General features: G+C 37.4%; 2 protein-coding genes across 5 annotated transcripts; one reads left to right on the top strand and one right to left on the bottom strand.

Annotated features, from left to right (window-relative positions):
- Positions 1–9,818: 9,818 nt before the first annotated feature.
- On the bottom strand, positions 9,819–24,956 carry rbm12bb (RNA binding motif protein 12Bb). Of its 2 annotated transcripts, none has more exons than XM_039736474.1 (2): positions 24,649–24,956; positions 9,819–12,219 (listed from the first exon to the last, which is right to left on the bottom strand). In XM_039736474.1, the coding sequence occupies exon 2, from the start codon at positions 12,203–12,205 to the stop codon at positions 10,220–10,222; it is 1,986 nt and encodes a 661-aa protein (XP_039592408.1). In that variant the 5' UTR covers positions 12,206–12,219; positions 24,649–24,956; the 3' UTR covers positions 9,819–10,219. The 2 variants fall into 2 exon arrangements, with proteins under 2 accessions (XP_039592408.1, XP_039592407.1); XM_039736473.1 differs by having other exon boundaries at positions 24,779–24,955.
- A 10,749-nt stretch (positions 24,957–35,705) lies between these two features.
- On the top strand, positions 35,706–196,593 carry tmem67 (transmembrane protein 67). Of its 3 annotated transcripts, XM_039737301.1 has the most exons (29): positions 35,711–35,947; positions 36,388–36,476; positions 90,143–90,233; positions 95,157–95,256; positions 95,378–95,447; positions 95,840–95,917; positions 97,121–97,183; positions 109,279–109,433; positions 125,859–125,967; positions 126,448–126,534; positions 130,568–130,633; positions 132,779–132,935; positions 134,712–134,829; positions 136,082–136,187; positions 136,584–136,640; positions 138,609–138,707; positions 138,838–138,936; positions 139,064–139,072; positions 144,022–144,108; positions 144,586–144,685; positions 151,500–151,639; positions 165,464–165,604; positions 166,101–166,181; positions 166,679–166,795; positions 167,178–167,294; positions 167,380–167,484; positions 176,555–176,657; positions 191,114–191,256; positions 195,886–196,593. In XM_039737301.1, exons 1-29 carry the CDS (start codon positions 35,755–35,757, stop codon positions 195,964–195,966), a joined length of 2,961 nt encoding a protein of 986 aa, XP_039593235.1. In that variant the 5' UTR covers positions 35,711–35,754; the 3' UTR covers positions 195,967–196,593. The 3 variants fall into 3 exon arrangements, 2 of the variants coding, with proteins under 2 accessions (XP_039593235.1, XP_039593236.1); XM_039737302.1 differs by lacking the exon at positions 139,064–139,072 and having other exon boundaries at positions 35,712–35,947; XR_005630735.1 differs by lacking the exons at positions 176,555–176,657; positions 191,114–191,256; positions 195,886–196,593 and having other exon boundaries at positions 35,706–35,947; positions 166,679–166,799; positions 167,380–167,470.
- The last annotated feature ends 52,855 nt before the right edge of the window (positions 196,594–249,448 follow it).

Below are 249,448 nucleotides of genomic sequence, written 5' to 3'. Positions count from 1 at the left end.
GAAGAGGGACGCCTCATGCCTATGGAGGAATATTTCGGACAAAATTAAATAAATACATACAGAAATTAAAGTACTGTGAAATGTGAGCATAAATTAATATGTCATGAAATGAGAGCCTAAATAAATAAATATGTCATGAAATGACAGCATAAATAAATAAATGTGTCACGAAATATGGTTTTTGTTGCTTATTTATTTATTTCATTTTGTCCGAGGTTTCCTCCGGGCGCTCTGGTTTCCTCCCACAATCCAAAGACATGCAGGTTAGGTGGATTGGCGATTCTACATTGGCCTTGGTGTGTGGGTGTGTTTGTGTGTGTCCTGCGGTAGGTTGGCACCCTGCCCAGGATTGGTTCCTGCCTTGTGCCCTGTGTTGGCTGGGATTGGCTCCAGCAGACCCCCCATGACCCTATTCGGATTCAGCGGGTTAGAAAATGGATGGATGGATTTTGTCCGTAACATTCCTGCAAACCGTCATGAAATACGACTTGAAATAAAACTGTCACTTTCACTCGTCAAAGTTCAGAGGATGGGCTCTAACACACCTTCTAGTTACTGATTGGTGAATCGAAGCACAAGAATTAATTAGAAAAATGCTTCCTACTGCCGATGAAATGGATTCTGCCAAAGATATTACGTATTTCAGAGAGAGAATTGAAGATTTATAGGAAGAAATTACAATGTTGGTGGCCCTTTTAGACTCCGATGTAGATGAAACTATTTTTGAAATTATCAAAGAACATGTGGAACGGACTATACTACACTCCAGTTCAGGTGACACAGTTCCCTGCTCTTAACGTTCACAAGGCGAAGGAGCCAGTTTAATATACGGTAAGCTGCAACGGCTGTATTAGTTTAGGTACTTTGAAATGGAATGCCCAAAGCAACTCCAACTAATATTTTGAACTAAGTATTTGACCCTTGTTTTACGAGTATAAAGTCAGGTGCATATTCGCAGCTACTTTTTCAAACAACTTTGTCACTGATCAGAGCTGTAGAGTATTCTATTGACTCTGCTGGAATGTCAAAGAATGGACGTCCAGAGCAGGGAACTGTGACACCTGAACTGGGGTGTAGTAGAGTCCGTTCCACATGTTCTTTGATAATTTCAAAAATAGTTTAATCTATATCGGAGTCTAAAAGGGCCGCCAACATTGTAATTTCTTCTGATAAATCTTCAATTCTCTCTCTCTGATATAGGTAATATCTTCGGCAGAATCCATTTCATCGGCAGTAGTAAGCATTTTTCTAATCAATTCTTGTGCTTCGATTCACCAATCAGTAACTAGAGGGCGTGTTAGAGCCCACCCTCTCAACTTTGACAAGTGAAAATGACAGTTTTATTTCAAGTCGTATTTCATGACGGTTTGCAGGAATGTTACGGACAAAATTAAATAAATAAATAAGCAACAAAAAACATATTTCGTGACACATTTATTTATTTATGCTCTCATTTCATGACATATTTATTTATGCTCTCATTTCATGACACATTTATTTATTTATTTAATTTTGTCCAAAATATTCCTCCATACATGCCTGAACAAACTGGTGAGGAAGGCAGGCTCTATTGCAGGCACGGAGCTGGACAGTTTGACATCTGTGGCGGAGCGACGGGCACTGAGCAGGCTCTGGTCAATCTTGAAGAATCCACTAAACAGTATCATCTCCAGACAGAGAAGCAGCTTCAACGACAGATTGCTGCCACCTTCCTACTCCACTGACAGAATGAGGTGATCATTCCTCCCCCACACTATGCGAATCTTCAATTACACCCGGGCGGGTAAACGTTAACAGTATACAAGATTACTGTCTATTATACCTGCCTTACACTCTCCACCTTGTATTTTTAACTTGCACTGCGTTTTTATCAGTATGCTGCTGGAGTATGTGAATTTCCCCTTGGGGATTAATAAAGTATCTATCCAAGTATGGTGGTAGCTAGGTCATGTTGTTGGGTTATTTGTCATTGGCAGGGACAGGGAGACCAGAGGTTAAGGGAAGGAAAATAGGAACAAACTACAAAGATGTCCTTAACAAAAGGCTGATTAAAATCGCTTTGGATCTCACAGTGGGCCAAAAGTTCACCATCCAATATACAGTGGGGCAAAAAAGTATTTAGTCAGTCACCAATTGTTCAAGTTCTCCCACTTAAGATGAGAGAGGCCTGTAATTTTCATCATAGGTATACCTCAACTATGAGAGACAAAATGAGAAAAATAGCCCCCAGAAAATTACATTGCTTGATTTTTAAATAATTTGCAAATTATGGTGCAAAATAAGTATTTGGTCACCTACAAACAAGCAAGATTACTGGCTCTCACAGACCTGTAACTTCTTCTATAAGAGGATCCTCTGTCCTCCGCTCGTTACCTGTATTAATGGCACCTGTTTGAACTCGTTATCAATATAAAAGACACCTGTCCACAGCCTCAAACAGTCACACTCCAAACTCCACTAAGGCCAAGAACAAAGAGCTGTCAAAGGACACCAGAAACAAAATTGTAGACCTGCACCAGGCTGGGAAAACTGAATCTGCAATAAGTAAGCAGCTTGGTGTGAAGAAATCCACTGTGGGAGCAATTATTAGAAAATGGAAGACATACAAGACCACTGATAATCTCCCTCGATCTGGGGCTCCATGCAAGATCTCACCCCGTGGGGTCAAAATGATCACAAGAACGGTGAGCAAATATCCCAGAACCACATGGGGGGACCTAGTGAATGACCTGCGGAGAGCTGGGACCAAAGTAACAAAGGCTACCATCAGTAACACACTACACCACCAGGGACTCAAATCCTGCAGTGCCAGACGTGTCCCCCTGCTTAAGCCAGTACACTTGCAGACCCGTCTGAAGTTTGCTAGAGAGCATTTGGATGATCCAGAAGAAGATTGGGAAAATGTCATATGGTCAGATGAAACAAAAATAGAACTTTTTGGTAAAAACCCTACTCGCCGTGTTTGGAGGAGAAAGAATGCCGAGTTGCATCCAAAGAACACCATACCTACTGTAAAGCATGGGTATGGAAACATCATGCTTTGGGGCGGTTTTTCTGCAAAGGGACCAAGACGACCGATTCATGTAAAGGAAAGAATGAATGGGGCCATGTATCGTCAGATTTTGAGTGAAAATCTCCTTCCATCAGCAAGGGCATTGAAGATGAAACGTGGCTGGGTCTTTCAGCATGATAATGATCCCAAACACACCGCTCGGATAACAAAGGCCTAGCCAGTCTCCAGATCTCAACCCCATAGAAAATCTTTGGAGGGAGTTGAAAGTCCATGTTGCCCAACAACAGCCCCAAAACTGCTCTAGAGGAGATCTGCATGGAGGAGGAATGGGCCAAAATACCAGCAACAGTGTGTGAAAACCTTGTGAAGACTTACAGAAAACGTTTGACCTCTGTCATTGCCAACAAAAGGTATATAACAAAGTACTGAGATGAACTTTTGTTATTGACCAAATACTTTTTTTCCACCATAATTTGCAAATACATTCTTAAAAAAAACTCAGACAATGTAATTTTCTGGATTTTTTTTTTCTCATGGTCTCTCATAATTGAGGTATACCTATGACGAAAATTACAGGCGCCTCTCATCTTTTTAAGTGGGAGAACTTGCATAATTTGTGGCTGACTAAATACTTTTCTGCCCCACTGTAACAAATGACCCTAAGTACAAAGCAAAGATAACACAAGAGTGCCTTAGGGTCAACTCTGTAAATGTTCTTGAGTGGTCCCGGCAGCGGCAAAACTTAAATCAAATATATCCAGAGAGACCTTAAAATAGCTGTCCATTGATAGTCTTAATCAATCAGAAGAGAAGAAAATCTACAAATTCAGGTATGTGAAGCTTGTCATGTCATACCCAAGATGACTCCAGGCTGGAATCACTGCCTAACGGCCTTTCAATAAAGTGTTGAATAAAGGGTCTAAATACTTGTGTTAATGTGATATTCAGGTTTTGTACTTTTAATAAATTTGCAAAAAGTTTAAAAATCTTGTTTTTACTTTTTTATTCTGAGGCATTGAGTGTTGCTTGATAAGGGAAAAATGAATGTAAATGATTTTAGCACAAGGCCACAACATATGTAAAAACTGAAGGGTTTCTAAATACTTTCTAAAGCACTGTATATATAAACAATCACCCCTTCACTTTCCTCTTTACTTCATGTCTCACACAAAGTCAGGTTTCACAGTTGGCCCATCTGCCATCGTGTGTTCACTTGCTACCTGCACAATGTCTCATAATATTAAAGCATGGAGCTTTCAGAATATAAATCGCAACAATCAATCTGTTAAACTGCAACATAAACTACAAGGAGTTAAATAAAAAAAGTTCAGATTTTATATATAAAAATATCTTTAACAAACAAGGTGCGACATTCAGCTAATTAAATCCATTAGAAATACCCCTACATAAATATATCTGTAAGAGAATAAAGACCAGCAAGTAAAATACTTGCATTATGGCATTATTTACCTACTGTTGTAGTCTTAAAACAGAACATTGCTAAAAGACCCAATATTACAAGTGTTTTTCTAAGAGCCATCTGTGGCAATTTAACTAGTGCTAATGCCACCTACTTCATTCTGCCTACTCATTAAAACAAATGGATGTAGCTCAGCTGTTGGAGGCCATATTCACTTTGTCACTCTACCTACAAAAGGCTACTTCTCCATATTGAAATTGGCACACAAGTAAAGCTGACTGGTTGTTCAGACATGCCAGAAGTTAGCAAAACTACATAATCCAGGTAATCTGCTGAATGAAAACTTCAGTTTTTAAGCCCTTCGCTCACAATGCTATTCTCTCATAAACGGTACATCGATTTACACATGCACACACACCTATCTGCCACAACACTAAAACCACCGAGAGGTGAAGTGAGTAACATTGATTATTTCATCATGATGGCACCTGTCAAGGGGAGGGTAACACTAGGCAGCAAGTGAACAGCCAGTTTTTGTAGGCTATGTGGTGGAAGCAGGAAAACATGACCAAGCATAAGGATCAAAGCAACTCTGACAAGGGCCAGATTATGATGGCTAGATGACTGGGACAGGGCATTTTGAAAATGGCTGGTCTTGTGTGGTGTTTGTGATATGCAGTGGTTATTACCTAACAAAAGTAGTCCAAGTAAGGACAACCAGAAAACCAGCAACATTGTCATAGGTACTCAAGGCTCACTGATGTACATGGGTAATGAAGGCTAGCCCCCTTCTGGTTAGATCCCACAAAAGAGCTACTGTAGCACAAATTGCTGAAAAAAACAATGCTGGCCATGACAGAAAGGCGTCAGAACAGTATGCATCACAGCTTGCTGCATATGGGGGTGTGCAGCCACATGCTGGTTATAATACCCATCCACTGCCAAAAGTGCCTACACTGGGCACATGAGCATCAGAACTGGTCCACAGAGCAATAGAAGGGAGCCCGATCTGACAAGTCACGTTTTCTTTTTTTTAGCAGCCAGGTGCAACATTTACAAGGGGAAGAGATGGCAGCAGGATTCACAAGCTGGCGGAGCTGTGTGCTGCGACTGGTGATGTTCTCCTGGGAAACACTGGATCCTGACATTCATGTGGATGTTACTTTGACACCACCTACCTAAAGGTCTTTGTAGACCATTTACACCCATTCATGGCAATGATATTTTCTGATCATAGTGACCTCTTTCTGCAGGTAAACACACTCCCACACTTTAAAAATTGCTTTAAGGAACAGGACAAAGAATTCAAGGTGTTGACTTGGCTTCCAAATTCCCCAGATCAAAATTTAATCAAGCATCTGTGGGATGTACTGGAAAAACAAGTCTGATCCATGGAAGCCCCACCTGGCAACTTAAAGGATTCAAATGATCTGCTGCTAACATTATGGTGTCAGACAGGACACCTTCGGAGGTCATGTACAGTCCATTACCACTGTTTCAGCAGCACAAAGGGGACCTACACAATATTGGGCAGGGGGTGTTAATGTTGTGACTGATTGGTATCTTTTTTTTTTTATATATACACTCACCAGCCACTTTATTAGGTACATCTACTCAGCTGCTTGTTAATGCAAATATCTAAGCAGCCAATCGCATGGCAACTAAATGTATTGAGGCATGTGGACATTGTCGAGATAAACCGAGGATCAGAGTGGGAAAGAAAAATGATTTAGGTGACTGAATGTAGGAGAGTTGTTGGTGCCAGACAGGCTGGTCCAAATATTTCAGAATTTATTTCAGTCTCTACAGGAATTTTCACATACAACCATCTCTAGTGTTTACAGAGAATGGTCAGAAAAAGGGAAAATATATAGTGAGCATCACTTCTCTGTGTGAAAAAAAGACCAAGGAGCTTGTTGTGGACTTCAGGAAAAAAAAAAATGGACATCAAACTACTCTACATCGGAGGGACTGTCGAGAGGGTGTCAGACTTCCACTTCATGGAAGACCTGTCCTGGGATGTGAACACAGCTGAGCTGGCGAAGGCGGCTCAGCAGAGACTTCATTTCCTGAGAATCCTCAGGAAAAATAACATCCCCAAAAACTGCTGGTGTCCTTCTATCGCTGCTCTATGGAGAGTATCCTGTGCTACTGCCTCTGAGTGTGGTTTTCCAGCTGCACAACATCACCGAGGAAAACAATTCAGCAGATTGTAAAGACTGCCTAGCAGATCACTGGCCGCTCTTTACCCTATCTGAATGAACTGCACAGCTCTCACTGCCTCAAGAAAGCAGAAAATATCTTAAGACTCCTCACACCCCACTCATGACATGTTCCAACTGTTGCCACCAGGCAAAAGATATAGGAGCATCAAAACAAAGACTAATAGACTGAAAAACAGTTTCTAGTCTGTTGTTATTAGGGTACTGAATGCCACCTAACCACCTCCAATGTAGCAGTGCAATAGTGTTCATGTGCAATTAAGGTCTTATGTTGAATGTTTCTGTTTTATCTTATTTCTTATCCTTTTGTAATTATATTTATTTATATTTTGACACCGCAGGGACTGCTTCTAATTTCATTGCATTTGTTACAATGACAATAAAGATATTCTGATTCTGAAATGCCTTGTTGATTCCAGAGGTCAGAGGAGAATGGCCAGACTGGTTCACGCTGATAGAAAGGCAACAGTAAATCAAATAACCACTTGTTACAACCAAGGTATGCAAAAGAGCTTCTCTGAATGCACAACACATAAAACCTTGAAGCAAATGGGCTACAGCAGCAGGAGACCACACTGGGTGCCACGCCTGTCTGCTAAGAACAGGAAACTGAGGCCAAAATTCACACTGGTTCACCAAAATTAGACCACAGAAGTTTGGAAAAACATTGCCTGGTCTGACGAGTCTTGATTTCTGCTGCAACATTCAGAATGTAGGGCAAGGATTTGGCATCAACAACATGAAAGAATGGATCCATCCTGCCCTTTATCAAGGACTCAGGCTGCTGCTGGTGGTGGTTTTGGGGGTTTCCTGAGCCAGAGAATTCAATTCTGACTTTTCATTCTGCTAATAGTTTTATCAATTTTCTGGATCATGGGGGGCATTTTCTTGACACACTTAAAGCCCCTTTAGTACCAATTGAGCATCCTTTAAAAGCCTAAGCCTACCTGAGTATTGTTGTGGACCATGTCTATCCCTTTACAATTACAGTGTACCCATCTTCTGATGGTTACTTCCAGCAAGATAACATGGCAAGTCACAAAGCTCAAATCATCACAAACTGGTTTCTTGAACATGACAATAAGGTCACTATACTCAAATGGCCCCCACAGTCATCAGATCTCAATCCAATATAGCACCTTTGGGATGTGGTGGAACAAGAGATTCAAATCATGGATGTGAAGCTGACAAACCTGCAGTACCTGCATAATGCTATCATGTCAACGTGGACCAAATTCTCAGAGGAATGTTTTCAGCACCTTATCGAATATATGCCACAAAGGCTGTTGTGAAGGCAAAAGGGGGTCCCAACCTAGAGCTAGCAAGGTATACCTAATAAAGTGGCTGATAAGTGTGTGTGTGTAATTTTATATATTAAAGAGAGAGACAACTTTAGTGTAATGTAGGTTTTCATTATTTGTTCTATAAAAGAATGACCTGCTACATGCTAATATCCAATTGTGTATAAAAAGTAAAAAAATGAACTTAACCAGTAGATCAGTACATAAAATCACACACTGCAAATAATTGCAGCAATAGTCATATCCGTGTTCAAGGAGTCAACCAAAAGCTTTTCAACTTTTACAGAAGAAATGTTCACAATTCTTTGTTGGTGCTTGCCACACATCATGGTTAATTTTATTGTGTGCCTTGGATTGGTCCTAGCGAGATACTGAAGCTATAAACTGGATGGATAAAGTGACTTCATGGACTTTGCTACACACAATAGGTGTCCTGGTGGATGTCACATAACTCCAGAGCATTGTCTATATCCCCATATGCTTAGTGGCTGGTTAAATATACATTTCTTTAACTCTTTCTGGCATACTTCAGATGCTGACTTCTATTATCACTAAGTTATAGATAAGTTTTCTTTCCATAATTGAAACACCACTTTTGTACACACTGTAAAGACCCCTGAATTTATCCAACTCTGGAACTGTCTTCATTGCTCTTAATTTAACACTGAAGGAGTCAATCAAGTTAGCAGGACTTTATATACAGGGATATTCAAAAAGAATGTTCCTATGGCATCAATCAACCTACCTCCACAAGCCTGAAGAATGGGGGAAAACTTGAACTACTAGAGACAATGTGCAAACTCCAGAGGTGGAATCTGAATGCAGATCACTGGAGCTGTGATGCATAAACATTTCTAAAACACATTTGGACTTAAATGATGACAATGATGAGAAAAAAGAGAGAAGTTTGCCAACATGCTCCCAGAAGTTGCTTGCTAATTAGGAATACTAAAAAGAAGCAGAGGAGGCTAGACAATGTCACCATGACTCAACAAGCTGAAGCTAATGATTTTAGGAGAAAGCAACTGACTATAAACCGGCAGTTATAAATCTAACTGTACGTCTTGCAAAAATTGTCTCAAATCTTCAGCATTGCATTATGTAGTGTTGCATTATAATAGAAAATTGTCTGAAAATTTTTCATTTTACAACACTGGACACTGCATGAGTTGTAAGAACCAAGGCACAGAATTCTCTGTTGTGCCTAAGGATAAGAGAATCATGCACGTTTTTGACCAAATTGCTACTTTCTTCTAAATTAAGGATTTAGTGCAAGTAAAATATCTTACAGATCATGGACAGCAACTATAATTTGCTAAAGATTAACGGTAACAGTAAACTTGTAAACCAGATTAGGAAGAATGTTTCAACATCTGAATGCAAATCATTCACCGAATACCTTCAATTAGTAAAATTTGTCTGTATGACCCTGCCAGCACAAATATTCTTTACGGTTTACGGCAGCAATCTATCATTACTTTTATCAGTCTCGAGTCACTTTTCTTCACTTTTTTCCATTCATCCATCCATTATCCAACCCGCTACATCCTAACTACAGGGCCACGGGGGTCTGCTGGAGCCAATCCCAGCCAACACAGGGTACAAGGCAGGAAACAAACCCCGGGTAGGGTGTGCGCACACACACACACACGGACACATAGCACATACTAGGGACAATTCAGAATCGCTAATGCACCTAACCTGCATGTCTGGCACAGTTAATTAAAATAACCACCAAACAATAATATAATTTGGAAAATATGAAAATTCAACCAGAAAAATGCTGCTCAAAGAATTCAATGTAGCCAACTTATTTTGAAGGAAGGAAACTTTGTTGTATTACTAGGACAAAAAAAACATGATAACTTTAGAACATAAATGAGGAAATATTTATTGACATACATCTGCAAGTGAACAACAAAGGAACTGAAAGTGTAAAGAGAGCGCTTCTTTTTGAAGGGGGGAGTTTAAAAAAAAAAAAAAAAAGTTGCAATATGCAGTTTGGCCTTAGATCTGCAAAATGGAAAATCAGACTTCTATGAAGGATGTAAAGAAATTGGCATGTACACAAAAATATCTTACTAATAGAACACAGATTCACTGCATTCAGAATAAGAGATTTTGTTTTGGCTACGGCATTCTCATTCTGCTTTCATGTGCTGCAGTAAATATGCACTCAAATTTAAATTTCACATCTCAACATTATACAGCTGAAAAAAATGAAACATAGTAACCTTATGCGCTCCTTCTAGCACACACCTAATTAAAGCATATGCAAATATATTTTTTGAGTCCCAACAGGTCGACCGCTCAACTCTTTAACTGCTGATTCAGCTTCCCCACGTGACCCAAATACAACTGTGGCAGTACCCTTAGGGAGTCCCCTCTTTGTATATTGGAGAGAAACAGAACCAGGTATCACCTGATAGCCATAGCAAAAGTCATATATTTCATTTATGGATATTGAAGATGGCAAATTTGTCAGCTTGACACACGTAGTTCCATCAAAGAATGTGGTATTTGTCCCACCAAGTTCAGGTTCCTTATTTCCATTCTTGAAACCACCATTATCCAACGTTGAATCATACCCATTATGATCGTCACTGTAACCAAAAGGAGGATCCTGATTTCTAGAAACATAATTCTCTTTTGGAACTTCAAACTCTGTTGTTGGATAGGGCTTTTCATCAGGAAAGAATGCCCTGCTGTTGTCATATGTTAAGGAGCTCTCTTGACTATAATCACCTTCCTCATTTCTGAAATCGTCCGAAACACCAAATTCTTTCATCTGTTTCTCAGTGATGCGTCGCAGCAACACTTCCGTTCCTAAAAACTGTGTTCTATTCAAAAGTTCAGCTTTTGCTGCCTCCTCTTCAGATCGAAATCTAACAACAGCTTCACCCACTCCAACACCATCATCAGTAAGCAAATGAACAGAATTTTCAGAAATCCTGAAACCTTCAAATAAACGTTTCACTTCTACTTTACGAACATCAAATGGAAGGTTCCTCACATAAATGCAAGTTTTTAAAGATGAATACTTTTCCTCACTCTCTCTTCTCTCCATTTGCTTATCAGATCTTGAATAGAAGGTTTCTGTCTTCCTCTTATAGTGCAACATATCCATCACTTCATCCTTTGATACTGGTATCACATCAATTATGCGATTTTTAAGGACATTGTTTGTTTGCTCTAGAACATTACAATAATCCTTTAATCGTTTAAACATAACTATAGCATTTCTGGTCCTGTTACCATCCTTGTCATACACATACATGATCTGGTCTTCACTCAAAGCTGCTGAATTAAAGAATTCCAAAATATCCCTTTTATCAGTAGAATGTGAAAGTTTTTTCAGAAGTATACAATGCTTTTCTTCATTATATGTTGAAAATGAATTGGACTTGTATCTTACTGGTGATCTTGACCTCGAACGACTCATTCTCTGATAAGCTGGGGAATGGTGACGACGTTGGTAAACCATCAGACCTTCCTTCAGTTTTACAGAACCTCCAGCATTAATCCAGTACTTCTCAGAGGAAAGTTTCACATTCACAAAACGAGATCCAATGTATTTTTTGTCAAACTCTAGACCTCTATATGCATCGCTTTCTGATACAAATCTTACAATGCCACTTCCTTTATTTCTTCCTTGTGCATTTTTGAACAGTATAACTTCATCGACATATAAGTCTCCAAAAAACTTTCTTACATCATCTTCTGTAGCAGAGAATGGCATTCCATACAAGTATAAATAACCACTAGAACCAGGATTTGACACAGAACTCTTGGCTATGTGGCTCTGAGAAGGTGGAAGATAATCATGCTGGGCAGCACTTCCACTCATGTGTGTCCGGCTCATTCGTCGAACTTCTGCAACAAGGTTTTCTGCAAATGAAGCAGTCATATCACTTAAATCCGATCTTCTCTCTCTGAATTTTTCAATTGCAACCTCTCTTCTGGAAGGTTCCATTCGTTTCCTGCTCATTTGTAAAGTGTTCTGCATTTCAGCCTTGCTGCTTAGTAGAAGATTCACAGATGAGCCTTTGATTGATCCGCCTGAACGGGTCATAGCCCGTCGAGCATCTTCATCAGTAGAAAAAGTAATGAAAGCCTCTCCAAGAGGTCCACCAATTATATGCACACCTCCATCTGGTATTTTTAGTCCAGTGAAGAATGTGCGTATATCCTCAGACCCAGCCTCAAGTCTAAGTCCCCGCAAACGGATCACCACTGCCATGCTGAGCATAAAAAAAACAGCACCTGTAGGTGAAAAGGCACACAGAACAACAGCATTACTATAGCAAGATGAGGTATCTATAAACTCCTGAAATGCATACCTGAAAATGAAGTAGACATTCTTTAATTCTCTATGAATAATTAACACCACAGCTAGACAACACTGCTGCATGCAGACAACCTTAACAGCAATTCTAAAATCTTAAAAGGTCATATTGCTGTGGAAAAATCAAAAACAACAAACAAACAATGAAAGCAAGACCACAAAGTTAAATAACTTAAATAAAAAAAAAAAAAACTTCGAAAATGAAGAATGCTTTGACAATACTTTTTGCAAGTGTGAAAGTTCCCAAACTGAATCCACCATTTTCAACAAGACCCATTCTGAAGAAACACAGGATTAAATCCAAAAATGATAGCTCACCAAGTTTGAAACACTTTCTGTGATGCAACACTGAACACATATCGAAAGGTGGAGGGGTCTGATGGCACAACTCGCAGTGAAATCTAAAAGGTGTGTAGTAAGGTAGCAACAACTGAGCAAACTGCAGTATACATCAGACACTAATTTCATCAGCTTTTCCCTGGTGCACTGCATCATTTTCTCCCAAAACACATGAAAACAGTAACTGAAGCTCATTCAATAAACTCCACAGGCAAAACTATAAAATCAAATAGGAACTGTGCAGTTTAGGTCCCCATCCAGTTATCTACTCCATTGTTAAGGGTTTAGACAAATGTGCAGCTGTAGGCAGTCTTCATAATCCATTGAAAGTGCAAATAATTGCTACCTACTCAAAAAGGCGTTTGTCCCACTGGCATTACAATGTACACATACATACTAATACATGTCAACAATTCTGACATTTCTGGAACCATCTGGCAGTATGTGGTATAATGGAACATCAAAAACACAAATACCTTCAGTGACTAAAAATTACACAGAACCCACCTTGCAACACATGACCATTACTTAAAAGTACAAAGAGAACAGAACACATTACAAGAAATAAGGCAGTGAGTGAGTTGATCATTTAAGATAACTTGACTATTAAAATATTTGTATTTATTGTCAGGTAGCAATATTGCACAGTGGTTAGCCCAGCAAAAATTACAGCTCCGGGGAACTGGGATCATTTTCCAGTATGAATCTTGCATACTCAGATTCCTCTCCACCCCATTTTATTACAATGAGAAATATATGATATACAATGATAATTAAATTCTACATTTATCCATGTAGTAAACTACTGCTTGACAAAATGGTTAGGACTTACTCCATGTAATGGGAGTATGTTCTGTTCAATTGATCTCAAATTGTTGCCATTTTACCATTTGCATAGGACATTTAGATAACACATATAGAGTTGGGGTCTTTGGATATTGGTGCACAAATTTCTCTGGTGCCGCAGAGGCCAACAACTACTTTAAAAGTGTTAAATGCCTACTTCATTAACTGTACATAATGAAATAATTTGTTATCCATAGTGTGTGATGGTAGGTAAAAGAATAGAAATGTGATAGGTTGCAAGGGATGAAACAGCATCTCAATTAAAGGTAAAAGTTTAGGGATAGCTTTGCAAATGTTCTTATCTAGTATGATGGTCCTATCAGAGGAGCCTGCAGTATATATACTCATTTACGTTTTTCAAAATTATTCAGTAAATAGATTTTTGTGGCAATTACCTAGTGGTTTCAGAAGATGAAATATCTACAACCATTACCATAGGTTTAAAAGAATCTCATGCTAGTCTTCACAGTACCAGAGATGATAATGATTGGAGTACAAGTTCTCTTATTTGTAAAGACTTAATGTGACAAAGACCTTTAAAAGATTTTTGCCCCAGGATGAATTTCTATACTGACTTCATCCCAGTTTAAGAGTGATGATAAAAATACACAATACTGAACTCTGTTAGAGCTGACAAAACATTTTGTCAAGCAGGTTAATTACTTAGGATCACGAAAGTTGCTTTAACCTAAAGTGGCTGCACATGGTTTTACTACAACCAGATTTTGAAACCTCTTCTATTTAATGCTGTAATTTCTATATTTAAAAGCATTTATACATGCCAAGATAATAACTAGAATAAAAGATATGAATAAGCTTGGTTAGTATACAATATTTGAAATGACTGACAATAGCATCTCTCTGAAGCTGTATTTTGTATAGTTATATAAGAGAAAGATGTCAACTACAACTCCTTTACAACTTACTTTGACTGTTGTACCTTGCTTTACACGGCATGGTGGAAATTAAGACAAACACGGGGATAATGAACAACAGTTCCGTTGAATTTCCGGGAGAAACTGTTAGCAAAATTTCTGGCATAGTGTCCTTGAGTAAAAAGACATTTATGACTGTCCCAAAAGCAAATCTGTGGAGCATGCCACTCCTGAAATATGGACTGTAGAACATTCTTATTTAGCAATTAGTCATGTATGACTGGATTGCTTCTTTACACATGTATTCTTACTTTTCTTATTAGAAGCCAACATACTGTTAGGAGAGTCTGAATGTAAGGAAGTAACAAGTAACGAATTTCATGTTTCCTTAGTGGGTTAGGTATCAAAGAATAATTTTATCTATTAGGATTTAGATACCTAAAAAAAGACCTTTGCCATAATGACATAGTGGTCCACATGCAGCATAGCTTCTATCAGTTTATATCCACAAATTCAATACTTGTTGGTTCCTTTACAGACCCAGCAGGTCCACACGCACCATGCCTTACAAAAGTGCACTTGATGAATCTCTCATGTCTGGTTTCTCAATACTGCTTAGCGCTAAATGTTTCATTGCAGACAGCTTCTCTTGCACCACTGTCTTATGTTCTTCAAATAGTTCCTCTATGTCTTCAAACATACATTTGAAATGGTGCATTTGTAGCCTTGTACTTTCCACCTGTGGTGTGAAAACAATAGTCTGGACTATTTATCATCTCCAAATACATCTTCCACGAACCTCGCAGCACAACAGATTTTAGCAGATCTGCCATTGACCTCTTTAGCCAACATTTTGTACAGATTTTCCTGAAAACTCTGAGGAGAAATGTAATGCAGTACATTTTGCTAACAGACCAATAGGTCGTCCCTAGCATGTTACATGCGGAAATGCATGCCAAAATAATTAACTGTATAAATGTGAGCAAAATGTTCCTCTCATAATAAACTGTTTCATCAAAAGTGCATTTCTATCCCTGCACTGTTTAAGGGACATTTATATGAGAAAATGCTACTCAGTCAAACATGTTGTTTCTGTTATGATGTCTATCACTCATAGATGAATAATGAGGGCAGACATCAATGGACTCAGTATGTAGAGGCTTGGCACAATGAAAAATGCGGTCTTCAGCTTCAGTAGCAGGGCACAATCCTTTAATCAGCTGAACAACAAAGGACACAATGAGAACACTACAAGAAACAACATCATGGAAAAAGGATGTGAAACACACAGACACACACAGTAAAGGGAATTATGCTCACATTTCATAACTCCAAATTCCAAATGGGTAAGTAACGCGGTTGATCTTTATATACAATACGCTACCATGGATGTTCGTTTGTCTGTCCAGGATTTTAAATCACCTGTAGCTTGCAAACCATTTGACCTATTGACTTGAAATTTGGTACACATATACTATGTGACGTCTACTATTCGTTTTCAGGGTGATGATTTTTATTACTCTTTTTATTTTTATTTTATTGTAGAATCAACTCTCGGCAGTGTGCAGCAGGGCGGCCATGTGGCGCATGTGTATGAGCGTCGTTCTCATTCCCTACCACCTTCGCTAATCATTCGTGAGGCAGATTGAAGACTTAAGTGCCAGCTTAAGTGAAAAACTAAAAGAAAACGTACTAAGTAATTGCAACACAAAAACTAACAATCAGTTTTAACGCGAAAACATGCCAATGAAAGAAGAGAAGCAGCGGGCCGCTAGGGTGGAGAAAAGAATGGCGCTTTTCCACTGCATAGTACGGCACAGCACGGTTCAGTACAGCTCACCTTGGTTCGGCTCGGTTTGCGTTTCGACTGCAGTTTAGTACCGCTTTAGAGTGGGGGGTTTTATTCATGTGTCGTTATAGTTGCGCCGCCTCTACTGCTCGCTCTTCATTTTTTTTAACTTGTCCCTACACTGTTTGTAAGTCCGATGGTAGCAATGTGCGCCCAAGAGCTTAGCGACCTCCTGAAAAACTTTTTTATTCCGCGTCGCCCCATCCAGCTCTCGCTGGATCCGCTCCTCGGCTACCAACGAGAGGAACGTCTGTACTTCCTCAATAGACCACAAAACAGCCATTTTTGGTTAAAACAAAATGGTGCGTCCGAACCTTGGCTGGCTGTGCTAAAAATCTAGCGGGTCTGTTGTGTCTCGTGTCGCAAGTTCAGTGACGCAGTAATGACGATTTTCTCTGGCCAATCAGTGACCAGCAGAGTTTACACGTCACGTTTTGGTAACGGTTCGGCGCGCTTAGAACCTCGGCTGAGGTGGTACTAAAAAAAAGGACCAGGTACTGTTCCCAGTGGAAAACCCCCCAAAAGTGAGCTGAACTGAACCGTGTCGTGCCGTACTATGCAGTGGAAAAGCGCCTGAAGAGCTGCTCAGGAAGCAGCAAGCGCATCAACCTCTGAGCAAACGAATGCTAAACAGAGAAAGAGGATGAAAACTAGAAATGCTCAAGTCAAGTGTGTTCACTGCATGTTATTGTGCGGTGCGCCATTACTGGTAGTTAGTAATCTAGAACTTTTTCAGCTTACAGCTTTACAGTACATGTAGCAAACTGCATACTGGAATCTTATTTTGAAGATAAATGAACATTTCACATGCAACTTTGACAGTAAAAATAACTAGAACTGTTAATGCTGGGTGCCTATAAATGTCCAGCAAGAATGCAAACAAGAGCTAGAAATTAAAATGACTCTTCTTACAATATCAAATTCGTAAATGCTGCTACAAAGGAAATTAAAAGGATCTTCTGAAAATCATCTTATAACTCACTGTGCCTGTTTTTCCTTGTAATAATGAGACCTCTAATGTCTTTAATAATAGAGTTAATTTCATGTGATTAGTCAAATATATTCATAACTGAGCAAGAATTGAATAAACTACAAAAGTGGAGATGCCAATATTGATGAAGCAATCACTACATAACTAAGTTTATAAAAATATCTATATATAAAATTTTTTTCACGTTTGAAACGGAAATTATGTATGAGCACAGAACATAATACAGGAACTAATCACTTTGTTTGTGGACGCCATTTTTATATCGTCTTTACGAATTGTTATTTGTGCAAGAGTTATTTTACTGATATTGAAAAGAAATAAATACAAACACGCCAATCTATACCATAGAAGTCGCCCTCTCCCAGCCCTCGTATCCGGACTCCAGTGCTGATCCGTCCGCCACCAGGCACGTTCTGATAGAGAAGTTTTATTTATTCGTCCACGTCACTATTGCGGAAACTGCCACATTGTAACTTTTTCTTTTAAATTGCCAGTACTTTATAGTAGAAGAGATGGGGAAAACAGCTTTGCGTCTTTCTGCTTTTTAACTGCGCTGAGCTGTGAACAATGTGAAGACCGCCTTCAGCAGTGACGGGTCGTGAGAACGAAGTGGACGCTGAAAGGCATGGAATGTTAGGCTCCTCCACCGGGTCGAGAGCTTCACAGTTTTGGGTAGCATCCTCTTTTCTCGCACTGTTTGTGACACTTCCAGTGCCCCGTCGGCGACTGGAAGAGTGGAAATCTTTGCGAATGAGTGTAATCAGCACCATCGAAGCAAGACTCTCTTTGTAAATTGCGCTGCATGACTACTTACTGTCCCATAAGGTGAGTCAGGGTCACTAAAACCCCGCAAGATTCAAGGTTGCTTTTGTGATGAATTCTTTTAACAACATTTAGGGTTTACATCTAAGATGTGCCAACCTCTTCATGTAAAGAATTGGTCTTGGGAATTGTTTGGACCTTCTGCCCGTTGAGCACGGAATGGCAGCGTCCACATTTCTCAGAACAATTTTTCCCTTAAATCACAGGCACATAGTGCAATATTGTCAGTCTGAAATTACGAGGATCACATACAAAATGTTAATTCTATACCACACCGGTCATGTAGCGCCTTTCACAAGGGATCTCCTACTGAGAGATAATCCAAATACATTTAAGCTGCTGTTAGTACTACTTACCTGTTATGTTATAGCGCCTTTAAAATGTACTTTATCCTAAAGCACTCCAGTAGTGCTCAATGTATCTTTACTTCTTAAATGTTAATGTTTTACTGTTTAACAATTTATATACTACATTTTTAATTTTTCCCTTGCACTCAGTGAGCGAAGGCACTGGGTAATCAGCTAGTACTGTATACATATAAAAATAAAGATAGATTAATTAATTGCAACAAGACACCATGCCAATTCTCACTGTGAATGGGCGGACAATGAGTGTTCACCCTTCGTTTTATATATAAAATTTGAAAAAGCAGATTTGCTGCTGCCCTGAATTAAAAATGACACCCTGATTCTTCAAAAGCCTTAGGTTTTGCTTGTACCCCTTTATTTAACTGCCAGTTGCACTTTAGATATCCCACATCTCCACATAAATCTTAAATGCAAACTAAGATACAACGGTTTGGAAATTTTTCAGAGAGAAAAAAAAAAACAAAACACCACAAAATGTAATTTGTGTGATGAAGAAACTTCAGAGGGAGTTGTCAATTCTATAAATGTTAGCTCTAGTAATTTAAAGATAAGAAAACTCAACCCTTCCTATTCATAAAATTACATTGAAGGGATCACTTGTTATTTATGATAATGAAGAGGAAATACTTAAAAATTCCATAATGCAAAGTTAAGTATATTCTGTTGTTTAATTTGTGAAATATGTACAAGACCCTTGTTCTCTACTTAATGAAATGACTTGCACTCAATATCTGCACAAACTCTACTGATGCATGTGCAACTGACACTACTAGACGAGAAAATCCTTTTAAGCAGGGTAAACCTATCAACTTCTGACAAGAACAAACATGGGCTCTATGTCAATCAATGCGCACAGAGATTATCATTTGTGTGAAGAGTGGTGTGTTCAAGTGTCACCTTTGTTAAAGTGTTTATCTAGGTCATTCAAGCAACCGGTGTATGAGGAATATGCAGGTCATACTTTGCAGACGTACCATGGCCAAAATAAAAATGCTGACAACACAAAATGAAAAACTACAAACACTCATATGCATTTTTTTGTTATTATATTGCTTTCACTATTCCAATAAGACATGCATGTAAGAATTTCATTCTACTATGTATACACAAACTTTAAGCGCATGCATACCAATCAGAACCTAATATTCCTAGATCAGATACATTCTCCTCTTCTGATTTAGCAATATTGTCCGATTTATTTCCTTGGCTACTTTAGTACAAAGGCTTCTGTCAATACCAGTTAAGACAGTTAACAGATTTTGAATGCTGTTTCTAGTAGAGGCACTGGAGCAGTGCCGATTTAAAAAAAAATACGTAATAATATCATGAATTAAAATTGGGCAGGAGTTTTTTCTTTTTTTTTTTTTTAATTGAAATAAATTTGTATCTTGTTGGTATAATGCTAAATATTTACAATAGTTATTTTTAATATTTAAAAATGTCTGTTTTCTTGAACAAAATCTATAGTTTCTTTCACTATAGTTTAATAAACTCGAATTGTTCTTTGTAATATTTAAGTCCTTTCTAATAAAAGGTATTCATTCACTACTCTATTAGCCTACTAGAACTACTTGTCAGCCATCAAGCAGTAGGATTAGCGCATCCGTACTTCAAACACAGGTCACACTGAAGTCATAATCCAATACATGAAATAGTTATGCAATGATTGCAAGTTTTTTGTTGATCACATTTCACTAAAATGACTGGAAGTGTTACATGAGTGGTGGGAAAGAAAAAAATCTAATTTGTGCTGCAATATACCTGTAATTGAAACCTAGATTCTCAAGTTGAAAAAAACTAGGTTTTTGCCGTTTTTTTTAATTCATTTTAAAAACAACTCTAACAGCTGGCAGCAGTATTCAAAAGCTATAGAACTGATCTCTTTGAAACAAATTTCAATTTTAATAAATTGTGCTACAAGTTTTCCTAATAGTCTGTACAAACTGTATTTCAGATCTTAAAGCCTACACAGAAAATGTCAGAACCTGACAAAAAATTAAGATGCACAAAGTAGTGCAAGTTAATGTAATACAGTAAGTTACTGATATTCAAATACCTATAAATACATTTATGTATAAAATTCTGCGTTCAAAACAATTACTACTTTTGGAAAACCTAACATTAGAACCACATATCAGTCAAAATCGTAAAATGCGGTAAAGTGTGAACTATGCGAAAGTTTTCTTGATATAGCAGACCCCTAATTTAACAAAGATTGTATGTGTATTTGCAATCAAACCAAATAATCAAATCTTAAATAACAGTAAGATAATATAAACTCAACCCAGGTAGTTCTGTTGTCTGAAATTTATGATAAAGGCTGCACAACTTCAGAAAAAATAGTGGAAAAGGAAGACATAACTCTTATCCTGGATGTTGGATTCTTTTTTAAAGCCTTTGTTTCGCACAGTTTTAATTGTAATATCCTCTTTTGATAAAGAAAATGCGGTAACTATTACTGATTTTGCACTTGATTGCCTGTTGGATAGAGACGAGTTACTGCATAAACAGGTAAAGGTTATCTGTGGCACACACCTAACAATCTCCCAACACTTGGTGCTGCTTCCTTAGTTTTTATTCAAATACTGAACCATGTTGTTGAATTCTATTTGGATGTATAAATGTTTGATAGTACTGCTGCAACAGTTTGCACTTTAACATGACTCTGGCAAACAAAATAATGCCAAATTCTCTTCATTCTGGTATTAAACAATATAAAAAACTGTCAGGTGATTTTAAAAGACTGCCCACAAAGATTATGCCCCCATAAGCCATTAACTTTTAAAAAGAAACTTCATGGATGACTACATTCCATGCCTTCATGAAAATGACAAAATTCAAAGAAAGTACTTCTTACCCCCGTCACAAAACAATGTTCCTTTATAAAACACCATTTTAATTCACCTTTTCAAATATTATCAAATATTGCATACAACCAGTTAAAAGGCTTAGAACACCTCAGTCCTTCCAGTTTTTCTTTGAATGTAATCAGTTGAAATGCAATGAATGACTTAAAATGGTGAAAAGGTAAGCAGTAAACTATCAGAGGTTTACATTTAAAGTTTAGGTTAACACTGAAAAAAGGAAGTACCAGTTTATTTACAAATGGGCCTTCTTCAAGGAACAACTAATTATTTACAAACAGCAGATGTCCTGCAGCAGTTAAAGTAAATTAAGCCTTGCAGGTTGAAGTAAACTATTTGTAAAGGGGGCTCAACTTCTGCTGATTACTTAAAAACCATCAAGCAGAGTTGGAACAGACTGTGTTACTACACCCATCAATGTACTACTTGGAGAACATTCCAGTGATGATGGCAAGAAAATGGCACTTAATGAATGAAATGAGGAAAAGCATTATTACCTTTCATTTACAGAAACTGCAAAAAATAAATAAAAAAACAAAAGTGTGAGTATGATTTTTTACACAATCCAAAGGCCATTGGAAACTGGAAGAAACTAATAGGAATAGATTAAAGGAGATTTGGAAGATCCAAAGTCACAACCCAATCAGAAGTCAAGGGTCTGAGGTCACTAGATTGCGCGATAGGTGACTCGTAGCACAAAAGCTTCAACCACCTGTTCATAGTGGTTAAAAAAAAAGGGTCTCCCTTTTTACTGTGAAGAGGAGACTTTGTGCTGCAGGTATGACAGGGCGTGTGGCAGCAAGAAAGCCATTCCTTAAAGGACAAAACAGGGCCTTGAAATCAGGGCTGTGGAGTCGGTAGATAAATGCTCCGACTCCGACGTTTCTAAATCTTCCGACTCCTCTGTATGTATATACTATGCTAATGTATTTTCTACATCCATTGAAGGAAAGGAAGGCAACATGCATGTCATTTCACCACAGAACTACTGGCTAGGAAGTCAACACTCTACTATAATGCCAGATTAAAGACAAACACAATTGATTGGCGGCCGCAAATTGCGGGTGTCCACATGGACGGGCAGATCCAGCTTGCGAAAATCTCACTACCGCCCCATCCAAAGTAATGTGATGCCTCTGTCTGCTGCAGTGGCCGTCTCCTCTGTCAGCCAGCCGGAAGTTTAGTGCATTGTGTCACTCACCGGCCAGCTGATCAGCAGAACGAGCCTCTGCTGGAGACAGGTAGGGAGATCTGTGTTCTCAGCTCCTTCGGCCCCCTTCACTAGTGCATAGCAAAGGGGAGCCGACGGAGCTGAGAACACACCAGATGATTTTTCGGGCGTTTGACGCATGATGACTCGTTGAACGGCTGAAAAATGGGCAGTGCATCTGTAAATGTATGGGGGGCTTTAGGCTAGGTTCACAGTTCCCTGTAACAGTGGAACACAACACAATGGAAAGCGGTGCCGCACCTTACCTGTGCATTACATCTCATATAGTGACGCATACAGTCAATGAAAAGCATGCTTCATGGTTACTTGACATGTTCGTTTTGTGGTAACATTATGCACTGCATGCATTGGGCTTTATTCTTACAGCAGAGAAGTAGTTCATTATGACCGTTTGTGAATTGGGAAATTTCAACTTACTTTTTTAATTCCCATTTAAATTTAGTAGGAGGCGGAGTCGGTTAACTTTTTGCCGACTCCAGGTACCCAAAATTGTCTCCGACTTCTCGACTCCGACTACACAGCCCTGCTTGAAATACCAACTGTGGACTACTGCAGACTGGACAATGTCTTCTCTTCATTAGAAGGGTGGGGGGGAGAGAGAGAGAATGGGGAATCGCCCGAATTAACAGACAAAAAAAAAAAAACAAAAAACCACACAACTGTAACCCTACTTTCAAGAATACATTTTTAAAAGAGGATACAGAGATAAAGAGCTGGGAGGAGTGGGTTGGTTGGACTCAAATTACAAATGAAAATCAAGCAATTTAAATATTTTTTTTGCCTTGCCACATCCCAATCATTAATAAAAATCTCTGGTCTATCACAGTGCTCACTGAGCACAAGTACTGACATCTAGGAATTTCACCAACCAGCTCTGAAGTCAGACTTGCCACACACACGTTAAGATATTTATGCATGAGCAATACATGTTAAATAAACAGGAACCCATAGAGCTATGTTAATGTATGACACCTGTTTTTACACATCTTACTTAACTGCAGCATCCTTCAGGTTTTCAAAGATTAATGAGACATCAATTAGTATTGTGACAATTACAAATGATTTTAAGCAAACCATATTACTATTAAACATGGCTTTTGTAACAAAGAAAGTGTAACTAGCCTGCGCTTTGTTTTGAACTCTTCACTTGTGATGATCAATTTGTAACCTTGTCCAATAACACTTCTTGCATAAACAGTCCCCCAGACTGATGTTTACTTGATTAAAGATTAAACAGACATCTACTATTTTCAATAATTAACTCAAAGTTTGGGAAATGCCATATGAAACACTGCCATCGTCATTTTTGTTAGAATCCATTTCCAAACAGGAAAATTTTATAACTTATTGAACTCCATATCATCCATCTCAAATGCTCTTTTCATCCCAAGAATATGAAAATGTAAATAATTCATATTATACAATAAACTGTTTAATGAATATAAACAAGACTTGTGAGAAATGTAAAAAAAATGTCATTAAAGACACAGATTAATCAGCAGTTACACATCATACTTTTAGCATCACTTTTTAGGTAGCAGTTTCTATTGGCAAAATCTTGAGGCCATCTGACAGTTTGCTACTTTCACTCTCATCAAAACGTCTCTCGTAATATACGTTTAACCACTGTTCAACCTGAAAAGGAGGAGTCGCCAAGAATCCACTCAGCTACTCTGGAGTGCGGACGGCTCCAGTCTTGGGCAAAGTGGGGCACACAGTCATAACGCCCCAATTTCGAGTGGCCAATTTATGTAATTGGAACATTGGCAGAACAAACACGAATGTTTTCTTAATATACTATTAATCTACTCACAGGTTAATACAATTTTTGAACATTAGAATATTAAGCATGAACTACATCTTATATATAATCTACACAAAAAAGGAATACACGCATGAAAACAGTAGAAAACCAACCACTGAAAACACAAGGTTTTTTTTTTCTTTCAACCTACCGCCACACACCAATTAGGTTAAAAGCAACAAAATACATATACGGTATATATGTCACTTTGCGCCACCAAGCGACTACAAACAGTACGGCTGCAGTTCAACAGTTCTAAACGAAAAAGGTTCTATTTAGGAATGCCGACATCTTTTCGCAAATATAAAACGCCGTAACATTAGTAACTTAAGCGGCTAACACAAATTGGCCATTTTACCTCCCGTGTCATCTGTACACTCTGTGTCTGTAACAAAGCAGCAGTTGACAACCTCACAACCGACTCAACTCGGCCTTTGTCAAGTTGGTTTCATTTAACGACACATTCAAATTTGTCTGAGCTTACATACTTGCACCAGTTAAACCACCGAAATACACAATCGCTGTTTCCTCTCAGCTGGAAATAGACGAGTGGCAATTGAATATTTTGAATACGTAGCAACTGAAAACATCGAAATGGCGTCAGTTCCTCTGGCTCTTCTTTTTCCGCTGAAGGACCTAAAGCACCTTCCGCTCAGTTTTGGGGGTGGAGAAAAAAAGAGATGACGTAAGTTTGTTCGCTTCGACCAATAGAGTCCTGTAGAGAAAGACGGGATATAGATAGACGCCGCATTCAGTGTGTCGCCCAGTGGACACGATACGTCAGCGCGTCCGCCGTGCTGCGAGTGGCAAAAGTGCCATTAAAACTAATACAGGCAGACGTGGAAACCGGGTTTTCTGATGAAATAACAATAACGTTTAAAACAGTATCGTTTACATGCAACAGATTTTGGCGAATCGTTTAAATGCAATTATTTGTATCCATTTATACACTCCTTATACGCTCCTTGAGAAAAAAACACATCATCTGAGCCAATCTCATCCCGAACAAACTGATTGATCAAAGATACACTGACAGTTTGCCCTAATGTCGGCCGTCGGATAACACACATAGCTACTTTGACCACCTTGACGGTACCCTCAGAATATGAGGGGCCAAACAGGCCATAAATCATATATTTCTGTGTGTAATCTATTGGTTTACGTGTGAACACTATTGGTTTATGAATATTTACTATCGGTTTGCGTGCATACTTAATTGGTTTGCCTGCGTACAATACTGGTTTCATTCATATAAACTATAATGGTTTGTGTCCGTATATTATCCGTTTGTACGTGTATGTCACTGGTTTGCATATGAACTATATTGATTTGAATGTGTATATCACTGGTTCCAGTACGTTTGTTATTGGTTTGTGAGTGAACTGCATTGGCTTACGCTTGCATGTTATCGGTTTGCGTATGAATTACATTGGCTTGCGTTCTGTGTCGGTCTAACAATGGATTTGCGTATGCACTATATTGGTTTCATGCACGTCTTATACTGGTTTCATGTGGGTAACCTGTCGATTTTGCGCTTGAACTCTATTGGTTGTATGTGTGCACTATGTCGGTTTCGCGTATGAAACATATTGGTTATGCGTGCGCACCCTATCGCAACTCTGTGTATGAACTATATCGGTTCTGCGTGTGAACTATATTGGTTGTTCACGTGATCTTCAGAGGAAATGGGCGGGGCAAGAAACAGGAACTCAAGGGCCGGTAGAGTCATGGAGTGTAAAGAGAAGTGTCTAGGAGACGCATCTGCGTTTAAGCGGCACTGTATATTTTTTCCGCACCATACGTTTGCGAAAGGACTTGGTGGTAATTATTACTATTTAACAGAATCTACCGTTGAGTCTGTAATGAACACAAGGCTGAAGTTAGGTACGTATTCGGCCGTCTTCTTATTCGGTCCCATCTACATGCTTGCTTGCAACCCGGAGCTGTACTTGTTCACACAATATTTGCAGAATTGTTACTTATTCTAAAGGCAAAATATTCAACATTTACGATTGACGTCATTATGCAACATAACATTTAGTCACTACTAGTTACATTTATTATGCCCGGTGACCCCACACCGCACAGACAGGTGAAGTGACTTGCTCAGGGTCACACCGTGTCAGTCTCAGAACTTGAGCCCACGAACAAAGGGTTGAAAGTGCAAAGCCATAACCGAAATGCTTGCACATCTATAACGTGTATATTAATTGACTAAAGTGTCCATTCTATGAAAAGCTAAACATTTTAACATTTAAGACCTGCATGGGTCAGTTACATCATATTGGGCCACCTTACCTTTCACAGTTTTGTGAAAAGACAGATGCGTTTTTTAAGATGCAGCGGAGTTTTGCTCCGCCCAGTGGGAGTATCAGGGTGAAACTGACAATGTATTCCCACTTCAAGATCAGATAAATGGGATTTACTGTGATATTTAATGGGCACTGTAAAGTGTTAAATGGCGTTGGGCCACCTTAATTTTCATAGTTTTGTGACATTGTCATATATATAACTTGTCCAGGACAGATTCCTTTGTTAAATTAGAGTTTAACAATTTTGACCCGTGCAGGACCAAAATGTGGAATATTTATTTTTTCAAATAATGGATCAGTCTGTAATGATGCCGATTAATGTACACGCTGTAGAATATTTTGCATCACTGTTATAATAGAATAAGAAGCTGCTTTGCAAAAGCTGTGTGAATAAGTAGCTGACTGCAAGCTTATACTGGGAGTAGCTGGGAGTGAATAAAATGCCAGCCGAATGCGAACCTAACTTCAGCCCTGTGATCATTTCAGAATTAAGGGAAAATACTGGTAAAAAGAATTACCACCAAGCCCTTTCACAAACATACAGTGATGTGCAAAAGTATTCAATCCCTTTAAAAGTCATACTAATTTTCTGCATGACAAAAGATTTGTCCACATATTTATCCATTTGTTTTTTTTAATGTGAACTCTTGTGTTGTAACAAAACATTATCAAACTCCAAATAACTTAACTAAAGAAAAACTCCAAAGTGATTGTTTTCCTAAGTATTCAAGCCCAACATCCATCCATCCATTTTCTAACCTGCTGAATCCGAATACAGGGTCACGGGGGTCTGCTGGAGCCAATCCCAGCCAACACAGGGCACAAGGCATATTCATACTTTGTCAAGAACCTTTTTGCTGCAGTAACAGCCTTCATTCTTTTGGGGTACATAAATATACCCCAGTTCTGCACATTGCTCAGGTGTGATTCTTCCCTATTCTTCTTGGCATGATTTCTAGGTACCCTCTATGTTGGTGGGATGGTATCTCTGAACAGCAGTTTTCAAACAGTGCCCCAGATTCTCAACAGGGTTAAGATCAGGGCTTTGACTTGGCCATTCCGAAACATTCACCTGTCTGTTTTTAGCCATCCCAGTGTCACTTTGGTCTAATGCTTAGGGTCATTGTCATCTTGAAAGCTTTAAATTCATAGTAGACTGAAATGAGTTCACTTCCAATATTGTGGTATTTGTGCCCATCTATTGTCCCTTCAACTCAGATTCTCAGTCCCAGCACATGAAAAAAATCCCCGAAGCAAGATGCTGCCACCACCATATTCCACTGTAGGTCTGGTGTTTCTTGTGGCATGGGCAGTGTTTGTTTTATGCCACACATTCTGTACCTCTTTGAAGTCTGAGAAAAAAAGTTCTATTTTAGTTTCATTTGACCATAAACTCTTCTCCCCACATTTAACTGGAAACACGCCATATGTGTTTTTATGTGGACCATCATAAGGAATGGGTTCCTTCTTGCCACCTTCCTGTAGAGGCCTGTTTAATGGAGCGCTCTTGAAATTGTGGACCCCTACACCTTCACTCCAGTTTCAGCCAAAAACCATTGCAAACATCTGAGAGTGACGTTTGGATTTCTAGTCTCCTCTCTCTCCAGTTGATGTCTAACTCTGATGTTCAGTCTTCAGGGACAGCCTGCTCTAGTAAGAGTCAGGGTGCTGTGATGAACCTTCAAATTTCTGATGATGGATCCAGCAGTGTGCAATGGGACATCAGACTCTTGATATTTTTATAATTATTTCCTGCTACCTTGTGCATTTCAATAACTTTGTTTCTCACATCAGCAGAATGCTCCTCTCTCTTGATTTTTTCAGTGACTGTCCAGCAAAGACTACGGCCCCTACGAAGGGGGCTTTTAATATCCAGAGAGAAAGGAGCACCTCATTATGTTTAATATGACTGTCAAATGTCTGCCACCTTTGTAATTAATTTGTCATTGGTGTAAACCTGGAGCTTCCAAAGCACAGAGGTTTAAAACTTATGTAAACACTAACTTTGGAGATTTTCTTCTTCAATTAAATGTCTACATAAAATAGTTTATTTTGACTTTGGAAATGTTTTGTTACAGCATAAGAAAAAATATGGAATGAATAAATATGTGTACAAATATTTTGTCTTGCATAAAATTATGACAACTTTCATGGGGATTGAATACTTTTGCACGTCACAGTATGTTTGTGAAAGGTTTTGGTGGTAATTATTTTTAAGTTAGGTGCACATTCAGCTGCCTTTTTATTCACTTCTAGCTACATCCAGTATAAGTTTACAGTCAGCTACTTATTCACAAACCTTCTTCTATATTAACAGCAAGGCAAAATATTCTACAGTGTGTACATTAATCCGCAAACTGATCCATTATTTGAAAAAATAAATATTTGAGATTTTCAACCAAAACTTGAACAGGTTGAAAATGTTAAACTCAACTTTAACAATGGAATCTGTCCTGGACAAGTTTATATTATCCTAATTAATATACATGTTGTAGATGTGCAAGCATTGTGGCGCAGTGTTTAAGACTGCACTTTTAAACTGAGGTCGTGGGTTCAAGTCCTGATAATGACACTATGTGACCATAAACAAGTCACTTCACCTGTCTGTGCAGCACTGGGCGAATCTAACCAGTAGTATCTAAATGTTGTATGTTGGATAAAGGCGTTAGTAAATGTAGAATATTTTGCCTTCAGAATGAATAACTGGTTTCAAAAGTTGTGTGAAAACGTACTGTGGCTGGGTGCGAGCAAACATGATCCTGGAAGCAAATAAGAAGACGGCCCAATACGTACCTAACTTCAGCCTTGTGTTCATTACAAACTCAAGGGTAGATTCTGTTAAATAGTAATAATTACCACCAAGTCCTTTTGCAGACGTATTGTTCGGAAAAAAATATACAGTGCCGTTTAAACGCAGATGCGTCTCCTAGACATTTCTCTTTACACTCCATGACTCTACCGGCCCCTGAGGTCCTGTTTCTTGCCCCGCCCATTTCCTCTGAAGATCACGTGAACAACCAATATAGTTCACACGCAGAACCGACATAGTTCATACACAGAGTTGCGCACGCATAACCAATATGTTTCATACGCGAAACCGACATAGTGCACACATACAACCAATAGAGTTCAAGCGCAAAATCGACAGGTTACCCACATGAAACCAATATAAGACATGCATGAAACCAATATAGTGCATACGCAAATCCATTGTTAGACCGTCACAGAACGCAAGCCAATGTAATTCATACGCAAACCGATAACATGCAAGCGTAAACCAATGCATTTCACTCACAAACCAATAACAAATAGTACTGGAACCAGTGATATACACATGCAAATCAATATAGTTCATATGCAAACCAGTGCTATGCATATACAAACGGATATAGTTCACACACAAACTGATAATATACGGACACGAACCAATATAGTTCAAATGAATGAAACCTGTATTGTACGCACGCAAACCAATTAAGTATGCATGCAAACCGATAGTAAATATTCATAAACCAATAGTGTTCACACGTAAACCAATAGATTACACACAGAAATATATGATTTATGGCCTGTTTGGCCCCTCATATCAGAAGGAATCATCAAACCTCCTTTGTGGTTGCTTTTATCATGATGCCGGTAGAGCATCTGTTACCAAACTAGCTTGGCACACATCACAGGACAGCTTTCTCAAAATCCCGTCTAAGGGCTACCTCCCACCGCTTCCTGAGGTGGATTTCTTTGGGAAACCTTTAAAGTTTAAGAAATGTTAACAGCTAACAACAATCTACATAGTTAGTGACTAAATACATTTAGCCAAAAAGTTGTTTGGAGGCTCACTTGAGCACATAAATACATAGCTTTGCTATAAAATGGGATTTTCTAATGGCCAAATATAACCAAAGCAATTGTTCAGCCTTACCTATGAAATGTAATCCCTTGGGATCTGGTTTGGAGTGTACAGTGGTTCGTACAATCCCAAGCAGCACATGTGTGAGGCATCTTTATCCATTACTTCACTCCACAGCAGTGCCACTCACAATATGGTGGCGACGTTGACGCATGATGCTGCTGGTCATGTGGCGTCTAGTAATTCTATGTCTATAGACAGGATAAAAACCTTCTTTTCTTTTTCTTGTTAATTTACTGGCGGTTGGCAAAAAACTATTTGGTGCACTACCGCTACCATCTGGCATGGAATGTAGATCAGAACATTCTCACTACTATGCCCTCTCACTCAATAGTATCCTTCAAAAATTGTGATAGAAAATGATGCATCTCCCAATTTCTTCTGCAAAATATCTTCCAAGATAAGATTCACTTTCACTTCCATGAGGTTTTCAACCTAAAATCTGCTATCCTCATCAAACTTCCGACTTTGTAATGTCACATGTTCTATTGTTTCTGCTTTTCCACAATATCCACGTAAGCTTATTTGATGTTTTCTTATCCTATAAAACAAACTGTTTAAACCAGTGTGTCCAAATCTACATATTGTTATCAATCATTCGTCATTTCTGTTTCTCCTTCTGCATCTCATTTCTCACACTGTCCTCTGAACTCTGTAATACCATCATTCCTTTCTTTCTTCCTCCCATTGTTTTCCCACCTTTCCTTCATCATTAGTTTATCACTTCATATTTACTCAGACTACCTCTGACTGTATTTGCTTGTATTTTGTAGATTCTTTTGCAATTTTAACTGCTTTTTTATTGCCTTTAATACCAATATATGCTTGTATCCATGAAAATGTTTATTTCTGGCATATAATTTAAGATAAATAGAGATTAACTTGACTCTGAACAGATTACTAATCTTATTGGACCAACTTCTTCAATCCATTGTAGTAATGCAATCATTTCTCCTGCATAGACGGATATCCCATTACTGATTCATTCATAGACGTAACTCTGGAACAATGACCACTACTCCTATTTTATTGTCTAAATCCTTTGATGCAGCTATATAAATCTGTACATATGAGGGATATTCATCAATGCATTCCTGTACAGTATATGCACTGAAAATTAATTCTTTATCATTGTCATTTTGTCTAAAAGTGCAAAATCTACAATCACACCTGGAAGTAGGTTGTATTGCAGGTAATGGTATTGTTGGAGTAATGTTTAATTTGTCTGCCATGTGTTCTTTTGCTTTTTGCGTAACTTCCCACCCAAAACTTTTCATTTTCATCCCATCTTTCTCCCAACAAGGTTTCAATGTTTCCTTGGTTGGATGATCTGGACCAGGGATCGCCAAGTCTGGTCCTGGAGGACCACCATGGCTGCAGGTTTTCATTCTAACCCTTTTAATTGAGTGCCCTGTTTGTGCTGTTAACTTCTTGTGAATTCATTTTAATCAAATTGGTTTTTTAAGATTTGTTCTCCTAAATTTCTTCATCGTTCCTCTGAATTGCATCATTGTTTTTCCTTAAATGGCACCCAAACAGCAATGAAATGTGAAGTGAGGGAGCCAACAGAAGACCAATTAAGTCAGGGCCTGAAACTCCAACCAATTTCACTCCAACCAGCTGCTTAATGAGGTGCCAATTCCTGTCATTAATTAAGTCTGTCCTTTAATTTCATGGCTTGTTGCTGCTCTCATGGTGCATTAACAGACATTTCTGAAATTTTTGATTTTCTCTTTCTAAGAGCACTGTTCAAATGTTTTAGGGACTTGAGCAGATCGACATGGCTCTTGTTCAGAAAACAGATGCCACTTGGTTGTTTCACAATAATTAAGATTATATATATATGTAGGTTTCACGTTTCTGTTATCATTTTAGCCCTAAAATAGTGACTTAACACCAGGGACCTCTTTTACTGACCTTAAGGTTGGTGTTTGGGTGAAGGGAAGGTCGACATTCCTGAGACCTTCATCTTTCTTTATTTTCAGATATTGTATGATGGACACCAGTTGTTTTGGCTCATTTTGTATTTCATTATTGCTTGGCTGCTAATTAAGGAAAAATAAATAAGTCTTTAAGAGAAAAGCAATTAAAATTATTTGAAAAGAAGTTAATTAGCAGCAAAAACAGGTCTCTCATTCAAAAAGGGTTAGAATGAAAACCTACAGCCATGGTGGTCCTCCGGGACTGGAGTTGGCGACCCCTGATCTGGATTATGGCCCAGTAATTAATTTTCAATTGTTCTCTTCTACTTTCTAGAGGCATTATCCCCATCTCCACTTGCATTGCTGCTGTGTGTGTTTTCTCAAAATCTGATATTGAATATGGTCAAGTTGGTTTTTTTTCAGGGATGTACTAGAAGCTGTGCTGTATACCATACAACCATAATCTAATATTGGTATATCTATTGTTTTCAAAGCTAATCTGTTTCCTCCCCATTTAGTTCTCACTACATACCTCATTGTGTTTATTTTTTTTTTTTACATGTGTCCACAATTTTCTGTACATTTACATTCCAAGTAACTTTTTCATCAAACCATATGCTTAAAAAAATCAAGTTCCTCACTCTCTGTAATTTCTTGTTATAGTTTTACCACAATACTAATTCTTTTCCTTGTAAATACCACTACTTTTGTTTTTTTCCACTGAATATTTGTTGTACTAGGGTGTTGTACCGTGTTAGCCATTATGGATGTAATGAGAAGTCTGAGTTGCCTCGAAAGCTGCATATTGTAACCTTTTTTGTTAGGCAATAAAAGGTGTCATCAGGGATGTTCTAAAGCATACACGAACTACGCATCCGTGAAGGGGGCCCCCGGCCTGGCCCCACTTACAATTTTTTTTTTTTTTTTGTCAGGCTGTGGGCCTGGGGCCCCTGTCATGCCCCCTGGCATTGCAGCCATCTGTGCCAGTCCCTCACGTCGTATGTCACGATACCCTTCTTCATCCTAAATTGTATCGTTCTTTTCCAGACGTTTTATTAGAACACCTTCCTGAGCTACGGAGGGGCTCCGCCCCCCGGACCCCCCTCCATGTGGGCCTGAACATTTCTGAACCGCGCTGGGCCCCCAAACTGCTAGGAATGGCCCTGGTGTCATTTTGCTTGACTTACCACTGAATATTTGAAACCCCGTTTGTAAGACCACTAACAAACTCAATATTTCGCCACATCCTCCAAATTGTCTGCAAAAATGGATAATCCCATTTTATTTTATATTTCCATAAATACATAATTTATCATTATTGAGAACAAAGGACGAAAATCTGGTCTGAAGGAGGACAGCAGCCTCCAATCTGATAGTATTTGCGACTCAAAAGCGCCTTTCCTGCTGTATCTCGAAAACCTGTCGAAAATTAACGGACCACTATTTTGCCTGCCCCTTCCCGTGATTCGTCCCTCACCCCCACTGACCTTTATTGTCACCCGTCTTATCCCATTTTTCTTGTATTCACACAAATTATGACGTTGTCCGTCCAGTTGTCTGCTGTCATTTTGTTCATACAATGGGAAAAATGTAACTTGCATATCCATACAGTGTCTGCAGCCTGGAAACGTGTGCCATTCAACAGAGTCTATAGCTGTATTACATTTTCTTAAGAGTCGCTCTCACGTGTGTTGTATTCACCCGTTTCTTCATTTTTTTTTATAAACAAAAAACGGCAATGCGACAGTAAGTATAATAAATCAATGTATATCTTTAAAATCTGTACATCAATTGTTGAACTCAATTTAATACATTAGTTTGTTAATCTGTTTTAATTAGAACTAAGACTACTTTGTTCAACTCCTTACTAAATATAATACAAGAAAATGGACTCCAGAAAATGTACATTTAGTAATAAAAATGACAAAGTGACAACTAAGAACTTTACCTTATTTTATTTGGTAATTTTAGCTTTATTCTTCGGTCTTTTTAAACGTTTTGCTAAAGGTATAGCAAACCAATTAACGTGAGTTTGAACACTTTAATTAATAAAATCTTTCAAAAACACGTTACATTTACTAAATACCAAAAGAGTAGGGTATTTGCGGCAATCTGTTGTGCATGTATCTATAGTAATCTCAAGTTCTTCAATGATATTTTATAGCAACAAACAAATCGTCCCTCTTCCAGTTCAGGGGCATTTTGTGAAAGTTAACAAGACTTCACACTAATAAATAAATAGACGCGTGTAGAAAAGTACAGTTAAATTCTTACTTTCGTGTGCTAATAAACCTGCAACGTGTTGAGCAACTCTTCATTAGTTCAGCACTTGATAATGGACTGATGAAGAAGAGCCTATTGAAATAGGTGTAATTCGCTATAAAATGCAGTTCTCACAAACCAAAATATGAAACTGCATGAGCAACCTCAAATGCCATTTTGAGAAATCAAATATAAAGAATACGACAAACTGGATAATTTTTCAACAACCGTTGAAACAAAACAAAAAGCAAGGATGTGCTCAATTCGCAAATGTGATGGGGTGAAAATATGAATAGTTTTACTTCTGATGAAAACAAATTTTAGGGATTACAATACAACCGTTTTTTTGTTATCAAATGATTTTCCGCAGTAGATACAAGTGTTGATTATATTATCTTAACGCTTTGATATGTTCCATTGGCTGTAGACTGGACTGTCTTTTTTTCTTTCATAGAGCATGTGTGTTAGATTATGTTGTTACAACAATAAATAAACTAAAATTATTTTTAAAAAGTTTTGAAACCTTCATACCACATTGTACGTTTTATAGGAAACTTTAGAGCTTATAGAACTGACATTTATTTACAGATCATATTCCCGTCTCTTAACACTGCTCATCGTAGAATCATATACATGACTTCTCTGTGCATTACAAGGGGATGGACAATCTCAAATATAAAATATATTAAGAAAAATTAATTAATTGTAATTTTATTTATGAGAAGTCAACGTGACGTCAATGTTTCTTTGCTTTTCATCCTTGTCATTTTAATGAAATACACATGAAATAGCATTAATCTTGCCAGTTTTTAAAATTCACAGGTGTGGAAATATCATTTTCGGGTTAAATTATTTTTGCCATCTTTTGTGTTATACTTTTAACAGTTGAAACAACAAATTATCGAGTCTTAAAATCTCATAGGAACGATTTAAATGGCAATTTGCAAATCTTCGTTTATTCTTATCTTTACGCAAACATTCTAAATGGAAAGAGCTCGATTGTCGATACCACTTGTGTTAGGGCATTCTGGGTGAGCGGAAGTGTGTTTACGTCATCCTCCATGGCGACGATGACGCTTCTACTCAATCTGTACAGATTGATGTTATTTGTTTTCTTACAAACTTGTTTTTCCTGTTCTGAACAGTTTGCCATAAGGTTTCAGGAGCTCTCGCTTTGCGGAAATGTGGAATATTTTGACATTTCTAGTCTTGCTTGCGAGCGTTGCGGGCACAATCAGATTAGAAGTTCCAGTGGTAAGTGCCTGTGCATGTGCAAGAAACATCCTAATCGCCCATTCAGTTTTAATGGAGTTCATTCATATTGATAAGTTTATCACACGGTTTAGTCTCACTTCCCAAACAATTTACATAGCAGGTTAATTAGCGTCAGTAGTTTGGTCTAGTATAAGCAAGTGTGATGGTATGCTTTTGTGTGTGTGTGTGTGTGTGTGTGTGTGTGTGTGTGTGTGTGTGTGTGTGTGTTCTGTGTTCTGTGGTAGAGTGGCATTCTGTCAGAATTGCTGCTCCACAGATTCCAACAACGAATTATAGGCTTTTCCATTCAATTACATTTTAGACCTTTAAATATTTTAGATAATTTAGTCTTTTTGGTTGTCTTAACCTTTGTATAACGCTACACTTAAAGTCTGCAGTTGTCACTAATTTATCGTTTTATCGTTGTGCTTACGCTTCAGGTACGTTTTGCATTTGCCAACCAGGGTATAAACTGACTTATTACAATGGAGGAGAAATCATATGCCATAAATGTGGTGAAAATAAAACGGTGAGTATTATTTGTTTAGACCAATGGTTCTCAAATTAAGTCCTGGGAACCCTATGTGGTTGTTGGATGTTGTTCATGGCATTTTCCCAATAAGTGAGTGATTTTATCTTTAACTGATTTAATTTAATAATTTGGTCTTTAATTTTCATCTCTTATTTCGCATTCATAAAAACACATCTTTTTGTTACAGCTTTAAATTCTTACCTCATTTGTTGTTTGTCTGTTTGCCCTTTTCTGCATAGTTTGCTCCCATAATTATATTATAGTATTGGCAACTAATAAGCTGAAATGATGCAATTACCTCAGTCTCAGATGTAGTAATTTACTCATTATTAAATAATGCATTAAATAACCACAATACCTGGAAAAGCAGAATGAAAATCATGATGAAGAAAATCTTAAAAATCTAAGTAAAAAATATAATTTTACCCTTGTAACATGTATAAAAACATGGTACATTCTAATAAATATTTACCAGACTTTTAAAGTTTTGTAATTTCTACAATAAAACACATAATCTGGGAAAAATCAGTTTGCATGGTTAAGCTAGGAATCCAATAAAAACAGAAGCTGTTTGGCACAAAAATCAGCATCCACGTGAGGTCTCCAGGACTACGTTTGAGGTCCACTGGTTTTAACTGTGATTAACAAGCGCACCATTGTTTCAGTGTCAGATATGCCAACTGCAGTTGCCAATCTTGTTGCATGACCATATCAGTTTAAATACTGAAAACTGTTGGCAGTGTCACTTTTGGTGAATGTGTGCTGACCTTCCAGCACAGGTGTGCTCACCCCTTTTTGTGACATCTAATAACATACAGCCTGATGAAGCCAGCACCAGCAGTGTATGAAGTGGTAACAGGTATGGAGAGTTCATCCACAGTCTTGGCATTGTTGTTCTTTTTTCCACACTGTTGTTGTGCATAAAAACATGCAACATCAGATTTATTGAGCTTCTCTTCTGTTTGTGAAGTCTGAATATCAGCCTAAAAGACATATAACTATGACCTACAAGAAGTGAATGTGTCTGGTTTAAGTATAGAAAAAAGAGGAAATAAAAGCAGTGAGGGAATACAATACTTGATTCCAAAATCCTTGAATTAGTGTTTCTCTAAATTATCCAACATTCAGCATTATGTTTCAGTCAACTATTGAAAAGACTTAATCTTGCTTTGCAAGTAGCACTAGGAACTAAACTAACCCTGGTTTATGTCTTGTACCAATTACGTTTTTCCAGAGTTCTTCTGTGAATTTTTTAGCTAGTTGAGGTCATGATGACAACATTACTTTTTTCTTTTTCTTTCTAGCCTTTATTATTTAAATGCAAATTCTTAAATGCATTTTCTCAAACATTAGATTTAGCTGTTTGGGTATGTTCTGTTGCAATACTTGGTTTTTTTTTTTTTTGTGCAAAGGGTTTAACATTGTATAGTGAATTTGAGGTTTGAGATTTGTTTTCAGGAGGAGCCATAAAAGAAAAACTGATCTACTCTATACATTATCTTTCATTAGTCTAGAAAAGATATGACGTCTTTTGGACAGGTTACTGCATCTGTGAAGTGTGCTACAAAAGGACTGTGTTGAAACATACCTGCTTCATTGGCTCTCACAGTCCAGTAGAGTTAATGTAAAAATCCTATGTTGTTCTTTTCTACAGGCATAAAATGACTTAATTGAGATTAAAGGCAGAGAAATATGAACATTCCATAAAAGGTCTGATTCTGCCACACTGAACAAGAATCTCAGGTGACATTATGTAGGATTAAGTATATTGCACATTTTTGGTCAGCAACATTACATACAGTTAATCTTATACTTTACTTTTTTGTTACAGTTGTCTTTGTGTTGACCAAGGTTAAACCATAACACTTTATTTCTGATTCAGTTCACGTTCAGCATTTGATGCAATTTGAACTATTGGTCTCTTCTATGTTTTGGTGAAATAGATGAACATTTTCATTCATTCATTCAGGTTGAAAATAACTTGATGTTGATTTTATGTCTCTACCTTTTGTACAGAGAAAATATATTATGATGACTTTTTATATCCATTGTTTCATTCCCAAATTTTGAATCCCTCTGTGCCAGAATTTTCATTTCACTCTAAAAGTGATTTGTGCATTTGTAATGTTTCATTTAACTTTTAGAAGTAACTATCCTTTCAGCTAGGTGACAGGTGTTTTTTTTAGGAAGAGCTGCTATACGTGAAGTTGCAGGTTACAGAGACAAGAAAATACTACACAAAGGAGTTGCAATCAAAATATTTTGGATCTGTACTATGTATGCAGTCCAGATGTGAATCTATTTTTACTGCACTTGTTCACTGTCATCTAAGTCTTAACTGATCTATTTGTTCAGAGTTTTTATTGACCCAATTCAGGCGTTCTCTTATTTTTCTTAAATAGAGTAATTTACCTTATTTTTACTAATATTTAAAGAATTGATTTAAACAGTCTTGCAGTGGAGACAGCTTTAATGCTAAGACCAGCTTTAGGAATCCATGATTTTACAGTATATGTTTGTAGAATATGTTAAAGGAGAATTTAGACTATCTAATCATTCATTTTCTCAAAGTAGAAACAAACCTTGGCTGGAGAGGCATTTAATCACAGGGTAAAACTCACACACACATCCACAATCATGCATTCACAGACTACTTTAGAATCACTAAAACACATCTTTTTGGGATTTCAGTGATTAATTACAGTTAATCAGCAGAGGTGTGGTGGTTAGTCAATAATATTAGTCTTGATAGATGACATCTTGTGCAATAGCGTACATGTACAATTAAGGTCTTATGTTGAATTTTTGTGTTCTACCTTTTTTTACCTATTTCTTCTTATCCTTTTTTTAAAATTATATTTTATTTATATTTTGACACAGCAGGGACTGCATCTAATTTCATTGTATTTGTTACAATGACAAGAAAGAGATTCTGATTCTCAAAAGTAGTGAATTTTATGGATATGTGAGATTAAGTTAGTTTTATAAACACAAGTGAAAAATTTGAAATTGTGCAGCATTTTATTTCAGACTTCTAAAATGTTCTCAGTATAATACTAGCATGGTATAAATTAAAACTTCAAACTATTTACTCAAAGATGGCCCTAATTTGAACTTTCTCTCGATCAGCAGAATATTAAATAAGTTTATTTTATTTGTTTCATTTTTTATAAATTGTATTTTTTAACTAAGATTTATGTGTGGCTCTATTTTCACTACATACTATATTTGTATGTATTTATTTGCAAAAGCATTGCATATGTAATCTTTATGCTTTAAAATGTATTCTTGTTTTTTGTTTAAAATGCCATATAAATATGTGCCATGAAAGGCGCTGTATAAAATACATTTTATTTGCCCTGCTGACATTTGTAGTTGAGGTGTCAGCAATGACTCTGTTAATGAAGAATTTCTTACAAGGGAGAAAAAAATATGTAGGTTTTATGCATGAACACTAATTTTATTCTGAGCCTATAAACACAGTGTAAAGAAGTTTGCTTGATTAGTAAATTGTATCAGAGCAAGCAAGGTCAAATGAATGTGTCAATCCAGGTGTCTGATGGATGAGCGTCCTGATCTCATAAATGCAAGACTTTTAATTATAAAAAGTATCAAAAATATAGGGGATCTATTATAATGTGAGAAGCAATTTATTGAAGTCATTTAAAGATTTTTTGTGTGTAAAATTGCATTAGATACATTCTGTTGGACATAATACTGAATTGAAATCAGCTGCAGGTAAATGGTAGCAAGTTACAAATTGCCTCTATCATACATTTTAAGAGAAAGAGACAGAGACTCTCAATAATTTAAATATTCTTTTTAGTTGTGTAGGAATAATTGCTTTATTTGTCCTAAGTGAAAATTAGTTAAGGACATTATTTTGCTCTGGGCAAGTGTGAAATGCTTTAATCTATTCAATCACTTTTTGAATATGATAGACAGTGGTAGGAATGTGATGTAGAAGAGCATTTCTCCATCTTAAGGTATATAGTCACACTATAACTTTTATTACATTTACAAATTATGGTGCCACATCTGGGAAATTCACTTCATGCTAAAAGACTTGGTTGAGTATTATTATTTTTTGTTTATACTAGGGTGTTTTGCCCCCTGCTCACTTCGCTCATCAACCTCTGGGCCTGCACTACGTGCTAACCTCTTTGCAGTTCTGCCACATAATAGAACTAACTATTTTACATTACAGCGACAATGAATGGCATATCAAGATCTCCTTTGTTGTCTGTTATCCTTGGAAGATTTACTACATTACCTTTGTTGGATACATCCTTCTTTCTACAGTAATTCATGCGGTGGAAGATTGGACGGTGTTAACGGTTATAGATATTCTTTGGGATAATGTAAGTTGTAGTTTTCATGTTCTGCACGATCACCACCAACTGTTTCAGCATAGTCTATTGATAAACATTTAACCAATTTACCATGTAATCGATCGACATTTTTGGTGTTAATTCATTTGACTCCATCGTTTCTCAGTGCTAGAATTGTCCGTGTACTCATTTTTTCTCTTGATAACCCTTCGTGATGAAATTCTTCAATAAGCTTTGGACATAATACGTCTTCTTTAATTGGGAACTTAAAGTGAGCAAAATGTTAAAATTTATGAGCTAAGAGAGCAGGAACTGTGTCTGACAAAAGCATTCACACAAATGAGAGGTGAGAGTACCGTGTGCGTGGTTGTATATGGTTGAGAGGAAGGCGTGACTTGAAAAAATCTTATGGCCAAAGTCTTGCGGGACTTGAGAAAATCTCTTCAAAAAAGTCTTGTCCTGTTGCAGATTCATTTTTATAATAGAGAGATATAATTTTTAAGGAATTATGAGTTCATCTTGAGAATGTGTTAAGCAAGCTGTGTATCCAAATGTGTACAACTAAAATGATTATTAGATTTATGTGCAAAATAAGTAAAAGCCTTTTTAATAAGTTAAGTTAAAAAATGAAAGTTACCTTGTTAACATAAGGACTTTTAAACATCATGGTGTGGAGTGCTTGATGGCAGACAATATTGTATGTGTCATCTTCATTTCAGACTACACACTTTTCTGACTTTTCTGTAATGTTTCATATTCATTTTGTTGTGTTTTAATGTGTATGGCAAATGCTGCATACACTTAAACGTGAAAACCATGAAATATAAATTTTGAATTACTGTTTTTTTTTGGCTACAGCTTTGACCAGAAGGACAATTTACACAATTTTAAATGTATTGGCATTGTTATGTTTTATACCCATTTTCACTTTAGAAAGATTTTTTTAAGTTTCAGTTGGCAAGTAGACAAGGAGTGTTTTTTGTTTCTCTGTCTGAGTATCTGCTTTTCTACCAATTATCTGAGACCGGGTTGCAGGAGCCACAGCCTTAGCCTTATGTCCCTTTCCCCAGCCGCACATGCCAACTCATACTGTGGGATCCAAAGATGTTCACAGGCCATCTGGAAGATCTTTTTAATTTTATTGATTTTATTAAAATCAAATAACATTCCATACACACAAATCAAGTTTTACAAAAAAAAAAGGTTTGAAACAAATTAACCCCACCCCTGAGGAAGAGAGCTAGGCCAGCAGTGTAAAACATTATGCTAGTAAAAATAAGTACATAGATAAATTAATAAATGAATAAAGTTAAATGGAGTAAAAGAGGGGAGAGAAGCAGCTTCCTCGATTTAACTGCTTATTCTAAAATGTTATTTATTAGATCCTGCCAGGTTTTGAAAAAGTTTTCTACAGATCCTCTAAGTGTGAATTTGATTTTTTCCAACTTCAAATAGTATATAACATCAGTTACCCACTGACTTAGAATAGGTGAGTTAGGATTCTTCCAGTTGAGCAACATAAGTCTACGTAGTAAAGCAAATTGCAGTTTGTCCTTCTTCACTTTAAGGCCATCTGGAAGTACACCAAACACAGCTGTTAGTGGATTAGGAGGGATTATGACACCAAGGCTGTCTGAAAAGCATTTAAAGATTTTGGTCCAAAATGATGTTAATTTGGTGCAGGCCCAAATCCTGGCCCAATGAGGCCATAACTTGATTGCAGTGTTCGCAGGTTGGATCTTGCCCTGAAACATTTTGGATAAATGTGAATTTCCTCTTGGGATTAATAAAGTAAGATTAATAAACTATCTATCTAATCTATCTATCTAATTTTAAATGAGAGAGATGCGCTCGATATATAATTTTGAGTTGAATAATTCCATGCTTTGCACATAAGGAGCCCGAGTGAATTCTGTACATTGCTAGTTTCCACTCCTTTTCTGAAATGTTAAGCGAGAGATCCTTTTCCCACTGTTCACTTGGATCTTTGAAAGGGAGGTACTTTAAAATAGTTTTATATATTATGGAAATGCTGTCTGAGTCCTCGAGACTGAGCAATATTTTTTCTGGCATAGAGGTAGGTGGAAGGTGAGGAAAATTGGGCAGGTTCTGTTTAACAAAGTTTCTAATTTGAAGGTAGTGAAATAAATGTTTTGCTGGAAAGTTAAATTTGGAGTGTAATTGTTCGCAGTATGCAAAGATGTTGTCTATGTACCGATCTCTAAGTGATTTACAGTAATCCTAAATGTTTTCCAGTCATTAAAAACTGCATATGTTTGAGAGGGTGGAAAAAGGTGGTTCTCATGCGGAGGTGCAACAGATAAAATCTTCTCAATCTTAAAATACTTCCTACATTGGTTCCATATTCTGAGTGAATGAAGCACAATTGGGTTGTTAGTATATTGGCGATAACTTGTATATATTGGGGTGCAAAGCAAGGAATATAAAGAAGTACTGCGAGATTTTATTTCTGTTGTGGACCAAGCCTGTGTATGTTCATCTATTTGTGTCCATGTGTTTTTATAGTTTTTATGTTTGCTGTCCAGTGATACAATTGAAAGTTAATTAGAGCCATTCCACCTTCCGCCTTAGATCTTTGTAGGGTCGCCCTTTGGATACGTGGATGTTTTGAATTCCAAATAAATTAGTTTAAGGAAGAATGTAATTTCTTCAAAAATTATCTATTCGTGTATATTGGAATGTTTTGAAATAAAAAGAGAAGCTTAGGAAGGATATTCATCTTAACAATGTTAATTATTCCAGCTATAGTGATATGAAGGGCTAACCATCTATGCAAGTCTGTCTTAATTTTTTCCATACAGAAGGCAAAATTTTGTTGATAAAGAGCTTTATGTTTACTTGTGATGTTTACCCTTAGGTATTTAAACTGATCTGCGATGATAAAAGGGAATGTGTCCAATCTAATATTGTATGCTTGAGAATTCACTGGGAAGAGCACACTTTTTATTCAAATTGATTCTAAGACCAGAAATCTTTTCAAAGTCTGTTAGTGCTGTTAGGATTGCAGGCACAGTATTTTGTGGATCCGATATATACAGTGCCATATCATCTGCATATAGAGAAACTTTCTGTTCCAGTCCTCGTCTGATAACACTGGTCTACAAATCAGAGCAGCTGTTTATTAAGTTCTTTATACTGATTTCATATATGAAATCAGAATTAAGCTAGCATGTCAGGTTTTTTGAAATACGCATCATTGACGTTTTGACACTTTTGAATATCAATATACAGTATACCCCCAAAATTCACTGGGGTTACATTCCTAGAGCACCCATGAATTGTGAAAAACCGCGACTTTTGGATGTGGTTAAAAAAGCCTATTTTTATAGTTTAAACCCTAATTACAGTATGCCCCCAAAGCACTTTAATTACATTGCAAACTCAGCTTAATACATTAATGCATTACCTAAAAAATTACCTTAATACATTACCTAAAAACAGAATGTGAAGGTAAACCTGTATACTGTACAGTATTGTATTGCTATGTCTCCCGCTGTGCTAGAATGTAAAAAAACGATTTTACCGCTATACGTACTATAATTCATGCAAGCGTGTTTTCTTTGGTATGCGCTGTTGTTTTCTTTGTTATAAGTAGAGTAAATGCATAATAATTTCATTTAATTAAAATACTGTAAAATGTACGAGTACTCACCAATGATGAATGATATTGATGATGATGGTGAAGTAGCTGTGAAGTATGATGCAGAGGATTCAGAAATCCTTGGGTGGCGCTGCTTCTTCAGGCACTTCAGGTGGAGTCTTATCTTTGGACGGGTCTTCTTCAGGTGGGGTTTCGTGCTGGCTTTTCTTTTTAGGTTTCAGGAACATTGTGATTGGAAGTTCCTCCATTGTCTCCTGTAGCGAACTGCTGGTACAATTTCTGTACTTTCTCACGGACGATGTTACCCTCCAAGGGGATGTTCTTCTTCCTGCATTCGGTGATCCCAATGCCAAGGCAGATTCCATCCTGACGATATTTTTATTCCTTACGGTTGTTTCCTTTATGACACAGAAACTTACAGATACGGCACTCCAGATCACTGCTTCCTTCTTTATGTAGCGGGCGATGCTTTCATTAATGCCATAGTGGTGCGCTACTGCAGCATAACTTTTGAGATCCCAGAGCAAAACCAGTAGTTCAACCTTCTCCTGGAGTGTTTTAAACTTCTTCTGGCACTTAGGCTCAGTGCGGGGTATTTAATGTTTTATCTCTGTGTCTGATTTAAAGTCCTCTCCAATTATTTTGGAGAATAGCTCAGCTACGAATTTCACTAGGTGTGCCCCACATACTCATTTCTGGGAGACCTTCGATTCTAATATTATTCTTTCTGCATCCATTGTCCAGTGCAACAAGTTTGATTCCAAGTTTTTTCCATTTGGAATTTACAGCCATTGCTTTCCCATCAGCGGTAGATGCCAGATGTGCAGCTGTTTCATTTCGAGTCGTGAATGTTTACTTAATGTCTTCCAACTGATTGGCAAGTGGTCTCAGTTTTTTCTCAAACTTAGACACATTTTCCTGAATTTGTTCCTCAATTTTTTCTAGCATACCTTTTAAAGGCTGCCTCAAAATAATTATTTTCACGTAACTCCAGGTCTTTAATGTCCTGCTACAGCTTCTTGTTTGTCTTGAGCATATCATTTATTTCTTTCTTTATATCTCTCTTGAGCTCCTTTATGTCTTGTGCGGTGGTTGTGGTGGCCATTGCACTGATTATTACCTTTAGTTTGGATTGATCGTTTCGACCTTCGTGCTCTGCAGATGAAGTGACAAGCCCTTTTACCACCGATGCTCCTGGCTCATGAGGAATAGATCAAAATGCAGAAGGCAAGGCCATTTCCAGTTTCAATGGATGTTCTGGAATTGACAAGCTATCGTGGCCTGCATTACTTGCACATTCGCTCCCACTTTCACTCCCAACTGGAGATGATGCAGCAGCCTGGGGTCCCGGGAGATCTGTGCTTTCACCTGTCTGTTCCAGGTTGGTCTTTATAAGGCTGTACCTTGAGGTTGCACTTGGACTTGATTCCTGTCAAGATTTGGGTGTAGCTGTGGATTTCTTTTCCGTTTCTTTCTGAGCCCCTTTCTTACCACTCATGTTTATATATATTTGCATATACTGTAATAGACCTTCCTCGAGTTGGGTAAATACAGGATACCTCGGGATGATAAAAATAAGAGAAAAATTAACACAGCTGCTAACGGAGTTCCGCTTCAGACGTCCATCTCCCATAACGGACGAGACCAACTCCCAAGAGTTGAGATCTAATCCTCCCAGAGGGCCCTTCGTCTTCCATGGGGTCTCCTCCCAGCTGGATTATTAATTTGAGGATGTATGAAAGTAATTTAGATCTTAATTATAGTTAAAACCAACTTATAACTTCCTGTATGAAAAGCTCTTAAGCATTTCCGCCTATTCAATTCAGTTCAGCTTTGTTTGAGCAAACTGAGTAACATAAATGGAACCTAACAATATATGCCCATTAACATTATTGTTGAGCTGTGGCCAGTTGACTCTGTAGGAGTGTAAAATAAACTTCAATCAACAGCATTCCTGGAGAAAATGAACAAAGTCAAAGTCTTGGTTACCTAGGCCAATTGACCTCCAGCCCTGTCCTGGGAATTCTATGGTATCAACATATACTGAGCTGTATTAATATACAGTAATAGAATCCTTTTATCCTTTCATTCCAATGCTTCTGGTATCTCTGGTGACTTTTCCACAGTATGGAGTATAAGAGAAACAGAATAGAGGAGGGTTATGATTAAAATAATTTCAAATAGTTACTATTTTTATACAGTGGGTTGAGGTGGGTCGCCACTCTGATCATGCTAATTCCCAACCCCTTTTTTTAGTTTGTGCCCAGTCCCCCAAGTATTCTGAAAATTGTGCTGCAGTCACCTAGGCCCCCAATTGCTGGGTTGTGAAGAGGCACAGAAAAAAGTGGGTCACAACACCGTAAAGTTTGAGAAACACTGCTAGACTAAAGTGGTGATTCTTCTGCCTGGATTTTAAAAATGAGAACTTAGGGATATCTACTATATAAGCAGGTAGATCTCTCACTGCTTTGGGGCCCTGTAGTTAAAAGCTTGACCTCCCAAAATTGTTTTGCTAATCCTTGAAATCTTTCATAGGATAGCATTTTTAAATCTTAATTCATGCTCTGATTTGTATGTATATATCCAAGATATCTAATATCTATATTTGTATGTATATCTAAGCTTAGATAGTGTAATGACTTGAGACCTGGAGTTATGTGATAATCTTTCGTAGCTCTTGTAATCAATGCAGCAATATTTTAAACGGTTTGAGCAGCTTGTGAGTTATGCATTGCAGTAGTCGATACTACTAGAAATAAATACATTAAATAATTTCTCAGCTTCCTCCGTATTTAGAAACTGTCTTCATATTCCAATATTTTTTGCTGGAAAAAAGGTTTTAGATAGTGGTGTAATGTGTGTTTTAAAAGACACTGGTGTCAAGCATAAAGCTCATGTTGAATGATGAATGCTTCAGTAAAACTAATATTTACACTATTGGAGGTAGTATTGACAGTATTCATAGATAGACAGTATTGTTCTGCATCATTCCCCAAATAAATATTTTTGTATCTCTCTGCATTCAAATACAAGAAATTATTATTGTTAAGTTATCTATCTTATATATGTGCTGCTATTGTAATATTATTGTTTATGTCCCTATTGGGAGTTTCATAGCCTTGGACAGGAGTGAATGGGCTTCTTTGGTTATGTGCATCAGAATGCTCATGAGCGAAAAGTAAGATTGTTGCTAATATCATAGTCGTGTTTTATCATTATTGCAGTTAAATATTGGTAGCAGAGGAAAGCTGCTGATGATAGAATACCACCTACATTCGCCTATAGCAAGCCGTAAGAGAGTCGGAAAAAATTTAAGGTTTAATATGGACACTGGTTACTGAATCTGAAAAAAAAAACATACATTTGTCATTTGACTGTTGTGTACAGGGAGAGTGACAGAAATTGCAATGACAATTTTGGAAGAAAACATGAACATAAAATGAATGCATGACCACTCTGAAAGTAAGGCTTGATGTTGTATCTTTGTTAAAAAAGAAAAAGATTCATATTTGTGTTTTATATTCAGATTTTAATAGGGTGAGTACTGTTTCTATGACGTATTAAATAATTGATTTCAAGCAGAGGCACTCCCACAAGTACAAATATAACATGGTTCTCCCAGATGCCGTGCTCGCTTTTAAATTTTTGGGTACTGTGTGTTTAGTAGTGTTGAATTGGCACTAAAATTTTTACTTTGGCATACTTCTCAGCTTTCGGATCTATGCTCCATCATTTGTATCAAAAACAGGCCTGAAGCAAATAATGGATATCTCTTCATAACCATATCCTGCCATCACACAGTCCCCCAACATAGTCACTAGCCTGCCCAGTGCACGGCAGAAACTTGTGTTGCACCTGTTGCGTTGCATAAACACATGCTTCCCTGCTTGCTTCCCAGCCAGGAGGAGGCGCCATTGCCCATCACTACTCCATTAGAGAAATCTGATAAGAGATCAAAATACATATTTGTCAGAGCACATATCACTGCTAAAGCTTGCCCACATAAAAATGAAGAAGTTAATATAACCAAGGGAAATTAAAAAACAGATGATTTTGAAGAATACAACATAACATTGTTTTATCAAAAAATCAAATTCAGACACAGATTTTTTTTTTTTTTGTAGAATTTTTTTACAATCAGCTGAAATTGGATACAGCTTGCACATGCATGGTCTGGAGAGAAATAGTTAGCCACCTATGTTAGTGAGCTGAACCAGAATGAATAAATAAAGATGCTGAATTTAAACATTTCAAGCAGCAGAGCTTTTCCGATTTGGATATGTCAAAATTGTGCATTCCACCAAACGAGTGAAAATTCAAGCTAAGACTGAACAAACATGATTCAGTATTGAAACAGAAGCCACTTGTCCTCCCATTGCTGTTAAGTAAAACATCCTTAAAAAGGACTGAAACTCTTTTGGATGTGGGAAATGATAAAGTAACAATGTTCAATGAGCCAGTGACTCTTGAGTTAACCAGTTCTGGTCACTACTGTGTGAACATCTTAAGTAAAGAAAAAGTAGATGACCACCCTGAAGGTGGGATTCTAACAGTCTCAGAAAGCATATATGCAGAAAAAAAGCAAAAGGCTTTGCTAAAATCCTCACCTGCAATTTTTTTACATGCTTAAGTAGGTAGATTGCAGAAATTGCTTCATAGCTCAGGAATCAAAGATGTAGAGCGTGCTTCCTTACTTAAACAAATTGTTGACAACTATGATATATGGCAAATCTAAACTCCGATCAGCTGTCGGTTTGCCACTAATCTCCAAGTACAATGAATCTGTGGCTATGGACTTACTTGAACTTGAACCAGGAGTATGGTATCTTCGTATCATTGCATTTTAGAGCAAGAAGTAATATAAATGAAAAGAGACCTTAAGAATTTGTTAAACCATTCACTCGTGGATAAGTGTGCAGAAACTATTCAAAGATAATTGTGGAGAATCTAATAATGATGAAATCAAAGATATGGCAGAGAACTTTAAGATTGAAACAAAACCATACAGTCCCTGGAGTAATGGACAACTTGAGAGACATAATTAGACACCCGTGGAAATTATTCTGAAAGTGAGAAAAAATACTGGATTTGACTGGGAATATGCATTGAACTGGGTGCTAATGGCAAAGAATACAATGCGCAATGTTTATGGGTACAACCCATATCAGATAGTGGTTTGTCAAAATCCAAATCTTTCTTCTGCTCTCATGGATTGGCCACCTGCCCTAAAGGCACCGCTAGGGAGTGTGTCAGTTGGAGAGTATGCTCCAGCAGTACATGTTTGAAGAAGAGCATTTCCTGAAGCCGAGTGATAGGATACAGAAAGACCTCCAGAGACAGATTAAACTTGCAAATGAGAAATTTGAGACCGGAGAAAGTGTACTACAAAAGAGTTGAGTGTGCAGAATGGAAGGGACCTGGAGTTTCCATTGGAATGGATCAAGAGTTCTGATATTTCTCAGACATGGAGGTGCTCTTATACAGTGGGATGCAAAAGTTTGGGCAACCTTGTTAATAGTCATTATTTTCCTGTATAAATCGTTGGTTGTTACGATAAAAAATGTCAGTTAAATATATCATATAGGAGACACACACAGTGATATTTGAGAAGTGAAATGAAGTTTATTGGATTTACAGAAAGTGTGCAATAATTGTTCAAACAAAATCAGGCAGGTTGCATAAATTTGGGCACCACAAAAAAGACTCTCATTGGAACCTACAGGAAGCGTTTAGAGGCTGTAATTTCTGCAAAAGGCGGATCTACTAAATATTGATTTCATTTCTTTTTTCTGGTGCCCAAATTTATGCACCTGCCTGATTTTGTTTGAACAATTATTGCACGCTTTCTGTAAATCCAATAAACTTCATTTCACTTCTCAAATATCACTGTGTGTGTCTCCTATATGATATATTTATCTGACATTTTTTATCGTAACAACCAACGATTTATACAGGAAAATAATGACTATTAACAAGGTTGCCCAAACTTTTGCATCCCACTGTAAGGGTACTTCATGCCAGACTGCATAAAATAATCACTAAAGATGACAATTGACATATTGGCAACAGTGACAGAGATAAGCAAGCATGTTTTTTTCAAAAACTTTGTCAGATAACGTGGTCAACAGGTTATTTTCATCAGAGATAATTTTATGTGGGTTTTGTAGTGTTTGGCGAGTGGCTGGGGCTGCTACCTAGCCGGGACACCCAGGAGGACCGGAGGAGGGCTTGCGCCTCCTCCATACCATGAGGGGGCGACTGCCCTGGTGGCTTTGAAGGCCACGAGTGCAGAGCTTGGAAGCTCAAACCTGTAGGGGCCCATGGTCACTGCCAGGTGGTGCCCTGATGCCTTTGGAGCCCTGGACCTCAGCACTTCAGCCACACCCGGAAGTGCTGGGGGGAAGAGGACCGGGGACACCCTGGGTGTTTCCGGGTGCGCGGCCGGCACTTCCGCCACACTGGGGAGTGCCGGTGGAAGATTGCTGTGAGGCACCTGTAGCACATCCGGGTGTGTATAAAAGGGGTCGCCTCCCTCCATTCGATGGCTGGAGTCGGGTGGAAGAGGACAGAGCTCGGAGAAGAGGAGTGGAGGCGGACCTGAGGGAAGAGAAAAGCAGTGTGAGAAAGGCCTAAACTTTGTGGTGAAGTGGGTTGTGTGCACTTATAATTGTAAATAATAGTTTAAAATAAACGTGTGGTGGTGCTGAATAACATGTCTACCTGCCTATGTCCGGGGCTCATGCCACAAGTGTTTTCCATGCTAATTTCAAGTCTGTGTTTAGTTTTTTTTCTAGCACGTCTACTGTGATGAGGTTAATTAAATACTGAATGATGTTTGTTTTAAATAGCCTAAGCGTATTATATGATTTTTAATGATGGTTATCTGCATTTTTATGTTACAGACAGCATTAACTAGGACTTTTTTTCAGTTGTTATCATGCATAGAATTTGTATTAATCATCCAGACCGTTTCTGTTATGCATGTGGTTCATTCACAATGAAAGCACAATGTCACCCAATTATTGCAGATCACAAGAAGATATTTAAATTTTACTTTGGCCATCCACTTGGTGACCAGGATAAATCTTGAGCCCCACATTTAATCTATACCAGTGGTTCCAATGGACTTTGTGTCTGGCTAAATCGGCGAAAGGCAGTGATGCTATTTGCAATCCTGATGGTGTGGAGGGAAGCGTGAGACCATCTTAACAACTGCTTTTTTTGCCTCTTGAGCTCAAGTGAATTCTCACCTAAAACTAAGCATAAAATTGTATATCCCAGCCCAGATTCTGCAATCAGGCTTCTCCATATTAAGCTAGGCTTGATGAAGAACCTTGTAAATGCCATGAGTAAAGGAAACTCACTGGGCTTTAAGTACCTTTTTGAGAAGTTCCCAAACATAAGCATTGCAAAAATGAAGTAGGGGATATTTATAGGTCCAGAGATCAAGTTTGTTTTGCAGGATGATGGTTTTAAACAATCTCTCTCAGCAGCTGAGCTAGAAGTTTCGGAGGCATTCAAGTGGCTATATGAAAACTTTCTGGGTAGCCTTAACTCTCCTGCATCTAAGGAAAGAGTTCAGAATCTGCTGGACAAACTGGATTGTTGCAAGTCATTAAAAATATACTTCTTTTACTCACATCTAGAGTTCTTTCCAGAAAATCTTGTAATGCAGAGTGACGAGCAAGGAGAATGTTTTCACCAGGATATTTGGTTAATGGAGCAATGTTATCAAGGTTTCAGGAATGATAGTATGATGGCCTACTACTACTGGATGCTGTAGCACAACAATCCAGACATTGTGTACAGAAGAAAATCGCACTGTTAAGCGTTTTTGAAGAAACAGTGGTAGCTGACTGACACCGTTCAGTATATGTATGCCACAATGTGTGCCTATTTTACTTCGCACTGAAGATTTTAAAACATTTACTTTATTGGTGCATATGTTTTAATAAAAACTGCATGCAGGTACACTGTAAACTAACATTACTCATAACTCAAAAAGTTGATGTGACTGAAAAAGACTTAAAGCAGATCTGAAATCAGCTTGATAAACTGATTTAGAAAAGTGTGTTGTGGTCTCTGATGATTACCAAAAGAAATTTTTTGTTGCCTTGTGTAATGAAGACATTGAAGGTGAAATAGAGATTTTAAGCTCTTAGTTCTACAGAAGGTGCAGACTGGGGCTGTTTATCAACGTAATCAACATAGTTGATTATTTAAATATGTTGGTTGGTGCGGCATAGGTCAATGCATTGCATTTTCGACATCTTTCAAGAGATCAGCATGGTAGTGCCTAGTTCATCTGCAGTGCCTTCGTGTAGAAGACCATGGACTTCAAAAATATGGGAGTGCTATAAGCAAAAGCCAAATAATAATGTGTTCTGAGTTCACTGTGAATATGAACTGGCATATCATAGCAGCACAACAGCTGTGCAGGAGCATCTCAGATGGAAGCATTCTATAAGATTTCTACAAAGACATCACTAAGGTAGCCCCAGGCATTGTAATTACTTTTGTTAGTTCTGATTGGTAAATTGCTGCATTCTACAGTCATATACTTTCCTGAGTTCTGAACTTCAAGATGGATCTGTCATCTTGGGAACAATGCAATAGGCTGCTGCTGAGTAACAAGACTTTTTTTTTTTCCTTCAGAGGAAACCTATAATTAGTAGGAAAAAAACACATCTAAAAGTAATGTACTGTACGGTGTGAAAGAAATAATGTATATTAAGTTGAATAACATATTCTTAGTGATTGGCGTGCAGTTTGTGATAACATTACTTCCACTGTATACCTTTTGGGCCAAAAAAAAAAAAAAGTTTTTGCTGCATAATCTGATGTTTACCTGAATTGATAAGTTGTATTCATGTGTTACTTAAACTGATTTTTGCACTAATGTTGGACTGTTAAACGAATTATGTTTGTGTGTTATTGAAATGTGATTCGAACAAACTCCACCGTTACTTGATCTGGGGTCTCATGTATAAACAGTGTGTACGCACAAAAATGTTGTGTAAGAACGTTTCCATGTTCAAGTGCTGATGTATAAAACCTAAACTTGACGTAAAGCCACGCACATTTCCACGGTAGCTCATTCCCTGTCGTATGCAAGTTCTCTGCTCGGTTTTGCAGACTGGCGGCACCCAGCGTCAAAGCAGTGCTACTGTTCCTATGCGGTTATCCTTTCTTTTTTAGATCCATATTCCTGACGCAGCTTTATAAATACACTGAAATTAACCGTATATTGTTTATTAGTTTAATGCATCTGATTGTAATTAACCTGTAACAATATAATGGTCCACAGAATGGTCAAACTATTCCAAATATAACTGTGTTAGCGTTGTTACTCTCACTGCATTTCCGATCCCATAACGGATCATCTTTTTCCATATTACCCTCACTGCACCACTCGGAGTATTTATATCACTGTATCTAAGTGTGAATCACAGCTGTATAGCAGCTGATTGGAGGGAGAATCATCGGTATACAGCATCAAGCACACGCTGCTCCAGCCATGCTGTCTATTGAACTGCTCTCATATGACAAACACTTCAGAGCCTTTCCTGTACTAACCTCGCAGTTCAGAGACAGTTTCATTCCAAGAACTCTAAATGCACTCAATCAGTCCATCAAGTACTCTTTGTAGAACTGTTTGTACTTATTGGTACAATCACCTCACTGTAAACTTGCACTACAGTTATAATATTGCAAAACCTGAGCCACTTTATAAAGCACGTATTTACATATGATGACGATATTATTTTTAAGATGAAATGCAGCAAATTATGTTTATTATACAGATAAAACTTTAACTTTACACGGTGCCGCAGCACTAGCGAGCCACTGGCGCTCCGTTCACGGATTGTTCCTGCCTCACGCTGTATTCTTGCTGGTGCTGACGCGACACTGGAAGAATAGATGGATAGAATAATTAAACATGTACTACGAAGATACTTTGATATTCCTTAAAAGTTTTGAAGAATCAGCGTTCTAAGCTTACCGATGGCTTAATGTCTAACGAGCTGATTGTACGGCGATTGGGTATTTGGAGAAAGAAAAGTGAGGACACAAATTGGAGGTTAGTACATTTGAAAGAGACAGTACTGCTACAATAAAGTATTTCATCGAAGGTAGCACACGGCAGCAAGCATCTTGTGTGAGACATGAACAATCACTGCGCCACCGTGTTCCCATGTTTAATAACATGCTTTAACTCCTATCATCATGAAAATGATATCACATATACATCTCAGTATTTTAATTATTCAGAGAGCTGTAATATCACGAATGTATGGATTCTGTGTCCTGTCGGAGGAAGAGAAAGCCCGGAAGCATGTAGTGATTCACACACATAGAGCACATAGAAGATCAAATACAAAACAAAGCATTTAACGTGCTACTTTAGTTACGATGGGATTGAGAAACTAGTAAATGAAACGATTTTAAGATTAAGTTTATGATGTTCTACTTTAATGACAAAATAAACACGTGATTAAATTGGAAATTTTGAGATTAAAGTTGACATGCTTTTTCCCCAATGTGTGCCTTTTTTTTCTCTGTACCTTAATAAGCTTTCATATGACACTCAGATAGTGGGCTACAACTCGCCTTTTCACGGCGACTTTGATATCTGACAACTTCTTTTTTATTTCGGGCACTGTGCGACTTTGTGAACGTAAGCTTTTGAGTTTCTTCGAAATGCTGTGTCACTCGATAAACTTTCTTTTGTTGTTTATACCACTGTTTGAACCAATAAATAGTACGTTTTCCTTTGCCTCCACTTGGTATTTGCTGAAATTCTTCTATTTTCCCACTTGCTTTTTCCATTACCTTTTCACAGAAGGCTGAGCTTAACGGCTATTTATATTGATTTGCATATTCAAAGAGACTTAATTCTGGAAGGAGTTGGGGCGGGACAGCAGGCGCGTGCTTTTCACACTGACTGGGATTTATGTAGCAGAAGAATGTGGAAGTTGGTGTATGCACAGATTTATGCATCTGGATTTTTCTGTGCGTAAGCACATTTCCGCTTTTGTCCGTATGCCATGTTATAGTGTGAATTCTACGCATGCCATTATAAATGAGGCCCCTGGTCTGAAATATCTGATACAAACAGCACTACTTTAGTTATCAGATGCTTATTTGTGAATTAGTTTAATTAGTTTGGAAGGATTTTGAGCATGCATTCTTTTTGCACTTAATTACACAATACGGTGTTGATATTCTAATTATAATATGTTTTTTTTTGTTTTTAATGGAGTAATACAAAGTTTTTATTTTGACTGATAAGTTTGTTTTATGTTCTGCCACTTCACTTTATTCTTTTAAATGGACTTTGAACCACAGGATGGCTTGTTACATGTGCTGTTTATGGCCTCCATCTATATCCCATAATATGCAGTTAACTCCATGAGCCTTGCATTTAAAGTAACTAATGTCTTTATCTATTCTCATATGCTTAGTCTTTGAATAACAGCTGTAGCAAAGTCACAAACTTTTCAAATTATTCACCAGGTGCCTGCACCCTTTCATTAAATTTGTAGTGCACAACTATCAGTTTTTCTTTTGGCATTACATAATCCTAATATGTTTGTAATTTCTTACTGTCATCTTTGGATAACAGCCATATGTTGTAGATGTCACATCCTTTATCAGCAATCTACAGCGGCAACAAACTACACTTTTTTCCCCTTTGTCTTGAAGTTGGGCCCATGAGCACTAGCTGTGCGTGGTTTTTGAACTTTTGAGTCTCGCAAATTTACTGAATCCCACTCCATTCAAAGTGAAGGAACTCTGGCGACATCCATGTTTAAGTATTTACTTAGTTTTTTACTATGACACCATGGAATATGTTCTGCTTGCTTTATTCTATTAAAAGGACTCGGAATCACAGGATGGCTAATTACATGTGTGCCATTTACTTCCTTCATCTACTGTATGTCTCATAATATACATACCATCACATAATATGCAGTTAATCCCATTACTTTACATTTAAAGTAACAAGTGTATCTGTAGATGCTATAAGTTATTTCTAAGATTAGTTGACTAATTGAAAAATAATCGCTAGACTAATCGTTTAAAAAATAGTCGTTGGGTGCAGCCTTAGTGCGGGCGTTGAAGTTTTGCAGAGTAGTTTGATGAGACATTGTGTTAGTGTAAAAAAGGGGCAAAATGTGAGACATCTGGATAGTAACAGTGACATTCAGCATGCATCTAAAGTCTTAGGATGGGCTGGCAAAGCATCAAGAAAAAACAAATTGGTTTAATTCAGAGTTTATGGATCCTGAGAGTATTGCTAGCACAAAAGGGTCAGTTGAAGGGTCAAGTGAGGATTGTCTGTATATTGAACCAGTAACTAATCAGCTGCAACTGTTACTTGTTCATGGAAAGTTATTCTTTTCAAATCAAGGATATATCATTTGAGTCATGAAAGCATAAAGAGTTAAGTAAATGGAAGACAGGAAAATTAATGGTGGTTTTTGAGGAGGCTGAAAACACTACTTAGAGATGTATTTCTACAACACTTCAATTTTTTAAAACAAAGTACAGTGGTGCCTCAGTTTGCCAGCATAATTAGTTCTGGAAACATGCTTGTAATCCAAAACACTTGTGTATATAAAATCAAATTTCCCCATAAGAAATAATGGAAACTCCGATGATTCGTTCTACAACCCAAAAATATTCATATAAATAAACGTGCTGTTCCCATTTCAAGCTGAATAAAGCTGATTTTGCTAAAGTACTGAGACTCAGCCTCGTATTTTGGGGTGCATGACAGGGACTCGCATGTTACAGCACACACGTGGTCACAATGTTATAGTAAACATTATATGTTTGTACGGATGTTAACTATATGAATGAGGCATGCCGACTGAGGCCGAGCATGGGAGACGATTACTCACAATCCCTCGGCGAGAGAGAGAGAGAGAACAACCATCGGCTCAGTTGTAATCACGTGACACTTGGCCAACAAAGTGTATACGGACAACTCGTATTTCAAGACCTCACTCGTTTATCAATTTAAATTTTTTTTTTTAATTTAGCTTGTCTTGTAAAACGCTTGCAAACTAAGTTACTCGCAATCCAAGGTTTTACTGTATTTATATGATTAAAAACCATTGTTTACACCAATATCCACTAAATAAAATACAGAAAATGTGTTTTATGAATTTATTTAAAAAAATAGATTGTACAGCACATAATTAAGACATTTTATGATGTACAACCTGGAATCAATTTTCTTTTGTGCACCAATCTGTCAGCTATCATTATACTATATTTAGATGTCATATTGTTGCAACGTTATACTGTTTGGTACAAGGTAGAAGTGTGTGTACATGTATGTATGTATGTACTGTACACTCACCTAAAGGATTATTAGGAACAACATACTAATACGGCGTTTGACCCCCTTTCGCCTTCAGAACTGCCTTAATTCTACGTGGCATTCATTCAAGGTGCTGAAAGCATTCTTTAGAAATGTTGGCCCATATTGATAGGATAGCATCTTGCAGTTGATGGAGATTTATGGGATGCACATCCAGGGCACGAAGCTCCCGTTCCACCACATCCCAAAGATGTTCTATTGGGTTGAGATCTGGTGACTGTGGGGGCCATTTTAGTACAGTGAATTCATTGTCATGTTCAAGAAAAGAATTTGAAATGATTCGAGCTTTGTGACATGGTGCATTATCCTGCTGGAAGTAGCCATCAGAGGATGGGTACATGGTGGTCATGAAGGGATGGACATGGTCAGAAACAATGCTCAGGTAGCCAGTGGCATTTAAACGATGCCCAGTTGGCACTAAGGGGCCTAAAGTGTGCCAAGAAAACATCCCCCACATCATTACACCACCACCACCAGCCTGCACAGTGGTAACAAGGCATGATAGATCCATGTTCTCATTTTGTTTACGCCAAATTCTGACTCTACCATTTGAATGTCTGAACAGAAATCGAGACTCATCAGACCAGGCAACATTTTTCCAGTCTTCAACTGTCCAATTTGGTGAGCTTGTGCAAATTGTAGCCTCTTTTTCCTATTTGTAGTGGAGATGAGTGGTACCCGGTGGGGTCTTCTGCTGTTGTAGCCCATCTGCCTCAAGGTTGTGTGTGTTGTGGCTACATAAATGCTTTGCTGCATACCTCGGTTGTAATGAGTGGTTATTTCAGTCAAAGTTGCTCTTCTATCAGCTTGAATCAGTCGGCCCATTCTCCTCTGACCTCTAGCATCAACAAGGCATTTTCAGCCCACAGGACTGCCGCATACTGGATGTTTTCCCTTTTCACACCATTCTTTGTAAACCCTAGAAATGGTTGTTCGTGAAAATCCCAGTAATTGAGCAGATTGTGAAATACTCAGACCGGCCCGTCTGGCACCAACAACAATGCCACGCTCAAAATTGCTTAAATCACCTTTCTTTCCCATTCTGACATTCAGTTTGGAGTTCAGGAGATTGTCTTGACCAGGACCACACCCCTAAATGCATTGAAGAAACTGCCATGTGATTGGTTGATTAGATACCTGCATTAATGAGAAATTGAACAGGTGTTCCTAATAATCCTTTAGGTGAGTGTATGTGTGTGTGTGTTCATATATCCTTGTATATAATTTGATACTATCTGTATGTATGGTGTTCGTGTCAATGCCCCATATGTATGGTGTTTGCGTCAATACCCCGTATGTATGGTTTTCGCGTCAATACCTCGACTCAATACAAGTTAGAACCATGCAATGGGACTCTGCCTCTATAGTTAAACATAACTTGGCAAACGCGGACGCAGTATTGCATGATTGGCTAAGAATGTTTGAATGCTTCAGTGACGCCGCTGGACGGCCGAGTATAGTAAGTTGGTGTTATTTTGAGCAGATAACAGTAAGTTCTGTTGGTTTTTGGAAGGTTGGTTTGGTGGGGCGTACTTTCCAGGACTAACATCGTCGACTGACTATAAGTAGTTTAAAAACGTATCGGCATTTGCTTGGTACGTCGAAATCCATCTTTGGGCAGTTCGGTATTGGCATCCGTCCTTCTGACATCTATTGGCAAACTGAGTAATGACGGCTGGGTATTAACAATGGTCATTGTTTAAATTTTAGCCGATCTCAGATCTAAAATGACCACGCCAACTTAATTATTACTCCGACTCTGATTAGAGTCATAAAATACGGTTTGTTTTGAAAATTTGTTTGCTGGGAAAATCAAATGAGATGTGCCGAAGAGTTGAGGTCATGTCTCACAGCCCTGTTTAAACAGAAAGCTCTTCATTACATTGGCCAAAAAGGTTTATTTTTAGCACAAATCGGTGCCATGATAACAAAATCATTTCAAGGACTTAAAAAAACAAATAATTCTTTGTAGAGAAAGTATGGATTTCACAAACGTAAAATTTGTAGCCCAATTCGATCTGGCACCCAGTAGCTAGTATATATATTGATAGATAGATAGATATAGATAGATAGATATACAGTGGTACCTTGAGATACGAGTTTAATTCATTCCATGACCGAGCTCGTAAGTCAAAATGCTTGTATCTCAAATCAATTTTCCCTATTTAAATGAGATTAATTCGTGCTGGCCCCCAAAAAATCACCCCAATTTTTTGTTCAATGTTTTCAACATAAGAAAAATGTATTTTTAATGAACAAATATTGTATACAAACAAAATAAAACCTAATACATAAAAGAGACTCTAAAGAGAATAGAAACCTGTCCAAGGAGCTTTTTCTTCCTCCCCTTTTAGAATGTTTCTGAAATGAGTTAGGCAAGTGTCATTAAATAGCGCCACTGCATAACCAGTTGTAACTTTTTCAGGGTGTTTCTTTTCAATAAAGTCCGAAACTTTTTCCCACATTTTCAACACTTCCTTTATCTCACTTGAAGAGATAACCTCCTCCACCTCTGGCTCCTCTGCAATACCAAACTCTTGCAGAACCTCCTTATGTTGCTGTGTCTGTAGTTTCATCAATTCCTAGAAAGGCGATTAAAAAGGGACTTTTTGATGGAACTGAGGCGCTCGGATAATCCGTACGACAGAGTGATTGAACTGTTTTTGAGGAAAGAGAGGAGGATGGATTTTGTTTACAAATAATCCAAATTTTTGTGAGTATAGTGTTGCGATTTTCCTAAATAATATTGCAAGTTTGTGATGTTTTATATGTGTATCTTTCTTCGCGGCTGTGGCTGCAGTAGAAAGGAACTTGTTCACCCCTGGTTTGTCTATTCAATAAAGGCATTTATTGTGGTTACAGGAGTTATCTATCTGTGATGCAGCGGCTCTTTATACTGTATTTCTGCATATTAAGATGGTTTTTATAACCATAAATTAGTTTTTGAGGGGCGGGTTGATTCAAACGGAGCAGTACTGAAGGCCTAGGTGTGAGATGCATGGTTCGCCAATGGACCAGATGATACGTAAATTTAATGAACATTACAACCCGAAAATAAACAAAACTGTAGAGAGGCTGTATATATGTGTGTGTGTATGTATATATATATATATATATATATATATGTATATATATATATATATATATATATATATATATATATATATATATATATATATATATATATATATATATATACATATATATATATATATATATACATATATATATATATATATATATATATACATATATATATATATATATATACACATATATATATATATATATATATATATATATATATATATATATATATATATATATATATATATATATATATATATATATATATATATACACATATATATATATATATATATATATATATATATATATATATATATATATATATATATGTATATATATATATATATATATATATATGTGTATATATATATATATATATATATATATATATATATATATATGTATATATATATATATATATATATATATATATATATATATATGTATATATATATATATATATATATATATATATGTATATATATATATATATATATATATATATATATATATATATATATATATGTGTATATATATATATATATATGTGTATATATATATATGTGTATATATCTATAATAATAAAAGACAAAGGACTCACTGACTCATCACTAATTCTCCAACTTCCCATGTAGGTAGAAAGCTGAAATTTGGCAGGCTTATTCCTTACAGCTTACTTACAAAAGTTAAGCAGGTTTCATTTCGAAATTCTACATGTAACGGTCGCATAACGTCCGGCCATGTTGAACTTTCTTATTTATGGCCCCATCTTCACGGTAAATTTGTAGGTGGCTTCCTTAGCTAACCGAAACCAATGTACGTGCTTATTTCGGTGGTATGACGCCACTGTCAGCCGCCATATTGAATTTTCCAACATCACTAATTCTCCAACTTCCTGTATAGGTAGAAGGCTGAAATTTGCAAGGCTCATTCCTTACAGCTTACTTACAAAAGTTAAGCAGGTTTCATTTCGAAATTCTACGCGTAATGGTCATAACGGTCAACAACGTCCGCCATGTTAATCTTTCTTATTTATGGCCCCATCTTCTCGAAATTTGGTAGGCGGCTTCCCTCCACTAACTGAAACCAATGTACGTACTTATTTCGGTAGTATGATGCCACTGTCGGCCGCTATATTGAACTTTTCAACAGTCTTTGTTACTTATGGGCCCAACTTCAAGAAATTCTATCGATCAAAGAACTGTCACTTACCGAGTGGTTTCCATGCCTGGAGATACCACCTACCTTTTCCATTTTCTTTGTTACATATTGCACGGCCATATCAGGTTCACTCTTGATATCCGGAGGAACATTCTGTCTTATGTATTGAATGACTGAGACAGGTTCAAGGTGTGGACTGATGACGGTACAGGAGATAATTATACTACACAGGAGCACAGGAAGAGTGAAATGCTTAAGCCCTTCACCTATGGTTCTGCATGCGAGTTGATGGCTGCTGCTGAATTGTTCGGTTGTCGCTTTCAAGTGTACCGAAATGGCCAAATATTTTACACCTTTCAACAACCGCCAATGCCTCTTAAACATCTTAGATTCACAGGTGACGATTTCAGTAGTGGACACTTTGATGTTTATGAATGTTTAAACTCTCAAAAGCTGGATGTTATTTTATCGATGAAACCGGTTGTGTGCTTACAACGCTTGACAGATGCCAAATGTCACTTCAACACAACAAATCCTGCAAATACTGTCGAAATTGAAACAAACCATGAAACTCAAACCGATTATGACAGCAGCAATCCAAGCTGTGAGATTTGAGACAAGATTACTGTTCACATGGCCAACTGTAAGTTACATGCTCAAGAGTAAGCTCAGCGCACAACTTGGTCATGTTACAACCGGAGGGCCGAACTGACAACATGGTATACAAAGAGATCCTTAACAAATAATTATTGGCATATTGTCCCACAGTTTAAAAAGGTTTAATTTTCTTCTTAATAAAAATTTGAATGTAGTACTTCACCATTCTAGACCTGGTATTTTGCTAGTATTTTTATATATATATATTCATATATATATATACAGTGGTGTGAAAAAATATTTGCCCCCTTCCTGATTTCTTATTCTTTTGCATGTTTGTCACACAAAATGTTTCTGATCATCAAACACATTTAACCATTAGTCAAATATAACACAAGTAAACACAAAATGCACTTTTAAATGATGGTTTTATTATTTAGGGAGAAAAAAATCCAAACCTACATGGCCCTGTGTGAAAAAGTAATTGCCCCTTGTTAAAAATAACCTAACTGTGGTGTATCACACCTGAGTTCAATTTCTGTAGCCACCCCAGGCCTGATTACTGCCACACCTGTTTCAATCAAGAAATCACTTAAATAGGAGCTGCCTGACACAGAGAAGTAGACCAAAAGCACCTCAAAAGCTAGACATCATGCCAAGATCCAAAGAAATTCAGGAACAAATGAGAACAGAAGTAATTGAGATCTATCAGTCTGGTAAAGGTTATAAAGCCATTTCTAAAGCTTTGGGACTCCAGCCAACCACAGTGAGAGCCATTATCCACAAATGGCAAAACATGGAACAGTGGTGAACCTTCCCAGGAGTGGCGGCCCGACCAAAATTGACCCAAGAGCGCAGAGGCGACTCATCCGAGAGGTCACAAAGACCCCAGGACAGCGTCTAAAGAACTGCAGGCCTCACTTGCCTCAATTAAGGTCAGTGTTCACGACTCCACCATAAGAAAGAGACTGGGCAAAAACGGCCTGCATGGCAGATTTCCAAGACGAAACCACTGTTAAGCAAAAGAACATTAGGGCTCGTCTCAATTTTGCTAAGAAACATCTCAATGATTGCCAAGACTTTTGGGAAAATACCTTGTGGACTGATGAGACAAAAGTTGAACTTTTGGAAGGCAAATATCCTGTTACATCTGGCGAAAAGGAACACAGCATTTCAGAAAAAGAACATCATACCAACAGTAAAATATGGTGGTGGTAGTGTGATGGTCTGGGGTTGTTTTGCTGCTTCAGGACCTGGAAGGCTTGCTGTGATAGATGGAACCATGAATTCTACTGTCTACCAAAAAATCCTGAAGGAGAAGGTCCGGCCATCTGTTCGTCAACTCAAGCTGAAGCGATCTTGGGTGCTGCAACAGGACAATGACCCAAAACACACCAGCAAATCCACCTCTGAATGGCTGAAGAAAAACAAAATGAAGACTTTGGAGTGGCCTAGTCAAAGTCTGACCTGAATCCAATTGAGATGCTATGGCATGACCTTAAAAGGCGGTTCATGCTAGAAAACCCTCAAATAAAGCTGAATTACAACAATTCTGCAAAGATGAGTGGGCCAAAATTCCTCCAGAGCTGTAAAGACTCATTGCAAGTTATCGCAAACGCTTGATTGCAGTTATTGCTACTAAGGGTGGCCCAACCAGTTATTAGGTTCAGGTGGTAATTACTTTTTCACACAGGGCCATGTAGGTTTGGATTTTTTTCTCCCTAAATAATAAAAACCATCATTTAAAAACTGCATTTTGTGTTTACTTGTGTTATATTTGACTAATGGTTAAATGTGTTTGATGATCAGAAACATTTTGTGTGGGGCAAATAGTTTTTCACACCACTGTATATATATATATATATATATATATATATAGATAGATAGATAGATAGATAGAGAGAGAGAGAGAGAGAGAGAGAGAGAGAGAGAGAGAGAGAGAGAGAGAGAGAGAGAGAGAGAGAGAGAGAGAGAGAGAGAGAGAGAGAGAGAGAGAGAGAGACTTGACACACGTAAAAAGGTTTGGGGCAGCCACCCGTATAATATTCCTAGCTGCCAAGGTTTGTTTTTTTCATTCAGTAATGAAGTTGACTGTAGAGAGTCCAAGACAGAACTGATCAAGGATGGAAAATAAGGCGGTTTTAAGTGGTTAGATAGGAAGTGATGTACGGTGACCGGAAGTGATGTTTTCCTGGCATCAGTCTGGGTGCCGGAAGTGACGTTCTTCTGGGTGCCGGAACTGGAAGTGACGTTCTAGGTTCATATAGGTTCTCCTGCGGCTGGTCTGAAAAGATAACAGGAGAAGGTTTAGTGCACCCTGCCTTCATCTGGCCTGGTGTGGAATTACCTTTAGTCGGTCCACACAACATCCCCCTACTCGCACGTGTGTGACATGGCCCCCAGCCAAGACCCATCGGGTCGGGCATACCGGTCTGAGAGGTCGTGGCATCGAGAAAGGGCATCGCCATTGGCTTGTAGAACACCCCGGCGATAAATGACTGAATACTTATATGGCTGTAGATCAAAAAAACACCTCATGACACGTGAATTGGACTCCCTGTGCAGGGCCATCCACTGTAAGGGTACATGGTCTGTCACAAGAGTGAATTCTCACCCCAAGAGGTAATATCTCAGTGGAGTAATTGCCCATTTAAGCTCAGGTACATAATGGGGTGTTCAACTCCATCGACGCTTTGGCTCAGCACGGCTCCAAGTCCTGTGTCCGAAGCGTCTGTCTGGAGAATGAAAGGTAAGGAAAAGTCTGGTGCCGTTAATATAGGAGCTGACGTAAGGGCCATTTTCAAGTTACTGAATGCAGCCTCAGATATATCATCCCATACCACTTGATTAGGTCGACCCTTCTTTGTGAGGTTTGCCAAGGGCGTAGCTCACTCAGAAAACCGGGGTACAAACCGGCGATAGTAACCCGCTAAGCTGAGAAAGGCCTGAACTTGCCTCTTGGTTATCGGACGGGGCCAATTCACAATGGCATCTATTTTAGAACACTGTGGTCTCACCATACCCCGCCCCACTAGATATCCTAAATATTAAGCCTCAACCAACCCAAAGCAACACTTTTCTCAGGTTGATACGAAGCCCAGCTTGTGCCAGTGTCCGCAATACAGCTCCAACCTGCTGTATGTGTTCCTCCTAGGTGTTGGGATAGATGACAATGTCATCCAAGTAGGCAGCACTATATGAATTATGAGGACAGAGAACTTTATCCACCAGACGGTCGCAGGTGCCCCATGTAATCCAAATGGGAGGACACGATACTGCCAGTGACCGCTAGGGGTGCTGAACGCTGTCTTTTCCTTAGCGGAGTCCGTTAAGGGAACCTGCCAGTACCCCTTAGTCATATCAATAGTAGTCAAAAATTTGGCATGTCCTAGCCAAATCGGATAGGCATCGAGTTGGGAGACTTGGTTAAGCCGACAGAAGTCATTGCAAAACCTCCAACTTCTGTCGGGCTTACAGAACATAACGATAGGACTGGACGGGGACTATAACTTTCCTCAATCACACCTAGTTCCAGCATTCATCTGATCTCCAACTCCACTTCAGCCTTTTTTGCCTCTGGAATTCTGTATAGGCGTTCTCGGACTATAACCCCAGGTGTCATCAAAATGTCATGTGCATCCAGGGAGGTCCGACCTAGATTTGCACTGACTACCTCAGGGACAGACAGGATAACTGCTTCGAGCTCCTGACGTTGCTAGAAAGTCAAATTGTCTCCGAAATTAAGGTGTAATTGATAAGCGAAGAGAAAGCAGAGCTGTCCAGAGAAGGGCTCAGAATCCCTGTCCTTCCACGGTTTCAGCATATTGATATGATAAATCCGCTCGCTGGGTCGACGATTCGGTTGTTTCCCCAAATAGTCGACCAGCCCCTTCCTCTCCTTAATTTCATAAGGGCCTTGCCAATGAGCCAGTAACTTGGAATGTGAGGTAGGAGCTAAAACCATGACACGGTCTCCCGGGCAGAACTCCCGCAGAGACGTGAGCTGCTTGCGCCTTTTCCATATGTGTTTTCAATATGGGTCTAATTTTCTCAAATCTATTTCGTAACTGTGTGATATACTCTAATATATTTGTTGACGGGAGGGCCTCTTCCTCTAATCCTTCTTTTAAAAACGTCTAATATGCCCCGGGGTTGTCGTCCATATTGTAATTCAAAAGGTGAGAACCCCGTGGAGGGTTGGGGGACTTCCCGATATACAAAAAGGACAAGGGGGAGGAGCTGGTCCCAGTTCCTTTCGTCCTCATTGAATACCTTACGCAACATCTGTTTGAGAATCATCTCAAGAAAGGGAAACCAACAGGAGAAGGGCTGCTGATGCAAGACCGGATGAATCATTTCAAGAAAGGGAAGGGAGGCTGTAGTCGATGTATGTTTGTTTGTCCACCATACAAATCTGCACCAGGCATCCGATCGCCACCAAACTGGGCATGGGGCTCCTTTGTGACTAGGAGGAGGTCATGGGGTATGTTTGGTTGGGAAAAATGTCTGCTGCAAGAGTGGATGAAACATCTCAAGAAAGGGAAACCAGGCTGTCTGCCAACAGGCGAAGGGCTGCTGATGCAACACGTGGAAAAATGCAGCACGATTTAAAAAATATAGCTTTCGCATATAACTGACAGGTTGCATATCATGAATATCCTGACACTGTTATTGACCGAATGGATCATATCTGTGTTCATTGTAGAGCTTTAAAATGGAAAGGAGAGTCACTGGGGTTGTGTTGCTCAAATGGGAAGGTGAAACTGCTATCTCTACTTCATCCACCTGAGCCTCTACACACTTTGATGTCAGGATCAACACCAATTTCAAAGCATTTCTTGAACAACATCAGGAAGTACAATTCCTGTTTTTCAAATGACTTCTTTTGGTGCAACTAAACAAATATGAGAGGATGGGTTCATGCCCACATTCAAAGTGCAAGCTCAAGTTTACCATACGATATGATCATTATTTCCATTAACTGATGGGAAAATTGAGTTCCTTCAGATCTACTTCATGGGAGATATTTCCACAACAGCGCATCACAGACACAGCAGAATACCAAACGTGACACTGGAAATTGTGATGGATTTAGAACGATTCCTTCATGAGAACAACGCATATGTCACCCTTTTCAAGACTGCACTTCAACCTATGTCAACAGATGATTATAAAGTTGTCACAAGAGATGACAAAATGCCACAGGGAGAGCATCACTGACGATTCAATGCTACAACACTTGATGAGGTTGCCATTGTAATGGTAGGCAATGACTTTGGGAAGCGGGACATTATCATTGAGAAAGGGAACAGAAGTCTTCAGTGTGTGGCAGACACACACAGGTTGTATGATGCCCTTCAGTATCCACTAATCTTTTGGCAAGGCGAAGATTAGTGGCGGTGGGGGGATGTGATAGCAGGCTGCTTGCTGCTTATCAACTTATTTACAAGACAAAAGACGCTGACAGAGAGGTGCAAAGGCATTTAAGGTGGTACGGATTTACAAGTTTTTTCATAGGCTTTGGTAATTCTACTGTCACCACACCCTGCCTCGTGACAGCCCCCCAGCCTTGAGTCTCTAAGAAAAGAAGGAAAATGAAAGAAACCTTGAGAAAGGCAGTTCAAATAGAGACCCCTTTCCAGGTCGGTTGGGTGTGCAGTGGGTGTCAAAAAGAATGGGGTCAATACAATACACAGAACAGAACAAATCCTCATTACAGTAGAAAAATAACAATTTTACAAGTACGGAGCAGAATTTAACAGTAGATAATATCACATTATGATTTGGATTTGTTTAGAGTCCTGGAGACCTCAACCATCAAGCTGCCTCATCCATTTGGCCCTTCCATAGATGAAACAGCGCTGGACCAGTCAATTCAATGAAAGGACCCCTCTACCCCACGATTCCTGCAATCCTCTATTAGGGATGACTTTACCTTAGGCAGGCAAAACAACTTGGCAGGTGGGCACACATTTGAGTACCAAGAAGAGAAACAGAATAGGTGAGGGTTAGTAACAAATTATAACTCTCACTAGCCAACCCACGGCGTACCATACGCCGCATAATCAGGCCGGTTTTTTAATAATTTTTAAGCACAGGGAGAAAATTAACATTTGAAAAATCAGTAATGTAATAAATCAGCAAGAAAAGCAACATTGTAACAATGTACGGAATGAACCAACACACAATCGTCCATGACTGAAAACTGGCAGACCGTCCTCGCGCCTTCTCCTGCCAGATGGAGGGATGGGGGTGCACGGCGCGAAGTTTGGAACGGGAGGAGAGAAGGACGTTCATTCAGCTCCGTCCATCACTAGTCTGCTGATTTCTCGTTCAGTATGCAATGCCCGTTCATGTGCTCACCTCCAACTCGTCACTTGAGTCGTCGTCTTTACACTGTCCAGATGTACCTGTGACTGGCGTAGACTTTTCATTGCTCTGTGCGGTTTTGGCTGCTTTTCTATATATAATCCACCAAGACATCCCAACCACGGTAGTAGCGAGGTGGGAGGGGCGTGTGTACAAAGGGTTGGGACGCAACCAGTGGGAGCGTATGAATTGCACTTAGTGGGAATTCCACTGTTTGCAGCCCGAATGGGGTTCAACGGCTTAACCACGCCGGGTAGACACACGCTGAATGTCATGTATAATTATTTATTGAATGCTAAACACTTCTGGAAAGACACGGTTGTCTAAAACGGGTTGGTGTGAGAATACAACAGTAAGCAAATGAAAAGATGGAACTCTGGAGAGAGCAAAATACAATACAATAGTGAACCCGCGGCATAACAAACGCTGCATAATTATTATTGATGGTTGAACACTTCTGGAAAGACACAGTTGTCTAAAAAGGGAGGGTTTGAGGATACAACAGTAAGTGTATGAAAAGATGGAACTCTAGGCTTTTTATTGCTCTGTGCGGTTTTGGCTGCCTTTCTATATATAATCCACCAAGACACCCGATCACGGTAGTAGCGAGGTGGGAGGGGGGTGTGAACAAAGTGCAGGAGCATCTAAGAAGACGCATGTTTGTCGCGGATGTGAATTGCTGTATGTAGCGTGTAAAATAGTTTGCTATGGTGCACGCAGTCGTGCGTCGTAAATCGAAAACTTCGGTTTTTAAAGACTCCTTACTTCATTGTGTTTTAACCTCAGTTGTAAAGGATTGTTTTAAGGATCCCATGGAATACCCCTCGCAAACCGTTTCACATGCTGCATATGGTGATTCACCTGCATGAGAAACATGCCTCTTTGAACAGTCAACGTAGCTTGGAGGTACATGACATTAACCTGACCTGCACTGCATGTGGCCTTTACGAAAGACGAATATAAATGACGCCATTTTTTCTGTGTCGTCGCGTCTGAGTTGGTGGGCGTGGCCCTGCGAGTTGTCGTCGTATCCGATGGTCTTGGAGTTGGTGGGCGTGGCTCCTTCCTGTGTGCACCATAGGTGTCTCACTTGTCGGCGGCTTATTGAATCTATGCCCCTTCTAGCATGCTTTCCATGGTTGTCTTGCCTTTCCGGCGTGCTTTCCATGGTTGTCTTGCCTTAGTGAATTATATATATATAGATGTTATGTTTTATTGCTAATGACTAACAGCAGAGATGCAGTCTGTACTGTTAACCAGCAGCTCTAGTCAGGATATGCTAAACTGAAGTAGTGAGTCTTCAGCTGGGATTTAAAAAGCTTTTAAAAGCTGAGACCGAAGGGGCATCACTTATAGTAGCAGGCAGACTATTCCACAGTTTAGGGGCCCTATAACTAAAAGCTGAACCTCCCACTGTTATTTTATTATTTCTTGGAATCATTAGCTGACCGTTATCCTGAGATCTTAATGTGTGCTCTGGTTTATAATTCACGATAAGTTCAGACAAGTAAGCCGGACCTCGGCCATTTAATCTATACTAATAAAAGGCAAAGCCCTCACTCACTCACTCACTCACAGACTCACTCACTCACTCACTCACTGACTCATCACTAATTCTCCAACTTCCCGTGTGGGTGGAAGGCTGAAATTTGGCAGGTTCATTCCTTACAGCTTCCTTACAAAAGTTGGGCAGGTTTTATATCGAAATTCTACGCGTAATGGTCATAACTGGAAGCAGTTTTTCCCCATTTACTGTAATGGAGATGAGCTTCAACGCCGTGGGGGCGGAGTTTCGTGTGACATCATCACGCATCCCACGTAATCACGCAGTACATAGAAAACCAGGAAGACCTCAAAAAGCGCTGAAGAAAACATGCATTATATAATTGAGAAGGCAGCGAAACAATAAGAAGCGGCAGTGACATATACAACCATATTCATGAGTTCTGCTACTTGGAAACAAAGCGTGTAAACCTACACTTTAAATTAAGTTCATAGACAGGCTGCCGCTGGCGTTTGTAATTTAGTGCCTGCCCATATAAGGCCGTCCGTCAGCGGCAATCCAATAGCAAACTGCCACTAAATATTCACGGGTTAAGGACTGTGCTTATGCAGAGGAAGATGAGATGGTCAGGGTGGTGTTTGACACAAACTCAGCAAAACTGCGAGAGAAAGTTTTAAGTGCCAGGACTAAGGTAACATTAAATACAGCCATGGACATAGCACGAGATGGCACCAGCACAGCTGGGAACCTTCGATGCATGTACACCGAGCGCTCACGTGAACTGGCGCGTGCACAGATAAAAGGCAACAGTTCCAAAGCGCTGAACAAAACCGAATTACACAATTGAAAAGGCAGCAAAAATATGAAGCGTCTCATACATACAAGCATATTCATAAATCCAACTACTGCGGAAACAAAGCACACGTTGGAAAAAGTCAATGTCCGCTAAAGGAAGACAGTGTAAAAAACCCGTGCATGCAGTGTGTCAGGTCTCAGATAAAGAAGAAGACGAGCTGTTTATTGATGCAGTAAGAAACGAATCGATGAATGAAACCTGTCATCTTTACAGCGATTGACAAACACGGAATGTAACTTGAACACAACACATCCTACAAATACGAACCTGATTGAAAGAAATAATGATAATCAAATCCTTGATGACAGCAACACTCAGTAACACTCACAAAACAAATACTGTATATTGACAGTCATGTTACGTTATTTTTAAAATGTTCCCTTTTCTTTTCTAGCTTTTTAACACACTACTTCTCAGCTGCGATCGCGGGTATATATATATGTATATATATATATCCCGATCTACATACTCGAATAATGGATACTTTATTAGCCATCAATGATTGTTTTGGTAAAGCCATACTCAGTGTATTCATTAGATGAGCGGTAAAAAGTAAGGGCAGGGAGGATGACTTATTGAGGCATGCAGGCTGTAGTGCTTGCGTCAACTCTATCTGAATTGCGCGATCACATTTGAAAAAATATATCTTTTCAAGTTCTATTTAGTCCATATGTGTCAAACTCAAGGGCGGGCCACATCCGCCCGCGTGTAATTATATCCGGCCCGAGATCATTTTATATACTGTATTATTGTTATTAAAGCCGGGTATATGAAGCGCTGGTAACACAATAAACTACAGATCCCATAATGCAGCGCTTCAGCTGCCTTGCCGAACAGTTACGCGTTAATCAAGTCTACCTTAAGATGCTGCAAGTTATTGCGAAGCTAGCTCACACGATGCTGAAGAGAAAAGTTGATTCTGAAAATAGAGCCTTTAAAACCGATGGGAGGCTGAGTATATGTTTACTGAACCCGTGTGTCTCATTTGTGGAGCTAATGTGGCTGTAATTACAGAATTTAATCTAAGGCGGCACTATAAAACAAAACATCAGGGTAACCTGAAAGACCTGAATGCAATGCAGAAGATACAGAAAGCAGAAGAATTAAATAAGAATCTGACACTTCAGCGGACGTTTTACCCGTGCACAATCACAAAGTGATTTCAATTGAGCTGCTTTTATGGGAGACACAACCACTTGCCCCACTTTCCCTGTTACCAAGTAATGTTAAACCAAGTCGTCACTACGGTGTTCCCAAATCGCACTTTGCTGATAAACTGGCGCACTGAGTTTGCACGGCGCTTTGGTGACTTTGAAGAACAAAAAGTCCGTCTACATGCGGCTCGAACCTTGTGCATGTTTGGTAGCACATATCTGTGTGAGAAGCTCTTCTCAGTGATAAAGACTAACAAAACAGCACACAGGAGTCGCCTCACTGATGAGCACCTGCAATCCATCCTGAGAATCTCCACAACACAGAACCTCACACCAAACAGAAACGAACCTGTTGCCAAAAAGATGCCAGGCGTCCAGCTCTAAAATGACATATGAGCAAAGACAACTGAATGATTTGATTTGTTATTGCTGAAAGGAACACATTTTATTTATATTTCCAGGTTTTGTTATGCAGCATGTTCATATTTGAATTTGTATAATTTTGACAGGATATATTTTTATGGAGAGCAAAATCTTTTGGGATATTTAAAATCTAAGTTTATTTTTATAAAATATAAAATTACATAAGAGTAAAGAAATTTGAATGTTTGTTCTTTTAATGTTTACTTTATTTCTAACTTGTATAATTTAGACAGGATATATTTTTATGGAGAGCAAAATATTATAAGTTGTTTAAGGTTTGAGTTGATTTATTCAGGAATAATATTCCTGTCTGTTTTACCATTCCTACCAAAGATATTTCTGTCGACTAAATAAAAATTCCTTCTATTTAAAATTTAAATAGAACTTGAACAAATACGATAGTTCATAATATCCACGCAGACTTGCACGTAAGAGCGGTGTCATCCGTTTTAACAAACAGCGTATTGCACTGATCTGAAATAGCTGTGTGTGTATATATGTAGATATGTATGTATATGTATATATATGTTTATATATGTGTGTGTGTATGTATATATATATGTATTTGTGTGTATATATGTGTGTGTATGTGTACAGTATGTGTGTATGTATTTATGTGTGTGTATATGTATGTGTATATATGTAGATATATATGTATGTATATATGTGTATATGTATAGAGTGTGTATATATATATATATATATATATATATATATATATATATATATATATATATATATATATATATATGACAACAACACTCATCACTCACAGCAGTGACAAAACAATAACATTGAAAATCATGTTACGTTATTTTCAAAATGTTTCCTTTTCTTTTTCATTGCTTCTTTAACACACTACTTCTCCGCTGCGAAGCGCGGGTATTTTGCTAGTGCTTTATATTTTAAAAAGAGGATTTTGAAATCTGCCTTAAACTTAACCAGGAGCCAGTGTAAGGATTTAAGAACTGGAGTTATGTGTTCGTATTTTCTTTTTCTTGTAATAATTCTTGCAGCAGTAATTTGGATTAATTGGAGGCTGTATAAAAACAGTTTGAACATCTAGTGAACACTGCATTGCAGTAGTCAATCCTACTAGAAATAAATGCATGAATTAATTTCTCAGAATCCTGTTTATTTAGAAAGTGCCTTAATTTCCCAACATTTTTAAGATGGAAGAACCATGATTTGGACAACTTTGTAATATGTGCTTTAAATGACATGCTAGAGTCAAAGATAACTCCTAGATTGCGGGCTGATTCAGTAAAATTAATGGTGATTCCAACTGAGTTAAATGATAACAAAATACTGTTGTGATCATCATCATTCCCTCCAACAATTAACATCTCTGTTTTATCTGTGTTTAAAGACAAGTAGTTCTCATCCATCCACTCCTTTAATTCACTAACACAACTAATTAAAGACAACATTGGAGAAACTTAATTTGATCTAAATGAAAGATATAACTGGGTGTCATCTGCATATGAATTAAAATTAACATTATGTTTCCTAATGAGAGATCCCAGTGGAAGCATGTAAAGTGAAAACAGTAAAGGTCCCAGTACTGAGCCCTGTAGGACACCATATCTCGCTTCTGTGTATAATGATGGAGTACTGTCAGCACATTTCTGTACATATTGGAATCGATTTGATAAATAAGAACTAAACCAAGCGAGCACAGTACCTGTAAGCCCAACATCATTTTCTAGCCTGTACAGTAAAATAGAATGGTCAATGGTGTCAAATGCTACAAAACATAATTAATGCTAACAACATAATTAATTACATTGGAGTTTCCTTCATCAGAGGATATCAGAATGTCATTTATAACCCGTGTTAGTGCTGTTTCTGTACTATGACCAGTGCAGAAACCAGGCTGGAATTTCTCAAATAAATTGTAATGCGTAAGGTGTGACTGAAGCTGATTGGCCACTACTTTTCTAGTATTTTAGAGAGAAAGGGTAAATTTGAAATAGGCCTATAATTATTTAGTATGTGTGGGTCTAGGTCTGACTTTTTAAGTAATGGTTTAATGACTGACACTTTTAGTGCATCTGGTACTGTGCCATGCAATAATGAACTATTGATAATGTTTAGAATAGGCACTGCAAGAACATCCATTGCACTTTTACTAGTTTTGTTGGCACTGGATCTAGGGAACAAGTAGTGGGTTTCATTTTAGAAATTAAAGTTAAGACTTCCTGCTCAGTTACAGGATTAAAATTATTAAAGTGCTGAATGCAATGTGAGACAGGGTCTGCTAAGCTAGTATTTGGTTTGTACTGTGATGCTGAGATCTGGGATCTTATTTTTAATTTTCTCATTGATGAAGTTCATAAAGTCTGCACTGCTAATATCTTTTGGTATTTTGCAGTGTAGATCTAAATTCTCATTTGCTAATTTAGCAACTGTTCTAAATAGTACCCGAGGATTTTTATTATTGCTATCTATTATTGTAGAATAGTATTCTGAGCGAGATTTAAAGAGAGTTTTTTTAATATTTTTTAACAATCTCTGTCCATGCAATTTGAAAAACATGTAGCTTTGTTGCTCTCCATCTGCGTTCCAGTTTTCGACACTCTAATTTAAGAGCTCTAGTGTTTTCATTAAACCAGGGAGAGTTTCTATGTGCTTTGATCACTTTTATTTTAAGGGGAGCCACTGTGTCCAGAGCATCTCTCAAGGTCACATTATAATGTGATGTTAGCTGATCTAAATTGTTTTCCACGTTTACATTTGATGTTAACTGATCTACAATTACACTCGACTTACTGAAAGTATCTATTAATTTTGAAGCAGAATTACAATCTAGATGTCGCACTGTCTTTGTTTTAATCTGTGAGTGCATTGGCAAGGCCAGGACTAAATCAAATGTAATTACTGTAGATTCTGGAATATAAGCCAAGAATTTCGTCCTAGATTTTTGGCTTGGAGTTTGGGGGTCGGCTTATACAACGAGTATCGTTTCAGATTCAAGATTTCCAGCGCAATGCCGGTTTTGCCGATTAATACTGAAGTAATTAATGATGAAACCACAGCGCCATCTTTCAGATGAAGAAGTAACTTTGCATGCAGGTACTTTAAATTAAATAAAGAATTTATTCAAAAAAGTGTTTTAGTAGTTGATTTTATTAATAAAACTAGCAGAATACCTGCGCTTCGCAGCGGAGAAGTAGTGTGTTAAAGAAGTTATGAATAAAAAAAGGAAATATTTTAAAAATAACGTAAGATGATTGTTAATGTAATTGTTTTGTCATTGATATGAGTGTTGTTGTCATATCTATCTATCTATCTATCTATCTATCTATCTATCTATCCATATATATATATATATATATAGCAAAATACCCGCGTTTGGCAGCGGAGAAGTAAAAAGAAAAGGAAACATTTTAATAATAACGTAACATGATAGACAATGTAATTGTTTTGTCATTGTCATGAGTGTTGCTGGCATATAAATATATATATATATATATATATATATATATATATATATATACACACACACACATATATATACATATATATATACATATACATATCTACATATATACTGTATATACACACATATATACAAATCTACATATATATATATATTAGGGGTGGGACTCGATTAAAAAAATTAATCCAATTAATTAGAGGCTGTGTAATAATTAATCTTGATTAATCGTATGTAATTGCACACGTAAATTTGGCCCAAATCGCAAATGTTGTTTTTTTTTTTTAAATTTAAAAGGGTTTTAGTGGGCGACAGAATCAAATAATAGACATGGACATGAATATTGTAAACTCAAGCTCTTTTAATTTCTGGAAAAAAAAAAGCTTTTAAACTGCATTTGAATTTAAAACAGAAACAAAAATATAATCCCTGGTTAAAATTGGGCAGACTTAAAAATAAAGTGGTAGTTTAAGTACTTTAAGTACATTTTCAGAATGGTATTGTCTTTAAATAATAATAACCAAAATTTCAACATAAAGTGCAGTTTTTCTTCTTAAGAAAATAAGTCAGAAACATAAAAGGTAATTTGACCAACTTAATCTTTAAACTCTGAGTAACCTTAGCCAAAATTATTTTGTACATTAGGCTAAAACAGTGTGATCATTGAACATTTTGTAATTAGATGTAATTAGAATTACTAACAGTCACGGAAGTCCAATGATCCCCAGTAAGAGCCACAAAGTCCGCTTTCTGTAATGCATCTAATTTTGCTTGCTTTTCAGTGTGCACAAAACCATGCTTTTATCAAGGCTTCGCTCGGGTAGTTTTTTGAAATGAAATTTTCCTCCGATCAGTCGTAGGAACGCGCTTCATTCCGACTCTAACATTTTTGTAGATGTGATGTGTGCATCAGTGTATTCGATGTACCAGGAAATCATGCATTGACAAAAGTTCCCTTTTGCTTGGAATTGAAAGTGTGATTAAATGCGTTATTTTTGTTATGGAGTACATGCATCGAAGCTTCTCAGCTGTGCTTGTGCTAAGAAAAGGAAAGATTTTAAAAATAACGTAACATGATTCTGCGTTAACCGCATATTTTTTCATACGTCCCAAACCAAGGAGATGCGAGGTTAAAATGAATCGGGAAGCGCGCATCCATACTCAGTACATCCCCTCTCGGGAATCGAACCTCGGATGTCGGCGTTAGAGGCGAAGCCTCTACAATTGTGCCACGGCGTGTGGCTTGTTTATTTGAGAGTATGTAGATCGGGTTATGTATATATATTCGCAGTGGAGAAGTAGTGTGTTAAAGAAGTTATGAAAAAGAAAAGGGAACATTTTAAAAATAACGTAACATGATTGTCAATATACAGTAATTGTTTTTTGAGTGTTATTGAGTGTTGCTGTCATCAAGGATTTGATTATCATTATTTGTTTCAATCAGGGTCGTATTTGTACGATGTGTTGTGTTCAAGTTACATTCCATGTTTGTCAATCGTTGTAAAGATAAGAGGTTTCATTCATCGATTCGTTTCTTACTGCATCAATAAACAGCTCGTCTTCCTCTTTATCTGAGATGTGACACACTGCATGCACGGGTTTTTTTACACTGTCTTCCTTTAGCGGGACATTCACTTTTTCCACCGTGTGCTTTGTTTCCGCAGTAGCTGCACTTATGAATATGCTTGTATGTATCAGACAGTTCATATTTTTTTGCTGCCTTCTCAATTGTGTAATTCTGTTTTTGTTCAGCACTCTTTGGCACTGTTGCTTTTTGTCTGTGCACTGCGTCAGTTCACGTGAGCCGCTTGGTGTTCTTGCATCTCGTGTGATGTCCACGGCTGTATGTAATGTCAGCTAAGACCCGGCACTTAAAAGTTTCTCTCGCAGTTTCGCTGAGTTTGTGCCAAAGACCACCCTGACCATCTCATCTTCCTCTGCATAAGCACAGTCCTTCACCCGTGAATATTTAGCAGCAGTGTTTCTATTGGATTGCCGCTGACGGACGGCCTTATATGGGCAGGCACTAAATTACAAACACCAGCGGCAGCCTGTCTATGAACTTAATTTAAACTTTAGGTTTACACCGTGCTTTGTTTCCGAAGTAGCAGCAGTCATGAATATGGTTGTATGTGTCAGTCGCTCACTTCTTATTGTTTCGCTGCCTTCTCAATTATATAATGCATGTTTTCTTCAGCGCTTTTTTGAGCTCTTCCTGGTTTTCTACGTACTGCGTTGATAGTCAGTTCACGTGATTACGTGGGAGGCGTGATGACGTCACATGAAACTCCGCCCCCCACGGCTATCCAGCTCAACTCCATTACAGTATATGGAGAAAAATAGCTTCCAGTTATGACCATTACGCTTAGAATTTCGAAATAAACCTGCCCAACTTTTGTAAGTAAACTGTAAGGAATGAGCCTGCCAAATTTCAGCCTTCTACCTACATGGGAACTTGGAGAATTAGTGATGAGTCAATCAGTCAGTCAGTCAGTCAGTCAGGGCTTTGCCTTTTATTAGTATAGATTTATAATAAATTATCGGGAAGTTTTAAGATAAAAATTTTGTTTTGATTTACGACCAACATCTTGCATTACGACCCGGATGCGGTCATGTGTATCTGCTTGCGCGATTGTAAACAAACAACTGAGAGCGTTAGTAAGCGTCAGTCGGAGCCCAGATACATGTGTTTGTGGATGTAATTTCGGTCATTGCAGTGATTTACCTATATATATAATTCACTAAGACCATGCAAGCAAGACACATAATTGCTAAGGAAGGAAGAGAAGGTAAAGAAAGCGATCACAATCGAAACGAAGATGGAAATTGTGTGGAAATATGAGAGTGCTGTTCGTGTGACCGATCTCGCTAATATGTACAGCATGTTGAAATCCACCATCTCGACAATTTTACAAAGAAAAGATTTGCATAAGGAGGCTCCTTCTAAACAATAACCACCTTCCGTTTCATTCTCCTTCTTCTCCCTTCCTGCAGCCCAAAGATGTCATATTAAATGGTGAGTACAGTATGAAATTGTTGTTTCTAGAATAGAATAGAATAGAATGCCTTTTATTGTCACTATACACATGTACAATGAGATTAAAAACAGCTCCTTCAGTGCAGACATATGTGTAGAACACAACAAGTAAATAAACAAATAAACAAATGGTGCGAAAGAAGTTGCAAAAAAAGAAGTTTTGTATAGGGCTTGTATGGTGGTTTTTTTTAGCCTTAGCATAACGCCGGATCTGCGGCCCCGCTTCTGCTTTCTTTCTGTCCTCCATCTGCGTCGTCTCCTAGACCCGACAACAATCCACGGAGAGCCCGCTGGTCTCGCTATGTTGTCTGGGATGTTGTGCGTGTGATGAAAAACACTCGAAACAGATGTCTGGTTCTGGACACCGATGTCTATAAGGTTCTGACGGGTGTAGCGGATGTTCGTGCACAAACAAGCAAAAAAAAAAAAAGTACAAAAAAGTGCACTGAAAAGGAGAGCCCTGAGCCACTGCAACCATGCGCGCAATATAGCTTAATCTAGCCTACTTCTGGTAGGCTTGGCACTTTTTATAACTTTTTGGTTAGTACATTAGAAACATTATTGGTGTTTTGGTAAATTATGCACATTATACAACCCTTTTTTATTATGAAAAGGTTAAGTAAGTGTTGCAGTGGGAGGTTCAGAACGCATTATAGGTTAGCCTTCACGAACGAATTAAGTTGTTAAGTCAAGGGTAAATGTATTGCGTATTTAAGTTAATCAAATTTATAATGAGTCTCCGGAAATTCACCCGCCGATGTACCGTATTTGCATATATAGTTTCAACACAAATGTTTCATTTTACCAAACTTCTCCGCAATCACTTCCTGGTTTCCATCAAAAATGCCGGCAGTCTCAAATTCTTGCCGTTAAATATGGTAAATATACCTGAAGAGACACTTTTAAGGAAATTTAGAAAATTTTGCTTGGAGAAGGGGGTCGGCTTAAATACCGGTCCTCGGCAAATACATGTAATTTAGTAGGTAGAGAAGGGGGTTGGCTAATATACCGAGTCAGCTTATATTCTGGGATCTATGGTAAGTAGTGATCAGAAATACCTTCATTTAATGGAGTAATATTTAAATTTTTTATTTCAACTTTGTAAGATATAATTAAATCTAACATGTGGTTGTGGTTATGAGTTGGACCTTTGACAATCTGACAATCCTACTGAATTTAACAAATAAGTAAAATATTTGCTGAAAGTGTGAGTTTTCACATCAATGTGTACATTCAAATGCCCATCAATATTATGTGATCATAATTTATAGCCAAATCAGATAAAAGGTTGCTAAATTCAGTCATGAACAATGAATATGGCCCTGGTGGTCTGTAGACTAGTACTATAATTGTGTTGGAATCTGTTTTAATATTTAAAATGAATGCCTTAAAGGATGTAAACACGGCTAAATTTTTAGAAGTGATTTGCATTTTGTTACAATGAATTATTCCAAGGCCTCCTCCTTGACCAGAATCTCTAGACTTATGAAGGAACGAGTATCCATCTGGTGATGCCTCAGCTAGGGGAACAGTGTCACATTTACTAAGCCAAGTTTCAGTGAGAAGACACAGATCAGATTTTGAACTCAATGTAATATCATTTACCAAAACAGCTTTACTGCCAATAGAGTGAATGTTCAATAAGCAGCATTTAAAATTGGATGCTTCTTTCTGAACTGGTGATATATTTTTTGTTTTAATTTGAAGTAAATTTCTATTACATATGCCCCTGGTGAAGGGTCTGGTTTTATCTCTTGGTCAAATTATACACCTTATTTTTTAGTTATCAAGTAATTTAAGGTTTGCATCAAGACTAAATTTACTGGATGCTCCACAATAGGGATTATAGGTAACAGCTTCAGGATAGTAACAGGTGGGATAAACAACAGCCTGTGATTTAAGATCACATGACTCCGGCCTGGATGGTGCTCTAATCAGTCATCCAAGCAGTTTTGCTGCCATATTTTGGGATAAAGACCATCTCTTTTGAAAAATCCAGGCCTTTCCCAAAAACATTACTGAGTGCAACTCTTATGGTGAAGATCATGTCAAGCTGAGGCCAGTATCCAGACATTGGATGTCCAAATGAGACTCCATGATAAGGCTTTATCGTAAAGATTTTGTTGGTAATGCACAGCCTATGGTGGAAGCATAGCTCCAACAATCTCTGGACATTTTCATTCATCTTGCCCACACCGAAGTGTCCTAGGCAAACCGACCATGTGCTATAGTCTAATCTGACTTTAGCATTGAAATTGCTCATCAGACTGATGTACTCAGATTGTGATATCTTGCTGATGCCAGTGTCAAGATCCTCATAAAACTGGCCAATTTGTTTCTTGAAACAAGCACAATGTTGGAACATAAACACTCATGATATTTACTTTTTGGATGATGTTGAGAGAAATTATGCATTCTGAGTCATCGGTGGAAGGGAGTATCCTGATTAGAAGACTGTTCTTGATTGCCAGGCCAACGCTGTGTTCCTCAGAGGATTTACCCTGCAAAAACAAGGTATAAATAAGCCTTCTCCCACAGCGTCATGCTGTCTGCAGCATGCCTGGTCTGTTGAAGTGCTACTATATTAATGTCCAGCATCCTCAACTCAGAGTTGATGACTGCTGTTTTCCTGCTTTTGTTGATCTGCTGTTGATCTGTTGGTCATCCGAGAGGCCAAGGCACATGATCCTGATATTCCAAGTTGCTAGTCACATGACTGGAGATTTCTTTGTTCTCTGTGGTTTGCTTGGTGTAAAAGGCTATTTGATTTTCAAATTATTTCTCGGCTCCAAGAACCAGTTAAATAATGCAGACTGTGGCAAATCAACACCTTATTTTCCGTGGTGGCTGCCCGAATGTAGTTGAACAGTAGCTGATCATTAAGATGCAAAGATCTCTTCCACTGTTGGAGTGCCCATGCCTTACTCCAGTCATTCTGAACAGGGGCTGTATGAAGTTTGGGGAAGGGCGTAGGAATTTCTGGGAGGCTCTTATATTTTTGGGTGCTAGTAAATACTCAAAATTAAATTTTGAAACACGCATTTACTCAGACACTCATTTGGCAATGAAAGCCAGTGAGTATCGATCTGGAATCGATATGGACCATGATGATGATATATTCTTCCATCCCTTCCCTCCTTTAGTTCTTTGTCAGTAAATTATCAGTCTCTTTTCAAATGGTTGGTGATTGTAGTGATCAAAAATAAAGAGTCTATCAAGAAATGTTGCTGCCTTTGACCTGTAAGGTTTGTCTCTTCATACTTTCATGTTATCTGTACACCACTGACAACTGAGAAGTTGTTGAAGTCTGCTTATTCTCTTATTTCACCAAGATTAGTTGCCTCATGAGTGTTGTATGAGTACAGTAATCCCTTGCTATATCACGCTTTGACTTTCGTGGCTTCACTCTATCGCGGATTTTATATGTAAGCATCTCTATATATAATCTTCATTTGGATCTTGATCTTTGTTTGTCCGCGAATGAATTGGAAGAAGAAGCACTAGATGGCAGTAGAGAGACAGCTAAAACATAGGCATTGCATTAAGAATCTCCTCCAGGCTTATACTACTGAAGACTGTAGAACGCCAGTCACACCTCAAAACACAGACATTCAAACTATAGAAATTGTTGTGCTTTAAATTAACTAAGGAGATCTTCATTTAGATCTTGATGTTTGTCCGCGAATTCCACACATGCGTAGACCACCTTCCAGTTTAGTACATTGTTGTTACTCACCAATGTCAACAATGTGTTGGAATAACGAAAGGGGTAGTGGACAGTGTTACGTTGGTTAGCTCCTGAGTCCTGGTTAGAGAATGAGATTGCCGAAGATTAAAGGTATGTGCCTACGTAACATATGCATGAAAGAAAGACCGTGGGTAAAAATGACTGACAACGTAACAGCACGTTCCGGAAATTATTATTGTTACGCTAGCCGGGCGAGTGCTGCGTCTCACAGTTGTACCGTGGTTTGCTCACATGTCAGTGAAGTGATCCCTATTTATGCTTTAAAGAGCCTGGATACCTATGTGCCCCCCTTTTATAACCATAGCTCCGTGTATATTGCCTTACTCTTTGGATTGCCACAAAGCAACCTGTGAGATTGGAGAAAGGTTGAGAAGAGATCGTGAGAGGAAACGACCGTGAGAGGAAACGACAGAATTGTAAAAATGAGACGGACTGTGAACGGACAGAAGCAGAAATGCTCCTACACCACCACATAATTACGATTCGGATAGTGATTCCAAGTAGGCTGTTCCTATTGAATCAATATCCAAGGGTTTTCTTTTGTAATTTTGTTTCCCTTATAAAACATCATAATGCTGTGCGACGAAGGGTCCAGTTCACGACTGGCAGCCGCGTTTAAACAGGGAGCCCTTCACAGACAACTTTAACACACGCAACGTAGTTGGGTGCACATGGCTAGTATCTAAATATATAACGCAAATTTTTCACTGCTTTGCGGGTTCTGCGGACAATGGGTCTTTTTACTTCCGGTACATGCTTCTTCAGTTGGTTTGCCCAGTTGATCTCATTCAAGGGACGCTATTGGCAGATGGCTGAGAAGCTAACCAATCAGAGCATGCAGTTAAGTTCCTGTGTGCTGACTGGCTCAGCGACGGAGTGCCAAATTCGATTCCGCTGCGTTAACCAAGAAGTCTCATCTTGCTCATTCAGCATCAACATGTTTTGCTGTGTAAAGAGTTAACTTTTGTGCTGTTTTGTGTTTATCTTTGTGTGTAGTCAAGCCCTTCATTATGGCTCCAAAATGATCTGCTCCTGCTACTGCTTCAGGAGCCGTGCCCAAGCGCCAGTGGAAGATGCTAACGACTGGCGAAAAGGTAAATGTTTTGGATATGTTAAAGGTAGGGAAAAGCTACACTGCTATAGGACGCCATTACAGCATCAATGAGTCCACGATTCTATTTATTTAAAAAGAAGGAAAAGAATATAAGATCTACGGCCGCAGTGTCCTTTTAACCAGGGCGCAAAACGAGTTGTAAGTGGACGTAATAAGGCAGTAGTCCGGATGGAATTTGCTTTAGGGATTTGGATTGAAGACTGCCGGAAGAAGAACAACAGTGGTGCTACACAGTCGCCTGAAGAGGCTCCTTTAGAAGGGCTGTAACGCTGTCCTTTGTTGTGCAGTAAAATTAAACTCGTTATCGGACAAGTTGTTGTGTCATTGTTGATATGTAAACATAATTAATTTTCTACTTACAGTACTTAGCACATGTACATATGTTTAGTGTCACTGTACACACATTTACTGTATACAATTTATCTTGCATTGTACGTATTTATTGCTGGTGGCCTGTCTATCATAACGTCTATAACATATGTGATATCGTAGACGCTCGATATCTTTAAAATAATATTTAGATTTTACTGTATATAAACAGTGTGTTTACATACATAATTTCAATGAATCTTACCTAATATCTAAGAGAATACAAAGGGTTTATGCTGTATAACTATGCGGGGAATATTTATAAACAGTGTGGGAGAGTTTATAAGGGCTTAAAATATATAAAAATAACCATATAAACATATGGTTTCTACTTTGCGGATTTTCACCTATCGCGGGGGGTTCTGGAACGCAACCCCGTGATTGAGGAGGGATTACTGTATAGTTAAATGTTTTGAGAGGTGTTTCTCTATAATAGAAGTGAGTATATTCTTTATGTGACTTAATCAAATCTCCAAGATGTTGCATTCATGAATTCACAGTCCCAACTATCTTAATGTCTTTTTATTCAAAAGGTCAACCAATTTAAAAAAAAAAAATGCTGGGAAATTCTCAGTATCTTGCTCACATATACCTCTTAAATCCCTATTGGGGGAGTCATTCTACATGAATTAAGATGTAATTTTAAGTGTCTTGTGACTTTTTTTATACTTTTTATATTCTGGCTCATTTGTCTGCAGCGGATTTATTCATTTGTATGAACATGAATTTGTATGAATTTTAGTATAAGATAAAAAGACTGAACAGGACTATGCTTGGAAAGTGTACAAATAAAGAAAAACTACTGTCTTTTTTGTGTATGCCATTGTTATTTATTTTTACTAATATTTCAGTGTAGCCATGGCTATAGTAAAGAAAAAGCGTTGCTTGTACTCCAATGAGTATCTATCCTTCAGTTTTATCAAGACCCCACACAACAAAAAACTGCCAATGTGCTTAATTTGTAAAAAAAGTATTTCCACTGAGAGCATGAAGCCAATAAAGCTCAAAAGTCACTTTGAATTAATGCATAAAGATTTTAAGGACACACCTTTGGAATACAGGTAAAATTCCATTACAACGAACTGCCAGGGACCTAAAAAATATTTCATTGTAATGAAAATTTTGTAGCAATGAGATTCTGTATTTGTCACTATAGTGCTTTCTTTAACTTGTGTCCAGGCTTTTGCAATCATTTCAGTAGCTTCTTTCACGTTAATTTAATCTCCTCTTGTCTACAAGTTATGCTGACGAGAATTTTTCTCAGCATTTCCTTGCAATAATACAGGGGTGCAATGGTGGCCAATTCCAATGGCTGAAGCACTGCCGTGCAATTGGGTGGGAGGAATTCAATGCGAACATTATCTAAATGTGGAAGCCATGTTGTGAGCAGCACAGTTGTCAATTAGAATCATCCTTGTTCTTCATATTGTGAGGTTTCTGAACTCTTTTGGGATCCACCCACCCTATGGGAACGTCATGCTGAAGTGAGTCCCAAAGCATGATTGCCGCGGCTATGGAAGATTGCTTGTCTGTTGCCGGGGCAGGGAAATAGCAGGCTCACTGCAGTGAAGCGCCACAGGAGTAGATCCTAAAAGATTATGGTCGCGCAATAAGTCCCTTTCTTGCACCCCAAAACATGAGGCTGAATCTCTGTACTTTAGCAAAACCATCTTTATTCAGCTTTAAACAAGAACAGCAGGGTTATTTATTGTAGCATGATCTACCACTCTCCTATACACAGACACTGCAGTCAGGCAGGGATGTGGTTAGGTTAGTGGCCAAGTAATAATGTTCCCTGCATTTACAATGTTCCTTGCATCACCCATTGAGATTTTTTCTCTTTCCTTTGGTGGCGAGATGCAGCAGAGCTATGAGCCTGCTGTTGCCCCAGCAATGGATAAATAGTCTTCTACAGAAGCTCTTCGGCGTGTTGTGCAGTTGGGGAAAGTCCCAAGAGAGTTTAGAAACCTCACATTTTCTTAAATGAGCAGCGAATTAATAGGAATGTTTCTTGAATGAGTGTCACTGAACCACATAAAAACTGCTTTTTCAACATTTTCAAATGAAGTAGTTCGCATACATTTGCAACCCAAGATTTTTTCTTCTTTTTTTGCTTGGTCTTTCAAGGAAGTTGACAGTGTTGATGGCGAAATTCCGAATTCACTGGCAATGACTTGATTCTGTTAAAAAGAAGTTAAATGAGTTAAACTCCAATGGATTTTTTCAAATGTTGATGAACAATAAGCAAAAGTATCGCTGAAAACCACAGAAAAAAAAAGTACGAGGAAAGTTCAGAGAAAGAAAAAAAAAATTGACAATGTTTCTGTTTGGGGATCAACTGAGCTGCAACTACAGAACTAACTGCTCTGTGGATGATTCATTCAGTCATTTCAAGGTCTTTTGGGCATTTTGTTGTAATGAAAGTATCTGCTGAATGCATTTCATAGTAACGAGATTTCTATAGACTCATGTCATATGGGGAAACTGTCGGGGCCATAAAAATACTTCATTTTAATGAAAATTTCATTGAAAAGATATTCGCTGTAAAGGAATTTTACCTGTATTTTAAAAAAAATCACCAAAAGTTTATTAGTAGACCTATAGTTACAAATATTTTTAATGACAGAGCCTCTAAAATAAATAAGGGACTGTATGCCTCTTATGAAATTTCCAGATTAATAGCTAAAAGTGGCAAGCCTCATAATATTAGTGAAAGCTTAATATTTTCTTCTATCTTGGCCATGTTGTCAACTTTAACAAATTTGAATGCGCACAAAATAACAAGCAGCATTCTTTTCAGCATCAGTTTCCCAAATAGATAGACAAGATGGAGAGCAATGTTGAGGAGCAAATGGTGGAAAAGCTGAAATTGAAGCAGTTTGCCTCGTAGTTAGATGAGCTGACACTCCTAAGTAATGAATCTCTGCTCATGGCCTATGTCAGATTTCCTGGTTCGGGCCTATTAAAATGCAACAGATGGTAATGCTCCAATGGTCGCAAAATTTATAAAGTTTATGGTGCACATCACAAAGCAAATACCTTTGATCTTGACAATTGACTGTGTCATACATCAGCAGCGCTTAGTATCCAAGCACCTTGGTAGACATCTTTACAAGTCCCTATCAGTTGTCATTAAGGCAGTTAACTTCATCAAATCCAGTGCACTTCAAGATCGTCTCTTCTGACAGCAGTGGAGCAGAGTTTCAGCGACCTGTTGAACATAAATGTTCCAGAGTGGATTTTGGATTCTTTTGACGTCCATGCCCACAGTGAAGAGGTTGAGCTGCTGGAACAATTGGTATATCTACAGAGCAGGTTGAAAGCCCAAGCAGTATTCAAAAATGCTCAGCATAATTTTGTGATACTGGAAGAAACAGAGCACAACTATCCTTTGCTTTGGGAGAAAGCAAAAAGTTTTGTTGCTGGCTTTCCAACATCCTACCTAGTTAAGTGCAGTTTTAGTAGAGGTCTGCAGCATTTGAAAAGCAGAAACAGTCTGGATGTGGTGATGGGGGAGGGGGATTTTACTTGTCCCTTACAAAATTGAATCCTAATATAAAAAAAAAAAGCTTTCTAATCATCAAACACAATGCTCACATTAAAAATCAGGTTCAAGTGCTACTGCTCAGTGTTTTTCTTATTGGTAGCTAATCAAAAATCTAACAAAGTTATTTGTTTGCTTTTGAAAATTTATGATGTGTTAATGCGTTTACTTTTTTTCCCCCACTTTGTTAGTGAAAATCTAATAAAAATCATTGTTGGCTCTTAAATATTTGTGATATGTTGTGTTTATTTGCCCATTTTGCATTTTGTGTATTTTAGCTAGTCAAAAATCTTATAGTATCTCTGTTGACTTTTTCATGTTTATGATATATTTTGTTTATTTTTTTGTCCTTTTGGCATTTTTGTTTCATTAGTACTGAGGTGGGCTGGCACCCTGCCCGGGGTTTGTTTATTGTCTTGCGCACTGTGTTGGCTGGGATTGGCTCCAGCAGACCCCCATGACCCTGTAGTTAGGATATAGTGAGTTGGATAATGGATGGATGTTTCATTAGCATTGTTTGGTAGTCGAGAATCTTTGCTGGGTGAGAAAAGTATGTTATGTTAATGTTTGCTTTTTCTTGTCTACTTGCTTTTTTAATGTTTGGTAGTCGAAAATGCAGTGAACAGCTTTTTTGTCTTCTGAAAAATTACGATGTGTTAATAAGTTAGTTGCTTAAAATGTTAGTTTCTAGTTCAACAATTTATTAAAGCTCCAATATAAGGTTTTATTAAAAATTTTGTAATGTTTAATTTAATATTCAACGTAATTGAAACATTAAATGCATATTGTTACTTGAGATTGACTTGAGTTGTACTCCTTTCTTTTCCTTGTTACCCCTTTTTTTATTTTCATAATATATACGCAGTCCTAAACTACTAAACTGTCAAAATGCTTGAGTTTCCAGTCAACGGTAAGTGGAAAATTATGAAAAGGTTGAGAATGACTGCCTTATGCCAATCAGGTTAGATTTATCACGCATAATTGCTGTCTCGCATGTTGATTTTGCTGCTTTGCAGCAGCACAGGAGTGACCTTAATGGGGTGCAGACGTGGCCAATGAGTATGTAGATCCTGACTTGCCACACATCAAGAACCCCCTCTTGGCTTCACAGATGTAGCCCAAAGGAGTGCAAAGCAGTACATTTTGGCATGATCTTGTCTTCAGGTGCTGCTGAATGGTGACATGATGCACCATCCACTTGCCTTAGGGCTCCACACTGGATTTGTGTAGTGTTTACTCCTTAGACTTAATTCCTGACAAGTCTAATGAGCTTCACCTACCCAGTTGGGAAGTCAGAGTTGTCCTCCTCCTAGACTTGCTTCCTACCACTGCTGATGAGCCCAGTTTGACCACCCAGTTATACCGCCAGGCACTCACTTGCACCACACAGCAGATTCTGTGAGAGAACAGGAGGCACTAAGTGGATGTGCTACCTTGGACAAACACATTTGTGTAGGAGAGGCCATATGCAAGTACCTTCTGTCTCTCAAGCCAGGCATGGGACCTGCAGTGATCACTACACCTGGAAAAGGAGAGGCTATGAGAGACATGTAACTTTTTCCTTTCATGAGTGGGATGCCTGGCCCAGTCCTTGCTCCCTCCCTTTTTGTATGTAGTTCCTTAAAAGCTACAATTTTCTGTACTTCTTGTTTTTAAATGTAATGTTTCCAGCTTTGTACTGCCTATTCAATCATTTAACATATTGAAATTATATATATATTGTGAAAATTTTTCTTGCATTATCTACCCGTGGATGGATGGATTTTTTTGGTTTTAATAATTGAAAATGCATTCAATAAATGTTTATTTTCAAGTTTCATATTCTATGTCTGAAGTATGACTTCTCTTTTATGTTACACAAGAAATTGAAGTATCAATTATTTATTCTTCCTCTATAACATTTTATTTCAAGGGTGTCACTCAGGATGGCTTTGACTGCATTAGGTGTCCTGAGGGCTTAAATACTGATGGAAGATGCCATTGCAACCCCGGAACTATTTTAGGTATGAAACTGATTTTTACTGAGAAAATTAACATGTCTAAAGTAAATTCTCACTGGAGTATTGAATGGGCCATTTACAAAATTTTTAGCCTAAAATTTGAAACCTTGCATACGTTTCAGTAAAAGGAAGGATGTGTTTTTCAGCAAATACTGTTTTCTTTGCATTCATTTTATTAAACAGTGTCAGAAATTAAGTGTATGCTTGTTAGGAGACATTTATTTTATCACTGTAGGTAAAGTGGCCTTGTGTTAAGAGAGTAGTGCAAATTAATTAATATTGCTCAACACAACTAAAGTAACTCTCTCATTTATAAAGTAATTACTTAAGTGGCTCTTGGGCAAACTGTGAGCAATGCTTTACATACCCCAAGCTTTGTCCACCACCATGTGTGTTTTTGCTAAAGCTTCCACATTTTGCCCTAAACTTTGCTGTGCTTGTATATCTTGGCTGAGTGGGCACATTAACGCAACTGAGTTCTGAAATATTTATTTGCATTTTACTGTTGTAAATGGTTGTTGCTAAGTTCTCTTTAATGCTTCTGGTTTCATTGAACGCTAAACTCAATAAACTTTGTTATTGGGCTAAACACTGAAATCCTGTTATTCAGCAAAAAAATAAAAGTAACACTAAATTGAAATGTAATCACAGAGTGAAACAGTCTATGCTTGTTTTAATTTTTTAATAGAGCGTATAGGCTGTTACTGTTTCGTGTTTTGCTCATACATACAAAGTTAATCGTAATTACACTTTTTATTGGGCTCTTGTTATTTCTTATGCAGTGCATCATCAAGACCTATTAGTTGACCTAGTAGGTTTGGACAACATACTGTAATCCTGCATTAAACAGATTTTCAATTTGGTATTTATACAGACAGCACTGTATTAAGGAATGTTGTGATTTTCTTCTATGAAGGTTCCTTAAGACAGTTTGTAAGTGACACAGGACACAGAGAGGGTGGAAAACCCACTGTGCCAGTGGTGATGGAAATCTACATGCTGTTGTCGGGTTAAAGGTAGTCATAGGGGGAGACAAGCTTTATAAGTGGATCTGGTAGTCCAGAAAGTCCAGAAACTATTTAGGTGGAACACAAAAGGAAAGGAAGACTAAGAGGGGATAAGGAGTTAAACCAGAATGGTCAGTGGGTAGCACAGGCTCTGTAGCATGCACATTTGGGACATGTCCTTTAAAGGATTAGGTCTAGGACAGGGGTGTCCAAACTTTTTGCAAAGAGGGCCAGATTTGGTGAGGTGAAAATGTGTGGGGGCCGACCATTCAGCCTGACATTCATTGAACCATTAACATTAACTGCAAATGAACTATTTTATGAAATTTTTATTGCAAATGGCATTTTTATTGTAAAATCTTCTTTTCTTCACACAGAACACAAATAAATCTAAACAAGTTTTTACCAAAATCACTCTGCCTTTCATATTTGAAGACCATATAAAATGAAGAAAAAAAAAACTTTCGGGATGATTAAACATATCTAGGTTCATTTGAAACATTACATATTATTCACTATTAAATTCAAAACATGTGAACAGGAGAATAACACTAACAATTATCTTATTCAGAAGTACAAAACATTGAGGGCCATATGAATCTGTGTATCACTCGTTCTTTCGTTTTTCAATTGACCATCAAAAATCAAAAAACTAAAATATATTTGATTTTGAATCAGATATCAAAAAAAAGGCGTGTTTTTCAGTATTTCAATTTTAGACTTGGATCAAAAATACGAAATGGAAAAACGGGCTGCCAGACCGAATTTGATTTTAATATTTAATTTGTTGGGTTTACGAGGCCGGGTTTGATTGTCAATTGAAAACAAAAGAACAAATGATACACAGATTGAAATGACTCAGTGCATATTCAAAACTGTGGTTTTGATCATCACAAAAAAAATCAATCAACTGAGATTTTAGAATGTATTCACCTCAGAAGACTAAACAAATAACTTGCCTGCACTAACGTGAAGGGTGATACTGAGATCTCAACAGCAGTAAATAGGCTAGATCTGGCTCAAAAACAGTGATTTTGATGCGCAAGATGTCATGCAGGTGAGAGTCACTTAGTCTCGTCCCCACACGGTTCTTGTTAATGTTCATAACCGAGAATGTCTTCTCGCACAAGTATGTCGAGCCAAACAAGCTCAGCATTTTCTTAGCAATAGGTCGAATCTCTTGTAACCTGCCTTTATCCAGCTGGCGGTAAAAGTTGACAAAAGGGAGTTATTGGTGCTGACTGCAGGTGGTGTGGAGTGTCATCAGGGTCAACGGAGAAAGGAGAGGAAAAATGCGTGATCTCCTTTTCAATAGCTGCAAAATCCCAAAAACGCTGTTGAAACTCCTCAGCCAGAAATGAGATGTCTGCTGCATGCCTTCTCATGTGTGCATTGATATTGTTCTGTGAAAAACTGGTCATTACTTCCTGCAGCGATGGGAAATGTGTGGTATTGGGCTGCGTTTGTGACAGGTGCCTTTGGAAAAGTAGCAGCTTGGTCGCAAAGGCTTTGATGTGTGAATACAGTTGGCTTACCACTGCATTTTGCCCCTGAAGGCTACTGTTCAGCGGGGTTTTATAGCTTTGCCTCCTTCTTCACTGACTTTGTTACAGACTAGGGTTGATAATCCACTTTGCTCGCCAGCCATGGCAGGTGCGCCATCCTTAATAATCCCAGTGACTTTATTTCATGGTAGTTTCATGTCATCTCCGGTGGAACAAACAGAAACAAATAAATGTGTTCCTCTTGTTTGGTCCTTAAGGCTCTGGAGGTCAATAGGCTCTTCACTCACGTTCATTTCATTGTCCACTACTCTTAAAAAAAAATCAGCAACTGAGCCGTGTCAGATGCATCTGTGCTTTCGTTGCAGGCTAATGAAAAAAAGTTATCATATCAGATGAAACGTCTTCAATTCTCCGTACCACAGTGTTACAAGCCAGGCAAACATTGGCAAACTCTTTCTTCTTCTCAGGACAAATTTTCTCCACCATTATCATCACGCAGTCTTTAATAAATTCACGCTCAGTAAAAGGTTTGCAGTGCTTGGCAATCAGTGTTGCTACCTCATAGCTAACCTTTGTGGCATTTTCATTTCACTAACAGGCTCTTGTGAAAAAGTGCTGCTGTGCTGCCAAAACAGCTTTCAGTTGCTTCAAGTTTTCTCCGCGTTCGTTCCAAGTTAGCTTGTCGTAGTTAGCATGTTTCATCTGGTAGTGCCTCTTGATATTGAATTTCTTGAAAACAGCCACAGTCTCTTGGCAAATTAGGCAGACACAGTTGTTTCGTATTTGTGTGAAAAAATACTCCAATTATCACTTGTCCTGGAAACGGTGGCCCTCGCTGTCAACTTTCCTTTTTTAGTTTCAGTCACCATTTTTGAAATGGGCTGGAAAGGATCACACAAGGGTCACACGGCGACAGTGCTGCCACAGGTCTACTGCCATCTTCTGGTGAAATACAAAATACAGGTTTTTTGTACTCGTGTATTTTATACTGTGGTCAACAGTGCTGGTGGGCCGCATATTAGTGATTTTATGATGGAGGCTGCGGATCGGTGGAGATTTGAACACGGGCCGCAGTTGGCCCCTGGGCCAGACTTTGGACATGCCTGGTCTAGGAGAACTGGCAGGAGGCCAGATGTAGCCCTCAAGCCTATTAGGTGGAAGGAGATAGTTACAAACAGGGAACATCCTGAGAAGACAAGCAGCAGAAGAGATGCCTTGGAGAATTTGGTTATTCTATTACCGTACCCAGTAAATTATAATTTTTAACCAGACTCACAAAAAAGATGCATAAAGTAAACTTTGTGATTCTTTAAGAATGGTCTATCCTGAAGCATGTTTGACCTTAAGTAAAATTTTAATATTTTTTCTGAAAGACTTTACCCCTGAGGCTGCTATGACTGGTATTGTCAAAGATGTGTGCAGAGCAATAAAAAACAGTATCTCCTTGTCATTCAGGGAAATACTGTACAGGGTGGTCCAGATCTAATTATGCAGATCCAGATCGTCTGGATGACTTTGATTTATGCGGGAACAATTCCATTTCGGCGCGAAGACAATTCTTCATGTCGTCATTTCTTGATGGTCCGGGATTTTTCAGGTGATTTTCTATGTAATAAACTTAGTAAGTTATCGTGTAATGAAAATTGCATAATTAGATCTGGACCACCCTATATATTCCAGCATTTCAAAGTCAAGCAAGTAGTTATCTTTTTCTGTTAATTTACATCCTATCATTTTAGAAGTGGTATATTTTTTCAAGTGACTAATTAGTGAGATGAATAGTTTATCTTAGAAATTTTTGTAAACCCAGTGCTAAAATTATTCTAAAGACATTCAGACCTAATTTATGGGACCTTTGTGTAACAGTAGTCTGAAGATAAAATTCTCATGCCTTCCTACCAGTCATTGTTCACACTTGTCTTAAATGCCACAAGTACTTTCCCTACAGTATGCTTGTTAGAACCTATTATTGTGCGCAGTTGTGTTTTACCCTAGAAATTGACAAATCAGTTTATAGACTCTATTTAGTAATGAACATCTTCATAAGTATACTGTATAACAGATTACTATAACACAACACATCAACATAGACATAATAAACTGACATCACAAAATCATTTCCAATTTTCCAATAAAAAAAGTTGCTGATTGTGGTCAGAATTGGAATTCTAATTTGGTCCACTCATGAATCCAAAGCTGATGTTACCTCATGTGACTTCTAGTTATTGGGTTAATCAGACTTGCCGACCGCAGATGTGCTGATCTTGTAGCTTGACCATGTTAATTTAAACAATGGAAAATTGCTGGGCATGTCACATTTGGCGATACAGTACTAAGCTTCCAGCACAGTCTCGTTCATCTTTTTGTGAAGAAGAAGAATTATATGCCTATTTAGTCATTTGTTCTAATTTCAGTGGAAAGACATGTAAATGGAACACTGATGGATGAAGCAATATGTGAAGTCTGTGATGGAGCCAGGCCCTCATTTTCAATCCCCAATGTTTCTGAAAACAGGTGAACTACCTTTAAATAATGGAGAATAACTGACTAGCTACAGAGTTTTCTGTATTATAAGCACATTGCACAGAATGCATTTGAAAGTTTAGCATCAGTCTTATAGTTTCTTTTGTAACAGGTGTGTCAGATGTCAGGAATCATTTATAAACACCACACAGTCCTGCGAGTGTAGCCTGCCAAATATACATGTAAGTATGACTGATGCCAGTTTTGACATGATCTAACTGGAAATTTTTTTTAGTAGATAAGGACATGAAATCCATGCTTTTTAATATTCATACCTTTTTTCTTCTCAAATCAGTCCAATGTTCCAGCCTTTTAATGTTGTATAAAATGTTATATTAAAATTTTCAACAAGCCTTATAAGTAAATACTATATGTTAAAAATATTAAAGTGAGAGGGGAACTGCAATGTGAAGGGGATTAAAAAATCAGCATGGGTACTAAAGATGAGAGATAAAGCCACAAGTGTTTTAGTGCAAATACTTGGAACAATAAGAGCTATTAATTTTCAGTAAAACATTTCTGTTCTGATGTTTACATGTTTGTTGAATTTTCCTTATTTTTTCTTGTTTTTAAGGCAGGAGGTTTATGTTTTTCTCAGAGTAATTTAAACCTTCCTGCAGGAGCAGTCTCAAATATCAACTACCCACAGCTGGTACGTATTTATTAATATCAAGTTTCTGTGATTGCTGTAGGGCTATTCCGGTCATAAATATTTTTACGTTTTTGCATTATTTCAACCTAATAATTATTATTACAGCCACCTCTTCTAATTTGTGTGGGTTAGGAAAGGAAGATTTGCTAATAATACTTGGACCCCTTAACTGTGGTAGAGCTTATAACAGCAGGATATGTTTATAGTTTATATATATATATATATATATATATACACACACACTTATTCTGACGGTTATTAACCTGTGCTGGCATGCATGTGGCCTGACATTAATGAGTTGATTGCAATTTAGGTGAGTGACAAGTGCAAGGTATCATCTGGGTTTGGTCATATGAATAAAAAAGAGATGGGCAAGCAAGAGAGCAAAATAAATCAAGAGAAAGGAAATCAAGAAAGGCAAGGGCCAAGAAGGATGACTAGAGCTTGTGAGAGAGTAAATTTAGGGTAACCTAGCATTCATCTTATGCAATAGCCTAAAGGGTCAGATACCTGTTCAAGCATAAAAGAACACCAAGTAAAGGCCAATTGAACAACAAAGACAACAGTGTTTTGATCAGAACTGAATATAATGTATACTGGACATAAAAAATATGTGATAAACTAACAGGCTGCATATGTCTAATTAATCTTGTACATCTCCTGATTTGACAAGATATTAAACAAATAGAAATTTTACAGTTGTTTAGTTGGTGTTCAGTTTCATTTATTAATAACTTAATAAACCTTTGCCAGGTATTCAGTGGTGTGAAATGATGTTTTTCTTTAAATTCTTTATAAAATTTGTGCTGAAACAGTGAATAAAATCAAAAATATTGTTGAACTTTTTTTTCTTTAATAATTTGTATCTTGTCAATATAAATATCTGTGTAAAAGTCATATGTATAACATTAATTTAGTCATAAACTTGTAGTCACTGGAGAAATGTCTAGTTACTTTCAAACCAGAGGTATTTCTGTTAGCATTCTTTGCTCTCTAATTTCTGTACATTTCCCATAATCAACAAATTTCATAGTAGTCGGATAAATAGTCACATGAAAATGTATGCATGCTTGTACAGAGTATTTATGGCCTTTAGTTATGTTTGTCATATTTTGACTTGTTTGTTAAGATATGTCTCAAATTTTGTATCTTAATCTGATTAAAGGCACATTTGTAACAGTATTTTTTCATATAAATTTTCAGGCAATTTCAGTCCATTCAGCTTGGTTTGCTAAATATTTGCAAGCTTCAGCAGCTGCTTGTCTGGTAAGATTTAAAATATACTGAAATAACTTATTTTTTTCCTTCTAAAATATATAAAATTTGAAAAGTATTTTTTTTAATACAGCGTATGGTAGAAAACAAATGCATGCAACAGAACAACCACATAACCAATTGTGAAGCATTTATTGTTGCTTGTCATATTTAGCCTTTTGGGGTATTTCTCTAGGTTACTGTACATTTTGTATTATCTTACTGTCACTTATACATTATCAGCCTGTCTTGGTCTTTTTCCTCACTCTTGAGAAATCCTTGATATAATAATAATAATAATAGTAATAATTATTTACATTTATATAGCGCTTTTCTCACTACTCATCTACTAAATCTTAAATTTTCCACGCCATTGTGGCATGGCTGGGACTTTACCTCTCAACTGTCTAATTTAATTTATTCCCTTGTATCCCAATTACATTCAAATTACATCCAGAAAATAGGTTCAGCATTTCTTTTCATCATTATAGTGTGCCAGGTGGGTTTGTAATGATGCATGTATTTTTAATTAAACCGCTTTTTTTTTTTTTTTGCATGATTGTTCCAATTAATTTCTGGCTAAAAAATGTGACCATAGTGAGTATAGGTATCTGTCCTGAATGTTCCCCATATTGATAAACAGATGCAGCCTAATAAACTTAACATGAATACCAACAGCATGCTATCTACCTGCTGCTCAACTTTATGTTCCTTTCAGTGCAGATCATGTCCAAATTTTCAGTATATGTTGGTGAGAAAGTATATATATATATATATATATATATATATATATATATATATATATATATATATATATAATATATAACCATACTTTCTTTTGCTAAGATTTTATTGATTGATGAAAAGTGCCCACGCTTTTATTTTTTGAGTGATGTATGAGAGACTTATTTTTTACTTTTTAGTACAGTTTTTAACTTAATATAAGCGTGGCTTTTAAAAAGTATTTTTTTATATATATATTATTTTCAACTTTTTATTTTGGGTTTGTTTTAGTATAATTTTGTAATCAATATTTTAACACTTCCTTTATTATTTCTATCTGTTACTAGCGCCATCTATTGGTGAAACCTTGAACTATTCTTCATATGAAAATTTAATTTCTTAATTAACATGGATTAATTGATCAGTTAGTGAAACTGATTATTGATTCGTGTATTGTCATCGGAAGTGAGTAAGTGTGCAAATTTTCAAGTCATTTGGACAACAAGAAGTGGGTTTAATATCGATTGCAAGATTTCCACCAGACAACAAACAGGTGCAGCTAAAAGAAGTGTGGTAACGTGGTAATAAAAAGAAATAGAAAATAGATTGTAACTGTTGCTTTAACAGCTTTTATCACTGCCATTTCTGTATGGAGAAACCTAAACACATGAAGAAACAGCTAGAATTAGTAAGATGTGTAGTATTTTGGTGCAAAACAGGCGTTTGACAATTTCAAAAGGTTGAGAGGGATCTCTGGTTATCTGTGTCAACATCCATCCACAAAATTCTTTCTGAAAAATATGTGCATGGTGAATGACATTTACTTGAATAAACCTGTCCCTATTCCAGACTCAAAATAAGTTTATTCCAAAAAACAATAAAACAAAAAAACTAAAGAATCTGCCAAAATGGATAAAAAGGAGTATTATTTAAAAAGTACAACTGAAAAGATCACTGTACAAGAAAATGTTTTAAAAATCCAGATAATTCTTACATACAGGATTACTCCAAGAGATCAAAAAATACATTTGAAACATTGAAAGAGAAACAAAAATTGGTAGAGAAGCCAAAAAGAACAGCAAGGATTCTTTTCTCCAGTAAAAAGACAATAGAAGATAATTTAGAAACCATAGGGAGATGAATGGACAAACCATTGAAAATGAGAAGGAAATAGCAAATTAACTAAACAAATATTTCACACAAGTATGTATAAAAGAAGAAACAAGTGGAATACCTCATGCAAAAATAAAAACAAACGGAGCTCATAGATTTTAAAATAGAAGAGTCAGATGTGCTTCATGCCCTCAATATGTTGAAGACTAATACAACCTCTAGACTGTATTGAGAGAATCAAAAGATGTTATCTATAAACCCTTATTAAGCACATTTCAACAGTCACTTCAGAAAGCAGAAGTACCTGAAAACTGGAAAGTTTCAAGTGTGACTCCAATCTTCAAGAAGAGAGACAAAATGGATCTTAGTAATTACAGATTAATTAGTCTTACTTCTGTGCCATGCAAAAGTTTGGAAACTATAGAAATAAATTAGAACATTCCCTAAATGAAAATAATGTTCTAAGTAACAGCCAGCATGAGTTTATAACAGGAAGGTCCTGTCAAACTAATCTTTTAGATTATTTTGAAAAAGCAACCAGAATAGTTGACAAAAACAAAACATACAACATAATTTACCTTGAGTTTCAAAAAGCTTTTGATACAGGCCCACACCCAAGATTAATTCTGAAACTAGAAGCTGTAGGCATCAGACGTTACTTACAAAACTGGATCTCTGTTTGGTTAACTGACAGGAAACAAAGGGTACAGATAAAAGGAGAATGGTCCATATTGAGCAATAATCATCAGTGGAGTCCCTCAGGGGTCTTTCCTTGGACCATTACTTTTTATACTAACAACATGGATTCTGGTATAGTTTGTAAACTTCTCAAATTCACAGATGACACTAAAATTGGAGGGATGGCATACACAGAGGAGTCAGCAAAAAATATTCAAAAAGACCTGAACAACCTTCAAAACTGGGAGAACATCAGGAAAATACAGTTTAATGTAGAAATGTGCAAAATGCTATGCGTGGGCAAAAGGAACATCAATTATACATTCACTGCCCACTTTATTAGGTACAACTGTTTGTTAATGCAAATATGTAATCGGTCAATCACATGGCAGTGGTTCAGTGCATTTAAGCATGCAGACATTGTCAAGATAATCTGCTGAATGACATAGAAAATATTTAAAAAATTATAAAATTGTGTAAAATTGTTGATATTCAGTATCTGGTTTTGATTATGCTTGTTTTTATCAGACAAAAACAAAACCAAATAATAAACTATGTTGTGTAGTGTAATAAACTTCCACTAAACTCGTATTATTTCCAAACTCATTAAGTATACAGTTCTTTCTGATTGTGACACAAAAACTAAACTCCATAGTAGCTCTTTAAATTTACCATAATTACTAAAACTGAAACTAATATATATAAAAATAAAATAGAAATGTCTTTGTAAAATAAAAACTAAACTAAAACTAAAAATACAAATTGAAGGAAAACTAAAATTAATTTCCAAGTAAGGTCAGAAAAACTATAGAAATAAAAACTAATATAAAAAGGCAAAACTATAATAACCTTGGTGGAACAAGAAACTCGCATCATGGATGTGCAGCTGACAAATCTGCAGCAACTGCATGATGCTGTCATATCATCCATCCATTATCCAACCCGCTATATCCTAACTACAGGGTCACAGGGGTCTGCTCGAGCCAATCCCAGCCAACATAGGGCACAAAGCAGGAAACAAACCGTGGGCAGGGTGCCAGCCCACTGCAGGCTGTCATATCAATATGGACTAAAATCCCTGAGGAATGTTTCTAGAACCTTGTTGAATCTTTGCGACAAAAAATTATGGCAATTCTGAAGGGTAAAAGGGGAATCTAACCCAGTACTAGCAAGGAGTACCTAACAAAGTGGTCGATGAGTGTCAATATAAGATGAAAGATACTGTCATACAAGTAGCAATTTCTGAAAAGGATTTAAAGGTATATGTTGACGCAACATTTTCATCAACTAAGCAATGCACAGAAGCTATTAAAAAGGCAAATAAGATGTTAAGTTATATAATAATAAAACTGTTGAGTTTAAGTCAAAGGATGTTATGCTTAAACTGTATAATGCAAGCTATTTAAGACCTCATCTGGAGTATTGTGTGCAGTATTGTGCACTTGAAGATGTGCAGAGGAGAGCAACCAAGTTTATACCAGCACTTAAGGATATGTCGTACTCTGACAGACTCAGAAAACTAACTCTGTTTAGTCCGAAGCATAGGAGACTGCATGGGGACTTCATCCAGGTGTTCAAAATCCTCAAAGCATTGATAAAGTAGATCCAGCAACATTATACATACTCAAGGACATCAGTGGGAAGTGCACTTAATACTGAAACCGGGAAGCACTTCTTTACACAAAGAGTTGTGGATCTCTGGAACGAACTACTGAGACATGTAGTAGAAGCAGAAACCTTGACAACCTTTGAGAAAAAACTGGATGCGATATTGGGACAGCTTAGCTATTAACTAAAAACAAATGGGCTTGATGGACTAAATGGTCTCCTCCTCTTTGTCAAATTTCTTATGTTTCTTGTGTATATGTGTCAGAGGACGTAGCTCCAAATAGTTACTAAGTTAGTTAAACAGGTGGAAGGAGGAACGGAGCAATGTTCACTAAGAAAATTTAGAGACAGAAGAGCAGATCATGACCAGTTTATCTTGTAGTCAAAGAAATATCTGTAGGAATTAAATAGTTTTAGAATATGGTGAGATCAATAGGGGCATTACCCTTGAAATGTTAGATGCTATCTGGGTAGAGATATTTTGTGACTGAAGCCATGCATAGAAACTGGGGTGATTATGTTATGAGCCCTTAAGGGCTTGAGTCAAAGATTGAAAATTGGTGAGGAAAGAGACCATTCCTGTCTTCCACATGTAAACATTTGAAAAGGGTGAAATACTAGGTTGTTGTACAGTGTTAGCCATTATGAATGTAGAGAAAAGCCAAGCAAAATGACACCTTTTATTGGCTAACTAAAAAGATTACAATATGCAAGCTTTCGAGGCAACTTAGGCCCCTTCTTCAGGCATCTTGCCTGAAGAAGGGGCCTGAGTTGCCTCGAAAGCTTGCATATTGTAATCTTTTTAGTTAGCCAATAAAAGGTGTCATTTTGCTTGGCTTTTCTCTAAAAGGGTGAAAGAAATTCAGGTTAGTAAAAACATTTGCCATGAGTGATAAATAATGTCTTGAACATGTTAATGAAAGTTACTCAGAACAACATTTAGTACATAACCTTTCATGGAAAATTCCAGCTCATTTCATCAAAAAAATCTTTTAGGCTAGCCAAAAAAATAAATCAAGATCCAGATCATCCAGGGTGCCTAGGTCCCCTCTTGTGAACTCTCCTCTTCATCTCAACCTACAGGTTTTCAATAGGGGGACTGAGACAGTCATGGCAGAAGCTTGATTTTGTGTTTCTTTAAACACTTTTGTTTAAATTTTGTAAAGCCCAGGTGTGTATCTGGACACAGACCGGCAGAGACACAAGTGCAATACACAACACTTTTATTCAAGACTGGGGAAGTGCTTTTCTTCTCTCCCCAGACCACAGTACATACAGCACAATTCTCATCCCTTTCTTCTCTTCTAATTCTGAGCTCTTCTGCCTCCACTCCATCTTTGAAAGCCTTGTCCTCTTCCACCCAACTCCTCAAATGGAGTTAGGCTGCTCCTTTTATTCTCCTGGGAGTGCTCCAGGTGGCTCATTAGCATTACCTGGAATCACTGCCAGGTGTAGAGAAAGTCCATTGTAGGGCTCTGCCCTGTGGGAATCCATGGTGCCACAGCTGTCCAGGAGGGCATTCCTCTAGCATCCCAGGGGAGGTATTGCCTCTGAGATTCTGTCTCTCTTGGTCTTTCCATCTAGCGGACGTTAGGGCCGGGTAATGGCCGAGGACACCCGTCAAAATTTCAAAGTATGTTTTGTATCATGGTCATTCTAGGAGATCCAGTGATTACACAGTTTTAGTTTTTTGGCAGATGCAGACAAAGTTAAACATAAATCTCCTGTTATTTCATGGAGTCAATTATGCCATGTGCCCTAGCAATGTTCCTAGGGGCTCTGGGGTAAAAATACCCCAGCAGCATCACAGAATGTCCACCATACTTGACAGTGGGGATCAAGTTCTTTTTTTGGTATAGCTGTCCTTCTTTATGTGCCAATCCTGCCTTGAGTGTTTATTGCCTAAAATCTCTAGTTTTGTTTCGCTTGACCATAAAACATTGTTCCATTGAAAAGTCTATTAGCATATAACAGACTCCTGGTACTTATGTTTGTAGATAAATAACAAAAGGTTTTTTCCTGGCATGCCTTCAAAATAATCTCTTGGCATGGAGGTGACATTTGATAGTAGTTTTAGACACATGGTGATCTAATGGTAATCCTTGGGGATTTTTATTTTACCTCTCGTACTATCCTTTTCACTGGGTGTGGGGACAAAATTAAACTTGGATTTTCTTCCAGACAAGTTTATAAGAATTCCATCTGGTCTGAACTTTGTAATTACTGGCATAACTGTAGATATGGGTATTTTCAGCCATTCCCTGACTTACAAAGGTCAATACGCTTTTTTTTCTCATTTGAATTGTGTGTTCTGTTATCTTTCACATTTTGAGGCATGAAAAAGGAAATTTGGCCTCGGTACCACCTCTTATTTATATATTGGTGAAACAGGACGTCCTGGAATACCGCTTGAAAGTTTTTACACACTCTTATCAAATTAAAGTCAGGTATAAATTGGAAAATATGCTTTAGTTACACTTTGTTAATACAAATTTCTAGAGGTGCCAATAATCTTGCCATTATTTTTGATAAAAATAATTATTTATTGATTGAACGTATGTATTTATGTGCTCCTGCCCATACTACACACTGTGATGGCCCAATGAAGAACTCCAGTAGCGACATCTCCTGAGCATCTAGCCAAACACAGGCAGGGGTTTTAGTAACGAATAATGACTAGAGGTAAGCCTGAATAAAGAGCCATTGAGCAGCTAGGTAATATTGACTTATCAACATTCAACATATACTCCACAATATAGAATGTAAGAACAAACGATGGCAGATGTATTTTGACAAATGAGGAGATTGTCAAATACTTACTTCTGCTCATAAGCAAACATTGCTTTTACCTCCTTTACATTAGTGTTTGGTTGAGGAGCACCACTTTCCAAAGTCGATGAGGCTCACTGTGGCGCAGTATTTTACCTACTGAAAACAAAAAATTGTGTGGCCAAAATGGAATTGTTCATCTTGCTCTTGATGAAAAACCTTTATTTGAGGATTGGAGGTCCATGTGTTTGCTAGTTAATGATAACAGTGGTGTAGTCCATACTAATTCTCTGTCTCCAAAGACCCATGTAACTTGTTGGTATCATTCTGCTTTACCATTGTATGCACAGCATTCAAAGGAAAGTGGCAAGTAACTCTGACAACCTCCTCTCTTCTGAGTGGATTAAAAGGCTGTTGTGTAAAACTATGGATATGAAGAGAGGGCCCATCCACTCTGTTCTCCAGACATCACCAAGTGTGAATGCCACATGTTCCTCAATCTGAAGAGCTACTACTGCGGAAAGTGCCCTATCAAGAGTAAAGCCATCATGTCAGCTGCAGAAGTGTGGTTGCACAAGAAAAATAAAGGGGTTTATTTAACAAACCCTTAATTGTTATAACAAGTGTTTTAGTATTCATGGGGGTTTCTGTTGGAAAATTTACATCGGGGTGATTAGTGCTGGGCAGTATACCGGTTCATACCAAAAACCATTTTTTATTTTTGTTATGATATGGATTTATCTTATACCGGAACACCGGTTTAAATAGCCTAAACAACATTCTGAACGTGGTGCAGCGGGAAACTGTTTAAGGGGAGACCATTTTCACTGCTGCACCGCAAAACAGGAATGCCGCAGAGTACATGCGTTAGTGGAGGTATTGAGCACTGAAAATGGAGAGAGAACATTCCTAAACGGAAGCTGTAGCAGACAATAAAGTTGAACATGATGACACAGAAGAACTTTTTAACGAAAAAAGGTGCCGTGTCTGTTGTCTGAAGATACTTTGGTTTTAAAAGTTCAGATACGGACCATTATGTTCCAATGTGTGAATACTGTTTCTATAGTACTGGACTACTGGATAATACTGCAAGCCAAATTGTACTTGTTTTATTTTTTTTCAATACTGTGTAATGTACCTGGTTACTGTGTAATAGTGTGACGATGCCGGTTCCCTACAGACTCCCTCTTCCCACATGGGAATCTGTTGAACCAACACCGTTGATAGTTATAACCGAGATGAGCTGAGAAGTCTCATTGAAGTCAGGGGGTGGTGGAAAGTGCTCAAATGCTTTTGTTAAAACCAGTCAAAAGTAAAACTGAAAGTGTCCATTGTGCAGTGTTCAGAAAAATACAGTACCCATATAAATAGCAAATCCATAAAACCAGTGAAATGTGGGGATAAAATCCATAATAAATAAATCCATTAAAATAGAGGTTAAAATGCAGTCTTTCCGATCGCAGCACACCACCTTCTGTCTCCAAGTGCACACCCTTTACGGGCGTTGCTGGCGGAGCCTTTGCAGCACAAACTGCTTTCTGCCAACTCCTGTGTTGGCTGCCGCCACACTGTGCAGTCAGGCCGTCCAAGATTGGCACACCTCCCGTCTTCCTCCGTGCTCACTCAGACACTCCTCAGATCCATTGGGTGGTCTTACATTTCGTTCGCCCCACTCTACACGCTTAGTTAGTGGGATGAACCAGCCCCTAGTTCGCCTAAGCCTCAGCTCTCTCACGGAGCCCCAGCTTGTGCTGCCTTCACCTTCCTGGTGTCTGGATCATCTCCCATGACTGCCTTTCCCCTTCTTTAACCTTCTTGCATTCTATCTTTTCTTTTTTGCTTTCCCCTATCCTGCCCGCTCATAAATATACATCTCCGTCGGCTCAGTGCCTTATTCACATGCCGCAGTAAGCCGAATCAATAGAGAACGATTGGGTGCGACTCGCCCCAATCACCTCATCAACTCCCAGCAGTCGTGCAATCGCGCCCACGGAGACGAACTGGATTTAAAAACAGACCTTTTTTTTTTTTTCTAAGCCCCAGACCCACTATGCCACAAATAGCATTATAAATGCAAGTTGCAGTTTTATTATTTATGTATGTAGCTTAGCTTGAAGCAAGGTCCATATTAATGTAATTTGCCTTAATGACGGTTCAGTTGTTAAAGATGTCATCACCAAGTTGCTCTTGTTTTATTTTATTTTATTTTGGTGAATACTGTGTAAAGTACCTGGGCTTGAAGTTTTGAAGTAATAGTATTATTACTGGAAGTTGCACTATTATGTTTTTATCTATAATAATAAAAGGCAAAGCCCTGACTGACTCACTGACTGACTGACTGACTCATCACTAATTCTCCAACTTCCCATGTAGGTAGAAAGCTGAAATTTGGCAGGCTTATTCCTTACAGCTTACTTACAAAAGTTAAGCAGGTTTCATTTCGAAATTCTATGTGTAACGGTCATAACGATCAACAACGTCTGCCATATTGAACTTTCTTATTCATGGCCCCATCTTCACGAAATTTGGTAGGCGGCTTCCCTGCGCTAACCGAAACCGATGTACTTACTTATTTCAATGGTATGACGCCACTGTCGGTCGCCATATTGAACTTTCCAACGACACCAATTTTCAAACTTCCTGTGTAGGTAGAAGGCTGACCCCATCTTCACGAAATTTGGTACGTGGCTTCCCTGAGCTAACCAAAACCGATTTACGTACTTATTTCGGTGGTATGACACCACTGTCGGCCGCCATATTGAAGTTTCCAACGTCACTAATTCTTCAACTTCCCGTGTAGGTAGAAGGCTGAAATTTGGCAGGCCCATTCCTTACAGCTTACTTATAACAATTAAGCAGGTTTCATTTCGAAATTCTATGCTTAACAGTCATAACAGTTAACAACATCCACCATGTTGAACTTTCTTATTTACGGCCCCATCTTCACGAAATTTGGTAGGCGGCTTCCCTGAGCTAACCGAAACCAATGTACGTACTTATTTCGGTGGTATGATGCCACTGTCGGCCGCCATATTGAACTTTTCAACAGTCTTTGTTACTTATGGGCCCATCTTCAAGAAATTTGGTACACGGGTTCCCAACGCTAACTGAATCCTACTTATGTACATATATACGTCCATAGCCTGCAGCTAGGTCACCGTGTGAGGCGGCGTTGGGTCTCCCATCCCAACGCCTCCCACGTTGTTGGCTGCCTGCCTGTATAAGGCCGTCCGTCACTCCAGTCTCTACATTCCCTTCCTTGCTTCGCCACGGGATTCACGTCTCCCTACTGATAACTACAGCCTTTTTGTTAAATCCACGGCTTCTCCGCTGTTTTATTGTTTGTTTATTACAATTATAATTATTGTATAGGTATTTTACACTTACTTTACATTGCTCAGGTACCCATTTCCTTTATCATTCCAACCCCCATTACCATGTCTATTGAGATGATCACTATCGATCAAAGAACTATCACTTACCGAGTGGTTTCCATGCCCGGAGATACCACCTGCTCTTTTCCATTCTCTTTGTTACATATTGCACGGCCATATCAGGCTCACTCTTGATATCCAGAGGAACATTGTGTCTTATGTATTGAATGACTGGGACAGGTTCAATGTGTGGACGGATGACGGTACAGGAGATAATTCTACTACACAGGAGCACTATAAGAGTGAAATGTTTAAGCCCTTCACCTATGGTTCTGCATGTGAGTTGATGGCTGCCGCTGAATTGTTCGGTTGTCGCTTTCAAGTGTACCGAAATGGCCAAATATTTTACACCTTTCGACAACCGCCAATGCCTCTTAAACATCTTAGATTCACAGGTGACGATTTCAGTAGTGGACACTTTGATGTTTATGAATGTTTAAACTCTCAAATGCTGGATGTGATATTATCGCTAAAACCAGTTGTGTGCTTAAAACGCTTGACAGATGCCGAATGTCACTTCAATACAACAAATCCTGCAAATACTGTCATAATTGAAACAAACCATGAAACTCAAACCGATTATGACAGCAGCAATCCAAGCGATGAGATTTGAGACAAGATTACTGTTCACATGGCCAACTGTAAGTTGCATGCTCAAGAGTAAGCTCAGCGCACAGCTTGGTCATGTTACAACCGGAGGGCTGAACTGACAACATGGTATACAAAGAGATCCTTAACAAATAATTATTGGCATATTTTCCCTCAGTTTAAAAAGGTAAAATTTTCTTCTTAATAAAAATTTTAATGCAGTACTTCGCCTGCGAAGCGCGGGTATTTTAGTAGTTGTTAATATTTATTAGTTTAAATATTATGCAGTTTAATGATGGTAAAGTTGTTAAAAATATCACTTTAACTTGTCAGTGGACAGAGATTGTTATCATTAACAGAAAGTGTAGTTGGTTTACAAAAAATATTTACTATTCCTTTTCTAAGACATGTTGAGTGCAATACAACTGTTGACAAGCACCTCTGGATATTTTACTAAGTCTAAATGCCTCTTTGGATTGTTGACAATATGTTGTCAAAATTATAGTTTAAGTTTTTGCAAAATTTGTTCAATAAAAAGGTTCTATATTTTGACTGCATCTGTCATGCAATGTGATTCCTTCTCTTCATTAGTGCCATCCCCTTGAAAACTATCACTTTATGGGGCCATGCAAACCTGTATTAATACTTGTGTGCACATTAAAATGTTTTTTTTGTACAATGTACAATGCTGATTACAGTGGAATAGGTTATTCTTAGCCAGTCTACTGAAGTAATTGCAGTGGAAAATGTGGTTAACATCCATCCATTCATGCATGGGAAAAAAAATACCGTTGAATACCGTGAAACCGGTATAATTTAGAAAAATACTGTAATATAGAATGTTGGTCATACTGCACACCCCTAGGGGTGATGATGATAAACTCTTTATTCTGACCCAACAAAAGAAGTGCTAGTAAAAATGAGCTTTACTTGGCTTTACTGTGTACTGTATATCACCTTTCATTTAACCTAATAGTTTACATTGTTTGGCTATAGTGAAATATCTGTTGCAGTTATTTAATTTTTACACATCACATTCTCTTGCTTTTTATACAGAGTAGAAAAAGTATAAAATGAAAGCTTTTGCTTTATATGTATACTTGCTTTCTTTTGTTATAATTAATATTACTTTTCTATCTAATTTAAGCAAACCAATGCATGCAAAAACAATTTTTTTCTTTTATATTTTTTCAGTTATTCTCAAATACAACTGCTTGTCAGATCCTTGGAAATATGTGTGTTCAGAATATGAATTCCTTGAATGTTCTCAGTAATGATGCCTGTGGACTTTTTAATATAATCTACAGAAACACTGCTGGTCTTGGAATTGTTCAGATGATACCATTTTGGTAAGCATAAGTTAATTTGGGTGCTCAATTTAAGTAGTATTTCTTTTTTTTCTTATTAAAGGGTAAACAGGAACAGAGAAAAGCATAAGTGCTTTACTCTTCACAGTTTCTTGTTTTATTACTCTATATCATAATTATGGCCTGAACAATATGTAAATTGTAAAAAAAACTTTTTAATTCATTATGTTTAGTATTTAGCCCATCATATATAAATCAGATATTCCTGGTTGTTTATTACTGCACTTCCCAATAAAATTTAAAAAGAAACATCTGCTTCACACCAAAGTGTGTTTTCTGTAAAAGGATGATATTCAGTTTAACAAGACAATAATTTCACAATAAGCAGTCATACATTCAAGTAGGCATTTTGTACAGAGCGGCTTCATCTGTATTCATAGTGTTGCACACATTGTCATGACACTGTACATTTGAAAAATGAAGTGAAATAAGAATTTATTTGTAGTAATTCTCTGAACATCAATAATTATTTCCTAAACCACTACATCCAATTCTAAAAATGTGTAAAATCTTTGCAGTAAGCCAGGCTATTTTGTGATTCAAGCCTGCAGCATTGTGTTGTTTAAAACTAGAGTCCCTGAAGCCTATGAAAGTATATATAATGCCGGACCACTATAAATTCCCTCACACCTCCTCATCAGCATCTTTGTTTTGCAAATGTGTCAATCAGCACTGGCAGCCCGCTCACTCATCCACCATCGAGGCAGCTGAAGTATGCAAATACTCATAACTGAAGTCTGTTTATCTGGGTGTGAAATGTCCGGAATTGTTTAGGGTAAATAATAATTGTTATTTAGAATACATACTTTTCATGTGTGTTCCATGTCTACAATGATCTGTATAAATGTAGGATGACAGGAAATAGGAGGCAAGAAATATTGTACACATAACTAAAACAGAAACTTTTTTCATGTTATAGTAATAATTGACAAAATGTTGACATGAAGTGTATAATGTGTGAAGACTGAAGTCCAAATATCAAATAAACACTTTGGTATAACAAAAAAGAGCACTTTTACTCAAGAATATAACAAAGAAAAAGAAATTGTTCAATTTACATGTTACTGGCAGTATGCAAAAAATGAAGCCCAACTATGTATCAATATGAAAGTAGACATGTCTGCTTAGTTGGTGCAGAGATAAGGAGTGCTGCCTTTCAATTAAGAGGCTGAGGATTAGATCCTGGGTCATCCGCACATTTACCGTTTTGAGTAGCTAGCTTTTATTATAGGTACTATTATATAATAAAAACATACATTTGATTTGAGTCTGTAGCAGCTGGTGTAAATTTATGGTACTTATAAAAGTAAGCGCTGAAGGGATAAAAGCAGACACAAAAACATAGCTCAATTGTTTCTTCTTGGTGTCTTGTTGAGCAAACAGACTCTGCAGTGTCTATGGTGGATGCTACTTTTTCCTGCACATGGACATTTACATCAACTTGTCATTTGAACGATTTTTTTATTCAAGAATAAAACTGAATAAAAAAACATTCAAGTTAAGTTTTATACAAGTGTAAAATGGAATAAAAAAATCATTCAAATGGCATGTTGATATGAATGTCCATGTAGAAGGAAAAGTTTTACAAGTACCATAAATTTACACAGGATGTTACAGACTCACATTCAATATATGTATTTGTTATATTTTAATTATAATAGCAGCTCACTACTCAAAGCGCTAAATACAGAGAAGACACTGGGTTTAAACCTATTACATCGCCATTGCTAAACGGTAGCTTATTCACTGCGCTATCTGCACAGATACATGACAGAGTAGCGTTACCATTGTGACAACTGGTTGAAAATGAAACACGCAAACACACACAAATGCGAACGTCTTTTATTTTTTACCAACTGATAGTTTGGTTTTAGCAACATGTCAGTTGAGCAATTTCTTTTTCTTCGGTTTTATTCTTGAATAACAGCATGATTGTTTTTTTACACATTTTGTGAAAGTGGTTCTTGGATATTTGGGCTTTACACATCCTACAGTTCACGTCAGAATTATGTCGTTTTTACTATAACAAATGAAAACATTTTCTGTTTTAGCCGTGTGTTCAGCATTTCTTGCAATGCATTTCCTCTGTCATTCTGTATTTGCAAAAATCGTTGCAGACGCGGAACACACATGAAATTTATGTCTTTCAAATCACTATATTTCATTACCTGTGTAATTCCTTACAAATGCATCACCAGATAAACACTTCAACACAGACTTGACCTGTGAGGATTGCAGCAGGGCGATGCCTTAATCTGACTGAATGGGGTGGGGGTTGTGTAGCACACTGCTTTTTGCTAAATCACACATTTACAAAACAAAAGCTGGCTGTTAGCACAGTGATAAGGAGCTACAAGCTTCTTGGTGAATATCAGGAAAATTTTAGGAGGTCAGGGACAACAAAAAAAATTGTAAGTTTTAGGGATTCTAGTGTTAAGACTTCAACAAAATGAATAAGTGAATAAGGTAAGCGTTTGATTTTAGTGCTTCCTTAGCTGTAAAGGATGTCTTTGAAGTTAATGCCTAATTACAACTTATAAAATATTATCTACTACTTTGATAACATTACGACATTTAATAAGACATGTCTATGGGAGCTAATAAACATTCTACCTGACTAGTAAGTTTCTTGAGAAAAAGAAGTGTTCAGTGTTCAGTGGTCTCACTACCGTCCTGTAGACCTTCCTTTTCACTCTTGCTGATTCCTGTCTGTCACAAATCACTCCTGACATTCTCTTCTCCACACACTACCAATTACTCTGTACTGTTAAACCCAGGTATTTAAACTCATCCACCTTTGCCAGCTCTACTCCCTGCATTCTTACCACTCCTCTGATCTCCCTCTCATTTACACACATGTTTCTGTCTTATTCCTACTGACCTTCATTCCTCTCCTCTCTGGAGCATATCTCCACCTCTGCAGGGTCTCCTCAACCTGCTCTTTACTCTCGCTACAGATGCTGCTGCTCATATAATATGTAAAACTAAATTAGTAGAAGAATGGACTCCCCTTTCTTTCAAGATGTGTTCCAGGATGAGGGATTAGCATTGAAATGCTTCAGCTTTGAATTTTTTTTTTTTGCTTTTGAGACAGTGATGTTTGTAAAATGTAGTTATTAAGTAAACAATATAAAATATTGATATATTAAATACTTAAATGTACTGTATTCAACTGTTTGAAGTCAATGTGTGGAATATTTTGGTTTTTGTTTACATCTAAATTCCATCTTAATGTATAGATAGCAGTAGTTTCATATTAAGGCTCTTTGAACATTTAAATATCCACTGATAAACACAGGTAAAACAGAAGAAGAATTGTGGTGTGTTGTATGACCCTAGTGTTTAAGGAGATGGCTTATGAATAAGACTTGTTTATTTCCTGCTGCTGACTCATTGAGTGATCCTGCCCATTTCACTTAATCGGGCTATACTTCATTTGTAAACAGAAAATGTAGTTTATATATGTGAATGATTATAATGTGGCACTTTGTACTTGTAAGTATTTTTGGAACGGTATTCAATCTAGAAAAGTGATAAATTCAGACATGAGCACCAGTAGGCTTTGCACCCTATGAACCAAGTTACCCAAACTATTCTACAACACTTCAGTAATTATTTACCACTGTGATGCTAGGCTTTATCATCATAAAATAGGTAATTATGATATCAATTAATGAGAAGAATTCACAATTAATTGAAGAATGACATATTTGAGGGTTCCTCTAGAGTGCCTCTTTCTCTTGTATGATTTGGCTCAAAAACTAATCAGCACATTGTCATCTCATAAAAGGCCTAAGTTTCGAGTTTGTTATTTTTCCTTCCAGCCATTTTAGCACTAGTCCATCCTCAAGAACTGTGACACACAGACACACGCACAAAGACAGACACACAATACCCATCATCGAGATATTTTGTTTTGTTTTGTTGTTTTTGGTATCGGGGGACCTTAAAACATCAAAAACCGGCGATAGAAATTTTTGATGATTTGCTCCTCCCCCATAGACAATAGGTTATGGTGGGGGAGGGTGCAAAGCAAAAATAAAGAGTACTTCTTCAAAACCCAGCCCTATTGTCCTGAGATAAAAGGGATTTTAAAGGGTTGAAGACCACCAATATTTTGATCACATTGAATATTAATTCTGAACATGTAGTCACCATGTACTAAGGCATTATAAATAGAAGCTGTCATGGATGGCAAAATTAAGAAACTGTAGACACTGTGTACGTGTTCCTGTAATCCTCAAATAAAAGGGAATGAAAAATGTAGGCAGAGTTCAACAGTAAGGGGTGTTAGACAGACATCTCATGATTTTATTGATGTTAAATAATTCATCGGGGTTTATATTGTAAAGTTTGGCATAGGCTAGAGATTTGTTTTTTGTCCAGGGAGACATTTGAGCACTTTTGGTGGGGTCTTAGGCTAAAATTAGTATTGCTTCATTATACTGTGGGTTTGAAAAAATTACTAGAGTAATAATTACTTGTATTCACTCAAAACCACCATTCCCTGTTGCTCTCTTTCAATCACATTGTGAAAAACAGCATCTTCAACAAATAAAACACAAATCGCAGCTTATTGTTGCATCGTGGCTTGGGCTTATCTCAATTTTCTTTATTCTTTCCTTTTTAAGTTTATTTGTATTTTTCTTACTTCAAAAATTGTGTAACATTGCTTTGGTATTAGTTTTGCGATTTGCACATTGACAACAGTACATGTTGGCTTTTTCAAAAACACAAGGCCGTGCATTGATAAAACAAATTTAGCATAATCTGTTTATTGTCATATGTGGTGTACACAGAAAGCTGAACTGCATGCTTGGCCAGGGCTGTGGAATAGGAGTCTAAAGCAACTATTAAGTTACTGGACTCTGAGTCAGTTAAAATTAACCTCTTTTTTAATTTTGTAAGTTTTGACTCTGTTTAATGTTACTCAATGTTTGTAACATTTAATAAAGAATGTTAAAAAAAACAGTATGTCATCACTATAGCCTTTAAAACCAAATTTTAACAGTTTTGGGTGCTAAAAAGTAGACTGATGATTCAAGTTGGTAGTGATAAAATGATTTGTATCTTGTGTGTTGTATGTTTTCAATGAACATAGTAAATATGTGTATTATCGTGGTATTTCCCTCCACTTGCCCTTTTACCTGTTTCCTCAAAGGTAAGTGTTCTCGTCAAGTTCGTTATCGGGTTGGTCTACTGTTGCACTTTTAGATGAACACACACACACATAGATAAACACACACACAGACCCTAAACACAACAGTGCTCCATGAACGACACACACACACTGATTAACCCTTAGCACTTTAAACCACACAAGTGCTTTAGGAATAACAGCCTGTCATTCAGCACTTCAAGAGACTTACTCATTTTCGGCACGAACAACAATACAATGTTTTAGTGATATCTCAGACCTAAATATTACTTTTGGTCTACAAGAATACATTTAAACATACAAAGACTCAGCACTCTTGACTATAGGCCATTCATCAGCCAAGAATACCTTCTTTATCGTATCTGTCCCTTCTGTTGAGTATAGCGCTCTTCACTCTCAGCCATATAAACCTCGCAGCACAGAAATAATGGCAAAAATTCCGGCTGTCACCAGGTGCTCAAAGAAATCTAACTTATTACTTCAATCACTCTAGACATTAAGACAAAGCATTGAAAGTTAAAAGCAGCATGGTATTTATTACAAGAATAATAATAATACCACAAGAACAAAGAATACTAGAAAATAGGTAGTGATAGGAAAGTCTGAATATATATAGTCTTTAGAAAAAGCTTACGAAAAAGTTACAGATGACAAGGATGAATGTCCCAGGGAGGCGTTTGATTTAGCAATCGGTGTTCATGATGCCTTTCTGACGACCAGGGCCGTCTTCGTCCGTTCCTCTTCTTCTCTCTTCTTCTCCCTTTGCTTCTCTTTCTTCTTCTTTTACTTCTCTCCTCTCCTCTTCTTTCCAAACCAAGGCATATTTATTATGAAATGTCAAGCCTTGGTTTCACAACACATGCACCTGATTGGCTGGCTGTCAAAATGATTGATGAATTAATTCACTGTCCGTTTTCCCACACAACAAAACCATTGATGTACTTTGAGGTAGCAGTCCCAGGCTATAAACTAAACTTTGTTGTTCCAGATGTCCATCCATAAAGTGATCAATAGCCTGAGGTACCAGCTCAGCATCCTTTCCCAGGCAATAAACCAAATTAGCACTAAGCTATGAACAAAAGTAAGGTGTAAGGGAAGAAAACCTGCTTTAATTTGTCTTAGTTCATCTGTTGTCTTGTCTTGAACAAAATATAATGGAAACCAAAATGTACAGATTTTATACACCATAACAATATGCTACCTAGAAATTTTTATTTTTCAGCTGGCCTAAGTTACGCAGGTCACCGTCAGTACATGCCGGCGCTTATCTTTTTCTGTCTGGTATGTGGTGTGGACCAATGTCATAGAATGTGGTGCATGCGCCTGTCACGAAACACATTGCTCCCAGTCACTGAGATGATTGTAATTGTGTCCTGTTGCCAAGGTTGATTTTCCTTTAATTCATGAACTGCGTTCATGTCAGACCAGGGATTTGATCGGTCATCCGTTCTTGTCATGTCAGCTGTGTAGCACGTTGCAGGGTGGGGGAGTTTCCTGTCAGTGGTGTATGCAGCTGTGTTGTGAGGTATGTTGCACATCATTGGGGCATGCTGCTGTGATTATGCTCTCAGAACATGCACCTAGAGGCACTCTGCCACATTTGTAATAGCTGTGAGAGGGACTCAAAATAAAGTATTGGTCCCAATATGCTCCGATCATCCAATACATAAGTCACGTTGCATGTATCTTTTGAAACCAAGGTCAAGCTTCAAAGGCTAGGGTTGTATACGTTTTTGTGTGACAAACAGACAAGCCTTATGATTTTATTCCTTTTCCTGTAGTGTGAATATGCATTAATTATTAGTTTCGTCCTTCAGTCTGTAGTTTAACAAAATTGAAAATATGTCAAATATACAATTGCATAAGAATACAATAATATACATTTTCAGACAAACAAATTGCTCTGTAAACAAAACACAACGTAGTTTACTAAAATCTAAGAAACAATACATTAATTAGAAAGCAAACATGGCCTTAACAGATGCAGTATGCAAGTCATCATAGCAATGCTAAAAGAAAACAACGTCAAAACACTATTAATTGTCCTCAAGTATATACAAAGTCAGTTAACTACAAAAGGCTGTTGCAGGTCTGAGGTTTGTTGTGGTCTGTAAATTAAAACAAATACTGGCCCATTCACTTGTTTTCACAAAAACAAAACAAAGAAAGCATTATTGCTCAAGTAGAATATTCACTCTGGGTTCACCTGTCTTGTGGGCACTTTCTCACCTAAAAAATTGTTTGCAAAGTCTGTGTCCTTAGGAGAAGCTGGTAGTCTTCCTCTGAAAATAGCATTCTGGGCAGTGATCAAAAGCATCCCATCCCAGAACTTAATTACTGGGATGTCTAACAGACAGACTATGCAGACTATGAACATTCACCATTCCAGTGATGGCTTGATGCATTTATAGTGAGAAATTGCTGTTACACACCCCCACATGCAGTGTGTTTCTCTGCAGATGCATCCTTGGTGCTCTCTGTTGTTCATGTTGGCTTTAGCTTCCTGGCACAGACAAATATATTTATGTATGAATCATTGAATCATAGCTATAGTGCCCTTAGTTTCAGTAGGAACACTCTTGCCACTCACTAGTACCAAGAATCCTATGACTGTCAGTGCCACAACTCTCACCGCTCTTTTGTAACAAGACCCCTGAAAATCTACTGCAAGATTCTTTTGCAACTTCTTTTAGCTTCCACTAACTAATGCAACTGTTACCCTCCATCCCTCATGTACTAGTACTGAGTGATAAATCCCAGCATACTGCAAATCCTCTCCCCACAAATTCAGTCATGACTTATGCTCATGCCCACTGCTTGTTTTATGTGCTCCTCCTTCTCTGTCTCTGATTGACCAATAGATATGACCAGCTTAGACTTGTAATTTAGAGTATGCAAGAAGGTTGATCTGTTCTGATTTTTCTGAATCTTTCTGCCTTCTACCAGACTTTTTACTTACGTTTTAATTACTTTGTGTCCTTTGGCAAAGTCAGTAGGGTTTATATATTTGTCAATGTGTTTCTTTATAATTTCAAATATTTATGTGGATTTTTTCATGTTTAAAAATACAAAAATCAAGGTTAAAATGTAGTTTACAAATTAAAGTATCTTTTAAAATGTAATATAATTATTGATAACTAAATCCCACGGAGTTCACCTCGCCCTGAGTTTGTCATAGTCACAGAAATGTTCAGGAACTTTGTTGAACTCTGCAACATACATTGAAGTCAGTGGGGAAGATGGAATGGAAAAAATATTTGAGTGGATTATAATAATACAGTTGTGTTGTAATTGTTCTCGAGGGCTAGTGAAACATCTACCAGCTATGCTGGACAAAAATGTGATCTGAGCTGTAAGGCAGCAGTGCTAACCACTGTGCATCAAGCAACAAAAAATGCATAAAGAACAGTAACTACAAACTAAATAGAACAAATTACCGAAATATAAGAATAAGTAAAAAAAATATTTATCATTGAATTCACAGAGTTCCAGTCTTGGAGAGCACATTAGCCATGTGACAAAGCTGGGATGTAGGATTTTCTTATACCATTGTTTGAAGTTATTTCTTTGGGTGCATGTGGAATGTTCTTTTTTTTTTTGTTTCTGATCACTGTGCACATGGTTTTAACCTTTTTCTGCCATCAAGAAAATAGAAGCATCTCGTAAATAGTAGTAAATCTTTTGTTGTTATTATTTCATAGAGTCATGTGTCTTCTTTCTCTCTTCCTTTAAGGCTAATTTTGCATGCATAGTTAACCATGTGGCACTGCGGAGACTAAGTAATTGAGCATTCAGGGTTTATTGGCAGTACTCCTATTTTCCTTGTGGTCAGCCAATGTACTCTTCGAATTAAAATACTGGACGTTTTTTATTTATTTAAATATAAGCATTACAGGGTGCAAATTGGTTGAAACATCAACCAATTTAGATCTTACAATACACATGTTTGAAAGTTCTGTGCATGGATGCTATGATTCTGTGATGTCACATTGGCCTCGCAAAGCATCATGGGGTGCAACGAAAAAAAATTAGTTTAGGCTAGCAGCATGGCAAAATTCAAGGAACCTATTCAGCAAACACGGCATATATTCTGCAAAAAACTCTTCAGTGAATTTCACAGATCAACACATAAATTATCAGCATATTTGTTTACATTTTCACTTTTTTTTTTTTTACTATATTTGTGAAAAGTTACAAAGGTTTCTGTTTGTAAATGGAATTTGGTGTTATATAACCCCTAAATTGAATATTTTGCTGCTTTGCTCCTAATTATGCATTGTTGTGTAAACACTAAGACCTCTTATCCTCTGTGTCCAGTGTCATGTAAATAAATTTGAAACTATTGCGTGGCCTCCAAAAAGCATAAAGGAGAAGACAGTCATCTCTACGTCTTATTAATAAAATTCCCAGATTATAAATAACTAGACATTAAGCCCGTTACAATAACGGGTGCTAGAACAGTAGTACATAAACATTAGTAGGAACAGTCTATATTAAATGGCAAGGGACCTTGTATGTGGCTGTAATATGTGTCAATGTATTGTGTGCCTTTAATTTTCTCTCTCAGTAATACTGGTTTGTATTTCCGTAAAATGCCTGTAATTTTGTCTGACAGTAATACAGTGGGACCTCTGTTCATGACCATAATTCGTTCCAAAACTCTGGTTGTAACCCGATTTGGTTGTGAACCGAAGTAATTTCCCCCATAGGATTGTATGTAAATACAATTAATCCGTTCCAGACCATATGAGCTGTATGTAAATATATATTTTTAAGTTTTTAAGTACAAATATAGTTAATTATACCATTGAATGCACAGCGTAATAGTAAACTAAATGTAAAAACATTGAATAACACTGAGAAAACCTTGAACAGCAGAGAAAACTAACACTGCAAGAGTTCACGCTATTACAACCCGCTCGCTAAAGACACTTTTTTTTAATGTGTTTTAAGCACAGGGGAAAAAAAGAACATTTGAAAAATCCGTAATTTAATAAACAACCAAGAAAAGTAACATTGCAACAATGCACGCGTGCACCTGTGTGTGTGTCTCTTAAGCACGCGCCTCTGTGTGTGTGTCTGTCTGTCTCTCTCTCTCTGTGTGTGTGTGTGTGTGTGTGTGTGTGTGTGTGTGTGTGTGTGTGTGTCTGTCTGTCATGCACGTGCCTGCGTGTGTGTGTCTCGCGCGCACACCTGTGTGTGTGTGTCTGTCTCTCACGCGCACGCCTGTGTGTGTGTGTGTGTGTGTATGTCTGTCTGTCTGTCTCTCGCGCGCACGCACCTGTGTGTGTCTCTCTCTCTCTGCACACACAGGGAATGCAAAGGATAAGACTTAACATGTGCCGTGTGGCCCCACGCATGCGCACTTCACCAGAAGACACACACACGGACACCTGGACACACACAGGGGTTTTATTAAAGAGGATAACATGATCCTCATTATAGTTACATTGTTAAATATTTTAACTTGTTGCCATTTTTGCATTTTTTGTGGCACTGTGCTAGATCATTTTGTGCCATACCCTTATTAAATTTTGACTCCTGGCCTATTGAGTGACACATGCAAGCAGTTGAAAAGCCATGTGTGAAGACAGTGGAAAACATTGCTTTACCATTGTTTGATTACAGAAAGCTCCTGGATTTAGTTTAGGTCATTCATATTTTGCATATTTCATAGAATCATACTTCTTCAAAAACCTTTTATTCTTAGTAACTGTATTGACATAAGGTTCCCATGATAATAGATAGTGTAAATATAACATTTTCTTGGTGGGGTTTTTCTTTTTCTTTTTGTAAATCTGTGCAATTACTTTGACTTGTTTATGTAAAAGTTGAACTTACCCAAATGTAACATTTTTATTGCCTTTTAATGAAAGGGAATAACTGAAAAAAGAATGCACCATTGGCATGCAGGCTGCTAGTATTCAAATCAACAGAAAGTTTAAAATAGAAAAATAAAGGTAAGAAATAACAGAGTCTTGATAAAAGAAAGGTGTTTACCTCTAGCACATTCTGTTAACCAGTATTGCAGAAGAAAGTAACTTTTATATACTGTGTGCAAGGTACACAACTTTTGAAAGATAATTTCTGTTCATGACTAAAATACGGTTCCATGCAAAAATTTAAATACGGCTGGCAAATTACATATTTTTTTTATGAACATTTTAATGTACATTGACAATTTATTCAATGACCTGAAAAAATGCAATAAAATAATAGAGCAAATGTTACATTTGCAAACATTTGGGTATCCCTTTAGTTGTAAGGTCTCGGAGCATGTTAGATCATTAGTGTGGTCTGGCTTAGCTTGTTAGGTGTTAGTTTGGTCAAGAATTGTCAGCTGAAATTTTGTCAGCAAAATAACCTCCCCCATATGAGTACAATTATCCTATAAATAATTTATATGGTAATATCAGCTAACTCAACTCATTTTTTAAAAAATCAACTTAAAACAATTTCTTTCAGCAGGGTGTTTAACTTACCCTAAAATTCTGACTGTTTCAGTTTACCCTCTTTGTCCAGATGCTCAGGAGGATTTGTGCTTGTATCAAAAAATATTTTATTTGTTTCAGGGTTTTTTTGTAGTATTTTATATGTTTTGTATTTTTTATTGTGGCTTATTGTCTCTTATATTTAAGTAAAGCTTTGTGTTTACTATATTTATCTTAATTTAGTGTTTTATGTGGATATTATATGTATCCAATGTTATATATACCGTGTTGTTCATTTTGGACTTCTGTGAAGAGCTTTAACCATGGAAAAGGCTATATATATATATATATATATATATATATATATATATATATATATATATATATATATATATATATATATATATATAAACTGCTCAGAAAAATGAAAGGAACACGTTTTAATCATAGTATACCATCAAGTCAATGAAACCTCTGGGATATTGATCTGGTTATTTGAGTAGCATAGGGGGTGTTAATCAGTTTCAACTGCTTTGGTGTTAATGAAATTAACAATAGGTTCACTAGAGGGGCAACAATGAGAAGACCCCAAAACAGGAATGGTGTAACAGGTGGAGGCCACTGACATTTTTCCCTTCTCCTCTTTTCTGACTGTTTTTTCACTAGTTTTGCATTTGGCTACGGTCAGTGTCACTACTGGTAGCAGAGGCAGGCTTCTCTGAGTAAGGATGGGTGGTGCTCTGCTTTATATATCTTAAACATGCTGTGTACACAAAGTAGCCCAAGAATATCTTACAACGGGAAGTGATTTGAAAAGGGAAAATTTTCTAAAACAAGAGTTCAAACAATCATAGCTGGTTATATAAAAAGTTTGCAAGCTGTGATTTTCATCAAAGGGGGTGTTACTAAGTACTGATATAGTAGGGTGTTTAGACTTTTGCAAATGCCACATTTACCCTTTATTTATGTATCTTAAATTTTTCAGTTTATTAAATAAATCATAACTTTTTCATAAAAATGCCATTGTTTTAGATTGATGTCAATTTACTATTTTATTTGAGATGTCAACAAAATGTGCATTTTTGTGTTAAACTGTAAAATCTATGTCAAGGTACAGTAAATAAAATTTATAAATTGTATTTGGCACAACTTAACAATATTTAAATGTAACGCATATGTAAAATGTGTTGCTGTATTTTATATCTAAAATTCAACATTTGTGTAAAGTGAAGAATAACAAAAGTTTGCATCACAAGCAATATTTGTTCAAGAGTACTGTTAATTACAGTGTGACTAAAAGCATGATTTCCAGACTAAGATGTTTAAGTGGTATATGATGTAAATGTAAAACAAAATCAGAAACCAGTAAAAAAATCAACAGTTAAGTAATCTTGCAATTTTCCTTAATGGAGCAAATAAAGATTCATTGTCTACAGAGCAGAATTTGGGAGCCTGAAATTCTTAAAGTATTGAAAAAAACATGGATATTTCATTTATTTTAAGTTCAGAAGGGAAAGTATTAGTAATCCATCACAATTAAATGTTTCAGTGACTGTGAAGGGATTCAATGTACCACAGTTCCAGGTCCGGTGCCCCAACATATTCACAGTGTTGGATGACTCACCCAGAGCTGGACAGAAAAGACTCTTCTGAAGTAACTCAACAGAAAATTTAAATAACTGATATCGGACAGAGAGAGAGAGAAAGGGAATGAGGGGAAATGCAGCAAAGGTTTTTCCCTGCTGGGGGCGCTCACTCATTGAAGCTCAAACATTAAGGTCTTTTATACATTTTAAAGTTACAGTGTAGTCCTGTATCAGTCTAAAATAGTTGTGTCCTGTTTTCATCAGTGCTTCTTAAAACATGTAGCTGCAAATACAACATTCAGTTCCTTAGGATGACCAATACTTTTGAGTGCACTTAAGGGTACAAGTTAAGTTCTTGAATTTTTCTTGTACAGTTTACTTATAGAAGTTTTCTCTTGTGTGATGGGGAAGACAACCACACCAGATATTAGAATTGACTTATAAATCCCTTTGGGGACTAGAAAAAAATTATGTGGGTCCAACTGGAGAGACATTGACTACCTATTGTCCTCCTTTCCTGTTGAGGCGTATATTTTAGTATATTCTGTATTTTGTCAGTGTCAATATACATTGTCCATATTATAGACTTGAAAGTTGACAGTACATGTCCTGGCTTTCTGCTCCAACAATATGTTTTGTCCTCGTTCTCACTCTCTCTCCCTCTCTCAGCAAAAGATAATTATGAGAGTCAGGGTATAGTCAGTTAGTCTGTTGGGAATTTTTTTAGTCTTCCTGTGAGCTCAAAATAAACTTGGTAAAACAAAAGAAAGCAATTGTCACTTTCAAATGCAAATGCACTTGGCAAAGTTTGCATGCAATATAATATACTGAAATGGCTTTGTTAATATTTGATTTACAGCTTCACATTGTGAGAACTGATCCGAACACCATCAGACAGACACCAGCACAAGTACAAAATGCACAGGTGTATTCACAATTAATCCCCGCACAGCACACAGTGCTTCCAGCACCAAACAACTCCAACCACGGATCTCTCAAACGTACATGAGTGGCCTTTCTTCCTCTTGTCGCTAGAGCGTCATCCACCACTAGCTCCCAACTCTCGCTCTTTTGCTGTAGGAAGGTGGCCCCTTTTATATTCACCCAGATGTGCTCCAGGTGCATGCTGATGACCTACCGGTTAAACTTCCTGGTGTGGTGGAAGTGCTACACGAGCACCCGGAAGCACTCCAGCATCCCTAGAAGGTTCTTCCTCCACCTGCCCAGGGGCCTCATGTATAAACGGTGCGTACGCACAGAAACGTTGCGTAAGAACTTTTCCACGTTCAAATTGCGATGTATAAAACCTACACTTGGCATAAATCCACGCACTTTTCCACGGTACCTCATACCTTGTCGTACGCAAGTTCTCCGCTCGGTTTTGCAGACTGGCGGCGCCCAGCGTCAAAGCAGTGCTACTGTTCCTGTGTGGTTACACCTTATTTTCCTGACGCGGCTTTATAAATACACCGAAACTAACCGCATATTGTTTATTAGTGTAATGCATCTGATTGTAATTAACTTGTAACAATATAATGGTAAAGGGAAGAGCCATAGTATTCCAAATACCATAACTGCTTTAGCGTTGTTACTCTCACTTCTTCTTCTTCTTCTTCTTTCAGCTCCTCTTGTTAGGAGTTGCCACAGCGGATCATCTTTTTCAATATTTCTGTCACTGCACCACTCAGAGTATTTATATCACTGTATCTGAGTGTGAATCACAACAGCAGCTGATCGGAAAGGGAATTATCGGTATACAGCTTCAAGGATACGCTGTCTCAGCCACTGCAAAATGTTTTAAAGTCTTTCCTGTACGGACCTCGTGGTTCAGAAACAGAAACGATATCATTTATAAGGTGAAATTCAGCAAAATATGTTTATTAAATTATACAGATAAAACTTTAACTTCATTTAAATAATCTATACTCTTCACTGGGAGTGTCGTTAAGGATAGAATAATTAAACATGTACTACGAAGATATTTCAATGTTCTTTAAACGTTTTGAAGAATCGGCGCTCTAAGCTTACAGATGGTTTAATGTCTATTACAGAGCTGATTGTATGGCAATAGGTTACTTGGGGAAAGAAAAGCACTGACTGCAGTGACGGCTACGCCAATATATATTGAATATAAAACAGAAAGAGAAAATAATAACACAGCTAAAAACACAGCGACAAATTTCGGCAAAAGTTAAATGCTTGTGCATTTAACGTGCTACTTTAATTACGAATGTGATTTGAGAAACTGGTTAATTAAACGATTTTAAGATGAAGTTTATGATGTTCTACTTTAATGACAAAATAAACTACATGATTAAAGTGGAAATGTCGAGACTGAAGTTGACATTTCATGCTTTTTCCTCACTGTGTGCCTTTTTTCTCTGTACCCTAATAAGCTTTCATATGACACTCAGACAGTGGGCTTACAACTCGACTTTTCACGGTGACTTTGATATGTGACTTCTTTTTTATTTCCGGCACTGTGCAATTTGTGAATGTGAGCTTTCAAGTTTCTCCAACACGCTATGTCACTCGATCAACTTCCTTTTGTTGATTATACCACGGTTTATTTGAACAAATAGTATATTTTTCCTTTGCCTCCACTTGGTATTCGCTGAAATTCTTATATTTTCCCCCGTGCTTTTCCCATTGTCTTTTCACAGAAGGCTGCGCTTAAGGGCGATTTATATTGATTTGCATATTCAAATAGGCGTAACTCTGGGAGGATTTGGGGCTTTAAATAATGCGTGTGCACGAGCGTTAGTTTTCACGCTGATCGGGATTTATGTAGCGGAAGAACGTGGAAGTTGATGCGCACAGATTCCTGCATCTGGATATTTCTGTGCGTAAACACATTTCGGCTTTTGTGCTTACGCCATGTTATAGTGCGAGTTCTACGCACGGCGTTATACATGAGGCCCCAGGTGTGGTGGAAGTGCAGATTTCCCAGGCTCCATGATACTCGGGGCGCCCCCTGGCGGTGGCCACAGGGCCCAATGGGTTTAAGTCTCCTTGCTCCATCCCTGTGGTCCCCTCATTATCCAGGATAGTTGCCCCCTCGTGGCCCGGAGTACGTAAAAACTGCCTCCTGGTCCTTTCAGGTGTCCCGGCTGGGTCTGCCCCCCAGCCTCCTGCCACATTTATATTTGATTCAGTTTATTAGCACATACACGCACTTGTAATGTTATCATACTTTATGAATATTTTGAATGATATGTAGTTTTTCTTTCAGGAGGACCAACCTTCCATGGTTATTTTATGGGGAGCAACCAGGATTAGCATCTCGTGTCATTTCAACTGATTTTATCCCTATAAGCTTTGGTTTTAAAAGTCCAGTTCAGGTAAATTATTAGAAGCTTTCATTATAGTGTTGAGTCTTGACAATACATTTGTCCTGTACCATTTTATATTTCCTCATGTTTACTTGAAAGAGAAAATGTACCTAATTTCTGTATGACGTGTTGAGAAATTAAATTATTGGTACAATGTGATGTTAAGTGATACTATGGATATCACAATATGCACATTCATTCTTCTGTAGTTGCCATGTTCTTTAATTTTTTTAATGTGCTTCCTATAATGTCTCCAATTTTATTTAAGTCTAAAGACACAGTCTTTGGTTTATTAATGACACAGATTTTTCTAGTTTGAGTTTATATGTGAATATGGTTTTGCTTGTGCACATATATCCAGAAAAATACAGTTATACCACCCTTTAATCCTTTACCTACTCTTAGCAGGTTTAAGTTGCATTTCTCCAAGATTTCAAATTTAATTATGTAGTTTTGAAATGGATTAATATATGATTTACTTGTGTGCAGGATACAAGATTACAGTTTATTGCAGCAGTCTATAGTGCTGAAGGAAATTTTTTGAAGTGGCAAAATACAGAAGGAGGTACACTGCAGGTGAGTTGCCTAAAATTATTTTATAAAATATATTTAAGGTTAATATGTTTGTACATTAAATATACTGTACATTTGTATAAAGTAATAATGAATTAAGTAATTTTACAATTTCTGTTCCATTGCTATATTTGTGTTATTCTGCAGAAAGTTTGTTTAGGTTTGAATAAAGCTTCAATTTCCATTTTCTCTAACTAATCACAAAGTTGCAATGGAATCATTTTAGATGTTACTGATTTATAAATCCAGTTGGAGATTATCTTCTAAAGGTAGCTTATTGGATAACCTAGAGCCATTCATTCTAATTTAGTCTAGTTTTTGTTCAGATTATTTAAAAAATTTCCAGTTGAACTGTTATAATCGGATAACTTTGTTTTAACTTCTCAATTTTTTTATCCACAAGAAATTAAAAAAAAAAAAGTTAGATATTGTCAAACAACTTGCATTTATGTTTTTGATTGCTAAATGTCAAAATGACAGGTAGCATGGTGGCACAGTGGTAGTGCTGCTGCTTCACATTGAGTTCAGGGTTCACATCCTGGGTGCTCTATGCATGGAGTTTGCTTGTTTTCCCCATGTCTGCATGTCTGTCTCCTCTGGTTTACTTCTACAGTCCAAAGACATGCAGGGTATGTAAATTGACCGTATGTTTTGTGTGTCTGTGTTTACTTTGTGATAGAATGGTACCCTGTACAGGGATTGCTCCTTGTCTCCTGATGCTTGTTGGGATAGGCTGCAGCTTCCCCCAGGCCCTGCCCAGGGCAAGCAAATTAACCGCTTATGTGCAAGGTATCCCAGTGGCAAAGCACAACCATGTTTCAGAGTTGATTGTGTATATTGCATAAACCCACAAGTCACAAAAGTAGTAATGGAATTTTTACATACCCAAGGGTGCTTTCTTTCAAATAAATCCTAAAGTTTCATGTTGTCTGCTTTCTTTCATTATTAAAATATGCGATTTACACACATATACCCCAAAGCGAGCCGCGCATTACTAAGCAGGGCTCTTTCAGTTTCAACTTGGAGTATAGGCAATGTTTCTTAGGCCGGGTTTATACTTCAGGCGACGCATGCTGCAGCGGATGCTCCTGCTACGCAAGTGTTTTACTGTTTATATGCGTGCACGTACTTTGCGTTAATCTGAAGTAATCCAGCAGGTGGCAGTGCGAGATATTATCATGGTGAGAACAGGTTCAGCTTCTCTGTGTTGTGAATTGCCTGGAACACCCATTAAATTCTGATGACACCTTACCACAATATCTCTGAAAAGGATGCTTAATGGTTAATTCCATCAATCCAGGGATGTGTCCATTCCAGCAAGCATTGGGCACGAGGCAGAAACAATCCCTGGACGGGGTCTCAGCTTATCACAAGGTGAATACAAGCACACACATGCACTAGCGTCATTTTAGCGGCACCAAATCCCCAAAACGCATTTCTTTGGAAGGAAACCAAAGCACAGTGTGGAAACCCAGCAAGAAAACATGTAAACTCCAAGCAGGAAATATCAGCAACATGACTCCCTACGAGACCGCAGTGCTACCGCTCCACCACCGTGTCACCCCCATGTGTGTAATTATTAACAGTATACATTATTTAAACAAAATTAATGATTTATCTGTAAAATGTAACATACATACTTTAAAGCATTTCATCATGAAAGTGATATCAAGTATAAATCTAAAGATTCTAAAGTTGCAGAGAGTTGGAATATCATACATTTAATGTGTTCTGTGTGGTGATCTATTGCTGTTTGCCGCTACTGTCAGATGAGAAGGAAGTCCAAGAAGCTCGTAGCGATTAAAAACTGGGATGACGTTTACGATGACGTTAAAGTGGACATTTCGAGATTAAAGCCGAAATTTCCACTTTAATCACAAAATTTATGTTTTCACCATGTCGTTAATTTTTTTTCTCTGTGGCTCAAATAAAGCACTCGTACATTATGTTGCTGTGGTGAAGTTGAAAAAAAAAAAAAAAAGATGGCACAAACGATAGTATGTGAGACTTTTAAAATTTATTGTGTCATTACGATCAGGAATATGCGATGCTTGAATATAAAAGCACCACAAATGCATCTGTATGTCGTCATTTTGCTTCACTACATCCCGTAGTGAACGCATAGAGGCTTTCTGTCACGTGTAGATAGCAACCAGAGACTCTGACGTCACATTCCAACTTTTATCACACTGCACCCCCCGACTTTTTGCTGGTACTGCAACTCGCGCATGTGTCACATTAATTTCTGAGGACCTCAGAGGACCCGTCAAATGAATGCTGGGAACTCGTGGCAGCCATGATGCGTGCACATACGCGTTCTGAGCGTGAAGTATAAATGAGCTCTTAGCATATCTCTGAGTATGTTAGGCTGTACTTGTGCCTCTCAAAGTTTCATTAGAGGATTCCCCCTTCTATGGAATGTCACTGTATCATGGCATCTCATGTTGCATGATTAAAAAAAAAAGTTAGTGGCTTCTTCACAGTATAATCAATCCACCACCACACACAGAAACCCCCACTGAAGCAATCAACTGTGGCATGTGATATTTTTTTATCCGGTTTTCTATCTCACCACAAACCCCCACAAGTCAGAAACAATTGCGATTACAAATTGGAAATAGAATCAAGTTGCAATCTTTGAAGGATCATGGGGGGCTTTTGGGTGGGAATATAAGGTGTACACAATTAGAATAGGGATAAAACATCTTGCACAACTCTCTTGATCCTTTTAGTGGCGAGGGTGGGGCAGATAATGTTGTGAATAAGTCTTATTTCTCGCAAACCCAGTGACTGGCACCTGCAACACAAAAGTGGCTGAGTAACAGTGGTTTAGATGTATGTGTCTCTATGACTAGCTCTGTGCTCAGTGGTTTGCTGTGCCCAGGGATGCCAAGAAAGACCATTGTCTTTGTGGTCCAGCATTGGAAAATCTGGTATAAAAATCTATTTGTGTACTTAGTTTATTTCAGATGGGAAATGCAAGAAAAAAACAACAACATCAAGAAACATAAATAAAAACATAATAGAAACAGAATTTGTACACCTTCCCCTTGCTTTGTATGTGTTTGTCCTCATCTGCCACGCTCATCCCAGTCATGACTATTAATGGTGTTGGGTTCAAGAGGCTCCCAAAATTGAATTGGGAGCATGGAGCAGACCCGCACCATTACACTAGCACAGGGGTCCTCAATCACGGTCCTGGAGAGCCGCAGTGGCTGCAGGTTTTTGCTCCAACCCAGTTGCTTAATAAAAAGCACTTATTGCTAAAGTAACACTTCTGCTTCACTTTAGTGATTTTGAGCCCTTATTGCTTAATTTTGTCTTAAACAGCTATTTTAATTGCTCCTTATTATCAATAACATTCAAATGACGAGAGAGCAGCATTTCTCCATTTAGCTTATTTAAATTTACACCTGTGTGTATTTATCTGCACTATTGGGTTTACTTAAATACTTGGAAGAAAAATGAAGAGAAAAAAGTGAAGGACTGAGAATTACTCGTCCATTTTAGCCTTCTAATCATTTGCATGATAGAAAGGGAAAGAAAATCTAGGATATGAGAATGACCTGACATAGCAGAGTTAATTTAATTTCATAGCTTGTTAGTGCTTAATTGGCAAGAATTGCTTTCTAATTAAGCAACCAGGTCAGAACAAAAACCTGCAGCCACTGCGGCTCTCCAGGACTAGGATTGAGGACCCCTGCACTAGTACATAACTCCCCATTAGCAAAGCAATAATGGTGTGCACAATTTCTTATGAGTAGAGATATAATAAAATCACATGAAGTTTAGTGGTTAAGGCTTTGGAGTTCAAACCCTGGGATTGTGGGGTTAAATCCCAGTACTGACACTGTGTGAGCGAATGCAAGACAGTTCATCTGCCTGTGATCCAATTGGAAAAACAAAAGAAATGTAATTACAGTACTTGTATTACTCAAATGTTTTAAGTTGTCTAGGATAAAGGCATCAGTCAAATTATGATTAATGATAATAAAAAAATAAGGTAATGTTTGTTTATTTTTAAACATTTTTACAGCTTTGTCCAGACACAGCAGTTAAGCTTAATGCAGCCTTCAACTTTGGAACAACATACCGTCAAACTGCAAGTATCTTTTTTTATTTAGTCTTATTAAAATATGGCTTAATGGATAAGTACTCTTGAGTGTCTTATATATGTGTGTGTGCATGCACACATGTATTCCATCTCACTCTACCAGTTTTAGACTAAGAGCCACATCACATTGGATTTGAATCAGAAATACAGTCTAAAAGGTAGATTAGGTAGTATGACGACAACCGATGAAATATTTGGTGAAGTCTGGCATTTGACATAATTTGACACATTACATGAAAACAGTATAGGATTAGATAGGAAAGGTGTTTAATACTACAGGTATTATTCTTCTTTAAATATTCCCTTCCCTGCAAGTGTTTAATTATGCATGTCAGAATTATTAGGTATTATATCTTTGTACATTCAATGCTAATTATTTATTTGTTCATTGTTTTATCTGAAAGTTGTTAAACCATGCTTTCATTTTTTTCCTGAATGTTGCTAAGAATCAATAGGTAGGAATCAAAAGTTGTAATTAAGCTATTTTTCTCTCCCAAATGGGCCTTTGATATATGTAACTGTATCATGTTAAGGGAAAGAAATTAGAAAGAAATTTTGCTGAGTTGCCTTAATTATTAGAAGTCAATAGCAGGATGTATTTCTTTTAATGATGATTGCTGAAAAAAAGTAATAAATATCATATGGTTAAAGAGTCTAGGTAAATAGGATTCTTGTAAGAGGGTTAGCTCTCATTTTTTTATATTTTCATAAGACACAATTCACAATACAAACAGAAACTAATACTGTACATATTGCATAGTAGATATTATGGTTTTCATATTGTACATAAAACAAGGCAACTTCATTGAAAGCTCATTGCAAGAAAGTAATAAAATAAAAATAAGAACAACATCATAGACAGCAACATAAAAGATGTAAACACTAATCTGGAGTCTAGGATAAATGTCACAGATCATGGTGTTTTTTATTCTCTCCCTTTCCGATTTTGTAGAGATTTAATTTAATTTGTTTTCATTTAATTTTTTTATGTTTCATTTTTATTTTATTTTTTTTTTATTTTAGTCCATTACTTCATACTGGGCACTGTATTTATTTAAAATTTTCCCTGTGCTGTGCCCTGTTTCTTTATGAGGTTCAATGAACCAAACACTAGGCTGGTCCCACCTATTCCATTGGTTACTTGTTCTAACTATCTTGTAGTCAACAGCTGAGCCGTCTCATATGTCATTTTTCTCAATGAAACAAAGATATTTGTTGGAACTGCTTTTTTTAATCCTACTAACTTCCTGGAAACTTCACATACCTAAACTTAGAAAACAACAACCTCTTCAAAATGACTGACTAGACTTAGACTTCATGCTTTATTCTGTCATATCATTTAAAACTGGTTTGATCACAGAGACATCAGTGTCTTACAAGAACATACTGTTGACATGATCTATGCTTAAACCTGTCAGTTCTCTGGCTTTGTTGATATACAGTACTGTAATGTATATATAGTATTTTCTGAACTTTTACAATTTACCATTGTCTTTATGTGAAAAGCCTGCAGTTGTTAAAAGCGGCCTTTGTTAACTCTCACTACATTGATACAGTTATAGAGGAAAAGTCCCAATAAAAATTTTAAATATCTGTACATTCTTTGACATGTAGATCATATTCTGACATTTTGACTGCTTGACTATACAAAAGTAAAATTATTTGGATTGAAATTCTGTAGCCATGTACTCCTAACCAAGCCTGAAAACTACTGTTTTTTATATTTTGAGACTACTGGTAATTAGTTATTATAAAATATTACAAAGTGGCATTTAAAAAATGGCAAGCCCTTCATATTACTTATATTTGAAAGTTAGAGAAGAAAATGCAAGTACCTATAGGCTGAATAAAGTATGTCTACCTGAACAGGCTAAATTACTGCTTCTGCTGACCTAATGTGTATAAAGGAGACTTCTCAACAATTTTAAATGTACTAGATTTAATAAAGTTGACACCATTATCAGTATTTCTTGATGTTGCGAAAGCAGCATTTCAATGATGTAGTTTGTTTCTTAAACTGCTATGTTTATGTAAGTGTGAAAAAAAAGTTCAGTTATAGTGAACCAGCAATTGGGTGTGGTTAATCTATAAAGTATTTGAGTTAATCTATTTTAATATTTTTTTTTCTTTTAGTGTATCCTTCCACTGTCAAAGATTTTAACAGATTTTGCAGAGCCAGTGTTTTATGACATTTACATACATTTTAAAAGCAGTGATGGTGTGAGCAGTCTCTGGGCTGTACCTGTTTTGAACCTAAATCTACAATATAATGGAAAATTTGTAAATCTTGGTAAGTTTAATAAGTCTACACTTAGAAATAGTGTTGTTACATTATGATATGAGACGGAGGCATGAATACACTGCTGTTTGTTATCTCTTTACCACATTGCTTAATCTAACATTTATAACACATCAGGGCGCAGTTCCACAAAGTGCACTTATGGTATCAAGAATTATACAAGTAAGCCCTGCTTGAGTAGGCCCTGTTTTCCAATTGAAGCTGAGTTGTTTCCACAAACAACAAGTATTTCTTGTTAGCTGAATGTGGGCTTCGGCAGTCCATGTTTATGCACATTTGTTAGACTTAAACAGCCCAGAGAACTGATTGTCAATAAACTTTACCAGGGCTCAAAAACACAGAGGTAGGTACAGTATCAGCAGATTGAGTACCTGTGACTTTAAACATGAAACTGTTGTGATGTATTATGTGACAGCTTCAAAAGTTAAGTTTTAATTGTCAATAGAAGATGTAACAGAGACGATGGCAGTTCAGCAGTTTATCAAGAAATAATAGGTAAAACTATAATAGCCCAATGCCTAAGTGCATTATGGTTCTGAATGTATGCATTGCATAATATTGGTGGCATTATTCACATAAAAAAAAGTAAATGTATCAGTTTGTGCATGTCATACTTGAAACATTAGCAATATGAAGTGCATTTGGCACATGTTGAAAATTATATAAAAGAACTCGTAGAATATACATTTATATGCAAACATATATTGTGCATTAAGCAATCGAAAAACCTGAAGCTCCTGTGACTGGTGCAATGCTCCAATGTCAGTCTTACTGATTAGTTTGTCCCCATCAGAATGTCAGAGTGCACAATAATGACTGATCATACATGTTAATGTCATATAAAAGGACTATGAGTGATTCATATTTTACATACAGTACAGAGTCTCTAATTAGCTTGGCTGTCCCATTATTAACACATGAGTGCAGTCTGTTGTGCCAATGGCATTTGTAAAGCTTAAATAACGTTATCTGTGGTCACTGATAACGACTTTGGATAAATGCATTTTAAATAGAATTATCAAAAAAAACTGATGCAATCAGTCACTGACAACAGTAATGATAACATATGATACAGTATAATTTAAATGTCATTTATTTTCAATGTATAGTTTAGGTTCTAATATATTTTACCATTTTGTAATTAACATTTAAGATTAATTTAAACAATAATTCAGCAACATTAGATATGCTAAATAATCCCAGAAAATGACTTTGAAGTTTAATTTATATTAAGCAGGAATTTCCTGAACTTGAATTACACAACACTCTGCTAAGCTTCATCTTTGGCCCGGTATGGAGCAGGCTAAGACATAACACTTGTGCTGGTTATCAAGTGTGATTTGCTCTAATGCACTAGTGGAACTGAAATTAGCTCAAGCACAGCACCTCAATTCAAGTGGGAAATGCTTGCTATGTGTGCATTATGGAATTCCCCCCAACCCAAACCCTCTGATTTAAGACTCATACGTGTATATATAGGATAGTTTAAGTTTGGATAGTATATCTTGCCTGATTTCTATTTATGTTTTAGCATTTTATTTTGTAGTAATATTGTATTTATTTTGCTTTTTATACAGTATTTAAGCTCAACATGCTGGCCTTGGAAGGGGAAGTGGGCGCTTAATAAGAATTCAGTGAAATTAAAGTTGCACTTAATATTCATGTGTCATTCACACTTAATTGGATTTAATTTGCTTTGATTTGCTCAATCCAAATAATAAAATTATGCTTATAAAGAGAAACTAACCTTAATGTGTTCTTTGCAAGGCAATAACATGAATGACTGGTATTTGACTCGCCGACTTTTTCTGGTGGATGCATTAAGTGGACGTGAAGGTACTAACCAACCAAAAGTCATTAGAGTTGCTACAAAACTAAACATTAGGTAAATATATTTGGATGAACTGGAGAACTGTGCTATTTGTGTCCTACTTATTTAAAAGATTAAGCTTTTAAAGATTTTGCTTGAACATATAAATAAGCTTGATCTTTAGCATTTTTGTATTGCATTTACAAGTTAAAATCTAGATCTGGTTAATTTGCTTTTAACTATTTTTAATTTCTTCTTTCCTTGATCATATATATTACATTTTTTAAATTTAATTAATTTAAATATGCATATATTTTACTTCCTGCAAGTTGAGGATATTGCCAAAAGAAAACTAACCAACTTCCTTAACTTTTCCTCACTCTCTACTACAGAAATATGTTTTCTAGCTGCAGTAAATGTATAGATAGTATTTCCAAGCTGTACCAGTTGTTTTGAAAGAGTGCACCTGTATATAATCCTACATAGTAAAAGATTTCAATTAATATTTTAAATTTAACCCTGTATAAAGTGTTCCTTCTCTGTTTGTATGAACTCCTTAATACTGAATAAGACTATTCAAAATGCATCATAATCAAAAGACTATTGTAAAAGGTGTCATCAGCCGCCTGCCTTTGGAATGTCCTCTGATCAGACCTTATTAAAGTATAATCTTCACTTATTTATGGATTCTGCTTGGGTAGTAAGTAGCCAGTAAACCCTTACTGCAGTGTCTTCTTCTCATGCACAATTAGAAGGATCGTATACCTTAACACAATAAAAAAGCATGTCCTATTTTTCTTAAAATTAGAAAAAAATAAAAATATTTTATAATGAATAGTTAACAACTGCTTTACACTTTATCAGACATTTATCAATGTTTTTCTCAGTTAATTAATGCATAAACACAATTAACCTTTGGATAGCAGTGATTACTCACTGCTATCTAGGCAAGTACTCTTTGACTCGTCTCTAGTGAAAACCAAATTATATTGGAATAATGCAACTGAAAAGAAATATTTTATGCAGATTTTGTCGTCACTGAGTGCAGAGGGTTTGAAATCAGGGGTATTAGAGCAGCTCTGGTACAAATTAAGTGCTGGCTCAAGGATGCTTTTATAAAAACGGGGATCTAGCATTAAAATCATTAATGTCATTTTCTGATTACTCTTTTTGGGGGATATGATTTCAATGAAGTATAGTACTACTGTATATGCGTTGCTTGTTTTAAATGTACTCACTTTAATGTAATCCATAAAATCAATACAATTTAGTATATTAAGAAAGGAGTTATTTAAAAATATATTTATTTCTTATTTGTAATTCTTAGCATTCGTCTTGCACCAAATACACATAAAGGACTCATCTACCCACCTTTGGTTACGGTGTTCTATTCTGAGATTCTTGTTGAAAATCCTGATGTTCAAATGGTACCTGTAAGTTTTCTTTAATATGGAAATAGCCAATCACGAATTAACACTAAGTAAATATCATTTTTTTACTATTTTAATTATGCATTGATTTTTTTCCAAATATAAATTTAACACTGTTACTGCCTGTTATCTTTGTTTGCTACTACCTCCGTACCTTATTGCTATTTGATTTTATCATCCTCTTTGTTTTTATATTTTATTACTATTGTTTAATTTCATTGTAAGGTGACCTTAAGTATTAAGAAAGGTGCATATTAAATAAAATGTATTATTATTATTATTTTATTTAACTTAACTTTAATATTGTTGAAGAAAACTACACTAATAGGCAATGATGCATATTTCAAATAACATTGTTGTTAATGTTTTGTAAAATTACACCAGAATTTTTATATTTAGATATCTTTTTCGGTTGAATACGGAATGAAGCAAGGTGAAGATGAAATCCAAAGTGATGTAAGTTTAATCACAGTTTAAGCAACAACATTTTTCCTTCCTCAAGGTATAAAATAGAGCTATGAAATAAATGAAGTCTGTGCACTTGTGTTATTATTTACCATCAAAGGTTGAAATTATATGTTGGATACAAAACAAAATGAGTAAGGGTGTATTCACAATAGGCACATTTGTTCAATATTGTGCCCAAGTGTGATTGTCCCCCCTCCCTATTCCCCTGCTGGCTTACACTCGCACTGCGCATTAATGTTCTGGACCTGGGCATGCTTTCGTCATGACCATGTGACTTTGTGTAAAGCCAAAACAAGATCTAAACACAGAGTGACAACATGCATGTCAAAATGATTTTACTTTTTTTGTTGTTGTTTTAGAGTGGTGTAGGGCAGATTAACGCTCTACCCTCAGAATAATTGAGTGTGCAGTGCAGTGTTTTGCTGTTAATCTTGCTGCACATGTGAGAAGATTTTTACAGAGACAAATGCTTTTAAGGGAGGAACTTGCAGCTTTTCTTGCCAACTACAATTCACGTTCATGTGTAAGATGGAATTAAACCCTGTTTTTAACTGAAATGGTATTGAATAAAATGAGAATTGCACCATCTGACTTGTCGCATCATTGATGTCATGTATGTTTTCCATGCTCAGGTACTTTTAGCTATTTATTACACTTTTCCCAAATGCTACTTAACAGTGCTCAGGACCAGGGCACAGTAAAGTTGGTCTGGCACAGAGCAGTCACACTAGTCAAACGAACTAGTCTTTATGAGGTTACATGCAGACAAACGTGCTCGGGCACAAAACACTTTGCCAGTATGAGTACACCCTAAGGTTAAATTTAATGTAAATTTCCTAAGGTTCTATATCCAGCGACGCTCATAAATTATTCTAAAATGTAAATTTGCATGCCATGGCATTGTATTATTTGGCTGTCTCAGTTGAAAACTAGCCTTTATTTTTAGCCAACTGACTGAAATATACATTCTTTCCCTTCTGTCTAGTCTCTATACTTGGGTAAAAGTCATTACTACTAGACATACTATTATTGACTTTTTTCAGTATACCCATGAATGTGAAGTGTTAATAGAACATAATGCATCAGAACATCAACAGATGCTTGAGCTTCCTCATTACTTCATTTTGTCAAATGGTACAGAACCATTAGCACTTGCACCACTTCTATCCACAGGTCTTAAAGTTGCTGAACAGTCAACCATAAGAACAAATATTGTAGAATGACCAACATTATGCATGTGAGCATGTACACATATATACACACACACACACACACATACACATTCACGTAAATACTTGCAAAAAAATAATTGTATATGTTGTGTGATATGTACACTTTGTGTTGTGTGTTTCTCTCTCTCTCTCTGTCTGTCTCTGTCTCTCATTTGGTATTGTTGGTCTTTATAATTGAGACATACAAGTAAGAATTTTATTGTACCATGTACACATGACAATGTACTTTAAATAAAACAAAAAACACCATGCATACTATATGTGTAATATCACACCTTGGCTCCAACAGACCCCCGTGACCCTGTAGTTAGGATATAGCGGGTTGGATAATGGATGGATGAATTATTGAATTTGTCTCTTATCATATTATGCAAAAATGACAAGTATTCTTGGATAGTCAAACTCGGAAACAGACTACCAAAGCTTTTGGCCATTATTTTGACAGTGTTCTTAAAAACATTCAGGCTGATACTTGAAGTTTTTAGCAAACATTTAACGGGGAAACTTTCAAGGGTGCAAAAAGCTAAGTTTTACATGTTATTGTCTTTAAACTGTAACTGTTTCTTAAATGTATACTCTTAAGTCATCTTCATTGATTAAGTATTATGCATGCTAATGGTTTTGGAAACTGCCAGTTTAGTATATTAAGTTCATTGAATGCAGAGATGGTTTATAAAATTTATAAATGATTCAGTGCCCCTTAATGTTTTTTTTTCTGCTGCAGATTGCTTTAGGAGTTCTGGGTGGCCTAGCTATTCTATATTCATTAATAAAGACTGCCAGCTGGAAAAGACGTGTTGGATCTCCTCTGATTGACCTGCAGGTTTAAAAAATATATTAACCAAATGTTACCTGTATTTTAAGATTAGAGATGCATTAGTAGCTGAAATAGTTAAGTACATATTTTGTTAGAAAAAAAATGTTTTATTACTGTGTCCTGTTTTGTCTTTCAGACAATTCTAAAGTTTCTGCTTTTCTATGCTGGAGATTTGGGAAATGTTTTTTTCATTGTTACTGTTGGAATGGGACTTTATTGGCTTATCTTTTTCAAAGTGAGAAGCGTTTCATTACTTTATTTAGTTTTACATAGAAATGCATGCATAAGTTTGTATTAATGTGGAATTTTAACTGCTCTTTAATATATTTTTTAATGTCTCTTTTATTCACAAATCTATCCAGACAATAGAGGCAAGTCTCTTGATTCTATTTTTCTGTATGCAGTACATTTCCTTATATACAAAATTTTGTATTTATATATTTTGTTAGTTGAATGTACAGTACATTGTTTTAACAGGTTCCCTTTTGAAATAAATGAGAATATTTTTGTCATAAATGTTTTAAATATTAATATGGTCTTATATGTTACTGGTAAAAAATAAATAATTCTTGGACTGGATATTTCACTAGTTGCACCTCCTGGCTCTCAGGTAGTTGAAAAGTAATGTTGGACAAAATATAATCAATTTTTTCCCTTAAACGTTTTTTATGTAATATCCCTGCACTCTGTTTTCATGGTTATGTTTCTCATTTATGCTTCTCTTTATGTCATCACCTCTTAGGAAAATGCTTTTCTGTAACTGACATAAGACAGTGTTTGACTCAGCATGCAAACTGTAATTAGGTTCAAATCTTTGTGTATATGTCCTTTTTGTTTGATTACTGGCACCATGTCCCAAGCATGCTTATCATAGCTTGCCTGAAGAGAATGGATAAGTTATAAAGAGACTGTTACACTGTAGGTCAAGATAGGACCAGGTGTGCAGTACTGTGTTGTGCTCTGTGATAACTTGTTGTCTAAGGACGACCTTATCTTTCCATACATGTAGTCTCTGCCACAAAAAATTCACTTGACTTTGTGAGGCATGTCTCATAACATAAAAATAGACCTTTCATGTCCAAAACTAAAAATAGTTATTTTGACAGTGCCTAATTAGTTGCCAGAAATAAAGGAGAACCACTTAAATGTAACCAAACACCAAAAAAACACAGAACAAATCTAAACAAAAAATAATTAAAAAAACAAAATACAACTAGCAATTTACACCCTCTTCAATTGGTTCAACTATTTACTAGCTTTTTCTGCTCTTTCTTTATCCATAAAACAAACTCATTATTTAGTTTCAACCCCTCCATCTTTTGAAATTCTAACATTATTCTTGAATTATATTACAAACAGTAATGATACATTCAAATGAAACATTTGTAATAACATTTCAAGAACACCCATAATAACCAATTCATACATAAATATATTTATCATACTTCTTTCTGTCCATCTTTTATGTTACAAAATCTTTATTGTTTATTTGCAGAGTTCTTTATCACATCTTTATTAAAGGTCAACCAGATACACATTTTTGCTATCTTGACATTGGATTATTCTGCCACCTCTTTTATGGCAAATGGTGTGTTTGGGGCCTCTTTGTTTGGGAGATAAAAGGCTTAAGTCATATGTGCATGCTGTTTTCCTATAAAGTTTTAATAAGAAAAGTAACCTTTAAAGTAGTAATAGTTTCCTGTTATTAGATTAGATTAGATTCAACTTTATTGTCATTACACATGTATAAATACAGGGTAACGAGATTCAGTTTAGCATCTAATCAGAAGTGCAATAAATATAGTATATGCATATTATGTACAGTTAAATACGATATGTACAGTTAAATGAGTTCAGAAGTGTGACCGCTGTGGGGAAGAAGCTGTTCCTAAACCTGTTGGTTTTAGTCAGAAGGCTCCTGTAGCGCCTTCTGGAGGGGAGGAGCTGGAGGAGTTTGTTGGCTGGTTGAGAGGAGTCCTTAAGAATGCAACGAGCTCGGCGTAAACATCTCTTCTTGTGAACATCCTCAATGACCGGAAGTGGAGTCCCTATGATGCGTTGTGCGGTTTTCACCACCCGCTTCAGTGCCTTGCGGTCAGCAACAGAGCAATTCCCATACCAGGCTGTGATACAGTTGGTCAGGATGCTCTCTATCGCACAGTGGTAGAAGTTGCCCTGTATGACAGCAGACAGTTGGCTCTTCTTCAATGTCCTCAAGAAGAAGAGGCGCTGATGGGCCTTCTTGACCAGGCTGGAGGTGTTGTTTGTCCATTACTGGTTCTCCGAGATGTGTGTCCCCAGGAATTTGAAGCTGGAAACCCGTTTGACAGCCATGCCATTGATGTGAATGGGGTAGTGGGTGTCTCCCTTCTTCTTCCTGAAGTCCACAATGAGCTCCTTGGTTTTGGTGGTATTCAGGAGCAGGTTATTTTCAGCGCAACACGCAGCTAAGTGTTTTACCTCCTCCCTGTAATTAGACTCATCGTTGTCACTGATGAGACCAATCACCGTGGTATCGTCTGCAAACTTGATGATGGAGTTGGATCCATACATGGGCCTGCAGTCATGAGTGAAAAGGGAGTAGAGGAACGGGCTCAGCACACAGCCCTGTGGAACGTCAGTGTTGAGTGTAATGGTGGTAGAGCAGTTATGGCCTGACCTGACATGCTGGGGTCTGTTGGTCAGGAAGTCCATGATCCAATTACAGATGGAATTGTTGATACCAAGATCCACAAGTTTAGTGATCAACTTGGAAGTGATGACTGTATTGAATGCTGAGCTGAAGTCAACAAACAGCAATCTTGCATAGGTGTTCTTATTGTCCAGGTGTGAGAGTACACAGTGAAGCGCTGTGGATACAGCATCCTCTGTACTCCTATTGTTACGGTAGGCAAATTGGTGAGGATCCAGTGTGGGGGGCAGGCATGTCTTGAGGTGTGCCAGTACCAGTCGCTCAAAGCACTTCATAGCTATGGGCGTGAGTGCTACAGGGCGGTAGTCATTCAGGCACATCGGTGATGAGTGTTTCGGCACTGGCACTATCGAGGTGGTTTTGAAGCATGCTGGTACTGCTGCCTGGGCAAGGGACAGGTTGAAAATATCCGTGAAGACCCCTGCGAGCTGTTCAGCACATGCTCTAAGGACACGTCGAGGAATGCCATCAGGGCCAGCAGCCTTATGAGCATTGATGCTGCTTAGTGCGTTATGGACCTCCGTGTGGGTGAGTGTGATGGTATGGCAGTCATCAGAGGGTAGGGTTATGGTGGACTTTTCCTTGTTGTCCTTGTCAAAGCGAGCGTAGAAGTCATTCAGCTCATTGAGGGAGGACATATCCATGGCTGTCTGTGTGGAAGTGCCGGACTTATACTCAGAGATGGCCTGGATGCCCAGCCACATACGTCGGGGGTCAGAGTTGTGATCCACTTCTCTATGGTAACACTGTCAATTGTGGTGCTGATGTGTTCCAGTACTGAGTGTGTGTAGTAGTCAATGTTTATTTGTGAGTCGAAGGTGGCCTGAGAGGCAAACATGCTCCAGTCTGTCTCCTTAAACCTGTCCTGGAGTGTAGAGTCAACCCCCGCTGGCCACACTTTGATGGTCTTCACTGTTGGTCTCACACGGTTGATGAGTGGTGAGTATTTGGGGGTGAGAAACAAAGAAAGGTGATCAGACTGTCCCAGGTGGGGGAGGGGTGTAGCTGTGTAGGCTCCAACAATGTTAGTGTAAACATGATCCAAGGTTTTATCCCCTCTGGTATGGCAGGAGACATGTTGGTGAAATTTAGGTAGCACCGTCTTTAGGTTGGAGTGGTTGAAATCACCTGCTACAATAAATGCAGCCTCAGGGTGAGCAGATTGTTGTTTGCTAATGGCTGCATAGAGTTCTTTCATAGCAAGCTTAGCATTAGCATCCGGTGGGATATATGCAGCTGTTATTATAGTGGAGGTGAACTCCCTCGGCAGATAGAATGGTCTACACTTAACCATGTTATGATGGTTTGTGTCTTTGGTCTTGAGGTGTTAACTCCTTATAAATATATACAGGCTTTCAAACCTTTAAAATAACTTTTGAGTCATAGCTCAAGAAGGGCTAGTATACCTGCTACCTGCAAGAATAAGGCAATTGCCAAAATAATGCTAGTTTGGATCATGTGCTACTTATACTTCTTAATATGATACAGAGTTCTCCATTCAAACATTAAATATAGTACTTGGGTGGATTTAGAAAAATTCCAGATATCTCCCTATGAATGACTGGCTATACTGAGAGCAGACTGTGCAGAGGAGAACATGAGAACAATATACCTGACAAATTGATAAAGTAAAACATCCACATTGTGCAAATAGATTGAAAGGTCTTATTTAATTAATTAGAGGTCTGCATCAAGACAATTGACATCAGCTTTGAGTGTGAATTTTCACAGCTTACAGAACAGAGTATAACTTTTACTACACATTAAAATAAAAGCTGTTTACTCACTGGATGGGAAAGAAGCATTCAGAGCAATGTCAAGTCCTTGTAAAAAACAATATCAGATATCATGTAGTTTAAAATATGCAACCTTTAAAGGAAATACCTATTATAATGTAATTATTGTGATATGTACTGTCACTGTATCCCTGGAAGACATTCCTGTAATCCTAATTGCACCTTAAAGCTGAATGTTTCCCTTATTCCCAAAGTTCGCCCAGATGGTAATAGCTCAGCGATACCAAATACCACTTAAACAAGACGCATTTCCAAGGGTAAAAGGGAAATAAGCTACACCAAATATTTGCATACCTCCCCTCAAATTAATCGTTCACGTCTCACTGCCTGGAGGACTTTCAATGCATATATGGTATAGCCTAAAATGGAAGAAATGACAAAATGTTTATCAAGTCGCATACAACAACAGTTACCATGATCTGTTCAAATGTTGGTTTTCCTTAAACATTTATTTGATAGAGCTGCCTTTATGGACTTAGTCAAATTCGCTGACAAAAAGATTTTTGAAAGATCCAAGCCATACTGTTTCTATATACCAGATTTAGTATGAACAACAGTTTATGCAAATTTGCACCTAAACTTGTGGGACTTAGCCCTCAACAGCTTAAGTTGCAAAGTAGTTCCTTACAACCTGGATGACCCATGAATCACAGTTCCTACCGTCCTATCTGACTTTAAGTTAGTTTTCTGGAAAAGGTGGTCACATAATCTTTGCTATTGTTCTGTATTTTTTGTCTGCTATCTGAGAGCAGGTCATGCAACTCAAGGAAGCTTTATCTAGGCTGGTACAAAATGATTAACAGGTGAATAAATGTGTTTCTTTGCTTTGTAGGCTCAGCAGTTTGTGTCAGTTCTTTTACCCTTGCCAGAGCAAGAAAAAACATTTTCTACCTATATTGGGTGTGCTTTTGTACTAAAGGTAAGAATGTAATTATTAATAAAGGTTTTTATTTATACAGTATACCCTTCAATTCAACCGCTGTGGGGTGATGATTGTTTGTTAGGCAGGAACCAGAATTCTGAACTACTTCATTACACGATACACTGAAGTATATACCCACAAACATTCATATTGTGGTAATTCACAGTAAACAATGAATGCAAGTTCTGGAAGGAAAACAGGAGTACTTGGAGAGAAATGTACATGTACATTTCAGTAGACACCTAGAGATCAAGCACACAATGCAATTGCGGTAACTAGGCTGAGATTTAAATTATGAGGCAATGGTACTTACTACCATGGCACTGTATAGCCCCATATATATTGTATCATCTTATTAAACATGTTTGAAACATTAGTTTTGATACTTTTTATTTTACAGATGTTTAGTCTTTTTTGTTTCCTTTTTTTTGTTCTTCCTTTCTGCAAATAGTGCATCTGTTTTTCTGTTTTCAGGCAATTCATTTTGTACATAAAATTCTGACACAACTGTCCATAGACATTTTCTTTATTGATTGGGAGAGACCTAGAGGAAAACTTCTTAAAACTGTAGAAGGTATGCTTTATGTGATCCTATACAGTATGTCTTTGCATTTTTTTATGTTGATATGCTTATAACATGATTATAACCTATGTTTCCTTTAAGGCAAGTGCTTGTGTGGGCTCTCATAAAAATGATTCGCTAAATCCTGCCTCCTGCTAGTGTTTACAACGGAGGGACAGCACAATGTTTTAGATGTTTCGAAGAATTCAGCTCTCACGTGCTCCAGTTGGCATGTTAAATTATGGGCTGAGCAATTATCTATTAAGAGAAGAATTTTCCTTTTTTCTCTTCTCATTTTTCTGTCTAGATTTATCAACCATTCGTTGAATAATTGCTGTGTCATCCAGGCACATTGGTTTGACCGATAAGGGAAGTGAATGCACGTTTCTGAAACAATGTGGATTTGCATATTTCCCTATGATTAATGACTTCAACTTTTCCGTGCCTGAAGCATTGCAACAAAACAACGCAGTTAATCTGACTTTTGATTTCTTTCCCCCTTTACACGGATCTCCTTTAAATGTCAAAGTCCAATTAGGAAGTAACTGGTAAAATACCCCTGTTTCATCTGCATTAAAAATGTCATTCCTGCTGTACTCCACCACAATTCTTTTTATGTCTCCTGCATGCCATTCTGCAACACGTTCTTATGGGACACTGTTTGCTTCTCCACAAATTGCCCTCGATGTTATCCCGTAGCATTCCCGAAACCTATTCAGCCATCTGACACTTGCCTGGAATGACTTTAACATCTTAGCAAATTCCAAGGCTTTTTCACGAATCATCTGTCCATTTAACGGGACATTTCGTGACCTTACATCTTGGAGCCACGCGAAAGTTGCCTTATCCACATTATCATTTAAAGCACCTCAAATTTTCTTCCTATGTGGTCCCATTGCGTGTTCTTTAATTTGCTCTTCTATTTTCTTCCGATCTTTTAAAAACGTTGATATCATTGAAGGTGCTATGCTGTGTGTTTTGGCAACGTCATTCTTTTTCTTCCCAGAGTCTATTTCCTTCAATATGCTTAATTTTTCTTTCAGTGTGAATTGACGTTGTTTTTTTGTCCATTTTGATCGTAGGTTTATTAGCACACAATAAAAAATGTCTTAAAAATAAAAAAAAAATGTTTTGACAAAAAAAGTTTGAGAATCGCAGGAAACACCTTGGATGGATAGGTAAGTATAAGAACTTCGTATGACTGTCGCCTGCAAACACGTCTACTACCGCCTTGTGTCAAGAACAAAATGAGTTCACAGAAATATTGTATCAAGTTGTCATCTCATTCACAAATTTCGAAAAACAAAATATTTCGTTATACTGAGATCAGTCTTTTGCTACAATGAAATATAGTTTAGTACATTTTGTATGAACGTTTATCAGGAACAAATAAAAATATACATTATACTGGAAATTTTGCTACTTTGATATTCGTTATAAACAGATTTGACCTGTACAGTGGAACCTTGGGTCACGAACGTCTCAAACCACATACAAATTGGATTACGACCAAAAAGTTTGCCAAACTTTTGCATCTGTTCACAATCACACACTCGGGTGATGAACAAACCAGTTTCCCTTACGGTTCATATGCGCCGATGATTTCCGCACGTGTTTAGTCTCTCCCTGTGCGGAGAGAGAGCAAACAAGAACAAGCGAGAGAGAGCGCAAGAAGGCAGTAAGGCCGAGAAGGCAGTTAAAGAATGCACTGGGCTTGTTTTTAAAGAGCCTGTTTTGAACATTGTTTTAATCTCATTATATTTAATGAAGACTTTTTTCTATTGGATTTTAACCTCCACTTGACTTCTGTTTTTATGGGATCATTTATTTATTGAAGGATTCTGAAAGCACTGCACTTTAATTTGGACTTTGTTTTTGATGGTTGTTTTGTTGATTTTAATAAAAGCACTTGGCACTTTTTTGCACCATCCAATTGCTCCATTGTAGTGCCTCACTGTCGTGCTCATCGGTAACATTACCAACGGTGACGGGTTTAAGGGTTCCCGGAAGCGAGATGGGAGCGTGCAGTAAACCCGCATCGTCACAGACTTTAGCTCAAAATTGTAATGTCTTCTCCACCTAGTTCCTCCTCACTTCCTTCATGCCAGAACTCGACTCATGCAAGGTTAGTTTTCTTGGTTGTTTATGGTTAGTTTTTGTATAAATTACGGATTTTTCAAATGTTCATTTTTTCCCCTGTGCTTAAAACTCATTACAAAAAGTGTTCACAGAGAGTGGTTCGTAAGGTTATAGCGTGAACTCTTGGAATGTTAGTTTTCTCTGTTGAAGGTTATCTCAGTGTTATTCAATGTTTTTACATTTAGTTTACTATTACACTGTGCATTCTATGGTATAATTAACAATTTTTTTGCTTAAAAATCTTTAAAAAAATATATTTACATACAGCTTGTATGGTCCGGAACGGAGTATTTATATACAATCCTATTAGGGAAATTACTTCGGGTCACGACCAAATCGGGTTGCAACCAGAATTTTGGAACGATTTATGGTTGTAACCTGAGGTTCCATTGTATTCTGAAAAAAATTATTTTTTTGCAATGATATGTGATAGTCTGCCCTCGTTAATCAGTTCCAGACTCTACCGCAATAAATGAATTTCCGCGAAGTAGGATTCTTTATTTATAAATCAAATATTTTCACAGTTAGAGCACAGAAAACCTGTTTACGACCTTCTAGATACGTTTTTTAACATTATTAGAGCCCTCTAGACATGAAATAACACCCTTTAGTCACCATTACACTCGTATTACCCAATATATTAGACAAAATAAGAGAAAATAAGACATATTAGACGTTACAAATATCATATTACAGTGATCCCTCCTCGATCGCGGGGATTGCGTTCCAGAACCCCCCGCGAAAGGTGAAAATCTGCGAAGTAAAAACCATACATTTATATTGTTATTTTTATATTGACACGCTTGGGTCACAGATTTGCACAGAAACACAGGAGGTTGTAGAGACAGGGACTTTAAAACACTACAAACAAACATTTGTCTCTTTTTCAAAAGTTTAAGCTGTGCTTCATGACAAGACAGAGATGACGATTCCGTCTCACAATTAAAATAATGCAAACATATCTTCCTCTTCAAAGGAGTGCGCGTCAGGAGTAGACAATGTCAGAGAGAGAAAAGCAAACAATCAAAATCAATACGTGCTGTTCGGGCTTTCAAGTATGTGAAGCACTGCACAGGAAGCATATCGTATATCATTGAGGAATTTTATTTAATACATAATACATGCTCTGATTGGGTAGCTTCTCAGCCATCCGCCAATGGCGTCCCTTGTATGAAATCAACTGGGCAAACCAACTGAGTAAGCATCTATACTAATAAAAGGCTAAGCCCTCACTGACTCACTCACTCACTCACTCATTGACTCACTGACTCATCACTAATTCTCCAACTTCCCGTGTAGGTAGAAGGCTGAAATTTGGCAGGCTCATTCCTTACAGCTTACTTACAAAAGTTAAGCAGGTTTCATTTCGAAATTCTACGCGTAACGGTCTTAACGGTTGACAAAATGTTCCCATGTTGATCTTTCTTATTTATGGCCCCATCTTCACGAAATTTGGTAGGTGGCTTCCCTGTGCTAACCGAAACCAATGTACATACTTATTTCGGTGGTGTGACGCCACTGTCAGCCGCCATATTGAACTTTCCAACACCAATAATTCTCCAACTTCCCGTGTAGGTAGAAGGCTGAAATTTGGTACTTATTTCGGTGGTATGATGCCACTGTTGGCCGCCATATTCAATTTTTCAATGGTCTTTGTTACTTATGGGCCCATCTTCAAGAAATTTGGTATGTGGGTTCCCAATGCTAACTGAATCCTACTTATGTACATAAATACGTCCATAGCCTGCAGCTCGGTCACCGTGTGAGGCGGCATTGGGTTCCCCATCCCAACGCTTCCCACGTTGTTGGCTGCCTGCCTATATAAGGCCGTCTGTCGCTCCAGTCTCTACATTCCCTTCCTTGCTTCGCCACGGGATTCATGTCTCCCTGCTGATAACTACAGCCTTTTTATTTAATCCACGGCTTCTCCGCTGTTTTATTGTTCATTTATTACGATTATAGTTATTGTGTAGGTATTTTAGACTTAGTTTACATTGTTCAGGTATGCATTTCCTTTATCATTCCAATCATACCCGCATTAACATGTCTATCGAGGTGCTCACCATCGATCAAAGAACTGTCACTTACCGAGTGGTTTCCATGCCCGGAGATGGCACCTGCCTTTTCCATTCTCTTTGTTACATATTGCATGGCCATATCAGACTCACTCTTGATATCCGGAGGAACATTGTGTCTTATGTATTGAATGACTGGGACAGGTTCAAGGTGTGGACTGATGACGGTACAGGAGATAATTATACTACACAGGAGCACTATAAGAGTGAAATGCTTAAGCCCTTCACCTATGCATCTGCATGTGAGTTGATGGCTGCCGCCGAATTGTTCGGTTGTCTCTTTCAAGTGTACCAAAATGGCTAAATATTTTACACCTTTGGACAACCGGCAATGCCTCTTAAACATCTTAGATTCATAGGTGACGATTTCAGTAGTGGACACTTTGATGTTTATAAATGTTTAAACTCTCAAAAGCTGGATGTGAAGTTATCAATGAAACCGGTTGTATACTTACAACGCTTGACAGATGCCAAATGTCTCTTCAACACAAGTCCTACAAATACTGTCGTAATTGAAACAAACCATGAAACTCAAACCGGTTATGACAGCAGCAATCCAAGCTGTGAGATTTGAAACAACATTACTGTTCACATGGCCAACTGTACGTTGCATGCTCAAGAGTAAGCTCAGCACACAGCTTGGTCATATTACAACCGGAGGGCCGAACTCACAATGTGGTATACAAAGAGATCCTTAACAAATAATTTTTGGTATATTTTCCCTCAGTTGAAGTATTTTTCTAGTGTACCATAAATTAAAAGACCCATTGTCCACAGAAATCCGTGAACCAGCAAAAAATCTGTGATTATATATTTAGATAGGCTTACATTTAAAATCCGCGATGGAGTGAAGCCGCGAAAGTCGAAGTGCGATATAGCGAGGGATCACTGTATATAATTGATTTGAGGACAACAAAGCAGGAGATCTGCTTTTCATAAAATGTGCAAACACAAGTATACACTGCTGTTCAAAATGTGTTAAATATTGTGAATTGGGGCATGTCTTAATTAAGATGTGAAGATAATTTTTAAACATTTTATACACCTAGCTTATAAAGAGTCAGGTTGCACTCCTGTTCAGGTGTGTGCTACTGTTTTCTATTACTGTTTTTTTTAGAGGTAGCTAAATGATTTTATCAGTGATGGAGAGCTTTCTTTCCCTTTTTTCTTACGTTTTTTTCAAACTATATTTTTATGTCTGTAATGTAAGATAGGCAATTCTGTTTTTATACTCTAATGCCAAAAATTTTCAAACAACTGTTACTGAAGTTTAATAATCTAGCTGATTGTAATGACCAGATAAAATAATAGGTATGCATTTAAATTGCCTGCTCATTTTCCTGTCTTTCATTCTTGAGAAACAAATGTTACACCTGTTCATATTCATTTAAGAATATCTGTTACTTATGAACATCATTGTGCTTGAATGTCTTAGTAGTTAAAAATGTTCACGCTTAACCTTTGTAGGATTTGAAAAATAATTTTTTCACTTGGTTAATTATCAGTTTTGCCTTCGGCAGTACCAGTAATTAATACAATAATTTGGCAAGGCTCCTACTTTATTTACATTGTCTCTGTTGCAGCACTTGTTTTAAGAAACAGTATACTGTAATTCAATTTAATGATAAACACAAGGATATATGTGTGTGTATATGGGCAGCACGGTGGCGCAATGGGTAGCGCTGCTGCCTCGCAGTTAGGAGACCCCGGTTCGTTTCCTGGGTCCTCTCTGCGTGGAGTTTGCATGTTCTCTCCGTGTCTGTGTGGGTTTCCTCCGGGTATTCTGGTTTCCTCCCACAGTCCAAAGACATGCAGGTTTGATGCATTGGCGATACTAAATTGTCCCTAGTGTGTGCATGGTGTGTGCGTGCCCTGCGGTGGGATGGCACCCTGCCTGGGGTTTGTTACCTGCCTTGTGTTGGCTGGAATTAACTCTAGCAGACCCCCGTGACCCTGTAATTAGGATATAGCGGGTGGGATAATGGATGGATGGATGGAAAAATGGAGTGGTAAAAATATTTCAAGAAATGTAAATTTGTATGCAGCAACAGGAGCAGTTTATACATGTAGGCAAGTTAATGGAACTTACTTGAAAACTTTCAGTGCTGAATATAAAATGAGATTCAGGTTAATTAACATTAAAAAATGAGGAACCACCTCATTTAATGAGGATTAAAATAAAATTTTTAATCTCGACACATTTATAATTTGTGCAATACCAAAAATGTTTACTCTGTAATGTATAGTTAATACTTTTTTCTGTACATTTCAGTTTATTTGTGCCTTTTTCATCCATTCATGAATAAACTGATTGTGAATGGTTAATTATATTGTAAGTAATGCTTACAGGGCAATTTAAAAAAAATATTTTGTTCATGCCAGCCTATATTTCAATGGGAATATTCCTTATAACTACACTCTAACTACTACTAACTACTCTCTACTCTCAGTGTGTCTCTAATACACTGTAACTGCACCCATTATTACAATTATAGTGAGTAATAATGTGGGATGAATTGTTATAGGTTACTCAGCTATTTTAATTTATTATTTAGCTCTGTTTTTATTTATAGCTAAAATCTTTACTGTCTATCTGGTTTTAATTTTAATAGGTGGAGAGGAAGTTAAAAATGTTCCTGTCCCTGTCAGTATCTGGAGAACTTACTTTGTTGCAAATGAGTGGAATGAACTACAGACATTGCGCAAAATTAATCCTGTGTTTCAGATCATTGCTGTTCTTTTCTTTCTTGAGGTATGTCTAATTGAAAGAAAGGTTGGATTTTGTTACAGTTTTAGACTACATTTCATATCACTGTACATATGCTGGGTTAGTATTTGTAATTTCAGTTGTACTGTTCACATGATACCTGCTAAGTAAACTGCTCAAAAAAATTAAAGGAACACTTAGAAAACACATCAGATCTCAATGGGAAAAAGAAATCCTCCTGGATATCTATACTGATATAGACTGGGTAATGTGTTAGGAACGAAAGGATGCCACATCGTTTGATGGAAATGAAAATGATCAACCTACAGAGCCCTGAATTCAAAGACGCCCCAAAAATCAGAGTGAAAAAATTATGTGGCAGGCTAGTCCATTTTGCCAAAATTTAATTGCAGCAACTCAAAATTGTACGCAGCACTTTGTATGGCCCCTGTGTTCTTGTATACATGCCCGACAACATCGGTGCATGCTTCTAATGAGATGACAGATGGTGTTGTGGGGGATCTCGTCCTAGATCTGGACCAGGGCATCACTGAGCTCCTGGACAGTCTGAGGTGCAACCTGGTGGCATTGGATGGACCAAAACATAATGTCCCAGAGGTGTTCTATTGGATTTAGGTCAGGAAAGTGTGGTGGCCAGTCAATGGTATCAATTCCTTCATCCTCCAGGAACTGCCTGCATACTCTCACCACATGAGGCCAGGAATTGTCGTGCACCAGGAGCCACTGTACCAGCATAGGGTCTGACAATGGGTCCAAGGATTTCATCCTGATACCTAATGGCAGCCAAGGTGCCTTTGTCAAGCCTGTAGCGGTCTGTGTGACCCTCCATGGATATGCCTCCCCAGACAATCATTAACCCACCACCAAACTGCTCATGCTGAATGATGTTACAGGCAGCATAATATTCTCCATGGCTTCTCCAGACCCTTTCACTTCTGTCACGTGCTCAGGGTGAACCTGCTATCATCTGTAAAAAGCACAGGGCACCAGTGGTGCATCTGCCAATTCTGGTATTCTATGGCAAATGCCAATCGAGCTGCATGCTGCTGGGCAGTGAGCTCAGGACCCATTAGAGGACATGGGGCCTTTGGGTCACCCTCATGAAGTCTTTCTGGTTGTTTGGTCAGAGACATTCACACCAGTGGCCTGCTGGAGGTCATTTTGTAAGGCTCTGGCAGTGCTCATCCTGTTCCTCCTTGCCCAAAGGAGCAGATACTGGTCCTGCTGATGGGTTATGGACCTTCTATGGCCCTCTCCAGCTCTCCTAGAGTAACTGCTTGTCTCCTAGAATCTCCTCCATGCCCTTGAGACTGTGCAGGGAGACACAGCAAACCTTCTGGCAATGACACGTATTGATGTGCCATCCTGGAGAAGTTGGACTACCTGTGCAACCTCTTTAGGGTCCAGGTATCGCCTCATGCTACCAGTAGTGACACTGACTGTAGCCAAATGCAAAACTAGTGAAGAAACAGTCAGAAAAGATGAGGAGGGAAAAATGTCAGTGGCCTCCATCTGTTAAACCATTTCTGTTTTGGGGGTCATCTCATTGTTGCCCCTCTAGTGCATCTGTTGTTAATTTCATTAACACCACAGCAGCTGAAACTGATTAACAACCCCCTCTGCTACTTAACTGACCAGATTAATATCCCATAAGTTTCATTGACTTTATGCTATACTCTGATTAAAAAGTGTTCCTTTAATTCTTTTGAGCAGTATATTATAAGAGGTTTTCTTTCAGAGGTTGACAAACCCATGGCTTTTAAAGAAAGATTTTTTTTCTTTTTCAGACTTTCATGTCCTATTATAGAAATGAGCTCTACAGAACATCTATGCATGCCTTCTTCTATTAAATATAAAATAAATTCTTTGTTGACACACCGCATATTCACAGTGATTTCATGTGCCTTAAGTATTAATTGTGTATTTGTGATAAATAGTTGAATGAATGCTACATTTGAGTAACCGTTCAACACAATTTGAAAAAGAAGCTCTATAAACCTAAATGTATGCAAAATTTGTCAATTTTAAGTTTGATCCTAGGTAGTTCTTTGGAGACGCATTTCACTTATCTGAAAAAGCCTTTAAATTGTATTTCTAAAATTGATTATAAGAAGATGAAGTGAAAGAGCTGCATAGCCTACAAGAATAACTAACTAGAAAAGGTTAAAGTGTTCAGACATACAGTGTTAAAATGCAGCCTTGTATATTTAAATTTTCTGTACTAACGAAAGCATTAGAACAATTTAGATGAGAACAGGCTGTTCAGCCCAACAAAGCTCACCCTTCCTATCCACTTAATTCTTCTAAAGTAACAAGTCTAGTTTTGAAAATCCCTAAAGTCCTTCTGTCTCCCACACTACTTGTAACGTATTCCTTGTGTATGTGGTTCTCTGTATTTAGAAAAACTTTCTAATGTTTGTGTGAAACTTACCAGTTTAAAAGTGTGTCCACACGGTCTTGATGAACTCATTTTAAAGTAACAGTCTTGATCCACTGTACTAATTCCCTTCATAATTTTAAACAGTTCAGTAATTTCTCTTTGTAATCATCATATGCTTATATTGAAAAGGCACAGCTGTTTTTAATCTTTCATCATAACCCATGTTACCCTTGGAATCAGTCTTGTTGCTATTCTCTGGAATACTTCGTATCATATGCAAACTTAACCAGCTTGTTACTTTATTCCTATCCCAATCATTTATATTTATATATTAAAAATAGCTGTGGCTCTAGCACTGACCCCTGTGGAACACCTATTTTAATGTTAACCAATTCTGACAAGGTTTCTCGCACTCTGATTCCTATGTCTGAGCCAATTTTGCACTCATCTACAAACAACACCCTGAACTCTGATTTCTTTTAGTTTCATGCCCAAACTGTCATGTGGCACCTTATCAAATTCTTTATGAAAGTCAAGATAAATAATATCATATGCTCCATTTTGATCATATCCTTTCGTTGATTTCTCATAGAATTCCAGCATGTTGGTAAAACATGACCTCCCTCTTCTGAACCCATGCTGACAATTCTGTAAAACTCCTCTTCTTGCCATGTGTTGCTCAATCATATCCTTAATAATTCCTTCTGTTAATAGTTGTTTGGATCTGCCCAGTCACCGTTTTTATGTAATAGGATAATATTTGCCATTTCCCAGTTCTTTGGAATTTCCCCATTGTGCATTGACTTCCTAAAAATATGTGTTTAATCAAACTCTAGTCAAGTGTTACATGTGTACTCATTAACCTCCTTAATAACTTGAGAGTAAATGTTATCTGCTCCTGGGGCCTCATGCATAATGCAGTGCGTAGAATTCACACTAAAACATGGGGTAAGGACAAAAGCGGAAATTTTCGTCTGCACAAAAAAATCCAGATGCATAAATCTGTGCATTCGCCAATTTCCGCGTTCTTCCACTCCATAAATCCTGGTCAGCGTGAAAAGTAACATACGTGCACGCGTCTGCTGCCACTCCCCAATTACCTCCCAGAATTATACCTCTTTGAATATGCAAATCAATATAAATAGCCCTTAAGCTAAACGTTCTGTGAAAAGGCAATGGCAAAAGCATCGGGGGATATAGAATTTCAGCGAATACCAAGTGGAGGCAAGATAAAACTTACTATTTGTTTGTTTAAACAGTGGTATAAACAACAAAAGGAAGTTGATCGAGTGACATAGAGTGTCGGAGAAACTAAAATTCACAAAGTCGCACAGTGCCTGAAATAAAAAAGAAATTATCAGATATCAAAGTTGCCATGAAAAGGCGAGCTGTAGCCCACGGTCTTGAGTGTCATATGAAAGCTTATTAGGATACAGAGCGAAAAAAGGGCACACAGAGGGGAAAAAAGTAAGAAATGTCAACTTTAATCTCGAAATTTGCACTCTAATCACGTAGTTGATTTTGTCATTAAAGTAGAACATCATAAACTTCCATCTTTAAATCATTTAATTTACTAGTTTCTCAAATCCCATTGTAACTAAAGTAACACGTTAAATGCTTTGTTTTGTATTTGATCTTCTATGTGCTCTATGTGTGTGAATCACAACGTGCTTCTTAAACAGGCTTTGTCTTCCTCCGACAGGACACAGAATCCATTACATTCATGATATTACAGTTCTCTGAATAATTAAAATACTGAGATGTATACATTCTATCATTTTCATGATGATAGGAGTTAACGCATGTATTAAACATGGGAACACGGTGGCGCAGTGATTGTTCATGTCTCACGCAAGATGCTTGCTGCGCCGTGCGCGACCTTCGATGAAATAATTTATTGCAGATGTACTGTCTCTTTCAAACGTACTAACCCCCAATTCCTGTCCTTACTTTTCTTTCTCCAAATACCCATTCACCACACAATCAGCTCTGCAATTGACATTAAGCCATCCGTAAGCTTAGAACACCAATTCTTCAAAACTTTTAAGGAACATTGAAATATCTTCATAGTACATGTTTAATTATTCTATCCAGCTATCCTTCCAATGTCGCGCCAGCCCCAGCAAGAATACAGCACGAGGCAGGAACAATCGGGGCGCCAGCTTCTCACTAGCGCACCGTGTCCTCACATGTTTAATTATTCACAATATAGATTATTTAAATGAAGTTAAAGTTTTATCTGTATAATATAATAAACATATTTTGCTGCATTTCATTTTAAAAATAATATTGTCATCATATGTAAATACGCGCTTTATAAAGTGGCTCAGGTTGTGCAATGTTATAACTGTATCGTAAGTTTACAGTGAGGTAATTGTACTTATAAGTACAAAGCGTTCTACAAGGAGCACTTGATGGACTGATTGAGTGCGTTTATAGTTCTTGGGATGAAACTTTCTGAACCGCGAGGAAAGGCTCTGAAGCATTTGCTGTATGAGAGCAGTTCAATAGACAGCATGGCTGAGGCAGCGTGTGCTTGATGCTGTATACCAATAATTTTTTTTTCAATCGGTTGCTGTTGAACTGTGATTCCCCACTCAGATACAGTGATATAATACTCTGAGTGGTGCTGTGAGAGTAATATGGAAAAAGATGATCCGCAGTGGCAACCCCTAATGGGAGCAGCTGAAAGAAGAAGAAGAAGAAGAAGGTGCAGTGAGAGTAACAACGCTAAAGCAGCTATGGTATTTAGAATATTTTGACCATTTTGTGGACCACTATATTGTTACAGGTTAATTACAATCAGATGCATTAAACTAATAAACGATATGCGGTTAATTTCAGTGTATTTATAAAGCCGCGTCAGGGATGTGGATCTAAAAAAGAAAGGGAAACCACACTGGAACAGTAGCACTGCTTTGACGCTGGGTGCCGCCAGTTTGCAAAACCAAGCGGAGAACTTGCGTATGCCAGGGTTTTAGCTAGCGTGAAAATGTGCGTGGCTTTACGCCAAGTTTAGGTTTTATACATTGCGATCTGAGCATGGAAACAGTAGTACGCAACATTTATACATGAGGCCCCTGGTGATTTGTTTGATTTATCCTATCTAATCTGAGCAACACTTCTCCCTCAACAATTTCCAAATCATTCAGTACCTCCTTAGTAGTCTCTTTTACAGATGGAAGGTTATCTACTATCTTACTTGTGAAGACCTCAGAAAAAAGTGAGTTTAGACCATTAGCTATTTCACTGTATTTTTTTTTAATTCTCCATTACTATTCCTGATGCACTCCACCTCCTCCTTGACTGTTTCTTTTACTACTAAAATACTGAAGGAATTTCATTGGGTCATCTTTTGCCTTATCTGCTGTATTCCCCTCTAACTGCTTTTTAGTCCCCTGATATCCTGCTCCTCACATTGGAGTTATTACTTTTAAAAGCCTTATGAAGCTGTTTTTTCCTTTGCAGTTTCTTCTTTTTCTCAACTTTTTTGAAATTCCCTACTAATTTCAAATTTAGGTATGTATCTGTCCTGCATTAAATATAAAACATTTTTAAACCTGTTCCACTGCTCCTTGACTGTCTCCGCACTTAAAAGCTTATCCCATTTTATCCTCCTTTGACTTTGCTGCAACAAGGGAGTTTAGAAGGCAAAATTACATAAATTAGCAGCCTTTTTTATTATTATTACAATTGTAAATGCTATTTATCATACAATAAGATTAATTTGTCTAGTTCAGCAAATACAGTACAGTGTAATTTGGTGCATTGCATTTCAACACAAGCTGTCATATTCATGACATTAACATCTTGACCTTAAGACCTGTTAAACTGGTTGTTTGAGAGCTTTTGGGGAAATTGTGATTACTGCTGTTCTTGTTTGTATCAGTATTTTATTTTTATGAGCTTTACCAAATCAAATTCAACGAATCTTGTTAAGACAAAGTATTTTACTTATAAAAATTCTTTAATATGTTATTGTTTAGCCATGATTTCTCTGATTGCGTAAGTTTTATATGGAATTTTTCTGAAGGGTGTCACACATATACAAGAGTATATTGCCTTATCTGAAATATAGTATGCAACTTTACTCTTTATATTATAAAAATAAAAATTAGTCCAAGAGAATATTCAGTGAATAGCTGTTAGACTTATACCAGGACTGCAGGGTATGAGGAAAGATCTAAGGAGTTTGATATTTTTGTTTAAACAAACCAAGATTAGGACGTGACATAACAGTGTCTTTATAGTTATGTAGGGAATTACTGGAGTATATGTGTATTTTAACATTTTTCCTACAAGAATGTGTGGGCACATATGCATGCTGGCTAAAGATGATTTTTGCAATATCATTTCAAAATTATTTTTTGCAGTATCATTTAAAAATGTATTCACATTAAGAACTATAAATAAATGGAATAGTTTACCAAGTAATGTAGTACTTCTAAGACCTTACATTCTCTGCTCGATATTTTGAAAAAAGTAAAGTGAGCATGGATTGGTGAGCTATGTTAGACTGAATGGTCAGTTCCTGTCAGAATTTTTCTTATGTTCTTACATTTATGTATTTCTCTGTGCAAACGTCATTATTTTAAATCCAGCATTCGTGGCCTAGGTATTTGAGTTATTTGCTAGCAGTCCTTCCTGTGAGCAGTCTGGTTGTATTTTCAAGCAGAGCCATCCAGCAGATGGCTTGGTCTTTGGTACCTCAGCCTCTTCTAAAACTAGCTTGCACATTGGGCAGTTCATGATGTAGGATTTTTAAACAGTTCAGGTGGAATTTAATCTCCTGCTGTTGTTTTGTTAGCAATGTATTGTAGGGTCAATGTTAATGTCTGGTTCTAGATTGGTGAGCAAACTGTCATAGTTAATGTTGATGTTAGGATCCTTCTTGTAAATCTGCTCCATCTATCCCTGACACCTTTTCATAATCTTTTTTTGCTTTTGTCTTTTGTCATGCTGTTTTTTACATAGGTTTCTTTAATATCTCAGATTATCTTGAGCAGATGTTTTGTGCTTACATTCTTACATTGTCGTCTTCCACTTCTTTGCACTGCTATTTAAGAACATTTCCTTAGATAGATAGATAGATAGATACTTTATTAATCCCAAGGGGAAATTCACATAATCCAGCAGCAGTATATTGATACAAAAAAAACAATATTAAATGAAATAGTAATAAAAATAAAAAAGGAGACAATAACTTTGAGTAATGTTAGCATTTACTCCCCCGGGTGTAATTGAAGAGTCGTATAGTGTGTGGGAGGAACGATCTCCTCAGTCTGTCAGTGGAGCAGGACAGTGACAAAAGTCTGTCACTGAAGCTACTCCTCTGCCTGGAAATGACACTGTTCAGTGGATGCAGTGGATTCTTCATGATTGACAGGAGTTTGCTTAGTGCCCGTCGCTCTGCCACAGATGTTAAACTGTCCAACTTTACTCCTATAATAATACAATATTATAATATAACTTATTTCCTCCTGCTGTTCTATGGGATTCTGCATTCAGTTGAATGTACACCATATTACCTAAAGTATGTGGACACCCTTCCAAGGTATTGACTGCAGGTGTTTCACTCAGCTGTGAGTGCTATTATTGTCAAGTTGAAGGGTCTAGGTACAAGAACATCTCAGCCATTAAATCAGAGACCAAGCAAACTCACATAGTGAGCTGCTGAGTGCTGAAGTACATTCTTGTAAGCGCATAAAAATAAAAACAATGAAAGATCCTCTGTTGCATAACTCAAGCAGAGTTTTAAACTTCCTCTGGAAGCAACATCAGCAGAAGAAGAAATGTGCCTTAGGAGTTTCATGAAATGGGTTTCCATGGACTCTGCAGCAGTGAGCATTAGTTTTCTGGAGTGATAAATCATGCTTCACTATTTGGCAGTCTGATGGATGAATCAAGGTTTTGTGGATGCTAGGAGAACATGCCTTTCGAACTGCATTGTACCTCCTGTAAAGTTTTGGCGGAGGAAGGATAATGGTCTGAGGCTATTTTTTAGGATTTGGGCTAGATTTCATGGTTACGGCGAAGGCTACATGAAGGCTACAGCATATAAAGGAATTTTGGATAGTTGTGCACTTCCATCTTTGCTGCAACAGTTTGTGGAAGGCCCTTTTATGTTACAGCATGACTGTGGCACTGTGAACAAAGCTGAGTCCATAAGGATATGGAGTAACTCAAGTGGCCTGCACATATCCCTGATCTCAGCCCTATAGAATACCTTTGGTATGAATTGGAATGCTGAGTGTGAGCCACTTTTTCTCGTCAAAAGCAGTACCTGATCTCAATGCTTTTTTGGCTGAATAGACACAAATTTTCACAGTCTGAACTGCATTTTGCTTTCTTTTTTTACTTGGCAAATTCTAAGTTCTTGGTAGTCGATTTGATGGCTCTTAGCCTGGGTGTATACCACTTGAAATTTTGTTTCTTTCCTCAAGCTTGAAACCATGGTTGTTTGAGATTAGACAAAAGGGGACATCATCCTCTCTGCCAACTAGTACCGGACCTCAGTTTTAGATTAAAGGATTTTTGAACACTTTGTCTCTGGGTGTGCTTAAATGGCCCAGACTTTAAATCCATAGAACACGAGTGGAGTGAGCTGAAGGTAGCAGTTTTCAAATGCTTCCCATTCAGTCTTATGGAACTTGAGGTGGTCAGCCAGGAATAATGGGATAAACTGCCCAAATCCAGATGTGCAGAGCACGAAGTGACTTACCCAAGAAGACTCAAAACTAATTGTTGCCAAAGAGGCTTCTACAAAGTGTGAATTAAGGGTCTAAATTGTTATATGAATGAGATTTCAGTTTTTCATTGTTAAAAAAATTTGTAAACATATTTTAACTTTGTCATTATGAGTCATTGAGTGTTGATTGATGGGCAAAAATGGCAAATTTGTCAATTTAATATCACATCTACAGCACAATAAGGTGTGCAGAAAGTGAAGGTGTCTTAGTACATTTTGAATTAACTGTATTTTTAATGTGGTTACCTTTAACTAATATTATATTTTGCCTAAACAAATTAGGCAAATACATTTTCACAGCACTGTATTTAGTCTATCTAGTTTCTTTAGCAACCTTTTGGTGATGTGTGCAGAGTGTTCTGTTACACTGCTGGAAGAGGGTGTTTACTGTGACAAGTAAGTTATCTTAACAAAATTCTAGTAGTTTCAATTCTGTGTCTTGTCTTATTCTAAGGCCAAACGTGCATGTTATTACAGATGTTTTTTGGCTGATGACCTTAGTATTCTAGTGTAGCGTAATAAAAGTAGCATTTTTTGGGTGGTGTGTCCAAGTAGGTGTTGAAGATCCTCATAAATCTGAACAATTTCAGTCTTTCTTCAGCAACTATGTTTGGAGCATACACTTGGATTATAATGAAATTGACAGGCTTGCCTTGGATTTTAATTGTACAGCCCTAAACACAGATTATGTGGGTTGGCAGTCAGATTTTTCTTTTACCAAATTAGAATTGTTGACATTAAAAGTGTGTGACTAAAACAAAGAAAAGTAGATACAATGCACTAGGATCATAGGGTCAATACTGTCACATGTTCAGAGTGGGGTGAAATTTTTACTTGAGTGTGCTACACAACATACAACACATTGCCAACACTTATGTTTTCCATATCTGAAACAACTACCTAACTTTGAAGTCTGAATTTTTTTTTTGAACAGGAGATTAAGAGTTTAGTCATTTTTACTGTCTGATTATATTGTAAGTAAATTGCCAAAACAATAGGTGGATTATTTTCATCATTTTTTTTTAAAACATAGAGATTATACCATCAAAAATAAATTTTTATGAAGTGTTTTAACATCCACATGAATAATAATTTAGTTCCCATTAATCAAAACAGAATATAGCCATCATTAAAACTAGCTAAACATTAAACAAGCTTATCGTTAAGCTCACACAATAATCATGTCCTTCAACAAGATATGTGTAAAAAATAAAATAGGTTTACATTATAAAGTGCAAGCATGAAGACAAGAATAGATAGAAGCATACTACAAATGATAATTGAACATACATACAGATGAAAAGCAGCCTAATGCTAACAATAGTTTCCTTCCCACCTCACATACCAGGAAAAAAGTGTCAAACAGGGCAAATATAACATATTGGAATTGCATGGTATTAAAACTACAATTCTTTTATATAGCTAGTGACTCAGACAGGTGTAACAGAACTCTTCTTATCCAAATCAGTAGGTCTGGTAGTTGCCTGAAGTAAATTGGCCCATTCCAATCCATTTTAGTTTAGTATTTTCCCAGATGGCATTATTTAGTTTTGACATTTTATGTTTGATCATATTGTTTCTCTTGGTTTACAGTTCACATGTTTCATGTTCCGATGGTATATTGTTTTTTGCAACATTGGATTTTCCTTTCATCTTGGGTGACATCTATAACCGGAAATCCTTTGGTTTAACCACTGCATTGTGTATGGCACTACTCAAGCTTTTCCTTTGCTAATTACCAGTAATATATTTGACACTTTTTTAATTGATAGATGGATAAGTAGGTAGAACTTTTTTGTTCCCAGGGTGAAATTGTGCTTTTTATAGAAGTGATTTAAATAATAAATACATACAGTAAATAGATAATAACATATTCATGCACACTACAGTCTAAACACACACCAAAAAGGCTAAAAAGTAAAAAAATTTAAAAAGAAAAAACTTTGATGTGGCAGACACAGTGAGGCATTATGCAGGTCTATTGCTGTTGGTATAAAGGAGCCTGGTAGTATTTCTTGACACTGAAAAATTCATTGTCTGAAAGTACTTAGTCTTAGTGGTCAGAGAGAAGATGTGCAGCATTGTTTGTAATGGCACTCAGTTTTGTTTTAATTTTCCCCTTTGCTGCTACTTCCAGGGGTTCCAGAGCATGTCCAATAACTAAGCCTGCCCTTTTAATTGTTGATTTGGTAGGCACAGCACAGCATAGAACATTGCACTTGCCATCATGGAGTTGTAGAAGATGTGTGAAAGATGTCACTTCCTACGTTAAAGGAACAAAGTCTCCTAAAGAAAAAGAACCTGCTCAGTCCTTTCTCATTGATGTGGACCCCAAGTACTTGTAGGACTGCACCACCTCCATATCCACTCCCTAGATAGTGACTGGACATAGAAGCTCTTTGGTTCAGTGAAAGTCAATAACAAGTTCTTTGGATTTACATTTGCTCTGTTCTATGAGTATTCCTTGGAAAAGATACTGGAGAGGGTTTCATTTAATTTTTCAAGTCGATTGTGCTAAGTCTGACCTCTTGACCATGATTTTGTCATCTTGGCTGACCCTGCGGAGCCTAGCTTATAGCTTTATTGACATGACAAACCTCTTCACTATAACAAAGTGTTGATCCAGAAGAGGTTATACAACCTATACCTTATATTCTTGTATTTTTGCCACAGTATGATTAAGGTTTGATGCAGTGTCAGTAATTAGTGATGTCTACTGTCCATTTTTTAAAGTCAAGACCGATAACATGACAACTACATCACTGAATTTAAGTGACACCAAATAATAAATGACAACTGGTCCAATGCCTCAGCAATAATGGGTCATTAATATGACTTAGATTCTAAGACTAGTGGGGCATCTCATATTTTGTAAAGTAATTCATTCCAGAGTTTGCCTTCCTATAACTAAAGGCTTATTTTCATTCATCTATGCCATTTTAAGGAGTCTTTGGTGTTATCAGTTTACTCTCTGGAGCATAAAAATGTACAAGTTCTGTAAGGTAAAGAGGGTAACACAATTTACGTGTTTTTATTCAAAGTATTTCAAATCCAGTTCCTAGCTATACAATCATACTTTCTAGTTTTAGTTTTTGATCCTTATGGGAGGATTTTAAATTAAGTCTACAGTAATAGAATATATCGGCATATTTTGTACAAAATGAATTAAATATGCAAGTAAATGAATGTATTATAAACTGTGAAAATAACTTGAAAAAAACAATGATATAGGATATAAATAAAAATTACTTTCATGAAACACTATAGTGTATATGTTTTTTGTTGCTTATTTATTTATGTATCGTTTCGTCATTTATATATTTCAGCAGCACTGCATGCAAAATGAAATATGCCTTGAAATGAAAACAGCCATTTTCACCTGTCTAAGCTGAGAGAGGGTGGGCTCTACCGAACAAAGTTTTTTGATTGCTGAATTTTCAGTAGGCTGGGCATACAATGAATCTTCAGCCATCAGTTGCTACATTTATAGGCAGACATGACAGATGCAGACTCCTGACAGCATAATGAATTCTGGGTTTCTTGAATTAAAATAGCTGCTTCCTGTAGTAATTCTGGATAACTTCATTTGTTCTTATTTACAGTACGCCACAGACATGCACAATCACAACTCTGAGCATGCACTTTGTTTGCCTTGGGAATCTTATGGTCTATAGGCATGTGCAATCTTGACACTGTGCATATCCCCTGTACCAGTGATTCACCAATCACAAAAACAGTAGTCACCTTCTCAGTTTTAAATGGTTCAAGTGACAGTATATATTGAAACTGTAGTTCATGTTGTGTGCAGCATCACTGAAATTAATAATTGAAGAAATAAAGATTTAAATAAATAAGCAACAAAAATAATTTCATGATACATTTAACTATTCAAACTCACATATGTTGTGGTTTTATTTATATATTGTCACATTTCACAATATATTTATTTGTGAGTTTAGTAGTAAATCATAAATTTGATATACACCTTTGTGTAAAACTGTATATTTCAGTTATTTTCTGTTTTGAGTAGATACATACTCATCATTATGCTTAATTTATCAGATTTCTGTTTGATTGTCTGGTAGTTTGCATTTGTAATTTCATCTTGTTTTTCTCAATAAAAACCAATTACCCCATCACATGAAATCATTTTGTGTCTTAATTCATATGCAGTTAATTGTATTAACCATTCATCATTTCGACCTCATTATCAATGAACTCCTTTCCTAATACATTCTTGTGGCTAATTATTTGTATTTGTTAAGTATATGTTCTGTATTATATAGAATCTCACTTCTTTAAACACTGTTGAAAAGGTAATTGAAAAGAATAAGTTCTAACATGTAATTTCTCCATTATTCAATAAACTGGAGAGTCTATGAATCTGCCATTATTTAGGATACACATTTTGACTGGTTCAGTTAACTAATTCCTTCAGACTTGTCAAAATTTGTTGCAAAACACACACAAGACCATAGAATAGATGACAAGGCAAAACCCAAGGGTGCTCCTATACTTGGGGCGAGCAACTTAGAACTGTTGTCCTTCACTTTAACTGCCTCCTTTAAAGAAAGAAAATGCAATATCTAGTAACATATTAACTATTTGATACTTGTGAGTTTCTCAAAAATCTTGCAAAGAATATTTTTGTAAAAAGGCAGTGTTATAGTAAATAAAATTGTCAAAATGTTTAACAGTATCCTTAAACTGTTCTTTTCAGGTGGTTGGTTTTTCCAATTTGGCTTTGATGGACTCTTCCTCTGCTCTTAATAGAGATAAGGAAAGTTACAAAGCCCCCTACAATATTTTTCTCAGATATGGTGTCTCTGCAGCTATGTGGCTGGTTATTGCCCTTTTACAGGTAAGATTCCATTTCTCAAATTATGGGAGTGTTATTTGTTAAAAAGAGCAATTGTCTGTTTCTGCCTTTCAGCAGAATTAAAATTCAAGACAAAAAAGAAATGATCTCTGTGAATTTTCTATGTGTGTTGCTAGAAATGAAAAAAGACGGGACAGAGGAAGGAAAAAGGATTTGTACAGTCTACACTGTATATATACTATATAACATAAAAAATAAAAAAAAATTCTTATCAATTTTCTGTTTGTTTGCATCAAAGTATCTTATATTATTTGTTAAAATGAAATACAATATATATTGACAATAAAAAAAATCACATCATTACTGCACAGCGCAGTCTTGATGAACTGCACAGGCCAGAAAGGAATTGCAGCAGTCTAACATGAAAACACTTAGAACCTGAACAGGATTTGTGGAGTGGATACTGAGCAATGTAAGCAAATCACTTTTATTCACATCATATTAATCATACATAAGTTATAACCTAATTTAATTACAGGTAATATTCTTCACTGTCTTCTATGAAAGATTTATGGAGGACAAAGTAAGACAATTTGTAGACTTGTGCTCTATGAGCAATGTGAGTATGATCATATTTATTTAACATTAAATCCATATTTGCACTCTTTAAATTATCTATTTTTTTTTTTTATAATATAAATATAATTCTACAAAGGCCAGAACACCTAATTCACTGTTTGTGTCGTGTTTCATCTTTTTTGAAGTTCTGTATAACACTTGTTAACTAATTAATTACACTTGTTAACTAATTAATTAGGGAAGATGGATGTTCCTCCTAATGTATGACTGCTTCCACACTTCTGTCATTTCAAACAGTTAAACCATTAGTTGGCTGATAACATAGCATTACCTAGTAAAATCCATTTTGCTTTTTATCATCGGAAGTTAGTTTTATGTAATAGTTGGACTTAATTGGAACTATATAATTTTTAGTTATATCCTGATATTGATAAAAAACATAAAATTGAAAGAGGGTATACTTCCTTTTTTACATAACTATATGTGGAATTAAAAGACTGGTTAAAATATGCCTTAGAGATTTCTTTCATTTTGCAGATTTCAGTATTAATCTTCTCACACAGATGTTTTGGCTATTATATTCATGGACGCTCAGTTCACGGACATACTGACACCAACATGGAACAAATGAACCTGAACCTGAAAAGGGAGGCAGTAGGTATAGCTACACCTGTGGTATTTGCAAAAGCAATAGTGCAGGTTGGCAGGGTTTGACCAAATGATTTCTAAATTATTACCAGCATGACAGCTGTAAAACTGCCTCATTCTGAATACTTTGAAGTTGAAGGAATTATCTTTTTAAAGAGTTATCTTTTCAGACTTAATAATTTATTATTTAATACCAAGCTTCTTAAACAACTAACTGCAGAATGCCAAGCAACTTGTATATTATGGTAACCCTTTAGGAAGGTAAAATTTTGTATTGTGAATTATTCAGGTCCTTATTATATGTACCAGTTTATTTTTTGTGATTTTATAATTTTATATTAAAAACATAAAGTAACCATTTATTTTATAATTTCTTCTTCTTTCTTAGGAGAATCTTTGTGGTCAGAGAGGTTTGTTGCCTAATACGGACACTCAAACTTTTGAGGTTTCAGTAACAAACAAAATGAGGCAGCAGTATGATAGAATTCACGATCCTTTGACAAGGGTTAGTTTTAGTTGTCTCTTGTTTCTTTCAGAATTTAAAATTGTATTTTCATATAATGCACATATTTTTAATTTTATTTTTTAAGAGAACTGGTCCGACTCGTTTGATTGATACATCACCTGGTCCATTTGAGCAGAGCACCAAAGCTTATCATACTATGAATAAGTTTCTAGGATCATTTATTGACCATGTAAGTACTGCAAGAATGATGTACTTTAACCATTTTTGTCATTTTTAAATATGAATAAATCTGCTATTTTTGTTTAGCATCTTTCATATATTTTGTTAAGGGCAATTCATGGAAAGCTGTTAGCACATTCTTACAATGCAGTTACTGTGTTATTAGTGACTCAGCAGCATTATTGCCAAGTAAGGAAAGCAGTAGGGGAAATTAGGATTTTCATATAGATATATTTTGATACATTAGTAGGTTTAGACATATTTGTAGAATTTGAAGAGAGGAACTGCTTACATTTTGTTTTTTTTTTACTAAATAAAGGAATCTGGGAAAAAAAATGATAGACGTACAGTACAGTTGAAGTCAAACGTTTACATACACTTCCCAGATTTTTTACTTGCAAACTATACATTTGACATATTGTTAAAGACATCTACTTTTTGCAGCACAAAGTAATTTTTTCCAACAATGTTCACATGCCAGATTATTTCTCTTTTTATTGACACAATTCCAGTGGGTCACAAGTTTACATACACTTTATTAACTGTACCTTTAAACAGCTTGGGAAATTCCAGAAAATGATGCAAAGCCTTTAGTAAATTAGACTATTAGCTTCTGATAGCCAATTAGCCTAATTGGAGTCAACATGTGGATGTATATTAAGGCCTACCATCAAACTCACTGCTTCTTTGCTTGACATGAGAAAATCAGCCAAGACTTCAGTTGGGGTGGGAATTGTGGAATTCTACAAATCTGGTTCATCCTAGTGAACAATTTCCATATGCCCGAGGGTTCCACATTCATCTGTACAAACAATAATACACAAGTATAAACACCATGGGACCACACAGTCATCATGTTGCTTAGGAAGGAGACACATTCTGTCTCCAGGAGAAGAACATACTGTGGCACAAAAAGTGCAAATCTATCCCAGAACAACCGCAAAGGACACTAAAGATGCTGGAAACAGGTAGACAAGTATCTATATCCACAGTAAAACAGGTCCTATATCAACATAACCTGAAAAGCTGCTCAGCAAGCAAGAAGCCACTGCTTCAAATCCACCATAAAAAAGCCAGACTGCAGTTTGCAATAGGACATGGGGACAAAGATCTTAGTTTCTGGGGAAAAGTCCTATGACTTGGCCATAATGACCATCATTGTATTTGGAAGATAAAAGGTGAGGCTTAATAGCCAAAAAACCCATCCCAACTCTGGGGGTGCTTTGCTGCAGGAGGGACTGGTGCACTTCACAAAATAGATGGCATCATGAGGAAGTAAAGTTATATAGATACACTGTAGCAAGATCGCAATAGCTAAGCAAGGAAGTTGAAGCTCAGTCACAAATGGGTCTTCCAAATGGATAATGACCCCAAGTATACTCCAAACTTGGTGCAAAATGGTTCAAGGACCACAAGGTCAAGATATTGAAGTGGCCATCACAAAGTCCCAACCTTAATCCAATTGAAAATGTGTGGTCAGACCTGAAAAAGCATGTGCAAGAAAGGAGTCCTGCAAACCTATCCCAGTTACACCAGTTCTGTCTACAGGAATGGACCAAAATTTCTGCTATTTATTGTAAGAAGTTTGTGGAAGACTACCCAAAACATTTGGCTCAAGTTAAACAATTTAAAGGCAAAGCTACCAAATATTAACAAAGTTTATGTAAACTTGCGACCCACTGGAATCGTGGTATCGTTACTAAAAAGTGAAATATTCTGTCTGTGAACATTGTTGGAAAAAATTACTTTCGACCTGCAGAAAGAAGATGTCTTAAACAATATACCAAATTAATAGTTTGTTAGTATAAAATCTTTGGAAAGACTATAAGGTGAGTTTTGAAGAATACACCCGGCCAAAGTGTATGTAATCTACTGACTCAACTGTATATAATAGAACAGGACTATAGAAATATAAGACTTTCTCCTAACTTTCACACTCTACAGATCAGCATCCTAACATTGTGAGATAAGAAGTGGAAGGGTACAGTGATTTTTATTTTGCACCATTAGTATTCTTGACATACTCTTAAGTCACAAAAAAACAAGTAGATGAAGAATGTTTATGAAATAAGATGATGAAGTTGATTTTCCCATACTTCTTGGCCACCCTAGTATCACCATAAATCTTACCCTGTTAATAATCCTGTATGGATTAATTAAATAATAAAACACAATTAGTTAATGAACACTGTATGATGATATTATATTGGAAAAAATAGGTATTACTTTAAAATTGGAATTAATTACATTTATTCGATGAAGGGACAATTAGAAAATTTATAAATAAATGGCTCCCTTCATTGATGATGTTTTCAACTAGCTTTCTGCTGTGTTAGAATTTTTGAGTGACTGACATTTTGCCCTACTCTTCCACTTGCTGTGTTTTGTTTGGTACAGAAGGGAGCTTTAGATCTGGCAGGGAAAAGTATAAGGAATGGTTAAGAGCTACCATTATCAGTGCCTCCTAAGGTAAACGTCAAGCCTGATGGAGCCTGCCATGTGCACTACTTAGTTGCAGCATGACAAGACTGACTGATATATCAAAGTCACAGTCCTAAGTAAATTATGCTCATTTGCATAAAGCAGTCAAGAAGCATTTCAGTTTATACAGAAACTGTAATTGTTAACATACCTTAGTATTAACTAGAAGCACCAAAAAAGTTAGATTAAAAGTCTGTGGCAAATATCTGATTTATTGAATAGTATGTCTTATAAGTAAATTACTATATTGAAACAAAAACATTTTAATTGTCATTATTTCACTGTTGCTTTGGCAACTGTTCAGGGTGCAGATATTACAGAATGTCTTAGTTAAACAGGCTGGCATAGTCTCTAGCACTTTACAGATTTATACTGGGGTGTCAGACTTAAGGACTGTGGGCCAGATCCAGCCCCTGGACCTTTTAATGCAGCCTGTGTTATCAATATTCAAAACATGTTACTGTATATACAGCTTGTGAAAATCAAAAATCTCCTTTAGTATGCATTTCATATGAAGTTTATATTCGTAATTGACATTTACGCTTGTCATTCAAATGTCCCTCACGTTTGTGCTCAGCACAGCATAAAATAAAAGTAGGCTGCTTATAATAACCCAACAAGAAAAAGTGAAGTGAAAATGAGACACTGCTCTGCCATAAATAACCTTTACTGTTTTAACAAGATACAAAAGATGTGACAGTCTCATGAATGAAATGCCAGCTTGATTGTGCATGCAGTGCTGCATTTACATTTTAAAGCTGCACAGGAGTCAATGCTGGCAGCTGGAACTTCTGCTGCTTGCCTGCTGCCACCACCCTACACAATTCTTTTGCATTTTCCTTAACTTGATTGTTATTTGTGAATAGAAAATGCATTGCTTTTCCAGTCTTGTAAAACATAATCATAATCTCTTTCTCACCAACTCTGAATGTGGTCTGTGTGCTCATCACCAACGCATTTACAATACATTTTAACAAGATCAGGTGGCCATCGCTTGTGCGGCACAGATTAAATATGGTGTAAACAGATGTAGTTTTCTTTAGCAAAAAATCTCACCTGTGTCAGGACTGCAGTTCTCTTTTGACTTTGTTCTCACCAGGGCACCCTTTACAGATGGCCTTCCAAATCTCAAGGTGTAATGCACTTGGCTTCATGAAAGTGACCTTTAGCTGAATGTCCTTCATTCTTTATTTTCTCCAGGTGCAAGTTTGTAGTTTTATTTTTGTTTTAATACTGTGCTCTTTTTAGAAAACGTGTCTTATCTTATTTTCTACCTTTATTTTATTGTTGTCTTGATGCAGATTTTGGATGCATACTCGTACATTACATAGATTTTTCTTTCCGTTTCAACCTTTTATTTTTTAAGTACAATAGACTGCCATTAGAAGTGGTTTTGGGATCACCTATATATCCGTTTATAAATCCTTAGAATATGAGGAATCAAAATAATAAAAGGCTAGAGTTCTGACTTATCGTTGAACTGGTCAGCATACACTTTACAATCTTAGCATTTCTTGAATTGCATATTTAATATTGGTATATTTTGCCTGTTTTGTATTATTATTATTATTATTATTACTATTAATATATCTTAGTATTATATCTTAGTTTTAATGTGAACAATTTTTCTAAATTAGTGAAAATTGTACAAGACCCCTCGATCATACAATGTAGCTTTCATGTGTGTCCTTTTTAATTAAACTTATTATTTAAATCTTAAGCTGATATTCTGTTTGTGAAATGGAACTACAATCAATTGATTAACCTACCCATTATGTTATATTGTTACATTTATATATTATTTGCCTTTGCACATTTTGCAAATATCATTTTCGCAACTGAATATATTTTATGTCAAATGTATATTCATTTGCCTAATATCTGTAGTAAACCGCTAGTTTTCCTTGACATCATTTAATAAAAATGAGGGGTGGAGATGGAACAGAGGTCATTTATAGCTCCAGTACTTTCTTTAGAATTAAATGGGAAGACAATATGATATCTAACAGAATGACAAAAAAAGTTTCAACAACACAGAAACATTTTAAATAAAAAAATAAAAGGAAAGTTTTCACCAATCTACATCGTTGTAATTTTCAGGCACTAAACTGAAACAGAACCATTTCCGTTTTGGTTTTTGTGAAAAGGTGGGTATAGACAAACTAGTCTAACACAACCTCTGCCTCTCAAGTCAAGTCAGGTTCTGTTTCTAATGAGCTTGCACGCAGTTTGTGTGAGGAACTCTCAGATTTGGGTGTGACTGCCGATCCTTATTTGATGTGGGAGACCTTCCATGACAAGACCCTGAAGGTTTCTGAGGGTTGCGTTGGTGTTACCAGTGTTCCCAGAAGGAGGTTTTTCATCTCGCAGGGCACCCTGGATATCATCAAGAGGAGTCGCAGCGCACGGCTCATTGGCAACTCTGGTCTGTTCCGGGAACTGAGAAGGACGGCTGCGAGGGATCTGAGAGCAGAGAAAGAGCCGGTTGTTAGAGGAATCTGTGAGCAAGTGACACACCATCTGTGGTCTAGCGACCCACATCCTGCATACAGAGGAATCGAAACATTATGCACATCTGAATCTGTTCCTCGGAGAGTCGCAGTCAGGGCGGCTGATGAAACTGTCCTTACAGATGACACTGCAGTTGTGACCCACTGGGCTGGCTACTTTTAGCAGTTGTTCAAAGCTGATCCTCCGGCTAGGACATTGGATATCTCTGGGTCCAGAGTTCTTGAGGCTGATCCTCCGCTGTGAACCACCCAGTCTCACTGAGATTGCACAGGTGGTGAAGCAGCTGAAGGGGGAAAGGCTGCAGGGATCTGTGGTATCTGGGGTGAACTTCTCCAGACTGGTGGTAAGGCTGTCCTCCTGGCATTGCAAGCAATCTTTGCTTCCATTTGGGAGACTGGCATCATCCCAACTGGCTGGAAAACAGGTCTTGTCATCCCTATCTGGAAAGGGAAGGGTGATCACCTGGATTGCACCAACTACAGGGGGATGCCACTGCTCTTGGTGCTGGGTAAGGTCCTTGCTAGAGTCGTCCTCAATAGGATCCGTGATCACTTGCTAACCTACCAGTGATCGGAACAGTCTGGTTTTACGCCTAAAAAGTCTATCATTGACCGCATCCTGGCACTGAGGGCAGCCTTTATCGATTTTCGCAAAGCATTCGACTCAGTTGATCGAGCTGCCCTGTGGGACATCCTGAGGGTTCGCGGGATCCCCTCGAGGTTGCTGGAAATCATGGCTGGCCTGTACACTGGTACTGCGAGTGCTGTGCAGAGTGGTGGCAGGACCTCTGCGTTTTTCCCAGTTGATTCTGGGTTTCATCAGGGATGTGTTCTTGCTCCTTCTTTGTTCAATGCTTGTATGGACTGGGTGTTGGGCAAGGTCATGGGGTCCAGTGGCTGTGGGACATCTGTTGGTGAAGAAAGAGTCACGGATCTTGACTTTGCAGATGATGCTGTTATCTTTGCTGAGTCAATGGAGGCTCTGATCATGGCGCTTGAGAGACTGAGTGAGGAGTAGGAGTGTCTGGGCTTGTGAGTGTCCTGGATAAAAACCAAGATCCAGGCCTTTAATGACCTCTTGGGCACAGCCATCAGCAGTGTGTCTGTTTCCCAGAGGGTGATCCAGCTCGTAAGATCCTCATTGTTGGGGACCCGAGTGGCTGGTCCAGGCCAAGGGGTCACCCACATAACACCTGGATGTGGCAGATAGAGGGTCATTTCCAGAGGATGGGACTGGATCGTCCGGCTGCCTGGGGGGTTGCAAACCGGGACCCCGAGTTGTTTTGTTGTGTAGTGGGTGCAGCAATGCACTGTACCAGTGCATGCTCCCCAACTTGACTTGATTATGATGTCTATTAGTTTATTAGGTATTCTGCTGTCAGTGATAGAATCAAATTAGATTGCCTAAGGAATTTTAGTCCTGGTTATCAGATATTAATTTGGCATCAGTCTGTGTTTTTAAGCAAGAAGTATGTATATTAGGTCTTCCCACTTGCAGTTACAGTGGTGTGAAAAACTATTTGCCCCCTTCCTGATTTCTTATTCATTTGCATGTTTGTCACACAAAATGTTTCTGATCATCAAACACATTTAACCATTAGTCAAATATAACACAAGTAAACACAAAATGCAGTTTTTAAATGATGGTTTTATTATTTAGGGAGAAAAAATCCAAACCTACATGGCCCTGTGTGAAAAAGTAATTGCCCCCTGAACCTAATAACTGGTTGGGCCACCCTTAGCAGCAATGACTGCAATCAAGCGTTTGCGATAACTTGCAATGAGTCTTTTACAGCGCTCTGGAGGAATTTTGGCCCACTCATCTTTGCAGAATTGTTGTAATTCGGCTTTATTTGAGGATTTTCTAGCATGAACCGCCTTTTTAAGGTCATGCCATAGCATCTCAATTGGATTCAGGTCAGGACTTTGACTAGGCCACTCCAAAGTCTTCATTTTGTTTTTCTTCAGCCATTTAGAGGTGGATTTGCTGGTGTGTTTTGGGTCATTGTCCTGTTGCAGCACCCAAGATCGCTTCAGCTTGAGTTGACGAACAGATGGCGGACATTCTCCTTCAGGATTTTTGGTAGACAGTAGAATTCATGGTTCCATCTATCACAGCAAGCCTTCCAGGTCCTGAAGCAGCAAAACAACCCCAGACCATCACACTACCACCACCATATTTTACTGTTGGTATGATGTTCTTTTATGAAATGCTGTGTTCCTTTCACGCCAGATGTAACGGGACATTTGCCTTCCAAAAAGTTCAACTTTTGTCTCATCAGTCCACAAGGTATTTTCCCAAAAGTCTTGGCAATCATTGAGATGTTTCTTTGCAAAATTGAGACGAGCCCTAATGTTCTTTTTGCTTAACAGTGGTTTGCGTCTTGGAAATCTGCCATTCAGGCTGTTTTTGCCCAGTCTCTTTCTTATGGTGGAGTCGTGAGCACTGACCTTAATTGAGGCAAGTGAGGCCTGCAGTTATTTAGACGTTGTCCTAGGGTCTTTTGTGACCTCTCGGATGAGTCGTCTCTGCGCTCTTGGGGTAATTTCGGTCGGCCGGCCACTCCTGGGAAGGTTCACCACTGTTCCATGTTTTTGCCATTTGTGGATAATGGCTCTCACTGTGGTTCGCTGGAGTCCCAAAGATTTAGAAATGGCTTTATAACCTTTACCAGACTGATGGATCTCAATTACTTCTGTTCTCATTTGTTCCTGAATTTCTTTGGATCTTGGCATGATGTCTAGCTTTTGAGGTGCTTTTGGTCTACTTCTGTGTCAGGCAGCTCCTATTTAAGTGATTTCTTGATTGAAACAGGTGTGGCAGTAATCAGGCCTGGGGGTGGCTACGGAAATTGAACTCAGGTGTGATACACCACAGTTAGGTTATTTTTTAACAAGGGGGCAATTACTTTTTACACAGGGCCATGTAGGTTTGGATTTTTTTTCTCCCTAAATAATAAAAACCATCATTTAAAAACTGCATTTTGTGTTTACTTGTGTTATATTTGACTAATGGTTAAATGTGTTTGATGATCAGAAACATTTTGTGTGACAAACATGCAAAAGAATAAGAAATCAGGAAGGGGGCAAATAGTTTTTCACACCACTGTAACTGCACTGCTAATTAATGTAATGACTCAGATTTGATTTTAGTTGGAAAAGGATACATGTTGAGAGTTTTTGGATATGTTCATTATTATGTATTTTTTTCCCTTTACATTATTTTACGTCTCATCATATTTTTTAATTATTTGAATTTTTCTTATTCTGCAAGGTCCCAGTTGAAGCTACTTACAAGTGTAGAGTATTGCTTCGTACTTTACTCATTTTTCTGCCAATATTTAACTTGAATTCAGCTCCCTCTCTGCTTGTTCTTTGGCAAAGTAACTATTATGCTATATTCAAAGTTTTTCAATGATGTAATAGACATGTTTTTAATAAATTTCTAGGATTGTTTTGCTATTAACATGGTGAGAGGATTTAAAAAAAGGTCATCAATATTATTGTAAACCTTTAGATGTTATAAATATTAAATATTTGTGTCAGAAAATTCTTAACTTAAGTTAATGTTTCTGATTTATTACTTCTTACTTTCATTACTGTGAAGGTTTGCACAGTTACAATTGTACTAGCTTGTGGGCTGTAGGTTCTTTACAAATCATCACAGCTCTTTAACTGTTCCCTATGTGCACGCACATGACAGTGTTTATTTTATTGCCAGATTATGTTGACTGCCATACACAAAATCAATGAAGTTTTAAAGTTTATATTTTAGCAAAAATAATTGTCATTGAACATCTAAATGAATGTTATGGCTTCAGAGTAAAATCAAATTATATTGCAAAAAACAAATATGTATTCATTCCATGGCCTGTTGCTAAGTGTCACCTGTGATAAGACAGTGATTATTTTAAATTCTACTATAAAAATTAAGTTTTAGAAATATTTTATATGAAAAGGCTATTACACTAATCAATGTGCTATATTATGTAATTTACACTATGTAATCTGTTTGTCAAGAAGAATATTTATCCCACGTTTGTTATTTTTTATTACTTTCCTTCTCTAATAAATGTTATTTGTTTGCAGGCCCATCGAGATATGGACTACATTGTAAGGGACAAACTGTTACTAGAAAAAATTATTGGAATTGAGTTTCTGGAGCCGCTGGATAAAAGCATTTTCTATAATGGTACTTTTTAGAGTGCTTCTAATTTTTTTTCTTCATATATGTAAAAAGATTTTTTATTTTACAAGATAATACCTCTGTAAATACTATAGTTGGACATGCATCATGGTAACTTTCCCTGGTTCTGAAACTTAAAGAAAATAAGTATATTGCAGATTTATCTGTTTAATAAGAAGTAAACCTTTACTGGGGATTTCAAAATGGCTTGATATATATGAGAGGAAGCTCTGTGATAGATTAGTGTCCCATCTAGTATCCCAGTGCTTCCCGTATAGGCTGTAATTTTCTTTTATGAACTTACAATGTCACCACCTTTTTATTACATTTTTTGTTAGAACATTAGAACAATCTGGACAAGAACAGGCCATTCCGCTCAACACAGCTCTCCAGTCCTATTCAGTAAATTCTTCCACAATAACATCAAGTCTAGCTTTGATGGTCTATAAAGTCCTGCTGTCTACCACACTACTTGGCAACTTACTCCATGTCTCTATGGTTCTCTGTGTGAAAAAAACTTCCTATTGTTTGTGCAAAATATACCGTTAAAAAGTTTCCAACTGAGTCCCTGTGTTTTTAATGAACTCCTGTAAAAGTAACTGTCTTGATTCACTGTACTAATTCCCCTCATAATTTTGAATATTTCAATCATGTCACCTCTTAAGTCTCTTTTTGCTTAAACTGAAAAGGTTTAGCTCTTTTAATCTTTCCTCATACCTCATCCGCTGCAGTCCTTGAATCAACCTATTCATTATTCGATGGACTTGTTTTATTGCTTTTGTCTTTTATTACTCTGCCTTAAAAAAATAAGTAAAATGTCCATAGAATTTGGGTGTGTACACACTAACTTACTCAGTTCCTATTCACATGTTCTGTTGAAATATAGCAATAGCAACAAGTGAAACAGAACAGACTAGACCTTTTTATTTCTAATAACAGTTTTCTGTGAAATTTTATGCTGCTTATAAACAACTAGCTGAAATACCCAGCATTGCTCGGGAGGAAAATAAAGTGTTTTTTTATTTAATTGTTTGAGAAAAACATAATTAAAAAAAAACAACTTTAAAAATAAAAATAAATTAACAAACAAGTATGACAGATGGCCCGAACACAGACAGACAGACATTGTTTGTTCACCCAACACACTCATTTATTATATACAATATTTACAGTATACGTTACGTGCACCCCCAGTGCCTCCTGCATCGATTCCCCCAAAGTCCAGGCCTCATAGTCCAATTGCCTTTCTCCTGGCCGCCTCCAGTCCACTCTCCAGCTCCATCCTTCTTCCATCCGACTTCCGCTACTGAATGAAGGGAGGCGGCCTGTTATATAGAAACCCGGATGGGCTCCAGCTGCCTTCCGGCATTCCTCCGCAGACCCTCTGGGTGTCCCCTGTCTTCTTCCCCCCAGCACTTCCTGGTGTGGCGGAAGTGCTGGGCTCCAGGTTTCTTCAGGTACTGGGGCGCCGCCTGTGGTCTTGTATGTATGTTATAATCCAGTTGACGCTCGGAACCGGCTAACTCCATTTAATTTGAAAAGCAACAGGGGCGCATTGCTGCTTAAACATAAAGAATGCTGGCAGTCACCTGCTATATACTAACTGTATAAGCAGCACGGGATCCTAGAAAGTATTAAAATTGTCATAACTACTCTGGGCATCTCTCTTGTAGGAGGATTCATGTTGCCGACATGCTCGCATCGTTTGTGCATTAGCAGCTAAGCGACTGTCTTTCTTAGGAGGTTTCCTTTCGCTGGTGTGCTGGCCTCGCTTGCGTATGCTTGTCGCTGGAGCCCTCACCCCGACTCTATGTTTCATTTCCGGGCCGGACAGATGCAAACACTTGCACGCATAGAACTCTGTTTAATTTCAAAACCAACAGAGGTGCGCGGTGGTGCTCATAAAGAATGCTGGTAGTCACCTCCAGTTCGCCCTCTGGTGGTCGTTCTGAGTGTCAACTGAATGATAACATGCATACAAGACCGTAAGATTACCCCCCCACCCTACCCAGAAGTGGGTGGTTAGGGCTGATTTCACCCTGCAGTATTTTTAGTCAACCAATGAGGAACATGTGTACCAAGTTTCATGAAAATAGCACCAGCTGTTTGGGCGTGATGCTGGAACATACATACATACATACATACACACACACATTGACTTATATACCTATATATATATATATATATATAGATGGAGAAGTTATCTCCTACTGAGAAATGTAATTTTCAATAGCAACAACATTTATTTGTGTACCACGTTTTCATAAAAATGATGCAGCTCAAAGTGCCGTACAAGATGAAGAAAGAAAAAATTGTTAAAATTAGGCAATACTAATTAACAAAGAATAAAGTGAGGTCAGATAGCCAGGGAGGACAGAAAAAAAAAAACTCCAGAGGGATGGAGAAGAAAACAAAATCTGCAGGGGTTCTAAGGCCATGAGACCACCTAGTCCCCACTAGGCATTCTACCTAACATAAATGGTCATTTGGATACTCTGGCCTTCAATCCATCAATGTAGGGATTGTATAGTGCATTGATCAGGTGGTGGTGGCGCAGATCGCCACCACAGAAAACCGTAAAGAGAACAGCAGAGAAAGTTGGAGTTAGTACGGATTTTTTTTTTTTATTATTTATTTTATTACAATCCATACATAGCAATCAAGTTTTTACAAAAAGAAGAATTATGTTAAGAACAGATCGATCCCCACCCTGAGAGAGAGAGCAAGCCAAACGTAAAATTTAAGGCTTGTAAACATACCTAAATTAATAAATTCTCTGTGCTTTCTAAACTTATTTTAAAATATTACTGATTAGATCCTGCCATGTTTTGAAAAAAGTCTGTACAGATCCTCTAACTGAGTATTTGATTTTTCCAATTTCAAATAATATAACACATCAGTTTCCCACTGACTTAAAGAGGAGAGTTTGGGTTCTTCCAGTTTATCAGAATAAGTCTGCGTGCCAAGAGTGTAGTGAATGCAATCACAATTTGTCTGTCTTTCTCCACTTTAAGCCCCTCTGGAAGAACCCCAAACACAGCTGTTAATGGGTTAGGAGGGATTGTGAGTCCAAGGCTGTCTGAGAGGTAATTAAAATTTTTGTCCAGAATAATGTTAATTTGGTGCAGGCCCAGAACATGTGACCCAGTGAGGCTGGGGCTTGGTTGCAACGTTCGCAGGTTGGATCATGCCCTGGAAACATTTTGGAGAGTTTTAGTCGAGACAGATGTGCTCGATATATAATTTTGAGTTGTATAATTGTATGCTTTGGATATGGAGCTTGAGTGAATTCTCTGCATTGCTACTTTCCACTCCTTTTCTGATATATTAATTGAGAGATCTTTTCCCAGTGTCCTCTTGGATCTTTGAAAGGAAGGGATTGTAAAATGATTTTATATATTGTAGAGATGGAGTCTAACTCCTTGAAATTGAGCAATATTTTTCCAGCGTGGATGAGGGTGCAAGATGAGGAAAATCTGGAAGGTTCTGTTTAACAAAGTTCCTGATTTGAAGATAGTGAAAGAAATGTGTAGCTGGAATGTTAAATTTGGAATGTAATTGTTCATAGGATGCAAAGACGTTGTCTATATAAAGATCTCTAAGCAAGTTAATTCCAAATTTTTCCAGATATTAAAACTGCATATGTTTGTGAAGGTTGAAAGAGGTGGTTCTCTTGCAGGGTGCCACAGAAGAAGCTTCTCCGTCTTAAAATGCTTTCTACATTGGTTCCAGATTCTAAGTGAGTGGAGCACAATTGGGTTATTAGTGTATTGCCGATAACGTGTGTTTATTGGAGCACAGAGCAAGGAATACAAAGAAGTACTGCAGGATTTTACTTCTATTGCGGTCCATGCCTGTGTATGTTCTTCTATTTGTGTCCAGGTTCTTATCGCCTGTATATTTGCTGCCCAGTAATAAAACTGGAAGTTAGGTAGAGCCATGCCGCCTTCTGCCTTTTGTCTTTGTAGGGTCGCTCTTTTGATGCGTGGATGTTTTGAATTCCAAATAAATGAGGTTATTGTTGAATCTAATTGCTTAAAGAATGATTTATTAATGTATATTGGTATGTTTTGAAATAAAAAGGAGCTTAGGAAGAATATTCATCTTAACAGTGTTAATTCTTCCAGCTAGTGTGAGATGAAGGGTTGACCATCTATGCAAGTCTTGTTTAATTTTTTCCATGCAGAGCGAAATTTTGTTGATAAAGAGCTTTATGTTTACTTGTGATGTTTACCCCGAGGTATTTAAACTGTTCTGCAATGATAAAAGGTAGGGTGTCTAATCTAATATTATATGCTTGAGAATTCACTGGAAAGAGTACACTTTTATTCAGATTAATTCTGAGACCAGAGATCTTTTGAAATTCTGTGAGTGCTGCTAAGACTGCAGGCACAGAATTTTCTGGGTCCATATATACAGTACCATGTCATCTGCATATAATGAGATTTTCTGTTCCAGTCCTTCTCTGCTAATCCCCTTTATCTGATCAGTATTTCGACAATGTATTGCCAGTGGTTCAATGGCAATTGCAAACAGCAGTGGTGACAAGGGCATCCTTGTCTTGTGCCACGTTCTAGTTTAAAGTAGTCTGAGCAAATGTTATTGATGCAAACTGAAGCTTCTGGGTTAGTATACAGTAATTTAATCCATGCACAAATGTTCGGGCCAAACCCAAAACTTCTCCAATGTAGTAAAAAGGTATTTCCATTCATTCATGTCGAATGCTTTTCTGCATCCAATGATAATAATATTTCTGGGGTGTTTGATTTAGTTGGTGAGTATATTACATTAAACAGGCGTCGAAGATTTGAAGATAAGTGTCGGCCCCTAATAAATCCAGTTTGGTCTTGTGATATTAACGAGGGGAGCACTTTCTCCATCCTTCTAGCTATGATTTTAGAGAGTATTTTAACGTCGTTATTCAGAAGTGAAATTGGTCTGTATGATGCACATTGTAATAAGTTCTTATTTTGTTTTGGAAAGACAGTGATTAGTGCTTGGCGAAAGGTTTGTGGAAGAGATTGGTTATCTCTGGCTTCTGTAAATGTTGCTAATAGGAGGGAGCTAGCTGAGCGGAGAATTTCTTGTAAAACTCTGCAGGGTAGCCATCAGGGCCTGCTGCTTTTCCACCTTGGAGTGACTTTATAGCATCTAGTAATTCTGATAATGACAGAGGTTTATCAAGTTCCTCCACACTAAAAGCGTCAATTTGTGGTATCTGTAATGTATCCAGAAATGCATTAGATTGTATATTGTCTTCTTTAAACTCAGTAGTATATAGGGATTTATAGTAGTCTCTAAAGTGTGCATTATATTTTTGTGTTCGATGATTTTATCTCCGTTATGTTAGTGATTACGAGATTGCGTTGCATACATCTTGCTTGTGAATTTGTTGCGCTAAAAGCTTATTAGCTTTCTCTCCATGTTCATAATAATGATGTCTGGATTTGTAAATTAGTTGTTCAGTTTCTTTAGTTGTCAAGAGGTTTAATTCTGAATGTAGAGCCTGCCTCCTCTTATGTAGAGTCTCGCTTGGTAGTCTGGCATGTTCTTCATCTATTTTAGTAATTTCGCTTTTTATCTCTGCTACTTTCTTGCTTCGGATTTATTTCTGTGGGAAAGATATGAGATAATCTGTCCTCTTAAGAAGGCCTTAAGAGTTTCCCAGAGTATTCCTGCAGAGATCTCAGGGGATGTATTTGTCTCTAGAAAGAATTTGATTTGTTTGGATATGAATTCTGTACAATTCTCGTCAGCTAATAGAAGCAGGTTGAGGCCATCTGCGGGGTGAGTGTATGGGGCTTAGTAATTTCAGCTCCAAGATCATAGGTGCATGGTCTGAAATAACAATAGCATCGTATTTACAAGATTTAATCTTAGGCAAGAAGTTATTATCTATAAAGAAGTAATCAATCCTTGAGTAGCAATGATGTACTGGTGAGTAGAAAGAATATGTTCTTGAATTTGGGTTTAAAACCTCCAGGGATCTGATAAGTTGTGATCAGTTATAAACTTTGTAATTATCTTTGCGGTGTTAGTTGCGTTCCCCTGTGGAGGAAGTCTTATCTAAAAGTGGATTTAGAACACAATTAAAGTCCCCAGCCATTATAAGTTTATGAGTGTTCAGATTGGGAATGGATGCAAATAAATTTTGTATAAATTCCTTATCATCAACATTAGGTGCATAAACATTTATCAAAATCATTTTACAGTTAGATAAGTCTCCCATGACCATTACATATCTCCCTTCAGGATCCAATACTACATCTGATGCTACAAATGGTACTGTTCTATGTATGAGAATTCCCACCCTCTAGTTTTCTTTGTAAAACTAGAATGGAACATTTGGCCAGTCCAGTCTTTTGCAGCGGAACTGATCCTTGCTTAGTAAGTGGGTTTCCTGTAAAAATACTATTTTAGCATTTAGACCTGTTAGGTGAGAAAGTACTTTCTTTCTCTTTAATTCGTGATTCAGGCCTTTAACATTCCAGCTTACGAAGTTAACTGTCCCATCATGGAGACACTGATTCTGAGTTTTTGATGTCATTTTATAGTCTTAACTGGAAGTGAAATAGTTTAGGTCTTAATTTCCTATTTCCCCAAGAGTTGTTGCCATGCAGCTTATTATTACGTTGATAGTTATAATTATAAAGATTGAGATGATAGATTAGGTATAGATCAAGCCTGCTCTCTTTCTCTCCCCCCCTTAACCCCCCACCCTCCCTTTTGCCTCCCCAAGTGAGGCTAAAACCCACTTCACGCAGTCCCAGTCCTCTGACATACCCAGAGACAGAGCACGTCCAAAGCACAACAAGCCCCATGCAGTGGGCTTTAGGTTAAAAGATAGAGATATCTGTTACCAATATAGTCTTTAAAGAGAGAAAAAAAAAAGAATTTTGCACTTAAAATATATATATAGTCTTCAGCAATTTTAGTGCATTAAGATGATACACCCAGATAATAAACCCGGTGATGGTGTTAAAGATGTGTCCAAAATAAGCATAACAAGTCTTAATGCAGTAATAGCAATAACAGTAAACCAAGGGTATGATATTGAACAGTCTCATTTAGGGTACACATGAATTAATTAGAAAAGAAAAAGAAAAAAAAAAAGGAGGAAAACGTAATTAAGCACAATAAAACATAAACAGATAGCGCCTAGTAATACTAAGTAATAATAAGAATACATGAGAATATATGCTGATAAAAAACCCGTATTTTAAAAAATAGATCAGACAGTAGATTATTAATCCTAGCTTTATCATTTACCGCCATGACTCACTATTATTACGTATCAGAATAGTCCCGGGATCAGCTTTCTTAATTCATTTTCTGCTTCTTCCTTGCTAGTGAAGACATAGAAATGACCTTGCCATTCCACTTACAGTTTTGCCGGATACAGGAGGCTGTATTTGACACTGGCTTGCCGTAGCCGCTGTTTAATATTATAGAAGGCTGCACGTTTAATAGCTGTTGCTGGAGAGAAGTCAGGGAAGATACGAATGTGGTTATTTTCATATATAATGTCAGCTGCGAATTTCACAGGGTTTGAACTTTCTCGATTCTCCGGCAGACCTTCAATTCTGACATTATACCTTCTACTCCCTTCTTCTAAAGCAGCCAGTCTGTCTCCAAGTTTTTCTCTGAGTTTTTTACATTCAGAACTGACATTTACTGCTCTTTCCTTGGCACTGGCAGCTAAATATTCGGCCATTTCAATCCGATTCGTGAATGTCTCCTTAAAATGCTCCAATTGATCAGCAAGCGTGCTCAGTGTAACCGAGTTTTTTCTGAATGCGCTCTTCAATTTTACCCAGCACCAGTCGAAGCTCAAGTTGTACCTCTTGACGCAGCCTTTCATTTGCCTGTAGGAATTCCTGTCGCAGCCTTTCATTTGCCTGTTGGAATTCATGTCGCAGCCATTCATTGGCCTGTTTCATCTCCTGTTTCAATTCCTGTTTAAGTCTCTCAAGTGCCTTTGCCGTTGCTTTCTCATTAGCCTTCTCGGTTTTCTTTATATCTTGCGTGAGCTCAGCGAGCAACACTTTCAGTTCAGATAGTTCAATTGTGCCTTCTTGTACAGTAGATGAAGCAGCAGACTTTGCTGAAGCCGGTGTCCCCGCTGCTCCAGGCTCGCGTAATTGCGTAACTGAAGCCACGGACTTCCCGGCCCTTTCCAGTTTCAGGTAGTCTTCTCCAATCGGTGAGCTATCCACATCTGCACTCACGATCACACCTTCGCTCCCCTTTTCGCTCTCAGCCGGCGACGATGTAGGGGACCGTGGTCCTGAGGAGTCTGTGCTTTCGTCCATCTGATCCAGGTCTGTCTCTGATAGGCCGTATCTTGAACTGGGGCTTGCTGATCGCAGCTTGGATGTAGCTTTAGTTTTCGATTCTTTCGAACCCCCCTTCTTGTTGGCCATGCTTATATGTGCTTACATATACTGTAGCAGTCCCTCTCGGGTTGAATAAATACAGGATATCTCAGAATAATGAGCAAATAATATGAAAAATAGCACCACTGCTAGCGGAGCTCCACTTCAGACGTCCATCTCTCGCATCGGACGAGACCAATTCTAGTACGGATTTTGGAGCAATGCAAAAAAAAAAGATAATTAAATGCATATGCAGAATATTAGAGTTACACTGAAATGAAGCTATGAGAAAGCCATGTTAAAGTGATAGGTTTTTAGCAGTTTTTTAAAGTGCTCCACCGTATTAGCCAAATTTCTATCGAAAAAAATTCAGAGCCGAGTTAGCCATATCTAGCAGGTAAATTTCATATTTTAGTATGTTTTTCATCTGCTCAGTAAACTGACATTGCACATGTCAACATAAAGGTCTAATTAGTCTAAATCTGTTCTGCTCACACCAACTCATGTATGTGTTTATATGCAAAAGTATTCAATCACCTCATTTTACTTAGCAACAAGTGCTCCAGTGATTTTTTTCCCTATAATAATTATATTTCTAAACACTGAAAATAAAAATAATTTTAAGTAACAATGTTTTATTTTAGAAAAAGGGAAATATGCTGTTTGCGTGCGTATATATGCATTTACAAAGGTGGAAAAACAGCTGCCAAACAACCTTACAGTTGGCATCCACCAGTTAGTCAATAAAATTTTTGAGTAAAAAGTCTATAAATAAGAGATTTTTATTCAGCAGCTGTGAAGACTAAGGAGGATTCCAAAGAAGTTACAGATACTGTAACATAATACAAATGCATACATTACAAATTGTTACAAAACAATATCCATTTATTTGGGTGTTGTGGGTATTATTGGCTCGGTTATAAGTAAGTGAAAGCTATGTCAAAATACTCAGACATTACATAGAAAAGGTCATCACTCAGGCTTCACTGAGCAAAAAATGAGATTTGTGATGGAAATCCAGGAGAGACAAACAATCACTTTGAAGGTGCACTAAACGACTATATAAACAGCTGTGCTTAAAAATAGTAGGTGGCACAAAAGAAGCCATTACTCAAAAAGAACCATGTGAAAGCTCTCCTGGAGTCTGCCAAAAACACAAAAGGGTGAACCATTTGCAATGTTGGAAAAGATTTTGTGATGAAGTTGGAGCTTTTTTGTTTAGTGTTTACTGAGATGTTTGTGGCATAGATTTAAAAACTGCCTACACCTTAAACACACCACATCTACCATGAGACATGATATCTACATTATGCTGTGGGAATCATCACCAGGACACTGAAATCTGGTTAAAATATTAGGCAGACCAAATTGTATAAAATACCAAAAAAAATACTATAAGGGAACCTGTTTCAGTCTACTAAAATAAAGCCTGGTTTTACAAATTGCATTACAATGAATGAGTTATAACAAAGCAATCTGATGCACAATGCTCAATGATTGCATAACAAAATGTAAAAACAGGTTTTAACAATATAATCAACACCTGTAAAAGAGATTAGGAGAATAGTGAATAGATATGTTATGGGATCTAATGCAGAAGATCAATGAACAGGAGAGAATATCAGAGGAGTGGAGGAATAGTGTGATTGTTCCCATTTATAAAGAGAAAGGGTGATAGAGAGAAGACATAGGGATGAGAACACCATAGGGGAGGAGCAGTTTGGTTTTTTGTCAGGAAGAGGTACAACTGATGCAGTCTTTGCATTGAGACAGCTCATAGAGAAACATTGAAAAAAACAGAAAGGTTTGCATATGGTGTTTATTGATTTGGGTAAGGCTGATAATATAGTGCCACGTCAAGAGATCCGGAGGTGTATGAGAGAAAAGTGAGTACCAGAAACGTATGTAAGGACTCTGGTTAAAAGCATTTTTGAGGTAACAGACCCCAGATAAGACCCCAGTTTTAGTATTTCTGCACTAGGAGTCTTCTTTAAGTCCTTATCTCCTTATCTGTTTGATCTGGTTATGGATGTGTTAAGTCATTGGATAAAAGACTGATTTTCCTGGTGCATTCTTCTTGCCGACGAGGATTGATGATAAATAAGAAGATGACAGAGTATATGAGGTTTAATGATGAGTAGGATTCAGACGTTAGCCTACAGGGAGAGCTACTGAAAAGAGTGTATAAATGTACTGTAAATATCTAGGATTAATGATAGCCTAAGATGGAAATTAGATGCAGAGATAACCTTTAGAGTGCAGTGTGGATGGAACAACTAGAAGGAGGTATCCAGGAGAATTATGTAATTGAAGAATTAAGGCCATGGTTAAAGAATAATGTTTTTAAGACAGTGGTAAGTGTAGCAATGATGTATTGAGCTGCAAGAGTGGCAGTAAATGGAGCACAGGAGGAGAAGAAGTTAGATGTAGAAAAAATGAGAAATGTTGAGAATAATATGTGAAGTTACAAAAAAGGACAAAATAAGAAGTGAGATAATTAGAGGTACAAAAAAGTGGGAGACATATCAAAGAAAGTACAGGAAAGTAGCTTGAAGTGGTATGGACATGTGATGAAGAGACACAATGAATATGTGTGCAGAATTAGCGATGGGAATGGAAGTACAGGGCAAGAGACAGTGAGGGAAGCCAAAGCGGAGGTAAATAGACAAAGTTAGTTAAGATATAAAGGAAAAGGGTTTGCCTGAAGAGGAGAGAGGTGCAGGACTGAACTGTTTGGAGAAGGTTCATCAAACACATCAACCCCACATAGAAGTGAGAAAAGTGCTACCTTCAGTAATATCACAAGACCAATCTGTATTTATTAAAAGCAGACACTTACCTTCCAATCTTCGACGCCTGTTTAATGTAATATATTCACCCACAAAGTCTAACACCTCAGAGATATTACTATCACTGGATGCAGGAAAGGCATTTGATATGGTTGAATGGAACTAACTTTTCACTACAAGGACACTGCGGCCGTAGATCTTATATTCCTTTCCTACTTTTTAAATAAAAAGAATCGTAGCCTTCAACAAATCCAAAACGTTTACCTTTTCGGCAATCGTTAACATCTTCCGTTTGCGCTTGGGCACGGCCCCTGAAGCAGTAGAAGAGCACAACTCTTTACACAGCGAAACACGTTGATGCTGAATGAGCGAGACGAGACTTCCTGGTTAACACTGCATTTAGCAAGCAGGAACTTAACTGCGTGCTCTGATTGGTTAGCTTCTCAGTCAGGAGAACTAAACTGCGTGCTGTGATTGGTTAGCTTCTCAGTCATCCGCCAATAGCGTCCCTTGTATTAAATCAACTGGGCAAACCAACTGAGGAAGCATGTACAGGAAGTAAAAAGACATATTGTCCACAGAACCCACGAAGCAGCGAAAAATCCGCGTTATATATTTAGTTATGCTTTCATATAAAATCCGCGATAGAGCGAAACCGTGAAAGTCAAAGCGCGATATAGCGAGGGATTACTGTACTTGAAACTAGAATGTGGTACCAGACAAGGATGCCCCTTGTCACCACTACTTTTTGCAATCGCCATTGAGCAACTGGCAGTTCACTGTCAACATGCTTATGAGATAAAGAGGATTATTAGAGAAGGACTAATGTATGCAGTTTTTAATGTCTGGAATACATTTAGGAATAAATCACTTAGAGATCTGCATATAGACAATGTCTTTGCACCCTGCCAACAGTTACACTCCAAATTTAATTTTCCAGCAACACATTACTTTCACTACCTTCAAATTAGAAACTTTGTTAATCAAAACCACCCACCTAACTCTGTCTGGGAAAATACTGATCAGTCTTGAGGACTCAGACAGCATTTCTGTAATATATAAAACCATTTTACAGTCTCTCCCTTTCAAAGATCCAAGAGTACAGTGGGAAACATATCTCTTACTGAACACTCAGAAAAGGAGTGGAAGGCAGCAATGCACAGAATTCACTCAAACTCCATATGCACAAAGCATATAATTATTCAGCTTAAAATTATATATCAGGCACATTTGTCTCGTTTAAAATTGTCCAAAATGTTTTCTGGGCAAGACCCAACCTGCAGATGTTGCAATCAAGTTCCAGCCTCACTGGGCCACATGTTTTGGGCCTGCACCAAATTAACATTCTGGACCAAAATCTTGAAAAGCCTTTCAGACAGCCTTGGTGTCACAATACCTCCTAATCCATTAACAGCTGTGTTTGGTGTACTTAAAGTGGAGAAGGACAAACAAACTGTAATTGCCTTTACTATAATATTGACACGTAGACTTATCTTGCTCAAATGGAAGAATCTTAACTCTTCTCTTTTAAGTCAGTGGGTAACTGATGTTATATACTATTCGAAATTTGAAAAAATCTAATTCTCACTTAAAGGATCTGTACAAAACTTTTTCAAAACCTGGCAGGAACTAATCAATAACATTTAAGACTAAACATTTTAATTGAGGATTCTCTCCCCTCTTTTTATTCTTTTTTTTTTTAACTCTTATTTTTATTAATTTATCTATTTACTTATTTTTACTAGCTTAAAGTTTTACTCTGCTGGCCTAGCTTTCTTTCTCATGGGTGGGGGTTGATTTGTTTTCAACCAAGTCTTGTAAAATTTGACTTATTTTTATGGAATGTTATTTGTTATTAAAATCAATAAAATCAAAAAAAAAAGAAGTGAGTAAAGATAACGAATAGGAGGAGGTTAATAATCAACAAGTTAATCTCAATCTTGAATTTTCAAGTACTACTCCAAAATGCCATATATTAATGTTATACTAGCTGAGCTACCAGGTGTTGACCAGGTGAGAATGTGGAAAAGTAAAATGTAGTTACATATGATATATATTGAAAGTTTATTAAACTCAAACATGTTGCATTTAATACATGTTGTTTGTTCATATTGGAAATATTTGTATACAATATTCTTTGTTTTTCTCTTGAACCCCAAATTGCAATAAATAACTGGAGATAATATAGCCCCACCCAGGCTGACTTTTAGCTGTGAGGGAAATGCTTAATTTAGAGAAAAGTTTTGTCAAAAACCCAGTTTTTGCTGCTTCACATACAAAAGAGGAACAGCTTACAACCTCAGATTGCTTTTAATAACTGTGGAGACAATATGATGCCACCAGAGTGAAGGAAATTCTTAATTAAAACCTGACTTGCAATACAGTATATTAAGAAGTACCTTGTATGACATATTTAATATTTGTACCTTGAAAAGTAAAGACGTCCATTGAAAAACTAACAAACAGAGGTGATGCCTTAAATAAGCACAAAGCATTTAAGACTTACTAGAATTTGAGACAATTATGTTAGGCAATCCTGCTGTTTTAGAAAGTTGTCTGAAGAAGTCTGTGGGCAGACAACCTTACATTCTACAGTATGTTATTAGACTCCTCAATATATTTGTAGCCCAGTAGTATCCATACAAGCAAGTCAAATTTTACAGAACTATGTTCAAGTCATATCAACCCCCACCCATGAGAAAGAGAGCTAGGCCAACAGAGTAAAACTTTAATAGTAGAAAAATAAAGAAATAAAGTAAGATAAAAAGGGAAGAGAATCTGCTTCCTCGATTTAAATACTTATTCGAAAATGTTATTAATTAGTGTGTTATATTTTATTTATAAAGATTGACTAAATTGATATTTTCCACTGTGTGATTTAGACCTTCTTTTAAACTTGATTGAGGAAACGTGCAAGTATATATCATACATTGTTCTTTTCAATCTTTAGCTTAGTTAAGTTGAAATGATCAATTTGATATCTCAGCTAAAATGAAAACTTCAAAAGAGGAGGTCTTCTGACTTGTTCAGATTAATGCAATTCCACTTATGACTATGGAGTTCTGATGCAGCTACAAGAGTCTTGGAGTACTTAATAGAAAACATCACTGTGTTAAACCTTTAATAATGCCTTTTGTCTCTGAAAATTTCAATGCTAGAATTATCCCAGCTCTACACAGTTATTTGCATTGTGCAATAAAAGAATTGATGTTAGTTATTTACCTTAATTTGTGATTATTTTAGATATTACCATATTAAATAGTGTAACAATTTTTCCCAATTGCCTGTTTTTTCTTAGATGATTCCTATTCATTTACTGGAGTTCTGTACTATGGTAATGAAGCAACATTGCTCACATTTGACACTCTGTTTTTCTGTATTGTGGACCTTGCCAGTCAAAATTTTGTTTTAGCTGCTGTTCTAACGTTCCTTCAGCAAAAGGTATGTTCCACTGTAGTTTAAAAGCAAAGAAAACTTGCGTAAGAAAGAATGCATTTTAATGTTAATGTTTTTAGGTTTCCTTCTCATAAATTAAATAAAAGAATTCATTTCTATTTAAAAGCTATTTGAAACAACAGCTTTCATAGTTGACATTCTTGACTTAAACCAGTATCTCGGATAAATCCAAAACCTTTACTGAGGCAGGTTTAGTAACAGGTGGAACAGACAGGCCCTTTTTCCCTCCCTCAGAATGTTTTTATTTATGTAATATATTAGATTGTACAACAATACACAGTAGAAAACCATCTCTTAGAGCCACTAATGTTTGGTTCCTGTATAAAAGATTATCATAATATATGGATATTTAGATATTTTCCAGCATATTTATGAACTAGATAGTCATTCCATTTTTATCACTTTATATTAAAAATTCATTCATCCATCCACTGAAAACTCTTAGTCCAATTATCTTTGAGTTTCCGGTAGTCTATGAATTCATTTTGGCCAATGAATAATTGCTATAAATATCTATTTTACTAATAAGTAATATTTTCAAAGTAGTTTTAAGTATTTTAATTCATTTAGCAGTTCTCTTAGTGATGTTTGTTTTATGCTAGGTAAACAATTGCTTTAACACTAGAATTACCAGAGCCTACGAGGAAACTCGTAAATCCAGCCCACCTTAAATACATTCACACCTTTCTGCCAACGTCTTTTGTCCTGGAAATGTGCCGATTAAGACAAGCAGCAAGCAGACAGCTATTCCATCCCCCACCGTCGCAGAACGTTCACTGACTTTTCCCAGCTCATACCTTGTTTGATTATCTGGGAGTGAGTGAACTGCTGGAGTTTTAGAGTGGAAATAATAGATGGTTATTTGGAACACATGCATTTCATGTGTGTTCCGTTTCTACAGTAATCTGTGTAAACACATTGTTAAAACAGAAACTTTTTTATATTTTAGTAATGAATGTTACAAAATGTAGGCATAAACTGTAGAACGTGTGAAGCCTGAAGTCCAAAGATCAAATAAACACTTTCATAAAAGGTTCAAGAAAGATACAACAGCTTCTGTGGCGTAGCGGTAAGATTTGCTGACTTGTAAACAAGGGGCCACCGGTTCGATCCCCACTGCTTCCTATGTTTGCCGTTTTCAGTAGTGCACTGCTCTTATTGTTAATATTATACAGAACACACATACATTTGGCTTGCGTCTGTAACAGACCGTGTACATTTATAGTACTGTACATGTAAAAGTTACCCTTTTTTTCTCATTTATTCTCTTACAATCATGATACATACTACCGCCCTAGGAATCTGACGCTGTTAGTTTTTATTTGAAACTGGGAATAACTGTGCATGTGAGCAGGGCTGTTCTTAGCAGTTTGGGGGCCCTATAGTATGTGTGCAGGTCTTGATCTCAGGAAGGTGTTCTAATAAAATGTCCGGAAAAGGCCTTAGATGACCAGTAACCAATCCACGTTGTGCAATAGTTTATCCAGACTGAGCGATCACTATTTATACATTCCCAGTCCCACGGCCACACCCCCAATTCCCTGCCTGCTGCCCCCTGCACCTACCCTTCCCCTCCAAATTCGACTCAGAACAATAAAATTTAGGATGAGGAGGGTTTCGTGACACACGACGTGAGGGACTGGCATAGATGGCTGCAGTGCCAGGGGCATGACAGGGGCCCTAGGTCCAAAGCCCAACAAAAAAAAAACAAAAAAAATTGTAAGTCGGGCCCTAAGCGGATTGCGTAGTTCACGTATGCCTAAGAACGTCCCTGATGTGAGTAGTGTTTTGAGGCAATGGAACTAAACATTCTCTGATCTGGAGGGATAAAAGCTGACTCACAAACGCTGGTGAATCTGCCGCCTTCGTATCTCACTGTCACTTTATTTTTTTTTTTAATTCAGTTTTATTGAGTGTTCCTGCTCATGCAGAATTAGTATGCTCCTTATGGTGTATGATGTCAAAAAAAAACAAAAAAAAAAACAAAGATGTAGATATATATGTGACATTTTGAAGAAATCATTTTATGACCTGAATAGTACCAATCACAAAACGTCATTGCAGTAATGCAATATTATTTGAAAATGAACAGCGTCAGATCAGGTGTAAATTTACGCTGGCGCTGTTACTTAGAGTCAGATCAGGAGAGGGAGGCAGGCAGGCAGGCGGACGGGCGGGGTGGGGGGTTGTTAGAGCATGATTGTCATTGACAGAATAAAACTCATGTATGGGACATTTGGTATATATTTATGGTACTTGTAAAAGTTAGCTTTTTTCAGTTTTATCCTCTCAATCACGATCACGCTCTAACACCAAAAGCCCACCGGCCGGCCTGCCTGCCTGCCTAAAAGTAACAGCGTCAGCATAAATTCACACCCGATCTGACGCTGTTCATTTTCAAATAATATTGCATTAGTGCGATGCCGCTTTGTGATTGGTACTATTCAGGTCATAAAATGATTTCTTCAAAATGTCACATATATATCTACATCTTTGTTTTTGACATCATACACCATAAGGTGCATACTAATTCTGCATGAGCAGGAACACTCAATAAAACTGAATAAAAAAAAAAATAAAGTGATGCTGAGATACGAAGGCAGATTCGCCAGTGTTTGTGAGTCAGCTTTTATCCCTTCAGATCAGAAAATGTCCAGTTCCATTGCCTCAAAACACCACTCACATGTACAGTTATTCCCAGTTTCAAATAAAAACTAACCACATCAGATCCCTAGAGCGGTAGTATGTATCGTGATCATGAGAGAATAAAAGTGGAAAAAAAAAAGGTAACTTTTACAAGTACAGTACTATAAATGTACATGGTCTGTTACAGACGCAAACCAAATGTATGTGTATTCTGTATAATATTAACAATAAGAGCAGCTCACTACTGAAAACAGCAAATATAGGAGGTAGTGGGGATCAAACCGGTGGCCCTTTGATTACAAGTCAGCAAATCTTACCGCTGCGCCATGGAAACTGTTGTATCTTGCTTGAACCTTTTGTGAAAGTGTTTATTTGATCTTTAGACTTCAGGCTTCATACATTCTACAGTTTATGCCTACATTTTTTTAACATTTATTACTAAAATATGAAAACGTTTCTGTTTTAACATTGTGTTTACACAGATTACTGTAGAAACAGAACACACATGAAATGCATGTGTTCCAAATAACCATCTATTATTTCCACTCTAAAACTCCAGCAGTTCACTCTCTCCCAGATAATCAAACTAGGTATGAGCTGGGAAAACTTAGTGAACGTTCTGCGACGGTGGGAGATGGAATAGCTGGCTGCTTGCTACTTGTCTTAATTGGCACATTTACAGGACAAAAGACGCTGCTGGAGAGGTGCAAACAGATTTAAGGTGGGTCGAATTTATGAGTTTTCTCGTAGGCTCTGGTAATTCTAGTGTTAAACTGCAAATATAATCATTTGTGAGATTTACAGAAATTTTATAAAATATTGTGTTTGATTTCAATAAATTATGTTTAATGTAGTTTTCTAATAATGTTAATACATGTGCAACTTTGTGAATTCATAATATGTTGTTAATTATTTACCTGTTAGCTCCTAAGGAATCTGATAATTAAAATTATTATGCTAACCTGTGTTCATTTGCAAGAAAATCTTATTCTGGTAACCCACTCTATCTTTTTGTTTTACATATATAACATATATATATATATATATACTGTATGTATATGTATATGTGTATATATATATATATATATATATATACACATTTGTGAAAATCTGTATCTGTGGTAGAAACCCGTGACTCCATTCCTGTGCCTCCTCTGACATGTAAAGAAAGCCCACATATCTCCATTTCTGCTCACTAGCTTCTATAACTACACAGTAGAATCTGTCCTTATTGGCACATCCAGACAATACTGCCTGCTCAGCTAAGAACTGCAAATCACTGCAGAGGGTGGTCAAGTTACTGTAGTTTAAAATATTACTAATTCATAGCTCCCTTCAGGTTTTTTTCATTATAATACACTCTGCTTTGCACATGTTAACAAAATTATTGAAGGTCTCATCTGCCCTACACAGTCACTTTTATTTGTCCTCCTCTGTTTTGGCCTGCAGTACCAAAAGATTCACGAACAGTTTTTATCCTCAGGTCATACAGCTACTATCTAGCTAGTATCTCGTGTTACTTTCATTGTCTGTTTTTGCTATTATCCTACAGACAGCAGTATAAAACCAGAATCCTACTAGTATGTATGTGGCAGATATGCAAGTAAGAATCAAGTAAAAATCGCATTGTAGTGTGTGTACATCACAGTGAAGTTGAACTGTTTTTGCCATTGTTTACAGTTTAATTATATTGTCATACAGAGATTTCCAAACCCTTATGTTAGAATAGGGATGAATGAATGTCAGAAAAATAAAGAAATGCATTTTTTACAGGAATAGTTAGGTATTATACGAACAAGATCTAAAACACTGTGCAGCGCTGACTAAGAACTGTTTTGTGTATGTATTGAGTATTGTTTCATTTTACAACAGTCAAATGTAGATCGATAACATATCTTGTTCTTCAGATATATTTAATATGCAGATTATTTCCAAAGTAATTTTTTTTTTCTTTTTTTTTTTTTTAAGTTTTTTCAGCTGATTCGCTGTATCCTTGGAAGAAAAAATCTGGTTTCAAAAACCCTTGTGGATGAAAGATTCCTCATATAGATGTTGTATTACTTCACACCGTCTCCAAATACATAAAATTATTAGTTCAGCTTGTCATATTATGATCATTGTAAAACATATTGTAAAATTATGTATTTTTGTATTTTTTCTTAATGATATTTATATTTAGGATTTTAATACTGTACTTTTTTATAAAGTGAGGAAGGATAATCATTGAAAAAATATGATACAATGTAAATATTTTTATTTCTGCCAAGTCTGACTTGTGACCTTAGTTGTTAATGATAACTAATTAATCTACAGTATTCAAATAATTTCAATATTTTCTAGACATAGTCATGAACCAGGAGACTGTTTTGTTTCATTTTTTTTGCTGTTTTATTCTAATATACCTATCAGTATTTGAAAATGTAGATCAGAGGCCACTGCCATATATGTGTTCATGGAGGTGCATATTGTAATTGTCAAATTTGTATGTGTAGTTCTTCAGGAGACAAGATATGACTTTCAGTATAAAACAACTAGCTGCTAAGGAGTATTTGAAATATTAAGTAATCTCTGATGCAAGAACCAATCTTATTAGTTCTCAGTGTTACTTTTTTGACATTTTAAAACCTTTTTTAAATATCTGTACAGCTAAATAAAAGATTTTCTTTGTAAAATGGTGCACAGTCCAGGTGGTGTTCCTGTCTTGCGCCTGATGATTGCTGGGATAGGCTCTAGCTGCCCTGCGACTCTGCCCTGGATAAGAAGGTTATAATGATGGATGGATCTCTTTGTAAATTGATGTATTTATTTTGTGCACTTTTTATTTTAAAAATTAAATCAAATGTATATATTTAGCATAGCAGACAAACTACATGCATTTATTTTTTCTTCACCATTTTCTGCTAAAGGACGTGTTAGTCATGTAGGATGCTAGTACTTTGTTGGATATATTTATGAGAAAATTCAGTCATAGCAGACCAAGGTAGAAGTATGAATTAAACTTTTGGACATGTCTTCAGGATGTAAGGGGAATTCTAGTATCATGGGAAAACCTACATGTGTTGTGCCTGTTGAAATGAGGCTAATCACATAGGTGAAACAGTTTAGTTAAAGGTCAGGAAGTGAAAGTTTAAGGGTAATCCAGAATCATTTTAGAGCACAAGCAGGATTATAAAAAATGGAAGTAAATGCAAGAACAACTTCTGTCAAAAGCACAAAACTAAAGGCAAACTACAAAGGAAAAGTTTTCAGTCTGATTTATGAGCCTTTCCCTGTCTTACTGGAATATTTGAGAGCATTTTATAGGTAGGTGAAGGATTTAATCCACCATTCATCTCTGTGCCATCTTTCATATTGTACACCAATCAGCCAACCAATATTAAAATCACCTCTCTATTAGTGTGTAGGGCATTCTCAAGCTGCCAAACCAAGTTTGCTCCATTGAGGAATGGACTCCATAAGACCTCTGAAGGTGTCCTGAGGTATTGGGCACCAAGACATTCACAGCAAATCCTTTAAGTCCCGTAAGTTGCAGGGTTGGGCCTTTATGGGTCCAACTTTTTCTAATTCATCACACAGATACTCAATTGGACTGCAGTCTGGAGAGTATGGAGGCCAAGGCAACGCCTTGAACTCTGTCATGTTCCTCAAACCATTCCTGAACAAATTTTAAAATGTGGCAAGGTGCATTATCCTGTTAAAAGATCCCACTGTCATCAGGAAATACTGTTGTAAGTAGTATGAAGCAGTGTATGTGGTCTGCAACAAACTTTAGGCAGGTGGTACTTGTGTCAAAGTAACATCCACATGAATGGCAGAACTCAGTATTTCCCAGCAGAACAATGCCCAGAGCATCACACTGCCTCTGCTGGATTGCCTTCTTCCCATAGTGCATCCTGGAATTTCAGGAATCACACCCAAATATCTGGTAAGGAGTGTCATTGCCATAAACAGTATGTCAGAATATCAGAAAATGGTGCATGCAAAAATAGGAAACCAAATTTGGAACATTTTAGTAATAATAATGAATACAAAACAAAAATAATGGTAACAACTTGGACCTTACGTGCATTTTACCAACATGGACACCTTGGTAGGAACCCATTTTACAATGATCTAGGTTTTCTTGGCCACTGCAGTATATCTGGGTTTATTAGCCGTTTCTTTTAGCAGGCTGGGGGCAAGAATTCCTGTAATAAGAGTAGGCTGCCAGTTCTAGAAGATGAATTTAAAGAACTACTGTAGTTGGAAAATGTATGAGAGAACAAACAAATTCATCTCTAAAGTTCTGCTTTTGTCAGTGGTTCTTGGATACACTGCTGGAGTGCACAATGGCTGCATATTATGTTCTAATTACCTAATTTAAAACCAATCCTGGCTAATAACTGAATATTCTATTTCATTTTATGGTGTGTTAGTGTTTTATTCTACCACATCATGGCCTTTTTATATTGTAGAATTTTCATCATTATAGGATATCATCTAAAGGATTTGTGGTCTAAACTGGATTAATAATTTTAAGTACTTACCTTTCTTTACTTCCGTTTCTTTCTAAATGTTACATTAAAGCTGGTACTTCATGATGAACATAAGCAGATGGGAATGGGGCCAAGTTAAGTGGTTGCCTGTCATTTGCATCTCCTTGTTAATTGGCAGCTGGAATAGAGAAGAAATTTAAAAACTGTATATGCAACAGTTTAAAATTAAAAGGCAACTGATTACCGGGAATCTTAACAAGCAGTTTACTAAAACAAAGCACCGAAACCGCACATGACAAATAAATACTTCAGGAGCAATAACTGGCTTCTAATTATGAAGCTGGGTTGGAACAAAAACCTGCAGCCACTGCAGTCATTCAGGACCAAGCTTGGGCACCCCGGGCTAATGCCAAATGCCATTGCAGGTAAATTCAAGGGTTTACAAACAGAGTGCAAGACAGAGAGATGCTGAATTATAAGGTATTGGAGCAGATAGCACCGATGGATATAAGACAGTTTACACTTGAACTGGAATGGCTGTAATATACTGGGAATGATTAATATGGCAGTTAGCAAAAGACAATTGGAGGAAGCATTAAGAAGGGCTACGTTTACAAGCAACCCTGAACTAATATACAGAAAACAAATCTAATGATGAATTCAGATATAACAGGGCTATTACTAACCCTCAAGAAATAAAGTATAGAAACAACAATAAATTAAACCCATGCCAAGTCATTGTCTGTGTTGTCATTGTTTGCATGTTCTCCCCATCTCTGTATCTCAGAGTTTCTTGAGATATTTCTATTTTGTTCCCAAGTTCCAAAATTTACTGTAACACATATCCCAACACCTCCATGTCCAAGAGACTAACCAATCCTGGATAGAGAAATAGGCCATCACAGTGCAGCAACCAGACAAGTGATATGGTAATAACAAGAATTTTTTTTTCCCATTGTAAATATTGTTTCTTCTTTGTATTTACTGTTTTTGTGATTTTATTGCCTTTGTTCTTGGAGTAATAATAATAATAATGCATTGTATTTGTATAGCACATTTCCCGTGCTTAAGGCATTTCAAACAGTCTCAGAAAGAGCACCAGTCTGTATGTAAGATAGATAGATAGATAGATACTTTATTAATCCCAAGGGAAAATTCACATAATCTAGCAGCAGTATACTGATACAAAGAAACAATATTAAATTAAATAGTAATTAAAAATGGAAAAAAAAAAAATAATGTTATTTACTCCCCCGGGTGGAATTGAAAAGTCACAGTGTGGGGGAGGAACGATCTCCTCAGTCTGTCAGTGGAGCAAGACAGTGACAAAAGTCTGTCACTGAAGCTACTCCTCTGCCTGGAGATGACACTGTTCAGTGGATGTAGTGGATTCTTCATGATTGACAGGAGTTTGCTTAATGCCTGTCGCTCTGCCACAGATGTTAAACTGTCCAACTTTACTCCTACAATAGAGCCTGCCTTCTTAACAAGTTTGTCCAGGCATGAGGCATCTTTCATCTTTATGCTGCCACCCCAGCACACAACTGCGTAGAAGAGGGCACTCGCCACAACCGTCTGGTAGAACATCTGCAGCATCTTACTGCAGATGTTGAAGGATGCCAACCTTCTCAGAAAGTATAGTCTGCTCTGACCTTTCTTACATAGAGCATCAGTATTGGCAGTCCAGTTCAATTTGTCATCCAGCTGCACTCCCAGATATTTAAAGGTCTGCACCCTCTGCACACAGTCACCTCTGATGATCACAGGGTCCATGAGGGGCCTAGGCCAGGGGTCCTTAATCACGGTCCTGGAGAGCCGCAGTGGCTGCAGGTTTTTGCTCCAACCCAGTTGCTTAATAAAAAGCACTTATTGCTAAAGTAACACTTCTGCTTCACTTTAGTGATTTTGAGCCCTTACTGCTTAATTTTGTCTTAAACAGCTATTTTAATTGCTCCTTATTATCTATAACATGCAAATGACAAGAGAGAGCAGCATTTCTCCATTTAGCTTATTTACATTTACACCTGTGTGTATTTATCTGCACTATTGTGTTTAATTAAATACTTGGAAGAAAAATGAAGAGAAAAAAGTGAAGGACTGAGAAGTACTCGTCCATTTTAGCCTTCAAATCATTTGCATGATAGAAAGGGAAAGAAAATCTAGGATATGAGAATGACCTGACAAAGCAGAGTTAATTTAATTTCATAGCTTGTTAGTGCTTTATTGGCAAGAATTGCTTTCTAATTAAGCAACCAGATCAGAGCACAAACCTGCAGCCACTGCGGCTCTCCAGGACTGGGATTGAGGACCCCTGGCCTAGGCCTCTTAAAATCCACCACCAGCTCCTTGGTCTTGCTGGTGTTAAGGTGTAAGTGTAAAATTGGATGCATAGAACACTAAGAACAGAATAATGCAGGATATACTGTACAAAGTATTAAATAAAATAAACTACATTAAACCAGAGTAACATACTAAATACAATACTAGAAGAAAGCCCTGAACACGTAACCACTGAATAAATTACTGCTTTCAGATTGTGGATCGGACTTCTTTGCCTTGGAGTGCCTTTTCAGGTACATCCTTTATATTTTGAACATTTTTGCTATATTTCTCTCTTTTTTTTTTAATAAACCCGCAATTTTTAAAGAATCATTGTTACCCTTTTAATTGCAAGCCAGAATATTAACAGTTTCTCTCCCTTTTTGGGCATTTTGAGACATTTGTAATATTTTGAACTTTAAAAGTAAGCTTTCCATATTTGAGCCTGGGAGGCTGAAGCCTGCTGGTAGTATGTGGGTACAGGCTGCTTTGGGGTGAGCCTCCTCTGGACAGGCTAGTGAAGGTCCTTGCCTACTTTTGCTGCTTATTTTGGAGGCCTTGCACCCTCTTTGTCATGTCTGTGATTCTAACTTACAACACCGACTGCCCCCAAACAGTGTCTTCACTCTTGCCTTATACTGATTTATAGAATTTTAATCAAATATTGTTAATTTCAATTCTTTATTGTCATGTGTACAAGTACCATGTACAATGAAATGCTTGCTTGCATGTGCCCCTGCAGACAGTGAACATAGACCCAAAAAACAAAACCCACACACAATAAATAAATGAATATAATATATACTTAGGTCTTATCAATGGATTATTAAAAGTAGGATACTGAATAATAAGACTGAAGGTAACAAAATGGTTAATTAAACATAGATTAAAGCCCGAGCCCATGAGGCTTTTGCCTCATCTTAGAGGAACCACCAATATGGTTGCTAATGTTAAAATGAGTAATAAACACCTCCTTAAAAAGCGAGAACAAACTAGTGGGAAAGCCCAAATACTGCTATTATGAGGTGGTGATAAGATCAACGGGAAAACCCGTAGGATTCCTCTATGAACAAAGCGATATTTAGAATAATGGAAGAATCAACATGTACAGTATACGAAGTTACTGGTGATTAGCTAAGATAATAGAATTTTTCATAATAAGAGTCAGATGACGTGATCTATTAGAAAAGATAATGGTGATAGAAAAGTATAAAAGGAAATTAATTGTTTTATTGATTGCTCACTTCATGGACTAAGACATTTGTGCATATCTGAGAGCAAGTAAAGAATCGTTCTGTATTTTCATATGACTCTGTGAATGACTTCTATGAAAACAGAGCAAAGTTTTTTCCACAACATAATCAGGGTGAGACAGTAAATTTTTTAATGTTCAGGACCAGGAAATACATGAAGTTAAAAGGCAAGCTAAGGTTGGAACCACAAGTCAACCCTATGTTTCATATAAACCAGAAACGTAATTAAAAATCATTAGTAAGAAATGAGAGATTAAAAAAATAGTTTTTTTAGTTGGCAGGTACAAGAAGAATGATACGCAATTTGACAACTACAAAGAAAACTTTGCCTTAGTCTTAAAGCAGTTTCTGCATGGACATTTTTGGTGAGTAAAACAAAACAAATTAAATTAATTAATTAATTGATGAAAAACCTAAGATAAATAACAACTAAAAAATACCAAAAAACTAAATAAAAACTTAAAGTAAAAAGGTAAAAAAACTAAAACTAAACAAAAGCTAAAGCTGAAAAGTATCTTAAAACTAGAATAACACATCATTGTCCCTTTATTAATTTGTATATTTGTCTTGGCCCGTTCTCTTGTGAATATGTCGCCTTATCCTTGTACTGTGGCTTAGCATGTAGCCATTAATGAATTAAATAAAGTGAAGACTGTATTGGAATTTGTGGTTTCCCTTTCCATTTTCTTCTTTTTAACTACAAAATTTTAACAGTCAAGCAGGACCTTACAAGACCATGACAGAAGAAAATAGACAGGCTTTGGCAATGATGCTAATACTTGTGCCAAGAAAAATTGTCAAATAACACATGGGGGCAATAGTCCAAAAAGTAGCTACTCTAGGGGTAAAAAGGAGACGATGGTGGCTCTAGAGTATAAACATTAATGTAGGAGATGGCCCCAGTACAATAGGTGGCAACATGGAGACCCATTAGAATGTGTGTGACCCCTTGGCAAGCAGTAGGTGAGCAAGGTTCTTGGAGATTACCTCTTCCTGTAGGCATACAGGGACACCTGAGAACTGTAGGGAGAGAGCTGCTGGTAGAAGGACAGACCTAATAGTTATACAGTGCCATTCTGACCACAGAAGTTATGTGCAGCCTGGACTTCTAATCCTATTCTAGTCACTGTCCTAGTAAGCATAAGAGTCCATAGTTTAGTTGGTGTAAGAGCTTAAATGGTGGGGGAGAGGTCAGAGAAGAAACATATGGAAGGTGAGAGGGGAAAGAAGTGCATTACTGGTGATACTTAGAGGTGTGCAAATGGACCAGCCATCTTTCTAAATAAATAGGGAATTGTCCCATTTAAGAAGACCCCAAGGTGGTTTCGGGATTTGTTATTTTCTGTTTATTTCATAGTTTGTCATCTCCTTCCTTATATCTTCTAATTTTTGTTACTTTTAAAGATGTATGTGGCAAACTCTTTGCTTGGGTTACCCAGTATTAGGGTGTTGTACCGTGTTAGCTATTATGGATGCAATGAGAAGTCAAGTAAAATGACACCTTTTATTGCCTGACTAAATAGATTACAATATGCAGGCTTTCCAGGCAGCGCAGGCCTCTTCTTCAGGCAAGATGTGATCAATCAAGATTACATCTTGCCTGAAGAAGGGGCCTGAGCTGCTTTGAATGCTTGCATATTGTAATCTATTTAGTCAGGCAATAAAAGGTGTAATTTTCTTTGACTTCTCCTTGGGTTACCCAGAAAGGGAATGCAGCTCATCATGTTGCTTTATATGCCAAAACACAAAGCAGTTTTTTCAGAACTTGTGGTAAAAGAAAAAGCAGTCTGTATGGAATCATCTGCAACCAATCCCACAGTTCGTACAACCTTAAAGCTCTCGTGAAGAATGAAGCTTTTAAAGGAGAGCACAGGGGTACTGTTACCGGGCCATGTACCGCATGGTTCTTTCTACATGAACCGTCTTTCAGGCCTCTTTTTTACTGGATGTTGTGCCTGGCACCAGACACCCACATTAAGTGTGTGAGAGGGGTTGTATTCTGTGGACCTGTTGTAATATTTACTGACACAGCATGAATGTAATTTGTTCTCTTTCTTTTCCCTTCCGTTGTACTGAGTTTAAAAATAAAGTCCAAGGTTGCAGCTTACGAAGACATGGTCTTTGGTCTTTTACACCATAATTGAGCCAAGATGCATCATTTCATATATCTGTTCTACTGCTGGCAGCAGGATGATCTGATGGAGTGCGTTATTGAAAAGTCTACCATAGATCCCATGCTCTGCGTTATACTACATTTAGTAGCAGTATCTTCAAAGATGAAGAAGGATGAATACAGGACATAAAAGTAGATAAAAATTCTTCCTCATAAAGGGTTAATAATCTATAGACTGTGGCCTGCAAGGGGTGCACCAGCTCTCCAACATGATAATGACGGACACGAGGCACAAGTCCAGCACAACACAGGCTTTTATTCATCCATCCATCCATTATCCAACCCACTATATCCTAACTACAGGGTCACAGGGGTCTGCTGGAGCCAATCCCAGCCAACACAGGGCGCAGGGCAGGAAACAAACTCCAGGCAGGGCACCAGCCCACCACAGGGGGCACACACCCACCCACCAAGCACACACGAGGGACAATTTAGGATCGCCAATCCACCTAACCTGCATGTCTTTGGACTGTGGGAGGAAACCTGGAGCACCCAGATCTGTTTGAAACTCTTCCCCATAGTTTCCTACCTGTACAGCACAGTTACAAAAGCACAATACTTACACAAATGAAGCACACAGCTCTTTGTCTTTTCCTCTGGGTCTCCCTCTGTCTCTCCTTCCGTGTCCACTCCTCCTCCTGACTCTGACTCCAAGAGCAGTAGAGTGTTGTCATTTCACCCTACTTTCTCCTGTATCCAAGAGCAGTGGCAGGCAGCTCCTTTTAAGTAATCCCTGGAAGTACTTCTGGTGTCCCGATGGCTTGGCCTGGGAGCACCTCTGGGTAAAATTGGAGCCCCACGAAGTAGGGTTCCAGAGTCCCCTTAGCACTCCCCTGGTGGCAGGGCTGAGTTAAAGAACTCCAGTTCCTGCGATACCCTGTGGGAAACGGTGGTGATGCTGCAAGCGAGGGGGTTACCATTTAGCAATCTGGGGCAGATAATGCCCTGAGCATGCTCTCTTCCCAGGTCCTTCAAATGTGGAGGCGTCTAGGCTGGCTAAGGGTCCCAGCTGTCTCTCACAAGACACACTTTGATTAATGGTCACGTTGGCGAGATTGTGATGTTAGATATTGTAATATTCATCCTTATGAAGTGTCATTATGTCATTTTTTATTTTAACAGTTAATCAAACATTTTCCTCCTCTAAGCTCTAGGAATGGCTACACCGTGATCAAGATTTGGCCTGTAAAAAGAGAGCATCCCATTTTTGCAGTGATAACTGAAATAGTATGGAAATATGGTTGGATTACCAAGATCCATGAATCATATGCTTCCAAAATATAAACATTACGAGGCACAGCAGTGCTCTATCTTAGACACACCTAAATATCTTTATACCAGTAACAGTGCACTGCACAATAATACACTTGACTTGAGCATTCATAGTTTTCATACTCTTTCTCTGTACATTTAGTTTGCTCACAGGTTGATGTGCTTGTTGCTTCTTAAGCAGCTTTTCTCTTCTCCACCCTAGCGGCCGGCTTCTTGTCTTCTTTTGTCGGCATCTTATCCCGTTAAAACTGATTAAGTCAGTGTTTGTGTTGCAATTACTTAGTACATTTTCTTTAATTGTTCACTTAAGCTGGCACTTAAGTATTCAATCTGCCTCAAGAATAAATTAAGATATGAAGAGGTAGGGGAAGTGATGGCGAAGGTTGTAGGGAATGAGAACGGGAATGGATGGGAATGAGGCCCGTCATAATGTGCCTCACTGCTGCCCTGCTGGCCACAGCCGAGAGTTGATTCTACAATAAAATAAAATAAAAATAAAAAGGAATTAACCTTGGAGGTCAATCATCACCCCAAAAACGGATAGTAAATGTCACATATTGTATGTGTACCAAATTTCAGGTCAATACGGTTTGCGAACTTCAGGTGATTTAAAATCCTGGACAGGCAGACAAACAAACAGCCATGGTGGCATATTATATAAGTAGGTTAACTCTAAACATAAACATAAGACACAACATTTCTTTACCTCTGTGAGTTCACACGCTCTCCCACATAATCTACCAAATTTAACTTGGTAACAAATAATTCTTTTACCTTTCACTGTGTTTCTTAGCTCTTTTTTCAATATCATTCAGCATACAAAAACAAGATATTACCATATGGTTTTGAATATTAAATTGCAGGCTGCCTTTGACAGATAATATGATTCTAGCTTATAAGTGGTCATCAGACATACCATACTGGTAAATGGGTGTGCTGGGCTGACATCAGACATGATGGTAGAATGAAAGTAATGCAAACATTTTCAAAAGTTAAGTACACTACAATTAAAATAAAGCTGAAGTAATGTTTCAAATGCAGAACTATATTCTTACTTACCTTAAATATGCACTTTTGTGTGATTCATGTCTTTTTTGCAATCAGTAATTATGTCAAAATGTCTAAGTACCCTGATTTAACTCAAGATGAATTATCAGTTGTTTCCCACTTTCAAAATTTGACTTGTGATATCCAGTAAAAGATTTTTATAATGCTCCTGGAGTACCTGGCCAAGTATAAGACTTATATCTTTTTTTAGAATACAACAAAGGTTGTTTCTTTCCCTCTCCACTCTATAGATACTGTTAGAAGTTAGTTAACTACTGTTAACTAAAATTTAGCTGCTGTAGTATCAGAAAAATGAGAGAAATGCATTACAGAAAAAACAAGATGTTTTTATTGTCTCATCTTTGCCCAGAACTAAACTGCAAGTTTAAAATTTTGGACACACCTGAGTTAATTCAGCAACCATATTTGTATGAGTAACTAATGGTTGCTGGCAGACATCCTGCCTGATACAGGATTCTAACATTTGTTCAGATGACACTGTACAATGTGGCTTGATATACCTGGATCAGGCAATATTGTTAAGACAACACTTTGTGTTCTGGTACCAAGCTTTATATGGCACTGGTCCTGTTTATTTTGTGTCACTATGAAACAGTATTACTCTCATTATTTTTCAATAGCAGAGGGTGGATTTCGATTATACAGTTTTTATGGTAATAAGAATTGTTCGCTTATTGCTAAGCAACCAATTTCTGGTGTGTCCGTGATGTGTCATTGCCTTCCCTCATTCTATAATGTTGGACTAATATACAAAGACTGACAAGATCATTTCACCTGTCATAGGATGGGGTGCTCCTTGATGTTTCTGAAACCAGATAACAATTGTAAATGTAACAATGCTCTTTGATAGATTAGTCATTACGTAGTACCTCCTATCTCAAGATGTCATCTGTGTAAGTGTTAAGACTGAAGTATTGGAAGTTGTGAGCTTCAGGAAGTCATTCTTGCATTTCAGCTTCTTTCATTCTGACCTTTTTTCTTTAAAGCTTCCCTTCTTAAAAATTCCACAAATATTCCAGGACAAGTTTTAAAGATCCTCTGTATACTTAAGCATTCGGCCCAAATAACAACCAGAAAGAATTTAAACTTAACTTAAGCCCTATACAAATGTCCAGGCTTGGTTGCTTGAAGAGGGTAAGAATAGTTCTGTCTGGATTTTTATTAGTAGTGTCACAAATATCTCTCTATTGCAGTATAATAAAAAAAAATCTCGGGAACAGAGACGAGACGTGATTTTCTCAGAGACACTTTCACGTCCCACGAGATAAGACTTTGTGCCAAGAGATTTAACTACACCCAGGGCCGGAAATAAAAGACAAAGAGTAGATGACAAAGTAGAACGCCGTAAAGAATTCAAAAACTTTGGTGAGATACACATGCAGAGCAGGTTAGAGATGATGGAAGTACGAAAATTCGAAAGTCTCAAAAAATTATAGTAAAGATCACATTATCACAAACAAACGGAAATTATTACTCGGTGAAATAACGGAAAAGCAAAAAGAGATAGAATATACTGTTCGGATTTAAACTTTAAGTCGAAGACTTGCAGATCGTCTAATTCATGTTGCCATCAGGGAAAAGTAGTGTTTCTTTCCATTGAAGAGGCCTATCCACAAGAATGAAATGTTTTGTTGTTTGGTGAAAGTGAAATCCACATACATGACTGGCAGAGACGTGAAGTTGCTGGTGTGTAGTGCAGGCAAGGGGGTTGGCAAACAAAGTGAGTGGGGGGAACATCCCCCTAGTTTACTTAATATTTAATTAATAAATTAATTACTCATCCCAAATTGAGTAGTCACTAGTAAAGTCATTACATTCTGCATTATTAGATCTTGTAAAACCAATCTTACTGTGGAAAAGGTATACTGTATGTAGTAAAGTCTGAGTCTTTTGAACTCTAAAATACTAGATGAAAGATGCAAATAATACAATAAAACCATGGTGGGAGAGTTGGTGTTCGGCAGGCAAGAAGTTGCCAGAAGCATGGGCAGCACTAGGGTGATACTGGGAAGGGCTAAGTGCCACATCAGAGCACAGAGAGAAAGAGAGAGAAACAATCCAAACATATTGGCAGCAGGAAATATCAGTATGGAAATGCAGAAGGTGGTATTCCTTGTAAATTCAGTGTGTATCTCTGAAGAGCAGTGGGTAGTGACAATGAAATAAATACGAGAGAGAGAGATGTCCACGGTGGAAACATCGACCTTCATCAGGATGTTAGGAGGCAGGTGACTCGGCAGTGATCAGGGGTGCCTAGACCTTTAACTAAACTGAGAGCCAGGCCATGGAGGAACCAGGATGCATTTGCTAAATATCCATGAGAAAGTTCAGGAGCCAATATTTGATGACTCATCCATTCAGGTCAGGATCATGAAGAACAAAGCCTATCCAAATAGCTTTGGAGTAATGTGGGAATGTCCTCAGGTACAGTTAACTCGAATGAACATTCAAATATCAATATGGAAACTGCACCTGAATTTGTTACACACAAATGAAATGCATGGCACATTGGGAATTTGAAAATGATGTGAGTAAAATTCAGCAATGAATGCATTAACAAACTCCAAAATTTATGTAAGATTAGAAAGAGGAATATTTGTGAATAAAAGCGGATTTAAAAAACTAAACAAAATGAAAAGCAATGAGGTAAAAATTATTTCTGAAAAATCTAAAATATTCAATTCTAAAGCCACTGTACCCAGGTTCATATCATTTAATTTGAATACACCAGAGATTTGGAATAGTCCAGGCAAATGCAGTTGAAAGTGATAACAGACTGGATCATGCTGTGATCAAAGGTCAGCTTGAGATACTGTTTTCACTTTGAATAGTACAGAAGAAAATTAAATGCTGATTGTATTTAGAATAGACATTCTTTGTATTTGCATTCCAGTGTGGATTATTATTAATGTTCCTTCCTAGGCCTTCCTAGGCATTTACCTGGCATCCTTGACAGAGGGCCAAGGACAGACCCTTGCAGAACTCCCTGTGTGACTGGCACTGCTGTTGCCAACACTAACAAACTCTTGCCTATCAGTCAGATAAGATAGATTGATAGATAGATACTTTATTAATCCCAAGGGGAAATTCACATAATCCAGCAGCAGTATACTGATACAAAAAAAAAAAAAATATTAAATTAAATAGTAATAAAAATGAAAAAAATAAAAATAAAAAAGCAGACAATAACTTTGAGTAATGTTAGCATTTACTCCCTCGGGTGGAATTGAAGAGTCGCGTAGTGTGGGGGAGGAACGATCTCCTCAGTCTGTCACTGAAGCTACTCCTCTGCCTGGAGATGATCCTGTTCAGTGGATGCAGTGGATTCTTCATGATTGACAGGAGTTTGCTTAGTGCCCGTCGCTCTGCCACAGATGTTAAACTGTCCAACTTTACTCCTAAGCAGAGCAGTTTTAATAGCTGTGCAGTGTTTTGAAACCATACTGAAAGTTTTTTAGCAGCATATTGCAAGTTCAGTAGCTAGTGAGTTGTAGAGCTGCAACAATTAGTCGATGTAATCAACGATGTCGACTACAAAAAATCGTCGACGCGTCATAAACAGAACCTTCAATAGAGGCTCCAGTCACAAAGAACCACATTAGTTTTTGTAACTGCAATGCACTACATGAACGTCTGGGGGCAGCATCATTTGTTACTTTTTGTCAAGACTGCACACAGTCCTGCCAAATACCAACAAAGAAGAACGTCTGAGGAGAAGAAGAATGTAGAGGAAAATAAACGTGGTTGCAATGGCGAGTTGGATAGAGGAGGGGGAAGGAGATGGAAAAAAATTGAGACAGAAACTTTCTAAAGTGTGGGAGCACTTCGCCGAAAAAGAAAAAAAAGTGGAGCGGAGCTTTCTTTTCAGGGCAGCACCACCGCGATCCATGAGCATCTGAAATGCAAGCATCCTGGAGCTGTGATGTCGCCGTCTCTTGAGAATTTATTCTGGTGCTGTTAGTTTGTTTGGGTCAGATCAGGAGGGGAGGGAGAGCGTGAACGAGACTGAGAAAATAAAAGTGAAAAAAGCTAACTTTTACAAGTAACAAATTTATACCCGATCTGTTCGTGTTCAAATAATATTGCATTAGTGCGATGATGTTTTCTGATTGGTACTATTCAGGTCATACAATGATTTCTTCAAAATGTCAAATATTTTTGTCTCTTTCTTTTTTCCCCGGTGCTGAGTGCTGACACCAGAAGGCATGAGCTTATTCAGTGCTAGCAGCAGCACGCAGGTGGCCGGTTGCTTGTGCTATAACAAGCTTGACCTGGCGGTGATCAAAGCACATGTACTGTGCAAGGCATATATGCAGTCCACTGAGAAAAGAAGAGTGTTCATGGCTCACCTTGCAGAGGAACATTCTTTCCTCTGCATGTCCAGGAGTCCTGTGCAGACTGGGCAAGATCGGGGAAAAAAAAAACTTGGTCACTGATTACAACCGCAAGAAGGTATGCGAATGAATATGAATAATGTTGCATCCGTGCCACAATGTTTTCCAAAATGTACTATAAGGTCATAAAATGAATAATTCCAAATATCATATACTGTATACCTATGTCTGTTTTTTTGTCAGTGCGGCTTTGACATCACGGGCCTTAAGGTGCATACTAATTCAGCATAAGCAGCAACACTGAATAAAACTGAATAAGAAAAAATCAAGTGACAATGAGATATGAATAAGGCACATTCACCAGTGTCTGTGTGTCAGCTTTTATCCATCCAGATCAGAGAATTTCCAGTTCAATTGCTTCAAAACACCACTCATATCTACAGTTATTCCCAGTTTCAGATAAAAAGTAACAGCGTCAGATCCCTGGGGGGCGGTAGTATGTATCTTGATCGTGACTGAAAGAATAAAAGTGAAAAAAAAACGGTAACTTTTACAAGTGCTATACATTTAATACAGTGGCTGTTAAAGATGCAAATCAAATGTACTGTATGTGTTTATTGTATAATATTTACAATAAGAGCAATTTACTACTCAAAACGGTAAATATACGAGGCTGTCAGGATCAAACCGGGGGACTCTTGATTATAAGTCAGCAATTCTTACCGCTGCACCACGGAAGCTATTGTATCATCCTTGAACCTTTTGTGAAAGTGTTTATTTGATCTTTGCACTTCAGGCTTTACACATTATATAGTTTATGTCTACATTTTGTCATTTATTACTAAAATATGAAAAACGTTTCAGTTTTAACAATGTATTTTTTGGTTAAGTTAAACGCACTTTTTTGTTTAAAGACTACATGCACTTTAGTTTGTATTGTTTAATGTATTTCTTTTTTATTGTGATGGTCACACTAATATAAAAACATCTGGTTATTTTCAAATTCATATGTTTCACTGGTTATTTTAATTTGATTATTATAAATTTAAATATTGTTAATGCAGAGACATCATGGTGACATTCACAGGTTGACAGATGTGAGCAGATGTGGCAAGACATGCACTGGAGCCCAGAACAGGATGTGCAACCTCAGGTCGCAGGCATCAAAGTAGTCAGGCATGAAATAATCGTGACTAATCAAAAAATAAATTGAACGATTAGTCGACTACCAAAATAATCATTAGTTGCAGCCCTAGTAAGTTGGGAGACCACAATATGCTCAATAGTGAGTGAAAGAGAGGTTGAAAATTGTTCATATTGTTACCATCAGGACCAGAATTTTTTAATGTTGGGTTACTGAGATGATTTCTAAAATAGCTGGCATAGGGCCGGTGTCTAGGGATGTATTTATTATTGTCATAACAGTCAGGATTATGGCTTGAAGGCATGATTTGATAAGTGTGGTGGGGATGGGGTCCAGTACACAAGTTGTAGGCCTCATCTTACAGAGCAAGCCATTAACAATTGTAGATGAAACTGGTGAAAATTTAGAAAAGGAGTTGAATGGAGAAGGAAGACAGGGAAAAATATACAATTAGAATTTTTCACAGTCTTCAGTAGAAGAAGGTATAGGGTCAGATGCAGGTTGAAGTAGTTTATTAACCACAGAGAACAACACCCTCTGTTCATCCTGGGCACTCTCATTTATTCTGCTATGGTGCGCCTTCTTAGCTGCACTTAATGCATCTCTGTAAACCTTTTGATGGTCAGAGAAAGCCTGGCATGCATAGTGAGGCCATACTTAGGAGGCACTCTTTTTAGACACTAGCCTGCTGCTTTATTAGATTGCAATACTGAATTATACCATGGAGCTAAACACTTAAAGGAGACATCCCAGTGTTTTAAAGGAGCTGTTTATCTGAGGAGACTTGAGTTATTGTGACCAACAAGACTATCTAATGGGGAAGACAGAAAAAGATCATAAATTGAACCAGCAAGGATAGAAGGACAGAAATTTATAAAGGTTTCTGAAAGAAATTTGACATTTACTGTTAAATTCAGGAACAGGCATTGAGGCAGTGAAATGTGCTGCTCAAGAGATGCCCTACCAGTGATGTGCAGACCCACATGTAATATGTGACCACCAGAGTGGGTAGGAAATTAAACATGCAGCGCCAAGTTGAATCAGTCCAGCAGGGACATGAATTCATTTGTCTTTTTACACGTACAAATGTCAATATTGATATTAAAATCATCTACAAAAATAACTGAGAAAAAAAAAACTTAAAAGAGTTAAAAGTTTATTCAGATCAGATAAAAAAGACCAGCAAGGCAGGATGTGTGGGACTCCAGGCTATCACTTGGTGTATAGAAGTGCACACACAGGTGCCCACATTCGCCAGTCCAAATTTAGGGTTGCCAATCAGCACAACTCTATATGCCTTTGGAAGGAAGGGAGCCAGAGAATATCTGTAAGCAGGGGAGGAACATGCAAACACCAGTGATAGAGAGAAAGTGGGCTCCTAGGCTGTGAATCACTGTGCACCCTACATATAAACTACTGAACCTTATATATTTTACACTCTGCTACTTACCGACAAATCTCTTGAATGAAACATCCAGTGACTCACATTCACATGAATTATATAACATAAACATTTGAGTATGCCCCATAATGCACTTATGTCAAGAATCGCTTCCTGTATTAGGCCTAATGTTTCCAGGATAAGCACTGACTTCCCTCAAATCTAAACTGAATATTCAAGTTAGTAAATGGTTGGACAGTGTAACAACAACAACAACATTTATTTATATAGCACATTTTCATACAAAAAAATGTACAGTAGCTCAAAGTGCTTTACATAATGAAGAATAGAAAAATAAAAGACATAGTAAGAAAAGAAAATTAGTCAACATTAATTAACATAGAATGAGAGTAAAGTCTGATGGCCAGGGTGGACAGAAAAAAACAAAAAAAACTCCAGACGGCTGAAGAAAAAAATTAAATCTGCAGGGATTCCAGTCCACGAGACCGCCCAGTCCCCTCTGGGCATTCTACCTAACATAAATGAAACAGTCCTCTTTGGATTTAGGGTTCTTATGGAAGGACTTGATGATGATGGTCACGTAGACTTCTGCCTTTTAATCCATCCATCAATGTTGGAGCATCATGATACTTTGAGTAGGTGGTGGTGGCGCAGTGCAATTCTCAGCAAATATCTCTCCAGCGTTCTAAAATGCATTGCCTTAATTCCTCGACATAAATGTGTTTGTTTTTCACATTCACATCAAGATTAATGTTCTAAACTGTTTTCTATACCTGATTTTTTCAAAAGCACCCTGCACATGTGCTCACAGTGAAATACTATTTAAAAACAGAGATTGATTGGTTTACTATACTTAACTTTATTGCGCAATAAAATCGGTAAGTCTTGCATTTAATCTATGACCATTACCCCCTCAGCACTTATGTATTGCACTCCTTGACGTCTTTTCCTTCTGTTGATATTCCTCCGCTGCCTCAAACCATCTTCCCTCGTTGCGACTCACCTCACCCCAGTGGACCCTTATCTGTTTAGGCAGATTTGCTCTTAAACTTGGCATTACACTGGAAATTGATCATTTGGTTTTCTTATCTTAGTTTGTAATATTTAGTTATATGTGTCTTGGATTAATAGAGCAGCCACTAAAACCGTCAATGACTTGTCTGCTATGGCTCAGTCAAGTAAATCCTAGATGTCTGATTGTCTTGCTTCCCCTTAATTTGATTTGCCCACTGAGGTTTTAAGTTTTGTGATACAGGCACTTCTGTTAGGTCAAAGCCCACTTTTCCTTTTTAACATCTTAGCTTTTTTTGTTCACTTCTGTGACTCACAATGAGGTGGGTGTTATTTGTGTCCTGTGTGGTTTTGTTTATCATATTTGAAAATATTCAATAATTAATTGATCACAAAAAACTTGTGACCATTACCCTTGGCCATTATTCTTGTTATTTTCTCAAACCCAGACTTAGACAAGATGGTGCTACAAAGCAAAACACACTAAGGAATTCCAAATTAACATGCATTCAGTTGTTTATGTGAATTTCAGCTCCTGGTGAGAAAATGTTATTGTAGATAGATAGATAGATAGATAGATAGATACTTTATTAATCCCATGTAATGAGTAGCTTCAGTCTCAGTTCAGTTTGCATCAACCTTTGTCCGGAACGACCTGATCTGCTAGTCAGTTGTGTGCCTCGGCAGATGGCTGGTGACATCGTCATTAAATTTATCCATCTGCCTGTCCTTTTTTCAGGCCTGCTTAATTAAACTGAAGGTTAAAAAAATGCAGGTTCAGACCCTAAACCCGCATGGGGTGCCAACAATTTCCAGAGCACACTCATTCAAATCTTGGCCTGGTCACTGTACTTCTGTATGGAGTCGGTAAGTTATGCCTTTTGCAAGATTTCCAAAATCACAGATCAGGACAGACATTGCTTTGACTGACCAAAAAAAAAAAAGATGTTAAAGAAATAAGGGAGACAAAAAATAGATCATTTTAATCAAATAATTATACATATACAAATATGTATAATTTAAACATGTATATAAATATGTACATATATAGCAGAGAACATATACAAAATAGTCACAGAATAATCCTCACATCACTTTCAAAGTGAATTACACATGAGCATGAGCAGCCATGTTGAGCACAGAAAACATACAACAACACCAGCCCATGGAAAACACAAACACACACTATTCAAACACTCGGATTCAGCTGACAGTTACTGTACAAATTTTATTCATAAAAGGTGGTACACCAGGCTGTCTGCAAAAATTTAGCAAGCCTCTTTAACTAGATATTCAATATAAAAATTGAATTAAGATTTTTTTCCTACATAAAATTTTTGTTCAATCAGTATTTCCAGAGGCAATATGGGACTTGGGATTTGTCTGTTGAACTCAGGACAGTCCCGGTCAAATCAGGACGTCTGGCAATGGCAACGTCTGTCCCTGTGCCTCGATATTCATTAGAACATTAGAACAATCTAGACGAGAACAGGGCATTCAGCCCAACAAAGCTTGCTAGTCATATCTACCTAATTCTTCCAAAATGACATCAAGACTAGTTCTGAAGGTCCCTAAAGTTCTGTCTACAACACTACTTTACAATTTATTCCATTTGTCTATAGTTCTCTGTGTGAAGAAAAAAATTGTTTGTATTTAAATCCAAAGAGGACTGTTTCATTTATGTTAGGTAGAATGCCCAGAGGGGACTGGGCAGTCTAATGGTCTGGAATCCCTACAGATTTTATTTTTTCTCCAGCTGTCTGGAGTTTTTTTTTGTTTTTTCTGTCCACCCTGGCCATTGGACCTTACTCTTATTCTATGTTAATTAATGTTGTCTTATTTTCATCTCTTATTTTGTCTTTTGTTTTTCTTTTCTTCGTTATGTAAAACACTTTGAGCTGCTTTTTGTATGAAAATATGCTATATAAATAAATGTTGTTGTTGAACTTTACCCTTAACAAGTTTCCAATTGTGTCACCATGCTCCTGATGAACACATTTTCTCGATCCACTGTACTAATCACCTTCATAAGTTTAAACACTCCAATTATGTGTCTTCTTAATTTTTTTTTTGCTTAAACTGAAAAGGCTCAGCTCTTTTAATTTTTCTTCATAATTCATCCCCTTTAGCCCTGGAATCAACCTACTCACTCTTCTCTGGACCTTTCCTAGTGCCGCTGTGTCATTTTTGTAGCTTGGAGACCAAAACTGCACACTGTACTGCAGATGAGGTCTCACCAGTGCATTATAAAGCTTGAGCATAACCTCCTTTGACCTGTACTATTATAATTAACATGTAATTATTATGGGCGGCACGGTTGCGCAGTGGTAGCGCTGCTGCCTCGCAGTTAGGAAACCTGGGTTCGCTTCCCGGGTTTGCTTCCCGGGTCCTCCCTGCGTGGAGCTTGCATGTTCTCCCCGTGTCTGCCTGGGTTTCCTCCGGGCGCTCCGGTTTCCTCCCATACTCCAAAGACATGCAGGTTAGGTGGACTGGCGATTCTAAATTGGCCCTAGTGTGTGCTTGGTGTGTTTGTGTGTGTCCTGTGGTGGGTTGGCACCCTGCTAAGGATTGGTTCCTGCCTTGTGCCCTGTGTTGGCTGTGATTGGCTCCAGCAGACCCCTGTGACCCTGTAGTTAGGATTCAGCGGGTTGGAAAATGGATGGATGGATGTAATTATTATAATATTATATAAATTCATGCATCCTCTCCAATCCCAGGAGTTGCATGTGTGAAAGCTAGGGGGCGGCACAGAGCCCTAAACTCCAAGCACGAACACACAAATATAGTCCCGGATTCAAATCAAAGGTGCTTATTACAAAATACCTTGTATAAACAATTAACCTTGTGTTTCTTCTTCTTCTTTCTCTTGTCCTCTCTCTCCACTGCACTGTTACTCCTCCAGTTGAGTGTTGCCTGCCTCTGCTACCAGCTCAGACTCACCTGGACAAGGCAGTGCAGTCTTTTTTATTGAGGACCAGGAAGTACTTCTGGTGACGTGGCATAGCCAGGTGGAAGCACTTCTGGGTTATGAGAAAGCCAGGGAGATCCTCCCCCGGCAACGCACTTTATTGTCCGATAGATATCGCCACAGGGCTGCTCCTACCAGCTTCAACTCCAATGCAATATGAAGAACGCTGCCACCTATTAAAGTGGTGGACGAGCTTCTCCCTGATGTGCTCTCCTGCTAGTTCTTATACTCTTCGGGCATCTCACCCAGGATGGTGATCAAAAGGCATCCCAATTATTGTCCCTATTTAGTCCATCCTTCCATTCTGGCATTCTGGCTGGGCAAGGACTCCACCTCCGTCCTGGGCAGGATCTCCAACCATGCTCTGGGGCATCTACATATGTTTGTGAGAGTTGGCTTCTCTTTGTCTCTCTTTACTAAGCTCTAAAGCATCATTTTTTAACTCTTCTTTGTAATAAAACAATAAACAGTTCTTCCAACTTGCAAAAAAAAAAAAATACACCAGATTTTCTTCATAGCTGCAGAGTGAAAGGTCACATAAAGGTAGGTGGTGGAATCTGGGGTAGAAGATAAAAAGAAAAGACAGCAATCACATTTCTGCCAGAGGGCTTGAGAGAAGCTGGGTTTTGTTTGCTGTACCAGTTTTAGTTTGAGTTCCACTGCTGATTTTGTTTATGTTGTAAGACACCATGTTTCTCATCAGTGCTTCTAATGGAATCCAAAATTGTTTTTCTAGGCCTTGACTCTGACTAGATAAAGCTAAGAAAATTAACTGAATGAAGTTCTAAACCTACTGTAAATGCTTAGATAACCCTAACAGTTAATTGTTTTTGCCTCAATCTACCTCACCATTAAGTTAAATCACATTGCTTTTCCCCTACTCTAGAGACACAACTCCAGAATACAGCAACACAGATAAGTATATTGTCATCTTGTACCAACTTCTGTTTACACTGATTAGATAAGAACAAAGTTGACAGACTATACTTAAATGTAATAGAATGTGATAAGTAGCCTTATAAGTGTAAATTATTGCCATAGTAACTTAAAAGGTAAGCCCTCTCTTTCTGTTTATCTTCTTTTGAGGTTCCTCAGATATTATCTGAAGCTATGCCTTCTTTCTAAAGCATTCAAAACTGCTCTCCACACTCTTGTACATTTGCACTTTGTCACCTGCACCTGTGACATCCTCATATACAGTTCATCTACCATGTGTGCACAATTATTTTGCATTTGGCTTTATTGATCTGAGGGAGGCACGGTGGTGCAGTCATTAGTGCTGCCGCCTCAAGGATCCAGTGTCCTGTGTTTGAATCCCTCACCTGTCTATTTGTATGAGTTTGTACATTCTTCCTTTTTCTGTGGGGATTTTCCTCCAGATACTTCAGTTTTCCTCCCACATCTAAGCAGGGGCAGACTGACCATTAGGGCATTTAGGCAATGCTCGGTGGACCGCAGACTTTGGTCTGGTCATGGGCTGGCCGTTTCATAAAATAAATTGTATGTACTGGTTACTGTTTGACATTAAAATTAATTTTCTAAACTACTAAACATCTGTCTGGTACTGCAATTTATACAGTCCTATATAATATACCGTATTATGTCATCAAGTTGTTTTCAGCAAAAAATTTGGTCAGAACTGCCTTTTGCTGATTTCTCCTTCGATACCACTACATTTCAGTTAGCATATACATTATTGCAATTTATTTTATCTCATATCTAGTATTTAAATTCTTTGGTAATAATAATTAGTTTAGATTATGCATTATGCATTTTATTGTTCTCTGGTCATCGACATGAGTGATAATTAGTGGTTTACAGGTGCGATTATTAGTATGATGAAATAAAGTTTTAAAGCACAGGACAGAAATTTTTCATATTAGGATGGAACATTTATAGTTTATCGTTAAGTTAATGGAACATTTCAATCATGTGAAGTTTTCATTATAACCTCGGTTATAATTTATTCCATTCTAAATGAGCAACTACTAGCCTACTAGGCTACTGGCAGTTGGACATGACATTGACATATGACATGTACACTAATAACATGTAAGCCGCGTTACTACATTTTTATTTTTCATAAAATTTTATTTCTAAGTATGTCGTCAAATTGTAAGTTGTGTCTAAACAGCAGTGTGCAAATTAAGTTTGGCAAAAGTTTAGATAGAGTTCATATCATAGGCCCATAGCAAGTAGCGAGCCGCATACTCATCAAAAATTGAAAGAAGATTTACAATAAATACTGGGCCAAGTGGGTCAACCTCGTCACCTCACTTGTTGAAGGATGCCTGGGCCAGTTTTGAGACCCAGTCCGCTCCTGCATCTAAAGTAAGAGTGTGTGAGGTTAATGTTTGATGTGTATGTGGATGAGTAGGTCCTGGGACAGAAGGGTGTGTTGTAGATGGCTAGTCTCTGCCTTGTACTTGATATTTCTTGGATAGGCACTGGCTGCCCACCACCACAAACTAAATTATGCAGGCTTGAGGCTGTTATGTGAAATCTCTGTTACAGTATTGTGTATTTTTTGAGTTTTCTACATTAAATTTTATAATGACACATTCATTTTTTTGTTGTTTTGAACCATTGGTGCATGTCTCAATATTCTGAGTCTTTTTATCTTCTAGGGAACTACCACAAGGCAGAAATCAGTCTCTGGGCAGGATGCCTTTCTATGGAACCCTCATACTTGGTCAGCTGAGAGCTACAAATCAGTTTAACATTCACATGTTTAAGCTTTGTGAGAGTAGGTGGAGAAAATCTGCTCAACCATGAAAGAAAATCATCAAAAAGTACATGAAGACAGAGATCTAGCTGAGATTTCAGTATAATCGCCAGTGCCACCCTGCCTCCCAGAAGTCTCCTAAGTAGATGATATTATTCTAAGAGATACACATTAATGTATATTTTTTAAATTGTAACTGCATTTAATCAGCACAGCAGAAGAAGTAAGCAGAAATATTCATAGAGTCTAACCACTATCACTGTTAATTCTATAGTGATTTTGATCATCACATATGCGTTTCCTAAATCATAATTTAACCTTTTTGTGGTTATTATCACACTCTTTCTAAGACACTAAAAATAATATTTTTAAGTGTTTTCTTGTGTCAAGATTCCCATATGTGAGCTAAATCAGACTATTTACTGGAAGATCACATAGACATAAAGACAAAAATGTCAAGGTTAGAGCAAATAAGTATATAGTCATGGACATCAAATGTATTCTCTTGAACAGCAAAGTGACATAGTGGCTCACACATACATGCAACTGGATTCAAATCCCAGTCCTGGAAACTTCAGTGTGAGTTCCTCCCAGTGTGAGAAAGACTCCTGGGACACACATGCTGGGTTAGACATGTTCAGAAATATGAATGTAGTGTGGCATTTTACTAAGCACAGTAACAATTCTGAACACAACATAGGCAACATGAGCAGACATTACACTAGTGATACCTCCAGAACAAAGAGTGCAGGGCCTTATAAAGCTACACTTAGCACTCTAGAGTCAGTATGACATACAATCATCCATATTTCACCTCAGATGCCATTTTCAAAAGGAAACCAAATGGTTTGTCAAATCTTTGTGTCAGGTTTGGGAACATTTTAAAATATTACATTCAGGTCTAATTTTCTAAATACTGTAAATTAATTTGCTAAATCAGATCATCTTGATACAATCTGTGCTTTTGTTTTTAACACAACACGAATGTCTGAAACATCACAATGTTTTTTGTAAGCATGCCACAGCAGCATTCCTAAAATATTTTTTCTCTCCTATAAAACTTCTACTAATTAATTCCAGAATGGAGATGGGGTAGATTTTTTGCAAGAGACTGGCAAACCAAACAAGTTATTTATATGAAATTAAGGAGCTCATTCTGAGACATAAACTGTTCGGCTGTCTATTAGGATATAAGGAGTCACAAAAATAAATTGGTTATATTTTGCATTTTATGCTGTAAGATTTTATGAGACATAGCCATTACAAAGCATAATGTTTGAGCATAGATGAGCTCAAACTACAGTCCATTTTTCATGCAGGCAGAACTGGCTTACTGGATATTTTAACATTAAACATTATGAAACAGGTAGAATCAATTAGGACAGCGAAATCAACTGGCTAATCACTAACAACACTTTTCACTGAACTAAGTTTATTTTTCCTTTTCCAATTGTTTTTGTTCGGAGACTTATATGTGCTTGTTGCTGCACTCTGGCTGTCTGAGACATTGGCCTTGTCATCATTGATCTTAATTGTACCTCATAAAGAGTCCTCTCTCCACACTTCTGAAAAGGTATGTGCAAAACAAAAATATATATGGATAGATATACTGTTAATATATACTGTAATATGAATTTGATCTTTAAGTGCCATAATGGCATAGCCCTAGCTTTCCCACCTTCTAGTTTTATGTCCAGATAGGGTGCCTGTTGGGTAGAGTTAGTATGTTAATTCATATTTTAGCATGCATGTTCTCCAGGCAGTCTGGTTTCGTGTTGTTAGTTTTATAGGTGAATGTAAATTAGCCTGATGTAGGTATGTCCGTAAGTGTGTACTGAGGTGGTACGGCATTCCATTCGATCTTGTGAAATGAAATTGGAGTGCAGACTTAAAAAAGCCACCGTGAGAAGAGGCATGATGAATTGGTAAAGCATGTGTTGGTTTATTTTTCTAATCCATAATCCAAGAAGTAGCTGAAAAACCTGGCAGAAGTCAAAAGATACAAAACAACAAAGCACAACACAAGCAAATGTATTTAAAACATTGCATATAATCACAATCTAAAACGGTTAGCATAAGGTCAAAAACACTAATCATAGGAAACAGACTAGACATCAAAAGAACAGAAGAAGCTAATACGGAGGAAAACATCCCAACCATAGTTGCAGCAGGAAAGGTCAGTATGGAAATGCAGGAGGTGGTATTCCTTGTAAATTCAGAGTATACCCCCTGAAGAGCAGTGGGCAATGGCAATTAAATCAACACATTAAAGTGAGAGAGAGAGAGAGAGAGAGAGAGATGGCCTCAGTAGAAGCATGTGAATCTTCCTCAGGATGTTAGGAGGCAGGTGACCCAGCAGTGATCAGGGATGCCTGGATCTTTAACTAAACTGAAAGCCAGGCCATGGAGGAACCAGGATGAATTTTTTAAATACTCATGAAAATGTTCTAGAGGCAATATTTAATGACTCATCCATTCAGGTCATGGAGAACAAAGCCTATCCAAATAGCATTGGAGTATGCTTCTATTTTTCATCCAAAATGTTTGGGTAACTCATCTGCACAGTGTATCTTTCAGAATAATCTAAAATGGATATTCAAGTTAGAAAATGGTTGGATGTAGAATGGATGGGTGGACTGTGCCAACCTCAGCAAATATCTCTTCAGCTTTCTAAAATATATTGCCTGAATTCTTCTACGTAAATTCATTTGTTTTTAACATTCACATCAGGATCATGTTCCAAACTGTACTGTATTCCTGATTCAAAAGCACCCTGCATGTGTGCTCACAGTGAAATACTGTATAAAAAAGAGATTAATTGGCTTATTAAACATCACTTTATTGCACAATAAAATCTTTAAGTCTTGCATTTAATCTATGACTGTTACGCCCTCTGCACTTATGTATCACACTCCTTGACTTCTTTTCCTTCTGTTGATATTCCTCTGCTGCCTCAATCCATCTTCCCTCATTACATCTCACCTCACACCATTGGACCCTTATCTGTTTAGGCAGATTTGCTCTTCAGCTTCTCCTGGCATTACGCTGGAAATTGATCATTTGGTTTTTCTTATTTTACAGTTTGTAATATGGAGTTTTATGCGTCTTGGATTAATAGAACAGCCACTAAAACCATCAAGGACTGGTCTAATACGGTTCAGTCCAATAACTGCTGGATGTCCGATTGTCATTTGCTTCCCCTTAATTTGACTTGCCTACTGAGGCTTTACATTTTGTATACAGGCACTTCTGTTAGGTCAAAGCCCCTTTTCTGTTTTAATATCTTAGCCTGTTTTGTTCACTTCTCTGACTCACAGTGAGATCGGTGTTATTTGTGTCCTGTGTTGTTTAATTTATCATATTTGAAAATATTCAATAATTAAATGATCACAAAAAAATGTGACCACTACCCTTGCAATTGTCATGTTTTCTCAAGCCCAGACTTAGACAAGCTGGTGCTGTAAAGTAAAACACATTAAATAATTCCAAATTAACATGCATTGAATTTTTTATCTGAATTTCAGATCCTGTGGTCTGTAGTACTAGGGTGTTGTACCATTTTAGCCATTATAAATGTAGAGAAAGGCCAAGCAAAATGACACCTTTTATTGGCTAACTAAAAAGATTACAATATGCAAGCTTTCGAGGCAACTCAGGCCCCTTCTTCCGGCAAGATGTAATCATGATTACATTACTTGCATATTGTAATCTTTTTAGTTAGCCAATAAAAGGTGTCATTTTGCTTGGCTTTTCTCTAGATCCTGTGGTGAAATGGTATTGTAATGAGTAGCTTTGGTCCCAATTCAGTTTGCATCAGCCTTGGTCCTGGTTGACCTGATCTGCTAATCAGTTGTGTGCCTCGGCAGGTGGCTCGTGACACTGTCCTTACATTCATCCATCTACCTGTCCTTGTTTTGTCTATAGTACTGTTTGGGAAGAAAAAATGTCTAATGTCTATATGAAAGTTACCCTTAACAAGCTTCCAATTGTGTCCCCATGGTCTTGATGAACTCATTTTAAAGTAACTGTCTCGATCCACTGCACTAATTGTGTTCATAACTTTAAACACTCCAATCTTGCCCCCTCTTAATCTTCTTTGCTTAAACTGTATAAGCTCAGCTCTGTTAATGTTTCTTCATGAGAACCCTAAATACAAAGAGGACTGTTTCATTTATGTTAGGTAGATTGCCCAGAGGGGACTGAGCAGTTTCTTGGTCTGGAATCCCTGCAGATTTTATTTTTTTTTCTCCAGCCGTCTGGAGTTTTTTTTTGTTTTTTCTGTCCACCCTGGCCATCGGACCTTACTTATTCTATGTTAATTAATGTTGACTTATTTTATTTTCTTACTGTGTCTTCTATTTTTCTATTATTCATTTTGTAAAGCACTTTGAGCTAAATTTTTTTGTATGAAAATGTGCTATATAAATAAATGTTGTTGTTGTTCATAATTCATCCCCTGTAGCGCTGCGATCAGCCTAGTCGCTCTTCACTGGACTTTTTCTAGAGCTGCTATGTCCTTTTTGTAGTCTGGAGATCCAAACTGCACACAGTACTCTAGATATGGCCTCACCAGTACAATATAAAGCTTAAGCATAAATTTATAATTCATTTGTAATTATTATAATATTATATATATATATATATATTCATGTATCCTTTTCCATCCCAAGAACTGGCTGAATGTTAGTGATATTTGGCTTCTTTTCTTCTCTCTACTAAGCACTAAACATGCTTTTTTTAACTCTTCTTTGTAATAAAACAATAAACAGTTCTTCCAACTTGCAAATTATGTTTGTACACCAGATTTTCTTCATAGCTGCAGAGTGAAAGGTCACATAGAGGTAGGTGGTGGAATCTGGGGTAGAAGATAAAAAGAAAAGACAGCAATCACATTTCTGCCTGAGGGTCTGAGAGAAGCTGGGTTTTGTTTGCTGTACTAGCACCTGTTTTGGTTTGAGTTCCACTGCTGATTTTGTTTATGTTGAAAAACACCGTATTTCTCATCAATGCTGCTAATGGAATCCAAAATTGTTTTTATGGGCCTTGAGTCTGACTAGAAAAAGCAAAAGAATGAAGTTCTAAACCTAAATGATTTGATAACCCTAACAGTTAATTGTTTTAGAGGCAATCGCCTCAATCTATCTCATAATTAAGTGAAATCTCATTGCTTTCCCTACACTGGAGAAACAACCCAAAATACAACAACAAAGATGATAAGTATATCTTGTACCAACTTCTGTTTACACTGATTAGATAAGAACAAAGTTGACAGACTATAAAATGTAATAGAATGTGATAAGTAGCCTTATAAGTGTAAATTATTGCCATAGTAACTTAAAAGGTAAACCCTCTCTTTCTGTTTATCTTCTTTTGAGGTTCCTCAGATATTATCTGAAGCTATGCCTTCTTTCTAAAGCATTCAAAACTGCTCTCCACACTCTTGTACATTTGAACTTTGTCACCTGCACCTGTGACATCCTCACATATAGTTCATCTGTACATGTTTGTGCAGTTATTTTGCATTTGGCTTTATTGATCTGAGGGAGGCACGGTGGTGCAGTCATTAGTGCTGCTGCCTCATGGATTCAGTGTCCTGAGTTTGAATCCCTCGCCTGTTCATTTGTACATTCTTCCTTTTTCTGTGGTGGACTTTTCTCCAGATACTTCTGTTTTCCTCCCACATCTAAAGTACGAGTGTGTGAGTTGAGTTTTTGACATATATGTGGATGAGTAGGTTCTGTAACAGAATGATGTGTTGTAAATGACCAGTGTCTGTTTTGTATCCAATGCTGCTGGGATAGGCCCTGGCTCCCCACCACTATGAACTGAATTATGCAGGCTTGAGGCTGTTATGTGACATCTTGGTGTTATAGTGTGGTGTATTTTTTAAACTGTCTACATTTAATCTTTTCAAGCTTTAATTAGTACTAGTGTTATAAAAGAGAGAAAAATGAGCAAGAGAAATTATGACCCAAAAAAAAACTAAAGAATTAAAAAAAACAGAGACATCAATCCATATTCTGAGCAAGCGCTTTCTTGTGTGGAGATTCCAATATGTGAGCTAAACCAAACTATTTATTGGAAGATCACATAGACATAAAAACAAAAATTTCAAGTTTCAAGAGCAAATAAGTATATAGTCATGGACATCAAATGTATTATCTTGAACAGCAGAGTGGTGTAGCGGCTCATAGTGCTTAATCACAGATAAATATAACTGGATTCGAATCCCAATCCTGGAAACTTTCTATGTGGAGGTTGTAGGTTCCTCCTGCATCTGTGTGGGTTTTCCAATGGACACTCTGACATCCTTCCTACATTCCAGACATGTGTATGTTAGGCTGACACTCAACAGGCCCATCCGAGTTAGTACTCCCAACCTCTGTAACAGACTAGTGTCACATTAAGTGTAAGTTCCTGCATTGTGAGAAAGACTCCTGGGACACACATGCTGGGTTAGACATGTTCAGAAATATGAATGTAGTGTGGCATTTGACTAATTACAGTAACAATTCTGAACACAACATAGGCAACATGAGCAGACAATTACACTAGTGGTACCTCCAGAACAAAGAGTACAGGACCTTATAAAGCTACACTTAGCACACTAGAGTCAGTATGACATACAATCGTCCACATTTCACATCAGATGCAATTTTCAAAGGGAAAACAAAGGGTTTGTCAAATCTTTGTGCCAGGTTTGGAATCATTTTAAAATATTACACTCAGGTACCTTGACAAAGCACAGAATGAGATTAGTAGGTTGAATAATCTAAGAATAATAATTGAATTGCCAAAACTACGTTGATAGAACTACTTGTCTAATTTTCCATATACTGTAACTTCATTTGCTAAATTGGATCATCTTGATACAGTTTGTGCTTCTGTTTTTAACACAACACAAATGTCTGGAACATTGCAATGTTTTGTATAAGCATGAGGCAGCAATCCTAAAATGTTTTTTCTCTCCTTCAAAACTTCTACTAATTAATCCCAGAATTAAAAAAAGTTAATCATCTGAAATTAAGGAGCTCATTCTGAGACAGAAACCATGTTGCTGTCTGTTAGGATGTAAGGAAGCACAAGAAGAAATTGGTAATATTTTGCCTTTTATAGTTGTAATTTTTTGTAAGACACAGCTATTACGAAGCAAATGTATAAGCATAGATGAGCTCAAACTACAGTCCATTTTTCATGTGGGCAGAAGTGGTTAGTGTACATTTTTAATGAGTTAAATATTATAAAATAGTTAAAATCAATTAGGACAGCCAGATCAACTGGCTAATCAATAACAACACTTCTCACTGAACTGACTAAGTTTATCTTTCCTTCTTCAATTGGTTTTGTTGGAGAGACTTATATATGCATTTTGCTGTTGTTTACCACACTCTGGCTGTCTGAGACATTAGCCTTGTTGTCATTGATCTTCATAAAGAGTCCTCTCTCCACACTTCTGAAAAGATATGTGCAAAACAATAAATATTTGGATATACTGTTAAAACATACTGTAATATGAATTTGATTTTTAAGTGCCATAATGGCATAGCCCTCACTTTACCACCTTCTAGTTTTATGTCCAGATATGGTGCCTTTTGGGAAGAGTTATTTCTTCATTGGGCAGTCTGGTTTCCTTCAGCTGTCCAAGGATATGTCGTTAAGTTTATTGATGAATGTAAATTAGCTCGATGTAGGTATGTCTGAAAATATGTTTTGAGGTGGTACAGCATTGCATTCAGGCTTGTGAAACAAAATTGGACTGCAGACTTGAAAGAGCCACCGTGAGAAGAGGCATGATGAATTGGTAAAACATATGTTGGTTTATTTTCTTAGTTTGTAATCTAAGGAGTAGGCAGAGGTCAAAAGATACAGAACAATAAAGCACAGCACAAGAAAATGTATCCAAAACATTAAACAGAAGCACAATCTGAAAAGGTTAGTGTAAGGTCAAAAGCTCTATAGGAAATAGATTAGCTGTCCAAAAAACAGAAGACGCTAAGCTTCAGCTGTTCTAGAGTAAAGTGCCTACTGCCTTGCTTCTCCTTTTATTCTTGTCTCCCTTATCATAATTTGACTGCCAAATAATTAATGTATTGTGACAACAGACACTGATTGAATGGGAAATCTGAAGGCAAAGGTAGCAGCTAGAAGCAGAGTCCCAAACTACACCTGGGGTGCTATATGTTGGTGGAATATATAGGGTGGTCCAGATGTAATTATGCAATTTTCATTACGCTATAACTTATTAAGTTTATTACATAGAAAATCACCCGAAAAATCCCAGACCATTGAGAAGTGTGCGAACTGACGATATGAAGAATAGCCTTTGCGCCAAACTGGAATCGTCCCCACATAAAATCTAAGTCATCCAGACGATCTGGATCTGCATAATTAGATTTGGACCACACTGTATAGTACTTCATGTATATGAATAAATGAATGAATATAATTGGATGTAAGAGAAAAAGTGTCATACCCAGAGAACATCCCACACAGGCACAGTAAAAATGATGCACACAATTTGGAAGTTATAAACACATTGTACATCTCGAGTAAAAGTAGAAATAGGTTAAAATCTACAGCTCCTTTTGAGGAGGACCTTGTAGGCTAATTTAGAATTATAATCCCTCTAGCAAGGGCTTGATGAAGGAGATCCTGCTCTCATTGATATTTCAGTCAAGGTAAATGTTTTCCTATCTTAGCTCAGAGCTGCCCTAGTGGCATCAGCCCTCCCTATCCTGAGCAGTGGTGGGTAGTAATGAGTTACATTTACTCTGTTACATTTACTTGAGTGACATTTAAAAACAATTGTACTTCTAAGAGTAGTATTACTGCACCATACTTTTTACTTTCACTTGAGTACATTTGTGAAGAAGAAACAATACTCTTACTCTGCTACATTGGGCAACACTCAAATCGTTACTTTTTTTATCCATTAGGTATAGTACGCTATATTTTTGCCAGAGAGAATCCGCCAGTGGATCTACTGCATGACTGTTTCACCAATCAGACGTAGCAACAATAATCACAAGACTCCGTTTGACCAATCAGACGTAGCAACAATAATCACTTAGCTCCGTTTCACAAATCAGATGTAGCCATGCTGTCCAATGACCACACATAAACTGTCGCGTCCTAGCGGCACAAATTCCTCACAGACAGCGGACAGAGAAAGAAAGAATACTGTACATGAAAAATAAGAGCTAACTTCTGCTGAAGCTTAATTATCACTTCACAGAGAGAAGAACAAGCACGTTTTAACCAAACATGCACAGACACAGACAGTCAAGGTAAAGTGAGACTTCTTGTACGTGCACAAGCTGCCTTGTTCTAATGTTATTTTCTATCAACTGTGCTATTTGGAGGGCAAGTGAATATGCAGTATTATACTGTCAGTGTACAGCAGGGGTGACAACACTGTTTTCGGTTTGTGAGCTACTTTTAAAATGACCAGGTTGAAATGATCTACCTACATTAAAATATATATATATATATATATATATATATATATATATATATATATATATATATATATATATATATATATATATACTGAGTATACTTTATACATAAAATATATGTTGTCGTACCTTGCATAACTGAATAACCCTTATGGCACAATAACAGTTCAATACAATTATGGTCATTACGTTATTTTGATTTAATAATCTTCATGTGGAAAAAGGCTGACTCACATAAATAAGTAGAGCCGAATAATGCAGTCAAGGAGGTACCACATTTCCACATGTTTGGGTACTTTTCCTCTGTAAGTTCCAAAACTGTCCATGAGCCCCATATTTCAGCTGAATGTCATCCTGTAGTGTCAAAATCTCATCCTCCACTGTAGAGGAGTTTTAGGTAAAACAGTGTTGCAATTTTTGATGCGGGTGAATCACCCTCAACATCTTCCCTAAATGGATAGCACTTAAATGTTGAGATTGGCTAAAGTAAAGCAGAGTCTTGAAACCGTCTGTCAAAGTCTGACTAACAATTTTCAATCTGCTCTGTGTAGCGTATGCTGTCAAGTTGCGCACACGCCTTCCATTGCGTCTCCAGCTCTGACACAAGGTTTTGGATGTTCCCCAAATCAAGGCGCTGCAGCTTTGAGTACAGATGTTGTATTTTTCGTTTGAAAGAATTAACTAAGCGAATCATATTGACTATGGTTTTTTCTTTCCCGTGCAGCTGTAAATTAAGCTCATTCAACATGTTGGTCAGATCAGAAAAAAAATTCCAAGTCTAGCGGCCATTGATTGTTATTAAGTTGCTTGTATTCTGCATGTTTAATGACAACGAGAAACTCATTTTTCTCCGGCCAGGGGTCTTGAAATCTCAGCAGGAATTTCTCCCTAGCCATCTGCTTCAACAGAGGCCTCTTTTATCATCTCTCCATCTTGGAAGGACTTCTTATGCTTAATGATCGAGTGACTCACCTGGAACGATGCTTCGGTGTGTCTGCTTTTGCTTTTGAATTCGGCCGAGTGAAAAATGACGGCTGTCCGATTAACTGCGATTTTAGTTCCCTCTCCTTTCTCTTTCTCAGATCGCTTTTTGGAAGGAAGTCAGTTTTGTAGTTTTTATGAACAGTTCAAAAGTGCCTTTCCACATTTTCCTTATTTGGAATAGCAATGATAGATTGACAGATCAGACAAACGCACTTCGATTGTGACACTGTGAGAGAAAAAAATCCTCTTCCAATTCCACATCCAGCCCATAACCAACAATTTTTTTTTTAAATCCCTTCTTTAGTTGATATAAATTGGAAGGCTAACCAGATCATTTAGATAGCCGGAGTTTTGCAGTAGCTTGCGCATTTGATCGTGCGTGCGGGATGACCAGTGTGTTAGAAGGAAAGAGATCTCAGACTGGCCGCCCTGTATGTCAATCAAGTGGCAAATACCATAGGGAGGATATATGATAGACTAACATTTACAAAAAAAATTATTGAATGCAACGTGATCTACCTGCACTACCTTTCCGATCTACCGGTCGATTGCGATCGACGTATTGGGAACCCCTGGTGTACAGTATATCTTGTCATAAGTAGTTTGCACTGTTCAAACATACATGTTACCTACTGTATGTATTGGCTTCAAAAGCTTGAGATTTGGAATTTTGTGTTATTTGTGCATCTTTATTTTGTAAACATGTTATTTATTTTTACTCATTTTTTATTTTATTATTTGGAAATAGCAGAATTTGCACATTATTTTATATTATTGTCTGTCTTATTACAACATTTCTAAAAAATAAATAATTTTTTATGATCAAACAGTTACTCAGTACTTGAGTAGTCTTTTTACCAAGTACTTTTTTACTCTTACTTGAGTAGGTTTTTGGTGGACTACTTTTTACTTCTTGAGTAATATATATGTAGTGGATTCTCCATGATTGACAGGAGCCTGCTCAGCGTCCGTCGCTCTGCCACGGATGTCAAACTGTCCAGCTCTGTACAATAGAGCCTGCCTTCCTCACCAGTTTGTCCAGGCATGAGGCGTCCCTCTTCTTTATGCTGCCTCCCCAGTACACCACCGCGTAGAAGAGGGCGCTTGCCACAACCATCTGATAGAACATCTGCAGCATCTTATTGCAGATGTTGAAGGACGCCAGCCTTCTAAGGTAGTATAGTCGGCTCTGTCCTCTCTTACACAGAGCATAAGTATTGACAGTCCAGTCCAATTTATCATCCAGCTGCACTCCCAGGTATTTATAGGTCTGCACCCTGTGCACACAGTCACCTCTGATGATCACGGGGTCCATGAGGGGCCTGGTCCTCGTAAAATCCACCACGAGCTCCTTGGGTTTGCTGGTGTTCAGTTTTAGGTGGTTTGAGTTGCACCATTTAAAAAAGTCCTTGATTAGGTTCCTATACAGTACTCCTCCTCATGCCCACTCCTGATGCAGCCTACAATAGCAGTTTCATCAGTGAACTTCAGCATGTGGCAGGACTCCGAGTTATATTGGAAGTTTGATATATATAGGCTGAACAGGACCGGAGAAAATACAGTCCCCTACGGAGCTCCTGTGTTGCTTACCACAATGTTAATATAGCTGCAAGGAATTTTCAATCACTTAAGCCTTCATTTCTACCACTTTCAGAAATGCCCATTTTTAGCCTGCCAGTTCAGGCAGGTCTAAAGCCGTTCTTGGCACCATTATAAGCAAGGTACCCAGGTCTACAGTTTTAACTGGTGTCCACCAACAGGTTCTACGACAGCTGCCGTGAAAGGCATCAACCATCTTTCGAGCTTCTTGGAGCAGGCTGTAGCATTCCGAAATTCCAAATCAGATTATTGACCTTCATCCTATGTACTTTAGAAACAAACATATTTGTGAACAATTGTATGTGCAGGCATGGTGTTTATTAGCAATCAATGGCTAGTACTGAAATCTTATTAAAATCTGCCACCTGGTTCCAAATCAAGAAGGATGTTCTTCCCAATAACACCCCTTTATGTTTTTCTGCTTGTCCCCATATGACATGTTTCAATTGAGTCAGTAGGTCAAACCATTTTGAGCGCTGAACCCATTCTTTCAAAAGTAGCCGAACAGTTCATGGTATATCTTTAATGATTTGTGAACCAAGCAAGACTCTCCTCAAGCCCTAGGCTATAATAAACTAGGAGGGCTACAATTATTACTGCAAACAACAAAAAAAAAAAATCATTGCTTGAAATCAAGAGAAGAAGAGGAACACCAAGCATGAGTACAGTTCTTACATAACATAAATGTTGAATGTTGAATATGTTGAATAAAAGTCATAGATTTTAGCAGTCCACAATATTTTTATGTATGCTGAACAAATACACAGACAAGATGACTTCAATATGGGTAAACATGATGTGATGTAATTTTGGAAGAATTAAATGGATATGACTAATAAGCTTTGTTGGGCTGAATGGCCTATTATCGCCTATATTGTTCTAATATTATAATACTCTAATTTTAGATGGAACTATATATATTTACTATTATCTGTAACTATTTTAAAGTATGCTAATGTTAAAGTAAAAAATGAGCATGCATTAATTAAAAAACTAAAATATACTCCATTTCCTTTTTTAAAAAGTCCCCATCCCTTACCTATCTTCTCTTTGGATTGCTACGCCTCTGTCATTAAATTGTGCAGGATCTATTATAGAATGCAGTTTCTTTGTACTGCTTGGCTACAGTACTTCAAAGGCTTGTGAATTAAAATGGAAAATCAGATAAACTCTAGAATCAAATCATAATTGCTCTACTTCTCTCTTCTAATGTGAGACCAGGTCCCATTGTAAGAAAAGTCAGGAAAGGAAATGTCTATTGCTAGAAGAGGATATGGACAAAGCTAACTCTTTAACTCATTTTTTAATGTTTTCCCTCCTACTGCAAGCTTCTTCCAATGACCATTCTTCACACAACATCCCTACTACATCATCAGCTCTTACTATATCAATCGGAATGGCCAGTGACAAGTCCATCTTTGACTATCTGGGTGGACTGTCAATAACTGAAGACCAAGTAAGGAGACAACTGAGGAAGCCACACACAGCAAAAGCTGCAGAATCAGATGGAGTCAGTCCTTGAGTTCTTAAGGCCTGTGCAACTTTGTGGAAAATATCCTACATGCCAAGGGTTTCTATTTAAGAAAACATGCCTTTTGTGTTGTGTAAGGCACGTTTGTGACAACAAAAGGAAACCAAAAGTAATACATTCTATCACTAATTCTTGGTGCTACTTTTCTTGAGGAAGGAATAGCCCATCGTAGGTAGTGTTTGACATTTACCCCAGCTCACCACCAATCATCTAATGCCCTTAGCCTAACTGTAGTTTTAGGCTGGATATTTTCCTCGTTTTTTCATCAACAATTATGTTCTGCCATGGCTTGTACCAAATGATGCTTTGCACAAAAGATTGAGTGTCTGATATAGCAGTAAAGCTGTCAGAATGCTACGACATCATCTGAGTATGGATATGCTGTCAAACCACTGTGACTGTGCATGATTCAAAACACGCACCAGTGTCAGAAGCACTAAATGAAATCTCAAATGCAGTCATGTTCAATTTCTTGCTTACCAAAGGCACAATTTTGAATGGTGCCATCATCAAGCAAATAAAAATGACTATTGTTGCATTTTTTAACATTATTGGATCTGTCCATCATTGTGGTGCATTCCATCACTGTTGTATTCTTCCATTGCTTGCTTCTTCCACTGTGTGTCATCCTCTCTTTTCTGCACATGGAAGTAGTGCATGCTGTGTGCTAATTACTGCAGATTGTGTGATAAACATTATAATGCCATTCCCTTTGGTTTTATATATGATTTTACCTATCTGAAATCATGACCTATGAGGGGGGTGTTTGCAGGGGCTACTTTTTGCTTATTCGTAGCAATTTTAAATCAATCTGGAATGGTTTTTAATTATCTTTAAAGCATTAATGAACACTGTTGGTGAAGTATCCTGTAATATGGAGTCCTGCAGCAATAACCCCCTTACTACATTTGCTTTTCACAGTCCAAAATAGAAATAATTGAAATTCCAACTCTTTTTCATATTTGTTGATGATCTTCTTCATCAAATGTAGTGAAGGACTATAGGTGAGTGAACACATGGCATTTTTCAATGATTTTTGTCTTGTTGCAGAGATTACAATCCATGATTGGGTAGCGGCATTCAATAATGATGATAGCAGTGATAGGAGAGGACTTTCTGACATATGGTAGTGGAAACCACATCCCTGGGGTCCCTTATCACTTTAGAAAAAAGAATGTATATATTAATTTCATCCATATATTTTCTCAACCTGTTTTTTTCCATTACATTGAAATAGATGAGTAGAAGCAGTCCTGAGTACATTGAGTTCAAAGAATTAATCTATTCCATGGCGCACTGACATATTTGTTCACAATCACTGTTACTGAGCCAATTTAGATTTTCCACCTAAAATAACGTGTTACTTGGTTGCCAGAGAAAATTGGAGTACACATGGAAAACATGTACAGACATGGGGATAACAGAACGGCTGTAAAGATAAGCAGGCATTAGATACCATAGACAATTTCAGATCCTATTGGGTCCTTGTTTATTGTTAATGATGTTAAAGTTTAAAGCAAAGAATTATTGAGTTTTAGGACTGGACAACTCACAGTTTTTGTTCTTTCTCTATAAGTCAATCTTTCTCTTCTTTCCAGGTTTACACACAATGATTTGACTCCAGTTGTGAGCTCTTGGAAATGAAAGAATTCAAAGGCATCTCCATTAGCACTATCAAGCTGAAGATCGAAATTACCCCAAGCTCCATAAACTAACCACAAGACAGATAAGCTAGCTAAGGAGTGTGAGATATGAGACTTGTGCAAAACTACAGCCACTCCTACGTTTACTAAACCAGTATCTGTCTGAAAGTGTGTTTTCTCTGTCATTGAATCAGCTCTATAAATCAAGAGTGCAGCCTGATTGCTCACTGTATATCACTCATAATATCAGATTTGGTTTCTTCAGTTTTGTGCATACCCTTATTGCATATTCTGACACTACTAGCTGTTCTTGTGTATTGGTTATTAAAATCTAGGCAGCTATCAATCTTTAATATTACAAACTAGTTTTTCTGTGGTTTTTTTTTCTGTACAGCAATGATTCAAGCCCTACGTCTGCATCTGACTACTATTACAGATGTTCTTGTTCTTGTTAAACTTGCTTGTTTTATGGCTGCAGGGTAAACAGTGATGAATACATATTGCTGATTCAAAAGGTAAAGAACATATTAAAAACTTAATTGCCTTCAGTAAGGTAATGTGTATTACAGATAAACTAGCAATTATATAAATGGGGAGAGAGAGTGCAGCTCTTTTCACTCATTGTGCAAGATAATCTCTGTCTGAGGCTGATAAGATTACTGAGGAAGGATTGGTAACTAACAAAGTGCCAAGTCTTTCATGTGACCTTTTTAGTCATTATATAGTATGAACTAAAACAACAGGTACCTTTATATTTGTGTTTAAGTGCGTCTTCTTGTGCTGTACATTTCAAACAATAAATTATATCAAACAAAACTAAATCCTTTAATAGCAACTTTAACAGAGAAAATAATATTATTAATGAAGATTACTAACTCAATACTAATTATATAAATTAACAATACAGCAGATAAATTTTAAACAGAATGCTAAGACTAACAAATAAATAAACAAATAATTATTTGATAAATGCTAAAATACAGATTCATAATCCAAAGAACAACTGCAAAGATCTGAACCAGAAAAATCTTAATACAAAATGTCCCAAATAGATGGGCACAAACCATTATTAAATGGTCTCAAAGAGAAGGGACCTTCCAGGGAAATGTCGACTATAAAAATGAGTACATTTCTATAAAATACATGATGTCTCAGAAGGCAAAAGCACAACATTCCAAACTTAATTTATCCATGAGACTGAAACCAGAAAAAGGGTCCAAAAGCACAGCAACTATGCTAACTATTGCCAAAGCAAAGACTTGTGACCTCTCAGGTGAGATTTCTTGAGGCACTGCTCCGGAAAGTTCAGATCTAAAGATCATTAACAAATAAAAGGAAAAGGGAGTGGGGAAAAGCGAAAAGCACAAAAAAAGAGGGCTGGTGAAAAGCTATAGACGCAGTCCTAGCACATTTTACATGCATGGCTGTAACACTAACACAAATTCCTAGCAACTATGTTTTTGCATTTATTCCACTATCCGTGAACCTTTTACACAGTAAAACGCATAAGTAAAAAAAATCCTTGCCTGAACCTTACAGCTAACTGTTGTACATCAAGTTAATTCTTACATCACATTCAAGAAATTAATTAACAGAATAAATTCCCTGCATAATTAAATATGCTGCTATCTTCCAGTGTCTGTATTTATTTGTATTACACCAGCAGTTACAAACTGCTCATTCTAATTGATTGCTGGAAAACAAGCTTTCTTGTATGCTGTTATAGGAATTAATTGTTTTTATCTTGATGTTTAGTATTTTTCCTTTTTAACTTACAATATGATTTAGTTATGGGTGAGTGATGCTTGTCGGAAGTGTTACCTCACTAGGCACACTATAACTCATTAAATACCTGTATACTGTATGTTACATTTATATTTACTTATTTGGCTGACACCTTTATCCAAGGTGACTTACAACATTTATAATACAACTGATTACATTTATTCTTTTGGTTTTCCAACTGGCAGGTCAAGTGATTTGCTTATGGTCACATGGTGTCAGTAGTGGGATTTGAATGCACAATCTTGGGGTTTGAAGTCCAAAGCCTTAACCACTACACCACACTGCCTGCCTATATATATATATATGCAAGAGATTTTCTTCTAGGTTTTCCTGATGTTGCTGATGTCTGTGTGGTCACCAAGGGGCAATACAGTTCCCTAACTCCCAGCACAACAAAGGCTTGGACACAATTTCACTATTTACAAGGCTTTTTATTTTCCCTGAAAAATCTTACTTAGGTAATTGTTTCCCACACCACAGCACTCTGTTTCTTTCTCTCTCTCTGTCTCTCGTCTCCTACATAAAGTCTCATAAAGACATGGATAACTCACAATTTTCTCCAATTAAATAGCAATAAAACTGAGGTGCTCCTCCTTGGTTCTAAATCTACACTCGCTAAGGTTAACCATTCTTCCATTTTAATTAACAACATTAACACAAACATCTCTTTCCAGGTTAAGAGCCTGGTTGTCATTCTAGATGGTACCCTCTCCTTTTCTTCCCATATAAGTAATGTTTCTCGGACTGCCTTCTTCCATCTCCAAAACATTTTGAGACTTCGTCCTGTTCTTACGCAACATAGTACTGTACTGAAATATTGGTCAATGCGCGAGTCACCTCACATATAGAGTACTGTAATGCTATTCTATCTGGGATCCCACAAAAACTTAGCCATTGCTTACAACTTATTAAAAATTCTGCTGCTAGGATAATAACCTGTTCTAAATCCACTAAACATATTACACCAATTCTCTCCCAAAGTCACTAACTCCCTATTTACTACTGAATACAATACAAAATACTGCTCTTAACATTTAAAGCTCTCCACAACCTTGCTCCTCCCTATCTTACTGATCTCCTACAGACTTACACTCCCCCTCGCTAACTCAGATCCTCATCTGCAGCTCCAGTTTCTGTACCACACATCAAACTCTGTGCTGTGGGAGCTCGAACAGTCTCTCATAGTGCTCCTCAACTCTGGAATTCTCTTCCCCCTCATATCCATCAACTACACTCAATAACACATTTTAAAACTGCCCTTAAAACTTATCTCTTCATATGGCATACAAATTATGAATTTAACACTGTTACTGCCTGTTATTTTTCATGGTTGCTACTACCTCTATACCTTATTGCTATTTAGTTGTATCATCCTCTTTGTTCTTAATAGTTTAATTTCATTGTAAGGTGACCTTGACTGTTAGAAATTAGGGTTAGGGGTAGAGTTAAATAAAATGTATTATTATTATTATTATTATTATATTTTGGTTTGGCATCTGTTGCTTTGTAGTGGTAACCATACAAGCAAGATAAGCTGCCTGTGAGAGTAATGAAAAGATACTCATGTTTTGCAAACAAGGTTTGTGTTTCCCTTCAGTTTATAGAAAGTCAGAGAAATCCACATAAACTCTTTTCACCAGTGTTACATCGTGTCCCTCAAGTGTTATGACTTAAGTATTGAAATTTTGCAAATAATGGGACACTTTTTCCAAAACACATCATCTCAAGGTGCCATTACAACTTACAGTACAACTTATTTATGTACATTTTTGTATTCTTCATTGTGTACAGGTGCAGAGTGCTGTAAAAAGTTCTGAACTGATATACATATACTGTAAATACATAAACCTTAAAATACAGATTTGATAAGACACACAGAAAACAAGGTTTTTTTTTTTTTTCTTTATTTCAACTTATACAAATTCTTGCATTAGGAATTTGTTAGTTTTCACATACCCCTTGGAGTCAGAGCGCAGGGTGAGCCATTGTACAGCGCCCCTGGAGCAATTAAAGATTAAAGGTCTTGCTCAAGGACCCAGCAGAGTAGGATGTCTTTTGGCAGTGACGAGGATTTGAACCCACAACCTTCTGGATACCAGCACAAATCCTTAGCCTCAGAGCCACCACTTCATAGAAAGTGAATAAACAAAAATGGAAACCAACAATATATATCTATTATTTAGTTGATGAACTATGGCTATTCAACAAAGGAGGAGATTAAAACTGTAAAAGAGAAAGCCAAAAACAAAGTTGCAGTCCTGGAGACCTTGACCAACTGGCCACCTACTTCCTCCTGGGTTTGCTATATTGGAATTTGTGCTGGCAGTCCAATCTGATGAGAGAAACTTTTCATCCTATAATTCCAAAATTCCTTTATCCAAGATCACTTTTCCATATGCAGGTGAGCAACCTGGCAATACAGCAGTGGCACCAAGTGCCACATCCAGATACCAAGGATGCAAACAGAATACAGGAGGGTTACTAATAGTTTAAACATATTGTGACATTTATGACTAAAAAACAGGAATGTAGCATGCACAGCTAGGCTGTAACAACAGTCAGTGTATGCTAGACTAAAGTAGTAAATCTTCTGCCTGGATTTAAAAGGTGAGATTGAAGGGACATCTCTTATATTAGAAGGCACAGCTGAAGCCACAGCTTCAGGGCCCAGTAACCAAAAGCTCAACCTCCCACTCACAACTGCCTTGGCTGTTTAAGGCTTTATAAGTTAAAAGGAGGATTTTGAAATCAGCCCTAAGCTTAATTGGGAGCCAGTATAAGGACGTAAGACCTGGGGCCTCATGTATAAACGGTGCGTACGCACAGAAATGCTGCTGCAAGAATTATTACGCAAACCAGAAAACACAAACGCACAACTCCAGGGGCCTCATGTATAACGCCGTGCGTAGAACTCGCACTATAACATGGCGTAAGCACAAAAGCTGAAATGTGCTTACGCACAGAAAAATCCAGGGGCCTCATGTATAAACGGTGCGTACGCACAGAAATGTTGCGTAAGAACTTTTCCACGTTCAAATCGCGATGTATAAAACCTACACTTGGCGTAAAGCCACGCACTTTTCCACGGTACCTCATGGCTTTTCGTACGCAAGTTCTCCGCTCGTGGAAGTTGGAGTACGCACAGATTCCTGCATCTGGGGCCTCATGTATAACGCCGTGCGTAGAACTCGCACTATAACATGGCGTAAGCACAAAAGCCGAAATGTGCTTACGCACAGAAAAATCCAGATGGAGGAATCTGTGCGTACTCCAACTTCCCCGTTCTTTCGTTACATAAATCCCGATCAGCGTAAAAACTAACGCTCGTGCACGCGCATTTTGTAACGCCCCAAATCCTCCCATAATTACGCCTATTTGAATATGCAAATCAATATAAATCCCCTTTAAGCGCAGCCTTCTGTGAAAAGACAATGGGAAAAGCACGGGGAAAATATAAGAATTTCAGCGAATACCAAGTGGAGGCAAAGGAAAAACATACTATTTGTTCAAATAAACCGTGGTATAATCAACAAAATGAAGTTGATCGAGTGACATAGCGTGTTGGAGAAACTTGAAAGCTCACATTCACAAAATCGCACAGTGCCGGAAATAAAAATGAAGTCACATATCAAAGTTGCCGTGAAAAGAAGAGTTGTAAGCCCACTGTCTGAGTGTCATATGAAAGCTTATTAGGGTACAGAGAAAAAGGCACATGGTGGGGAAAAAGCAGAAATGTCAACTTTAATCTCGAATTTTCCACTTTAATCACGTAGTTTATTTTGTCATTTAGTAGAACATTATAAACTTCATCTTAAAATCGTTTAATTAACCAGTTTCTCAAAATTACATCGTAATTAAAGTAGCACGTTAAATGCTTTGTTTTGTATTTGATCTTCTACTCGTATGTGATCTATGTGTGTGAATCACTACTTGCTTCTTAAACTGGCTCTCTTCCTCCAACTGGACACAGAGTCCATTACATTTGTGATATTACAGCTCTCTGAATAACTAAAATACTGAGATGTATACGTGATGTCATTTTCATGATGATAGGAGTTAAAGCACATTATTAAACATGTGTTTCATGAGCCTCGTGCTCATGACAAGCATTTATCTTTTGTCGAAATTTGTCGCTGCGTTTTTAGCTGTGTTGTTATTTTCTCTTTCTGTTTTATATTCAATATATATTGGCGTGGCGCCCAAGAGTCCTTGCTTTTCTTTCCCCAAGTAACCGATCGCCACACAATCAGCTCTGTAATAGAAGTTAAGCCATCTGTAAGCTTAGCGCCGATTCTTCAAAACGTTTAAAGAACATTGAAATATCTTCGTAGTACATGTTTAATTATTCTATCCTTCACGACACTCCCAGTGAAGAATATAGATTATTTAAATGAAGTTAAAGTTTTATGTGTATAATTTAACAAACATATTTTGCTGCATTTCACCTTAAAAATGATATCGTCATCATATGTAAATACGCTTTATAAAGTGGCCCAGGTTGTGAGATATTATAACTGTAGTGCAAGTTTACAGTGGGGTGATTGTACTTATAAGTACAAACCGTTCTACAAGGAGCAATTGATTGAGTGCATTTAAAGTTCTTGGGATTAAACTGTTTCTGAACCGCGAGGTCCGTACAGGAAAGGCTTTAAAACATTTTGCAGTGGCTGAGGTAGCGTGTCCTTAAAGCTGTATACCGATAATTCTCTTTCCAAACAGCTGCTGCTGTGATTCACACTCAGATACAGTGATATAAATACTCCAAGTCGTGCAGTGAGAGAAATATGGAAAAAGATGATCCGCTGTGGCAACTCCTAATGGGAGGAGCTGAAGGAAGAAGAAGAAATAGAAGTGAGAGTAACAACGCTAAAGCAGTTATGGTATTTGGAATACTATGGCTGTTCCCTGGACCATTATATTGTTACGAGTTAATTACAATCAGATGCATTACACTAATAAACAATATGCGGTTAGTTTCTGTGTATTTATAAAGCCGCGTCATGAAAATAATGAGTAATCACACAAGAACAGTAGCACTGCTTTGACGCTGGGTGCCGCCAGTTTGCAAAACCGAGCGGAGAACTTGCGTACGACAAGGTATGAGGTACCGTGGAAAAGTGTGTGGCTTTACGCCAAGTGTAGGTTTTATACATCGCGATTTGAACGTGGAAAAGTTCTTACGCAACATTTCTGTGCGTACGCACCGTTTATACATGAGGCCCCTGGATTTTTCTGTGCGTAAGCACATTTCGGCTTTTGTGCTTACGCCATGTTATAGTGCGAGTTCTACGCACGGCGTTATACATGAGGCCCCTGGAGTTGTGCGTTTGTGTTTTCTGGTTTGCGTAATAATTCTTGCAGCAGCATTTTGATTTAACTGAAGGCTGCATAAAGAACAATTAGAACAGCAAGTGAATAATGCATTGCAGTAGTCGATTCTACTAGAAATAAATGCATGAATTAATTTCTCAGTATCTTGAATATTTAGAAAATGTCTTAATCTTCCAATACTTTTAAGATGGAAAAACATTCTTTGGATAGTTTTGTAATGTATGCTTTAAATGACATATAAAGTCTCAAAGATAGCACCTAAATTGCATGTAGAATTAGTACAACTAATGGTGATTCCAACTGAAGTGAAGAGTGACAGAATGTTGTTGCGGTGTGTATCATTTCCTTCAATAACTAACATTTCTGTTTTTTCTGTAATCAGAGATAAGCAGTTCTCATCCATCTACTCCCTTTAACTGACTGACACAATTAACTGAGAACAGTCATTAATTTTCCAACCCGCTATATCCTAACACAGGGTCACGGGGGTCTGCTGGAGCCAATCCCAGCCAGCACAGGGCGCAAGGCAGGAACAAACCCGGGCAGGGTGCCAGCCCACCGCAGGGCACACACACACACACACACCCACACCCAAAGCAGACACTAGGGACAATTTAGGATTGCCAATTCTTCTAACCTTTGGACTGTGGGAGGAAACCGGAGCATCCAAAGGAAATCCACGCAGACACAAGGAGAACAAGCAAACTCCATGCAGGGAGGACCCGGGAAAGCGAACCCAGGTCTCCTTACTGCAAGGCAGCTGTACTAGCACGTGGGGCTGTGCTGCCCTAACTGAGAACAGCATCTGAGAAATGTCATTGGGTCTAAAAGAAAGGTATAATTGAGCATCATCTGTATATGATAGAAAATGAATACTGTGGAAGCATGTAAAGTGAAATGGTAAAGGAATCAGCACTGAGCCCTGTGGAACACCATATCTAATTTCTGAGTACAGTGATGGAATACTGTCAGCTTGTTTTGGTATGTACTGGTAACGATTTGATAAATAACAACTAAACCAGGCAAGCACAATGCCTTTGAACTCGATGTAATATTCCAGCCTCTGTAATAAAATAGAATGGTCAATGGTATCAAACAATGCGCTTAAATCCAACAACATAAATGTTTCAGCCTTACCTTCTCAGTAGATTTCAGAATGTAATTTACAACACATGTTAGTGTTGTTTTTGTACTATGACCAGTGAGGAATTTCTCAAATAAACTGCAATGAGTAAGGTAAGACTAAAGTTGCATTGCAATTACTTTTTTTCTAGTTTAGAGAAAAAAGGATAACTTTGAAATGGATCTGTAATTATTAAACCTATGTGGGGTTAGCTCTGGCTTTTTAAATAATGGTTTGATAATTGACACTTTTAGTTCATTAGGAACTGCACCACTCAGTGATGAATTGATTGGTAATGCTAAGAATGGGTGCTGCTAAAACACCTCTTTAGCTTTTCACTAGTTTAGCTAGCATCTAAGAAACACTTAGCAGGTTTCATGTTCAAAATGAAAATTTTGACTTATTCTGTTACCGAATTAAAATTAGTAAACTGGCGTACGCAAGACGAGGCAGGGTTTGCTAATCAAGTATTAAGTTTGAGATGTGATCCTGAAATCTAGGATCTTATATTCTTAATTAAAGAAGTTGCACTGCTGATGTATGTATTGTAGGTATTTTGCATTGTAGTTCAGAATTACCATTTGTTGGGTATGCCACTGTTATGAACAGCAGATAGGCATTATTACTGTTGTTATTTATTAGTTCAAGTGTTTTTTCTATTTAACACTCTCTATATATGCAGGTCGGAATACCTCCAGCTTTGTTGCTCTTCATCTTCTCTCCAGTTTTTGACTTTCTAATTTAAGAGTGTGAACATTCTCATTAAACCCGGATGAGTTTCTATGAGGTTTAAACATTTTTGTTCCGATGGGACCTACTGTATCCAACACCTCCTTGAAATTCAGATCATAATTTGTTATCTGATCCAAATTGTTTTCAACAATTATGCTCATGTTTCTCAAAATATCTACAAATTTTGATGGAGAGTTATAATCAAGATGTCACACTGCTGTTGTTTTAATCTGCATCCATACTTGTAAGGACAGAACCAAGTCAAACGTAATTAAGTAGTGATCAGAAATAACTTCACTTAAAGGTCTAATATTAACAGTTTGTAATAATTAAATGTAATGTGTGTTTACAACTATAGTTGGGCCATTGGAAATCTGCCAAAACCCTACTGAGTTTAACAAGTAAGAGAAATATTTGCCGAGTGTCAGGTTCCATATCAATGTGTATTATTAAAATTCCCCATCAACATTATATGATCATAATTTATGGTAAAATCTGATAAAATGCTGCCAATAAGTCATAAATGTTGAATATGGCCCTAGTGGTCTGTATACTAGCACTGTGTTATCATTATCCAGGCGCCACCGCGAGTGGTAGCCTTTCCAGCAGCTCCGTGTATGACTTTATTTTTCTACCTTTTCTCTATTTTACTGATCACTCCTATCACTTTCTTTTATGTGGACTCGTTCCCTGGACACTTTTTACTACTTGTGAATTTCCCCTTGGTATTAATAAAGTATCTATCTATCTATCTATCTATCTATCTATCTATCTATCTATCTATCTATCTATCTATCTATCTATCTATCTATCTATCTATCTATCTATCTATCTATTTTCAATTCAATTCAATTCAATTTTATTTGTCATTCAGCAGAACATCCAAGATGTGCTGCAGAACGAAAAGATGATGCACAAGACATTAATAAAAACACATGGTATTTAAAAGACGAACGGCAGTAGGAAAAAAAAACTGTTTTTAAACCTGGTGGTTCTGCATTTCAGGCTATGGTATCTTCTGCCTGAGGGCATGAGGGAAAAGAGTTCAGAGGCAGGATGAGTGGGGTTTCTGGAGATCTGCACAGCTCTGGCCAGACAGCGTTGTTTTGCCAAGTCTTGTACATTAGGCAGCGGGGCTCCAATGATCCTCTCAGCAGCCCTCACCACCTTCCTCAGTGCTTTCCAGTCCGAAGCGCTGTAGCTCTCCTGCCACAGAGACTGGTTAGCATGCTCTCCATGGTCCCTCTGCCGAAAGTGGCGAGGACTGACTTGCTGAGATGGGCCCTCTTTAGCCTCCGCAAGAAGATCAGGCGCTGGTGAGCCTTCTTGGTGATGAAGGAGGTGTGCAGGGACAAGGTGAGGTTGTTTGTCACATTTACTCCTAGGAACTTGGTAGACTGCACAATGTCCACAGCAGTGTTGTTGATGTAGACCGGGGTGTGTGTCAGCTGTTTCTTCCTGAAGTCGATCACCAGTTCTTTCGTTTTTTCGACATTCAGTTTATTCTATCTATCTATCTATCTATCTATCTATCTATCTATCTATCTATCTATCTATCTATCTATCTATCTATCTATCTATCTATCTATCTATCTATCTATCTATCTATCTATCTATCTATCTATCTTTGTGCTTGAATCTGTTTTAATACCTAATATGAGTACCTTAAAGCAGTGTTTCCCAACCTTTTTTGAGCCATGGCACATATTTTACATTAGAAAAATCCCACGGCACACCACCAAACAAAAATGTCACAAAAAGTATATGTAATGAAATATAATTATCTTCTAGTTTCAATTTACTCACAATTTACTTACTTAGTGTGAAACCTGGGCCTGTTTAGTTGAACACGATGCTGATATACACGCAGGAATTGAAGAAAGACACACACGAAGATCTTTTTCAACAGCTCTGAGTCTCTCTTTTTTTCGTTTTTTTAGCAGTCATGCTTGAAAAGCTAAGCTCGCATAGGTAGGTTGTGGAAAATGGGAGCAGGGCTGAAATAGCTCTGCTTGCCAGAATGGGGAACTCCTTAGCAGCAGTCAGCCAAGAACTGTCCAACAGTAGATCAGCAAAGCTCAGCTTTAAACCACTATTTTCTCTCAGTACAGTTATTTTCTCCTGTTCCTGCAAAGTCATGTCCTTTCCAACTGCGGATGAGCTGTATGGCTTCCTAACCCAGTCAAGGCAATCAGTGGAAACTGAAGGGAAATAAAATGACAATTTCTGTTCAAGAGTTTTCAAATGCTTGCCAACTGTCTCACACAGTGCAGCAATGTTGATACCTTGCCATTTCTGGATGTGTGGGAACATGTCAAGGTTGGCACTTTCCACATGTTGTTGCCAGAGCTGCACCTTTGAAGGAAATCCATTTATTTTATCTGCTCTTGTGAGCAGGTTTTCATTTCGGCCTTGCATACGTGTGTTCAGGTCATTGAAATGTTGAAATATATCCGCCAGACATGCTAGTCTTGCACACCACTCATTACTTGAAAGCAACTTAGCGTCGTCACACCTCTCATTTGTCAAAAACACTTTTTAGTTCCTCCCGCAGTTCATACACACAGGCTAAAATTTTGCCACGGGGCAACCACCAGACCTCCGTATGCAGCAATAGCACTTTATGCTCCACTCCCATTTCCTCACACAATGATGCAAACATGCGACTTTTTACAGGTCTTGTTTTCACAAAGTTTATCATACACACAAAATCGTTCAATCCGGGAGCTAGGTCTGCTGGTAATGTCTTGGCAATGAGTGCTTCACGGTGTAGAAAACATTCAGTCGCAATAACATCTGGATGTTGCTCTTTCACTCTGCTTACAAATGCTTTGGTGCGCCCGAACAGGGCGGCAGCTCCATCAGTGCAAACACTTATGCAGCTTTCCCACCTAAGTCCTCCTTGTTCAAGGCACTTTGATACAACTCGAAAAATTTCCTCTCCTGTTGTTCTTTCTGGCAATTCCTTGCAAAACAGGAAGTTTTCTCTGATGATGTCTCCATCTACAAAGTGCACAAAAGTTGTGCATGTCCACTGATATCCGTAGATTCATCGACTTGCAATGCAAATTTTCCACTGGCGTGCAACTTTTCCAAAACAATCCTTTCAATGTCTGCAGACATCTCATCAATACATCTGGAAATTGTATTATTTGAGAGAGGGACTTGGGCTGTTTCTTTAAGAGCACCAGGGCCGAATATCTCATTTGCAATGATTTTGCAGGCAGGTAGTATTAATGTCTCTGCCACTGTGTGTGCCTGTTTTGATTTGGTGATGAGTTCAGCAACTTTGTAGCTAGCTTTGAGAGCTCTCTCATTTGTCTTTGTGGTTTTCCTCGCTAAAGATGCCTGTTTCTTAGTCTGTTCACGAAGCTGAGCTTTCTTCTGACCACTACTCATACGAGGGCCTTCATCTGGGTCACAATTTTCTCCAGAACCCAGTTCGGATTGTGTACTTTTTCTTTTGAGATATTTATCCATTGCTATCACTGCTGTCACAGCCGAAGCATCACTAATTCTACTGTTTGAATGGCAACAGGTAGATACACAGATTAAGAGTATTTAATTGTTCTGCCTATCACTGTCCCATAGACGAACAAAGACAAATTATTTGCAGTAAATAAATAATCATTTTCATACCAATTAAGTGAAATTGAATCATTTTCCACGGTACACTTGATGATCTCTCACGGCACACTAATGTGCCGCGGCACAGTGGTTGGGAATCATTGCCTTAAAGGATGCATATTTTTACAGGCAATGTTCTGTTTGTCACATTATCCTAAGGCCACCTCCTCGATCTTGACTAAGGGGATAGTGTCAGATTTACTAAACCAGATTTCTGTGAGAAGATACAAATCAGACTGTGTACTTAATATAATTTACCAAAGCAGCTTTATTTCCAATAGTGCAAATATTTAGTTTATTTATTTAAACTGCAAGGATGTTTTTGTGCTGATATTATATTTTTGTTTTAATTTAAATTAATATACAAATACACCTACCCCTAATGAATGATCCAATTTTAATTCTTGGTCTAATTATGCTTTTTATCCTTTGGTTATCAAGTGATTTAACTTTTGCTACAAGACTAATTTATAAGATGCCCCACAACAGGCACTCTGGATAACAGCTACAGGATAGTAACAGGTGGGATGAACAACAGCCCATGAATTAAGATTACAAGGCTACAGCCAGTATGGACCATCTTTCTTGAAAAATCTAGGCCTTTCCAAAAATCATTCCAATCGTTCACAGAAGCTATGCTTTTATTTGCACACCAGGTTTCTAAACCAGCAGTGAAGGGAATTAAATCTGCTGTAGATGATATATCTATATAATCTTGGTAAAAGGCCAAACAAAATTAAAAGCTAAATTTTTTTTTAGCTTTGGTGCATAAAGATATGAAGTTCCTCTATAGCCACTTATGCATGAGGTGTCCATCTCACAGAACATGGCCTTATTTCAAAGTTGTTTGTGTACATTGCAGTAAACCCACAAGTCAAAAAACAATAATTGAATTTTTACAAACTCAAGAGTGTTTTATTCTACATAAATCCTAAGTTTCCATATTGTCTGCTCTTTTTCATTATTAAAATATGCAATTTGCACACATATACCCAAAGACAAGCAGTGCACCACAATTGAGTGAATCTGCTTTTATCAAAGATTTTACCTACTTCAAGCCATATACAGTGAAAGGCTCATTATCATTGGATAGTTGAGTTTCACCCCATTCTAATGATGTATAGTTGTCTATGATTGGCCATTCATATTAAATGCCATGGCAGTACTCAAAAGACAAGAAATAAATGGCTTCTGTGACAACTCATCTTTACACATTTTTATGCACAAAGCTTGAGCCAGATTCTGCTCACAGTTTTGACTCTATTAAGAATGATGCATTTGATGAAGGACTTGGTGCTATGTTTGACTTGTAAGTACTTTTTAGTATAAATTTGATGCATTGCGGCATGTAGGCTTACAATTCAAGTGTCAAGAATTCAACTACCATACCCGGATACTGTGTGTTGCATGTTCTTACTATGTTAGTTTACTGAGCAGTGTTTTAAATTTCATCTTAGAGCACAGGCAGCATTTCCTAGCATACCTGTGAGTACTGTTAGGCTGTACTTGTGCCTCTCAAGGTTTCATGCGAGGACCCCTTACTTTGATTGAATATCATTGTATCAGGCATCGCT

Source organism: Polypterus senegalus, chromosome 15, assembly GCF_016835505.1.
Source record: "Polypterus senegalus isolate Bchr_013 chromosome 15, ASM1683550v1, whole genome shotgun sequence".
NCBI classification, from domain to species: domain Eukaryota; kingdom Metazoa; phylum Chordata; class Cladistia; order Polypteriformes; family Polypteridae; genus Polypterus; species Polypterus senegalus.
The sequence above is the reverse complement of the archived record's forward strand: the minus strand, read 5'-3'. Positions and strand labels throughout refer to the sequence as shown.

What these genes read in the sequence shown, in the direction of transcription:
- tmem67 (XM_039737301.1), top strand. Translation starts at nt 35,755, where the DNA reads ATGGCGACGATGACGCTTCTACTCAATCTGTACAGATTGATGTTATTT. An exon ending in CTGATGTTCAAATGGTACCT is followed by an intron (nt 136,188 to 136,583) that starts GTAAGTTTTCTT and finishes TTTTATATTTAG; the next exon opens with ATATCTTTTTCGGTTGAATA. An exon ending in CTGTTCTTTTCTTTCTTGAG is followed by an intron (nt 151,640 to 165,463) that starts GTATGTCTAATT and finishes TGTTCTTTTCAG; the next exon opens with GTGGTTGGTTTTTCCAATTT.
- rbm12bb (XM_039736474.1), bottom strand. Translation starts at nt 12,205, where the DNA reads ATGCTCAGCATGGCAGTGGTGATCCGTTTGCGGGGACTTAGACTTGAG.